This window comes from Lissotriton vulgaris, chromosome 5 (assembly GCF_964263255.1).
Source record: "Lissotriton vulgaris chromosome 5, aLisVul1.2, whole genome shotgun sequence".
In the NCBI taxonomy this organism is placed as follows: Eukaryota; Metazoa; Chordata; class Amphibia; order Caudata; family Salamandridae; genus Lissotriton; species Lissotriton vulgaris.
Window position 1 is genome coordinate 1,886,087,035 of NC_141693.1, and position 276,402 is coordinate 1,886,363,436.

Genomic DNA, 276,402 nt, shown 5'->3' on the forward strand with positions numbered 1-276,402 from the left:
GTGGACAGACGGAATAGTGAAAAACTGAATGATGGATGAAAAACCGAATAGATGACAGAATGTAAAGGGTAAATGGTGGACATCAGCAGGTAAATGGTAGGATGAAAGGATGACTGTATAGACCGATGGAAGAGACAAGAGATATCTTCTGGGGAGGGTCATGATGATTTGCTTCATTTGCTAGTTGCCATAAGAGCTTTGGTTTGATGTGGGGTTATTTTCAGTTTCTTCCTACTCACGTGCTCAAAAATATATAGTATTGTGCCAAACATCATCAATTAACAGTATGGCATTAAGAAGGTGCAACTATTGCAAAAAAAGGAAAAGTTAACATATTATCGCATTTCTCTTTCATTTCGTGTAATAAGTTAACCTGCTTTGTTTATATAAACACATTTATCATGTGCTTTGGTGTGTGCTGCAACTATTAAGGAAGTTGATAATTATCATTAGGTCTTGCTCTTAGCCCCGCCCCTAGCTCCGCCCAGCCACACCCACTCACTACAACTCTAGCTCATTTTAATGAGTACCTGCACTTATTTTTTTCTATTTAAAGCACTGTCCAGGCCTGTTGGCTTTACCAGCGCTCGTCCTCCATTGGTTTCCCAGTTCCCCCTTTAAAGGTGCAGACAGTGCCAAGTAAGTTGTTGACACTGCCAGCTCAGAGGCAAACGCCCCCAAGTTACACTAGTGCCAGGCAGTGTGAAATCAGAGGCAAACACACACACAGCTCTTGGTGCAGATAATCATAGCACAATCCCAGACACAAGAAACCGCAGTGCCAAGGCTGACAAGTGTTCCATGAAGCGTAGGACATTTAAGGACTGTCCTGTATGTTTAGCTCACTGCAGCTGTGCTGCCTGGAACTTGTAGTTTTGATTTTACCATTCACAGCCAGCATGTGAAACTCGTTTCAGTAAACAGCCCAGACGTAGAGGCACTGCTTTTTCTGCAGCAACGACTCCCACCTCTAGAGGCAGCACTCTCAGCAGAGATTCGGGCCTTCCCAGAGGTAGACGCCCCGGTACAGATTCAAACATAAATTGCTCACATGCAGACACAACATATAATCTGAGGACACTCCCAGCTCAGCCGCAGACACGCCCTACTCTGGTGCAGACGCTCCCAGGTTAGCTTTATGTGCATGAGCAATAACCAATCAAAACCCAATTCTCCACGAAGCTGTAGAAGGAAGTAAAGACAGACACTCCCACTTCACAAACTGGCAGAAACGAAACTTAACTTCGTCACCTTGTATATCAGCAGGAACATGGCTGCATCTATCCATCTCCTAAATTTGAAGGAGGAAGCCACGTGCTCCATATGCCTGGAATATTTTACAGAACCGGTGTCTGTGGAGTGCGGACACATCTTCTGTCTTTCCTGTATCAATCGGTGCTGGGAGGGGCTGCAGACAGACTTTCCCTGTCCTGAGTGTAGAGAAACCTGTCAAAGTAAGAAACTCCGACCGAACAAGAGATTGGCAAATGTGGTGGAAACGGTGAAACATCTTGACTTACTGAGTGCGACCCCCGAGGAGGCGAATCTGTGCCGAGAACACGAAGAGAAACTGAAACTGTTCTGTGAAGATGACCAGGAGCCCATCTGTGTGGTCTGCAGCATGTCACGTGATCACAAGCCTCACACAGTGCTCCCCATTCGAGAGGCTGCCCAGGAGTACAAGGTATGTGTGCTACAGAGCTGGGGTATAGGGGCAGGCAACACTGCTGCAATTCGAGTGGCTGCCCTGGAGCACAAGTTGCATCTGCTGGAGGTGAGGGTAAGGGGCGGATTCAAGCTCGCATTTGCTACTCACCATTCCAGAGGATTCTCTGGACTACTACAGTGTAAGAGGTACCTACTAGTTATAGTGTTACCTAAGACCTTTTGATTTTACCAAAATTATATGCATACTGTGCCTACTTATATGGGGCTTTTAGCATGCCCTTTTCATTTATTGGTCTGTTATTGTGTCATTCACATATCCCTTCCGCCCCTTACAGCATACGCAAACGGGTCCGCCTACTTCAGCCATTAGCTAACTTCACTGCAAGTGAAGGCATTCTGCTCTTACACAAAGAGCGCATCTGCTCACAATGTCAGGGATTTCTATGGCCCAAAAAGTATTTTTGCTTTTTAGCCAATGTTGTTTTTAGGTTGACGAGGGCCCAGCAGCTTTACCAACAGTAAGTGTGCAAAAAAAATTACAAAACAAGTTTGGACAAAGCCAAATGGCTGGAGGCCAATGCCAGACTTATTGGCTTTTACCCATTCATGTATATCCTGTGTCTGCTATTATCCTTACAAACTGCATACAGTTCATCTGCACTATCATGTGACTATGGGCATGAGATATCAATAAGTCACTATATCATACAGTTTTTATCTTGCCTTACAAGTCAGGGATAGGGTGGGACTGACCTTGGTTTGCTTTTGAAGGAAAGGGGGGTGCATGTATCAAAGGGTTTTACCCATTTTATGTCTGTGGGTAAATTCTATGGTACATAAGGGCCTGGATTCTTAGACCAAAACGTACTCTGTGATACTGAGGTGACTTAAGCATTTTTATGGGCCTGGTGATTCTGATAATGATAATAACCTGCTTTTAGGTTTATCTGTTCTGGTGCATCAGAGCCAATCCTGCAAATGTCATGACACTGACAAAATACAAAGACCTCCCTGGAATGGGAATCGCAACCAATTTTTCAGGTCTCTCCTAGCGATGCAGCGCTTGTGCCGCTCTCCTTGGCGAGATCTATTGTTGTGGGTTTTGCGTCCGAAGGGGGACAGGAGATGTGCACTTGCCTGGACAGTCGATGTGCACGTGTATGGCTCGTGATGGTGTTTCTGCAGAATGCGTGCATGGAGTGCTTTCACTTGTTTATTTTGCTGCATCTCCTCCCTGGCGCAACGTTTTGACTTGGGGCTAAGAACTTTTTTTTTAATTCAACCGTACGCTGCATAGCAGTGCCGCTGATTACTACATCGGTGGCCATACACGCACACTGGCTGGAGGTGCGCTCGTTGTCTGGGGTCTGGTAAAGTTCAACCTCCGTGTCTGTTTCTTTCTACAAATTTCTTTCTTTTATTTGCTTCGAGTCGTGCGTGCGTGTGCAACAGACGGGGTTTGGTACCTCAAGGAACTGCGCCAGCTCCACAAGCGTAGCTGTCACATAACATTTGGATGCCGCATATCTGATTCCTCTGAGTTTTAAACCAGTAGATAACCCGCTTGCCTCCCATTCACCCGTCCTCTGTGTTATAGTAGAAGGAGAAATGCCTTATTTTTCCCTGTTTCTGGAACAGGAGCAGCCCTCATTCACAACATCAAGAGTTGGGAAAAGACACCCCCGAACCATAACACCCCCTCCCCTACCTGGCATGTGCAGTGATTTGCGGTTCGCCGACTTGGTAGCATACGCGTGGTTATCTTGTCATAAAAATAACTTGGTTGACATGGCTCTTCATACGTAGTTTCACCATCTGTAACAGCCGTAAATAGCTTGTGTCACCATTATCTAATATAATCACCAGGTTACTTGTGCTCAATAGACCGAGCTCATTAGGATTGAAGGCTAAGTGGGCCTGCTGGCATCAAATCTCTTAATGTGCAGGCCACAGTGTACTCACTGAGCCACCTCTGCGTCCTCATACCTCCTCCTTATATTACCCTCAAACCACTGCACACTGTTGCTTCTGCCCAGTTAAAGGCAACAACAAATTTCCAAAGCACCAATAAACAAACTCCAGCCTCTCACCTCCTGCACACCTATGCCTCCAATGTGCCTCCTTCATCTCAAAAGGAGACAAAAGGAGGCGCTCAGTGAGCCCAGGCATGGCACCTCAATCAGGCACTCTTCTTCCACTTCTGTGACCCACTTTCGGCTGAATCTGCTGAACTCATGCGTGCAGTGTGGCAATTCCTCTCGGTGAAGATCATGGCCACAGTAAGAATTCGTCCACATTTGTTCTGTCTTCTGTGTCATTCTGTCAACCGCGTCACTTCTTTACTCGGATCAAGGGTGTAGTTACCATTGGTGCAGCAGGTGCAGTCGCATGGGGGCACCGGGCCCAGAGGAGCCCACTAAACCAACACCAACAGCAGTCACAGGGCCTTTTTTCCCACTTGCATCAGCCCTATGGCATCCTTGCAACACCAATGACTCGGATCTGTGAGCAATGCACCCCTAGCTTCACCGTCCTCATCACTCTCACAGCATTAATTGACTTATTCTTTTACCTCCTAAGCCAGTACTGAATAGCTTTAATACGTCCGGATGATCTCCATAGCCCCTTTCCATTTACACCCTGAGGGGTGCCCGGTTGAGCAAGAGCGGACAAGTTGTTCCCCAGCAGAGCCTGACCATTTCAACTTATCATTATCAGCGAATACTCGATCTCAGGTCAGCGATCTAGATAGAAGGACTGACAGTGGAGTTGTGCCTATCTTGCAAGTGTTACCATCTTTCCAGGTCCAGGAAGAATCAGTTAATGGGGAAACAATGAATATCCTCTCATGGAACCTGACCGGTATTAGTTGAAAGTGTAACTGTCCACATTGGTTGGACCTGGTTTCTCAACAGGAAATATGTCTATTTCAGGAAACCTGGTTCCAGACTCCCATACATATTCCTGGGTTTAAGTCCTTTTTTAAACCATCAGTTTCTGCTAAAGCGGGTCGGGCTTCAGGGGGCCTACTTATTTTGGTAAATCTTTCCCTGAACTGCGAAATAAATGAGCTGGCTACCAATAACCCAGACATTTTGGGGATTAGGCTAGCCCAGTGGAATGGATTAACTGTCGATATGTACAATGTATATGCCAGGAGCACTAGAGATGGTAGCTCACCGACTCTTTTTGCCTTGGATAACCTATTGGGTGACCGGAATATCAGCTATCTGCTGATAATTGGTGGTGATTTTGATGTTATATTCGAACCCCTGGATTGGATCGAGTCCCTTGATGTGTCTGAAGAGGACAAAGTTTGGAGGGTACCCTCGTTGGAATTACCCCCAATCAAAAAATGGTCCCACGCTGCCCTCCAACTGGACGCAATCTCCCTGGAATACAGGCTAAGGGCTACCAATGGACGAACCAATTCCGACAGAAGTGGTGGGATGACCTTTATAGGAACAAAGGGGTCAAGTCGGATCGACTATATATTAGTGGATCTGACCCTGTGGCCTCAAGTCCAGGACATGCTTATACACCAGGCCTGTGACACTGATCACAACTCCCTACACTTATCTATTAGCCATCTATGGGGGAGTATTCGGCAGGACTCTACTGCCCCACTATGCACAAGGGAGTTGAGTGCCACAAATGATAAGCACCGGCTTAAATGGCCCATGGTCCTGGCGGACAAACTTTTTTTTTTTTTTTTTTTGGTGTAAGACATTTATTTTGAACAAATAAGATAGAAGATTCACACTGCGTCACGCCAACAACCCGGAGGCAGGCCGCTATCAGATATAGAATGCACAAAGATCAGGAAAACAGAATAGGGGCCGTAATCCGGCCGGTTCCAACATTCCTAGGCAGACAGTTAACACAATAACATCTTAAACGTATGCAGTGCAACTTCAGCGAGTAAACGGTCTTACTTTTCTCTCAGTGCGTTTGACATTTAAAGGCATCAGGAATCAATTGAGCCGCCCCTGGGCAAACAGCGGTCAACAACCAGCTGCAGCGGCATGTGGAAAGGATGCGTCTAACAGCACCGTTTTTCTCCCAACATGTCCCACCAACAAACAAAAACCGAAAACATCAATCATAGGTGCAAGTACATAGAAAAACAGCCATAGAACACCTCAGCCATCAATAAGGTCTCATGGACCCGCGCCGGATCGTCCCGAAGGAGGGCGAGCCACAGTTAGGGCGGGTGTGTGGCGACATCTATTCTGTGCACGTATAGGCTAGGGGGCGGGGGGGGAGGGGTGGGAGGGGCAGGAATGAGGCCGCGAGAGGGCCAGTGGGAGAGGGGGGCCAGAGTCATACCCGGGGGCAGTGGGGGCCGCAAGCGCAGAGCGTGTGTCAGTGCAGGGCCGGTCCGCGCCAGCGCAGGTCCATGGGACGACAATCACTCAGCCATGCAGTGTACACATTCAGCCCATATCATCTGAAACACTCGTATCAGGTGATGTACCTGGGGTGTCCGAACTTGCGCGTTCTCTAGTCCACTGAATAAATGGGTCCCATATATCAGTAGGTCTGGAAGCGGTGGGCATAGTCTCCCAGTAGTGCGTCAGTTGAGTATGGCCGTATGTCACATCCCTAATCCAGCCCTTGAAAGAGGGGAGAGCCGACCTGCCCCAATGCAGTGCGATCTGTCGTTTGGCGTATAAAAGGAGTAATGCATGCAGTTTCCTGTCGCAGGGTTCAGTGTCTTTAACGTATCCTAGCAGACCTAGTAGTGGGGTCGGCGTGTCGTTCCTATGTGTGATTTGATTGATGGCTGTGAAGACCTCCGACCAGTATGCACCCAGCCTGGGGCAACTCCAAGCCACATGGATAAAGGACGCACCCTCCCCTCCACATTTCCAGCAAGAGGCGTCCGCACGGACGCCCATACGGTGTAATAGTGTCGGCGTGCGATAATACCGGTGCAGGAATTTGAAGTGGATGAGCCGCAGCCGATAGTTCGGAGATAGTGCCGTGAGTTGCTTACAGCAGTACTCCCATGTTTCGTCCGACAACTGGTCTTCCAGGTCCTCAGCCCAAGCTTGCTTGGCCGTGGCCACCATCAGTGGTGCCTGTTCCTGTATGCAATTATACAGTCTAGATACCAGCTTTTTGGGGGAAGGTCGTGAAAGCAAGTTTTGGAGGGCGGACAGTATGCACGGCTCCTCTGGGAATCGTGGACCTAACTTTTTGCAGGACTCCCTAAGGGAATGATACAGGAACATGTCTGCAAAAGAGTCGGGCTGGTCGTCCCCACTGGCGGCCATCTCGAAAAAAGTGCCGTCAGGCTATAGGTCAGCAAAGGTGAGAAGTCGGTTTCCACGGATCGTGAGGACGTCGCCTCTGGCTGTCAAACAAGGTAGCATCGGGTTACCCCTCAGGGGGATAGCCGGCGGGTAAAGCAAGGAGAGCCCGGCTCTTTTCTGAAGCTCGCGCCAGGCCCAGCGGACCATTTCCACTGTGTCCACCTCTCGCGACGGGCATGTAACTTTCCCGTACAGTGCCACTCGTAGTGGCAAGGGGGCGACCACCGCTAGTTCCACCGCCGCATGCGGCTGGTAGGGAGTGGGATAGGCCCAGAAATGTAGGAACTGAGCTTGCGCACAGAGGGAGTAGAGCTTCAAGTCAGGGGCACCCAGGCCCCCTTGTCGGAGCGGAAGTGTGAGCAGGTCCCAGGAGACTCTGGCCTGCCCACCGGCCCACACCAACTTCAGCAGCAGCGAGCGGATGCGAGCGTGGAAGTGAGTTGTCATTGGCAGTGGTATGTTTACGAACAAATACAAGAATTTGGGGAGAACCACCATTTTCGCCAGTGCAATCCTCGCAACCAGGGATAGAGGTAATTTGTTCCAGACCTCGATCTTTCCCTCAAGCCAGTCCACCGCCCTCCCGAAATTTAGCGACCACAACTCCTGCACATCCCGGCTGATCCAGACACCCAAATACTTGACCGCTTCTGTGTCCCACCTAAGGGGGTAGTCCGGAGCAGGGCGAACAGTGCTCTCCGTCAGGGGGAAGGCTACCGACTTTGACCAGTTGATGGATACCCCCGCCAGGCCCTCAAATCTCACAAATTCTCGGAGTAGCGGACTCATGTTGTCTTTGGGATTTATGACGTATAAAGTGACATCATCCGCGTATAGCGAAATTAGCAAGCTCCTAGCGCTGAATCCAATGCCCCTGGCAGTATGGTGTTGCCTTATGCGAGCCGCAAGCGGCTCCATCGCAATTGCAAAAAGGAGCGGGGACAGAGGACATCCCTGTCTGGTACCCCTTGAGACACTAAATGGCTTGGAAACAAGCCCGTTAACACTCACCCTGGCTCTAGGTTCCGTGTATAGGAGCTTGATCAGAGTCATGAAGTTTTGACTGAAGCCCATCCGCCCCAGAACACTAAAAAGGTAAGGCCATTCTAAGGAGTCGAAGGCTTTGGTGGCGTCCAGAAACACCACCGCCGCCTGTACTGATGGGTGCAAGTAGTGAAGGACAGAAAAAATAGTTCTGAGATTATGTGATGTCGCGCGGCCAGGGATGAATCCCGATTGATCTGGGAGCGCAATCATAGGCAACATTGGTTGTAATCTATCTGCAATTACCTTCGCGTAAATTTTAGCATCCACGTTTATAAGTGAAAGGGGCCTGTAGGAGTCCAGTTGTTGTTCATCCTTATCTGGCTTGAGTAGCGTGATAATTAGGGCCTCACGCATGGAGTCCGGAAGGGAATTTAATTCAAGAGCCTCGGCAAATACGGAGTGTAGTCTCGGCGCCAGTTCATCGACATAAGTTTTATAGAAGGATGTAGTTAGGCCATCAGGGCCCGGGGCTTTGTTGGCCGGCATGCTTTTAATCACCTGAGCGATATCTTGTATTGTGACAGTGAGGTCCATGTATTGTCTGTGGTTGTTGTTAAACCATATGAGGGCGATTGAGTCAAGAAAGTCCCGCAGTGATGCCGGTGTCGTGGGTTGTTTTGAGGTGTAAAGGGTGGCATAAAAATCCGCGAACGCACCTAACACAGCCTCTTGGCCCATCACTAGGTTGCCGGATCTATCATAAATGGTGTGGATATAGTTGGATTGTGTGCGAGGAGCTATCAGCCTAGCAAGGGTCCTTCTCGGCCTGTCCCCCTCCCCGTATCTGCGCGCCTCAGCCTGTTTCCCCAGGAATCGCACCTCCCGCTCCGCTTCCTCATTGAAGGCTAGCAGCTTGGTTTTCAGATTACCAGCAATTTCCAACGACGGGTCAGAGCTAAAAGCGATATCAAGGTCTCTCAGTTCCCCCTCCAGTTTAGCTAACGTGTCCCTGATGGTGCGTAGGACCCCTGCTTTCCGTGCTATACATTGGCCTCTGATCACAGCCTTAAAGGCATCCCATACAATGGCCTCAGAGGAGACAGACCCAGCATTTTCAGTGAAGTATTTAATGATGTCTTCCCTAATCCCCTCTACAAACACAAGGTCTGTGAGCGCGTGTGGGGGAAGGCGCCACTGGAACGCCCTGTTTATAGTGTCGGGGGGGCGCAGCTCCAACATACACGGAGCATGGTCCGACAGTGATCTAGCCATGATATCAACATTCGACACCCATGTTGCAACTTCAGGAGACACCAGCCAGAAGTCTAATCTGGACCAGGTGGCTTTATGACAAGTGTAGCAGGTCCCCACTTTGACCCCCGGATTCCTGGCTCTCCACACATCAGATAGCATACCCTCACTCATGACATCCAAGATCGCCTGGCGCGCTTTAGCATGCTGTGGTCTGCTCACACCTCTACGATCCATGTCATCATTCAGTACAATGTTGAAATCACCCCCCATTACGACCGTCTGGCAGTCCAGCAACGCAATCTCCGCCCAAACACTTCTGAAAAAGTCGGGATCGTCTACATTGGGACCATAGATTGCAGCCAGCACAATGGGTCGCCCTTGCAAAGAACCATGCAGCAAGACATACCTCCCTTCTGCATCACGCACTTGAGAGTGCTCTCGCCAATCCAACCCTCTGCGAATGAGTATGGCTACGCCTCTCGCGTAGTTGGAGTAAATGGAAGAGTAAACGTGGGCCCATCGGGAATTTTTCAAACGGGGTGAGGGGGTCGCGTGGAGATGTGTTTCTTGTAAGAAGCAAATGTCTACACTGTGTCTAGATAATATACCATGCATCAAACGGGCTTTCTTGAAGTCCCCAAGGCCCCTAATGTTCCAAGTCCAGAGCTTAATACCCCCCATCTAGAATGTTTGATAGTGTCGAAACCCTCCCCCGTACCCCCATCCCCAAAAGCCAGAAGGCCGCCTAGACGCCATGGCTACAAGCACAGTTCGCAAACAGATAAGCATGTGTAGCAGTACATTGCACCAGTCCAAAACTAAAACTCGCAACTTGTGAAACCCCCCCCACCAACCCCCTCCCTCAGCAACCCCCCAATCAGGTCGTGACATATCCCAGAAGCAGGCACGCATGGCGTGAAAAAACCCCAACATCAATAACAAAGGGAGGCACCCCATGAGGCGTGGTGTGCCCAGCAAACACCCCACGGGGTGGCTACAGTCAAACTTTAAAGTTCCTGGGCTCTAACAGTGCCCCCATCCCGAGGTCCACAAAGTTCATAAATAACCAAAGTCTCAAAGAAAGCGCGGACGCAGCAGCTACAGGTTGGCGCTCAAGAGCGCCTCAGTGACTTACCCTCAGTGAGTCAGTTCGGAAGTAACAGACCTGTGTCCAAGGCAGACTCGGGTTCCCAACTGTGAGTCAAAGAGGCAAAGTTGCAGCCGTACAGGGTGAAAGCCGTAGTTTCCTCAGTCATTGTCACTGAGGTGGTCTGAAGCTTCCTCAAGTCGTGGCGATTTCCTTCTGGCTCCAGCACAGATGTGTTTAGTGAACTTGAGTGCAGACTTGGCGTCAGTGAAGAAGTGTGAGGTGTTTTCGTGTTGAATCTTCAATTTCGCCGGGTAAAGGAGAGAATAGGGCACACCAGCTTGCAGCAAAATTCTCTTCGCTGGCAGGAATTCCTTATGGGCTGCCTGCACAAGTGGGGTGAAGTCCGGGTAAAAGGAGATGTGGTTTCCTTGGTGTGTGATCTTACCCTTCTCTCTCGCCAAACGCAGGATGATGTCTCTATCTTGGTAGTTGAGCAATTTAGCCAGGATGGGACGCGGAGGGGCGCCTGGCGGAGGTTTTTTCCCAAGGGACCTGTGCGCTCTTTCCACCGTGAAAACCGGGGACAGATCTGGGTCGAACAGTTCATGTAGGAGATCCGATACAAACGATTCCATCTTGCCTATGTTTGTAGTCTCCGGAATGCCTGTAATGCGGATGTTGGATCTTCTGGAACGTGCTTCCAAATCGTCCGACTTGGAATGCAGATTGTCGATTTCCCGCTCCAGCGACGTGATATGTTGCTTGGCCTGCTGCTGGAACTCGCAACATTCAGTCTGCCTATTTTCAAGGCAATCCAGTCTCGTCTCGTGGGCGTCCACCTTAGTTTTCACGGATTCGAGTTGTGTGGCCATATTATCAAGCTTAGCGTCAATGCTCTTTAAGCTGGATCTCACCTCCATAATGAGGGCCCCAAAGTCAATGTCCGGAGTTGTACCTTGCGACGACGATGCGCCACTATCCGACTCCGTCGCCGGGTTTTTCGGGGGTCTCCTGTTGTCAAAGCTTATCTTAGACTGCTTGGCTTCGTTCTTCCCCATCTCTGCAGTCGGATGAATTCCGCGGATTGCGCAAAGGGGCAGCGCCTATCTAGTGCCTTGTTCAACAAGTGCGCAGCCCACGTGCAACTGTCCAAGTGGCGCCGGGCGCGCCAGGCGTAGCTATGAGATTTCGGTGCCTAGTCCAGTCGTGTGGAAGATAGGCGCAGGTGCTCAGTGGCTCCCCAGAGCTGCAGCGCACAGAGCGGGCCTCGTCAGGGTTCAAAATGGCGGGCACCCGTATTGCAATGGCGAGCCCGCGCTACAGGCGGGAAATCCACAGCACCGGAGCTCCCGGGGACCGGAGCCGCAAGGCGCGCAATTATATGAGCGGAGGTCCGCTCCGCACAGTGAGTGGCAGACGGTAGGGCCAGGCGTGGTGGCGAAGCGGGTGGAACTCCAAGCCGCCCCCGCCTCACCGCAACTGCACTTCACCCCCTTTCCGGCCCCCGCAGCAATGTAGGCAGTGTTGGCGCGACCCCCTTGTCTGCCACCGGGGCTCCCCACAATCCAGCGCTACCTTGGGTGGACGTTGGATCTCCTCGTGGCGTCCCAGTCAGTGTCGCTAAGCTGCGCCAGCCTCCGCAGCTTCTCACCCGCTCATTCCCTCCTCGGCTGCAACCGGGGCTCACCGGTATGACTTATGCGGCAGCTCCCCGGCAGGCGACGTTCCTCCGCAAAGTCCGCCAGATCAGCAGAGGCCTCCGCAGCCGCGGCCCACAGTGCCTCGCGACGCCCAGTAAGAGGCAATTCCGGCGAGGGGCAGGGCGGGCGCGCAGGTCGGTGAATGTTCAGGTCGTCGCCGCTCCGAAGGGGTGTCGCCTCCGCGCCCCAAACTCAGGTTTAAGGATCACCTGGGTGTTCTGAGTCGAACCCGGGAATAACGGGGGTCTGCAGGCACCAGGAGCAGGATAAATGGAGGATTAATTAGTGTAGCCGGCGGAGCTCACGCAGAGAGCGGCCATCTCGCTGCTCGGCTAGCCACGCCCCCACCCCTGGCGGACAAACTTAAAATTCAAAAGATCAACGAAGTTCTAGCTGAGTATTTATCGATATTAGAAGCAGCAAGTATCGACTCTCACTCCTTGAACACCTGTAGTGCCATTCACGGAAAATTCTTCAAGCAATTGGCTACCTTCTTTTACATCCCCTTTTCAAAGACAAGATCCTTCCAGGGTAGCCGCCTTGGAGCAAATCCGTGGTACAATATAGACTGTAGGCTTGCTAGAGCAAGATTAACCACAGCTATTAAAAATAGGGACCCAGTAAGCATCCGTGAATGCAGAAGGGCCTATAAACAGGTACAGGGCATAGCCAGAGGGAGATGGGAAGAACTAGAGGAGGCTATTGGTCATCCTGACCCTCGATAATTCTGGCTGTTAGTGTCCAAGGCAAATTTTGAACGTAACCCTCCCCTGGCCAACAATATTACATCATTAGAATGGTACAATCATTTTAATGCGCTATATTCTTTAGGTAATACTACAGAGCCCCCCAGCTTGGACGTCCAACGAAGCATAATTGTATTTACTAGGAAGGTGATTATGAGGTCGTTAGATGCCATTATACCTGCTAAAGCCCCAGGCCCAGATTTTCTTCACCTGACCTTGCATCCCCTCCCTCATGCTCTGAATTATACTTGTCCTGTGAGACGAGGAATCACTCTGGTTCCGGAACATCTTTTCCTTCAACCCTTTTCGTAGACAATTAATAACTAGAACTGGATTTGTTTCTTGTCACAGTCGCCATGGTGCCTGTACTCTCTCTATGGTAAGTGTATCTCAACTGAGGCTGCCAGCGGCACACGCAGTGTGCCTGCTCAAAAGGATGGTCACCTAAGTGCCACATTAGGCACATTCCCACGTCGAGGTGTGGGGACCCCCGGGAGGAGTCCCTAAAGTTCGGTGCAGATTCCGCGCCACTTCCAGCGCATCTTGGGTTGGGGCGAGGTACTTCTACCTGCCCATCTGGCCGTTCTTTTGGTATCTCCTGGTCATGCCATCGGGTCAGGTCGTGGTTGTGGTCTCTTTGTTTCGCTGGATACGCTGTTGTCCCCCTGCTGTCCTGTTGCGTGATGCCTGGAGCCCTTTGGCGGCATAAAGCATCTGTGATTTATTGCGGTGAGAGGGGGCAGTTTTCTTTTGCCTCCTGGTGGCGCCCGTTGTCTACATTTCTGGAAACCTAAATAAAGCTTACTTTAAACTCTCTACAATCGCCGGGATCATCCTTATTACACTTACGACGACTTGGAACCACCCACGTGTGTACAAGACTGTTCTCAAGGAAACGGAAATGAGGGACATGTACCGGAAAGAGAGTCAAGCTGAAGAGTTTCCACTATTAAAGGACTCTGGACCTCAACACAAATACTCCGATTTAACTCACAGCAAGTACTTTGAATTTCTATTTGATATATTTAATATAACTGCGAGACCACTGTTACTCAAGCTCTCCTGAGCTTGCGCTCTGTGCCTCTCGAGCATGGACTCAGCTGCGACTAGAGATCACTGTGATGTATTGGACTTTCTTGTTCCTCTGATTGTTTCTTTGTTCCTCGTCACTGAAACACAACGTTTTATGTTGCATGACTACCCTTGCGGCCATCTATAAAGAGCATGTAGTAAATTATTGGAAATTTGCACTGAAACACAGCGCCTCATCCTGCATGACTACTCTCCTCTGAAATATTGGAAGAGCAGACTTACTGTTTGTGCTCTATCACTCACATCTGTTTTCTTCCATCTGCCCTATTACACAGTGATGCGCACACCTTTGGTCATTTACGTGTCACTAATGGCTCACATTATTGACGCGGTGACACGCACACCTTGGTTCTTTTGATATGCATACTTCTTTATCCTGCCTATCATTATTGGTTGAGGTTTTGATGCGCACACTGTTTGAATATTTGTTTACCAGCTTTACTACGCTGACACGCACACCTTTATTGATCGCTTGTCTTCATTAGTGTTTAACCTACACAGTGACACGCTTACCTTCAATCCTTGTTGGTCATTGTACACGGTGACATGCATGTCTAATTTCGGCCGCTTCAGTTTTTCAGCGGGCTATGGAAAAGATATTGAAGGGTGTGGTGGGAGTGAAGATCTAACAAGATGACATATTGGTGTCTGGTTCAACTGAAATGGAACACAACACAAGGCTTTGTGAGGTTTTAGATCCCTTTTTGAAGTCTGGTTTGATTCTTAAATGGGTAAAGTGCAAGTTTGGAGTTCAAGGGATTGAGTATTTGGAACATCTCCTCACAAACAGTGGAATTCAACCTAAAAAGTTGTTGGTTGATACAACAGAGAATTTGTCTTCTCCGAAGAATAGAGATGAATTGGTTAAGTTCTTGGGAATTGCCGAATTCTGCAACAAATTTATCCCTAATTTGCTGAGAGGTCATTATCTTTAAGATTTTTGTTAAAGAAAAACACAGAATTTGTCTGGTCCAATTTATGCAAAACTGAATTCATAGATATCAATCTAGCTTTAAAAATACGTCTGACCATGGGAGTTTCGATGTCAATGATGATGTGATTGTGATGACTGACGCTAGCTGTAGAGGTTTGGGAGGTGTCTCGTTGCAAAGATTAGGAGGTGAATGTAGGACAATTTCTTTTATTCTGAAAGGTCTGGTGGTGCTGAAATTAATTATTCAGTTAATGAGGCTTTGGCTGTATTTTGGACTGAAAGAAAACGGAGTAAGTTTCTTTGGGGCGCAAATCTGAAATAAAGACAGATCACAAACCTCTCAAGAAGGTCTTTTCAAAAAAAGGTGTGGACCTATAACCATCTACGCATACGTAGATGGGTTATTGCTCTTCAAGAGTTTGATTTTGAGATAAACTATGTCCCTGGTGCTTGCAACTTGCAGGCAGATTGTCTTTTAAGGTTAGTTACCGAATCTGCATGTGATGTAGACTCTTTAGAGGAGAGCTTTGCTGGTGAAGACTTTGACGAAGATTTCAATGTGTGTTTCGTTACTGAAGGGATTATACAAGAGACGGAGTAGAGGACTTCGCTAGAAAAGGATGTTTGTTTACAGAATGTGATGCAAATGATTAGTGTGGGGCGGAGTTATTGGGTTTTTGAAAAGTTCGCAATTAACTCTCTATAGTTGAGGATTTGCAAATGAGAGGGAGTAAGCTTGTTCCTCCTGAAGATTTGAGACTTGTTTTGGTAAAGAGGGCTCATTCCAGTCATATGGGCATTTCTAAAACTAAGGAAAGGGTTAGAGAGAAGTTCTGGTGGCCGTCAATGGATTTGATGATTGAGAGGGAGGTTAGAGAATGTTTGGATTGTGCAAGGGGTGACAAGGTGTTAAAGTATAGGACGCAGCCCATGGTTGTCAGGGAGAGAGCTACTGGTCCATGGGTCGACATTTCCATGGATATTCTTGGTCCTGTGAGGGTCAGTTCGCAGGACAGATATGTTTTTATTTGGTTAGACATGTTTTCACTGTGGCCAGAAATCAAAATTGTGAATTCAATTGAGTCTGGTGATGTGATAAAATTCTTAGAGGAGTTGTTAGAGAGAGAGGGTTTTCCCTCCAGTCTTCTTACAGACGATGGGTTGCAATTCACCTCTGGGCAAGTTGAAGAGTTTCTTAGAGAGAGAGAGAGAGAGAGAGAGAGGTGTGAAGCATAAGAAAGCTTCACTCTATCATCCAGAGTCCAATGGTGTTGTTGAACGTTTTGTTACAGTTTTAAAAGAGAGTCTGCAATTGTCCCTAGTTTGTGTGTCCAACTGGGTTGAAGGTTTTGAGGAAGAAATTGAGAGAGTACAGGTTGACTCCTCATTCCAGTACTGGGGTGTTGCCTTTTTGTTTGTTTAAGGGGAGGTTACCCTATTGTGAGGTCAGCCTTGGATGGCTCATTGAGAAAAGATTGAAGGTTGATAAGGAAAATTGTCTGCCTACAGGTTAGGAAGCCAAAGAGGAAGAAAAGAAGTTGAAGTCTAAGACAGTGTATGAAATGAGGAAAGCTGTTAAAGAGACAAGTGTCAAAGTAGGAGAGTGGGTGAGGATAAAATCCCCAAGGAAGAGGGTGAAGTGTTCAAAATTTGGCATGCCTTGTCATGTTAAGAATTTTTTTTAAAATGCTGGGAAAACTGTTGACAATAAGATTTGAAATTTGAGCAGAGTTTCAAAATGTTCATCTGAGCAGGAATCGCTTCCTTTGTCTTCCAATGTGATGGATTTAAGACCAGGATCTGATTCAGCTCCTTTGACGACTAATAGGGGAATAAACCTCCCTTTGAAATTGAACATACATAATAGGGAAAACCACCTCCCTATAGGGGAATACACCTCCCTTAGAAACTGAACAATGCGTAATAGGGGAAACCACCTCCCTATAGGGGAACACCCTCCCTTTGAAACTGACCAAAATGTAATAGGGGAAACTACCTCCCTATAGAAGAACACTCCTCCCTGAGAAACTGAACAAAATGTAATAGGGGAACTACCTCCCTATAGGTGAACACTCCTCCCTGAGAAACAGAATAAAAGGTAATAGGGGAAACGACCTCCCTATAGGGGAACACTCCTCTATGAAAAACAGAATAAGACCGTAATGTAGGAGCTCACAGTAAAAGGGGAACACATCTCCCTATAGGGGAACACACCTCCCTCTAGGTGAAAACACCTCCATTTGTGCTGACGCCCTCTCCTCCCTTGTCAAAGCTAAAATTCAATTCAATAAATATTCTTGGGATGCGGCATGTAATAACCTTCTTAAATTTAACTCAAAAATGTATGGTGGGCGCAATAAAGCTGGTAAATCACTTGCTAACTATCTCAAAATAAAGAAACAGAAGTCCAAAATAGCTGTTATTACCGACGTTCAGGGAATCCGTCATTGCACGGATGATAAGATCCTTGATTGCTTTGTTCAGTACTACTCCTCTCTATACACACCTGAATCGACGCCGTCCTCTGATCAAATAGATTCATTTTTCCAAACTATTCCTAAATCTCCAACTGCTGATGTTGATTTCTCCTCTCTTGATGCCCCCATATCCGAAAAAGAGATTCTTCAGGCCATTACTCTCTTACCTAAAGATAAATCACCCGGTCCCGACGGCTTTACTGTCCGTTTCTATTTTCATTTTAAGAATTTTTTATTACCACATTTATTCTCATTGATTGCTCATTTCCTCTCCATGGGTGAATCTAAAGGTTCCTTCACCCAAGCTATGTTATGCCTGCTTCCAAAAAAAGATAACGATCCCTCTCTCTGTAAAAATTATCGGCCTATTTCATTAATCAATACTGATTGCAAAATCTATGCCAAAATTGTAGCTTCCCGATTAAATTCCTTTATTCCCGACCTCATTAACATCTACCAATCTGGTTTTGTCAAAGGTAGGTCTATCACAGATAATTCTAGAACTCTCCTTAACATGATTCACCTTGCCTCTAAATTGAATTCCCCACTCGCTGCCATTACTCTGGATGCTAAAAAAGCTTTTGATAGGGTTTTTTTATTTTTTTTATTTCATCAAGCAGCAACATATAGACATTATACAATAGTACATATATATGTATCAATCTCTACGTACATTCCACTGTACTACTACATAGTTATTATATAGTAAAGATGATCTTACATTATCCTAATGATCCAAACCTGGGCATTGATACTCGACAATATTACAGGCACTGGAATGTACCCACGCAACCTTTACTGGCATCAGTATACTAACGCCTGTGGCAATTCCATAGTTAGTCAAATCTATAAGCATGACTCCGAGCTCCCCGGGCCAGAGAGTCCCCCACTCCCACCCGCCCCCCTCCCGGCTTCTGATTGCTGTTCCTCCTGTTGTTGGATTAAATAGTCTTGGATTGGCTGCCAAAAGTCTTTGGGCCTAGATGCGTGCGGTAGCTCGTCCTCGTAGGTTCCCAGTGTCTCTTTGCAATATGTCATTTCAGACAGCCAGTCCTTGAACCGAGGTGGTCGTTTACTGCCCCATTTAATTGCAACTCGCCTTTTTGCCAGTAAGAGTGCCATCACTAGCAGTTTGCGCCTTCTAGGCTGTTTAAGCCTATAGGTGCCCAGTAGGCACACAATGGGTGCATTGGGGATCGGCTCAGACAGCATTCGGGCCAGCACTGTCAACACCTCACACCAGTACTTTTCCAGTTTAGGGCACGACTAGGCTGTATGGACAAAATCTGCCCGGGGGGCAGAGCATCCGCGGCATTTATCGTCTGCCCTGAGGCCATAGCAATACAGTTTGTCTGGTGTTTAGTAGGTCTGATGGAGGAATCTAAAGTGTATAGTTAGTAAATTACAATTTGGTGTGAGTAAATGCAGCTGTGTGCAGCTATAGTTCCAGTCGTCTTCCGAGATAGGTACCCCAGTGGTCTCTACCCATCGTGCCAATGCCCTATCTGGATCTGAGTACTGTTCGTTCTGCGATGTGGTATATAGTTTTGTGACTAGTTTGTCACGCGTTGGTGCTGTGAGCAACGTCTGTAATGCCTGCACTGTTGTGGTTTCGGCTGGGAACGTATTCTATAAGTCTTTTATCGCTGCCCTTAATCTGAGGTAAGCGAACGTTTTTAGCGGTGCTTGGTGCGTGCTTAGGGAGGGGCATGTTAGTGGAATGAATGGAAAGGGGCGACCACTCGGTCCCCCCGAACGTATGGTGGAGTACCCCGATCCCCCCGGGAAGCCATTTTGGGCGGGGGGCGAGTCTCGGCTGGTATGCCCGAAGCGGCGTAGCCGGGGCGCGCCTTTTCCCGCCCAAGAGTGGGTTGTCCTAGACACTGACGCCGCTAGCCACGCCCCGGAGGCGGATTGGAGGTGGGTCCACGCCCGCCCGAAGAAGGATAAAAGGAGCGACAAGCCAACGAAGCATCCTCTTGTTCCTGTGCTCTGAAGCTGCACCTCCCCGTTGCACGTGAGCTCGAGACGGAACGAAGAGCCAATTTTGAGGATTTAATCTTTGTGTTTATTCTTTCAGTGAGTCGGAGTTTCTGGGCCTAGGACCTCGAGGAGCATACGTGGACGATGCCTAGCAAGAAGGTCGGAAAGAGGGTCGGGACTGATCAGATGCTTCGTATGCTGGTGAAGGATATGGCAGAGATGAAGAAGCAGATGGCGGCAATGAATGGTGCAGGGGGACCTAAGAGAGTCGTCGGACCAGCATTGCCGGGAGTGGTCCCTAACGGGAGAGGTAGAAGGGCCAAGAAGGGAGCGTCGGGTGGGGAGGCCCCGGTTCCCGAAGCACCCCCAGCGCACCCGGCCACGCCGATCGAGGCCCCGACCCCGGTCCCGAACGGGGGGCAACCAATCCCTGTGGTAGTCACTCCTGTGAACGGGGAGGATATGCCTCCTGAGCTGGCTGCCCAGTTGGCGGCATGGTTGGGCAAAGAGAACGAGGGGGCCACGGCTGATGATGCCAGGGCGATAATGAAGCAGTTGCGGCAATCGAAAGATGCTGCGAAGGCACCGTGTCCTCTTGTTTCCCCGCAGGCTCCCGTGGAACAACCAGTATCGGGCATTGGTTCGGCAGGGACAACGGTCACAGTTACCGGTTCAGGTAAGCAGCCATTGCCAATGGCGGGGGGGGGGATCGGTACCTTCAAGGAGGGAGAAAGTGGTTCAGCATATCCCGATTGAGGTAAAAGAAAGGATATGGGCTGATAAATATGTAAACATGTTTTCCTTACTGACCGATCACTATGAGATTGAGCATGTAAAAGGTCAAAAAGAGTTTCTGCACCCTAGTGTATGGCGCGCCAAGATGGCTGCTTTCAGAGTTGATGAATCGATAGGCAATTGGGGCAGAGCGTTTGGAATGTTCACTGCAATTATGGGGGAACGTAGGCCCGAATTGTTGGTGGAATTAGCCGTGTATCAGACACGTATCATGGAATTTTCCGAGACATATAGTGGCAATCAATGGTTTTGTTACGATAGCATATTTCGCAAGTCCAAGGAGTACGACACATCTCTGACGTGGGATTGTTTCGACTCCATTTCCTGGCAAAAAATGGAGAAATCAGGCATGGCGAAGTCGCCATCTTTGGGGGGAAACGGGGTCGAGTTTTCCCACCACTCGTCTGGGGCGCCCTTTCGGGCGGGATCAAGCAATGATCAGCACACAAGGAATAATGGCAACTCAGGAAAAAGGGGGGCATGCTGGAGCTTTAACAGAGGCAAATGTACTAGGCCGCAGGGGTCATGCAAGTTTAGGCATGAATGTACAGGGTGCGGGCAGTCCTCGCATCCCGAGACCATGTGCAGAGCCAAAACGGGTGACACGGGAAGTAGAGGGGGCGCCAAACAGGTCTGAAATAGTCCGAGGGGCGCCTCTCCCTACCCCGGTTGATACCATGGCAATGATTCCTTGGCTGAACGAATACCCGGATCATAGCTCCGCTGGGGTGTTGCGAGATGGCTTTTCGTATGGTTTCCGCATCCCGGCGGGGGATTTTCAGGGTAAAACACAATGTAGGAACCAACTGTCGGTTCTGCAGAATACGGCGGTGGTACAAGCAAAGATTGGGAAAGAGGTGACCCGAGGTCGGGTTGCCGGACCATATGACATGCCGCCTGTTGCTAATTTTGTTTGCTCGCCTCTGGGAGTAGTCCCCAAAAAGGACCCAGGGGAATTCAGGTTGATACATAATTTGTCAGCTCCGAGGGGTCTTTCGGTGAACGATGCGATTGACCCGGGAGTTTGTTCGGTGCGGTACGCATCTTTTGATGAGGCCGTCGCCATGTTGAATCGCCTGGGGCCCGGAGCGCTGATGGCCAAATCAGACATCGAGTCAGCGTTCCAGTTGCTCCCGGTACACCCAGATGATCAGCGTCTCCTTGGTTTTATGTTTCAGGGACGCTATTACATGGATAAGTGTATGCCAATGGGTTGCTCCATCTCTTGTGCGTATTTTGAGAAATTCAGTAGTTTTCTGCAATGGGCGTTCACAAGAACAACGGGGTTTACACATGTGATGCATTATCTTGACGATTTTCTGTTCCTGGGGACAGCCGGGGACACGGAATGTGCACAGGCTTTGAATGAATTTTGTGATCTCATGAGACGCTTTGGCGTGCCATTGGCACCAGGTAAGACAGTGGGGCCGTCTACTTCGCTTGAGTTTCTTGGAATAGAGCTCGATTCCGAAGAGGGGTGCTTCCGGTTGCCCGGGGAAAAGGTAATGAAATTTAAAGCCTCGCTTGAAACCTGTATTAGCGAGACGAAGGTGAATTTGCATCAGTTGCAGCAGACTGTGGGTCAGTTGAATTTTGCCCTTAGAGTGATACCAATGGCTCGCCCTTTTTCCCGCTCTATTGCTCAAGCCATGGTTGGCCTGAAGGAAGGGCACCACCGCACAAGGCTCTCGGCAGAGGTCCGCCAGGACATGCGCATATGGTTAGCATTCCTGGCGGATTTCAACGGTCGTGTCGTGTGGAACAAACCAACGGTTTCCTCCGAGGAGCTGGGGTTGTGGACAGACTCGGCAGGGAGTGTGGGCTTTGGCGCCATCTTTGGTAATCACTGGTCAGCACGAACATGGCCGTCATGGTGGCACGAGAGTGGGCTCACAAGTAACATTGGGTTTCTCGAACTGTTCCCTATTCTGGTGGCCTTAAAAACATGGCCTGAGGGGTTTCGTGATCACTCTGTGCTGTTCTGGTCGGATAATATGACCGTGGTTGAGTGTATCAATAGTCAGGCAGCACGCTGCAGATGGATTTTGAGATTGCTGAAGGAAATTGTTCTGCTGTGTATGAGACTAAACGTCCACTTTAGGGCAAGACATGTGCCAGGGGTGTTAAATCAGGCAGCTGATGCGCTTTCTCGTTCCCGTATGCAGGCCTTTTGGGGTTTTCTGCCCACAGCGGACCCGGTGGCGGCACCATTTCCCGAAGCTCTCTGGTCTCTCGGTGCCCCGGACTACAAGACCTCGTGGGAGAGAGTCTAGCACCCAGGACAAGGAAAGCATATGAAGGGGCGTTCCGTTCCTATTGGTCCTTTTTGGGTTCTGCCAGGGGGGTGCTTTGGGGCCAAGAGGAGTATGTCCTGAAATTTCTGTTATCATTACATGAGGCAGGCAAATCAGTGGCTACGGCCAATAGGCACTGGGCCGCCATTTCCTTCATGGCACGGGCTCATGGTATCCAGGATCCCACAGCGTCTTTTCTGGTACAAAAAGCGCTGCGTGGGTGGCAACGCCGTGAGGGTCGCAGAGTGGATGAGAGGCACCCGATAGGTCTGGAAAGGTTGTCTCAGTTAATGTCCGTACTCCCTGCGACTTGTTCATCTCAGTCAGAGACGGTGCTGTTCCGGGCCGCTTTTGCATTGGCATTCCATGGGGCTATGCGGGTAAGCGAACTGGTAGCAAAGAACAAGCAGGATACGGGGGGAGGTCTGTGCCGAGAGCACATTCAAGTTAAGGGGGAGACAATGGTAGTCTCATTTGCCAGGTCCAAGACCGATCAGGGAGCGATCGGGGACAGTGTAGTGGTCCAGCGGATTCCCGGGTCTCCCATGTGCCCGGTTGCATGCATTGAGGAGTATTTGGCGCAGAGGGCGGCATCATGGGGGGGAATCATTGCTGAGGCACGCCGACGTCACCCCACTGACTAGGTTTCAGTTCCAGCGGGTCCTTGCAAAGGCAATCGCAGCTGCGGGCTTGAACCCGTGCGATTTTGGGACCCATTCCTTTCGGATAGGGGCTGCTACAGAGGCTACAGCCAGGGGTCTGAGTGTTGAAAAAGTGAAACAGTTGGGGCGTTGGTCCTCGAATTGTTATAAAAGGTATGTGCGGTTGCACATGTTGTGAAGCTAATGTCATGCACTCACGCTTCTTGTTTTTGTTTGGTTTACAGTTACGCGAGCTTACGAGGCGGGGCGGACTGTGCAGTCGACCCGACACCTGGGAACCAGCGGTCAAAGATCACCGGCTGAGGAAAGAGTGGTGTGGGTCGTGGGCCACTCATACGTGGGGCGTGCCGCGGACGTATTCAAAGCAGGTGACATGATTCACATGGCTGGGGAATACGGGTGCAGGGTGACCTTCTACGGAAGGGGCGGGCTCTGTATTGACCAGTTCCAATCTTTTATGGAGGGTTTGTTAGGGCGGACAAGGTCACCGCCATCTATAATCATAGTGCATCTTGGGGGCAATGATTTGGTGACCACTGGTCGACGAGTACTTCTCGAGTTGATACTATCCACAGTAAGTTGGTTGGCGAGAAGGGTTCCGGGGTGCACGATTGCATGGTCCCATATGATTCCACGGAAGGTATGGCGGGGGGCTAATTCTGTGTCTGCTGTAAATCATTCGGTGAAGAAAGTGAATAACAAACTTGGGAGACTGTTCCGTACAAGTACTTGCATTCTATTCCTCATGGATGTATTAGGGGGGACAATATGTATCTAGAAGATGGGGTCCATTTGTCCCAGGTGGGGAATTCCTTACTCATAGGAGACCTCGTAGCTTGGTTGAAGACGTTGCAGCCATGACCTTTAAGTAGGAGTTTTGTGGGGGGTCCGGATAGCCGGTCAACTATCCGGCCTGTGGCGGTAAGGTCATGATCGGTGAGCAGTAATTGGAAGATCCCTAGAGGTGGGGCGTCACCCATTATGGATGGGAGCGCCCGGGGGGAGGCGGCCATTGGCCCCTCAAACGGGGAGGCGGTCCCCTCTAAGGATGGGGACGCCGAAAGGGAAGGCGGCCATAGACCCCTCCCTGGGGAGGAGGGGCTGCTGGGCCCCTCCTGGGAATTTCCCGGGGCCAGGATATCTGCGACGGCAGATGTGGTAAGTTGTGTGGGGTGGGAGGGGGGGTCTACGCTACCTTCTAGACACCTCACACGAGTCCTCGGACGACCACTAAGATGGCGTCGAGTTAACATGGGGCCCCCGTCAAGACAAGGGAAATTGGAAGTAGGCACAAAGGTACAGTCCTCTGTGCGACCGCCCCTCACAAGTGAGGGGGGAGTTCTGGTTTAGGGATCTGACACCGGTTACGACCTTGCCGTTGGCCCGTAATGTTAGGATGTACAATTTCAATTTTGAGAAATGCATTTGCAGGATGTTTAGTATCGGCTAGGAGAACCTTTGTATTAGAGATGTGTTAAGGTCAGCCAAGAACATCGCAATGTGGAAATGAAATTGTACATGATATGAAACTGTTATTTTAATGTTTTAATTTTGTTTCATATTTTAATAAATACGGCCGGGAGGGTAACTCCCTCCCGCCTTCCAAAAGTTCAGAACCGTTTCCGTATTCCCATTCTTGGGGATTGTGTTGAGAGGGGGTGGCGGGTATCTCAGCCATATGGAAAGGGGCGACCACTCGGTCCTCCCGAACGTATGGTGGAGTACCCCGATCCCCCCGGGAAGCCATTTTGGGCAGGGGGCGAGTCTCGGCTGGTATGCCCGAAGCGGCGTAGCCGGGGCGCGCCTTTTCCCGCCCAAGAGTGGGTTGTCCTAGACACTGATGCCGCTAGCCACGTCCCGGAGGCGGATTGGAGGTGGGTCCACGCCCGCCCGAAGAAGGATAAAAGGAGCGACAGGCCAACGAAGCATCCTCTTGTTCCTGTGCTCTGAAGCTGCACCTCCCCGTTGCACGTGAGCTCGAGACGGAACGAAGAGCCAATTTTGACCCACCCACCAGCCCCTGATGACAGCGAGTTGTTTTGAAAAAAGTTGTGTGACGTGGATTGTTTTCTTACAGGTTGTTCTGAATAAAGTTGGTCATTTTATATGAAATAAAGTTGATAATTTTCTTTTTCAGCATGTTTTATTCAGCAAAGTAGTTGCACTAGAGTTGAACAGTGATGTTCTGTAGAGTTTATACTTGGAATTGCTTAAGTATAATTGTCTTTTCTCCTCTTTAGTCTTAGTTGTCGTATTTATTTTTGGTCGGGCGGTAAGGTCATGATCGGTGAGCAGTAATTGGAAGATCCCTAGAGGTGGGGCTTCACCCATTATGGATGGGAGCACCCGGGGGGAGGCGGCCATTGGCGCCTCAAACGGGGAGGCGGTCCCCTCTAAGGATGGGGACGCCGAAAGGGAAGGCGGCCATAGGCCCCTCCCTGGGGAGGAGGGGCTGCTGGGCCCCTCCTGGGAATTTCCCGGGGCCAGGATATCTGCGACGGCAGATGTGGTAAGTTGTGTGGGGTGGGAGGGGGGTCTACGCTACCTTCTAGACACCTCACACGAGTCCTCGGACGACCACTAAGATGGCGTCGAGTTAACATGGGGCCCCCGTCAAGACAAGGGAAATTGGAAGTAGGCACAAAGGTACAGTCCTCTGTGCGACCGCCCCTCACAAGTGAGGGGGGAGTTCTGGTTTAGGGATCTGACACCGGTTACGACCTTGCCGTTGGCCCGTAATGTTAGGATGTACAATTTCAATTTTGAGAAATGCATTTGCAGGATGTTTAGTATCGGCTAGGAGAACCTTTGTATTAGAGATGTGTTAAGGTCAGCCAAGAACATCGTAATGTGGAAATGAAATTGTACATGATATGAAACTGTTATTTTAATGTTTTAATTTTGTTTCATATTTTAATAAATACGGCCGGGAGGGTAACTCCCTCCCGCCTTCCAAAAGTTCAGAACCGTTTCCGTATTCCCATTCTTGGGGATTGTGTTGAGAGGGGGTGGCGGGTATCTCAGCCATATGTGTTATGTGGGAATATTGCGCTCATCGTTGCTAGTCCCATTTCCTTCAGTGTCGTCATCATGTTCTGCTCTTGTGTGACTGACAGTTTGGGATGATGCACCAAAGGGAGCGCTGGTGCGTATAGGTGATATTTCCCTGCCCTTGTCGCCAGCACGTGCCATGCTCTGGATGTGCATTTGACTGGGTGTATTACACCGTTAGGATAGTTCCTCACTGGATCTGCTATGTATTCTGTTAGTCTGTGCGGGCGGACACTGTCGGTTTCCACTGCGATATGTGGAATATGGGAGTGCGGTTGCGACCAATAATGGGCATGATGTGCCTGTGCACAGTAGTAGTACAGTTGCAGATCGGGGGCGGCAAAGCCTCCCTGGTGGTACGGTTTCATGAGGACTTTCCAACTCACCCTGGGCTGTTTTCCGGCCCACGTGAGCCGTTGTAGCGCTGTACGTAGTCTGGCAAAGAACGCAGTCGTAAGCCATATAGGGATATTCCAGAACAGATAGAGGAATCTGGGTAAAACTATCATCTTTTGGACAGCTATGCGGTCAGCCATATATAGAGGCAATCTAATTCATTTTTCAATTTGGTCTTCCAGTTCGTTCATTGCCACTCCATAATTCGCCCTTATCACCGTTTCTGGGTCTCGGTGCACCCATACTCCAAGGTACTTCACCGGATCTGTGACCCATTTCAATGGGTAATCTAGCGTCGGTTCCGGGGTTGTTTCAGTTAAAGGGATCACTACTGATTTGTTCCAATTTATGCTAAGGCCTGAGTATTGTTCGAATTTAATATATTCCCTAATTAGTGGATTTAGATTCTTATCTGGGTGTCTAGTGTACAGGACCATATCATCGGCGTATAGGGAGATGCCCACAGGCCGGAGACTAAACTGGAGTGCCGTTTCCGGGTGTTTTTGCCTGATTTTGCATGCGAGGGGCTCTAGTGTAAGCGCGAACAGGATAGGGGACAGTGGGCATCCCTGCCTCGTTCCACGGGTTATCTCAAATTGCCGGGATGTGTGCCTGTTGATGCACACTCTTGCTCTGGGGCCATTATACAACAGGGCAATCCATTTCAGAAAGGCAGTTGGGAATGCCATTCTGGACAGGACGGTGATCCTGAAATCCCACTCCACCGAGTTGAAAGCTTTTGCCGCATCTAATAGTGCAGCTGCTGCCGGTATCTCGGGATGTAGGCTGTGGTACATCGTGAAGATTGTGCAAATGTTGTGGGTTGTGGATCGTGTGGGGATAAATCCCGCCTGATCCGGGAGCACCAGGAGTTTTAGCAGTGGTTGTATAGGATTTGCCATATCTTGGCCAATATTTTCGCGTCTATATTTATAAAGGAGAGAGGGCGGTATGATTCGCAAAAGCTGGGGTCTTTACCAGGTTTTGGAAAAGCTATTAGCAGTGCTTCCCGTAACGTCATCGGAAGGGCTCCCTCTTCATATGCTTCCTGGAACATCTGAGCTAATTGTGGAATCAACAAGTCTTTAAATTCTTTGTGGAATTCTCCTGGTATGCCGTCCATCCCCGGAGCTTTATTATTTGGCAATGAGTTAATCGCATCTCTAAATTCGTCCTCAGTAATATGATGCCCTAAATATTCCCTGTGGGTGTCAGAGAGCCAAGCCAGGCCTATATCATCAAGGTACTCATGAATATCTTTTTGTACGTGTGGCGACTTTGCGGTGTACAGTGTTGTGTACAATATCCTGAAACTGTCTAGGATGGATGGAGTGTCGTATATCTGTACATCTTGGTCTGTCGAGATGGTTGTAATGAGTGCTGCTCCCTGCGTTGGCCTGATTTTCTGTGATAATGCTCTGCCTGGTCTCCCACCCTCTCCATACGCCCTAGCCGTGTATTGTTTGGAAAGGTATTTTATTTCAGTGTTTGCGTATTCGTTATATGTGTCCATTTTGCTACGGATGTCTGCTAAAAGAGTATCTTGTAGTGTGGTGGCATACTCGGCTTCCAGTGTACAGAGATCTTGTTCTACCATGTTTAGTTGTTGCCTAATATCTCTAAGGATACCAGCATGCTTGCTTATTCAATGGCTCCTTATTGTTACTTTGAAGGCCTCCCATAGCGTCCTATAGCTCTCCACTGTCCCAGCATTGATCTGGAAAAAATCTTCTATAGCTTGTTTCAGTTCACCCCGGAAGACTTGATCTTTTAGTGCTGATGGTCTAAGTGGCCATGTGAATTCCCTCGGTGTATGTGTGGGGATCTCTATCACCAGTCGCACAGGGGAATGATCTGATAGAGTCTTAGGTAGGTGTTCTATTTCCTTTGTCCAGGTACTAACGTCCTGTGTGGTCAACCAAAAGTCTAATCTTGACCAGGTATTGTGAGTAAGTGAGGTGCATGTACCGTCTCGTCTCGTTGGGTGTCTTAAACGCCATACGTCCACCATGGACCACTCCTTCATTCCCTCTAGAATCGAGCGGGCTGCTCGCTTACCGTGTCTTTCGGTACCGGAGGCTCTATCTAGTAGTGGGTCTAAGCACATATTGAAATCGCCCCCCCCCCATACTATGGACGTCGGTTGTGCCTCTCTGAGTTTGCCCCAGAGGTCTTCGTAGAATTGCGGGTCATCCACATTTGGGCCGTATCCTGACTATTGTAAGGTCTGTCCCACCAAAATTACCTCTGAGTATAATATATCGCCCTTGATCGTCTGTGGTCGCATTAAGTAGTGTGAAGGGAATGTTGCGCTTAACCAGTATCAAGACCCCCCTGGCGTAGTTCGAGTAAGAAGATGCCACTCGGAATTGGGCCCATCTATAACCCACTCTGCACTCTCGTTGAGGCGCTGTGTGTGTTTCCTGAATACATGCTACGTCTATTTTGTGTCTATCTAAGTATGCAAGAACTTTCCTGGTTTTCCGCGGGTCTTGTAAGCCTCTCACATTCAAGGTCATCAGGGTCAGTGTCCTAACCTGTTGTCTCGTCTCAGCCATGGGTTACAGGTAAGTCATCGTCAATGGTTTCTAGAATCACTACACTCTTTTGTGTAATGTTTTGTGAACAGAATGTGTTGCTGCTGCCCGGTGAATTTTTAACTTTCCCCCCCCCCGTCCCACCCCCTCCCACTTCGCCTATGTCCCTTAAGCATGGGCGGAAAATCAGTTTCGCTCGCGGATTTTGCGGATTTTCGGTAAATTCGCAATCCGCGAGATTCGCAAATTTCCCGCCAAATCCGCGAGCAGCGGATTTTATGGCTTGCTCGCACTGTTCGTGTGAGTTCGCGGCTTCCCAGTTCAACCTCGCGCCCCGCGAATAAGCGCTAAATTGCAGAAATACGATCTTAGCAAAACTGAAACTACCAGGTTCAAAAGTTCAAGCTCATCATTAGTAGCCATTTCCTGTAGTGCTTCCTGAGGGGCCCCTCCAGAGTTCAGTTGCCTACTTGCAACTATTATGTGACCCTGCTCTGACCCTCAGAATAGTTACACAAAGGTCCTGAATTACAGCTAAGGCAGACAAGCAGGAGCCAGGCTAGAAGTTCAAATCCAGTGACACATTAATCAGCCCCTAATTCATTATTGTCAGTTGGGGCAGGGCAGGTGTTGTAACTAATTTTGCAACAATGAAAGCACTTAGCAAGTGCAAAAGATCACTAATCAGGAAGCACTAAGGAAGCAGGTGCCAGCTAAAAAAATATTCTGTGACACATTAATCAGCCCCAAATTAATTCAGGTCACTTGAGGCTGGGAAGGTGTGCTTTGCTTTGCCGAAAATAATGTACACTGGACAACCAGAGGGTGTGGTGATGAAACAGAGGGTGGCATGGGTGGGCCAGAGGGTGGCATGAGTAGTCAGAGAGTGGCAGTGGTGACAGAGAGTGGCAGTGATGAAGAAGAGTGTCCCAAACAGGCTGGACACGTAGAAACAACAAGTTCGCAAAACTTGCGACCCGACAGGTAAGTTCGCGTTTGCGAAATTGTACAAAACCCTCGCGAACTGGCAGAAACCCGCGCGAACACACAAAAAAAAAATCCGCAAATTCGCGAGAATTCGCGGATTTTGCGGATTGCGAGTTCGCAAATCCGCAAAATTCGTGAACGCGAGATTCGCAAAATTCGCCCATGCTTAATGTCCCTTCGACGAAGACCGGGCCTCCAAGTCCTCGGCTTTAGCGGTCAATATAGCCAGTTGTTTGTCCACTCCAGTCTGCTTTGATGTTGTTTGCGCGCTGATATCTTCCAAGTCTGATATCCGGCGTTCGGCCATGTCTGTCCTTTCGGTATGTCTGTCTAGTCATTCAGACATGCGGTCTACTCTGTGTGTGAGGTTATCGATTTTCCCGTCAATATTTGTTGGCGCCGTTTGGATTGTAGCAAACATTGATTGTATACTATCTGGTGCGGGATCTCCCGAATTGTGCGCTGCCGTTGGATTTGTTTGGTGGTCTTCTCCGGGTTAGTCCGGTGTTTTTTTAGATTGATCGAAATGTAACTTCCTGGTTCCGGTCTGGCTTACCCATTGTGGCCCAAGTGTGGTCCCCTGTGCTATTGGCGCTATTTCAGTCTGCTGGTGCTTTACTGTGCACAGGTGTCTGTCTGCGTTGTGGGCTAATGAACGTGGTTGGTGCGTAGCTGAGTGTACCCAAATGTCCGCCTCTTGCTCGGGTACGTCTCCTACTGCCGGCCTGGGCCTGCCGCTTATACCCTCTATGTCTTCTCACTAGATGTCCTGGGCCAGGGTGTAGCACATTTCCTCACTCTGGATTCAATGGGCAGTGATGCGCTCTTAACTAGTTCTGCGGCGCTGTGACCCAGCCACTGCGTACGGATATCTCAGAGTGCTCCGGGGGCTACGGTTGCTGCAAGTGGTTGTGCCACCCTGTGCGCTTATTTCGGACCTCCACACGGCATGTATCGGTACTCCTCCTCGCTATGCCGGTCAGTATGGTCACTCTTGGTCGTGTGGCCCAGCAGCCCGCAACGTGTGTCTTTCGCCCCGATGAATGAAAATAGAAGGCCCGGTCACCGCCGCAGCGCGCCTCCTTTAGTCGCACTGTTCAGCCGAACGGCCTTGCGTGGGCTGCTATGTATGACGCTTGGCAAGTTTTTGAATGGCGCAGGGGACTGGCGTACCTGTATCTGTTGAGGGCGTTAGATCATCTCTCGCAGGCAATGAGTCGGTGCATGTACCGGCCTCCGGCAGCGCGATCTCTGCGGTGGGCGCGGCTACCGGAGTCCGAGTTGCGTGCTCTGCGTCTCGGCCCTGCTTTCCACTCTACGCCGGTGTCGCACGCCAGTCTTCCACTGCGTAGGCCACCGCAACTTTTCATTCGATATTTCTCCGCGCCTGGGACTTCGTTTCTTGCAAAAACTTCCGTCGAGTGAATGTCCTGTGTCAGGGTATATATTGTTTGAGTATCCGAAGTTTGGACACCGTCTGCAGTGTAGGATCAGGATGATGAAAGCGGGCACCCGGAGGAGCTCACCTAAAGTGCGGCCATTGCGTTCCGCGGCTAGCTCCGCACCCCCAAGCTTTTGATAGGGTTAGCTGGGATTTCATGTTTGGTGCTCTCCGTTGGCACGGTTTCAGTCCACACATCATTAAACGTATTCACCTTTTATAGTCTGCTCCTTCTACCTCTATCTGGGTTAACGGTGTTCAATCTTCGTATTTCCCTTTACATAGGGGCACCAGGCAAGGCTGCCCCCTATCTCCCCTTCTCTTTATTTTGGCTCTAGAACCTTTTCTTGAAAAAATATGGCGTTCCGCATCTTATTCTGGTTTTGTTTATAAGAATTTAAATATTAAGTTCACTGCTTACGCTGACGATATTTTACTTTATATTTCTAACCCTAATACTTCTCTGCTTGCTCTTTTTTCCTTACTATGTGAATACTCCTTAGTCTCTGGTTATAAGTTGAATATCGGTAAATCTGAAGTATTACCCCTTAATAAATTTTGTCTTCCCCATATGTTTCAGGGTTCTGGCTTTGAATGGAACCCTACGAGCATCAAACGTTAAGGTATTCTCTATGCTAATAATGTTAAAGATACCATCAAAATTAATCATAAAGACATTCTTTCCAAGCTTTCCGCTCTTATTGATCGTTGGTCTCCATTATTCTTATCTTGGTGGGGAAGATTGTCTACTATTAAAATGATGCTTCTTCCTATTATTAATTTTTATCTCTCAATGCTCCCCATCTCCCTTCCTGCCTATTTATTTACACTCATCAATCGCTTTCTTGTTCGGTTCCTCTGGAATAATCGTAAGTCTAGGATTTCTCTATCTCGCCTTCAGCAACCAAAGAATCTGGGGGGGTTAATTTTCCCAACATCGTCCAATTTCATTCATCTTTTACTTTTAAACGAATTTGGCCTTTTTTATCCGACTCATCCCCTCTCCCTGTCACTGCCTGGAGTGCACTGGGGTTGGCTCAGCTTTCGCTTTTCTCTTTTCCTTCTGCTACCCACTTGTCTCAACCCCCTAAGCGATTTCTCTCCCCTACCTTCAAACTTTCAAGGGCGCTTGCCCTATCTTTTTTCGCTCTTCTTTCTCTCAAGCACATCTTCATTTCCTCACCCCGTTGTGGTATAATCAATCCTTGAAAATCAACAACAAAGCTCTTTTTTGGAAGGAATGGATCGATAAAGGCATTATGTATGTAGATAAACTCTTTGTCGATGATTCCCTGTTGGAGTTTTCAGATATATGCACAACCTTTCACCTATCTCGCACACACTCTTCACAGTATTCTGCTCTTAAACCTGCTCTAACCACTTTCATATCTCATCATAGCTCACTATCTGATATTTCTCTGTCAGAATCCCCTCCACCAGATTTCACTACTCCCCACAAAGCTGCTGTTATCTATAAGATTCTTTCCCGCTCTGTCTCTGACCGCCCCAAATCCAAACCCGAGCTTGCATTGGAAAGAGATTTTTCGCAGGACTTTTCATTTCCTGTCTGGGACTCTATTTGGTCTAAAATTCACACTGTTTCTCACTCAGCTAGTACCACTCAGACTCTATTTTTTTTACAATAGACTTTTCCTTACCCCCTCTGATTTATTCAAGTTCAAATCTTTAGACTCTAGCAAGTGTTGGTCATGCCCTCATTCTGACAGTGACCTCGTCCACATGTTTTTCCACTGTCCATTGTTCAAATCCCTTTGGCATCAAATATGGTACAAGCTGAATGATATTTTAGGCTCTAATTACACCATTGACATTGTTCACATTTTTCTAGGTGGTTCCTCCCCCATTTGGAACGTTTCACACAATGTTCGTAAATTTATAGACTTGTTTATAGCTATCTCTTTGCAGATAATCACTACGAACTGGAAAGATACCTAAACAATTTCATATAATGCTTGGTGGAATCTCATATATCATCATCATAGACTTGATCGTGCCTATGCTACCACCACTCCTCTTTTGATTAAAAAAGATTTGTTATGGTTACCTTTAACTGATTTCCTGTCCAGACGGTTGCCTTAATATGCCTTATTTAATGCTTTATTTTAGGTTTTTGTAATTCATGCTTTTATTTATTTTTTTCCTCCCCTTTCTTTCTTCCTCTCCCCCTTTCTTTCTTTCTTTCCCTTATTCCCCTTTTTTCATAAAATCCTTAAAAAGCATTTTCTCTTAGTATGTATATTTAATACTCCCATTTTCGGATTTTGTGTTTTTTGATTAACCTGTATATTGTATTTCTCCATTGGTTTAATCTCTCTTATTGATTGTGATTTTGTACTGATGTTCTACTTGGTATATTTGATTTCAATAAAGCTTTCTAAACTAAAAAAACAAAAAAAACCTCCATTTGAAATTGATCAAAACGTAATAAGGAAACTCACTTCCCTATACCTCCAATGTGTAAAGAAACTTAACCTGTGGAACTAAGACAATGCAAACTCCAACCCCCAAAACAGTAGTAAATTTTTTTTTTAAACCAGAAAAAAATCTCACCACGTCGTATATCCTCAATAAGCATGGGCGGAAAATCCGTTTCGCTCGCGGGTTTTGCGGATTTTCGGTAAATTCGCAATCCGCGAGATTTGCGAATCTCCCGCAAAATCCGCAAATCCGCGAGCAGCGGATTTTGCTCGCACTGTTCGCACTGTTCGCGTGAGTTCGCGCCCCGCGAATAAGTGCAAAATTGCAGAAATACGATCTTAGCAAAACTGAAACTACTTACCAGGTTCAAAAGTTCAGGCTCATCATTAGTAGCCATTTCCTGTAGTGCTTCCTGAGGGTCCCCTCCAGAGTTCAGTTGCCAGTTGAAACTATTATGTGACCCTGCTCTGAACCTCAGAATAGTTACACATATGCCACAAAGGTCCTGAATTACAGCTAAGGGAGACAAGCAGGAGCCAGGCTGGAAGTTCAAATCCATTAATCAGCCCCTAATTCATTATTGTCAGTTGGGGCAGGGCAGGTGTTGTAACTAATTTTGCAACAATGAAAGCACTTAGCAAGTGCAAAAGATCACTAATCAGGAAGCACTAAGGAAGCAGGGGCCACTTTTGTAAGAATCTCTGCCTACTATTGCAGTATATATTCTGATTGCTACCTCATTTATGAAAGAATCTCTGCCTATTATTGCAGTATATATTTCTACCTATATTCTGAACACTTGTAATGCACAGATTGCCACCTCATATATGAACATTACATATACTGAACATTTGTAATGCACAGATTGCCACCTCATATATGAACATTACATATACTGAACATTTGTAATGCACAGATTGCTACCTCATATATGTTGGGTGCTAACTAATGACATTTTCGATTCTATGATTCTAATTTTGATTCATGTCTTGTATCATTCTACTTTTAACTATATTCTGAACATGTGTGATGCACGGAATACTACCTCATATGAAACGATGTCTCCCTACTAGCTTTACTCTGAACATTCGTAATGAACAGGTATAATCCCCTTCCCCACAACGTGGCCGCTCCCAATCCCATTTCCCATCCTACTCTCAGCCCCCACTATCCTTCCGGCACCCCCATCTCGACTATCAGTTCCCAGCACACACCCTGACCCACCCACCTACCCTCTATGCCATCACTCACACCACCCACCCCCTCCCCACCTCATACACACACCTCCCCCCAAAAGACCCCTTCTCCCTATCACCCTCCCGTTCATCAATACAGCGCGCACCTCCTCGATCACCAGCTCACTCTCCCACCTGCATACGGACTCCCTGGTCAGCCACTCTCCTCGGTCGGTCGCCCCCACCTCCTCCATCTTCCTCACGATGACCTCTCGCCGCACACCCCATTCACCCCTCACCCACCTCCCCTCCAAACCTATCCCGTACCCTCTGGTTGACTCACTCACTTAACAAAGTAGTTGTAAAGGGACAGCTGAAATTCCAGGAGCCTAGTCCCGACAGGTCGACGATTTCGAAGGGCTGGAAGAGGTCCCCCACTACACGGTGGAGGAGGGCACTGGACATTCCAGGAGCCTAGTCCCGACAGCTCGACGACTTCGGAGGGCTTGAAGTGGTCCCCCGCTACACGGCGGAGGAGGGCACTGGACATCGAACTCTGTCTTATTTAAAGCGCTTTGATAACCTATTCGGTTCAAGTTATTGAAATGTGCAACGTAACTGATTCTATGTAAACTGCTGTGTTAACATGTAACAAAACTTGTGCTATGTAAAGCGCTCTGATAACCTAATCGGTTCAAGTTCGCGCTATAGAAAACTCTAAAAATAAATAAATAAATAAATAAATATTCTGTGACACATTAATCAGCCCCAAATTAATTCAGGTCACTTGAGGCAGGGAAGGTGTGCTTGCGTTGCCACAATAATGTACACTGACTGGACAACCAGAGGGTGCTGTGATGAAACAGAGGGTGGCATGGGTGGGCCAGAGGGTGGCATGAGTAGTCAGAGAGTGGCAGTGGTGACAGAGAGTGGCAGTGATGAAGAAGAGTGTCCCAAACAGGCTGGACACGTAGAAACAACAAGTTCGCGAAACTTGCGACCCGACAGGTAAGTTCGCAATTTGCGAAATTGTACAAAACCCTCGCGAACTGGCGGAAACCCGCGCAAACACACAAAAAAAAAAATCCGCAAATTCGCGAGAATTCGCGGATTTTGCGGATTGCGAGTTCGCAAATCCGCAAAATTCGCAAACGCGAGATTCGCAAAATTCGCCCATGCTTAATCCTCAATGGTTAAGTGGAACTTCATACATCAGAAGTCAAAGTTACCAGGATGCATAACATGTAAACAAGTTCACAGCAACGTTTTTGAGGTTTCCAATGCAATATGCAGCCAAGAAGCTCCTCAACTGTACACAGTATACTTACATGCACAAAGATTAAAAATGAGAAAGTACCTGAAATAATGTGCTGCTCCATAAGACGATTTACCTACCAATAGTAAGACAAAAAGAAGCAGATGTCCTACCAGCAACGTTTCAGTCAGCGTAAACTTCGAATTAACTCCAATTCCTCAACTTGTTCTACTTTCCTGAAGATTCTTTTCTCGAAGTGTAGAACTGAGGAAAAGAGATCCCACGACAAGTCCTTAACATGGTGTCCATGTTACCAATACTGGCCTCTGGCTCCAAATGCTTGTGTGTGAAGATCAGAGCATTAGATAGGAAAACAATACATACTTGAAGCTGTGTGGCAACCACAAGATGGCGGCACGCACTGGTGAAGCCTCGCCGGGTGGCTCCCGGCATCACCGTGCACCAAGTCGACCATAACAGCAAGGGACCTTGAGAAGAAATCAATGTCATGTGCTCCCCTGACAAGACAGCGCAACATCGTGTAACAGCTTGTGCTTCATAAGCAGTGGTCGAAGTGGGGGAAAAAAAGTAGGGGAACTGTGGGTGGAGAATCAGGGGGCGGGAATAACCAACGATTGGATCAGTGGGCGGGGTCAGGGGTGTGGCTAGAAATAGCAAAACATACCGGGGCATATTTACAATAAGTGGCGCATCCCTGCATATCAGCAGGTTGCGCTGCATTTATAATGCAAAAAACACAGTTGATGGACAGAATGTAGAACAATGTCATACATTCACCCCAGTACAAGGATCTGGGCCTAAATCCATCATTTTTTTTGCACTCCACACCACCCTGGGTTAGACACTGGCTATATGCAAATCAGCTCTGACCCTGTGCCTCATGAGAACAGTCCAGTCCGAACTACCAAGCCATGTCTTTCCCAGACCGGAATCAAGCATCCAAGGACCGGTTTCTGGCTATCAGCCTTCATCAGCCTGGATAGCTTGACTCCAGTGGTGTGGAGAGCCTGGGACTCACGTCTGAGCATCCCCAGCACACTCGGGGTGAAAATTGCAAAAAACACAGTTGATGGATAGAATGTAGAACAATGTCATACATTCACCCCAGTACAAGGATCTGGGCCTAAATCCATCGTTTTTTTGCACTCCACACCACCCTGGGTTAGACACTGGCTATATGCAAATCAGCTCTGACCCTGTGCCTCATGGGAACAGTCCAGTCCGAACTACCAAGCCATGTCTTTCCCAGACCGGAATCAAGCATCCAAGGACCGGTTTCTGGCTATCAGCCTTCATCAGCCTGGATAGCTTGACTCCAGTGGTGTGGAGAGCCTGGGACTCACGTCTGAGCATCCCCAGCACACTCGAGGTGAAAATTGCAAAAAACACAGTTGATGGATAGAATGTAGAACAATGTCATACATTCACCCCAGTACAAGGATCTGGGCCTAAATCCATCGTTTTTTTGCACTCCACACCACCCTGGGTTAGACACTGGCTATATGCAAATCAGCTCTGACCCTGTGCCTCATGGGAACAGTCCAGTCCGAACTACCAAGCAATGTCTTTCCCAGACCGGAATCAAGCATCCAAGGACCGGTTTCTGGCTATCAGCCTTCATCAGCCTGGATAGCTTGACTCCAGTGGTGTGGAGAGCCTGGGACTCACGTCTGAGCATCCCCAGCACACTCGGGGTGAAAATTGCAAAAAACACAGTTGATGGACAGAATGTAGAACAATGTCATACATTCACCCCAGTAGAAGGATCTGGGCCTAAATCCATCGTTTTCTTGCACTCCACACCACCCTGGGTTAGACACTGGCTATATGCAAATCAGCTCTGACCCTGTGCCTCATGGGAACAGTCCAGTCCGAACTACCAAGCCATGTCTTTCCCAGACCGGAATCAAGCATCCAAGGACCGGTTTCTGGCTATCAGCCTTCATCAGCGTGGATAGCTTGACTCCAGTGGTGTGTAGAGCCTGGGACTCACGTCTGAGCATCCCCAGCACACTCGGGGTGAAAATTGCAAAAAACACAGTTGATGGACTGGACAGAAAGATCCGTAAAGAAATTCTAGACATACACGCAAAGGAAAAAGCAGCTAGGGAAGCCGAGAAAGCGGAGGAAGAAATCTCAGAGGACGAAGATATAGATGATACAGAAGACCCAGATAGAATAGCGTACGTAGGTAGAGCAAGACCTTTTGACAGACCCATACGCCCAGAAAGCAAGAAACGTTTTCTTTCTCCCATACCAGAACAATGTTCTCTTGAGCATTTATTTCAAGCCACTGATAAAGTACTGAAACAACGAATAGGTTACAGTGAACTTAGTACCATGCGCGAACAGGAACTAGCACGGTCAGCAGTTCAATGGGCTGGAAATACCAGCGTATATAAAGATGATTCAGTAGCGCAAACATTTTTGAATCTTTCCCCAGACGAACAGCGATTAGCTGGTATGTACATGATCCAGCATCTCGTTACACTATATGAGAGTCAGCATTCTGATCCAGGTCCCCTATATAATATATTGGACGAATTACTCCTAGGTAGATGGAGAGGCCTAGGTACCGATTTAATTAATATCATTCTAGAACAACGACATAAATACAGAACTTTCCTGACTCCACATTTCGTTCCTGTTCCACCCCCAGTAAGGAAAACCTTTTACATAGACAGACAGAATCCTTAACGAGAAGTTCATCCCATCCGGAAAACAGACGGTGAGCTTGAACGAGTATTCGTATACACACCGTTGACCAAAATGGAATTATTGGAAATGAAAAAATTAGTGCCCTGTCATGATAAAGATCCAGCAGGGTTCCACCGTGAATTAAAAGACATGCTCCTCATGGGGGAGTATACATATCCCGATATCCTTAAAATGTTAAAGGTACTGTTGCCTGCCGGCATTTACGAAAAACTTAAAGAAAAAGAATGGGAAGTGGGAGAGAAAAAGATTGATTGGGCAGTATTAGAAAACGAAGAAAATACACGAGTTCCAGGTACTGGTCTCAGGGAAAAAGCCAAAGCATTACCCAAATTGTTAATACAGGTTTTGCCAAGATTACTAACTACGAAAAAGGAAGACTGGGATGCAATCTCAGCCTGCAAACAGAAACAAGACGAAGACACTAGTGATTTTTATTCTAGATTCGAGAAATGTTTCATTATTAATAGCGGCCTGAAAACAAGTAGTGAATTATACCCACATCTTTTTGTGACCAAATTAGTCGAGAATTCCTTACCACAAGTGAAAAATAGAGTACTGAAAGTCGAGAGTACATGGCAAGCAAATAGCCCTTCCCAAATGTTACAAATGTTACAGTACCACCAAAACCGAATTAGAGAGGAACACGATCATGAACAGAGACGCATTAAAGACACGAAAATGAAAGTACTAGTTGCTCAGTCTGTTCCAGCAGACGGTCAGAAGAAGGGTATGATACCGCCAGGTCATTCTGCAGCTCCCGTTAAAGGGAATTGCAATTACTGTAAGCAGCCAGGTCACTATATAAACGAATGTACCGTTCTGAAATACAATATTGCTACAGGCAGGACGAAAGAAAGACCGCGTCCTCCTAGACAAGAACATGTTCCACAGCATATTCCACAGAACACGCAACCTCCACAGAATGCACAACAGACAGTAGCTGTACCCCAACCCCAACCCATTGCTGCCACACAACATGTCACGCAACAAATGTACCAGTATGCACAGTCGGACTACCCAGACTATCAGCAGTACTCATGAAACAGCCTAGAGAGGGAGGTTGGCTTGCCTCTTATCGAGGTACTGTAGATCAAGAGGGTCCCTATGTACATAGTCAGGTATTAGGGAAAGACAGAAAATTTTTGATTGACACAGGGGCGAGCAGAACTACCATCAGTCATGACGAGGTTCCAGGGGCACCCCTCTCAGGCTCACAGAATGTTTCCCTGGGTGTTTCAGGAAAGCCTATTGTTAACGAAGTGTCAAAGCCAGTTTCCCTAGAAGTTGGTCCATTGTCCCCTACTACAGACTTGTTACTTACGAAAGCATGTCCAGAAAATCTGCTTGGTATTAAAACGTTGAAAGCACTAGGAGCAGTAATATGTTGTTCTCCGGAAGGAGTGAGGTTGTTTTTACGTGATTTTAAAGGACATTATGTGTTGAGAGATTTTGATCCAAGATTGCAGAATGTACCACAGCATTTATGGGCACAAGGTCCAACTGATGTATGTTGTATGCACATTACACCATATCGTGTTACACTCAAGCAAGGAGTTGTACTACCCCAAATCCGACAATACAAATTGCCACCTGAGGCTGTAGCAGCCTTACTGAAAATTATTGACGAACTGATTGCCCAAGGAGTGGTTGTAGAAACCGACTCCAATGTATGTAATTCTCCAATCATTCCGATTCTTAAACGAACTGACCCAAATGCACCACCGGTCTACAGATTGGTGATTGACCTTCGAGAATTAAATAAATGCATCCATTGCTTTCATGAAGTGCAAAGCACATACGAAAGTTACTGACACCATTTCCCAGGGTAACGACCTGGCAGACCGAACAGCTAAACTCACAGCTCAGACTCAAACAGACATCCCGACTGATCCGACAAAGACTGAAGTATCAACACAGACACATTGTATGACAGTGAAGGATCCCATACTAGATGTACTCGACATACAGACACATGCCACTCCAGACGAAATCAAGAAATGGACTGAACAAGGAGGGATCCAGACAGATCAGGGATGGATGACGAAGGGAAGAGCCACATGGTTTCTCCCCGACTCTATGGTTCAAGTTATCATAAATACAGCACATAGTCCAGCACACTTAGGAGAAAAAGCTATGTTAGACAGCATTCAGAATCTCTGGTCCAACAAGCATTTACGTGCAGCAGCAAAACAGAAAGTGCGTACCTGCATGATCTGTTGTCAGTTCAATCCAGGCAAAGGCATTTCCGTGGAACAAGGTGGATTCCATCCTCCTGATCACCCTTTCGAAGTCCTCCAGATGGATTATATCCAGATGGACCGATGTAGAGGATTTAAATATGTCCTCGTAGTTGTATGTGCCCTTTCCAGATGGACAGAAGCGTACCCAGTCCCAGATTACACTGCCGTGACCACTGCCAAACTGTTGGTCCGTGAATTCTTCCCGTGATACGGCTTGCCCCGTGTCGTGTACTCAGATAATGGACAGCCATTCTCGTCCGAACTCATGAAACAGGTATCACTCCTGTTAGGATACCAGTGGAAATTTCACTGTGTACGACACCCCGAAGCAGCTGGCTTGGTCGAGAGACATAATCAGACTCTGAAAACACGATTAGCGAAGGTCTGTGCAGAAAAAGGTGTAGATTGGATAGTAGCCCTGCCAGTTGCCCTCTTTTACATGCGTATGGTAGCTCATTCCAGAACCGGACTATCTCCCTATGAGGTAGTCTTCGGCAGACCTCCAAACATGTGGGGTACGCCTATGCCTCGAAAGATAACTGATGTCGATAGTAACATGCTGACAGATTACCTGGCTTCCTTGATGTCTGCACTACTATCTTGTCGTTCACAGGTCGCGGCTGCCTTCCCGGACAACACCCAAGTGAAACCGCATGAAATCGATCCAGGAGACCTAGTATACGTCCGCAATTTTGATCGCACAAGCCCTCTGGAGCCCAGGTGGAAGCAGCCGAAACTGGTGTTGATGACCACGAGGACCGCGGTGAAGGTGGAGGGAAGAAAAGGGTGGCTCCACTCCAGCCACATCAAGCGATTTCATGGACTGTGTCCAGAGACTGTTTCCAAGGACTGCCCTGACACTGACTCTAAACTCCCCCTGTTAGAAAAAACTCCGCAGCAGGAGTACCGAGCTAAGCTAAGGTCTAGTAAGTCAGACAGCGTTTAATTGTTTAAGTCCCCCCCTGGGTGAAGCGGTTAGACAGGTTTCTGACATGTATAAGATAGACCCAAGTAGTCAGAGAAATAGGCGAATCGAAAAGAGAGAAAAATATTGCAAAAACCTACATAGCAGATGCGTCATTACCTTAATTTTTATGTTTATTCTGAGTATCTCGATTATATGCATAAGCTTGATGCTACATGTTTTCTTTCCTCCTCTTGGTTCACATGTACATACTTTCTCTAATGACACCGTAGAGCACACTTTCAGCGATCTGCCCCCTCACGAGCTGTCCTATCGACTAGCAATGCGCAACAATACTTTCATTCGTATGTTACACCATACTCACCAGACCAGCAATGCCACGAATTGCTGGGTATGTGGCCGACTCCCACCTTATCAGAAATACAAGGGAGCTCTGCCCCTCTTTCCCTACCCGTTTACACATAATGGTTCGTGTGGAGCATGGTTTGCTTTAATGTCCTCCTTAGACAGTAAGTCCAAAGTTTCCCAAGGCAATTGGATATGGGGGAACCTGAATACAGTCATGAATAAAGCATGTTTCCCAGACGCAGACGGTCTTCCCCAAAGGATAGGGACCGATCTAGAAAATGAAGTGTACGAATTAGGTAATTTTTCCCTCAATCTCATGATCCTGAACGTTCAGTCCGAGACTAATTCGGACTGGCCGTTTATAACAGTTTTACCAGTGAAAGGCGAATTATGCGTTAGAAAGAATGGTTCAGTACATCTCGGACACAGTGATTGTAATACTGTGGTCGAATTCAGCGATAAAGGAAAGTCTACTTTCAAAGCCTCTCGCCATTCCTATTTTATTTGTGGTCAGACAGCTTATATACACCTGCCCCTTGATTGGGATGGGACGTGTTATATCCCGTTCCTATTACCACCTGTTTTCCTAGCCCCACCTGATTATCATCGAAATTCACGCCTTGTACATGTAAGACATAGAAGGGAGATCAAGTCCCCAATTGTCGATCAGACTGAGACAACGTGGGAACAATATACAGATTTCAATAAAGGATTCTTTTTCTTTGTAGGTCCTGTCCAAAACAGTAAACTGATACGCAAATTAACCAGAACTTTGGAAGCAGTAGTGAATGAGACTACTTCTGCTTTAGGTAACCTGACCGAAGAACAGTCTGCTATGAGAATTGTTGTTCTTCAAAATCGCCTTGTCCTTGACGTCATCCTGGCCGATAGGGGCGGGGCTTGTAGAGTGATCGGATCCAGTTGTTGCGTGTTTATTCCTAATAACGCGCCATCCGTGTATAAAGCCATAACCAGGCTCCATGAGATTGCTCACCTGATACACCAGAATCCTGGCACCTGGACGTGGTCCGGTTGGCTCTGGAGTGTGATATCCGCCTGGGGATGGAAAGTGTTATCATTCCTAGGAATAATACTGCTTATTCTATTCAGTTGTTGTCTCTGTCTGCAATGTGGGCCAGCGATTTGCGGCTTGTGCGCCACAGCTTGTATTCCCCGTCCAAGTTCACGTTCCCGTTCCCGAATGAAAAAAGATGAGCAAATGATGTTATATGAACAGATAGATGGTCTCATGAGAATAGACATATCCTAAAGGGTGAAGTAGGGGCCAAGGAGGGAATGAGGAAATAGAAATTTTTAGGTAGCCAATGTGTCCCCCACTCGCACCCCATCCATGCACACATGTGCCCCATGTATGTCCTGTAATTCCTTTTCCGTGCCTGCCAGGAAGACGCATATGCATTTGCGTCCAACGTTAACATGTCAGTTATACAGTTCTCCAAGAAAACCACGTTAATTAGGCTTCTAGGCCTATGGTGCCAAAGTCTTTACATGGTGCACTTTTGAATAAAGCACACGTTTTCTCCATGTTTTTCTGGCTCAGTCGAGCCAGGCCCTTAATTGAGGCTCAGAGTCTCTTCTGTCTCTGAAAGCTGCAATTTAGGTATGCATCCCTGACCTCTACCTTACATCCTGCCCAGACGAGCGGTGCCCTGCTCGGCCTGGCCTGCCTGCCAAGACAGTATTTTGCCTACAGTTATCTGCTCAGCCTCCGCGAAAACACATTCCAGTCTAGTGAAATAGGTAAACATATTCCCGGCTGTTCCAGAGCAAAGGGCCCTGCCTTCCTGTCTCCAAGCAAGTAATTTACTGCACCCGTTACCATGGTAGGCCCATGGCCCCCGTACTTTGCATGAAGATCCATATGCACGCACTAGCATTCAGTGATGAACGGCCTCTGCCCGAGAGACCTTTTACTTCAGACACTACATCCTCTAAACACAAGATACCAGATATGCTATAGGTGCAGGTCGTTCTGACATCCCAGACATTAGTCTCCTCTGCTAGGGCTAAAGTCAAGCCCCCAGCTCTCCCCAGTTACACGTCATGCTCAGTTGCGCGCGCATACGTGCCAAAGGTTTCTGCTGATTCTGCAAACTTTCTCTAAGCATCCACCCACTTGTGACGTTTCTCTGACTCGTCAAGTACACGCCTACGTGTACGCCTTCTTACACGCCTCCTGTTACGCACATGTGTTCTTATCTCTCTCTTTTCACCTGTTACGCCTACTGTATTCATTTCAATTATATGGTTTTACTATATATAATGTGTGATGTTAATAAAATGTTGAATATCCCTTCCTGAGCCTTAGTGGTGATGGAACCCGATGTCCAGTATCTCGGGATACTTAATTAAAGCCCGTATGACTCTGATACCACGGACTCTGCCTCTCATTTGATTGAGCTATCCTTATTGTCATTTAATGTATAGAAAAATAGTCCGGTAATTTTATTTACCACAGGACAGAATGTAGAACAATGTCATACATTCTCCCCAGTACAAGGATCTGGGCCTAAATCCATCGTTTTTTTGCACTCCACACCACCCTGGGTTAGACACTGGCTATATGCAAATCAGCTCTGACCCTGTGCCTCATGGGAATGGTCCAGTCCGAACTACCAAGCCATGTCTTTCCCAGACCGGAATCAAGCATCCAAGGACCGGTTTCTGGCTATCAGCCTTCATCAGCCTGGATAGCTTGACTCCAGTGGTGTGGAGAGCCTGGGACTCACGTCTGAGCATCCCCAGCACACTCGGGGTGAAAATTGCAAAAAACACAGTTGATGGACAGAATGTAGAACAATGTCATACATTCTCCCCAGTACAAGGATCTGGGCCTAAATCCATCGTTTTTTTGCACTCCACACCACCCTGGGTTAGACACTGGCTATATGCAAATCAGCTCTGACCCTGTGCCTCATGGGAACAGTCCAGTCCGAACTACCAAGCCATGTCTTTCCCAGACCGGAATCAAGCATCCAAGGACCGGTTTCTGGCTATCAGCCTTCATCAGCCTGGATAGCTTGACTCCAGTGGTGTGGAGAGCCTGGGACTCACGTCTGAGCATCCCCAGCACACTCGGGGTGAAAATTGCAAAAAACACAGTTGATGGACAGAATGTAGAACAATGTCATACATTCTCCCCAGTACAAGGATCTGGGCCTAAATCCATCGTTTTTTTGCACTCCACACCACCCTGGGTTAGACACTGGCTATATGCAAATCAGCTCTGACCCTGTGCCTCATGGGAACAGTCCAGTCCGAACTACCAAGTGATGTCTTTCCCAGACCGGAATCAAGCATCCAAGGACCGGTTTCTGGCTATCAGTCTTCATCAGCCTGGATAGCTTGACTCCAGTGGTGTGGAGAGCCTGGGACTCACGTCTGAGCATCCCCAGCACACTCTGGGTGAAAATTGCAAAAAACACAGTTGATGGACAGAATGTAGAACAATGTCATACATTCACCCCAGTACAAGGATCTGGGCCTAAATCCATTGTTTTTTTGCACTCCACACTACCCTGGGTTAGACACTGGCTATATGCAAATCAGCTCTGACCCTGTGCCTCATGGGAACAGTCCAGTTCGAACTACCAAGCCATGTCTTTCCCAGACCGGAATCAAGCATCCAAGGACCGGTTTCTGGCTATCAGCCTTCATCAGCCTGGATAGCTTGACTCCAGTGGTGTGGAGAGCCTGGGACTCACGTCTGAGCATCCCCAGCACACTCTGGGTGAAAATTGCAAAAAACACAGTTGATGGACAGAATGTAGAACAATGTCATACATTCACCCCAGTAGAAGGATCTGGGCCTAAATCCATCGTTTTTTTTGCACTCCACACCACCCTGGGTTAGACACTGGCTATATGCAAATCAGCTCTGACCCTGTGCCTCATGGGAACAGTCCAGTCCGAACTACCAAGCCATGTCTTTCCCAGACCGTAATCAAGCTTCCAAGGACCGGTTTCTGGCTATCAGCCTTCATCAGCCTGGATAGCTTGACTCCAGTGGTGTGGAGAGCCTGGGACTCACGTCTGAGCATCCCCAGCACACTCGGGGTGAAAATTGCAAAAAACACAGTTGATGGACAGAATGTAGAACAATGTCATACATTCTCCCCAGTACAAGGATCTGGGCCTAAATCCATCGTTTTTTTGCACTCCACACCACCCTGGGTTAGACACTGGCTATATGCAAATCAGCTCTGACCCTGTGCCTCATGGGAACAGTCCAGTCCGAACTACCAAGCCATGTCTTTCCCAGACCGGAATCAAGCATCCAAGGACCGGTTTCTGGCTATCAGCCTTCATCAGCCTGGATAGCTTGACTCCAGTGGTGTGGAGAGCCTGGGACTCACGTCTGAGCATCCCCAGCACACTCTGGGTGAAAATTGCAAAAAACACAGTTGATGGACAGAATGTAGAACAATGTCATACATTCACCCCAGTAGAAGGATCTGGGCCTAAATCCATCGTTTTTTTGCACTCCACACCACCCTGGGTTAGACACTGGCTATATGCAAATCAGCTCTGACCCTGTGCCTCATGGGAACAGTCCAGTCCGAACTACCAAGCCATGTCTTTCCCAGACCGTAATCAAGCTTCCAAGGACCGGTTTCTGGCTATCAGCCTTCATCAGCCTGGATAGCTTGACTCCAGTGGTGTGGAGAGCCTGGGACTCACGTCTGAGCATCCCCAGCACACTCGGGGTGAAAATTGCAAAAAACACAGTTGATGGACAGAATGTAGAACAATGTCATACATTCTCCCCAGTACAAGGATCTGGGCCTAAATCCATCGTTTTTTTGCACTCCACACCACCCTGGGTTAGACACTGGCTATATGCAAATCAGCTCTGACCCTGTGCCTCATGGGAACAGTCCAGTCCGAACTACCAAGCCATGTCTTTCCCAGACCGGAATCAAGCATCCAAGGACCGGTTTCTGGCTATCAGCCTTCAACAGCCTGGATAGCTTGACTCCAGTGGTGTGGAGAGCCTGGGACTCACGTCTGAGCATCCCCAGCACACTCGGGGTGAAAATTGCAAAAAACACAGTTGATGGACAGAATGTAGAACAATGTCATACATTCACCCCAGTACAAGGATCTGGGCCCAAATCCATCGTTTTTTTGCACTCCACACCACCCTGGGTTAGACACTGGCTATATGCAAATCAGCTCTGACCCTATACCTCATGGGAACAGTCCAGTCCGAACTACCAAGCCATGTCTTTCCCAGACCGGAATCAAGCATCCAAGGACCGGTTTCTGGCTATCAGCCTTCATCAGCCTGGATAGCTTGACTCCAGTGGTGTGGAGAGCCTGGGACTCACGTCTGAGCATCCCCAGCACACTCGGGGTGAAAATTGCAAAAAACACAGTTGATGGACAGAATGTAGAACAATGTCATACATTCTCCCCAGTACAAGGATCTGGGCCTAAATCCATCGTTTTTTTGCACTCCACACCACCCTGGGTTAGACACTGGCTATATGCAAATCAGCTCTGACCCTGTGCCTCATGGGAACAGTCCAGTCCGAACTACCAAGCCATGTCTTTCCCAGACCGGAATCAAGCATCCAAGGACCGGTTTCTGGCTATCAGCCTTCATCAGCCTGGATAGCTTGACTCCAGTGGTGTGGAGAACCTGGGACTCACGTCTGAGCATCCCCAGCACACTCGGGGTGAAAATTGCAAAAAACACAGTTGATGGACAGAATTTAGAACAATGTCATACATTCACCCCAGTACAAGGATCTGGGCCTAAATCCATCGTTTTTTTGCACTCCACACCACCCTGGGTTAGACACTGGCTATATGCAAATCAGCTCTGACCCTGTGCCTCATGGGAACAGTCCAGTCCGAACTACCAAGCCATGTCTTTCCCAGACCGGAATCAAGCATCCAAGGACCGGTTTCTGGCTATCAGCCTTCATCAGCCTGGATAGCTTGACTCCAGTGGTGTGGAGAGCCTGGGACTCACGTCTGAGCATCCCCAGCACACTCGGGGTGAAAATTGCAAAAAACACAGTTGATGGACAGAATGTAGAACAATGTCATACATTCTCCCCAGTACAAGGATCTGGGCATAAATCCATCGTTTTTTTGCACTCCACACCACCCTGGGTTAGACACTGGCTATATGCAAATCAGCTCTGACCCTGTGCCTCATGGGAACAGTCCAGTCCGAACTACCAAGTGATGTCTTTCCCAGACCGGAATCAGGCATCCAAGGACCGGTTTCTGGCTATCAGTCTTCATCAGCCTGGATAGCTTGACTCCAGTGGTGTGGAGAGCCTGGGACTCACGTCTGAGCATCCCCAGCACACTCGGGGTGAAAATTGCAAAAAACACAGTTGATGGACAGAATGTAGAACAATGTCATACATTCACCCCAGTACAAGGATCTGGGCCTAAATCCATTGTTTTTTTGCACTCCACACTACCCTGGGTTAGACACTGGCTATATGCAAATCAGCTCTGACCCTGTGCCTCATGGGAACAGTCCAGTCCGAACTACCAAGCCATGTCTTTCCCAGACCGGAATCAAGCATCCAAGGACCGGTTTCTGGCTATCAGCCTTCATCAGCCTGGATAGCTTGACTCCAGTGGTGTGGAGAGCCTGGGACTCACGTCTGAGCATCCCCAGCACACTCTGGGTGAAAATTGCAAAAAACACAGTTGATGGACAGAATGTAGAACAATGTCATACATTCACCCCAGTACAAGGATCTGGGCCTAAATCCATCGTTTTTTTGCACTCCACACCACCCTGGGTTAGACACTGGCTATATGCAAATCAGCTCTGACCCTGTGCCTCATGGGAACAGTCCAGTCCGAACTACCAAGCCATGTCTTTCCCAGACCGTAATCAAGCATCCAAGGACCGGTTTCTGGCTATCAGCCTTCATCAGCCTGGATAGCTTGACTCCAGTGGTGTGGAGAGCCTGGGACTCACGTCTGAGCATCCCCAGCACACTCGGGGTGAAAATTGCAAAAAACACAGTTGATGGACAGAATGTAGAACAATGTCATACATTCTCCCCAGTACAAGGATCTGGGCCTAAATCCATCGTTTTTTTGCACTCCACACCACCCTGGGTTAGACACTGGCTATATGCAAATCAGCTCTGACCCTGTGCCTCATGGGAACAGTCCAGTCCGAACTACCAAGCCATGTCTTTCCCAGACCGGAATCAAGCATCCAAGGACCGGTTTCTGGCTATCAGCCTTCATCACCCTGGATAGCTTGACTCCAGTGGTGTGGAGAACCTGGGACTCACGTCTGAGCATCCCCAGCACACTCGGGGTGAAAATTGCAAAAAACACAGTTGATGGACAGAATGTAGAACAATGTCATACATTCACCCCAGTACAAGGATCTGGGCCTAAATCCATCGTTTTTTTGCACTCCACACCACCCTGGGTTAGACACTGGCTATATGCAAATCAGCTCTGACCCTGTGCCTCATGGGAACAGTCCAGTCCGAACTACCAAGCCATGTCTTTCCCAGACCGGAATCAAGCATCCAAGGACCGGTTTCTGGCTATCAGCCTTCATCAGCCTGGATAGCTTGACTCCAGTGGTGTGGAGAGCCTGGGACTCACGTCTGAGCATCCCCAGCACACTCGGGGTGAAAATTGCAAAAAACACAGTTGATGGACAGAATGTAGAACAATGTCATACATTCTCCCCAGTACAAGGATCTGGGCATAAATCCATCGTTTTTTTGCACTCCACACCACCCTGGGTTAGACACTGGCTATATGCAAATCAGCTCTGACCCTGTGCCTCATGGGAACAGTCCAGTCCGAACTACCAAGTGATGTCTTTCCCAGACCGGAATCAGGCATCCAAGGACCGGTTTCTGGCTATCAGTCTTCATCAGCCTGGATAGCTTGACTCCAGTGGTGTGGAGAGCCTGGGACTCACGTCTGAGCATCCCCAGCACACTCGGGGTGAAAATTGCAAAAAACACAGTTGATGGACAGAATGTAGAACAATGTCATACATTCACCCCAGTACAAGGATCTGGGCCTAAATCCATTGTTTTTTTGCACTCCACACTACCCTGGGTTAGACACTGGCTATATGCAAATCAGCTCTGACCCTGTGCCTCATGGGAACAGTCCAGTCCGAACTACCAAGCCATGTCTTTCCCAGACCGGAATCAAGCATCCAAGGACCGGTTTCTGGCTATCAGCCTTCATCAGCCTGGATAGCTTGACTCCAGTGGTGTGGAGAGCCTGGGACTCACGTCTGAGCATCCCCAGCACACTCTGGGTGAAAATTGCAAAAAACACAGTTGATGGACAGAATGTAGAACAATGTCATACATTCACCCCAGTACAAGGATCTGGGCCTAAATCCATCGTTTTTTTGCACTCCACACCACCCTGGGTTAGACACTGGCTATATGCAAATCAGCTCTGACCCTGTGCCTCATGGGAACAGTCCAGTCCGAACTACCAAGCCATGTCTTTCCCAGACCGTAATCAAGCATCCAAGGACCGGTTTCTGGCTATCAGCCTTCATCAGCCTGGATAGCTTGACTCCAGTGGTGTGGAGAGCCTGGGACTCACGTCTGAGCATCCCCAGCACACTCGGGGTGAAAATTGCAAAAAACACAGTTGATGGACAGAATGTAGAACAATGTCATACATTCTCCCCAGTACAAGGATCTGGGCCTAAATCCATCGTTTTTTTGCACTCCACACCACCCTGGGTTAGACACTGGCTATATGCAAATCAGCTCTGACCCTGTGCCTCATGGGAACAGTCCAGTCCGAACTACCAAGCCATGTCTTTCCCAGACCGGAATCAAGCATCCAAGGACCGGTTTCTGGCTATCAGCCTTCATCAGCTGGATAGCTTGACTCCAGTGGTGTGAAGAGCCTGGGACTCACGTCTGAGCATCCCCAGCACACTCGGGGTGAAAATTGCAAAAAACACAGTTGATGGACAGAATGTAGAACAATGTCATACATTCTCCCCAGTACAAGGATCTGGGCCTAAATCCATAGTTTTTTTGCACTCCACACCACCCTGGGTTAGACACTGGCTATATGCAAATCAGCTCTGACCCTGTGCCTCATGGGAACAGTCCAGTCCGAACTACCAAGTGATGTCTTTCTCAGACCGGAATCAGGCATCCAAGGACCGGTTTCTGGCTATCAGTCTTCATCAGCCTGGATAGCTTGACTCCAGTGGTGTGGAGAGCCTGGGACTCACGTCTGAGCATCCCCAGCACACTCGGGGTGAAAATTGCAAAAAACACAGTTGATGGACAGAATGTAGAACAATGTCATACATTCACCCCAGTACAAGGATCTGGGCCTAAATCCATTGTTTTTTTGCACTCCACACTACCCTGGGTAAGACACTGGCTATATGCAAATCAGCTCTGACCCTGTGCCTCATGGGAACAGTCCAGTCCGAACTACCAAGCCATGTCTTTCCCAGACCGGAATCAAGCATCCAAGGACCGGTTTCTGGCTATCAGCCTTCATCAGCCTGGATAGCTTGACTCCAGTGGTGTGGAGAACCTGGGACTCACGTCTGAGCATCCCCAGCACACTCGGGGTGAAAATTGCAAAAAACACAGTTGATGGACAGAATGTAGAACAATGTCATACATTCACCCCAGTACAAGGATCTGGGCCTAAATCCATCGTTTTTTTGCACTCCACACCACCCTGGGTTAGACACTGGCTATATGCAAATCAGCTCTGACCCTGTGCCTCATGGGAACAGTCCAGTCCGAACTACCAAGCCATGTCTTTCCCAGACCGGAATCAAGCATCCAAGGACCGGTTTCTGGCTATCAGCCTTCATCAGCCTGGATAGCTTGACTCCAGTGGTGTGGAGAGCCTGGGACTCACGTCTGAGCATCCCCAGCACACTCGGGGTGAAAATTGCAAAAAACACAGTTGATGGACAGAATGTAGAACAATGTCATACATTCTCCCCAGTACAAGGATCTGGGCATAAATCCATCGTTTTTTTGCACTCCACACCACCCTGGGTTAGACACTGGCTATATGCAAATCAGCTCTGACCCTGTGCCTCATGGGAACAGTCCAGTCCGAACTACCAAGTGATGTCTTTCCCAGACCGGAATCAGGCATCCAAGGACCGGTTTCTGGCTATCAGTCTTCATCAGCCTGGATAGCTTGACTCCAGTGGTGTGGAGAGCCTGGGACTCACGTCTGAGCATCCCCAGCACACTCGGGGTGAAAATTGCAAAAAACACAGTTGATGGACAGAATGTAGAACAATGTCATACATTCACCCCAGTACAAGGATCTGGGCCTAAATCCATTGTTTTTTTGCACTCCACACTACCCTGGGTTAGACACTGGCTATATGCAAATCAGCTCTGACCCTGTGCCTCATGGGAACAGTCCAGTCCGAACTACCAAGCCATGTCTTTCCCAGACCGGAATCAAGCATCCAAGGACCGGTTTCTGGCTATCAGCCTTCATCAGCCTGGATAGCTTGACTCCAGTGGTGTGGAGAGCCTGGGACTCACGTCTGAGCATCCCCAGCACACTCTGGGTGAAAATTGCAAAAAACACAGTTGATGGACAGAATGTAGAACAATGTCATACATTCACCCCAGTACAAGGATCTGGGCCTAAATCCATCGTTTTTTTGCACTCCACACCACCCTGGGTTAGACACTGGCTATATGCAAATCAGCTCTGACCCTGTGCCTCATGGGAACAGTCCAGTCCGAACTACCAAGCCATGTCTTTCCCAGACCGTAATCAAGCATCCAAGGACCGGTTTCTGGCTATCAGCCTTCATCAGCCTGGATAGCTTGACTCCAGTGGTGTGGAGAGCCTGGGACTCACGTCTGAGCATCCCCAGCACACTCGGGGTGAAAATTGCAAAAAACACAGTTGATGGACAGAATGTAGAACAATGTCATACATTCTCCCCAGTACAAGGATCTGGGCCTAAATCCATCGTTTTTTTGCACTCCACACCACCCTGGGTTAGACACTGGCTATATGCAAATCAGCTCTGACCCTGTGCCTCATGGGAACAGTCCAGTCCGAACTACCAAGCCATGTCTTTCCCAGACCGGAATCAAGCATCCAAGGACCGGTTTCTGGCTATCAGCCTTCATCAGCTGGATAGCTTGACTCCAGTGGTGTGAAGAGCCTGGGACTCACGTCTGAGCATCCCCAGCACACTCGGGGTGAAAATTGCAAAAAACACAGTTGATGGACAGAATGTAGAACAATGTCATACATTCTCCCCAGTACAAGGATCTGGGCCTAAATCCATCGTTTTTTTGCACTCCACACCACCCTGGGTTAGACACTGGCTATATGCAAATCAGCTCTGACCCTGTGCCTCATGGGAACAGTCCAGTCCGAACTACCAAGTGATGTCTTTCTCAGACCGGAATCAGGCATCCAAGGACCGGTTTCTGGCTATCAGTCTTCATCAGCCTGGATAGCTTGACTCCAGTGGTGTGGAGAGCCTGGGACTCACGTCTGAGCATCCCCAGCACACTCGGGGTGAAAATTGCAAAAAACACAGTTGATGGACAGAATGTAGAACAATGTCATACATTCACCCCAGTACAAGGATCTGGGCCTAAATCCATTGTTTTTTTGCACTCCACACTACCCTGGGTAAGACACTGGCTATATGCAAATCAGCTCTGACCCTGTGCCTCATGGGAACAGTCCAGTCCGAACTACCAAGCCATGTCTTTCCCAGACCGGAATCAAGCATCCAAGGACCGGTTTCTGGCTATCAGCCTTCATCAGCCTGGATAGCTTGACTCCAGTGGTGTGGAGAGCCTGGGACTCACGTCTGAGCATCCCCAGCACACTCTGGGTGAAAATTGCAAAAAACACAGTTGATGGACAGAATGTAGAACAATGTCATACATTCACCCCAGTAGAAGGATCTGGGCCTAAATCCATCGTTTTTTTGCACTCCACACCACCCTGGGTTAGACACTGGCTATATGCAAATCAGCTCTGACCCTGTGCCTCATGGGAACAGTCCAGTCCGAACTACCAAGCCATGTCTTTCCCAGGCCGTAATCAAGCATCCAAGGACCGGTTTCTGGCTATCAGCCTTCATCAGCCTGGATAGCTTGACTCCAGTGGTGTGGAGAGCCTGGGACTCACGTCTGAGCATCCCCAGCACACTCGGGGTGCAAATTGCAAAAAACACAGTTGATGGACAGAATGTAGAACAATGTCATACATTCTCCCCAGTACAAGGATCTGGGCCTAAATCCATCGTTTTTTTGCACTCCACACCACCCTGGGTAAGACACTGGCTATATGCAAATCAGCTCTGACCCTGTGCCTCATGGGAACAGTCCAGTCCGAACTACCAAGCCATGTCTTTCCCAGACCGGAATCAAGCATCCAAGGACCGGTTTCTGGCTATCAGCCTTCATCAGCTGGATAGCTTGACTCCAGTGGTGTGGAGAGCCTGGGACTCACGTCTGAGCATCCCCAGCACACTCGGGGTGAAAATTGCAAAAAACACAGTTGATGGACAGAATGTAGAACAATGTCATACATTCACCCCAGTACAAGGATCTGGGCCTAAATCCATCGTTTTTTTGCACTCCACACCACCCTGGGTTAGACACTGGCTATATGCAAATCAGCTCTGACCCTGTGCCTCATGGGAACAGTCCAGTCCGAACTACCAAGCCATGTCTTTCCCAGACCGGAATCAAGCATCCAAGGACCGGTTTTTGGCTATCAGCCGTCTTCAGCCAGGATAGCTTGACTCCAGTGGTGTGGAGAGTATGGGACTCACGTCTTAGCATACCCATCCCACTCGGGGTGACAAATGCAAAAACAACAATTGATGGACAGAATGCAGAACAATGTCATACATTCACCCCAGTACAGAGATCTGGGCCTAAATCCATCGTTTTTTGCACTCCACACCCCCCCAGTTCAGACATGGCCATATGCAAATCAGCCTTGACCCTGTGCCTCATGGGAACAGTCCAGCCCGAACTGCCAAGCCATGTCTTTCCTGGACCGGAATCAAGCATCCTAGGACCGGTTTCTGGCTATCAGCCGTCTTCAGCCAGGATAGCTTGACTCCAGTGGTGTGGAGAGCATGGGACTCACGTCTGAGCATACCCATCCCACGCGGGGTGACAAATTCAAAAACAACAATTGATGGACCGAATGCAGAACAATGTCAACATTCACCCCAGTACAGAGATCTGTGCCTAAATCCATCGTTTTTTTGCACTCCACACCACCCCAGTTCAAGCAGGCGCAGGGTTGTGACGCAGCATGGGCACCAAAATGACTGAGTGAAATCTTGTAGATTTCACTCAGCCACTTTCCGTAGGCGTTCCTGCGCCGGAACGCCCCCCCCCCCTCCCTGCGCAGGAACGCCTCCTTCTAGCGCAGAGCTGGAGATGCGTCACGTTGCAAATATCCCGCACCATAGCGCATCTTTTGCGGCGCCGCTGCGGCACAAAAGTGACGCAATGGTGGCGCAAAAGCGGCGCAAGGGGCTTGTAAATATGCCCCACCATTTTTAGTACGTTTAGCATTTCACTGACCAGTTACAGCTTATAACGTTATTTAATTCAAACAATGGATAAACATATTTATTTGAGGTTTAATTCAGGAAAAAGCAAAAACTCATAGGGAATACAGGTTTATGTAAAGCGTGTGAAATATAAGCAGGAACAACATGTTACCTTAATGCTTTTATCTCATCGTTCAGAAATCCATGAGTATTTTATGTCTCAAACATTGAGGACATGAATACAGGGCTCCTCCTGTAAACATGTGTTAAGCAGGGCTCAGAAAAGAAAGGGACTCTTCAGGAGAATCTAGACTCAGGGAAACCCACAAAGGCTCCTTCATATTCATGTCAGCCAGCTAGCTGCTCAACCATAATATAGCAAAAAGAACAACTGGTGGACAGAATATAGAACAATGTCATACATTCACCCCAGTACAGAGATCTGGGCCCAAATCCATCGTTTTTTTGCTCACCATGTCATTCCAGTTTGGACCCAGCCATATGCAAATCAGTCTTGATCCTGTGCCCAAGGGGAACAGTCCAGCCCGAACTGCCAGACCATATGTATTCAAGTGTCCTTTCATTCGGGAAGTGAACACTAAGCAGTTCCCACTGAACTATGCACATTAAATATTGCTCTTTGATATGCATGTTACACATTCTTTCCAGCAGGCATATTACCCCTCTGCGCTACCTTAGGTGAGTAAAACAGCCACTAGACAAAACATGCTCCCATCTCTCTCCAGCAGGTACATTGATCACCAAAGTTATCTTGGCACTTGTATTGTTGACCGAAACCTGCTGAATATACAAAGAACTTTGCAGTGTTTTTAAAACTCCTGCACTTGTACAAAACCGCCCCTGCCCCCCCCCCCCCCAAACTAAACTGCCCTCCTACCCTTCCAGTCGCCCTGGGAAACGCCTGATGCCTGGAACGGCCAGTCCAGCATAGTTACCCTTTTCAATGCAATACTGCAGATATGTATGCTTTTTAGATATAAACGTCATGGATCACTGTGTTTCTAGTTTAAGGTTCACTGGTACCCCATTTCAGTAGTCAGTTTGTTAAAATAAACTAGTTTGTGTGCCTTCCTGCACCACAGCATCCTCTATACAGAGGATTTTACACTCCTTGTTCTGGAATCTACTGCTAATCAAGGGCCGATATTGCATTGTCAACAGTCTGCTCTGCTGTGTCACCAGTTAATTCACAGTTGTCTGATGGCCCTTTCAGTGTTGCTTTGCAGGTCCCTAGATAGAAGGGAAGAGGGAGGAGGTCGTGGGCACTGCAGAGTAGGGTGGCCAACTGGCATGGGCGCAAATTCAGAATGGTGAGTGTAAAAGTTCAGGACAAGGGGTCAAAATTCACAACAAAAATTCAGGACAGGAGGTCAAAATTCAGGACAAGAATTCAGGGCAACAGGTATGCTTTGCAGACACATCAGTGGATGGCATGTAATAGTATATAAATAAATAGGTAAAGAACATAAGTACAAGTCACTTCTACTGCCCTGTCACTTTCTCCTGCCCGGTCACTTCTACCCCATCACCGCTCCTTCCCTGTCATTTCCCCTGCCCGGTCACTGCTCCTTCCCGTTCACAGCTCCTGCCCCGAGCACTGCTCCTGCTCATTCACTACTCCTGCCCGTTACCTGCTCCTGCCCGTTATCTTCTCCTACCCATTCACCGCTCCTGCTCATGCCTAATCACTTCTCCTGCCCCATCACTTCTCCTGCCCCCTCACTTCTCCTGCCCCATCACTTCTCCTGCCCCCTCACTTCTCCAGCCCCATCACTTCTCCAGCCCCATCACTTCTGCCCCATCACTTTTCCTGCCCCGTCACTTTTCCTGCCCCGTCACTTTTCCTGCCCCGTCACTGCTCCTGCCCTTCTCACTGCTCCTGTCCTTTCACTGCTCCTGCCCGGTTACTGCTCCTGCCTAATCACCTCTCCTGCCCTGTCACCTCTCCTGCCCTGTCACCTCTCCTGCCCTGTCACCTCTCCTGCCTCATCACCTCTCCTGCCCTGTTGCCTCTCCTGCCTCATCACTTCTCCTGCCCTGTTGCCTCTCCTGCCCAATCACCGCTCCTGCCCCGTTCACCGCTCCTGCCCCGTTCACCGCTCCTGCCCCGTTCACCGCTCCTGCCCCGTTTACCGCTCCTGCCACGTTGACCGCTCCTGCCACGTTGACCGCTCCTGCCACGTTCACCGCTCCTGCCACGTTCACCACCGCCTCTGCCCCGTTCACCGCTCCTGCCCGTTCACCACCGCTCCTGCCTCATTCATCGCTCCTGCCCCATTCATCGCTCCTGCCCCATTCATCGCTCCTGCCCCATTCACTGCTCCTGTCCTTTCACTGCTCCTGCCCGGTTACTGCTCCTGCCTAATCACCTTTCCTGCCCCGTCACCTCTCCTGCCCCGTCACCTCTCCTGCCCCGTCACCTCTCCTGCCCCGTCACCTCTCCTGCCCCGTAACCTTTCCTGCCCCATCACTGCTCCTGCCCAGTTCAATGCTCCTGCCCCATTCACTGCTCCTGGCCCTTTCACTGCTCCTGCCCCGTTCACCGATCCTGCCCCGTTCACCGCTCCTGCCCTGTTCACCGCTCCTGCCCTGTTCACTGCTCCTACCCCGTTCACCGCTCCTACCCCGTTCACCGCTCCTACCCCGTTCACCGCTCCTACCCTGTTCACCGCTCCTACCCTGTTCACCGCTCCTGCCACGTTCACCGCTCCTGCCACGTTCACCACCGCTTCTGCCCCGTTCACCGCTCCTACCCCGTTCACCACCGCTCCTGCCCCATTCATCGCTCCTGCCCCATTCACTGCTCCTGTCCTTTCACTGCTCCTGTCCTTTCACTGCTCCTGCCCGGTTACCGCTCCTGCCTAGTCACCTCTCCTGCCCCGTCACCTCTCCTGCCCCGTCACCTCTCCTGCCCCGTCACCTCTCCTGCCCCGTCACCTCTCCTGCCCCGTCACCTCTCCTGCCCCGTCACCTCTCCTGCCCCGTCACCTCTTCTGCCCCGTCACGTCTTCTGCCCCGTCACCTCTTCTGCCCCGTCACCTCTCCTGCCCTGTCACCTCTCCTGCCCCGTAACCTCTCCTGCCTCATCACCTCTCCTGCCCTGTCGCCTCTCCTGCCCTGTCACCTCTCCTGCCCCGTCACTGCTCCTGCCACGTCACTGCTCCTGCCCCGTTCACTGCTCCTGCCCCGTTCACTGCTCCTGCCCCGTTCACCGCTTCTGCCCCGTTCACCGCTCCTGCCCCGTTCACCACCGCTCCTGCCCCATTCATCGCTCCTGCCCCATTCACTGCTCCTGTCCTTTCACTGCTCCTGCCCGGTTACCGCTCCTGCCTAATCACCTCTCCTGCCCCATCACTGCTCCTGCCACGTCACTGCTCCTGCCCCGTTCACTGCTCCTGCCCCGTTCACTGCTCCTGCCCCGTTCACTGCTCCTGCCCCGTTCACCGCTCCTGCCCCGTTCACCGCTCCTGCCCCGTTCACCGCTCCTACCCCGTTCACCGCTCCTGCCCCGTTCACCGCTCCTACCCCGTTCACCGCTCCTACCCCGTTCACCGCTCCTGCCACGTTTACCGCCCCTGCCCCGTTCACCGCTCCTGCCACGTTCACCACCGCTTCTGCCCCGTTCACCGCTCCTGCCCCGTTCACCACCGCTCCTGCCCCATTCATCGCTCCTGCCCCATTCACTGCTCCTGTCCTTTCACTGCTCCTGCCCGGTTACCGCTCCTGCCTAATCACCTCTCCTGCCCCGTCACCTCTCCTGCCCCATCACCTCTCCTGCCCCATCACCTGTCCTGCCCCGTCACCTCTCCTGCCCCGTCACCTCTCCTGCCCCGTCACCTCTCCTGCCCCGTCACCTCTCCTGCCCCGTCGCCTCTCCTGCCCCGTCGCCTCTCCTGCCCCGTCGCCTCTCCTGCCCCGTCGCCTCTCCTGCCCTGTCGCCTCTCCTGCCCCGTCACTGCTCCTGCCCCGTTCACTGCTCCTGCCCCGTTCACTGCTCCTGCCCCGTTCACCGCTCCTGCCCCGTTCACCGCTCCTGCCCCGTTCACCGCTCCTGCCCCGTTCACCGCTCCTGCCCCGTTTCCCTGCTCCTTCCCCGTTCCCTGCTCCTACCCCGTTCACCGCTCCTGCCCCGTTCACCGCTCCTACCCCGTTCACCGCTCCTAGCCTGTTCACCGCTCCTACCCCGTTCACCGCTCCTACCCCGTTCACCGCCCCTACCCCGTTCACCGCTCCTACCCCGTTCACCGCTCCTGCCACGTTCACCACCGCTCCTGCCCCATTCATCGCTCCTGCCCCATTCACTGCTCCTGTCCTTTCACTGCTCCTGCCCGGTTACCGCTCCTGCCTAATCACCTCTCCTGCCCCGTCACCTCTCCTGCCCCGTCACCTCTCCTGCCCCGTCACCTCTCCTGCCCCGTCACCTCTCCTGCCCCGTCACCTCTCCTGCCCCGTCACCTCTTCTGCCCCGTCACCTCTCCTGCCCCGTCACCTCTCCTGCCCCGTCACCTCTCCTGCCCCGTCACCTCTCCTGCCCCGTCACCTCTCCTGCCCCGTCACCTCTCCTGCCCCGTAACCTCTCCTGTCCTGTCGCCTCTCCTGCCCTGTCGCCTCTCCTGCCCTGTCGCCTCTCCTGCCCTGTCGCCTCTCCTGCCCTGTCGCCTCTCCTGCCCCGTTCACTGCTCCTGCCCCGTTCACTGCTCCTGCCCCGTTCACTGCTCCTGCCCCGTTCACTGCTCCTGCCCCGTTCACTGCTCCTGCCACGTTCACCACCGCTTCTGCCCCGTTCACCACCGCTCCTGCCCCATTCATCGCTCCTGCCCCATTCACTGCTCCTGTCCTTTCACTGCTCCTGCCCGGTTACCGCTCCTGCCTAATCACCTCTCCTGCCCCATCACCTCTCCTGCCTAATCACCTCTCCTGCCCCGTTCACTGCTCCTGCCCCGTTCACTGCTCCTGCCCCGTTCACTGCTCCTGCCCCGTTCACCGCTCCTGCCCCGTTCACCGCTCCTGCCCCGTTCACCGCTCCTGCCCCGTTCACCGCTCCTGCCCCGTTCACCGCTCCTGCCCCGTTCACCGCTCCTGCCCCGTTCACCGCTCCTGCCACGTTTACCGCTCCTGCCACGTTTACCGCTCCTGCCACGTTTACCGCTCCTGCCACGTTCACCACCGCTTCTGCCCCGTTCACCGCTCCTGCCCCGTTCACCACCGCTCCTGCCCCATTCATCGCTCCTGCCCCATTCACTGCTCCTGTCCTTTCACTGCTCCTGCCCGGTTACCGCTCCTGCCTAATCACCTCTCCTGCCCCGTTCACCGCTCCTGCCCCGTTCACCGCTCCTGCCCCGTTCACCGCTCCTGCCACGTTCACCGCTCCTGCCCCGTTCACCGCTCCTGCCCCGTTCACCGCTCCTGCCCCGTTCACCACCGCTCCTGCCCCGTTCACCACCGCTCCTGCCCCATTCATCGCTCCTGCCCCATTCACTGCTCCTGCCCGGTTACCGCTCCTGCCTAATCACCTCTCCTGCCCCGTCACCTCTCCTGCCCCGTCACCTCTCCTGCCCCGTTCACCTCTCCTGCCCCGTTCACCTCTCCTGCCCTGTTCACCGCTCCTGCCCCGTTCACCGCTCCTGCCCCGTTCACCGCTCCTGCCCCGTTCACCGCTCCTACCCTGTTCACCGCTCCTGCCACGTTCACCGCTCCTGCCCCGTTTACCGCTCCTGCCACGTTCACCACCGCTTCTGCCCCGTTCACCACCGCTCCTGCCCCATTCATCGCTCCTGCTCCATTCACTGCTCCTGTCCTTTCACTGCTCCTGCCCGGTTACCGCTCCTGCCTAATCACCACTCCCGCCCGGTCACCACTCCTTCCCAGTCACCACTCCTGCCCACTACCTCTTCTTTCCTGTTGCCACTCCTGCCCCGTCAATGCTCCTGCCCCATCACTTCTCCTGCCCCATTCATTTCTCCTGTCTGTTCACTGCCACTATCCGTTCACTGCTCCTGCCCGGTGACCGCTCCTGCTCATGCCTAATCACCGCTCCTGCCCCATCACTCCTCCTGCCCCGTCACATCTCCTTTCCTGTCACCTCTTCTGTCCCGTCACTGCTCCTGTCCCGTCACTGCTCCTGTCCCGTCACTGCTCCTGCCCTGTCACCTCTCCTACGCTGTCACCTCTCCTACGCTGTCACTTCTCCTGCCCTGTCACTTCTCCTGCCCGTTACTTCATCTGCCTGGTCACCTTTCCTGCCCCATTACCTCTCCTTTCCTTTTGCCTCTTCTGTCCCGTCACTGCACCTGCCCAGTTCACTCTGTGTACCACATTGACAAACTACACAAGGGGGCAAATTCCCCACAGTACTTTGTTTGGGGAAAGCTCCTCTGTAATCAGGAACTAAGATCTCACTGGCATGTGATATGCTAAAGGAAGGCGGTGGGCGCATTGTCATTCCAAAGGTGATAATTAGCCTCAATTGGAATGACAATGGGCCTGCCCACAATCTGTGAGAGCTCAGGGAGGGGCTGCTGCAGCCTCTGGAGTTCAACAGAGAAGTGCTAGCAGCCCCTGGAAGCTGAATGAAAAAGTTATCGTTTTTTAAGTAGGACTATTCTTGCTGTCCCAGGACGATTTTTTAAAATAAAGAAGTAGGGGAACAGACTGACCTAATTTTTAAAAGTAGGGGCACGCCGTGCCCTTCCGATCCCAACTTCTACCACTGTTCATAAGGGCTTTGTGTGAGCTTCAAGCTATTCTCTGGGCTCGCGGCTCAACAGCAGCAGATGTCATGGATGCCTCGAGATGAATTCAAACATCACACAAGCTCCACAACCAAATGGTAAGGAAGCACGCGCTGGAAAGTTATGCACTCCCAACCGTTATCTCTAATGGTTTGTGCTGCATGCGGCTGACAGTGAATTTAAATACACAGAGTCACAGTTCAAATAGTTTGCGCTGAATGCGGCTCCTAGTAGACTTAAATAAGCAGAGTCGCTGTTGTAATGTTTTGTGCTGCGTGCAGCTCTCAGAAAATCCAAACAAAGACAGTAACAGTTTGCTGGTCGCATACATGGACAGCACACTGTATATGTGCAGAACCATACATCGCCAAGAACTCCCCACAATGCCAACACGTCAAATAATCTGCCTGTTGCCTCAAAATTCCCAAAACAGTTGGCTGCAGCTCTGTGCTTTGTGCCAAGACTAAGTCGATCCTATGTGGCTCAAAGTATATCCATTCATACGTCGTGTACACTCCCTCACAACCGAGCATTGAACATCTAGATGCTGTGCACAGGCCAGGACACACTCAACTTCCAGAGAGTCCAACTGCCACAATCTGTAGTCATTCCTTGTACATGTTGTGACAATCACAGTAGTCCACTGCGCAAACAAGTCCTCAGGATTGGAAACCGCTCACAGCAGGAACAGGCAGGTAGCAAAGCAGGCAAGCAGCAGGAACTGGCACTTACATGGTAGGGCGACCGGTGGAGTGGTCACTGGTGGGGCTCATTGGTGCCAGCTTCCTTAAATACACAACTCGTAAGTTCTCTTGAAGTTCCATATACTTGAAAATCCTTTAAGTTTCATAAACCATTATCCATTGAAGAAGCACACACGTAGGTTCTACCAAATCACCGCCAGTGTTAAAATGAAAAATATCTCTTAGTCAGGTCGTCTAGAAATAGGTAACAGGTTTATTCATTAAGATACTTCATTAATTATAGCTTCAGGATGATGGTAAGATCCATAATATATGCCCCACCAGGAGCAGCCTCCTTGCTGCTCAGTCCTCTCACACCAACTGATCTCACTCAAGCACAAACATTCTCAGTGTAGTAAAGGAAGATGCAGAGTCCACTTGATAGGTTAAGATCCTTTATTGCAGGTTCCTTCCAGGTTAGATAGACAAGTTAAGATGTTAGGTAAACCCCACCAGGAGCCAGCTGTTAGCAGCTCAGCCTCAGATGACCAACTGCCACAGAGGGTAATAGACAGGCACAGTGAGCTAGAGGAACACCCTGGCATTCCATGATGTCATAGATAGTACAGTACAGTCTAGCCAGGGAAGAACAGTGGAGAGGACATTTACTACACTCAGCATTCCAAATGACATCACCAATGGCTGAGCAGCAAGGCGGAGCACAACAATGGAAAGGATGCATAAACCAGATAAGTAGGTTATAACACCAGTTCGTTTTTATGATTATGTTTAATGATTTTTTTGTTTTTTGTTTTTTTGTTTTTGTTTACTGTTTTTGTTTATTATAAGTGAGGAGGTGATGTGGTATCCTAGGTTATAGAACCATCTCTTTCAGCGGTTCTGCAACTTTGGAGCTGGTGGCTCTCGAGGCAAACTGCAACTGTAAACGGTGACTTCGGCAGCTGCTTCACGGAGCGCTCCTGTGGATGACGCCTACATTTCTGGAAATCTAAATAAAGCTTACTTTAAACTCTACAATCGCCTGAATCATCCTTATTACACACTGCTTGCCTCCAGGCATGCTTTCTGGTGGGGGGCCTGAGGTCTGCAGGTGCGGCAAGGGCAGGTCTTTGCTGCCCCTGCCTCCTGGTGAGTTTGCGCCCTCAGAGAGCGGATGGTGCTGCAGCCAGTGCGGCCACTTTAGCTGCTGCGAACAAACATGTCTTTTGTGTTTATTGTATTGCTGTGCTGCTATGTTCTTCTTGCGGGGGGAGGTTGCCTATATCTGCACTATGCATATGGACCTTCCCACCCGAGTGTTGGTCTTGAACCAGGATCAGATAACTTTCCTGGATGTCTGTAGGCCTCGCACCCCTCACTGGACTTATACAATCATTCAGTCATTCTGCCACCTGAGCGAGACAGCCACGTTTTCCACATCCAAGGTGTAGGCATCGAAGACAAATTAAGGGAGGATGGGACTTGCAATGCAACAGCACGTCAGTGTGGTGATGTCACTTGGAGAGCATGTAACATGATGACATCAGCAGCTCTTGTGATGTAAGAGTGTTCCTTGCCTCCCCAAGTGCCCGTTACAATCTGTGCCCCTTAGAATGATGACGTTACTTGTGTTTGTGTTAATAAACACTTTATTTCACATTAAGAGTGCAGGACTCAGTATTGCTCTCAGCCATTGCAATCACAGTGGATTCATGAGGGTGGATCAGACCTCCCTCTGGAACTAGAAGACTGCCAGCTTTAGACTAGTCCAGGGGCGTAACGCAGATCCCGGCGTCACAATGATTGCGGAGCCTGGTTCATATGGCCATAGGGAGTCGGAGGTTACTGGGCTCCAAGTGTCACAACTGGATGGATGGATGGATAGGTTTTTATATAGCGCAATATCACCGCCAGGTCTCAAAGCGCTTTGCATTGGGAACCCGTCCTGGTTTTTTCCTGTAAGATAGCCCCTACTGGGCATCCCCAAGGTGAAAGCCAGGCATCCCGCCGCGGGGGCCGTAGTGGAGATTAAGCAAGCTATTGCCCAGAGTTGCAGAGTGTGAACCTGTGATTCGAGTAGGCACCGAAGCGAGAATTACCGAGTCCGTGGACATTTTGGGCTCAAGACCCTGCCGCGTCGGGAATTGAACCCTGGTCCCGGGTCTGATCTCAGCGTCCGGGTCTGCCTCCTCTAACCAGTGAGCCACACTTCTCCACTACTGGAGCTGTTCACTACAGGTGTCCTGATCCCACACTACTACTGAAACCTAGACTGCATAACCAAGTAATCCTCCTTAGCACTTGATTCTCTCTTGATTCCTGAGCAGTTTGAGGCTGCCTCAAGGAAACCACGAGCGTTCGATGCTCAGAACACCATCATAGTACCCTTATATAACTGAATGTCCAGACAGTGCTTCACATTATACAAAATATACCTAATGCTTATGAAACTAAATACTGTCCTTGACTTAGTGATTTTGAGAAAAAACCTAAACTGTCTAGCTCATTTCTTCCTAGGTGGAGATAGAGCCCCAAATGTTATTAACGAGCTTAAGCACTAGTGCTACAGAAAGACTTTACAATGGGGCTAAACAATGGAGGCACTCGGGAAGATCTAGCGCCCTCGTTCTAACGGAGATCCTCAGGTCTTCCTTGTTGGACTTCAGACTGGCATGAGCTGCTGCACTTCAAAAGGTAAATGTGTCTCTTCGTTGGAACTCTCAGGAATGTGCTACTACTCTAAGTATCTGTTCAAGGTATTGTTTTTATCCGCTAGATGTCTTATGAGTGTTTGGTGTCTTTTTCGCGAAAACCAAAGTGATCTCCATAAACTTTTCAAAATCTCTGTAAGCCACCCAAACTCTGGCTATCTCAAGATACACTTAAAGGGGTGTGGGTGCATTCCACATATGTCCACTAACTCCCTCGCTAGTCGTTGTATATGGCTCCAGCACAAAGTTAAAGAAGCAGGACTTGGGCTTCAAGTGTAGATATCTCCAGAACCTCTTGATATATTTAGATGTGGTCAAGGGTTCTGGACTACAGATGACTTCTATCCGCTATCTTTCCAGCTCACCAGGGCAGGTGTGAAACTATTGTAATCCTCAGGGTATTTACAGATAATGAAAAGGCAGAAATCCCTTTCCCTGCATCCTGGAGGGGTCAGGAATGATGCTGGCACACCCAACAGATGGTTTAAACAATGACTTTTCCTTGGACCCCAGGTGGTGCACAGAGGGCCTAGTCGTTTTCCACTTTTCCGATGGCACTGACTACTTAGTTAGAAAGCGGGTTTCCAGTTGTTGATGCACCCATCAGCACGCGGAGGACGCCGAGAGGAGTTGCGGGACAGCGTAAGAGGGCGTTTGCTGGAATTGAGCGACCACTGTGGCAACATCTTTCCGCCTGGACTATCAATTTTGGAACATTTGCTTGGGACACAGTTACGGCACAATTTGTGAAAATATTGAACAGTTTCCGAACATTTCGTTAACGATTAACTATCAGTTCTCACCTGTACCGCCCTCATCTGTCCTGGCCCATTATCAACGCAAGACCATTTCTTTTCGATTTTCGCCACAGTGCGCCAAGACTGCTTGGCTTGTCTCACAGAAATATCTGCTGATACCCTGACTGGGTTGGAATTATCACCAGTCGTGGGGGATTACCCATCTTTCCCATCTAGGGATCTAGCCCTGAAGATTTGGAGTGCACCCCACTTCAATGAAACACGTGTCAGCTGGCGCAATAAATGCAATTGCTACATATACCAACTGCCCCTCGTCGTTGTTTCAAAAAAGACCAAAAAAATGATCAAATATCTGTATTTAGTTTGTGTGTGCATAGGTTTTTTTCCCACAAGGTGCACAGAGGGTAGCTGGATTACCTAGAGTGGTGCAAACATCACATCAACTCCCACAGCTTCTGACAGGCAGCTGGACCTCTAGACCAAACTGGCAGGCAGACTCTACTGTAGTGCACAGTCCAGCATCTTCGTTCAACAGGAAATATGGCTATCTTCTTTCAAGGAAATCTAGCGATACTTCAATAATGAGGCCCCCACGTCTGATGAAAAGATGGCAACCAGACAAAACTGTATGTCTATATCAGTCCTTCCCAAGTGCACTAATGTTTAGTTCTGTCCTTGGTTGATCAGTTAGTGGTTGAAGTCATCACCAGTTCTCAGGATGAGGGCTAGCCAATCAGCTCTCCTACAGCATTCACTTTCTATGGTGCTTCTCCAATCACAGAGTGCATGGAGTTTGTGTCTACTTCACAGTCTGTTCTGTGCCATAAAAGTGTGCAGGCTTCATGTGAAATCTTGCATATGTTTGTTGAAGTGACATGCGCCTGGCACCAGTGCTGTGGGTAGTAGATGTCTTCATTTGACCATCAGAAGACCTGTGTGCAACGCCTGGACTATCAGTACCACCTTATCTGTCTATGTTCATTCTACTCTCTCTATAAACCTTTCCATTGGATCACACAGGTGGGTGCTGCTGGCATTGCAAAAGTGTGAATAATTCATAAAGAGACCAATAGACAACTATTAAATGTAAAAAATCACTACGCTTTATAAATTCAATCTAGGGAACATATGTACTAGGCATGTTATCAGTTTGAAATGCTCCCATTCGACGTTTGCGACTGGTAAAATGCTTTTTTCAGATGGACTAAACCGGTTTAAGGAGTCCGAAAAGTTTTTCCGATCCCTGAAATGGGAATTCGAATGGATACAGATTTGGTATCTGGAAGGGGCATGTTTTTGGTGTGTATTTTAAACACTGAATCAGTGACTAATTTAGGAGGTGGTAATGCATCTGCAAATGGAAGAGGATGTAGCCTTGCAGCTATAGAGGTCGACTTCGAAGCTGGGGAACAGGGTTAGAGTCTCGGCAGCAACGCTCAACATCTTGTCATTTTGGGCAAATCACTTACCTCCCTGCGCCTATCAAAAATGAATATTTCCTTGTGTAACAAGACTGGTGCTCATGTAAAGCGCCCTGATATCTTCAGGTCTAGTTTGCACTATATAAAAAAAAAAAAAAAAAAAAAAAGTTGTCGAAGAGTAGGCAGAGGTCCAGGGGGAACGCTGCCAACTCGTGAAGAGCCAAAAAAAAGGAGAACTTTTCTTTCAAAATGCAACGGTTTCCTTTATTGAAAACAGTTGCAATTAAAAAAAAAAAAAAAAAAAGGTTTGCTTTACAAAAAAAGGCATGATGGTCAGCAGACCACCATCCCTGTGATGGCCTCCAATTGTAGTGAGCCGCAATTGGCGACCTCCCTTATTAATATTCATGAGGTAGCTCGGGGTGGACCAATATGATATGGAATTTTAAGAACTGACCTATTAGTACATAAGTTGGTTCTTAAAATTCGTTATCTTACTTACACATTGCAACCATTATTTTGTGACCAGCACACCTTCCAACTCACACGGTGCCACTGTGTGTCACACGATATTGGCTCCCATCCCACAGTCACCCGATAAGGAGCAGCTATCGGTGTGGGCAAAATTACCTGGAAACTCGCGCAGAGAGCATGTTTCCAGCTAATTGTTTGTCGGTTCCGCTCAGCTGATGCCCCTTACCAGGTGTGAAACCTTCCCAGATCATTGGGCCAGCTTCAAAAGCTTTGTATTTGGTTTTTGCGGAGCAGACAGGTAAGAAGTTTGGAGGAGGAGGGATTTGAGTGCCTCGGCTATGATCGGCACTAAGCCCACTTCGAGGCCCCTCTCTCTCCCCCACACAGTGAAAATGCACGAGATTCTTAGTTTACCTGCCGCTGAAATTTTTATTTTTTTACTTATTTTTATATCCATGTGTACCACACACTATTTATGTTAAAGAAAGTGTCTCAAGATGTGGGAGGCTTCATGTATGATTGCTGGGAATGCCAACAAAGGTGTTATATTTCAATAGTTTGCACAGCTAATCCAAGTGCGTGGACTTCCCAATGATGGAAAAAGTATATATAAACCAGCTAATTAAATAATAAATCTCAGCTAACGCGGTCACTGTCTACATCCTCCTTCAATCTCAGATTTATTAATTAAATGACATTAGGCAGTAGTTTGTTGTACTACAAGATGTAGTACAGAAGGCGATTAAGTACATGTAAACTCATTTTTAAGACATTAAAAATAATAAACAAGCATTTGCAATGCAATGGTCTCGGCATCATTAAAGGTAGAGCTATTGGCATTGCTCATGACATTTTTTTTCTTTAAATCAAAAATAAATGGGCATTGTCATTAACATTGCCAATACACAGCACTCTGCACTCAACAGCACACAATGCTCTGCACTCACTGCTCTGCACACTCACTCTGCACACTCACTCTGCACACTCACTACTCTGCACACTCACTACTCTGCACACTCACCACTCTGCACACTCACCACTCTGCACACTCACCACTCTGCACACTCACCACTCTGCACACTCACCACTCTGCACTCACCACTCTGCACTCACCACTCTGCACTCACCACTCTGCCCTCACCACTCTGCCCTCACCACTCTGCACTCACCACCACTCTGCACTCACCACCACTCTGCACTCACCACCACTCTGCACTCACCACTCTGCCCTCACCACTCTGCACTCACCACCACTCTGCACTCACCACCACTCTGCACTCACCACCACTCTGCACTCACCACCACTCTGCACTCACCACCACTCTGCACTCGCCACTCTGCCCTCACCACTCTGCACTCACCACTCTGCACTCACCACTCTGCACTCACCACTCTGCACTCACCACTCTGCACTCTCCACTCTGCACTCACCACCACTCTGCACTCACCACCACTCTGCACTCACCACTCTGCCCTCACCACTCTGCCCTCACCACTCTGCCCTCACCACTCTGCACTCACCACTCTGCACTCACCACTCTGCACTCACCACTCTGCCCTCACCACTCTGCACTCTGCCCTCACCACTCTGCCCTCACCACTCTGCCCTCACCACTCTGCCCTCACCACTCTGCCCTCACCACTCTGCACTCACCACTCTGCCCTCACCACTCTGCCCTCACCACTCTGCACTCACCACTCTGCCCTCACCATTCTGCCCTCACCACTCTGCCCTCACCACTCTGCCCTCACCACTCTGCCCTCACCACGCTGCCCTCACCACGCTGCCCTCACCACTCTGCCCTCACCACTCTGCCCTCACCACTCTGCCCTCACCACTCTGCACTCACCACTCTGCACTCACCACTCTGCACTCACCACTCTGCACTCTGCCCTCACCACTCTGCCCTCACCACTCTGCACTCACCACTCTGCCCTCACCACTCTGCACTCACCACTCTGCCCTCACCACTCTGCCCTCACCACTCTGCCCTCACCACTCTGCCCTCACCACTCTGCCCTCACCACTCTGCACTCTGCCCTCACCACTCTGCCCTCACCACTCTGCCCTCACCACTCTGCACTCACCACTCTGCACTCACCACTCTGCCCTCACCACTCTGCACTCACCACTCTGCCCTCACCACTCTGCACTCACCACTCTGCCCTCACCACTCTGCCCTCACCACTCTGCCCTCACCACTCTGCACTCACCACTCTGCCCTCACCACTCTGCCCTCACCACTCTGCCCTCACCACTCTGCACTCACCACTCTGCCCTCACCACTCTGCACTCACCACTCTGCACTCACCACTCTGCACTCACCACTCTGCCCTCACCACTCTGCACTCACCACTCTGCCCTCACCACTCTGCCCTCACCACTCTGCCCTCACCACTCTGCCCTCACCACTCTGCACCACTCACCACTCTGCACTCACCACTCTGCACTCACCACTCTGCACTCACCACTCTGCACTCACCACTCTGCACTCACCACTCTGCACCACTCACCACTCTGCACCACTCACCACTCTGCACTACTCACCCCTCTGCACTCACCACTCTGCACTCACCACTCTGCACCACTCACCACTCTGCACCACTCACCACTCTGCACCACTCACCACTCTGCACTCACCACTCACCACTCTGCACTCACCATTCTGCACCACTCACCACTCTGCACTCACCACTCTGCACTCACCACTCTGCACTCACCACTCTGCACTCACCACTCTGCACTCACCACTCTGCACTCACCACTCTGCACTCACCACTCTGCACTCACCACTCACCACTCTGCACTCACCACTCTGCACTCACCACTCTGCACCACTCACCACTCTGCACCACTCACCACTCTGCACTCACCACTCACCACTCTGCACTCACCACTCACCACTCTGCACTCACCACTCACCACTCTGCACTCACCACTCACCACTCTGCACTCACCACTCTGCACTCACCACTCTGCACTCACCACTCTGCACTCACCACTCTGCACTCACCACTCACCACTCTGCACTCACCACTCTGCACTCACCACTCTGCACTCACCACTCTGCACTCACTACTCTGCACTCACCACTCTGCACTCACCACTCTGCACTCACCACTCTGCCCTCACCACTCTGCACTCACCACTCTGCACTCACCACTCTGCCCTCACCACTCTGCCCTCACCACTCTGCACTCACCACTCTGCACTCACTACTCTGCACTCACCACTCTGCCCTCACCACTCTGCCCTCACCACTCTGCCCTCACCACTCTGCCCTCACCACTCTGCCCTCACCACTCTGCCCTCACCACTCTGCACCACTCACCACTCTGCACTCACCACTCTGCACTCACCACTCTGCACTCACCACTCTGCACTCACCACTCTGCACTCACCACTCTGCACCACTCACCACTCTGCACCACTCACCACTCTGCACTACTCACCCCTCTGCACTCACCCCTCTGCACTCACCACTCTGCACTCACCACTCTGCACCACTCACCACTCTGCACCACTCACCACTCTGCACTCACCACTCTGCACTCACCACTCTGCACTCACCACTCTGCACTCACCACTCACCACTCTGCACTCACCACTCTGCACTCACCACTCACCACTCTGCACTCACCACTCTGCCCTCACCACTCTGCCCTCACCACTCTGCACCACTCACCACTCTGCACCACTCACCACTCTGCACTCACCACTCACCACTCTGCACTCACCACTCACCACTCTGCACTCACCACTCACCACTCTGCACTCACCACTCTGCACTCACCACTCTGCACTCACCACTCTGCACTCACCACTCTGCACTCACCACTCACCACTCTGCACTCACCACTCTGCACTCACCACTCTGCACTCACCACTCTGCACTCACCACTCTGCACTCACCACTCTGCACTCACCACTCTGCACTCAACACTCTGCACTCACCACTCACCACTCTGCACTCACCACTCTGCACTCACCACTCTGCACTCACCACTCTGCACTCACCACTCTGCACTCACCACTCTGCACTCACCACTCTGCACCACTCACCACTCTGCACCACTCACCACTCTGCACCACTCACCACTCTGCACTACTCACCCCTCTGCACTCACCCCTCTGCACTCACCACTCTGCACTCACCACTCTGCACCACTCACCACTCTGCACCACTCACCACTCTGCACCACTCACCACTCTGCACTCACCACTCACCACTCTGCACCACTCACCACTCTGCACTCACCACTCTGCACTCACCACTCTGCACTCACCACTCACCACTCTGCACTCACCACTCTGCACTCACCACTCACCACTCTGCACTCACCACTCTGCACCACTCACCACTCTGCACTCACCACTCTGCACCACTCACCACTCTGCACTCACCACTCTGCACTCACCACTCTGCACTCACCACTCTGCACTCACCACTCTGCACTCACCACTCTGCACTCACCACTCACCACTCTGCACTCACCACTCTGCCCTCACCACTCTGCACCACTCACCACTCTGCACCACTCACCACTCTGCACCACTCACCACTCTGCACTCACCACTCACCACTCTGCACTCACCACTCACCACTCTGCACTCACCACTCACCACTCTGCACTCACCACTCTGCACTCACCACTCTGCACTCACCACTCTGCACTCACCACTCTGCACTCACCACTCTGCACTCACCACTCACCACTCTGCACTCACCACTCTGCACTCACCACTCTGCACTCACTACTCTGCACTCACCACTCTGCACTCACCACTCTGCCCTCACCACTCTGCACTCACCACTCTGCACTCACCACTCTGCCCTCACCACTCTGCCCTCACCACTCTGCACTCACCACTCTGCACTCACCACTCTGCACCACTCACCACTCTGCACCACTCACCACTCTGCACCACTCACCACTCTGCACTCACCACTCTGCATTCACCACTCTGCATTCACCACTCTGCATTCACCACTCTGCACTCACCACTCTGCACTCACCACTCTGCACTCACTACTCACCACCAGGTAGAGATAATACTAGCACCCTAGCCCGCTCACTGCCTTTTGTATCTGAAACCTGCAGGGACTTTTGTACAGGCTGCATGCAAAGCTTGACATACATACATCTTGGAGCACCTTGGAAGTGTTGCAGCAGAAAGAGCAGTCGTTTTAATTTAAGTAGACTTCGGTCATTTAATATTTTGAAAATGGTTGTATGTCCTGAAGTAGAAGCAAAGATGCTTTTCATTTGCATCAGTTAATGTAGTAGATTCTGCCTGTGCAATGTACCAGCGTGTTTGTGATTGGGTTATTTGCTGTTGTGGGTCTCCAATCACGCTCCTACATAGTTTCTGAAAAAGCTTTCTTAGTATCGCGGCCGCCCCGGAAGTCAGGCACGGTCGCCTGTGACGGGGGCGGGGCCACGTTCAGACCGGAAGAGGAGGCAGGCGGAGTCGTTGCGTCTCGCGGCCCGGGGCTCCTGTGAGCGGTGTAGAGCCCCGGGGCCGCGCCAGCAGGAGGTTGGGCGCCGCGTGCTGAGGTAAGGTAAGTTCCAAAAGGCTGGAGCGCGATTGGTGCACTTGTGTGTGTGTATGCTCGAGTGTGTGTGTGTGTGTGTATGTATGTGTGCGACGGTGACGGCGGGGGAGGGGGAGGGGGAGGGGAGGGGGAGCCTCGGTGCACTTGTGTGTGTGCGCACGTGTGTGTATGAGTCAGGGGTGGTGTCTCTGTATGTATGTATGTGCGTGCGTGCATGGGTGCTTGTGTGTGTGTGTGTATGCGCATGCGTGTGTGGTGCTTGCGCTTCCCAGGAGACAGCGCCTGGCCACAGCACGCGTTCCAGTTACAAATCGCCTGGAAGGATGCGCGTGGCCGGGACTGTCTCCTGGGAATGATAGTCGCTGACAAAAGATCTCGGCGGAGACGCGCTTCCGCGCGTTGACGCCGAGCCCTAAAAAGGATCTTATAGTAAGCAAGTTATCAGATGGCACCTGCTCAGGATAGCATTTTCATCATAACCCAGATGTATTTATAGTTTTATATCTTCATCTTCCACACTGTCTTGGGAGGGGAGCACTCAGCTCCCTGTACTGGTGGTGCTCTGAGGGTGTGGGTGGTGCAGAAGTTGGAACACGCAATGGCATAAACTTGCGGCAGTCTGATGCTGTCAGAGGGTGTGAACCACTCTCCGGGTGGATGGGTGGATGGTTGGGGGTGGGTGGGTCACTAGACGTGGGGTACCTGTGTTGCTGACATGGACACCTCAACATTTTTAGGGTTACTGGAGATTGGGAGTCAGTGAAGCATGTGCAGGCCAGGGTGGGGCAGCACAGAGGATTGTAAGATACCTCCCCTTTAGAGGAGGTGTGTAAAATAAGGATCCACAAATTGAAGGTGAAAAGTAGAGGTTTATTTGAAGAAAAGATCCCATCCACAGGTGAGCATCCAGCCAGCATTAAAGTAGGATAGCAACTGCTTGGTGATCAAAGGATAACATTCCATATGAGAATCCAGTGCCTCATGACATCAGCGCAGCTATGTCATGAGGCACAGACACACAGAACCACGATGCCACACATCTCCCTTCTAACAATAACAACAAAATTATAAGGGAAAACTAGATAATACTAAAACATAAATCACACAGTGACGTAGTCTTTTAAATACTTAGGAGAATGAGAAACCCTTGCAGACTTGCGAAGAAGTGAGGAAGACTCAACTCTAGGAGTTTGAGAATGACGACTGCAAGAAGCCTCCACAAGATCATTGCTAACCACCACCACCCTGTTCAAATTTCAAACACGATGATCAGCAGTTTTGATGGCGTTCTTAAAAACCTTGATGACACGAATAGGCTTCTTAAAGGTAGCAGAAAGAGCCTTATTGTTTTTGCAGGGATTCTTAATAAGCACCCAATCTCCCACTTTAACTGGTGTGACCTTAACAGAATGTCTCGCATCAAACATCCTTTTTCTAGACTCAATTCTAGAAAGTTCACGCAACAGTCATCATGAGGAGGTGGTTGCAAATCATTGACCCATGCAGGTACCACCAGGGTATTAGGAGTAGGTGATCTAAAAAGTTCAAAGGGGGTCTTCCCAGTAACGGCATGGGGAGATAACCTGTAAACCTTAACCTTCTTAAAGACATCTGTCCTCCAATCTGTGCCAGCAGACTTAGCCATTCTGATAGTTTCTTTAAGAACCCGGTTAAATCTCTCAACCATACCGTTGGTTTCTGGGTGGTAAAGGGAAGACTTTTTGTGTTTAACTCCTTGCTCTAACAGAAAATTTTCCATCTCCTTAGAGACTAATTGGGGACCATTATCTGTGAGGATGGCGTTAGGGATGCCCTCTCTAGCAAACAGTTTGGTCAAAAAATCCACCACATGCCTAGTCTCGATACCACGAGTTATGGCAATTTCTGGCCATCTGGAAAAGAAATCAACAAGAACAAGAACATACCACTCACAACCAGCTGATGTAATAGGCCCCAAAATATCCAAACCCACCTCTTTCCAGGGCGCATCTGGTCTGTCTCTAATCACCATGGGTTGGACTTTAGGTTTTGCCACCTTCTCACTAAGAGCACAGTCAATGCAATCCCTAACTTTGCGTTCCACTTCCAAATCCATATTTGGCCACCAATATGACCTCCTCAAAATCTCCTTAGTTTTAGAGACTCCTAAATGGCCAACATGTGCTAAGGACATAAGCTCATCCCGAAGAGCTAGGGGTGGAACTAATCTAGTTCCTCTAAAAAGTAAGCCATCCTGTTCAGAAAGCTGATCTTTGACATGCCAAAATTTCTCAAGGCCTTCATTAGATTTGGGTTTAATCTTCCATCCTGTCATTAGGAGTTTAAGTACTTCTACAAGAGTCAAATCCTCCTGAACCATCTTCAACCACCTCTCTTTAGCAATGACAGCCTCTTCTACAACACAAACCATCTCATCATCTTCATCACAATCTTCCTCATCCTCAACCTCAGAACTGGGAACAAGGCGAGACAAGGCATCCGCCACTTTGTTTTCTACTCCAGGTAGGTATTTTACATCAAAATCATAATCTTGCAAACCAACAACCCATTTTGTGATCCTACCAGACACCGCATCTATACCTTTTTTTTTCAAAATTTCACAAAGTGGCTTGTGATCCGTCCTGACCTCAAAATTGGTTCCCCACAATAAGTTTTTAAGCTTCTTGACTGACCAGTAAACAGCGAGAGCTTCACGCTCAATCACCGAGTATCGAGTTTCAGCTCCCTTTAAACTCCTTGACAAGAAAAGAATGACCCTCTCAATGCCCTCAAATTTCTGTACAAGTACTGCACCTAAACCTTTCAGGCTTGCATCAGTATTCAAAATAGATTTTTCAGAAGGATCAAAACTGCTCAATTTCGGAGCAGAAGCTAGCCTCTCCTTGACGACCTCAAATTCGTGCTGACATTTCTCTCCCCAAATGAAATCTACTCCCTTCTTCAACAAATATCTCATATTGGCACACAAAGAGGCAAAGTCTTTCACAAACTTGCTATAATATTCAGCAAGTCCCAAAAAACTCATCAACTCTTCCTTATTCTGTGGGGGAGACATCTTAGAAATGGTAGAGACATCAAGCAATGATTTTGTGGAGGCTTCTTGCAGTCGTCATTCTCAAACTCCTAGAGTTGAGTCTTCCTCACTTCTTCGCAAGTCTGCAAGGGTTTCTCATTCTCCTAAGTATTTAAAAGACTACGTCACTGTGTGATTTATGTTTTAGTATTATCTAGTTTTCCCTTATAATTTTGTTGTTATTGTTAGAAGGGAGATGTGTGGCATCGTGGTTCTGTGTGTCTGTGCCTCATGACATAGCTGCGCTGATGTCATGAGGCACTGGATTCTCATATGGAATGTTATCCTTTGATCACCAAGCAGTTGCTATCCTACTTTAATGCTGGCTGGATGCTCACCTGTGGATGGGATCTTTTCTTCTTCATCCCATCCTCGTCGCCAAATGTAAAATAAGGATCCACAAATTGAAGGTGAAAAGTAGAGGTTTATTTGAAGAAAAGATCCCATCCACAGGTGAGCATCCAGCCAGCATTAAAGTAGGATAGCAACTGCTTGGTGATCAAAGGATAACATTCCATATGAGAATCCAGTGCCTCATGACATCAGCGCAGCTATGTCATGAGGCACAGACACACAGAACCACGATGCCACAAGGTGCACCCCCAGGTGAGGCTTCTGGCGGAACAGATAATGCAGAAATTACTTACAAAAGATGCCAGGAAAAATTTAAACATTCGTGGAAAGACATGTCCCACTCACAAATCATACGGGATAACCCAGAAAGCCAAGAGACATCAAGAACTTCCAGCCCATCTCTCTGCTCCCCTTCCCGACCAAGGTCATCGAGAAAACCGTCAACAGACCGCTAACCCGATACCTCGAAGAAAACAGAATCCTGGACCCTTCCCAGTCAGGGTTCCGCAACAACCACAACACCGAGACTGCCCTCATCGCCGCCACCGATGACATCAGGACCCTGCTGGACAATGGCGAGAACGCAGCACTCATCCTCCTAGACCTCTCTGCCGCCTTCGACACTCTCTGCCACCGCACACTACGCGCACGCCTCACGGATCTGGCTCTGGATTGGACCACCTTCTTCCTCACCGGCAGAACCCAGAGCGTCCGCCTTCCCCCATTCCGTTACAAAGCCTCCTCATCTGCGGAGTACCCCAGGGATCCTCCCTGAGCCCGACGCTGTTCAACATTTACATGGCCCCGCTCGCACATGTAGCCCGACAGCACGACCTCAACATAATCTCCTACGCCAACGACACTCAGCTGATCCTCTTCTTCACCAAGGACCTCATCATCACCAAAGCCAACCTTTACGAAGGAATTAAGGCCGTCACTGACTAGATGAAGACCAGCCGTCTGAAGCTGAACTCGGAGAAGACCGAGGTCCTCATCCTCGGCTCTAACCCTTCAGCCTGGGACGACTCCTGGTGGCCGACGGCACTGGGGGCAGCCCCGACACCCACCGACCACGCATGCAACCTGGAAATCATCCTCGACTCAACGCCGTCTCCTCCTCCTGCTTCAACACCCTCCGCATGCTCCGCAAGATCCACAGATGGATCCCGACAGATAGAAGAAAGACAGTCACCCAGGCCCTAGTCAGCAGCAGACTCGACTATGGAAACGCCTTCTTCGCCGGAGCCCCGACCAAGCTCATCAAAAGACTACAATGCATCAAAACGCCTCGAGACAACTGATCCTCGACGTACCACGCCACGGTCACGTCACCCCACCACCTGAGAAACTTGCACTGGCTCCCCGTCAACAAGAGTATATCCTTCAGGCGCCTCACCCACGCACACAAGGCACTCCACAAGAACGGCCCAGCCTACCTCAACAGACAGCTCTCCTTCTACATCCCAACTGCCAGCTACGCTCCGCCAACCTCTCACCATCCTGCGCATCCGAAGAACAACCACCGGTGGGAGATCCTTCTCCCACCTCGCCGCCAAGACATGGAACACCCTCCCACTGAGCCTTCGACAGACCAAAGACCTGCTGACCTTCAGGAGGATACGCAAGACCTGGCTGTTTGAGCAGTAGCACCCCCTTCCCCCAGCACCTTGAGACCCTCGCGGGTTTGTAGTGCGCTTTACAAATTGATTGATTGATTGATTGATTGAATGCCCGAAGATCACTTGCCCAAACAAGCTAAGAGCTAAATGGAGCTGACCATAACCTCCTTGCTGTATAGTTTGTTGAATGCTGGGCTTATATGACATTTGGAAAAGTAGCTGAAGCACTCCACGCTCTTCAAAAACAGTCCTACAGTCCCTCCCCTTCCCGGTCTGACAAGGATCATGTACGGTTAATAATTCTAGTGGGCTAGGTTTCTGTTCTAGGTCCAGAGCCTTGTTTTAGGCATGCTTCCTTATCCACCTTTCTATTTCCCCACCCATTGCCAAGGGCTGTGGTACGCAGCCCGGCAGTCTGAGGTACCCATGTTTAGTTCCCCATTCTTGGCCAAGAGCTGGGAAGAGTTATCCTGCAACCTAATGCTCCTCCACCCTCTTGCTGACTAATCTGAATTGGTAAATTACTAAGAACATTATTTATCTGCCCCCTTCTTTCAAAAACTCTCACTTTCATCATTGTCATCATACATTGAGTGTCTGCTAACTGGCCAACAGCAGAATGTCACAACATGGCCATTGTGATAAATGCTGGCCAGCTAAGGTGGCCATTCTCAGAATCCCTCTGCTAGAAAACATGCACAGTATCATCTTCTCTGCACCATCTAACTTGTGCTTTATAACGCCTTGGTAACACACCCTTCACCATAACCTCTCTGCTGAGAACATGCCAGTCCTACCCTAATGCATATTCCTGACTCTGGTAGCATGCCCTCATAGTTACTGTCCAGGTAACATACAACTGTGTTTAGTGCCCCTGTAGTCTTCCCTGATATGTAGTGCTCTAAAAACTTGCCAGGGCGCCCTTCATCGACTATTGGCACTTTTGTGTTGTCTGTCACAGAGTACAACAATTTTATTAAAAGGCAATGTAGACTAGATATCTCAGCTTATGAAGAATAGTTATACATTGTGTTGTGTTATTGTAAAACAATGTCTTTGTGGATTTTCAAATATAGACTTTCTTCTTTTAGAAAAAAATTCAAAGTTATCTTGACTGCTTGAAGAAAAAGCTGGAGGATGTAGTGGAACTGAATCGCAGCGAAGAAATTAAAGGAAAACAGCTGGAGGTAAGGCCAGAGTAAATTATATACTAGTAGTCTCGAGAGAAGACCTCAAATATTGCCTCAATTTACCAGTTTCCAGCATGACCACAGCATTTGTGCCAGGGTGCAGCTGTGCTTCCAAACTATCACCTGCAACTTCTTTGAACATAAAGAGATAAAGTCACTTTAAGGAAGCAGGGGTTTCCAGAGTTCTTGTTTGGATGTAGTGAAAAAGTAATCAAATCACAGGCCCTGCTTAACCGTGTCCCTGATTCCTGTTTAACTACCTTCTTGGAGGCGATGACCACAGTGCACGGATGATGGTAGCAATGGTACCATTAAAGTCTATTACTACATCAAGTGCCTCAAACCAGTCGATCGCGAGGAGCCAGTTCTCCTTCCTTTGGATTTTGAGAAGGCTTTTGATTCTCTTAGTTGGGTCTTTCAGGAGGAAGTGTTGATCAGGTTAGGTCTGGGTCCTCGGTTCTGGGAATTTGTGCTGGTACTCTACTCTAACCCCAAGGCCCAGGTACTGGTCAATGGCACCTGATCTACCCATTCAACAAGTGGTCGGTGCACCCGCCAGGGATGTCCACTGTCACCAATCTTGTTTGCTCTGGCAAGCAAGCCGCTGGCTATGTGGATTCGCTGTGATGCTCAGGTCTGGGGATTCAATTGGGGTGTGGCAGTGAAGGACCTCATTGCTCTCTATGCGGATGATGTGCTTTTGTATATCTCACGCCCATCGCTTACGATTCCTTTGGTGCTGCAGATCCTTGGTCTATATGGGGATGCACTGGGGCTTAAAATTAACCTGCCTAAAAATCTCTCTATCCCCCTGCAGTGCCCCTGATGGACACGGAATGGTCAACACGGCTTACGGTGCACAGACGGAGTTTCCGATATCCAGGAATGTATGTTGTCTTAGAGCCAGGTCTAACCTGGAACTTGAATATTTGCCCTTGTGATTCCGCTTAATGACAGACCTAAGTTCAACAAGGGGAAAAACCTGGTATCCTACTTAATTATGATTTATTTGTGTCAACCACACTATGTTCTTTTAGTGATCGGGTTATTTATTTACCCTATTTCATCAACTCTTATTTCATGTGAAATTGGTTTATGTCCTTTTCTCGAACCATATAGACAGTAACATATACATATCACATATACGACAATTTACGTAACATTTATCTCAATATAACACATAAATTATACATAATTACATTTCAACATGGAAACATTACTTAACCTCATAGATGCTAGTAAACATCCCTCCCCAGTGCTGCGCTGTCCATTGGAACTAGTGCTGAATGGACGTCCAATGGTCGTGCGCAGCACTGGGGAGGTAGTGCTGCCGTCGGCCAACGCACCGACGCAGCACTTAAGGGGTTAACCAATGTGTCATATGTACTCCACAATGACACTATGAGATTTCATTCAACATTCTAGTAATCCAGTCTAAATTATTTTCCTGAATTAATTAATTTTTTTTTTTTTAATATATATCCACTTTTTGCCAACCGAATAGCGAATTGACGACGCGCTTCGAACCTCACGGGTTCTCAATGGGCTCTCATCAGGGCTTCTTACTCGCAACACATTGGTAAAGTCTGCCAATGTCCTGCACGTTTTTCAATGGCCATGCGTCTCTCGCACTTTTGTAATGGGACCAATGTTCCTGATCCTTTCTTATATCTTTGTAATCTGTATTCAATATCTCGAGCAATTGTGCATCATTTGGCTAAAAATCCAATATTTCTGTCGGGTGGCCGGCAGGGACGTTTTCAAAAGATTTATTCACTGTCCTCCGCTCCCCGCCTGATTATTCATATTCTTATTTCATTCTTTCACCCAATTTCTCTGTCTCCTCGCGCTTCAGCATTAATCCAAACACGGAAATGACAGACCTCAGCATATAGGCCAAGTTACCTTTTTTTTATAGCATCTATTTTTTAATGAATTACAGATGCAATTGTATACAATCAGTTACAACTTGGTCAGCTTACATTTCACATTCAAATCACTACCAATACCAGTATAAACATTACTTCCGCATATTCGTCTGATTCCAATTCTTCCTCGAAGGCTATTCCGGGATTGTCATCTCACATCTTGGTCCCTTTCGATATCCTGTAGGGCTAGTGCAAATTCCCTCTCTGTAGGCGGTCCATTTTCCCCAGATCAGGTCCCACTTCTTTGGGCAGCCTCTATCACTATATACTCACCTTTCTGTGATCATGTTTGAGTCCATGTCTTTGCCCCAGTCCTGGGGCAATGGTGCATCTTGAGCCCCCCTGTATCTAACTTTGTTTCGTTTTGCTATTATCATTCCCAGTGTCGCCCATGTCTGATCTTGCCGGCTCCGATCCGTCCCCTTCCAGGAGGCATAGTTTCGGCTCTGGTTCTATTTCCTCCCCGCAGACTCCAGCCATTATGTTCACCAACTCCTTTCCAGTCGCGGCCGGTGGAATGACTCCAGTCACGGCCGGCATGATTCCGGGTGGGGGGGGGGGGGGGGGGGGGGGTGGTACGCGCGCGGGAAGGGGTGGGGTGGTGGGGGTTAATGTAATGAATTAAACTTACCAGGCATGAGGCATCTCCTTAAGGTCCCGCGTCGCATCACGTCTGCAATGCTCAACAGGAAATACTAACTGCGCCAAATCAGGAGGCTGAATGCGACGGGGTGGCCGGGCGGCTGACCCTTGTTTCCTCATATCCTGGCATTTGATAGGGCATGGGGCGACTTTGAGCAAAACGCATCACCGCCCGAGCAGGAGTCTATCTACAGACGCATGCATTACACTGGGCATGCGCAGCATCCTAATGGTTTGTGAATATGAGTGAGGGGCACCGCTCCTCACTCTCATGCGCAGTCATGCGGACTCCTGCTCTCGCCTGCGTGCGCAGGCGAGAGCAGGAGACATGCGCACTTTAACCCCTGAAGCACAGGTCGTCCCAGAAATGTAAACAGACGAATTGTGAAAGCTGTCAATTCGTCTGCTTACATTCCTGTTGCCCAAACTGCAGTGAGCAGTTTCTTTTGTGGGGCGCTGCCCCGGCGCCCCTATGGACCAGCCGCCCCTGCTCCTTCCAATAGTTCCTAATCACCGGGCAGTCCCATATTAGGTGATGGAATGTTCCTTCCCGTTCATAAGCTAGCTGAAAGTATTTTGAGATTCCTTTATCCATTTTAGCTAGTGTAGTTCTCGGGACGTATGTTATGTGTAGGATTTGCAGTTGAATGAGTCTTAGTTTGGCTGATATGGCTACCTCCCGGGGAGTACCCAGAGCATCTTGCCAGTCATTGTCATCCAGTTCACCTAAGTCACAGTGCTAGAGGTCACAGAGTTTTTCCAGGGGGTCAGAGGTATTGTATATAGGCTTTTTATGTCAAGGAAATTGCCTTATTATCCAATAATTCTGCGAGAAGCCTGTCCCCTAGAGGTGAGGCTTCTAAGAAACTACTTCCCAGAGGAAAGCTGCCAATAAAGCGTGCCTCACTTGGAGTTGTCTGAAGGTTTCAGTCGGGCCAGGTCAAAATACAAATAAGTTCCGCAAAGGGGACAACCTCCCCTTTTCTATAGATCTCCCACTGTTGTGATACCAATAAGGTCCCACTTATTAAATCCCTTGCTTGTGTGAAGCCCTCCTAGTCTCTCGCTATCCCAGAGTGGCGTATTTTGAGTTATTTTGTCGTGTCACCCCAACCTTTTGTTCACCTTATGCCAGAGGGGGATTGTATGTGCAGTAGGTCTAGTCAACATCTTCCCTCTCTGTTTCATGTATAAGGCTCTCAAGCAACCTCACTCTCCCAACAAATGCCTGTCCATCTTATAGACCGGTCCGTCCTGGGGTCGGTGTACCCATTAGTTAGCCACCACCAACTGTGCCGCCCAGTAATATCTTTCTATCTGCGGCAGTGCTATGCCCCCATCATACCATCCGCGTATTAACTTATATGTGGCTATTCTCGGGGGCTTCCCATCCTATAATAGGTCTTGTACCTCGCTCTCTACCACCTAGAAAAATGTTAGTGGGATTACAAATGGGGTGTTTTGTTTGGCATACAAAAATCGAGGCAATACCATCATTTTGTATAGCGCTGCACATATGGGTGTCACTAAGGAGATGTGCCAATGGAGCATGTATATTTTGTATGAAGAACCGGTCTGAATCATCTGTCACAAGTATTCTGCAATATCAGAAGCCCTCTGTTTCTACAGTCTCCTGGCAACCATTCGTCAGGCTCAGGGGGCGTTCCAAAAAATACATAATTTGTGGATTTCGAACAATTAATAGAGTACCCTGATTGCTCTCCCAGGTTTTTAAAGGATAGTCATGATCCTGGCTATTGAGTGGCGAGGGGAGGCAAGATATAACAGGATGTCATCAGCATATAGTGATATTCGGTCTTCCCATTGTGCTGACCAACAAAGGCCTTTGATCTGATCGTCGCCTCTTATCCACACGCCAACGTTCCAGGACCAACACAAATAAGAGTGGTGACTGGGGGCACCCCTGACGAGTCCCTCTCCTCAACTGAAAGGTGACAGAGGACCTCCCATTCACTATCCCTTGAGCCCTGGGCCCAGTGTATAATAGCCTAACATATGCCCAGAATTTGGGTACAAACCCCGTTTTCTGCAGGACTGCAAACACGTATGGCCACTCCACTGTAACGAAGGCCATGAATGTGTCTAGGGACATTATTACTGCATCTTCCCTAATAGTATCTTTCCTGCCTGTTACCGAGTAGATGCGGCGTAGATTGAGTGCCATATTTCTTCCTGCCATGAATCCAGATTGATCAAGGTGTATCAGGTGTGAGAATTGATGTACAAGCTTGGCCGCGAGAAGTTTGGCCGATATCTTAATTTCGGCACTAAGGAGTGAGATAGTGTAGTATGAGGTGCATTGATCTGCTGGTTTACTGGGTTTATGCATCACTACTATAGAAGGGAAACCTTGATCCCTGGGAAACTCCCGACCCTTACACTCTCTGAGTACATTTGAAGTAAGTATGGCGTGACCTGGGAGGCTACAGCTTTATATTGGTCCCATCGCCTCTCCGAACTGGAGACTGTGTATTGCAGAGGCTACTTCCCACCATAATATTGCTCTCCATACCTGCTGCGTCCTCAGGAGTTAACACAAGTAGGGGTAGATCAGCGAAGATGTCCTTTGAGGCCTCTGCTGTGGCCGTGGGGCTTTCGGAGTATATATTTTGAGAACAGTCTATAGCCAAGTGAATAAACTAAGGATACAAAGCAATATATCTAAAAACCAAACAAAATTTGCCCAACATTGTACAGACTAACAACCCATGTGATAATTCAATTATTCATTTTATTATTCATGTATATATTTTATAGTCTTTTTTTAGATACTTTCTTATCTTTTTTTCTCCTTTTTTCTTATAAAGTTGATTACAATTCATGTACAAAAATTATAAAAAATACAATACAAACAAACAGGAAGCAGTAGATGTGGCAGACGATAGAGGCAATGCGGTATTAACTACATGCACCTCGGCTAGGCAGCCCTCCCCAGGTGACCGTCCACTGCAAGAAAATTAATTGTCCAGACCACACAGATGAAAAGAGAGAATACGTATAAAGACCGCCAGACACAGGACGCTGACTTTCTTGATTAAACTAATGATGAAAAAAGATGTGCATGATGGTCAGTACCGCAACATCCGATACTGGAAGTAGTAATTCCTCAAATAGGGCCTCGTGTTTCTAGCGATAGTTCAAACCACATTCTGTTATATCGTCATGAAATTCGATGAAAAGGATGACGTGGTTACACGGCTGTAAAAAAAGGATTCTTCTAATCTAATTCTGACGGCTTACGGGGGGGCCGAGAGCCGGAATTTCGATAATGCTTGGGTGATGGCTTCCTAGATGTGAAAGATAATTTCGAGATACGGCTCTCCGTAAAAGCAGGAACACCGCGAACGTGCCGGTGTTTGGTAAGATGGCTGGCAGCAAACGGGGCTTTCGGAGTATAACATGGCAAAATATTGTGGGAATGTCTCCGCTACCTCTCGGGGATCGTTTAGCATGGCTCCAGCTGTTGTAGTGATTGTACTCCCCCACCTATTTGCTTTTTTGCGCCGCTCCAGCCATGCAAACAGTTTCCTGGCTTTATCGCCATGCTCATAAACGCGGTCTCTAGTGGCCGACTGTTTGGCTCTGGCAGCCTCTGAGGCCAATTCCTTATAGTCCTGTCTTTTGAGCTGCAGAGTACTGAGCAGCTCTTCTGTGTGACACTCTGGTGCTTGAGTCTCTAGGTTTGAAATGTTGCGCTCCAACTCTCTTATCTCTTTTATATCCTACCATTAGTGAGAGACCTTCCCCCTTTATCACTTGTGGGACACCCCCGCGCCGCACGGCCACCAGCTGCTGCGTGTGTCTCCCTCTGCCTGCCTGCTGCCTCGCCGCCGGCCTCGCTGACGCCGTGGTCGCTCCCCTCTGGTTTTTACCAGTTGTTTTGCCCTAAATTTGTGCTTGTTTATTTTTGCCGTCTGCTCGTTTATTTAGCTGTTTTTCTTTGTTTTGCCCGTAATTTGTGCCTGCATTTCCTTCTGCCGTAACTTCGTTTTTCCTTCTGTTTTCCTTCGTTTTGCCCTCCATTTGTGCCTGTTAATTTAAATTGCATCCTCTGTGCCGTGTCCAGTTTCCTTCCTGATTGCCCGCCTACCTCGCCGCCCTCCGCTCTCGCTTCCCGCCACCGCCATTGGCCCCGCCCCTTTTCTCTTCTGTTCCCTCCCCGCTCCTGCCTCCCAGCTGCTCCGCCCACCCGCGCACTTGGCCTTAAATGGCGACCGTGCGACGCAGGTGAGTGTGACCCACTTGTGGGACACCCCCGCGCCGCACGGCCACCAGCTGCTGCGTGTGTCTCCCTCTGCCTGCCTGCTGCCTCGCCGCCGGCCTCGCTGATGCCGTGGTCGCTCCCCTCTGGTTTTTACCAGTTGTTTTGCCCTAAATTTGTGCTTGTTTATTTTTGCCGTCTGCTCGTTTATTTAGCTGTTTTTCTTTGTTTTGCCCGTAATTTGTGCCTGCATTTCCTTCTGCCGTACCTTCGTTTTTCCTTCTGTTTTCCTTCGTTTTGCCCTCCATTTGTGCCTGTTAATTTAAATTGCATCCTCTGTGCCGTGTCCAGTTTCCTTCCTGATTGCCCGCCTACCTCGCCGCCCTCCGCTCTCGCTTCCCGCCACCGCCATTGGCCCCGCCCCTTTTCTCTTCTGTTCCCTCCCCGCTCCCGCCTCCCAGCTGCTCCGCCCACCCGCGCACTTGGCCTTAAATGGCGACCGTGCGACGCAGGTGAGTGTGACCCACTTGTGGGACACCCCCGCGCCGCACGGCCACCAGCTGCTGCGTGTGTCTCCCTCTGCCTGCCTGCTGCCTCGCTGCCGGCCTCGCTGACGCCGTGGTCGCTCCCCTCTGGTTTTTACCAGTTGTTTTGCCCTAAATTTGTGCTTGTTTATTTTTGCCGCCTGCTCGTTTATTTATCTGTTTTTCTTTGTTTTGCCCGTAATTTGTGCCTGCATTTCCTTCTGCCGTAACTTCGTTTTTCCTTCTGTTTTCCTTCGTTTTGCCCTCCATTTCTGCCTGTTAATTTAAATTGCATCCTCTGTGCCGTGTCCAGTTTCCTTCCTGATTGCCCGCCTACCTCGCCGCCCTCCGCTCTCGCTTCCCGCCACCGCCATTGGCCCGCCCCTTTTCTCTTCTGTTCCCTCCCCGCTCCCACCTCCCAGCTGCTCCGCCCACCCGCGCACTTCGCCTTAAATGGCGACCGTGCGAACGCGCAGCGGTCACGCGCAGCGGGCGCGCCGATTGTGCGCCGAAGGCGCGCCAAAGGTAAGCCCGTCTGCGCCCGTCCGCGACCGGATCGCGACCAGCGCCAGGACCCCTGGCCCCCGAAGACCCCGGCCGACCCGCCTGACGTACTCCGCCGCCACCCTCATCGCACTCAACACCGGCCGACTCCCAGAATGCCATCAAGCCACTCCACGGCGCACCCACGGACCCTTCAGCTGCCACGCCTGCAAGTTCACCTGCATCCGGACCTGCCTCGCACCAGCACCCGCCAAGTCGAACGCCAGCAGCACCCACCTCAAGTGCATCCTGCTCAACACCCGCTCCGTCCACAGACACGCCATCGAACTCTGGAACCTCCTAGACGCCACAGCCCCTGACGTCGCCTTCCTCACGGAGACGTGGATGAACGCCTCCTCAGCTCCCGCCATCGCCATCCCAGAGGGCTACAAGATCGTCCGGAGGGACCGCAACGCCAACCAGACGGGAGGAGGCATCGCCATCATCCACAGGAACACCATCCGTCTCACGACCAGCACCGACAACACCCTGAACACCGCCGAACACCTGCATTTCCAGATCCACACCAGCCCGAACACCACCCTCAGAGGCACCCTGATCTACCGACCCCCGGGACCACGCGCACAATTCAGCGAGGACATCGCCGACTTCGTCAGCCCGCATGCCCTCCCCTCCGCTGACTACATCCTCCTAGGCGACCTCAACTTCCACCTGGAGAACAACAACGACCGCAACACCAGCACGCTGCTCGACAACCTCGCCAATCTTGGACTCAAGCAACTGGTGTCCACCCCCACCCACCTCGCCGGACACACACTGGACGCAGTCTTCTCCTCCAGCCCAGACATCGACTTCAGCCACGCCACAGAGCTTCAATGGACGGACCACAGCTGCGTCCATTTCACCTTCAAGAGAACGACGACCCACCGCCACCAGCAACAGGCCGCCCGCAGAAGCTGGAACAAGATCACAGCAGACCAGCTCGCCACCTCCCTGAGCCAGCACCCTCCTGCCAGCTCAGCGAACCCCAGCCAGGCCGCCGACAACCTCACGAAGTGGATCAGCAACTGCGCGGACGAGCTCGCCCCGCTGAGGACCCCGCCCAGCAGACCCGGCAGCAAGAAAGCCCCGTGGTTCACCGACGAACTCAAGAGCTCCAAGAAGAACTGCCGAGCCCTCGAGAAAGTCTGGAGAAGGGAACCTACACCGGACAACAGGACCTCCCTCAAGCTTGCCACCCGGAAGCACCACCAGCTGATCCGCGCCGCCAAGAAAACAGCATTCAAGGACCGGTTGGACAACAACGCACACAACTGCAAGGAGCTCTTCAACATCGTGAAAGAGCTCTCCAACCCCAGCGCAGGGAACAACGACATCACCCCATCGCAAGACCTCTGCAACTCCCTCGCTTCATACTTCCACAACAAGATCGCGGACATACACAACAGCTTCAACAACCAACCAACGCACACCATGACCGAACAACCACCCCCCACCACAACCCTCCACGCCTGGACCCCGATCAGCACCGAAGACACCATACGCACAATGAACTCCATCCACTCCGGATCACCGACTGACCCCTGCCCTCACCACGTCTTCAACAAGGCCGACGCTGTCATCGCACCCCACCTGCGGGACATCATCAACACCTCCTTCGACACCGCCACCTTCCCTGAGAGCTGGAAACACGCCGAACTCAGCGCTCTCCTCAAGAAACCAACAGCGGACCCCACCAAACTCAAGAACTACCGCCCCATCTCGCTCCTCCCGTTTCCAGCCAAAGTCATCGAGAAGACCGTCAACAAGCAGATGGCCGCCTTCCTCGAGACGAACGGATCCCTCGACCCCTCACAGTCAGGCTTCCGAGCCAATCACAGCACCGAGACCGCCCTCATCGCCGCCACCGATGACATCCGAGCCCTGATGGACAATGGAGAAACAGCGGCCCTCATCCTCCTAGACCTCTCCGCGGCATTCGACACTGTCTGCCACCGCACCCTAGTACAGCGCTTCAGCAACGTCGGAATCCAGGACAAGGCGCTGGAATGGATCATCTCCTTCCTCGACGGAAGAACACAGAGAGTCCGCCTACCACCGTACAAGTCAGAGGCCTCCGAAGTCATCTGCGGCGTCCCTCAAGGGTCATCTCTGAGCCCCACCCTCTTCAACGTCTACATGAGCCCCCTCGCGGCCATCGTACGCAAACACAACCTCAGCATAATCTCCTACGCCGACGACACCCAGCTGATCCTCTCCCTGACCAACGACCCCGCCTCCGCCAGAGCCAACCTGCACGATGGGATGAAAGAGGTAGCCGAGTGGATGACGACCAGCCGCCTGAAACTGAACTCTGACAAGACGGAGGTCCTCATCCTGGGCTCTTCACCCTCCGCCTGGGACGACTCCTGGTGGCCTCCCGCCCTGGGCACCGCACCCAAACCGACAGACCATGCACGCAACCTGGGCTTCATCCTGGACTCCTCCCTCTCCATGACCAGGCAAGTCAACAACGTCTCCTCGGCGTGCTTCAACATCCTACGCATGCTACGAAAGATCTTCTGGTGGATCCCCTCCGAGACCAGGAAGACCGTCACCCAGGCCCTCGTCACCAGCCGACTGGACTACGGCAACGCCCTCTACGCCGGTACCACCGCAAAGCTCCAGAAGAGACTCCAGCGGATCCAGAACGCCTCAGCCAGACTCATCCTCGACATCCCACGAACCAGCCACATCACCGGACATCTGAGAGACCTCCACTGGCTCCCCGTCAACAAAAGAATCACCTTCCGCCTCCTCACCCACGCACACAAAGCCCTACACGACCAGGGCCCGAGCTACCTCAACAGCTGAATCAACTTCTACGCTCCCAAACGCCACCTCCGATCAGCCAACCACACCCTCGGCGCCGTCCCCCGCATCCGAAGAGCGACTACGGGAGGAAGGTCCTTCTCCTACCTGGCCGCCAAGACCTGGAACTCCCTCCCGACCGACCTGCACCTGACCCAAGACCACCTCTCCTTCAGGAAGAAGCTGAAGACCTGGCTGTTCGAGCAGTAGCGGCACCCGGGCCCCCCCCCCCAGCGCCTTGAGACCCTACGGGTAGGTAGCGCGCTATATAAGTGTCACTGATTGATTGATTGATTGACTATCTAGTAAGCTTCCCACAAGATCTGTGCTGATTCTACCGAGTTTTTGTTTTCATCGAAATATGTTTTTGTAGTCCGGACTAGGCCTTTTCGTATCTGATGGACATTCAGGCCCCATGGCTGCAACACTATGTGTCTTTGGGTACCCCGAGCCCATATCGGGGAGTGGTCAGAAAGTCCCCATGGCAGGTGGTGTACTTCCCAAAAGCAAGCAACTCTATCTGTATGTGTGAACAAGAAATCTATGCGTGAGTGGCTATTATGTACCCTTGAGTAATTAGTGAAATGCTGTTTTAATGGATTCTGAGTGCGCCTGACATCAGCGAGACCCATTGCTGTCAAGAAATCTGAAAGTGCGGAGGAGTGGCAGAGTTGTGACCTTGCGGGGAATCTGTCTTGAATGTCCTTTGGTGTCATGTTGAAGTCACCTTCAATTAGGAGCGCTCCTTCAGGTAACCTCAGAAGGAATGTGTTCATGTCGGGATGGCGCTATTGTACAGTGCCAGCGGTATGTATACTGAGACTATGTTAATCGTTTTCCCTTTCCACTTGCCTGTCAGCACAGCAAATCTACCCCAGTCGTCCACTAAAGTCCGTTCCAGGATGAGCGGGAATTGCTTCCTCCCCAGCACTCCCACTCCCCTCGACTCGGAAGTGAACCCCAAATGCACAGCCAACTTCTATCCCCCCCGTCTATGTCTAGAGCCCTGCAGGTATTACCCTCTAGATGTGTTTCCTTGAATAGGGTCACGGCAGGCAAATGTCGCTTAATGAATTGTAGTACGGAGCCCCCTTTTTGTTATTGTTATTGTTATTGTTATTGTTAACTTAGTTTTCTATAGCGCCAACTCACCAACCGGTCTCTAGGCGCTCAAAACAGACAACAAACAACAGTGCATGAGGATGAGGGAGAGGCAGGGCATGTTATAAGACTATTTAGCTGAATCAAGTACCTCCCTAAATAAAAAGGTTTTTGGCAGCTTCCTGAAACGCAGGAGATTCGCTTCTTTCCGAAGTGATTCTGGTAGATTGTTCCAGATCTGCGGAACCAGAACTGAGAAAGACCTCCCTCCTTTGGTTTTTAACTTATAACGAGGGCAGACCAGAAGCTGGGATTCGGCGGACCTCAGGACTCGCTTGGGGATGTACACCTCCATGCGCTCTTTAATGTACGCAGGGGCTTGCCCATAGATGGCCTTGTGGGCTGTGCACAGGCTCTTAAACTCCACCCTCTGTTCAATGGGGAGCCAATGTAGCTTCAGTAGTAAAGGAGAGGCATGGGATCTTCTAGGTAACTTGAAGATCAGACGCGCCGCGTCATTCAGGACCACCTGCAATTTATTAATCAAGATTTTAGGCAGGCCTAAATAAAGGGCGTTCCCATAAACCAGCCTCGAGACGATGGTGGCAGAAACCACCATGCGGAGAAGGAGAGAAGAGGGGCCAACTTTCGTAACTGTCTGATCAAGCCAGTACACATCCCTACAACTGAGGAGATCTGACTGGCCATTGACAACTCATTGTCAATCTTGATTCCGAGACTTTTTACTTTGTCACTCGGTATCGGTGAGGGTCCTAATTCCTGGGGCCAGTAGAGATCACGCCAAGGCGAGGCTGAGGTGGAGACCACCAATACCTCCGTTTTTTCCGGATTTATTTTCAGCGAGTTTGCCGTCATCCAGCTGACTGTATGTCTGAGAATGTTCCGTGCGCTAGTTTGTGCCAGGAGCGTATTGTCAATACTCAGCAGCAACTGGGTGTCGTCAGCGTAGTTAAATACACAACAACCCATGTTAGCTAGAGAGTCAATCAACGGCTGGAGGTAAAGGTTGAAAAGCAGTGGGGATAGTGCGGAACCCTGAGGGACTCCGCACTCCAGAATACCCACCTCAGAAATGGCATCCCCCAGTTGGATCCTCTGGGTCCTGCCGGTCAAGAAAGAATGGAGCCATTGATGGACCTGACCCCTTATCCCAAAAGCGGCTAATCTGTCCAATAGCAGGGAATGGCTGACAGTATCGAACGCCGCCGATAGGTCTAAAAGTATCAGGGCACTCGGTTTCTTACTGTCAGCCATACCTCTCAGCTCATCCAGCACCGAGAGCATCACCAACTCGGTGCTGTGATGTGCACGAAACCCCGCCTGACGCTCCTGGAGAAGATGGTGTGATTCCAGGAACGAGGAAAGGCTTGTCCCCCAACCCATTGACGTTCCATGATAGCAGTCGCAATTGGGGAATATTAATCATGTCTGCCATTCCCTACCCTTGGGTGTATCTTATGTCTTCCTGCTTCAAGTTTGGAAATTTTTAAGCTCTTCATTTTGGGAGCCTTTACCTCCTTATGCAGCCCACCCATTAATCGTACTGTTTGAGATAAAGTCTTCTGTCACTCTGCCCTCGGGACCCGGGTTGTCTGTTCCGGTTTTGAGTACTACTAACCTTAACTACAATAAAAACTACCCTACTACCCTAGTGATACCCTATAAAAAAACTTGCCCCCGCCTACCTCCTTGCATCTCAGGCCTTGATCTACCTGCATCCCCAACTCTGCAGAGCGCCTGTCGTCCCTCCCCAATCTTAACTTTGGAGACTAGTGTCACAGCATCCCACCCCCTCCCAACGGCCTTGCATGCTAGGTAAAATATACTCCTATATCCAAGCTCCTCTCGAGTTCAGTGCAGCGCCCTGTGTGTAGTAGTCTGATTCTCCACCTCACAGTTCAGACATATCTTTGATGCCGGAGTCCGATTTCACTAGTATAGTGACACCACTGAGTTTGTTTCTTTCTTTGAGTTACTGTGGGTCACATCTTTCCTCCAGGGACCATCCTTAGGTACTCGTAGATGTTCCAGTTACTCTGTGGGACTGGTCTCCCTTATTGTTGTCTGATCCTGTCCTGCTGGAGTCCCCTACCTCCATAGTTTTCATGGGGCGTTTATATCTTTTTGCTTTGGAACTGGGATCTCCAACTCGTCGCCATACGTCTAGCCATTCCCATACTTCCACTGGGTTGGCCAAAAACCAGACCTTCTGTTCCGCCTCCACTCTGAGTTTGGCTGAGAAGAGCATTGCATACTTTAGTTCTTTCTCTCTCAGAACCATTTTCACCTCAAGAAAGCTGCACCTCTGTTTTTGGCTTTGATTGTGAGGTCTGGGAAGGACGAGATTTTGTTGTTTTCATAGCACACAGGAGGTGCACTGCGTGCAGTTTGGAATATTGTGTTGCGGTCTCGAAAATAAAGAATGCAGGCCAATCTCGATCTTGTTGGTGCTCCCACCTGGATCTCCCTTCATAATCATCAAGCTTTGCATCTAGAACTTTGCTTGTCTCGTGTACTTCACTGACCTGTCTTTTGAGAGTGGTGGTGTCATGTTGCAGGTCTGCTGTTTTCTCTTCCATCTCCGTCACTCTAGTGCCCATTTTTCTTAGGTCGGCCCTGACCAGCGAAAGCTGTGTGTTACTGAATCTATTCACGATTCCAGTGAGGCCTGTACTCTGTTTAATGCAGTCATTATGTCTTGCAGTGTTAGGCCCTCTTTTGTTGCAGGCTCCTGTGTATCTGCCCGTTTCTCTTCCCGGGGAGTCCCATCGGTGTCTGCTTTGCTTGTCCAAGCAAATTTGTTGAGCTTGGATTGATGAGAGCCAGCAAACCTTTCCCCCCAGTCATTGTAGGTGGCTGTTGATCAAGCCTGGTAGTTGAGGTTAAAGCCCACTCGTGTTTGTACGCCACCTGTCTGTAGCTATGTTAACTCTACGCAGCCTGTTGGGGTGTCCCCCGGTGGGATCTGTTCTCGGGCCGCTTCCTCTCCCAGTAGTTATCGGGGCTTCAATGTGGCATGGAATGCTCTTTAGATGTGTCCTACTTGTCACCTTTCCCTCCTTTCCGCATGGTTCTATCAGTGGCCCCTGGTGTGTCTGCTTTGTGCCTTCTGCCAAGATTTTTGGAGAGAGCGTATTCCCGTGCTCTTCTGTGCTGATTTACTTTGTCCTTGCCTCCGATTGCCTATTTCTTGTTCACTCTACTGGGGAGGGTGATGGTGGGGGTGGCCCCCTGAAGGTTTTGGCTCCCCACACTGGGCCGTTGGCTCCGGGTCTATTCAACCGCGCAGGCGGCCTACTGTCTGTCTTTAATTCCTGGCACTTCTATTTGGCTCCACAGCCTCTCCTGTTACCACTCCCCCTTCGTCTCAGCAACTCCACTCCCAATGCTCGTTGCGCCCAATGGTGTCTGCACTTCGCAACTCACTCACCTCAGAGGCACAATACCTTCTCCACATCTGAGGGTAAGGGCAGCTGATGTTGTTCCTTATTAGGGTTCTCTCGAACCGTTTTCACCACCCACTCCTGGCCCTTCTGCGCAGCTGTTACTGACTCAGGGGGATCGTTACTTCCGCTACTGCTTGCAACTCAGTCTCTGCCTCGTCCGTTCTGTTCTGCTCTACGGTCGCTTGTTTCTGCTGGCACTCAGGGTTATTCCGCAGAGCCTCTGGGACTACACTGTATTCACTCATTCAGCTCTCCCGGGGCACTGGCGGTTACTTCCTCGCTTTGTATCAGCGCTGTTATGGCTCGGAGAGGCGACTACTATAGCCCCCTGCTTCCGGTGTCTTTTAGGCCATGCCTCTGGACTCATTTTCCTGACATCTAGGGGCTGCACATTTCAATGGACTCCTCTAGAGCAGTGTCCCACTTGAAGGTTGTGTGTACCTAGAACGGATATTGTACCGGATATTTAGGGAAGGGGGTTACGGATCTCGGGAACTCCTTTAGTTGTCGGCCATCTTACATCGCTGCTGCCTTGGGACGCACCGCTCTGTTCAAGATGATCACTCTCTCGCTATTACTTTTCAGAATATTACCTCTAATTGGAAAGACACCTCACAAATGTCCTTTCAAGCATGGTGGAAATAACTATGTCACCATCATAGAATGGACAGAGCCTACGCCACTTCTACTCCTCTGATGAATAAAAGAGACTTATTATGGTTACCTTTAACTAACATTTTATCTAGAAAGTCAACTTAACTTTTATTGGTCCAATTTTTACAATGTTATTTCATGTACTTTAAATTTGATTCTCACTATGTTTATTTCTCTATATCACTTTCTCTTTTTGGACTCTTCTCTTTTTCTTCTCCTCCCTTTTTCTTCCTTCTTTCTTCTTTTCCTCTTCTCACCCTTCTCCTCTTTCTTTCCTTCTTCTCTTCTCGGAAAATTTTATAAAAATGCATTTTCACTTAGTACAGCTATATTTCATAAGGACATTTAATAATACTGTTTTTTGTCCATAATCCACGTTATTAAGCTTCCTGCTTTTTCTAGACTTTGTAATGATGTTTTACATTGTTTTCATAATTTCAATAAAGCATTTTAAACATAAAAAAAGATGATCACTCTCCCCCGCTTTTTATACACATGACAAAACTATCCCTTGCTATTGCCGCAATCTTGGTGGTGCCAACTGCAGGCTAAAATCCTGGCATTTTTGTGGCTTCACCAACCTCCCTATATCATATGAGAAAGGCACTCCATCCACATGAGATGGGGGGGGCTTGGGATGGCGAATGAGCTCCTTTACTGTTGGGCGGCTCAGGTTCTGGTGTTCAACAAGTGGCAGAGCAGGGAATTTCAGTTGGAAGTGGACAGGATTGGCATGGACAAGGTAAATGGCTGCTGTACGGCACTCCCATTCCAGCTCCTCTTCCCCAAGTTCTCAAGGGTGGTTCTTGGGACTTGGCGTAAGGCACACCAGTGAAATGGCTGGGTTCAGAGGATTACACTTGCAACCCCTCTCTTGGTAGGCGGCTGGTTGCATCAGGTCTCCTCCCTAGAAGGGTTCAGTGGGTAGGATAAGATCGGGATTTCCAAAGTGGGAGACATTTGGCAGGCAGCGTGCCTTAAGTTCTGTCAGGTGCTGCAGAAAGAGTTTGCTCTGCACAAGTCCCAGTTCTTCAGGTATATGGAGTTTCCATGCCCTGGAGCAACACCGCAGTACCTTGTGGAATGTTCCTGAGTGTAGCCTCTTGGAGTCCAAGAATCTTATGGGACCCATCACAGAGAAGGGGATTTTGCAAGTTTGCAAATACCCTATTGTCATTCCCCACATGTATTTGTGACCCTTAAGGCCCGATGGGAGCATTGGGTGGGGCCCATAGAGGATGGTGACTGGAGGGATGTTTGCATGACACCGAGAGTGCAGGTTATCTCCTCATGATCTGGCTCATCCTGCTCAGTTACCTGCACATGACCTATAAAACACCAGATTGGCTGCTGCACACAGGTGTGATGGAGTCGCCGGCGTTTTGGCACTACCCAGGGATGCCTGCTCACTTTTATCATATGGCATGGAAATGTCCCTTGATTGCAAGATAATGGGGTAGGATCATTGAAGTCCTACCTAGGGTACTGGGAAGGCGTATGAACAACTCTCCGCTGCCCATTCTACTGAGAGTCCTGGAGTGGGTGGAAACAAGAATTTGCTGGGGATTGGAATGGAATGGCACTGGCCAAGAGAGATATTGCTAAATGGTGAAGGCTGACCTCTTCTCCTCCATTAGCTCCCTGGAAGCAGGCAATGGATTTGTGCACAACACAAGAGAAGGCTGTATGCACAGCTAGGGAGTACTGCAAAAAGCACTAAAAGGTATGGGGAAAGTGGATGGAGTAGCGAGGACTCGTTTAAAATGTACACTTGATTGGGATGTGATGGTGTACAACCGGTGGTATCATTTTCTGGGCCTCTGGAAATGTTGTAGGTTGTTAAATGCTCCAAAATCAATAAAATTCAGTTTATTTAAAATATATATAATGAGCAACCTTGTCTAGTGCCCCTAAAGAAGGTTAAACAAATTGGAAAAGTATCCATTGATAAAAAGCCTTGCAGAGTGGTATAAGTATAGTGTTGATATAATTCTAATAAATGAGTCTCCAAAATTAAAGGTAGATAGGGTACGGAGTAAAAATTGCCAATAAACCTTGTCAAAATCTTTATCAGCATCAACCACTAGGAGCTCTGTCATAGTGCCCTTAGCTAAAGTATTTTTTGTTCAAACCATAGTATCTGGCTCTTTTGACATTAGCCTTGAAGTCAATGAAGCTGGGCGTGGGGATCTCTGGTAAAAATGCGCGAGTTGTTTAGCCTTCAGTGGTTCACGATGATTTTCACAGATCAGAAGTAGCTCTCCCTAAAGAAAATTTTGGAGACTCCTAAATGTTTAGGAGTATTAAAGTGATAATCTCCAGTATAGTCTCCAGCTTCCCTCCTGGTATTTGGTGTTTTTGCCTGCATGTGTAATTTGACAGTAGTACAATCTTAATTACAGTTCCTTACCACCAAGACTTTGAATGATTGTCTTTGATGTCCAGCAGAGCTGGTATTTCAGGAGATGGTTCCACCCTTGTGTGGTGTAAATCCGCCCATCGTTGCTTGTGAAGAGAGTTGATCAGTCCTAAAACCCAGATGCAATAGTTGCTTTTTCATCTTTTTTAAAAGCTTGCAATCTGGACATATTGTCACATCGCATGTTCTTTCAGTGAAAAAAAAAGTGAATTATCTTGCGTACCTTTTATTAGGTATTCCTGATTCATCGAACACCCGCTCACATTTGTCATGCATACAATAGTGAAATGTTGTTTTCACAGATTGGGAATTATTTGCAGTATTCTGCTTTAAACAGGTAATCATTCTACGTCCGCAGTGCCTAATACTCAGGATTCATGTGGTTGAAGCATTCACCTTTTATCAGTCACATAGGTGCACATAGCCATGTAGTTGGAACAAGCATTTAACTGTACTGAACAGAGATGAAATATGTACCACACTGTGATCATCTGCTTGTGGTGGCAAACTGATTCAGTCCTTATCCGGAGTAACAGACCCAATCCTGCGTCAACCGCTCTGTCTAAGGCCTCGCTGTAGGGGGTAGGTATTATATGGTTCTAACTATATTCTTAATCACTTAGGTCTTTGCGGGGTCGAGGCTTAGCTTTAACCTTAAATCACCTTGATATTGCCTTCCTGCAACCCCCACCAGCCTACATGCACCTCGGAGGTTATCACCCTCACTGTGCAGTGCGTGGTTTGTCTGGTGCAGTTAGGACTCCGAGGATTGACCTGTGCCCAGCCATCTGACCAGCACACCCCTGTTCCCTTTATGCAGCTGATCCAGATAAAATAGCACCTTTGCACAAGCCAACTAGAAGCAACTCACTCCATTCAAGGTGCCACAATTGAAATAAGAGTGTGCACAAAACGGTAAACTGTAGTCTAGTTTATGCTAAAATATTTTAATCAGTCCATTCTCATTGATATATAGATGGTTATAAATAAAAAACAACATAGTTTTTGCATACTAATCTTCTCCAGTTTGGTAGTAGACTTACCCTTCAGTGATTTCTATCAGAGCTTACCTTTGTAAAAAAAAATAAAAATATATATATATATATACTAGCAGCCCGCCCCGGCGTTGTCCGGGGCAGAAGAGGGCTGCGGGCAGCATTTCAGGCTTGCGTGCTCTCCCGCCCCGGCCCCCGCCCGTCACGACATTGTCTGTGTCCCGAACAATGTTGTGGCGGGCGGGGGCCGGGGCGGGAGTGCACGCAAGCCTGAAATGCTGGCTTCCCCTACCCCCGCCTGCCCTGTGTCAGTGCTCAGCAGCCCGTGCCTCCGCCCGCCCCCCGCCTGCCCCGACCCCGGCTCCTTACCTCAGCCTCTGCTCCTCACCGCCGGTCCAGCTCCGCCGCTCTGGTACTCACCACCTGTCCGCCGCCGCTCCTCCCCCGCGCCATGTCCGCCTCTCTGCTCCGCCGCTGGCCTGACGTTACTGCTCCTCCCCCGCGCGCCATGTCCGCCGCTCCTGGGACGCTGCTCCTCCCCTGCTCCTGACGTGACGACGCACGTCGCGGCCGGCGCTACTTTGGGGAACTATTTTTTTTTTAATTAACTTTTTATATATAGGTTTTTTTTTTAATTTTTAACGCCTATGACCATCTACACACCCTGCCAATTTCAACGGTGTATCGGGTGTGTAGATTGGCGCTGTGGTTCCCGAGTTTACCTGGCTCAAAGGTGAGAGTTCTCTCTTTATAATAGTAGTATAGATTACAATTTCTTTGTGTACTCCTCCATGTTTAGATGTCATTGTGTTAAACCCATATGAAGGGATAGAATGCCAACATGTCACTGCTGTGCCTCATTCTCATGTTATCCCACATTGCGAGGTGCTGAACTTAGAATTTGACGGTAATTCCACACCTGTTAAATACCGCGCCAAACAGTATCGTATTTACCGGGTGGAATATTGCATTCCAAATAACGGCCCACTTGAAAATGAGGTTCTAACAGGCATTCCCTTCTCGCTGTAATCCTTCAAATGCACCGGTAAATGGACTTCTTGCTATGAGTTATAGCGCTGGCAAGTTTCAGAAAAAATGGTCTTGCTTAATGTGTCTTTAAGCAGATGCATGGAATCACTGTCATTAATTGGTTTCAGTTCACGTGACTGATGTACCACGAAAAACATTCTTCTCTTGTAGCTTGTTTTGTACTGGCACATTTAACCAGTCGTTTACTGCCATCTAGTGGGCACATTGCACATAACTGGCAGATTTTCATGGAACTCGAGGTGAATGGTGTAGCATCCTGCTACAATAACCACAGACACCATGGATTGCTAATACTGGAGCTTTATTATCACACACCCATCCTTGTCCCTGTCCTTACTCTAACTGACCTTGGTTCCTGTTCCCCGGCTCCTCCTGTTCCTGCTCCTCCCTCTGACTCCACCCCCCAACCACTAAACTACATCCCACAATACTACATCTCCCCTTTCTTAACAAAATGAGCTTAATCGGGGCATTCTTGATCACGTTGCGGGTGAACTGTCTGCTCTCTCATTCCGCAGTCAGCATGTCTCCTTCCCGTGGTGTAGGTACTGTTAGTTCAGATGCTCGATCTCTTTCATGAGAGAATAATGTTCTGGTCCTCTTCCGAGCACCCGCATCTACTTTTACTTCTGTTTGTCTTGTCCGGTAGAGGGTAACACTGTCCTCCAATTCAGAGTCATGTATACCAGACAGTATGGTGCTCTCGGATGAGACTGTCTTGGCTTGGTTCAGTAACTTATTCACCGCATTTACCTTTACTTCCTTTTGGCAAGTCCGATTGAGGGCAACACTGCCCTCCAATTCAGGGTCATGTATACCAGACAGTACGGTGCTATCTGACGAGACTATCTTGGTTTGATTCGATAACTCATTCACAGCCTCGGGTCGTGTGGCGGACTCGTGAGCTGTCTGGGCATAGGCATGTTTCTCTCTTATTTGATGATCTCTCTCTACTGACACGTCCGGTTTTTCTTGCGGAGTGACTGGCTGGTCCCTTCCCGTCCGGTGACCAAGGTCCACTGTCTCTGTTTTCCCTTTGTAGGTCCTTTGAGTCAGCCTCGCGGACCCCTTCAGGGGTGACGGTGTCTGATCTGTGTCCAGATATACCTGTGACTGACATGACAGGTTGTCTTGTGGCATGACTGAGTGTTCAGAGTCCTTAGTGTGTGACGTGTTGCTCTTGACGTGAGGGGTGTCCTTTGGTTCCATGGTGCGTTTGGGTGGTTGACGCCATGACTGCTGTCGGGACCATGACTTGGTCGACTCACGGGATTGAACAGATGAGCACTCTAGGTCAGAGAAGTCTCTCGTCGACTTCCAGGATCGGACAGACGTGCTCTCTGAACCAGAGGAGTTCCTAGTCATAGACGTGCTTTCTAGGTCAGAGAAGTCTTTTGTCGACCTCCAGGATCGAACGAACGCGCTCTCTGAATCAGAGGAGTTCCTGGCCATACTCTTTTTGAAGCGTCTCTTGGAGGGTGTATCGGGTAGCGGATGTCTGAAATGAGTGAGCCGTGACACGTTGTTCGGTGACTCAGGGTTGTCTTTAAAGCGATTCTCCGGGCGCCTTCGTCGACTTGTCTTTGGCACTGTTTCATTTGAGAAGTTGCTCAACAACCACGTGCTTGTTCTTTGTGTCTGCTCTTGAGATTTTCCATCTTTGCCTTGCTCACATGTTAACGACGTCTTCTCAGTTTCTTCATTGTCCCCGGTGTCATTGATGCGTTGGTCTTTTCCTGTTCGTTGTTGGGGAGAGTCAGTTCGTCTTATGCGACTTATTTCTTCTGCCCACTTGTTTGGTGCTCGGATACCCATGATGTGGGTGTGATGTGTTCTCCTGCTGGATGATGTTCCCTCAGACTCGTCTTCACAACTTGACGAAGAGTGTTCTTGCGCTACCTTCCAGTTGTGACCATTTTGAGCTCTCCTTCTATAGTTTGTCTTCCTTACTCTCTTGTTGTGTAAGTTGCCATCTTGTTCAGGGGTGCGATCTGTCCCGCCTGACACTCCTCTTTTGTCAGCCTTTGAATGACACCTTGAGGGTGAAGAACTCCTTGAGGTTGTCCTTTGACTGCTTGACTCGGAGTATTCCTTGTCACTGTGTCTCTCCCGTTGTCTTTCCATTGGTCTGCCTTCCCTCTCTCTCTTTTTTGTTTTGTCTGTTTTCCGAGTTTCATCCGTCCAGGCACCTTGAGAAGTTGCCTTCAGATTCGGGTCCTTTGATCTGTCTCTTGCCGTGACGTGCATTCCCATTTCAGCCTTCCTGATGATTTCTTCTAGCGACCACTGTCCTCGCAAGATCTTGAGCTTTGTGTCGGGGTTTGCGCAGCCTTCAATTATCCGGAGTCGAACTGCGTCCTCATTCGTAAAGGTGTTGAAGTGGCAGCCTTGTACCAGGTTTTGCAGCCGAGTGATGAAAGTTGGCAGTGGTTCACCTGGTTCCTGTCGAGCTGTGTTGAAAGCGATGCGCTCTTGATCTACTTCCGCTTGTGCGGAGAGACGGGCACATAGCTGTTCTTGGAGTCTTTTATAGATTTCTGTGTCTTTTTTGGAAAATGTTTCGATTGGGCATCGGCCCTCTGGACCCACCAAATGGAGGAGCAGCATTAGACATTTCCTCTCTCTTTGTTCACCATTGGCGTCCAGGAAGTCACCCAATGTCGCCAGCCATTGGTTCTGTTCAAGACACAGACTCCAGGTATCATGCTGCATTCCTGGGGGTGGTGCTCTGATGCAAGGGTTGCGTCGTTGTGCTACTTCTTCCCTCGCCATGAGAAGAGGATTCTGATGGATCATATTTGCAGGGCACGGGCTGTTCACTCGTCTTCGCGTCTTCGTGGTTGATCTTCTTTAGTCGAAACTTGCGGTCTGATCATGTGTTGCGATCATCACGGTCTGTGCCAGTGAATCACGTGGAGTTCGTGCGTTTCGAAGTGTCCACTTGTTGTAGTTACCTGACTCTTGCATGCATCAGTGCTCGTTTCTTTTCTGCACTTGCGTTGGCCAGTGTTTGTTGCATCACCTTTGTAGGTGCTCGTGCTGGTTTGTTGTTTCTCGCCAACGTTTGTTTGCTCGCTTTTCAAATGCTTGCTTCTTTGCATGTACCAAAGCTTGTTTACTCTTAGCCAGTACTTGTCTTTGCATGCACCAATGTTTGTACGCTCTTGCATTTGCCAATGCTTGTTGTATAATTTCTTATCTTGTCTTTACCAGTGCTTGTTTTTCCTTTTTACATTTGACAATGTTTGTTTTCTTGCATTTGTCAATGTTTGTTTCCTCGCCTTTATCAATGCTTGTTCTGCTTACATTTGACAATGTTTGTTCTTGTATTTACTAGTGCTTGTTTGTTTTGTGTTTACCACTGCTTGATTTGCACTTACCAGTGCTCGTTCTCAGGCCCTGTGGCACTTGCCAATGTTTATTTGTACTTTCAGGTCTTCTGCCTGACCTCAAAATGGCCGCCGATGATTCCTCGCAGGGGATTGGACACCACTGCCTGACTTCAAAATGGCCGCACGGGAATCTCGTTTTCGACGGGATTTCGGCCGTTTTTCTTTGTTTCTTCACCGGAATCACCGTATTTCGCAGCGCTTCCACTCACCGCTTGCCGGTCGCAGCCAGGATCCACTGCCAGAGTCAATGCTTCAGGTGAGGCAGCTTTCCTTGACTTCTGCCGCCGGGGTGGGCTCCCGGTGAGCACTTCTGGGCACTTCAGACGGGATGCTCCCACCTCTGCACACAGGGCTCCCGATTGCATTTGTTTTGGCGCTCGGCAGCGCTCTTCTCCAGGCGATGTCCACGCCTTACTCCGCAGGACTCCACACACTCGGGCAGCACGGCAGGGTCGGGGTTGGGCTCCCGATCCCTCGCTTTTAACGTTCCCGCTCTCCTTCACCGGCACCGTGCCAAATCTCACGCATCGGGCGTGAGGTTTTCCGACCTCGAATTTCTCTCGAGCTCCGCTTTCAGTGCTCTCAGTAGCGCTTGCTGTCGGCACGTTGTGGACGCCTTCCACAACTCTGGGGCACTTCTTTTACCTCTCTGGGCACTCCACAGGGTTGGAGTGGGCTCCCGATTCCTGCACACGGCCCTGCTGCCTCCAGAAGCGGATCGCCCCCCCTGCTCTTCCTGTGGTATCGTACCTGCTTGCTGCATACTGCCTCGCTATTAATTATATCTGATCACCTAGCTACGCCGCGCTCTGCACAGCGGCTGTGCCTTGCTATCCATTTTAATTTGATCATAATTGTGGTGTGCTCCGTAATTTTGCCTGCACAGCGCTTAGTAGCCTGAATCTTGTATAGCGCTTTCCTCTGCTGTCCTGCACTATTCTTGCCCTCATAGCGCTCCAGTGTCAGTATTGACCTCATTGTTGGGAACCCTCGCAGCATTTGTTGACCAGAGCGCCATTTGGTGTTTATTTTCGGCCCGTCCCAGACCCTCCCTGCACCTCGCTCCCGCCTCCCACCCGCCCCTCCCACCCACAGAGTTACAGGCTGCGCTCGCCCTCGGGGAGAGCTGTGACCATCCTGCTGCCTCCAGAAGCGGATCGCTCCCCCTGCTCCTCCCGTGGTATCGTACCTGCTTGCTGCATACTGCCTCGCTATTAATTATATCTGATCACCTAGCTACGCCGCTCTCTGCACAGCGGCTGTGCCTTGCTATCCATTTTAATTTGATCATAATTGTGGTGTGCTCCGTAATTTTGCCTGCACAGCGCTTAGTAGCCTGAATCTTGTATAGCGCTTTCCTCTACTGTCCTGCACTATTCTTGCCCTCATAGCGCTCCAGTGTCAGTATTGACCTCATTGTTGGGAACCCTCGCAGCATTTGTTGACCAGAGCGCCATTTGGTGTTTATTTTCGGCCCGTCCCAGACCCTCCCTGCACCTCGCTCCCGCCTCCCACCCGCCCCTCCCACCCACAGAGTTACAGGCTGCGCTCGCCCTCGGGGAGAGCTGTGACCGCCCTGCTGCCTCCAGAAGCGGATCGCTCCCCCTGCTCCTCCCGTGGTATCGTACCTGCTTGCTGCATACTGCCTCGCTATTAATTATATCTGATCACCTAGCTACGCCGCGCTCTGCACAGCGGCTGTGCCTTGCTATCCATTTTAATTTGATCATAATTGTGGTGTGCTCCGTAATTTTGCCTGCACAGCGCTTAGTAGCCTGAATCTTGTATAGCGCTTTCCTCTGCTGTCCTGCACTATTCTTGCCCTCATAGCGCTCCAGTGTCAGTATTGACCTCATTGTTGGGAACCCTCGCAGCATTTGTTGACCAGAGCGCCATTTGGTGTTTATTTTCGGCCCGTCCCAGACCCTCCCTGCACCTCGCTCCCGCCTCCCACCCGCCCCTCCCACCCACAGAGTTACAGGCTGCGCTCGCCCTCGGGGAGAGCTGTGACCGCCCTGCTGCCTCCAGAAGCGGATCGCTCCCCCTGCTCCTCCCGTGGTATCGTACCTGCTTGCTGCATACTGCCTCGCTATTAATTATATCTGATCACCTAGCTACGCTGCGCTCTGCACAGCGGCTGTGCCTTGCTATCCATTTTAATTTGATCATAATTGTGGTGTGCTCCGTAATTTTGCCTGCACAGCGCTTAGTAGCCTGAATCTTGTATAGCGCTTTCCTCTGCTGTCCTGCACTATTCTTGCCCTCATAGCGCTCCAGTGTCAGTATTGACCTCATTGTTGGGAACCCTCGCAGCATTTGTTGACCAGAGCGCCATTTGGTGTTTATTTTCGGCCCGTCCCAGACCCTCCCTGCACCTCGCTCCCACCTCCCACCCGCCCCTCCCACGCTCCGCCCCCTCCACTATCCATTTATGGACAGATGGACCCACGCGCAGCGTCCACGCGCTACGGCCACGCCGAAGGTGCGCCAAAGGTAAGCCCGTCTACGCCCGTCCGCGCCTGGCCCGCGCCCAGCGCCAGACCCCCTGGCCCTTGTCCTGCCCACCCCTCCCGCATTACCTACGATGCCACCACCCTCCTAGCCCTTAACCCCGGCCGCTCCCCCAACTGCGTCCAAGCCGCTCCTGGACACACCCATGGACCTTTCTCCTGTTACTCCTGCAAATTCAGCGGCACCGACATCTACTCCGCTACAACCACTCCACAGACTCCCGACCCCAACCACCTACAATGCATCCTTCTCAACACCCGCTCGGTCCACAGACACGCCATTGACCTATGGAATCTACTAGACACCATCTCTCCAGACGTCGCCTTCCTAACAGAAACATGGATGAACGCTTCCTCCGCCCCAGACATCACCATTGCCATCCCTGAAGACTATAAGATAACACGCAAGGACCGTACCGGCCACACAGGAGGAGGAATCGCTATCGTCCATAAGAAATCAATCCGCATCTCAACCAGCTCTGACGCCAACCTCGCCAACTCCGAACACCTTCACTTCCAAATACACATCGACCCCAAGACCACACTCAGAGGCACCCTCCTCTACAGACCACCAGGACCCCGCGCAAAATTCAGTGAAGACATCACGGACTTCATCACTCCACACGCGCTCCCCTCCAAAGATTACATCCTTCTGGGAGACCTCAACTTTCACCTTGAAAAGATCAACGACCGCAACACCACCACCCTCTTGGACAACCTCGCCAACCTCGGACTTAAACAACTAGTCACTTCCCCCACCCACATCGCAGGTCACACACTCGACCCCATCTTCACCTCCAGCAATCATGTCTCCTTCAGCCACACTACGGATCTCCTCTGGACTGACCACAGCTGCGTTCACTTCACCTACAACAAGCCGAAACCCACCAACCACCTCCAACCAACTCTGCAAAGAAACTGGAACAAAATCACCACTGACCAGATCTCCGCATCGCTCCTTCTAAACACCCCAGCCCACTCTTCTAACCCAAACCAAGCCGCCGCCAACCTCACCCTATGGTTATCCAACACCGCCGACACCTTAGCACCACTGAAAAAACGTCAAAGCAAACCTGGCAACAAGAAGGCCTCATGGTTCAATGATGATCTTAAGAAGTCCAAGAAACTCTGCCGCTCCCTTGAAAAGGCCTGGAAAAAAGACCCAACCACTAGCACCAAGGACGCCTTCAAAAACGCCACCCGCACTCACCACCAACTAATCCGAAAGGCCAAGAAAACAGCATTCAAGGATCGACTCGACAACAACGCCCACAACAGCAAGGAACTTTTCAACATCGTCAAGGAATTTTCCAATCCCTCGGCCAACTCCAACGACATCACCCCCTCTCAAGCCCTCTGCGACTCCCTAGCCTCATTCTTCCACAACAAGATTGCAGACATCCACAACAGCTTCGACAACCAACCCGGAGACCATCCCACCCAACCATTTGCTGAGCGTTCTCCCCCCGTGAACACCCTTAACGACTGGAATCCAATCTCCACTGAGGACACCATCCGCCTGATGAATTCCATCCACTCAGGATCCCCCACAGACCCATGTCCTCACCACATCTTCAACAAAGCAGACTCCGTCATAGCACCGCACCTCCGACACGTCATCAACTGCTCCTTCAACGCCGCCACCTTCCCAGAACACTGGAAACACGCTGAACTCACCGCCCTTCTGAAGAAACCCACAGCGGACCCCACCGAACTCAAAAATTACCGCCCCATTTCGCTCCTTCCATTCCCGGCCAAAGTCATCGAGAAAGCTGTCAACAACCAGCTCGCCGCTTTCCTCGAAGCCAACAAATCCCTCGACTCCTCACAATCTGGCTTCCAAGCAAAACACAGCACTGAGACCGCCCTCATCGCAGCAACAGACGACATTCGAACTCTACTGGACAATGGAGACACAGTCGCCCTCATCCTCCTCGACCTCTCTGCAGCATTCGACACAGTCTGCCACAGCACCCTTTTACAACGCCTCAATAACATCGGAATACAAGGAAAAGCACTTGAATGGATCACCTCGTTCCTCACCGGAAGAACCCAAAGAGTCCGCCTTCCACCATTCAAGTCCGAGGCCACTGAAGTCATCTGTGGCGTACCACAAGGATCCTCACTCAGCCCCACCCTCTTCAACGTATACATGAGCCCCCTCGCGGCCATCGCCCGCCAACACAACCTCAACATCATCTCTTACGCGGATGACACTCAACTAATCCTTTCTCTCACCAATGACCCCAGCACCGCCAAAACTAACCTACACGAAGGAATGAAAGAAGTTGCCGAATGGATGAAACAAAGCCGTCTGAAACTGAACTCAGACAAAACAGAAGTCCTCATCTTAGGTACATCCCCCTCTGCATGGGACGACTCTTGGTGGCCGGAAGCCCTTGGAAAAGCACCCATCCCGACTGACCACGCACAGAACCTAGGCGTCATCCTGGATTCTTCACTCTCAATGAACAGACAAGTCGGCGCCGTATCCTCATCCTGCTTCAACATTCTTCGCATGCTCAAAAAAACATTTCGCTGGATCCCCACCGAAACCAGGAAAACAGTCACCCATGCTCTGGTCACGAGCCGACTGGACTACGGAAACACCCTCTACGCAGGTACTACCGCTAAACTCCAGAAGAAACTTCAACGAATCCAAAACGCCTCAGCCAGGATCATATTAGACATCCCGCGCAACGAACACATCTCTGGTCACCTGAAAGACCTCCACTGGCTACCCGTCAATAAGAGAATCACTTTCCGACTGCTAACCCACGCACACAAATCACTCTACGACATCGGACCGGAATGCCTCAACTCACGACTGTCCTTCTACACCCCCTCCCGCCAACTACGTTCTTCCAACCAAGCCCTCGCCACTGTACCCCGCATCAACAAGACCACCATGGGAGGCAGATCCTTCTCATACCTGGCTGCTAAAACATGGAACTCACTCCCCGCTCACCTTCGCCTTACCCAGAACCACCTAGCATTCAGAAAGCAACTTAAAACGTGGATATTTGACAAGTAATCCTCCTCCCCTTCCTAAGCGCCTTGAAACTCTCTGGGTATGTAGTGCGCTATATAAATTCTCTGACTTGACTTGACTTGACTTCACCCAGGGCACACGCTTCCAGCGTGGGGCGCTTTTTGGCGCGAAGGGGTCTCCTCTTCTTCGAGCGTTTTAACGCTCATTGCCTCGTCTCCCTCTTGGATCCCTCTCAACTGTTGGGGGAACAGGGTCACCTGCTGCTGGTTTCTTGTCTCAGGCAGCAACTTCGTTTCCCTTGGGCAGCGTTTTCTTCTCCTCGAGGCTGCCTGGGGACAGGGCTCTCTTGTGGGGTTCTGTGGGCTATGATCATGCCCATCCCACCCTCGTCGCCAGTTGTAGCATCCTGCTACAATAACCACAGACACCATGGATTGCTAATACTGGAGCTTTATTATCACACACCCATCCTTGTCCCTGTCCTTACTCTAACTGACCTTGGTTCCTGTTCCCCGGCTCCTCCTGTTCCTGCTCCTCCCTCTGACTCCACCCCCCAACCACTAGACTACATCCCACAATACTACAAATGGATTTCATTTTCACCCTACGGAGTAGGAGCACTGCCCATTCTGCACTATTAGCTGGATGGAAGGACGCATTAGCGAGGCAAGATCGTGGCAAAATGTGTCAGTCTAATTATCTCAAGCGCCTTTGACGTTACCGCTCCTCCCCCGCACGCCATGTCCACCGCTCCTCCCCTGCTCCTGACTTGACGACGGACGTCGCGGCCGGCGCTACTTTGGGGAACTACTTTTTTTTTTGAATTAACTTTTTATATAAGGTTTTTTTTTTAATTTTTAACGCCTATGACCATCTACACACCCTGCCGATTTCAACGGTGTATCGGGTGTGTAGATTGGCGCTGTGGTTCCCGAGTTTACCTGGCTCAAAGGTGAGAGTTCTCTCTTTATAATAGTAGTATATATATATATATATATATATATATATATAATTGCTCCCTCTTTTCGCCAGGTCGCGTATATATATATATATATATATATATATATATATATATATATATATATATATATTATTGCTCCCTCTTTTCGCCAGGTCGCGCACTCCAGCACGGGTGCCTTGTTGCGAGGGGCGAACCTCGCTCGTATTTCAGCTCCTTTTTCTCCGTATTTCCCAAAGAAAACAACTTGAGAAAGAAATAGAAGCATTGGGGGAGGACAGCAAAAGGCTGGAAGAACTAAAGGGCGCCATGACGAAACGTCTAAAAGCATATGAAGACAAAATCAGGAAACGAAAACAGGAAAAATTCGAAAGAGACGAAGGAGACTATGCAAGGGGCAGGGTACTAACGTTTGCCAAGCGATACGATGCTCAGGTGAAAGCATTAAGAGCGAATAAGAAGGTGACTACAGCAAGAGGAGAAGAATCGGGAGACACAACGGAATCCGAGGTCTCAGAGAATGAGGAGGCACGGAGAGACCGAGAAGCAGTACCAGCAGCAGATACACAACTCCCTTTTCACGACGAATATCAAATAATCAGAACAACACGACAACAAGGAGGCAGGGGGAAGCCCCCAGAACGACAACAAAGAAACGCCCCACGCGGAGGAGCGGGGAGTGGAGAAAAAAGCAACTACTCGCCACCGATGACTCGCAGCGCCAGATACAACAAAAGGCGATAACATGGAATGGAGAACAAACACAAGATAACAACTTAACTATTGTGAATTTGAGTCAACATAATCTAACGGAGGAGGAAGCACATGTTTTGAAATTGGGTCTCTCCTTTTGCCCGTCCAAACCGCTGGAATACACACAAACTAAAATAGACCTGTACAAATTTGCGAGGAAGCTAAAACTCCATAAATTCTATAAAATGAGACCACAGAAAACCACAGGTCCAACAAAAAGAACAGCAAGACAAGAAATCCGGGTAAAAGACATCCCAGCTCTGGAAGCCATGCAGGAATTGAGAGCAGAAGGAGCTAGTCAACCGGAGAATTTATCGCAAGTGTACATAGCACAAGAAGGAGGAAACACGAACTTCAAACCAGCATCAACATTTGTACCCCAAATGCCCAGCGATAACATAGATCTCTTCATGGAATCAGTCTCTAAAGAACTAAGAAAAATTGAGAAAAGTGGTCCGACGAATAAACAGTGGAATTTAACACGGAAACATCGTGAGGCGATAAAAAACTTACAAAATGATAAAAAACTGATAATAAAGCCCTCGGACAAAGGGGGGAACGTGGTTCTGCAGACATATGAAGCCTACAATGAAGAGGCGGTAAGACAACTAGAGGATGAAAAGTGCTACCAGAAAGTGGGGAGGAAGGAATACCAAGAGAGCATCACAGAATGTCACGAGTTATTGAAAAAGTGGCACAGCAAGGGAATAATAGAGACAGAAGAATATCTGTACCTTCGATGCCTAAACCCCACAACACCTTGTTTTTATCATCTCCCCAAGGTGCAAAAAGACAAAGCAAAGCCACCGGGAAGACCAATAGTAAGTGCCCAAGGGAGTCTCTTGGAACATTTATCCATTTATATTGACTTTTTCCTGATTGACTATGTAAAGACTTTAAGGAGTTATCTGAAAGATACTAAGACCTACTAAATAAATTAGAACAGCTCACCCTAAGAGAAGGAGATCAACTCATAGTAATGGACATAGCTAGTTTATACACTAGCATAGACCACAAACAAGGGATGAAGGCTGTGAAGGACATTTTGTCAACAAGAGAGGCTAACTTCTGGGAACATAATGAAATGCTTTTGGAATTTCTAAACTTTAGCCTACAACATAACATCTTTCTGTACCAGGATCAACACTACAAACAGTTGGTAGGGGTGGCCATGGGCACAAGCTATTCTCCCAGCTTCGCCAATATTTTTGTGGGGTGGTGGGAGGAAAATGAAGCGTGGAACCCAAAATATGCGGAGTGGACCCAACACATATTAGTGTGGTACAGATATATAGACGATCTGTTGATTGTCTGGCGTGGACCAGACAAGAAGGCTGAGGAATATATAGAGAAACTTAATGTGAATACATACAATTTGCGTTTCACAAGTGAAATAAGTGACAGCAAAGTAAACTTTCTCGACTTGGAAATAAAAATAGCACGAGGGAAAATAACGACGCAGTTTTTCAGGAAACCCACAGCGGGTAACTCGATTTTGCACTCTATGAGCAGCCACCCACCAAAATTAATCCACAGCATCCCGTATGGGGAACTGCTGCGGATTAAACGAAACTGTACATCAGAGGAGGACTACCAAAAGAATGCACAGGAAAGCATAGAAAGATTCAAACAGCGAGGGTATGGGGAGAGAAGTCTGAATGAGGCCCTTAAGAAAGTGAATAACATCTCACGAGTACAGACGTTGAAACCAAAATTGAAGGAAATTGACATAGATGGAAAATTCAGATTGGTTACAACGTACTCAGAAGGAGCGGGACAGTTAAGAACAGCTTTGAGAAGAAACTGGAACCTATTAACTACAGATCCAGTAATAGGCACAGACATACCAAAGCAACCAATGGTGACTTACAGGAGAGCAAGAGCATTAAGAAACACTTTGATGAGTAGCTACCTTGCACGTCCTGTGAAACAACCATTTGGGAAACCAATAGCAGGTTTCCAACCCTGTGGACGCTGCAAAGCGTGCAAACGAAGTAAGAAAGTCACAACTTACCAAGTGAGAGGAGAAGTTCGAAAAATCAAATCCTTTTTGACCTGCACAACACCCTACACAGTGTATTGCTTAGTGTGTCCCTGCGGATTACGCTATATAGGCAGCACAGTAAATCCCACTAAAATGCGCATTCTGGAACACCTCAGAGCCATAACGAACTGTGACCCATCATATCCAGTAGCCAGACATTACAAACAATATCACAAAAGTAATTGCGAACTACTGGAATATTTTGCATTAGATCAAGTTCCCAACAACCCTAGAGGGGGGGATAGGCTACAAAAACTTAGGAGGCTAGAATCCAGATACATAATAGACATTGGGACGAAGAACCCGGGAGGACTGAATAGTCATGAGGAAATGACAGTACATTTAGGCTAGAACTCCTAGGGAAAGTGTTGAGCAGTACAGTATAGTTGCAGTTGACCCAAAGAGATGTATTTTAAGAAACGGATTATGAAAGAAATGTACTAGAGTTCATATGTTACTGTGTATATGTTTAAATTTAAAAAAAAAAAAAAATTAAACATTTTTCAATTTTAATTTTCTTGTTCATCAAAGATGGAAAGAACAAACTGTTATGTAAAATACTGTTATTTGCAGAAAAGCCCATTCAGGGCCTAATAACACAATGGAGGTGAAACTCAGCATTTATATCAAAAACTGTGGATAAAGCAAAAGCCCATCCAGGGCGCAATGAAAGTGTTTGTAATAATGTGTAAATAACAGTTCCAATATGGGGGAGAAAGTTGGGCAAGTAGTCCCATTTCCATCTTTACTTGTCAGTATCACACGGGGGGATATTTAAAACAGAAAAAAATGGCGCGTCAGTGTACCACTGACAAAGGCAGTAGCCGAAACGCGTCTGGTGCTCAGAGGGTCAGTAATAAAAACCAATTGATCCTCCTCCCGCGAGTGCTTGTTTTCTTTGGGAAATACTGAGAAAAAGGAGCTGAAATATATATATATATGTGCCAGGGCATTCCCAGGAGCCCACTGCAGTGTGCACCGTCCATTGCCATCCACACACTGCTGTCTGGATTGCGAGTGGGTGGAGGCTGCCACCCTTGGTTTCTTCCGTCATTCGCGCCCTTCACAACTGGGTTGCACCAAGGCTATTACTAAGCGGCGTTTGTTAGGGGCTTCTGTTCTTTCCAGAGCCCTTCTGAGTTCCAGCGGTTAATTTAAGGCGGTAAAACCTTCACCAACCGGTTTCGGTAACCCACAATACCCTTGTCCTTCATTCAGGATAATTATCCTCGAAGGCATAAACAGAGGTTCTACAGGGTGAGTCTACAAACCTGTCATACCAATGAGAGCTGAGATGTATGTACTTTTAATTTTCTTTATTGTTTTTAACCTCTTCACATGGTATAATATTTTTCATAGCAAATGTTATATTTCACCAATTGTGCTCCCTGTCACAACACATCGAACAATGCTATTTTGAGTCACCAGTGCAAGCACAATGGGTCACGTTCTAGTTGTACAGAGAGTCATGGCATAATTAAGGATGCACAACAATCATGTAGTATTGATCGTGGTGCCTTTTTCCCTCCTTTTTCTTAATTACCCTCATCTTTGTTTAGGTATTTATCCTATAACATACGTGGTAGGTAGATAACTATCACTACCACGAAGTGTGGAGTGTTTACACATTGGACCTGATGAATTGCCATCTGACCTCTCAGACATTATGGCAAGAAACATGTTGACCATTATAGAGTAGAGCACTACAATCTTGAACTAATAAATTTAAGATCGAAGTTGCCACTCAAGTTCTATTTTAATCAGGTAGGAGCCATTCTATTAAAGTACATTTTTGGACTACCGAACCGGTTTTATATCGTACCTTCATTATACAACATCTACACTTACCAAGGTCCCTCACCCACACCTCACCAAACGGCAAGGAACAAAAGATCTCCGCCAAAGAGCCCTATCATTGGGTGCCTGTCGGGTATTGCACCGCCGACCCGACGAGGAGCAGTCCCGATGATGAAGCATGACACCTAGCTGGCTGGGTGTGTGAGGGCCTTAGTTCCAAAAGGAGGAATTCCCCCGTCTTCTGATTTCACTTTCCTTGGAGGACACTTTTCCCCTAAGGTGAATTGTTACCCCCTTATCTCTCTGTACACGCCCTTTGGGTGACCTACCTAGGAACTGCATACCCCTTTGTTTTATTATTGCTTTGGGCAAGTATGCTGGACCTGAATAAAAGCCCTTCCTGATCCCGCTTGTTGATGGACCCTGTTGGGGAAACAAAATGCCTGGTCTGCTTTCTGTTCTGTAGATGGACCCCCCTTTCTCTGGTATGACATATATGATAGCCTTTAATCACCTGGTGAATAATAAGAAAGCCATAATGGGTCTGCCCCAGAGTCCATTTATAATATTTCTGAAGTGCCAGCAATTTGAGTATGGGCTTTATTTTTATCTTGCAGTCGCAGTACAAGAGCCAGAGAGAGCGAATACATAATGAGTTTGAGAAGCTCCAGAAGCTTTTGGAGAAGGAAAAATCTTGTTACCTCAGCAGCCTGGAGAAGGAAGAGAAGAAGAGCCTGCAGAACATCAAGGAGAAAGTGACCAAATATGAAGAACAGCAATCTGTTCTCAGGAGCCTGATTGCAGAGATCGACTTAAAGTGTCAGCAGAAAGATGTGGAGTTATTAAAGGTAAGAAAATGTTATCCATACTAATATAATAAAGAGAGAGCCCAAACCTTTGAGGCAGGTAATCTCAGGAACCACAGCACCAATCACAACACCCAATACAGCTTTGGAAAGGGCAGTTGCAGCAGAAGGACATAGGCTATGCAGACGCCCACCATATACATTTAAAAGGTAAAAGAACCGTGCCAGCAAAGTAGTCCCTTGGGTGCGTGTCTGCGATGTGCTGTGGGCGTGTGCTGGGGGGCGTGACAAACGATGGGGGCCTGTGGTACCTTCCGCCCTTCATGCCATGTCTCATATCGTGTGCTAATCCCACCCTGCTCCCTTTAAATACCCCTGCACCCCATAATCATAACCCACCCTTACTCCTTAAAAACCCCAACACCCTTAAACACTAACCCATCTTAACCCTATAAATATACCCTGTACCTCAAAACCAAAACCTACCCCTGAACCCTAAAAATACCCCTGTACCCCAAAACCCAAACCTAGCCCTGAACCCTAAAAATACGACTGTACCCCAAAACCCAAACCTACCCCTGAACCCTAAAATACCCATGTACCCCAAAACCCAAACCTAGCCCTGAACCCTTAAAATACCCCAGTACCCCAAAACCCAAACCTAGCCCTGAACCCTAAAAATACCCCTGTACCCCAAAACCAAACCTAGCCCTGAACCCTAAAAATAACCCTGTACCCCCAAAACCCAAACCTACCCCTGAACCCTAAAATACCCCTGTACCCCAAAACCCAAACCTAGCCCTGAATCCTAAAAATACCCCTGAACCCTAAAACCCAAATCTAGCCCTGAACGCATAAATACCCCTGTACCCCAAACCCGATACCTATCCCTAAACCCTAAAACTACCCCTGTACCCTATAACCCAAAACTATATCTGAACCCTTAAAATACCCAAACACCCCAAAACATATACCTCAGTACCCCAAAACATATACCCCTATACCCATACTTACCTTATCCAAACATTTTAAAAAAACATGCTTTTACCATTCATGCATTTACAACGAATTTCGTTGTAAATGTATGCGTGGTAAAAGCAAATAAAATGTAATGCCATGCGTTATAATGGCATTGCGGAGTTGTGGTACTTTCGTAATGAAAGTATGCGGAGTGATGGTATGCGGAAACAAAGTTGCGGAATAATGGGTGTTTACCCTCCCCCGGTAAGTACATTGGTGGCACGGCAGCCCACATCTCCAGCAACATACTCATATTTTTTCACCACCCATTTGAAAAATGCACAGGTCTCTCTCATTGATGGCCAGCACCGACATACACTTTTAGATACACCTCCCGCCACAAGTTCTAGAATGGCGAACTTTAGAGCTGGGGAGCTACGTTCGAATCTCGGCATCAGCTCAACATCCTGTGATTTCAGGCAAATCGCTTTGTCTCCCTGTGCCTACCACAAATGAATGTGTTCTTCTGTAATGTAAATTGTGCTCATGCCATGTTGTCGAGTTCGCGCCATATAATATTGCAAGGAAAAATAAAGTAGGGAAACTCGAGTTCACACACTACTGAACGCACGCTCTTAAGTGCATCAGCAGTGCACTGTGAATCAGAGCATTTCACAGGCCTGTCACACATAAGAAATGCTATCAAAACGAAATCCTACAAAACAATATATTACTGGCTGGCAGCAATTCATACCCGGACAACGTCGGGCCGGGCTGCTAGTAATTCTATAAAACAATAAGAGCACCAAACCTTTCTTATTGTCAGAAAGTATCAACCTTGTAAACTGGGTCTAAATAGAGCCATGTATGATTCCACACCACTCTGAATCCACTACCAAATATATTTTAAATATGTTGGTTAGAAGTCGACTCAGGGGTGTGTGGCTATGAGGAGGACCCATGTAGAAGAGTCCTCGCTGAACTCAGAGTGCTGGAAGGCTATCTGAGGCCCGTACTGGACCAGATGGGAACTGGAAATCCTTGAATTTAGAGCTGAGGCAGTGGAAGCGATTTTGCATCAGCAGGTGCCACTGGAAACCACTTTTGAGTATCGAAAGGCAGCTACAAAGATCCACAAAGTGGCCTACCCTGATTCCAAGATACGCTGGACAAGATGACTGCCGGTAGAATGAAGACGGCTTCCAATGCAGGCAGGAACTTTTAGCCATGCACAACCCACTATGCAGGACCCGAGGTATGCCAGATTTGGGCCCCCGGAACTGCAGCCAGAAGAGCGGTTATTATCCACAAAGCTGTTGGAGCAGAGATTACAATCCCACAACCTTGGGTGGGTCTAGAGTAGACCTCAAAATAAAGAAGAGAAGCCCCGAGATTTGGCTGGAGGAGGCGGAAGGTTCAATTGTGTGCAATGGGATGCCCCCCTGTAGGGATTCTGATCTGGACTGGGTTTGTTAAATAATGCGACCATGGATGATCCCATGTGAGGAATTAGGTTGTTGTTTGATTGGGGTGTGAACCCTGGTCAAGCAACAGCCACAATCCCTTGCATGGTAAACAGTCACTAAATTAACCTGTTATCCCTTGGTCAGCGCAGCACAAAAAACAGTCTGGTTTAACTTAGAAGCAATGTGTAAAGTATTTATGCTGCACACAAACAGTAATACACAACACAAGAAAAATCCCAAATCAATTCAGAAAAATAGAGTACATTTTAATAAATTATTCGACACCGTAGAACCGTAGTTATGAATTTTAAAAGTTTTTTTTTTGTTTAAATATATTTTATTTCCCCCCCCAACTTTTTCTTAATATACACATTGTATTTACACATCATACATTTGTACATTCTACAATTTACATTTTACATTTTAACATTTTTCCTTCCAGTTTTTTCACATCCATGATTTTATATTTCTCTTGTTTGAAATTTAAACAATATAAGCATACCATAAAGCATAGTGAAAATCTATATTTCCTATTATATTACATTATCTTGTAATGCCATTCTTTCTTTCCATTTGGCTATTGGTTCCCAGATTTTCAACCCAAGCCTTCTTCCCCTTTTCCCCTTGCGTGCATATATTGCTTTCTCAAGATTGTAGCTAGCTAATAAATTTGCCAGCCATATTTGCATTCCCGGGGGTATCTTATCTAACCACACTCTTGCTATTGTCAGTCTCAGAACTGCGGTAGCCATAAACATAAATTCCTTATAGTCAGATCCATCCTGATTATCTCTCCCAAACAATATCATCATCGGTGTCAATTTTATTCGTATGCCAAGTGTATTACCAATGAAACCTTCTACATTTTTAATCAAAGTATAGAGCTGAGGGCAGGTAGCAAACATATGAATAATATCTGCATCCCCTGCATTACAACGTGGGCAGGTGGTGCCAGTGGAGCCTCCCCACTTAGCTATGCTAGCGGGGGTATGATACAATGAAAATAGAGTCTTGTAGTGCTGCGATTGCAGGGGACCCGAACACAGAATATTACATCCCATGTCCAAGGATTCTTCAAAACTTCCAGACTCCCCACCCAATTTTTCCACCCACTTGCCACTAACTTTCCCTAAGTCATCCATCTTTACTTTTGCTAAGCCTGCATAAAAAGATCTAATTGTGCAGTCCCCTCCTATTTTTATTTTCTCCAGTACTTCATTACTATTGAACCCCACACTGCCACCTTGCTTGCGACAAAGAAAGCTCCTAACCTGTAGGTATTTGAAGAAGTCCTTCCTCTCAATCCCATACTTGAGGGTAAGGTCTGCAAACTGAGCTATCCCCTCCGCATCCATTAGATCCCCAATCTGTACTATCCCTTTTTGAGTCCAGCCCAACATTATCGAATCAGCAAATACTTCTGCAGGGAAGGATTTATTCTTGTAAAGCCTTACATATCTATTGTATCTTCCCAATCCCATTTTTTTTTAAAATGCATTCCAAATCCTGCATGCTGCCACTACAGTCTTGAATCTAGTCCTTTTATGGTATCCAAATTCGACTCTATACAAAAAGTTATTTTCTGCCTCTGCCCCCAATACTATAGAATAGACTTCTGTGGACATGGTCGTAACCCCAATGTCGCGTCCCCCACCCCCCAATTAGCCCCTGCATGTACTGTAATGCTGCAGCCATTTGGTACAACCTGAAATCAGGGGCCCCCCAGCCCCCTCTTTCTCTTGGGAGAGTCATGTACCTGTAGACCCGTCTGGTTTTCCCATGTGCCCAAATAAATCTGTTGAGTACTCTCTCTAACAGATTAAACCACCTAACCTCAAAAACTAAAGGGATAGAGCGAAAGAAATATAAAAATTTGGGCAAAATTAGCATTTTAATCACATTCGTACATCCCATAAGAGAAAGGTGTAGGTTGTTCATCCTCTCCAAATCTTTTTTAACCTTGTCAATCAGAGGGGCCAAATTCAGCTCTACTATCTATCCAGGTTCGCAGTTAATAACACCCCTAAGTATACTGCTGAGTTAACCACCCTGTCATCATTACATGTTGTGTATCTATTTTTAATAATCTGCGTTTTCAGTCTATTCAGACTATACCCTGATATCTGTCCAAACACCTGGGACTCTATCTCCACTTCTTTTATAGCTAAGGTGGGATTGGGGGTTAGAATTGCTACATCGTCTGCGTAAGCTAAGGTCTTCACCGTACAACTATTTATCCTCATTGGTGATACCTCTTGATTAGCTTCAAGCCTTCGCAGTAGCGGTTCGAGATATAGCGCAAAGAGTAGGGGAGAGGAGGGACATCCCTGTCTGGTCCCCCTAGCAATTCTTACCGTATCAGAAAGCCCTCCATTAATTCTTATTCTTGCTGTTGGGGTATTGTATAGTACCTGTATAGCTTTTATAAAAGGTTCCCCCATCCCACACCACCTCATAACCTGCCAGAGATAGTCCCAGGAGACCCTGTCAAATGCCTTCTAAGCGTCTAGGAAGAGTGCTGCGACAGGGTCCCCTATGAATTTTAAAAGTTTTAATGAAAACTAGCGCCTAAAAGATCATAGCACCATCCGCGGACATATAGGGTCATATGTATAAAAAAAAAAGGTTTTGCGATTCTCAAATTATGATTTTTAGAGAATCGCAATTAGAGAATCGCAAAATGCAATGTGTGTAGGATTTGCTAAAAATGTTGCGAATCCTATATATTCCTTATTTGCGAATCGCAAATTGAGATTCGCAATTAAGGTATACCTTCCCATTCATTTGTATGGACTAGGAGACCCAGATGAATGAATGGGAAGAAATTCTCATTTTGTGATTACCAATTATAGAATTGCAAATTGAGAATGTAATTTCAAGGTTGCAAGGGTGCCAAAAGGATACCCTGTTGCACCCCTGAAATATGCATGTGTGCACATTTTGCGCACATACATGCCATAAAGGCATGTATGTGCGACATATTGCACTTTTTTAAAAAGTCCAAAAAGTGCTTTTTTAAAGAAAATCGCAAATTACCCCCAACTTGAAGTTGGTGGTAATTTGCAATTCCTCAAGGCTGAATAGCACATTTCTGGTGCTTCCAGAATTGCATTTAAGGAATCGCAGTCTGCAATTCCTTAATTGCATTCGCAAAATAGAGAATCGCAAATTTAGCAATTCTCTATTTTGCGATGGCCTGTCGAAATGATACAATTTGCAAATGGGCCGATTCTGAGAATCTGCCCGTTTACAAACGGGAAAAAGGCGTGATATATATGGCCCATAGTCTTGCAAGTCCAGCTCAAAGCCGAAATTTAAGGCCGACCACAATGGAATGCGGTTCGCATTAAAAAGTGGATTGGGCACGTTCAGCGCTTACCTTCGGACTTAGAAAAGTTTCTGAAGAAAAATATCTGAGAAGATAAAGTCAAGTGAGTCAAGGTGGCAGGGGGTGTCCAAAAACTGAGTTTTGTCGTCAGATGACCTTGGGTCAAAGCTGCGGTGAAGATACCTGTGTTCGGACTCAGTCACCGAAATGGAAGTAAAAAAACTCCAGTGGGACGAAGCAGAGGGATGTAGCCGAAGACAGTTCTACGAGGTCAGATACCCTTTTGGCGAAGGACTTCTGAAACTGATTTGCTCCTGCAGAGAACCTAGCAGGAGAAGTCACAAAGTCAATCGAATCGGAGATGCACCTCGGGTGGAAAGGCGAGCAGGTTAGTCCCAGTCTCCTCTTGCTCCTCAGAGCACTTTTTGGCTAAATGTTGTCTAAGGCCTCAGTTTTGGAAATTAGCCATCTGGGCACCTTCAGCACCACAACCAATGATCCAGCCTAGTGGGACACCTCTTGGGGGTTCAGAGCTCACTCAGGCTGAGTCCCGGTGAGGGTTCAAGATGGTTGTAGCCTGTTTATGTCCCTGTGGCTCTGAACAGGAGGCCAGCATGCTAGCCCTTGGAGTCACTTCTGGTAGTCGGTGGTTCAGGTGTAGATGCAGGGCTCAACAGCAGCACTAGCCTCTGATGTATCAATTCAGGGTCCAGGCAGCAAAGCAGTCCTTCCAAGTACAGCAGCAATCTGGCAGAGTGCACAGCAAGTCACAGCAGCAGGCAGTACTCTGATATCTCTTCTGCTGGTCCAGTAGTGAACTGCAGAGTGGGCCAGAAGGTCATATTTCTATTACTCTGGCGCCCTTCTTCTGGAAGGTGGGGGAAGTTTTTGGAAAGGTTCTTTGAAGTGCTTAGAATTTCCTGATTCCCATGCCCTGGCTGGCAGTCATTGAGCACTTTGTGTGAAGGCGGAGCACAGGCTATTCAGGTGTAAGTGGGGCTGTGCAGAGCTCCACCACCCCCATACTGCCAGCAGATTGCTCGCCAGGCACACCAAATCTCTCTATTGTATGCCTGTCTGGGAAGAATTCACAAAGTCTGTCAGCTACACTTAGTCATGTGACCCAAGACAGGCTGCAGGCACACATTGCAGAGGTTGGATAAATGCCAACTTTCTAAAAAAATATGTCAAATTCAAAATTGTAAGGAAAAGTCAAACTTTTTACCATTAAGAAGGATTTAGCATTACAATTCCATAGAAACAAAGCATGACATATCTACCTCTCAGTTAGGAATTACAGCTTTTTCAATGTAATAAGGAATCCCTAATGTTGTGCTACGGGAGGTTTAGTCCTCAAATTAGTGAAAAACACATTTGGGAGTTTTTCACTACCAGGACATGTAAAACTTAAACGTACATGTCCAACATTTTCAATACACAGAACCCTGCTCGCTGAGCTGCCTAGGACCTACATTAGGGGCAGCCTAAATGTGATAATAGGGGAGTTTAAGGCTTGGCAAGGGGATTTAAGTGCAAAAACGACATGGCAGTATGACACTGCATTAAGTCTGCCTTGGCAGGCCTGGGACATGTTTTAAGGTTCTACTAAAGTCGGTGGCACAATTAGTGCCACAGACCCTCTGGAGGCATTTCATTTAGAGGCCCTGGGTATATGGGTATACTGCTGTACAAGGGAATAATACATTAAAAATGGCCATTTACATAAATGGCACTCAAACCATGATTACAAAAATGAGCACAAGCACTTCAGCACTGGTTAGTGGTGGTAAAGTGCGCAGAGTCCTAAAGCGAACAAAAACAAATGTCAGCAAAAAGTGGAGGGTAAAAGGCAAAACGTTTGAGGCTGAACCTGCAGAGAGGGCCAGCTCTTACACCTTGGCTCTGGGTTAGATGACTTGGTGGGGAGAGCCTGTTGAGAGTGCTGGAGAGTGGGGGACGGCTTACATCAGCTATGATTGATCAGCCCGCTATTTGGTGGTGGCATCGTAGTGCACCTGAGATTACACGAGCCCAGACGCTTATTAGCCCGATAGTTATGTACACTGCCTAAAGGCAAAAGCCAGCACAAGAGTTCAGAGGGGCCAATCTAATTGGGGACTTCTAAACGCTCTGACGCTGCAGCAAAAGATGACTTCCGCCATTGATAAGATGGGTGTAATGAAACCGGTCAATCTTCTGGCCAGTGAATATGGGGACATTGGTCCTATGGCTACGAGAGCCAATATTCCATTGATGCTGCCAGAGTTCAACAAGCACTTGCAATGCAATAGGTTTTGCATTTCAGAGTTTGAGCTATTGACAATGCAATATCTTAAACTCTCTCAAATGCGAGACCTATTTCATTGCAAATATTTGTTTACTATCGGCCATGCGGCGCTTTCACATTCATGGAGGCTGCGCCCCTTTCTACAGACAAGCCTCGTCTAAAGAAAGGGGCGTGGCCGACATTAAAGTGAAACTGTGACATGGGACGCTTTGACAAAAAAAAGCATCTGTTTGTCAAGTTGACAAACAGATAGTTTGTTTGTAAAAGCGCCCATGCCGCGCTTTCACTTAAATAGCGGTTGCGCACTTTTCTTTAGACGCGGCTTGTCTAAAGAAAGGGGCGCGGCCTCCATGAATGGGAAAGCACTGCATGGGCGCATGTAAACAAACAAAAAAAAGTACGCGTGGCCGCTATTCTGAAAGCGGACTGCCATTAGTAATAAAAAAAAAACGGGTGGCGTGCTGCGACGTAATAGGTGGAATAGGGGCAAATCATTAAACAAAATAGTGCTCACCGACAAGATAAAGCATACCGTGTAACAAGACCAGTAAAAGGTCCAGTTGTTATGGGAAGTAAGAAATGCAGACAAGACGGTACCAAGGAGGGACTAACAAGCCTAATAACGACTAGGAAGCCAGCGTTTAAGAAAGACAATGACACAAGCTGATTAGAAATACGGTTGGTGAGTGGGCGGGGCTCAAAAAAGACCATACTCTTATACTGCATGCCTAGCGGCAGCGCATGCGCTGCCCAGGCTTAACATAAAAAGGAAATGGGCCAATTGTGACAGAACTTTTGGAAGTCACTTGCTGAGACTGGGGTGGACCATCTAGAAGTAGCGACAACTTAAGAAGCACACAAAAGGTATACATTGAGTATGAGCCTTGAGGAACTGGAAAAAAGATGGCAATGGCTAATCAACACAGCTGAAGATGGTTAAAACCGTTCTGGGCAAAACAAAGTGTGGATCCGAGGAATTCTGGACTGAGTCTCTAACCAGCACTTACCTCAATATGTTAAAGATTTGTTTAAACCACTCCTGCAGGGCTGAGAAGATATCTTAGTTGAACTTGACCTTAATCGCAAAGTATTCAGCTCACATCAGACCCAGAAAAGATAAACGTCTCATGTTCTGACTAGACTACAACACTTTATACAGAAGGAGGAAATACTAAAAGCAGCTAGACAGTCCAAACCCAATGTGTTCCGAGGATCTACCTTGACTTTTTTTCCAAGATATCTCAGCTATGACCCTTGCTAAGATGAAGGCCTTAAAAATAGCGGCAGAATATTTACACGCTCACAAAATCCCATATCAGTGGGGCTTCCCCATGCATCTTCCATTCCGAAATAAAGATAAACAAGCCTTGATTTCTACTAGACAATAAGCTATTTTCCCTGTTCCAGCTAAAAGATAAACCACACTTAAGGGAAGAGCAGCTGGATCAACAGCGACCAACATAAGGCAACAACAAAGAAAGAAAGCTACACAACGAGTAGAACACGGGGACCTCCAAGAAAGACAATTTTGCTTGGTTGATAATCCTCAATCATGGGGTTCTTGAAATGGGAGCTGTTGTGAAGATAACTACTCATGACCTATGTGGAGTTGTCCTTCAAAGGTGCCTCTGGACTCAAACCCAGTGGGTCTTTTTGCCATCTTCTGCCTACTGTAACACAGTACCTTAGAATGGTAGGTTACTTGGAGTAGTTGTTGAATGCTATTAGTCTCCTTCAAAACTAATGTATTGTAGAAAGGCTCTTCTAAATGTAGCTTATTGTGTGCTAATTTCACATTATTTTTGGTCGTTAAGGCAGGGCGGGGAGGGGAGTAACCACCCCCTGGCTTCTGAGAAGCTGGCCCTACTGTTGAGGTTTAGAAGATGTCTGCAGTGTGTAATGAGGGAAGAGCCTCCCTGACACACACCGAAGCTCTGTGTAGTCTGACAGAAGAAACATGTTCTGAAGGCTCTCCATTAGTTTGAGTTTTACAGCACAGTTCTGTTATTGTTTTTATGTTTGTCTCCTACTGTGGCCAGGAAAAGATCGTTGACCAGATCAGTGCAGAGAAGGTGGAGGGTCTATTGAGCAGCCTCAGGACTACGCTGTGGATGGATGTTGTTGGGTCTGTAGGCCTCATTTTACACCTGCGATGCAGGACAAGGGATCAACCCTGAATATTTTGACTATTAAGGTACAGGGTCTTCATTCATAATTAGAGGAAGCTGCTGCTCCATTGGCTCCAAATGAAAAAGGCAGCCTAGTGCTATTAGAAGAGAGGCACCTCTTACTCATTAGTATCATGAGATGTCAGTCACGATATACACCCGAAGAAGTTCCATTGTAATGCATTGACCAAGACTAAGGGTGTCACGGTTCTAATAGGGTCTGTGACAACTTTTCATGTAGACTCAATACATAGAGATACCGAGGTGAGAATAATACTGATTAATTGGATAAATATGGACAAATCTGAGACAATGGTGTTGGTTTGTGACCCAAAGCAAGGTCAAGAGCAGTTCTGTTCTTTGCTCTTCTCTTATTTACCCCAGTATTAATTGGACAACTTGATTTTTAGGAGTGACTTTAATACAATCAATCAATCAATCAATCACAACACTTGTATACTGCGCTACTCACCCGGAAGGGTCTCAAGGCGCTTGGGGGAAGGGGGCCGCTACTGCTCGAACAGCCAGGTCTTGAGTTGTCTCCTGAAGGCGAGGTGGTCCTGGGTCAGCCGATGGTGGATGGGGAGGGAGTTCCATGTCTTGGCCGCCAGGTAGGAGAAGGATCTGCCTCCGGCGGTGGCTCTGCGGATACGTGGTACTGCGGCGAGGGCGAGGCTGGCGGACCGTAGCTGGCGGGTGGGCGTGTGGAAGATCAGGCGGTCGTTGAGGTACTTGGGGCCCAAGTTGTGAAGAGATTTGTGTGCGTGGGTTAGGAGCCTGAACATGATCCTCTTGTTGACGGGGAGCCAGTGCAGGTTCCTCAGGTAGCCGGAGATGTGGCTGCATCGAGGGATGTCCAGGATGAGTCGGGCGGAGGCGTTCTGGATGCGCTTTAGTCTTTTCTGTAGCTTAGCTGTGGTTCCGGCGTAGAGGGTGTTTCCGTAGTCCAGCCGGCTGGTGACGAGGGCCTGCGTAACCGTCTTCCTGGTTTCGATCGGAATCCATCGGAAGATCTTGCAGAGCATGCGGAGGGTGTGAAAGCATGAGGAGGAGACGGCGTTGACTTGTCTGGTCATCGAGAGGGAGGAGTCCAGGATGAAGCCCAGGTTGCGTGCGTGGTCTGTCGGCTTGGGGGCGGTGCCCAGGGCTGGGGGCCACCAGGAGTCGTCCCAGTCGGAGGGTGATGGTCTAAGGATGAGGACTTCCGTCTTGTCTGAGTTCAGTTTCAAGCGGCTGTTCTTCATCCACTCGGCGACGTCTTTCATGCCTTCGTGGAGGCTGGTTCTGGCGGTGTCGGGGTCTCTGGTGAGGGAGAGGATCAGCTGGGTGTCGTCGGCGTAAGAGATGATGTTGAGGTTGTGTTGGCGTGCGATGGCTGCGAGAGATCTCATGTAGACGTTGAAGAGGGTGGGGCTGAGTGATGATCCTTGCGGGAAGCCGCAGATGACTTCGGTGGCCTCGGAGCGAAACGGGGGGAGGCGGACTCTGTGTTCTTCCCGCGAGGAACGAGATGATCCACTTCAATGCCTTCTCTTGGATGCCGGTGTTGCTGAGGCTTTGGACTAGGGTGCGGTGGCAGACAGTGTCGAACGCTGCGGAGAGGTCCAGGATGATGAGGGCCGCTGTTTCCCCGTTGTTGAGAAGGGCTCGGATGTCGTCTGTGGCTGCGATCAGGGCGGTCACGGTGCTGTGGTTGGCTCTGAAACCGGACTGCGAGGGGTCAAGGGATCCATTAGTCTCTAGGAAGGCGGCCAGCTGTCTGTTGGCGATCTTCTCGATGACTTTGTCAGGAAACGGGAGGAGCGAGATGGGGCGGAAGTTTTTGAGGTCGGTGGGGTCCGCTGTTGGTTTCTTCAGTAGGGTGCTGAGCTCGGCATGCTTCCAACTCTCCGGGAAGGTGGCGGTGTCGAAGGAGGTGTTGATGACGTCTCGGAGCTGGGGTGTGATGGTAGTGTCCGCCTTGTTGAAGACGTGGTGGGGGCAGGGGTCAGTCGGAGATCCGGAGTGGATGGTGTTCATTGTGCGGGCTGTGTCTTCGGTGGTCACTGTGGTCCAGGTGCGGAGGGTCGTGGTGGGGTGCGCTTGTTCGGCGGTTGGGTGCGGGGATGGTGTGCCGAAGCTGTTGTGGATGTCAGCAATCTTGCGGTGGAAGAACGAGGCGAGGGAGTCGCAGAGATCTTGTGAAGGGGTGATGTCGTTGGTGCTGGGGTTGGAGAACTCCTTGACGATGCTGAAGAGTTCCTTGCTGTCGTGGGCGTTGTTGTCCAGTCGATCCTTCAGTGACTTCTTCTTGGTGGTGCGGATGAGCTGGTGGTGCTTGCGGGTCGCGTGTTTGAGGGCGGCCATGTTGTCAGTGGTCCGGTCGAGGAGCCAGGCTTGCTCGAGGGTGCGGCTGGTCTTTTTGGAGTCCTTGAGTTCGTCGGTGAACCAGGGGGCCTTCTTGCTTCTGGGTTTGCTGGGAGGGTTCTTCAGTGGTGCGAGGTCGTCGGCGCAGGCTGTCAGCCACTGCGTGAAGTTGCGGGCTGCTTCGTTGGGGTCCGGTGTGCTGGCGGGTGGGTTCTGGCTGAGGGAGGTGGTGAGCTGGTCGGCGGTGATTTTGCTCCAGCTTCTGTGAGGAACCTGTTGCGGGTGGTGGTGGGTTGTGGTTTTTCTGAAGCTGAAGTGGACGCAGCTGTGGTCGGTCCAGTGAATTCCGGTGGAGTGGCTGAAGGCGATGTGCTTGCTGGATGAGAAGACGGGGTCAAGCGTGTGGCCGGGTTAGTGGGTGGGGGTGTTGACCAGTTGCTTGAGTCCGAGGTTTGTGAGGTTGTCCAGCAGGGCGGCGGTGTTGCGGTCCTTGTTGTTCTCCAGGTGGAAGTTGAGGTCCCCTTGGAGGATGTAGTCGGCGGAGGGAAGGGCGTGTGGGCTGATGAAGTCCGTTATGTCTTCGCTGAATTGTGTGCGTGGTCCCGGGGGTCTGTAGATGAGGGTGCCTCTGAGGGTCGTCTTTGGGTCGGTGTGGACCTGAAAGTGGAGGTGTTCGGCGGCGGCGATGGTGTCGTTGGAGTTGGTCGTGATACAGCTGTTGAACCTAGTATAGATAAATCACACTAATCCTGACAGACATTAAACTCCCCATTTACATAACCATGGACCTTGATGACTTGAAATTGGTAGATGTCCGGCACACAGCATATAGGAGAAAGGGGTTACACATTGTAATGTTTGGCCTCAAGCCCACATTGTGATGAAGGACGGACACAAACACTCTGCAGTGTGGTGTAATCACTGCCTGGGGCACGAGCGCCTGGCCTCTTTTTATTGGCATGGTCGCCTGACTGGTGTCGCCTGTGGTGGGTGGGTGTAAAGTGTGTATTACACCACTGGTGGAACACTAGAGCATGCCTAGCTAGACACTACATCCCCCCCCCTCACCTTTAATGAAAAGAAAGAATAAAAGTCCAACCTGAAAGAAAAATAAACCAACAATGGATAGTACTAAATCAGTTTCTTCAAGCCATCAGCCAGGCAGTGCTGGAGCCTTGGACGGCATGGTCATGATGTTTTTGATGGCCTTGGCAAAGTGTTTTAGGCCGACCTGGTCGAGCAGTGTCGAAATCCATGTATGAAAGTCCAGCATCAGTGCATTGAGAGCTGCGGTGAGGTCCAGTGTGGAAGATCTCTGTATGTGAATCCTTTGCCTGGAGGCGGCGTGGTTGATGGTCTTCCTTGCTTCTGACTGCCGAGCTACTTCCGGTTTGCCTCTCTCACTCAGACTCTTCTCCCATTGGAGTCTCCTGGAGAGTCTTCCCACTGGGCTGCCATGGAACCGTGTGGACCGTGAGTGTGCTCTACTTCTGTATGCTGCGTCTTGACAGTGGCACACAGACGGGTCCTGGGTGGCTCGCCTCGTGGAACTCCGGTGATTGCTCTTCAGTTGGGCAGCAGGTTGGGCAGCAGGCGGCGATCTGATCTTGTGGAGCAAGGACTGGAAGGGCTTCGCAGTTTGCCTTTATCTTGCTGAGGTTGTCCGTCACCCGTGGCATCTGCGGTGAGATGCAGGGATGTCATCTGACTCAGACTGCCAATGCTTGGGACTGACTAGTCGCGCGGGCAAGCATTGGAGAGATATTCGCTTCGCGCTGGTTGTGGCTTGGGTTTGGTTCTTCTCCGTGGGTTGTCTCCCGGGACGTCAGTCTGGCGGGTGGCTGTCTGGTGTCTTGGGGTGCGCTCATATTGTGGTGATATGAACCCTCTGCCCTGTCACTCTGTTCCTTTTCTCCTGCACGCCTTTGATGATTACCTGCCCTGTGGCGTTGAGTCGCTGTTCCTTCTCCCCCTTGTGGAGTGGCGTTATGCCACTCTTTTCTCCTCCATTCGATCAGGATCTCACTTGGAGGTGACATCCTGCCACACGTCTCATGTTGACGTCACATGGACACCTCACTGGCTGCGTCGTCGTCCAGACGGTCTCACCTTTCCTGTGGACCTGTTCCAGGTCTGTACTTTCAGTAGGACTTGTACTTCTTCTTGGGAACTTTTGTTGGCACCATCTCTCTGAGAAGGTCTTGCTCGTCTGCCTTTTTTGGGGTCTTCTTCAATTCTGCCCTCTCTGGGGTCTTCTTCGATTCTGCCCTCTTTGGGGTCTTCTTCGATTCTGCCCTCTTCGGGCGTCCGTGCTTCTGGTGGTCTAACTGGCCACTTCTTCGACCTCTTTCTGGTTGCCTCTGCTTGGCGCGCTTCCAATTTGCGCTCTTCGTTTCCTTCACTGGGTGCACTTGCTGCGCATTCTGTTCCTGTGCTGTTTCTCACCTGCTTGGTGCTGTGCTCTCCTTTCCGACGTCTACACGTGGCTCTGACTCTCCTTTCGTAGTCTCGGCCTGGCGGTATTGGCTGTGTGGGGGCAACAGGTTGTAATATTTTCCTCCAGTTTTTCTGCATTGCTTGCGTGATGCCTGCAACTCTCAGCACTCTTTTTGTCATCTGGTGAAGAGGTGTGAGTGCCTCACCACTGGCACTGGTTTCAGGCTGTGACAGACAGTCCTTTACTTCCAGGCATATGCTTTCAGTCTTTACCTTCACTGAGCGTGTTAGCCTGCAATAGCCAGTAGATGGCACTTTATAGAGCAATGGATAAGAACACTCCGATCTCAGCTCACATATACAAAGAAATGGATGGAACACTGACAGAGACTGACTGGAGTTTGATCCAAAGAGTATGATTTTATACTTTGAGGCTTTGTATGGGAAACTTTTCCAAGCCCCTTTGAGGATCACTTTATTATTTTGCTATTTGAAAGTGATGGAGTGCAATGGTGTTTTGAAATTTGTAGGGGTGCATCATATTTACGGATAGTCCACACTGGCATATGTACTCTTATGTTGTATTAACAATTGACTATTAGAAGGTGTTCAGTAATAACGTGTGAAAGTAAATGGTCGGAAAAAGTGTTGTGGCATGTAAATAGACAACGTAGCTTTCATGCTATAATGTTTTAATTCATTGTATTCAATGTCATCTGCGTAACAAATTTGCTTACATGTGATGTGCATGATCTAAACGTGCACCATATTGAAGTTGCGCATAAACGTGACTTAGTTGCATTTAACATGTAGAATTTTGTAAGTGGCTTGCAGTTAACTCAAATTCGATGTGCTTCTGCAATGTAACGAGGTATAGAGGCCCAAATGAAATGTTCACTTATGTGTGTATTCGAAAGGCCTATGTATTTCACTCTTATGTTGGTTGATTTCTGTAGGCCTGAATTATATTTTCCCTGAGGGCTCTGAGCTGGACTGTTAGAAATTTCATATGCATGTTGAATCTGTTCTGTTCTCACGTTTCTGTTGCAGGTGGAGAAAGTAGTCTTTGTTAGTTAAAATGACGTCTTTTGTTTAAGAGAGTTAGGTTTGGGAGGATACAATACATTTTGGTGAAGAGAGCTGATAATTGGGAGCCGGTGTTACTTCTCACTGAGGGAGGCTTGGGAATCAAGGTCATCGAGCCAGGAGCTGGGAGCACAGACACTGTGTGGAAAATCACCCATGGGAAATCTCCAGCGAGATGAGGTGATCTGTGGGTGTATTCTATGTTTTTGTGTTTTGTATTTGGGATAGTGTCCCGGGATGGAGTCAGGAGAAGGTATGAGGAGATCTAAGGCGAGGGAAGGAGTATCTTAGAACAAGCTCTGTAGTTTCGGCTACTTGGCCCATACAACATGAGGGTACTTCTTAGGAAGTCTTCACGTGCTGACACATTTATCCTGATCTTGTCTGGGAAATGCTAAGTAGGGATGTCACTATAGTGGTAGTGTAGGGACAGACTAATGCTTTTTATTCATACCCCGCAGATGAAGACTGAACTTGAAATGGGGCTAATAATTGCCTGCGTTCTGCTTCAGGAGATTGTCATTCTGTTTTTCTACAACCACCTTATGAGGTGCTTGTACGTCCAGTTGTTTTTGGCTTTACAATAAATGTAAATGTAAATGTGGGATTCTTGTAAAGCGCACTGTTACTCTACCCGAGTGTCCTGGCGCTGTAGACCGCTGGGGAACCCGTCCTGGTTTTCCCTGTGAGATGGTCCCTTTCTGGGTATCTCCAGGGTGAAACCAGGCATCCCCGGTGTCTGTGGGGGGCCGTTGTAGAGATGAGGCAAGCTTAATGCCCAGAGTTACCGAGTGTGTTCCCTGGTTAGAGTAGGCACTGAGGCGAGAATTATACAGTCCGCTGACCCCTGGTTCACGACCCTGCCGCGTTGGGTATTGAACCCTGGTCCCAGGCCGTTCTCTGCTTACAGGTCTGCCGCCTCTAACCAGTGAGCCACACCTCTCCACTGGTAAACCCCACTAATTTAAAGACCAGAGTCTGTGGTTCTTCAGTCCTAGTTTTACAAGTTAGGATCTTATTAATATGAAGTGGTTCTCTTCTTTATGCTTCTCAGTAGCAATAAAGGTCAGTCGGCCGTGAGTTCCACAGTAATTTTGTAGAGAGGAACTTTGCCTCTTTCAAAAGTGACAAAATACAGTGGAACATTGAATTGTCTTGATCTATTTGACAATGCTTGTAACTGTATATTATTGTGTGTGCATAAGAACATGTTTACATATGGTTGTTTTTTTTGGTTTTTTAAAAAGAGCTAGACTCAAGGAAAGGGGAATGGAGAGACTTGATATCTCCACTCTGCCTTGTCACACAACTGGGCACTGTCTTCATCTGGGGTACCATTGCTATCTAAAGAGAACAGTAAGTCTTGCATGATTTATTTTAATAATGCAAATTATCTCAACTACCACAGTTGGGACCCAGAATCAATTCTCTGTTTTTCCTGCGGCCAACCCTGAACAGGGTCTAAAAACATTTTAACAGAGGCCTTTATAAAATGGATCTAGCTAAAACATTTAATAATTGAAGGAGCTGTATGAGACTCTTGAGGGATCCCTGTTCCTTCCCAGACACCAGCAATGCCAGTTTGTGTAGAATGAAGTTAGGAGATGAAGACAGAGACACTAGTCTATGGTAGCATAACATCTAGCTAAAACAGGGCTCTAAACATACATGTTCACATGTCAATGTTACAATCCTGTTTACAAAGCAATGCAATCATCCTGACCATAGTCCTCAACCAAGGTTTAATTCAACAACAAAAGGATAGCTCGTAGCTATATTACCATAACCAGGGTCCAGGATTCATGATATGGTTGGTTCCTGCTCTAATCTGCATCCATTCATCTGCAAGCCCTGAGGTTTGAGGGTCAGAAGATGTTTGTTTTAGAATAGTTTTGACATTTCGTTATTGTTTCAGCATATAAAAACAAATTTGAAACTGTCTAGTTATATTTTTTCAAATCTCATTTCTTAGACAGAATTCACCCCAATGAAATTGCGTTAAGCAGGGAATGGATAAAAAGGCAAGCTGGAGTGTAGCATAATGAATTCAAGGATACACAATGCATAGGATCTGAAGAAAATAAAAAATTCAAGGTTAAGTTCTTAGAGTAGTGAAACAGTGCTTGGGTCAAAAGAGTTTAGGCCACTGTCAGCTATGTGAGGTTGTTGACTGAAGAGAGGAGGTTTCTGGGCTGCAGCAGAGGGGGCAGATCGTAAGCTGTTGTGATCTTGGCCTGGCAGTGACTGTGACAACATAGGATCTCTACAGCAGCACCATTCAGGCGCAGAGAGTGCATTGAAGCGGAGAGGATATAGGACAAGCACAACTTCACACGTCACTGAGAGCAGCCAGCGGCCTAGAACTGAGAGACTAGACATTCACTCCTGCTTTTTCCCACAATCCAGAACTTGTGTTTATAATCTTCCCCAACAGGTGTGTGTTCTCTAAGAGTGCCACCTATCAGGGTTTTACCATTGCACCTTGTTATGTTTATTATTATTATTATTATTATTATTATTATTATTATTATTATTATTATTATTATTATTATTATTATTATTATTATCTGTTTGTTCTGTGACCTGGTGGTTATTGCCCTGTGCGCCATCTTCCCTTGTGTTCTTTCATGGTAACCTACTGAGGTGTTATTGGCATTATGACATAGAGATTATCGCAGTTGACCTGTATGGGTTACTTTCATGTCTAAAGTGGCATTTAAGGGTAATGGTACTGACCACTGCAGCATCAACAATAGGTAGTGTAGTGTGGAGCCAGGCCCGTCTAAGATTCAACAGCTGATTACCATGAAAGCACTCACCATGTCTGTTGCAGGGTTCCATGTAGGGCCACATGAAGCGGCACTGAAAGATTTTAGAGATCTCATGCATTTATGGCCATTACCCATGCCTGCTCTTGTGTCCAGAGAAAGAGGTCCCTTTATCTAAAATAATCTTATCTTCTGGAAGGACCATTTATCTCTTATGTTATAATAGTGTATTTTAGTATGGTTCTAGAGTCAGTCAGTCTATGGTTCTAGAGTCAGTCAGTCACACAGCTTTATTCGATCTTTTGTAAATAGACCATAAAAGCACAACAGCTCATATAAAATAATTTCAAGTTATTTAATACATGTGGACATTGGTTAAAATAAGTATTAAACAAGTGTGCTGTGATCAGAAATAGGACCTTTAAAATCATTTGTATGAAATTACACACTACTATCAAAAAGTGGTTCCACCTTTTTCCTCTTCTTAAAACAGGCCCATAGGAATGAAGCAACTTAGAAACATACAAATGGGTCTGTTAAAGCCTTTAGAAAATACATGGTGACCCGTCTGTGCCTAAGGATTGGAAGTATAAATATTTTCCTTTCCTCAAAGTCGTTTTTACAAAATAGTATAATATGCAGGTCCGTCTGGACAGCATGGTTGTTACAGGGGCAGGGAGCGAGATCTGCTAATCTATATTTATTTTTTGGGTAGGCCAAGAGTATCGGGATCATATTCAGTCTGAAGCATAATAATATGAATCTGTGCTGCAAATTGTTTATGCGAGATAAATCATGAAAACCCTCTCCTGATAATGGTGGAACCAGGTCATATGCAATAGAAGACTGATTGATCCGTTTTTTTTCATTACAGGCTTGTTCTGCTCTTTGGAAATATAGATCCATTAACCATTTCTACTTGACTTCTTTGCAAGTGTCGGGGTCCTGAAAAAGTTTTGACATCCATATGGCTTTCAGTACTAATGGGGGTGGGGTCGCACACTACTCACACACCGGCGGTGTCGCCCCTAAGGACTCTGGTTAATGTAGTGACGTGTTCGCGATGCATCATCTTTCGATCTTCTGCTATCTTCGCTGTCTTCGCCATCCCTGGACAGGTGTTTCGGGGTATCAACCCTCATCAGCAGGGATTGGCCGTGTTCTGGGGTTGCTGATGGCTGCCAAATATCTGCCAGGTTTAGTACCACTCAGGCGCGTAGGTGCGGGATCCCAGGCTCATCAGCCAACTGCTCAAGGGAGCTTTAATGTTACAAATGGGGGTGGGGTCGCACACTACTCACACACCGGCGGTGTCGCCCCTAAGGACTCTGGTTAATGTAGGGACGTGTTCGCTATGCATCCTCTTTCTATCTTCGCTGTCTTCGCCATCCCTGGACACGTGTTTCGGGGTATCACCCCTCGTCAGCAGGGAAAGGCCATGTTCTGGGGTTGCCGAAGGCTGCCAAATATCTGCCAGGTTTAGTACCACTCAGGCGCGTAGGTGCGGGATCCCAGGCTCGTCAGCCAACTGCTCAAGCTTTATTCGATCTTTTGCAAATAGACCATAAAAGTACAACAGCTCATATAAAATAATTTCAAATTATTTAATACATATTTACATTGGTTAAAATAAGTATTAAACAAGTGTGCTGTGATCAGAAATAGAACCTTTAAAATCATTTGTATGAAATTACACACTACTATCAAAAAGTGGTCCCACCTTTTTCCTCTTCTTAAACAGGTCCATAGGAATGAAGCAACTTAGAAACATACAAATGGGTCTTTTAAAGCCTTTAGAAAATACATGGCGACCCAGCATTGCCTAAATTTATGGTGCCTAAGGATTGGAAGTATAAATATTTTCCTTTCCTCAAAGTAGTTTTTACAAAATAGTATAATATGCAGGTCCGACTGGACAGTATGGTTGTTACAGGGGCAGGGAGCGAGATCTGCTAATCTATATTTATTTTGTGGGTAGCCCAAGAGTATCGGGATCATATGCAGTCTGAAGCATAATAATATGAATCTGTGCTGCAAATTGTTTATGCGAGATAAATCATGAAAACCCTCTCCTGATAATGGTGGAACCAGGTCATATGCAATAGAAGACTGATTGATCTGTTTTTTTTCACTACGGCTTGTTCTGCTCTTTGGGAATATAGATCCATTAATCATTTCTTCTTGACTTGTTTGCAAGTGTCGGGGTCCTGAAAAAGTTTTGACATCCCTATGGCTTTCAGTACTGTTTCTACATAATTTAGCCACCTGGTCCTTTTGTAATGATCTAGATTACAGCATTCTCTTATAATGGTTTGTGTCAGGTCGACTGTTCTAGAGTCTTTTTAATGCATTCATAGGTTAATCAAGTAAATCTGTGCTTGATGCTTTATCTGCCGATGTCAGTAGAAAATGTGCGTGTTCATTATTAACACATTTATTTTGAATTGTTTATAGTTATTTGTTATTACTGAGTTTGTGAAGAATGTTTCTAAATATAAATATCAACTTTTTTTTTTTTATGTTAATCTCTTCATGTTTCTCTCCCCAGGATGTAAAGACCGTGTTGAGCAGGTACGATTCTCTTCTTTATTAGCTCGTCACACAAAACAGTATTGAGGAGACATCATAGTTACTTTTATCACACTACACTCTTACATGTATATAAAGCAGTATTTTGATGTATATTGGAACAGTGTGGCTGACTGTGTTGAATGGTTGCTTCTGAACAATGTATTCTTAAGGTCACCGGCTATGCAGACTCTAGCTTCCATCCTTCTGACACTGGTAAATGGAATACTGTTAATGTGTGTGTTGCAGTTGTATTTTTTACAGCATGTAGTAGCAGTAAAATTGTGGTATAATGTGCTATACTAAAAACCTTTTATTTGTTATTAGTCCCTTTTTAAATTTACTAAATATTTATAGTTTTACTTACAGAGCATGTTTACATTATTTACTTGTATGAGAGTAAATAATATTTTAACCATTAACATATTGGGTTATAGGGTACAACTGAACATTTGTATTCCTTTCTGTATATGGTCCTTGTCCCATTCTAATCTTAGAGCTACATCTCATTTCTTTATTTGATAGTTTAGATATCCAGTCAAGTACTTCCCTTTGGGAAATCCCATCATTTTTCAGTCTAGGTGCGCTCCGTGTCTGATCCTTTGCACTCAGAGGTCCTTTACTCCTTATTGTATCCCACAATAGTATTACTTGGTGAGAATGTCTAAGGATCAAGCCTTGGTGATCAACGGGGCTAAAAGTAAAAATGGTTCTGATAATTGTGGTTGGGCTTATTGGTTACAAACGGAGGTGTGGGAGAAAGTTTGTGATCAGAGTAGTTAAGTCTAAATGCTTCGGCTTCTGGTTTTCATGCTTCGGCTTCTGGTTTACCTCCTACTTCTGTCAGTCGGAGTGGTAGACTAAGGAAAGCTCCCGCTAAGTTCAATGAATATGTTAGATATTAGTTTTGACATTTCTTTTATTTTTACTGATTAAGGGGGAGGTGATGTGCTAGAATGTTTAGAGTGTTTCTTTAAGATTGTATTGTATTCTGTATTATGTCATGGTTTACTTGCGTATTGATTTGAACCCCTTGGAGTGTCGGGGATCGAGGTTCCTTCTGTGAGAGCAGTTGCTGAGGGAGCCCCAAATTGACAGGACGCTCTGAGATTGTGGATGAACACCATGTTGGAATAAACTACTGATATTTCAATATAAAGGATTACCAGCTCTTATTACATGGACCCAGTTCGACTGATTGCTCTGAGAAGTCTCTCATTCCTTAGGTGTCTCGCGGTGTTCGATCAATTTGTTATATCCCCACATATATCTGACATAATTCAAATTCCTTAACTATACCTTCCTTCTGAGCAGATGAGAATTTGATGCCATCCCCACTTATCTCTTTTCAAGGTATGAAACTATCAAAGCTCAGCAAATAGCTTATGATACCATCAAGGAGAAAGAAAATGAGACAGATAAGGTGAAGGAAGTGGACCTGCAGATGAAGATAATGGAATCATTGGGTGAGAAAACACAAAGTTGTCATTATTACGACCATATGAAATGTCTAGTAAATTGTAAATATCTATATTTATAAGATCACCAAAATATTCAGTTACTTAAATCCCAACCTATTAAAGAGCTTTAAGGCATCAAAGCAGATAATAAAATCAGTGTAGTAATACAAACTCCACTTCATGCTAGAGACATCCAACTTTGAAGTCCTTTAAAATACCTGTACACTTATTCATCCAGTGTTATGGTCCACAAAGAATCAACCTCATAAGGATAATAGTGGTCCCGCTGTGATTTGACCATTTAATAACAGATAATTCCATAACTGACTTCATTCTGTTTAGTTCATGTGAAGCTATAATAAAAAAAATGTGAGTCATACACGAGACCCAAAATTCTGGTTCTACTAAGTGGTAAATGACTTCAGCTTTAATAAATAATCTGAATATTGTACTGAATCGCTCAGATATTCTTAGGATGTGTTTTAGAGGAGGTTGGAATTGAGATATTTGTCAGAAATTGCCTGATGTCCCATCTCGTCCTTTCTCTCAGTTACCCACCTCAATTAAAGGTCAGGGGAATATGGCTTTCTTGATGGTAGGGAAAACCCCGTGGCAGGCCCAGTACCATCCTATTTTCAAGGGTTCCCCCGTCAACATTACCTAGAGTGTTTTTCTTGTCCAAGACTTCCATGTCATTCACAGGTTTCCACACAAACTCTGAAAAAAACCCCAGTATGTGGTTGACATAATTCACTTTTTATACCGTAAAGCGGGAGCCTGTTTGGGGGTTTGACAGCCAAAGGGGTGCAAAGTCTGATTCCGGAACGGAATAAATTGTAGATCCTCAGGGGAATGGAGCAATGTGCGGGTGAACCGCAAAGCACCGGCGCTTCCATTCCTTAGCACTATTCCAGTGCCTACGACCTCTCCCTCGTGAGGCCTAGTCTTTCTCCGGATTTCACTGCGCGTTTCGCGCCTTCAATCCTTGGTAATACTCTAGTGCCCACAACATCTCCCTTGTGAGACTCCGCTATAATCATTCTACCTGCCCGACCTCTCCATTGGCATAATTATTTGAGCCTAGTCCGATTCCTCCTTATCCTGAGTCCCCCACGATTACGTGCCCCGCCGTATTGAACTCTTGTCCCCGCCATGGGCCATGCACTCTTATAAATACTGTAACCTGGCCCTGATGATGACCTAAAATTAGAACAGGTCGAAACGCCGTCGACCCTTCAGCGCAATCCTTGGCGCCACCCTCATGGTTCCCTCAAAATTAATTGTACTCCTAAATGTATTTATGTAAGGGAGCCTCTAAGAGTTCAATATATAAATGTATATATTAATGTTCTTTTCTGCACTGTCTTTCGCTGTATATAACCCTTCTATTGTCACTTGCGCCGTTCACTTTATATTTCACGAGTACTGTTGTGCACAGTTTTATACAGGTTAAATGGCATTTAATGTAACTGAGTGCTGCTATTTTGCTTTTGGCTAAATGCACGACAGATGTTGCATTCATTGGCCTTAAAGAGTTTTTCTGCCTCCCTGTTTCCCTTCCCTTGCACATTTTATGAGCATGCTTCTTTGAAAGTGAAATTGTCCTCTAAATAATACCTGTTGAGACAGTGTTGTGTCCTACATTGACATTAGTATCAGCAGAAGATTCATATTTTATTTTGATCTGATTCAGATCCATTGGAAAAGGCACCCATTATCCCAGCGGAAACTGATGATAATGAGATAGGGGGGACAGATCACTTCTCCTTCATACTGATGATGCATTGTAGTTTGACGTACAAAATGCCAGTGGGCCGGACACATCTTCTGACATTGAAAGGGAGCTAGACTCACCATCTGAGCCACCAACAGCAGAAGGTGCTTTGTTTTCAGTGGTAGTTTGGAGGGCAGCTGAGACACTTGAATTGTAGTAGCTCACCATAGAGATGAAAACAAATGTATTGAATGAGATTCTTCAACCAACGACTCAGACTTTCTATCAGAGAGCCTGATTGTTCAGGCTCTGACAAGCAAGGTATATTTGAATTTCTTTTTGACTCATTCCAGATAGGAAAACGAAATAAACTGATGCTTTTGGAAAGCCGATGCTTTCTTCAGCTAGTCTAGCTTGCAGTTTGTCTTTTGGGTAGATACAACCACTCTTTTTGTGATATGGCCATAGACATCTTGTCTGCTATCCGAGAAGACCTCAGGCCCTCAGTATCCCAAACTATGCATGATGGTCACAATGCGAATGTATGAATGCAGACAAGTATGTGCTCCAAACTGTCCTTGTTACTACAGACTGCATTGGCTGAGCTATTGGCACCAGTGTCATGCTCAGAAGCCATGCCTGTATGAGATCAACCGGTTTTCTAGAGATGTGCAAGTGATCCTGATGGACATACCCTTCGATTGCTCCATTCTGTTTGGAGAAAAGGCTAATTATGAGGAGGCGGAGGACACCTTGGAGGACTTACCTGCAGTTTCTTTTGGCCCATCTCCCACATCATCCTATTTATGACCTAAAAGGAAAAAGAAAAGGTTAAACGGAAAGAATGGCAAACCAGAGAGTGAGAGGAAAGAAAGACACAAATAAAGAAAAGATTTCTGTTTCTTCTCCAGGATTAGACCCCAAAAGAGGAAGCTGGGGAGGAATTAGTCGAGGACAGAGAGGATGACTCAAGAGTACATGAGGAGGCCAGATGCTTGCAGGCAGAGACAAGCAAGAGGATATGCAGACAGCCACAAGCCCTCTCAATCGCACAGACCAGAGAGGTGCCTGGCTGACGCCACACTGTAGGAATGGTGTGGTTAACACAGGTGGGCCACCGCTCGCGCAGGTTGGAGACACAGGTAAAAACTAGGGGATTGAAAGATGGGGTGGCGACGTCACAGAACAGTCTCTAGAAACTATTGACACTAAAAAAGGAAGACTTTTGACCTGGTTATTTCTGTTTAATAAGAAATCTACGTGGTCAGAATTCCCTTGCTTAAGCTAGAGTCATTTATAACCACGTTTTTACTCTCTGTCTGGAGGATTGTAAGGGAAGATGAGAGCTAGCTCTTTTTTTTTTGCTTATGGTGTTTGTGTTTTTTTCTCATAAGTTTTACAATTAACTAATTTATCAAGGTTAGAAGAAAACATAAATAGGCAAAGCGACAATAGGAAAAGGAGAAAGGGTGAAGGAACCCATGTTGACCTAGTCACCTCTTTTTTTCTGATGGTCTCTGGCACAACCCGGTCTTGTCCTGATGAAGAGAAGAGTAGTAGTCAGTACTTTGGAAAAAGACAGTAAACAGAAAGTAGAAAAGTCAGACTGTGTGAACTCTGAACCAGACTAATTAGCAAAGAGCAAGCAAACTGAAAAACGATTTGTCTGGCTCTAAAGTCTGTCTACCATCTATCAGAAGTAGAAGTACACAGATAACATGAGGGCCATGCAGTTCTGCAAGAGGCAGGGTAGAATGAGGTCTTGAATCCTGTGATAGGAGTTGGAGTGTCTTCTTGGTCACCAACCACCTAGTGGGGTCCTTGAATGCCAGAGCAAATGAACTGGGCATGTGTTGGCTGACAGAACATGGTTAGCATCTTCATTCCAAGGTGGGGATGCGCATATCTGATCAACGGTGAATAGTTGGCTAGATCTGTTCACCACCATTGAGAAAACCGTGTCAGCAATTCTGTGCAGTCGAGTTTCCTCCAAGGTGCACGTTAGTAGCCACAATCTAGCTGGAACTGAAGTAAGGACTCCTGTGTCTATTTCCACTGCTACCTTCCCTGCCTTGCTTTATAAGGAAGATCTAGACAGACCAGGCCCAATGCATTTCATCGGCCTGTACTGGGCCAAGAGAGGGTGGTATCCAGGGTCCTGCATGCAAGTCTCTGAAACCTACACCTCCTTGCGTGGAGATTGATGGGTAGCAACTGAATGTGTTTGACATCCCGACGGATATGGTTTGTGTCATCCTTGTAGTCAGATCATTGTATGAATTCAATCTATGCTAGGCGCTGAGCCAAGATTTGTTGCCTGGTATGGTGCCAAAACATTGACCCCTTACAAGTCAGACTTTTTTTATGCAAGGCCATGCAGCGGGCACAGTGATGGGTTATTTATTAGCTGCTTCAACATTTCTGTGTTTTCCTGTCTAACAGTCTTGTTTAAGTTACTTTTTGTTGTCTGTTTCATAAAAGGTTTACTCACAATCCTCACCCACTTTGTTATGCCTATTGGTACTGAACTTGGTTTTGACGTTTCTCATGTGCATGCCTTTTAAGCCTATGCACAGCTGTTCCTAATGCACTTATAACTATCACATTTTCCTCACTGCAGTTAAGTCAGTTATACCACGTGAGTGAGCTGCAGATGCTTACAGATAACACTTTAATTCTGTACTAATGACGTTGGCCTTCCTTCCAAAAGTTGAGACTTCATTTCATATTGGTCAATCAATCATTCTAACAACATTTTTTCCGCGCCGCACCCATTGAATGAGGAAGACAGAATCCAGCCCCCTGACCTTAGGAGGGCATTAAGTTGCAATTAAAGCCCTGTGTTTTTTTGTGTAAAGAAAGGCAAGACAGTGCAGAAGAGGACCCAATCAATGTGAATAGCCTTCTGCATCAAAACCTGCTATGCACAAGTCAAGAAGTGCAAGCTTTGGCAGGAGAGGTACCTGTTTTAGACATCTGCCAGGCTGCGATGTGGGCATCAGTGCCCATGTTCTAGAATTCTACTGTCTGTATAGTCTGCTCCAGCAGGAAGGTTTCTTTGCTCAGTTGGTTTTGAGGGAATGTTTGTTCCACTCCCATTGGGTGGTACTGCTGTGGTGCGTATTCTAAAGGAGAGAACTATTAGAAGCATTCATCAGAAGGACAAGTTACTTACCTCGGTAAAGCTCTTTCTGGTGGTTACTCTAACTGCAGATTCCTCATTGACCTCCCTCCTCCCTATTCTATGGAGATGACTCTTTGATTAAAGAAATCTGAAGTTATGAGATCAATACACGGTCTCCACCAATGTGTTCCATTCTCCGCGTTGGATCCAGTCTGGCGCTTTAGTATATTCCAAAGGAAGAATGTGGGAATAGGTAGAGTATTCACCAGAAGGCAGTATCCTGATGATTTAGGTTAATCACTGTCGAAGCCCGGGCCAAGGGCGGTCCCGTCCTTGCCCACCATTGACAGGAAGAGACAGGGCAAGGCCACCCCCCTTGATTGTGCGGTGTACAAGTCAAGAAAGGTACTGTCCTTACCCGTTACGTGATATTGACAACGGGCATGCAAGCAAAATCCCACCTTGGCCAGCTGACTTCAATGGTGTTTCCTTTCTTGTAGTGACTTTTTTTTTATTGCTTCAATTTATCTACCCTGTATTACTTTTGCTTATTCTTTTGATCTATTGGCTCATACATTGTACATTTAGCCATTTTCTTGTGACAGGGAATACTGTATTAAGTATTGTTTGATAAGGCAGACTTGTGGGCATTAACCAACTTCATTTCTAGTGACACTTGGACATACCTGGACACTTAAACATTGGGAAGCGAAAATCTATGGAGGGCATAGGGGTGAGTGGGGTAGGTAAATCTACTAAAGGGAAAAGGGCCAGGAAGTCTCTTAAACACCCAGGTAGTAATTGCGTGCTCGACAGGATAGATACTTTAATAAACAAGTGCGTCGAAATTCTGGAGGGTAACCAACTAGCATCCCACATCCCTGGTGACTTGGATGATAGACCTTCCCCAAGCTCGACACCAGCCCACCTTCCCCAAGCTGGACACCAGCCCACCCCCCTGTCATTCCAACGATGTTCCAAAAGCTACCTCCTAGAAACCCACCCAACACCTCAAATAAGCCTGAACTCCCCACTCAGAATATGCCTCTAGCTCCCGATATTCGTCCGGCTAAAATAAGCATTAATGTATCTCATGATGCTCATGAATCCGAACCAACTATCTCATGTTCCAATAGATTTTCTCCCATCTTGCGATTGTAGACGAGTGTAACGAGAACTCCCCACAATCACTGCCTCATGGCTTGGCTGACCCTGTCGGGGCATGTTGCGTAGCAAAATAAAATATGCCGTCAGATGCTATCCTTGCTATAAATGCACTAAGATCAGAGATTGATAACCTAAAAAGAATGATAGAGGTCCTTACAACTCTAGTCACAACTATAGCGAAGAAGGCCATGCCCTGCAAGGCTAATACTACCTACGTGCAATGTCTCCCTCTGCACCCTAATAATTACAGTCATAAACATCTAGTTCTACCAACCTCCAGCTCAAAGAATTCCTCCTATGACCTCAACCCTCATCAATTAGGCACCTCTGCTCTAATGAGCATTCAAACCAAAGCAGAAATTGGCACCAAAATCCATACAGGACAGGCTTAAGAGGTTGGCAACCACTCTGTCTCCACCAGTCCCTGTAACAAAACAATTTGCTCAGCCATGTCAGGCTCAACCTCATAGCCATCCCCTAGCATCTCGCTTACAAGCACCCCGACTCCCGCAATTGCAACAGTCACCAGCAATGGAACACAACATCAAAAAATATTTATGACTAACGTCCCAAGATCTAACACTACCACTAAGATCACGTTTGAGAGCGCACAATCCTTAATTTACAAAGTAATTGATTGGATTTACCATACTAATGGATGTCATTCGGTGATTAAAAATGATATCCTCAGAGCTCTGTTCTGTCGCGCACCCCTTACCCAATTTGATGACATTGAAATTACCCTAAAGGACCCTGAGATTGCGGAGAACCTCCTAGCTTTGGAGTTTCGAACCGGTCCCCCAAATGGCTCTTCTATACAGTTTAGACGCCAGCCCTTACATAAGCGAGGTAAGATACATTCCCACAAGCAACAATTCACCTAGCAGGTACAACTTCTCTAGAGACCAACGATTGACTGTTAAAACATTCTCCTCTGACTGTCCCTACCAGCCCCAATTAACACACACAAGCCTTTTTCACAGACACACCATCTTTAGAACTCACGGTGGGAAACAATTTTATCAACGCAGAGAAGACAGAAGTCCTCATTCTTGAGACCACCCCTACAGCATGGGACAGCACTTGGTGGCCAACCACCCTCAGAAGCCCACCTACCCCCTTGGACCACGCCAAAAATCTGCCCATCGTACTCGATTCATCTCTCACCATGAACCGACAGGTCAATGCCGTCACCTCCAGCTGCTTCAACACCCTCGGCAAGACCTTCAAATGGATCCCCCCTGAATTAAGGAAGACAGTCACCCACGCACTCATTACCAGCAGACGGTACTATGGAAACATAATCTATGCCGGCATCAACAAGTCCCTACTCCGCAAACTCTAGACAATACAGAACACCGCCGCTAGACTCGCCCTCTGCATCCCCCGGCACAAACACATCAGACTCCACTGGCTCCCTTTGGAGAAAAGAGTCACCTTCAAAATCTTCACCCACGCCTACAAATGCCTCCACAACAACGGACCCAAATACCTCAAAAACATATTCAACTTCCACATACCCAAAAGTAACCTCCGATCTTCCAACCTCACATTGGCTGAAACCCGCACATTCACAGACCCAGAGCGGGCGGATGATCCTTCTCTCACATCGTAGCCAAGACCTGAAACGAGCTACAGGTGGACATTAGATGTGCCCTCTCCCTGAACACCTTCAGGAAGAACCTCAAGACCTTGCTCTTTGTCTAAACATATCTGCGGACCCCCCTCACACAGGTGGGTAGCGTGCTTACAATTCCCCTGATTGATTGATTGAGATGGTGTGCAGTGTTTTAAACCAAGCTGACGTTGATGAATGAAGAAAACAGGGGAGACCACAAACAAAGAATTACTGTAGTCCAGTCGACTCACAATCATTGCTTGCACTATTCAGGGTCTAGTCTGAGCAGCAAGCAGAATCTTTGCCATGCTCTCATTAGGTTAAAGCACTTTGAGGATAACTTATTAACCTGACACAATAGGGTAAGATAATGATAAGTGTAAAAGCCAAGGCCCTGAACTTTGAGAATGGGAAAGGAGGAAGCCCCAGTTTGTCTGGCCAGAACTTAGCTTGTAAGGTCCTTGGAGAATTTATTCATAGATCATGAAGATTCCCGTTTTGTCTGAATTTAATTTGAGTGAATGTAGTACATATACCAATCCTCACCGCCAATATTTGCTCTTTGAAGACTATCGTACACGAAGCCTCAAGGGGCAAAAGTTCAGAATACCCACAGACATTGGCCCCATACTATTCCCCAGCTTGAACCCTCCATTTTGCATCTGTACATCCTATCCATCAATGATCATTCAAGAGATGGAACATGGTGCCACAGCTTCAGTTTGTAGAATGCTCTCTCCTATTCATTTAGAGATGAACGTAACTACTTACAATTCAGGAAGCTCTTAAAGGCAGAACTAGGCAGACTTAATTTCTAACTGAACTCATCACAAACTGAGCATTTTAATGGAAAAACATCCCATTGGATGTGAGACTCCCTTGTCTTTTTACTTATCTGCACACTGTCAGCCGCAAAGAATTGGACAAGTAGCACTACTGTATAAAACTCACAATAAATAAAGAAGTAAACGTTCTATTTATTTCTCAGTGTCACAATAGATTGTAAAAGGCATTTGTGTTTTAGGCATTTGAGTTTGAATTAGCCTTACTTTGTGTAGGAGGAACTTTTTCCAAGGTCTAACAGACGTCACTTCTGCTGATTGAAGGATACAGCTCTTAAACATTTCGAATGAGAATGCTATGTGGTAGGGTTAAGCCCAAGAAATTAAAGAAAAAAAAATATTTATATATTTTGCTCTGCAGCTCATGAAATTTGGGGCAGAGGCATTATCCAATGGGAGGCTATTTGGCTGTGGCAGTGAAGGGTCCGTCTCCTTTGCTCTTGCACCAGATTCTAGAAACCACGTGGAGATTTGCTCGGACTAACTGGAGAATGATAGAGGGTTGAGAGTGATGTGTCTTTTACTGATGAGATGTGGGTGCCAGACCTCCAGACACCTATATACAGCTTTTGTTTGACTGTGTTATGTTTACAGATTAGTGAGGATTAGGGTTTGACTAAAGGATGGTGAATGGTTGGAGGTTGGGTTGGAGTAGGGGTTACCAGGAGGGGAAAGTTACAGAATAGGCAATTAGTTTTCATAACATTTAAATTTGAACTGTGCCTTTTTATTTGTAAACCCTGATTGTAGATACAAGTTTGTGTATTTCTGTGTTTATATTATTTTTATTTCCTTTCTGTTTCTTCTAGAGTGGAGATGGGCCCGCAGCTTCGCAGGTAACTAAAGACTGTCCTTCTTTTTGAGTTGTCACTTCTTAATTCTCGTCTATTTCCTCCAGTTACAGGAGTGCTTGCAATGAGCTGCCCTTAAGAGTCTCTCTCTGCATTCTTTTGATCTCATTCATATCTTCATGTCAATTGCTCTCTTCTCTAAGAGCGATGGACTCTTTTTTCTGTTCTGATATTTTTCCTGCTTTGGCAATAGAGTAACCCTGGGCGTAGTTCGCAAAAAAGCGCTACGGAAGTGCACTACGCGAACTGCGTGGTACCCTTTTCGTACTGTGCAAGATTCAGTTTTCAATGATTGCACAGTGCCGGATGCTTGTCCGCACTGTGCAATAATTGAAAACGGCATTGTGCACAGTGCGAGCTGTAGTTTTCTGCCACTCAAGTAGATTTTTACTCGAGCGGCAGCTTTCTCAACGCGGACTGGTAGTTTCTCCTCACGAGCGGTCGGGAGCATACGCGACCACTCGCAATGAGAAACCTGACCTCCCCACGTTGAGAATCTCGCCGGGAGGTTTATTCTCCACGCTCGCGATCGGCAACTTGATGTTGCCGATCGCGAACGAGGAAAAAGTCTCTACTGCGAGCAAGCAAAAAATGACCGCTGCACTACTCTACAGTACGCAATGCGTGTTCGTACTGTGCTACGTGCAGTTCAAAGTTGCGCAAATTATGCGACCGTAGCGTAGTGCTTTGCCCAGGGTTACAATAGAGCACATCAGACCATAGAGCAGCTCTTAGAGGGGGAGGGAGGGAGTGAGAGGGGGAGGGAGTGAGAGATAGAGTGAGTGAGTGAGAGGGAGTGAGAGGGAGTGAGAGATAGTGAGTGAGAGAGACAGACAGACAGAGGGAGGGTGGGGGCGAGGGGGAGAGAGAGGGAGCGAGCGAGAGAGGGAGCGAGAGAGGGAGCGAGCGAGAGAGGGAGGGGGCGAGAGAGAGAGAGAGAGAGGGAGCAAGGGAGGGAGAGGGAGACAGGGAGCGAGGGAGGTAGAGAGGTAGAGAGGGAGGGAGAGAGGGAGCGAGATAGGGAGAGAGCTAGCAAGAGAGAGAGGGAGAGAGAGAGAGAGCGAGAGAGGGAGGGAGTGAGTGAGGGAGGGAGAGAGAGGTGTGTATGCCGGGTCTGGTGGCTCAGTGGACGAAGGCATCCGCTGCAGGGACCTGTGATCAACCTCATGGTCATAGTTTTTTTGTTGTTGATCTAGCCCGCACCCTCCCCCACTGACCCAGCCCCCACCGGTGCGGCCCTCGGACACAAACCACACTGTAAATTTGGCCCCCGAGAGAAAGTTTGTGAGTACCCATGATATAGATATTCAGACTTACAAGGGCTGAAGGGAGTTGGGGGGTATGCCTGGTTGTACTTTGGACGGTGACAGCTGCAGGAAGTTTAGATTATGTCCTGATTGGCAAGACTAGATAACTCAGATAAGCCAGAATTGGTTGTGTGCTAGTTGTATAGTGATTGATACCCCCTAACAAAGCTCGAAGTACATGTATGTGTGAATCTGGGAATGTGTCCCTATATGTACGTGGTGTGTTTATGTGCGTAGATACGTCGTTGTGAAGAAAGGAGGGTCATTTTCCTTTTAATTTCCACCCATGAGAAAGCATAGGAGTGTGATAATAAATCTAGCAGGGCCCATTCATACGTCATGAACCAAATGCAGATAAACAATAGAAGATATAAAGTCAAGGCATCTGAGTTAAACAGTAGTCGTCCTAGGGTCAGCAGTTTATCAGGAACTCATTTTAGATCAGCAGGTGTAAATTGGGGTGGTGGCATTCTTGATTTCACTCTGTGCAATGGCCATGAAGATGCATTTTTTATTTAAATGCAACATTGTGTATGACAGTGAATGTACTGCTATTGTGGAAAATGGCACCGGAGTCGCCTACTATTAACCAGGTCCTCCTCATAGACCCACCATACCCCGAAGTAGAGAGGATGCACAAGGACACCACTCTCCTGTTTGCATACTTACCGCATAATCAAGCAGTGATTTAATAGTGGCCTAGGCCTCACCTCCCACTTACCTTGGTCTGGCCCTTCGACCAGTCTAAGGCCCTTTCAGACCCGACCGTCTACCTTGAGGCACCGCCTAACTGAATGAATGAATGAATGAAGCCAGATTTATACAGCGCAACTTAGCCCCAAAGGGCGTCAAGGCGCCTAGCCAAATAAAATGTAAGGTCAAAGAGCATGATAACTGGTAGGCCTTAGTGAAACACCACGTCTTTAAAGCTTTCTTAAAAAGAGCCATGGTAGGTTGGGTTTTGATCTCAGAGGGGAGGGCGTTCCACAGTTTAGGGGCCGCAGATGAAAAGGCTCTTCCGCCCCATCTGACTTTGTTTGTCCGAGGGACGGAGAGAAGGTTCTTATTAGCAGGACGGAGGTTTCTGCTAGGGGTATAGAGACTCAGAAGGGAGCTTATGGCTTCAGAGCTGCCGCCGGATAGGGCACTGAAAACTAGGCATAGGATTTTAAAGGAGACTCTGGACTGGATCGGAAGCCAGTGAAGACTCTTCCTAGCAAGAGTAGCAGAGGCGGTGCTAGGAACGCCCAGAACAAATCTGGCAGCCGCGTTCTGGATAGTCTGGAGGCGTTGGATGAGGCCTTTATTGATGTCTGCATATAGGGCGTTATAATAATCCAGCCGTGATGTAACTAAGGCAACCACGCCACGGTCTGTTTGCGGGCTTGAGGGGAGAGATAGTGGGCGATTTTTCTAAGAACCTTAATAACTCCCCAACAGGTAGAAACAGTTCTATTGACCTGTTGTGTCATGTCCAATGAAGTGTCGAAAATCATGCCAAGATTCCGAGCGGAATTTGACGGCACGGGACAGGCTCCGAGAGAAGGAGGCCACCATTCATTGGACCATATGTTTTGATCTTTACCGAAGATCAAGACCTCGGTTTTCTCTCCGTTCAACTTCAGAGCGTTTGAAATCATCCAATCGGAGACAGCCTGCATGCAGTTCCTGAAGCTGAGCGCGGAGGTACTCACCGAGTGGGAGAGGGACACCATGATCTGGGTGTCATCGGTGTATGACACCACCTCCATCCCCTGAGCTCTTACTAGCCTAGCAAGTGGGGCCACAAATGTTAAAGAGGGTCGGACTCAAGGCCGACCCCTGTGGAACCCCACATTGCACAGGCTTAGCAGAGAAGAGGAACTCTCCTAGCTTGACCCTCTGCTCTCTCTGGTCAAGTAAAGAGGAGAAAAGGCTCAATGCTGAGCAGTTAAAGTCGAGGGAGATAGGGTATCAAAGGCAGCGGTCAGGTCGAGGAGGACCAAAAGAGTGGTCTGGCCTCGGTCGACCCTTGATCGTATATTGTCTGTCACTACTGTGAGCGCCGACTCAGTGCTGTGGAATTTTCGGAAGCCATGTTGAACCCAGAGGCTTCAAGGAAAGCAGTCAGATGCTGATTGAGGTGTGATTCCAACATTTTAGCTGGAGCAGGCAGTAAAGAAATCGGCCGGAAATTTTTAAGGGTGTCCGGATCCAGAGTGGGCTTTTTAAGTAATGGCTTGACTATGGCCCGTTTCCAGGATGCAGGGAAAAGGCCCTGAGTCATAGCCTGGTTCATTACCTCAAGAAGAGGGGGCTGCAGGATTTCCCTGCAATCTTTCAGAACCTTCAGAGGGCAGGGGTCCATTGGTGAACCTGAGTTTGTCCTGTTTAACAGAGAGTCTAGTTGATCAAGAGTAAGGAGCGGGAAGTTGGTCAGAATCTTAGAGGGATCTTTAGGCCAAGACTCTAAGACAGGTTGAGGCGGGAGAGGACGGGAGCACATTAGATCTCTCTGTGCTTCCAGAGTGAGAGAGATATCGGCGATCTTAGCATAAAAGAACTGTGCGATCTTGTCGCACAGCTCTTGGGAACCTATGATGGGATCAGGAGTTTGTAGAGAACACAGGGAATCCACAATCTTAAATAACTCCCTAGAGGACGTGAGGGACGATGTGAGCCTGGAGAAGTAGTCCTGCTTTTCTTTGATGACCTTAGTCTTATATTCTCCAAGTAAAAGCTTGTGTGTTTCTCTATCTATGGGGTTCCAAGTTTTTCGCCATTGCCTCTCTTGCCTCCTACATCCCTGCCTCAGCAGTCTAAGATGCTCCGTGAACCAGGGGGCAGAAAGTTTCCACCTAGCTGAATAGCGCAGAAAGGCAGGAGCTAACAGATCTACCGCTCTGGAGATAGAATTAGCAAGATCCAGTGCAGCATCACTGGCATCCTTTCAAAAGGGAGATAGGAGTCTGCGCTATAAGGGGGGCAAGAGAATCATTGGTGATACCCTTATAGTTCCGCTTAAGTATTTTATTAGTAGAACCATGTTGAGGTAAAGAAGAGGGAAGGGTTTTAAGTTCTAAGGGAACCGCCAGATGGTCTGACCAGACCAGGGGAATAGGGGGCCTACAGATAATCTGGGGTCATTGGAGAACACCCCATCAAGGATGTGGCCAGCCAGGTGGGTAGGGCTATTAACCACTGCACTCCTCTTCTCTCCCTCTGCTCTCTCTGTCCTTCACACTCTAGCTTTCACCTGTGCTTTGTCTTTTTGTTGCACATTTATTTTTTGTGCTTTGGCTTGTGTGCCCATTTTGTTGCATTTTCCTGTCTTTTATGTCAGTTTTTGTGCTCTTTCTTGTCTTTGACCTGCGCATTGTGCTCTTTCTTGTCTTTGATCTGTGCTATGTCTTTTGTGCTATGGCTTTTGTTGCTCTGTCCTATATTTGTGCTCGCTTTTGTGCTCTTTCTCATCTGCTTGTGCCTACATTTATGCCTATTCTTTTGCCCTGACTCAGTTCTGCTGTCTGCTTTTTTCCTTCTTCCTCCCCTGCTTCCCCCCTCGCTTCAGGGACTCCTGCCACTTCCCACTCCCATACTTTTACCACTGGCTTCCCACCCCCTCTCTTTACCTGTTTCTCCCATGTCTTCCTCATGCCATCTCCCTCTGAAGATTCCTGGCCCTTCTTAGCCCCACTCCGCGCTCCTCCCCATCTAAGGACCTACCTAATGGCGACCCCTGTGTGACTACACAGCAGGAATGCCACTGGTGCCCCAAAGACAGGCCCATCTGCACCTGTCTGTGCCCAGAGCCACAGACCATGGCCTGTCCAACCACCACCGCTACACTTTATTTGACTTGCTAGTACACAACACCAGACGCTGACACAACTGCTGCCCTCATCATGCAGTTTGACCCTTCTCATGCGCTCACTGCTGCTTCTCGTGCAGCTTCACTTTTACTCCTACCACATAGCACAACTCACACATTATATCTTACATGCTCCTCAACAGCGGATTGCCCTGCAAGGTCTGGGGCTTCATCGACATGCACTCCCTTGACATCCTCTTTCTCAACAAAACCTGGCAGAACCTGTCATCCACTCCAGCCTTTGTCGCGGCCATACCTTACGGATAAAAGACCAGAAGGAGGTGTCATGATCATGCACAAAGACACCATCACCTGCACAACTGCCACAGACGATCCCAGCGCGATCATGGAACACATGCACTTCCGACTACATATCAGCCCCTCCACGACCATCTCTGGCACCATCGCGTGTTAACCGCCAGGATCTTGCACCACATTCAGTTACTTCCTCACTGACTAATCACCATCAGATTCAACAACGTCTCATTTCTCAGCAATCTCAAAATTCATCTTGATGACCCAGTGGACCACAATGCCTCCACCCTCCCAGAGAGCCTCGACAACATACGACTCACACAGCTCTTACATGGCCCTAGTCACATTGCTATTCAAAGCTCGACCCAGTCTTCACAGCAGCAGCAAGATCACCTTCAGCTACTTCACCCAGCTCACATGGACCGACCAATCCATCGTACACTTCTACATTAACACGCCCTACTTCAGAAAACCAAAACCAGCCATCAACATTAGTCGCAACTGGAAGAAAATAGCAGAGTCAGACTGGACTCACACAATCAGATCCAATCAGCCTATGCTCACAGGTGACCTCCAGAACGACTTAACCACTTTCAACACCTGGAACTCAGACTGTGCCAACGCCTGGAAGAAAATCAGGAATACAAGAACTCACGCTGAAGCATGGTGGTACACAGAAGACCTAAGAGTCTCTAAACGTTATTGCAAACAACTAGAAAGAAAATGGAGAACTTGCCAAGATAACACCTCTAGAGATGCCTACAAATCCACACTCAGAAGGGACCACACCCAGATTAATGAAGCCAGGTAAGCTGCCCTCATGCGAAGACTAGAATTCTGCTCCAACTCTGGCAAAGACCTTTTTAACATCATCAGCGATTTCGCCAATCCAATGGCTACCACCAACACCATCACCCCTTCACAGGACATCTGAGAAGACCTCTGTGACTTCTTCCAAAACAAAATACTCAAGATCTATACCAACTTCGCATCCCAATCCACTCTAGAAGACATCATCATGCAACCTCCCACAGCAACCTGGAATGCCCATCTTGTGATAAAGTGGAGCCCTCTCACCACAGAAGGCACTGCCGGAATTATGGAGACTGTCCATTCAGGGTCCCAAACAGACCTTGCCCTCACCATATGTACAACCTGGGAAGAACACTGTCCAGCTCCAACCTCCTTACAATCATCAACACCTCCGTCCTTAGCGGAACCTTCCCAGATAGCTGGAAACATGGAGAAGTCTAAATTCTCCTGAAAAAAAACCCTCGGCAAACCTGAAAAAACTCAGCAACTAGACTCAAAGTCCCAGCCAAAGTATTAGAGAAAGAGATCAGCACGCAACTTTCTGCCCATCTAGAACAACGCCACCTCCTGGTTTTCAACCAGTCAGGGTTCCACAGCAACCACAACACGGAAAGCACTCTCCTGGTAGCAACAGACAACATCCGGTCCTTCATGGACAAAAGGGAAACCACCACTCTCATACTGCCAAACCTTTCACCAGCCTTCCACATCATCTGCCATAGCAGATGATGTGGAAGCAGACTCCTGGACTCAGAAATTCTAAGGCTTGTCCTATCATGGAGTGCCTCCTTCCTCTCCAACAGAACTCAACAAGTCATATGCTCCTCAAACACCTCTGAACACAAGAAGCGTGTCTGTGGAATCCCCCAGGGCTCCTCCCTCAGCTCAACCCTGTTCAACATGTACATGGCATCTCTATCCTGCACCATAAGAGCCGAGGGCATCATCATGCTTCCTACTTTGATGATACTCAAATTCCCCTTTCCCTCACCGACACAAATAACGCCACCAGGACCAATTTCACGTTCTGCATGTCCAACATGACCAACTGGACGAGTGAGAACTGACTTAAACTCAAAATGGACAAATGTCGTGATCTTCGGAAACGAGAGTTCCCCTTGGGTGGCTATCCAAACTAGGTCCTACCCCCACAGACTACACCAGAAGCCTCTGCATCATCCTAGAAGACAAACTCATGGTGAATAAACAGGTCAGCCCTGTGATAGCATCCAGCTACCTAACCCTCAGAATGCTTCCCCAAATTTTCAAATGGCTCCCCATTTACACAAGACGCGCGGTCACCCGAGCACTCCTAACCAGTAGGATAGACTACGGGAACGCACTCTAAGTTGGCATCTCCAACCAGCTTATGCAAAGACTCCAGCCTATGGAAAACACCGCTGCCAGCCTCATCCCAGATGTCCCCAGAAGCGCTCACATCACTCTCTACGCCACTGAACTATATTGCCTACCCATCCAGGGGCAATCAATCAATCAATCAGTGACACTTATAGAGCGCGCTACATACCCGTAGGGTCTCAAGGCGCTTGGGGGGGGGGGGGGGTGCCGCTACTGCTCGAACAGCCAGGTCTTCAGCTTCTTCCTGAAGGAGAGGTGGTCTTGGGTCCGGCGCAGGTCGGTCGGGAGGGAGTTCCAGGTCTTGGCGGCCAGGTGGGAGAAGGACCTTCCTCCTGTAGTCGCTCTTCGGATGCGGGGGACGGCGGCAAGGGCGTGGTTGGCTGATCGGAGCTGGCGTTTGGGAGCGTAGAAGTTGATGCGGTTGTTGAGGTATCCTGGGCCTTGGTTGTGTAGGGCTTTGTGTGCGTGGGTGAGGAGGCGGAAGGTGATTCTTTTGTTGACGGGGAGCCAGTGAAGGTCTCTCAGATGTCCGGTGATGTGGCTGGTTCGTGGGATGTCGAGGATGAGTCTGGCTGAGGCGTTCTGGATCCGCTGGAGTCTCTTCTGGAGCTTGGCGGTGGTACCGGCGTAGAGGGCGTTGCCGTAGTCCAGTCGGCTGGTGACGAGGGCCTGGGTGACGGTCTTCCTGGTCTCGGTGGGGATCCACCGGAAGATCTTCCGTAGCATGCGTAGGATGTTGAAGCACGCCGAGGAGACCTTGTTGACTTGCCTGGTCATGGAGAGGGAGGAGTCCAGGATGAAGCCCAGGTTGCGTGCATGGTCTGTCGGTTTGGGTGCGGTGCCCAGGGCGGGAGGCCACCAGGAGTCGTCCCAGGCGGAGGGGGAAGAGCCCAGGATGAGGACCTCCGTCTTGTCAGAGTTCAGTTTCAGGCGGCTGGTCGTCATCCACTCGGCTACCTCTTTCATCCCTTCGTGCAGGTTGGCTCTGGCGGAGGCGGGGTCGTTGGTCAGGGAGAGGATCAGCTGGGTGTCGTCGGCGTAGGAGATTATGCTGAGGTTGTGTTTGCGTACGATGGCCGCGAGGGGGCTCATGTAGACGTTGAAGAGGGTGGGGCTCAGAGATGATCCTTGAGGGACGCCGCAGATGACTTCGGAGGCCTCTGACTTGTACGGTGGTAGGCGGACTCTCTGTGTTCTTCCGTCGAGGAAGGAGATGATCCATTCCAGCGCCTTGTCCTGGATTCCGATGTTGCTGAGGCGCTGTACTAGGGTGCGGTGGCAGACCGTGTCGAATGCCGCGGAGAGGTCTAGGAGGATGAGGGCCGCTGTTTCTCCATTGTCCATCAGGGCTCGGATGTCATCGGTGGCGGCGATGAGGGCGGTCTCGGTGCTGTGATTGGCTCGGAAGCCGGACTGTGAGGGGTCGAGGGATCCGTTCGTCTCGAGGGGCATAGCTAATTCAAGCTGCTCAATCACTCCTACAAAGCCCCTCAACAACACTGGATCAGCATACCTCAATGCAGACTACAACTCTACCAACCTTTCAGACAGCTACACTCTACCTCTCTCGCGGATCCCCGGTATCTGAGGAAGCAAGTCAGGAGGGCGTTCCTCCTACTTCATCGCCGCCAAGAACTGGAATGAACTTCCTCAACAAATCTGGACAGCTCTTTCACTTCTCAACTTTCACAAGACGACCTGGTTGTTTAACTAGAAGCACTGCACGACCTACGCTCTTGCTCCAGCACCGGGATACCCTCGCGAGTGATAAGCTTACTTTTTCAAACTATGCACTGTAAGCTTGTTTTCCAGCTATCATCCAGCTGTGGTCCAGCTCGTCACCCGCAAGAGACAGAATACACATAATGCATAGACTAATACAACACAGAGAGCTGCCTGTCTAATTAACCATCTACTCTTGGAAGATTCATGACCGTTCCTGACAACACATTGACCTCTTCAACCATACATGCAACACCCAAATGCTTAAACATGAAGTACAAAGCAAAGCATACTACATGTGTAGCAGAAAGGTGATCAGTGAATCAAAAGAGATAGTGTTCCTAAAAAGGAGAGAGAGGAAGTAGCTAGGTTGGAGATACAACATCCCAGAGAATCCTTACGATTTTTTTCTTGGTGCCCTCACACATCCAAATGATGTCATGCTTCATCATAGGTCATGCTCCTTGTCGGGCCGACACTGCAACACCTGACAGGCCCCGCAAGAGGGTGCTTTGTCAGAGATCTTTTATAAATGTTTGCCGTAATGATGCATGTGAGGACATGGAATGTGTAGGGTGGGATGAGTGCAGATAAAGTGTAAAGTGAATTAAAACGGACTAAGAAGTACCAGAATAACTAATATGATGGTCCCCTAAGCAGAGATAAAAACAATGATGAAAGGGCTTCCATGAGGGCTCAATGGACCAAGATAGCCGGAGGTGTACATGCGGTCAGGTCGACATGTTTCACGCCTAACTGTCCCACTGGATCCTGGCGTTTCTTCAGGACCCTATGACACAAAAGAGGGCCTGAGGAATTGGAAAGACCAGTAGGGGGCAACTCCGCTTTTCAGAAACCAAAACCAATAAAAGGCCCAGGATCTAGAAGATGCGGAGGAGTGCTTAGGAGGTGTCCCTTTTAAAAGACAGTTTCCATCACCCACCCAAAGATGGCATGCTTCATCATAGGGTAACCTTCTCGCTTTATGAACCTGGTCATAGTGTGGGCTACAACCCCCTCTCTGAGAAAGAGGAGCTCAGGGATGTTTTCAGTGTTAGAAAGAGGTATCCTAAAACCTGTGGATGAACATCGTGGGATGAAGAGTGAAAAGAAGGATCAATCAATCAATCAAAAATATTTGTAGAGCGCACTACCTACCCGTAGGGTCTCAAGGCGCTTAGGGGGGGGGGGGTGCCGCTACTGCTCGAACAGCCAGGTCTTGAGCTTCTTCCTGAAGGAGAGGTGGTCTTGGGTCAGGCGCAGATCGGCCGGGAGGGAGTTCCAGGTCTTGGCGGCCAGGTAGGAGAAGGACCTTCCTCCTGTGGTGGCTCTACGGATGCGTGGGACGGCGGCGAGGGCGAGGCTGGCAGATCGGAGGTGGCGTTTGGGAGCGTAGAAGTTGATGCGGTTGTTGAGGTAGCTCGGGCCTTGATCGTGGAGAGCTTTGTGTGCGTGGGTAAGGAGACGGAAGGTGATTCTCTTGTTGACCGGGAGCCAGTGCAGGTCTCTTAGGTGTCCGGAGATGTGGCTGTGTCGTGGAATGTCGAGGATGAGTCTGGCTGAGGCGTTCTGGATGCGCTGGAGTCTCTTCTGGGTCTTGGCGGTGGTTCCGGCGTAGAGTGCGTTGCGGTAGTCCAGTTGGCTGGTGACGAGGGCCTGGGTGACGGTCTTCCTGGTCTCGGTGGGGATCCACCAGAAGATCTTCCGAAGCATGCGCAGGATGTTGAAGCACGACGAGGAGACGGCGTTGACTTGCCTGGTCATGGAGAGGGAGGAGTCCAGGATGAAGCCCAGGTTGCGTGCGTGGTCTGTTGGTTTGGGTGCGGTGCCCAGGGCGGGGGGCCACCAGGAGTCGTCCCAGGCGGAGGGCGAGGAGCCCAGGATGAGGACCTCCGTCTTGTCTGAGTTCAGTTTCAGGCAGCTCGTCGTCATCCACTCGGCTACCTCTTTCATCCCTTCGTGCAGGTGGGCTCTGGCGGCGGCGGGGTCGTTGGTCAGGGAGAGGATCAGCTGGGTGTCGTCGGCGTAGGAGATTATGTTGAGGTTGTGTTGGCGTGCGATGGCCACGAGGGGGCTCATGTAGACGTTGAAGAGAGTAGGGCTCAGCGAGGATCCTTGAGGGACGCCGCAGATGACTTCGGTGGCCTCTGACTTGTACGGTGGTAGGCGGACTCTCTGTGTTCTTCCGTCGAGGAAGGAGACGATCCATTCCAGTGCCTTCCCCTGGATTCCGACATTGCTGAGGCGCTGCACTAGGGTGCGGTGGCAGACCGTGTCGAAGGACGCCGAGAGGTCTAGGAGGATGAGGGCCGCTGTTTCTCCGTTGTCCAACAGGGCGCGGATGTCGTCGGTGGCGGCGATGAGGGCGGTCTCGGTGCTGTGGTTGGCACGGAATCCGGACTGCGATGGGTCGAGGGATCCATTCGTCTCGAGGAAGGCGGCCAGCTGTTTGTTGACGGTCTTCTCGATGACTTTGGCTGGAAACGGGAGTAGAGAGATGGGGCGGTAATTCTTGAGTTCGGTGGGGTCCGCTGTTGGTTTCTTGAGTAGAGCGCTGAGTTCGGCGTGCTTCCAGCTCTCGGGGAAGGTGGCGGTGTCGAATGAGGTGTTGATAATGTCCCGCAGGTGGGGTGCTATGACAGCGTCGGCTTTGTTGAAGACGTGGTGAGGGCAGGGGTCGGTCGGAGATCCGGAGTGGACGGAGTTCATCATGCGGACGGTGTCTTCGGTGTTGACCGGGGTCCAGGCGCGGAGGGTGGTGGTGGGTTGCGTTGCTGCGGTCGTGGCGTGCGTCGGTTGAGTGCTGAAGCTGTTGTGTATGTCCGCGATCTTGTTGTGGAAGTAGGAGGCGAGGGAGTTGCAGAGGTCTTGCGATGGGGTGATGTCGTTGTTTCCGGCGTTGGGGTTGGATAGCTCTTTCACGATGTTGAAGAGTTCCTTGCAGTTGTGTGCGTTGTTGTCCAGTCGGTTCTTGAAAGCCGTTTTCTTGGCGGTGCGGATCAGTTGGTGGTGTTTCCGGGTGGCTAGCTTGAGGGTGGTCCTGTTGTCCGGCGTGGGTTCCTTTCTCCAGGCTTTCTCGAGGGCTCGGCAGTTCTTCTTGGAGCTCTTGAGTTTGTCGGTGAACCATGGGGCTCTCTTACTGCCGGGTCTGCTGGGCGGGATCCTCAGAGGGGCGAGTTCGTCTGCGCATTTGCTGATCCACTTCGAGAGGTTGTCGGCGGCCTGGCTGGGGTTTGCTGAGCTGGCCGGAGGGTGCTGGCTCAGGGAAGCTGCGATCTGGTCGGCTGTGATCTTGTTCCAGCTTCTTCGGGCAACCTGTTGCTGGAGGTGGTGGATCGTCGTTCTTCTGAAGGTGAAGTGGATGCATCTGTGGTCCGTCCAGTGGAGTTCTGTGGCGTGGCTGAAGGCGATGTCTTTGCTGGATGAGAAGATGGCGTCGAGTGTGTGTCCGGCGAGGTGGGTGGGGGTGGATACCAGCTGCTTGAGTCCAAGGTTGGCGAGGTTGTCGAGCAGGGTGCTGGTGTTGCAGTCGTTGTTGTTCTCCAGGTGGAAGTTGAAGTCTCCCAGGAGGATGTAGTCAGCGGAGGGGAGGGCGTGCGGGCTGACGAAGTCGGCGATGTCCTCGCTGAACTGAGTGCGTGGTCCCGGAGGTCGGTAGATCAGGGTGCCTCTGAGGGTGGTCTTCGGGTCGGTGTGGATCTGGAAATGCAGGTGTTCGGCGGAGGGTGGGGTGTTGTCGGTGCTGGTCGTGATGCGGATGGTGTTCCTGTGGATGATGGCGATGCCTCCTCCCACCTGGTTGGCGTTGCGGTCCCTCCGGGTGATCTTGTAGCCTTCTGGGATGGCGATGGCGGTGTCGGGCGCTGAGGAGGCGTTCATCCAGGTCTCCGTGATGAAGGCAACGTCAAGGGCTGTGGCGTCTAGGAGGTTCCAGAGTTCGATGGCGTGTCTGTGGACGGAGCGGGTGTTGAGCAGGAAAGCGTAAGTTAAGTAAAATTAACTCCAAGGTACACCGTTAACTTTATTAGGGTGTCCTTTGGCCATGATTAAAATCAAACTGCGACAGGAGGGTATTCAACCTGTCATATATACATGAAATTCGACATGTTTCAGCCTAATACCCTCCTGTGGCTGCTCTCTTCAGGACCAACGTGAAAAAATGTGTAGCATGGCTCAAGTAGAAAACATACTAAATCTCCCCTGGCCTCTCCTTCTTGACATCGACCTTGATGCTTTGTTGGTATTGGACTATAATCACTAGAACATTGGTCTGAATCTGACTTTGAGTATCCTGAACCATCACCTCGCCCCTGTTGACTGAATTCTGGGGGTTTGTAGTCATCAGAGGTGTAAGTGTAAACCTTTTCGTGGGAGAAACTTTTAGATTTTATCTGAAAGTAAATTCTCTTTGTAGTTCCTATTGGTCTTGTTTGTTTCTTCAGTATTCTTCTTGAAGAGAGTGGCTGACATGAAAACGACTATATCAGCCACTTTCTTCAAGAAGAATACTGAAGAAACAAACAAGACCAAAAAGGACTAGAAAGAGAATTTACATTAATCTAAAATCAAAAGGTTTCAAAAGGATCTGGCACGTTTCTCCCCCGAAAACGACCCCTCTTCAGTAAGGTTCAGCACTCTCCGTACATTACCACATTTTCCTTCCCCAGGTGTAAGCACAGCTCAGTGCGGTAAAAGTTAGGGAGAGGATGTGGAGTTGGGGCCAGAGCTGCCGACTTTGGAACTGGGGAACAGAGTTTGAGTCGGCTAAACATCCTGTGATTCTGGGCAAATCACTAAATCTCCCTGCGCCAACAAAAATATGAATGTGTCATTGTGTAATGTAACTGGTGCTCTTGTAAAGCGCTCCGATACCTTCGGGTCGAGGTCACACTATATACAAACTGCAAACCAAACACAATATCTCTGCTCAGGCTAATTCTCTTAGGGGCTGGTGTACCCCCTGCACCTCTGGTTTCCTTTATCAACTCTCCTGACCCTACAACTCAGATTGTTTCATCAGCTCCTATCTGACAATAAGCCTCAAGGCACTCCACTGGTCCTTGGCTACTAAAAATGTGGCCTGCTTGAATTTTGGCCCTACAACTATTTAATATTATGTCATTAATATCTGGCAGGGTGTTAAACAGGTCATACCTCTCTTAAAAAAATAGGGTTATATGAATCATAAGGTAAGAATCTGTTTGGCTGGACCTCGCACCTTTGTGCCGAAACTTCAAAAACTATTCCAAATGTTTTACAGTCCTTGAAGTGATGTTTGTAGTACTGTGATTGATTTTACATTAAAGTCCACCAAGAAAACGCAATTTAGAAGTTGAAATCATATAACGTTGCCCTTCTGTTGGTCATATAATACAATGAAATTATAAAAAAAATTGAAACTGGAGGCAGCAATTTGCTCTGTTTGTGACATTTCGCTCTGATTTTGGCCTCTATTTCTGAAACAATAGCCTGTTTTTCGTAAAAAGCTGCATCATTGCCAGCAGAGAGTTCAGCGAAAAGGCGCCCTTAAGGTGCTTGTAGCCAAGAAGCTGGATAGGGGAAGTATTATTTCACTGGGCAGTGGGGAAATTGGGTGGAATGTTGTTGTTGTGGTGTGAAGACGGGGTATAGGGGCGGGTGTGAGGTTGCAGGGGAGTTCCTATAAGTAAGTAAGTAAAATCTTTATTCGGTTTCAGTTTTACAAGAAAAACCATAAAAGCATTCATGCATTTCATACATTTTAACATTACTAATACATATTCAAAAATGTGCATCGCCGTTACTTTATCAAGAAGATTGGAGATTATTATTTTGAAGATTTAACCTATGTTTAAAAATGCATTTCAGGAAAGTGCTTACAACTTTACATACATAATCTGAACTTAAAAATTGCAGCCACAGCATAGCAGGACGACACTCTCTGATGTCTAAGGTTCGGAGCAAGGGGGTTAGCCAAAGTTTGCGGTGTGCAGAATAAAATTTGCAGAACAGTACGGTATGAATTGTTGACTGTTCAGATTGTTCATCACATGGGCAGGCCATTAAACTTTCTCCCCAGCTGTTTCTATTGGGAAATGCTACAACCCTGTGGAAAATGTTCAGCCTAAATCTCGCTAATAAGAATCGTTCAAACTGCGAATCAACATAGGTTAAGTATGGTTCCATTTCCAGGGTGGTCATGACCGCTAAGGAGTGCTGTACAGATGGTTTCTTAATCTCCACAGTAATACGTAACTCTTCAATGCCTTTAGTTCTTTTTTTGGGATTTCAGCAATGGTTTCAGGGTTGTAATAGTACTCAGCCATTCCTAAGTCAGTAAGAAGTTTTTTTACGTATGTTAACCAATCTATTTTTTCAATACAGTCTAGGGTCATACAGTCCATAATAATATCTTTGGTGAGAGTGTTTTTTGTTGACACCCATATTCGGTGCCAGAGGAGTACGGGTTCAATTTTGGCCAAGTCCTCAATGTGTGGCAATCCCAATTCTGCATGACAGACAAAGGTGGAAACTCCTTTTGGGACTGACAGTAAGAATCTCATGAAGGTGTTCTCTGCTACCTGGAGGGCTTTCGTGTTTTTATAACCCCACAGGCCCGCCCCATAAAGTGCAATGGAATGGCACTTGGCTCTGTAGATCTGAAGTAGTTCAACCGGAGGCTTTTTCCCTAATTTCTGTGCGAATTTCATGAGGGCGGCAATAGAGCGCAAAAGTTGATGGTTATGCGCTTCTATGGCCGATCTCCAGTTGAGCTTCTCATCTATCATAATCCCTAAATAGGGATATTGGGGGGTGGATTCTAATTTTTCATTATTGAGGAAGATGCTTTTTCCATGTTTCCTAACTTGGCCGGCAACCATAACGTAGTTTTTTTTAATGTTTATATGAAGGTCTAGGTCGCTCATGAATTTTGCGTAACTGTTCAGGGATTTTTGTAGCTCACGAGGGGTGCGTGCTATGATCACCGCGTCATCCGCGTACAAGAGCGCGGGCACCAGTCGATCTTTCACACGGGGCAAGTCCAAGCCCCCCCTCAACATCTCTACCTAAAGGCCGTTGGTATAAAGGGAGAAAAGGAAGGGGGCAAGGACGCACCCCTGCCTGACCCCGCGCTCTACGGAAAAAGATTCCGACAGTTCGCCCCGTACTCCAAAACGCACCCTGGAGGAGGCGTTAGAGTTGAGTTCTCTGAGAAAGGTCACAAGAACCGTATCTATTCCCATATTGGTCAGCACCGACCATAGTTTTGCATGGGAAACGCAGTCGAAAGCTGCGGAAAGGTCGACATATACCATGTAGAACTTCTCGCGCTTCGCCGACACATATTTTCCCATCAGCAGGTCCAAGTTCAGGGCTTGTTCCGTTGTCCCGAGGCCCTCTCGGAAGCCATACTGGATATCCGAGAGGGTCCCGGTATCGTCCGCCCACTCCTGTAAACGCTGGAGGACCACTCTACCCAGTACTTTCCCCAGTGAGTCCAGGAGGGAAATCGGTCGATAGCAAGTCACCTCCTCTCTATTTCCCTTCTTAAAGATGGGTACCAGTATTGATTGGGTACAGGATGAGAGTAAGCCACACTTCATTGTTGCATCAAACACCCTTGTTATGATGGGGGCACACAGATCTAATTTAAATTTGAAAAAGTCAACTGGTACCCCATCCGGGCCAGGGGCTTTTCCACTCTTACTGGCATTAACTGCAGTTATTACCTCATGTAATTCGACTGCCAATGGGATTGGGTATGGGTTATCCTGGTTTGGGCTAATGTTTCTTTCTGTGGGGGCTACTGCTGGGGATTGACCAAAGATCTTTGCAAGGTGATTTACCCAGGTTTGTCCCTCGATAGCCACTTCTATGCTTGGGCGATCTTCTATGTCCGTCAAGAAAGGTGCTTTTACCACCTTCCAAAATAGATCGCTGTCTTTATTTATTGAGCTTTCGTGCAGCTGATCCCATAGTGCTATTTTTAGCTCTTCTTTTTGCACTTTGCACGCAAGCCTATACATTTTTCTCAGATTCCTAACCTCCTCTTGATCTCTTATTGTTTTTGTTAATGCTCTCTTTAACTTTTTATGGGCGGCTGTGCAGTCATGGTTAAACCAACCTTTTTTCCTTTCCATGGTCCCTTTCTGGTTCGCAGTAAGGCATTCGTTTACTTTTCCTAAGACTACATTGAAATGGAATAAAACTTCCTCTTCGCTTGCCTCAGTATCTAAACACTTCATTATTGCAGGTTGTATTGCAGTTACAACCTTATTTGTCAGCTCATTTGGATCAATCTTCCCCCACCCCAATGTATAGCCATTTGTTTTTGTGAGCTGTATATTATTCTGGGCGAGGGTGGACATTATAGTCTGGGCTGATGGCTGGCTTTGGTCCAAGGTTAATTCAAAGACTAAGGCTGAGTGATCACTCAATGTGTTAATTTTTACTCTAAAATTCGTAGTGCTATTTACAAGGGTCGCTGTGATGAGAGTGTAATCGATAGTTGTTTCACTTCCCCTTCCGAGGTAGGTAGGGTCCAATTTCCCAGATAAAGGGTTTATTTGTTTTAATATAACCATGTCCAAACTGGACATAGTTTCGTTTAAGAAGTCTCCCACCACTGAATGGCTAAAGTGGTTTATTTGCTCTTCTGTTTCACACCCCATCCCACAAACATTACTATTAAGCTTTTCACAGAGATGATGGTTAAAGTCGCCTCCCCAGACGATACTTGGGGGTTCCAACCCTTGTGTTAGTTTCATGCCATTAATCTGTTTCTTACAGAGAGACCCCAGTATTTTTATTCTCTCGCTTTCCACTAGGTTATCATATGGGTTAACAAGAAGAATAGTCCACTTTGTCTTCAATGCCAAGCTTAGGATTTGGTAATGCGGTTCTAGACTAAGTGCGGTAACTACCAGGCCTGGTATGGTGTTTGATATATAAGTTATCAACGCACCTTTGGCTCTCCCATGGGTTCCTGCGATTCCTGGGGAGAAGTAAGTTTTATACCCTGTCAGGTACATTTCTTTCGTAAGCCAGGTCTCCTGAAGGGCCAAGACTTGATGTTCTTTAACAAACTCTTGGATACTTCCGTCTAAAATTATTTCTCGGAGACCCGCAACTTTCCAAAACATTATTTGGATTTTTTCTACTCTCCTGGCAGGGACATGTCTTTCGTTTGTCCTAATTTCCTTGTTTCTCACAAATATCTCCAAGTCTGAGTTATGTTCCTTGTGAGTTAAAGTGGGTGCAATACTTGTTTTACTCCGCCTGATGGAATTTTCCCCCTCCCTCGGACAGAGTCGATTAGGTTGAATCAACTGAGTTTGTACTTCAGTGCTACAAGTTTCAGCTAAAATGTCTGGGATAGTGTCACCCAAAGGGGTATCTTCTTTTATCGTGGGGGGTTCTTGCAATGAGGAGAGATTACTGTCAAGTCAATCTATTCCTTCAAGACCATACAGCGTTGAGAAGGGGTTAAATGTTGGTATATTAAAATCTGGGAATGATGGTTGATAGTTATTATTCGAGTTACTCCAGTATGTCTGAGGATAAAGTGGTTGCGGAGGTTGGTTAAAGAAGTGATTCTGGGTAGATTGATAGCCTACTTCTCTCCACTCTGGACACTGCCTTCTAGTATGATGATGTTTAGGGTTATTTATCAGTTCTCGTGGGTAGAAGTAGCTAACATAGTGTGTGGAAATGTTATCTCCTCCTATGGCCTCATACCAGTCTCCTATAGTTCTCACCGCCCTATGATCCTTAAAGTTAATAATTATCACGCCCCCCCTTTTATCTTTCGGTCTTGAGCCACCCAAACAGCACGCCTTACTGACAGGATTTCTCCATTGACGTGTGCAGGGAGGGGTCTATTCAGCGTCAACCAATAGATGGTTTTATTTTTTAGGGCATGATAATTCTCCCTGACCCCTTCTCCTAGTTCTGGAACTCCTGCCATAACGATTGTGTATGGGGCTGATTCAGGGGGTAAATCAACTGTCCTGCGTCTGGATCTTTTTGGGCGCTGTGTTGACTGCTCGCCCAACTCTCTACTTGGTATGTTATTCGTAGGGGGATTAGGATTAGTGTTTGGTAAGGGGGGGGGTTCTATAGGATTCTTCTCTACTGTATTTTTTCCCCTTTCAGTTACTTTAGCCCCATCTTTTACCTGAGTGTTATTGGATGGTTTGGGATTTTCATTATTGATAGTTTCTTTTGAGGATTTAGCCACTGCTTTTTTCCCTTGCGTGGTTCCGGGTTTCAGGGCTGCACCACTGGTAGATGGTTGTTCCAGTGGTGAGACGTTAGGGCCAATAAGATTTTGTGTGGGGTGTTTATAGAATTGTGGCGATAATTTAGTGATAGCCATGGTATTATCTTCTATTTGCTTACCCAACTTCTCTAAATGCGTGCTTATTAGTCTCGTTCTCTCCAGAAGAGGAAGCATAAGTGCCTTCACTATTACCTCTATTCTGGAGAGAAGTTCAGCCTCCATTTCAGGGAGTAGTCCTGTCGTATTGTTCATTGTATGCACCATGCTAGGCTTGGGGGAGAATGTGGGTGAGGGAGTTGTGTTCAGAATAGTAATTGTACTTAGAGATGAGGGGGAAGGTTGTCTCTTTCTTTTCTTCGGATGATTATTTGTTTGTTCTAAAAATGTTGGAGAGGGAACAGGTAATTTAGGGGAGGTAGATAGTCTAGATATATTGGGGCTAACTAGGAGGATTTCAGGGGTTGGCTCGGGTTCATTGCTGATTATCTGGTTTGTTCCCTCGCTCACCTCAATTCCTAAGGGGGTGAGAGAATCGATGTCAATAGGGGGGATGGTGGAAGTCGGGGAATCTGAGACTATCACATTAGGTGAACTAGCTTTCCCAATCAATCCAAGTGAGGAACGCTTGCCAGTTAGCAAGTCCATGGATAAGCGCTTTTCAGTGTCCGCAATTTCTTTTTTTTATAAGACGATCGTTACCCGTTTAAAAAATTGGTCAATGGTCCCTGTTACTGGCCCCTTTGATGTATTAACGGTTATATTCCTGGATTTTCCAGAGTCCGAGGACATGATTGGACGAGGGTCTATGTTCAGATATGTAAAACAGGGTGAACAAAAAACAATGCACAGTGTCTCGTACTACGTGGATCAATGGTGAGTTTCTGGCAGATGGCAAAGGGAAAAGTTGACTCTTACCGGAAAATAAACGTTAAGGGGGTGGCCCGTCCCGTCCTTGGTCGACCTTGGACGGCCTTAGACGGCCCGCCCTTTGCCCGGGCTTCGCCCCGGGCGCTCCCGCGCAGCGGTGCTTTAATACAGTAATAAATGCGAGGTAAGGTGAGGGGCGGGGCAGGCAGGGAGAGCGACCCAGGTGTTGCGGGTCTCGACCTCATGCAGGGACTCCTGGTAGATCGAGTCCCTGCGGGTCAGCTCGCAGCCCTGCGGTTCCCACACACAGGCAAACAGTGTAGCGGGACCCGCGTAGCGGGACCCGCGCAGCGGGTCCGGCAAGGAGCTGGTTGGAGTCCGACGTTATCCCCGCACTGAAGCAAGGGCAGGCTCAGTCTGTGGCTCCCAAAACGGCAAAACAGCAAACAGAAGATCCCAGCGTTGAAGGTTGCAGCAGGTCCTTATCTGCTGAGGCGAGGGCGGGGCAGGCAGGGAGAGCGACCCAGGTGTTGCGGGTCTCGACCTCACGCAGGGACTCCTGGTAGATCGAGTCCCTGCGGGTCAGCTTGCAGCCCTGCGGTTCCCACACACAGGCAAACAGAGTAGCGGGACCCGCGCAGCGGGTCCGGCAAGGAGCTGGTTGGAGTCCGACGTTATCCCCGCACTGAAGCATGGGCAGGCTCAGTCTGTGGCTCCCAAAATGGCAAAACAGCAAACAGAAGATCCCAGCGTTGAAGGTTGCAGCAGGTCCTTATCTGCTGAGGCGAGGGCAGGGCAGGCAGGGAGAGCGACCCAGGTGTTGCGGGTCTCGACCTCACGCAGGGACTCCTGGTAGATCGAGTCTCTGTGGGTCAGCTCGCAGCCCTGCGGTTCCCACACACAGGCAAACAGCGTAGCGGGACCCGCGCAGCGGGTCCGGCAAGGAGCTGGTTGGAGTCCGATGTTATCCCCGCACTGAAGCAAGGGCAGGCTCAGTCTGTGGCTCCCAAAACGGCAAAACAGCAAACAGAAGATCCCAGCGTTGAAGGTTGCAGCAGGTCCTTATCTGCTGAGGCGAGGGCGGGGCAGGCAGGGAGAGCGACCCAGGTGTTGCGAGTCTCGACCTCACGCAGGGACTCCTGGTAGATCGAGTCCCTACGGGTCAGCTCGCAGCCCTGCGGTTCCCACACACAGGCAAACAGCGTAGCAGGACCCGCGCAGCGGGTCCGTCAAGGAGCTGGTTGGAGTCTGACGTTATCCCCGCACTGAAGCAAGGGCAGGCTCAGTCTGTGGCTCCCAAAACGGCAAAACAGCAAACAGAAGATCCCCTATAGTTTTTGAACAGGTCATATAATGTACCTCCTTAAAAACATATAATTGGGGCGGAGCCGGACCGGCGGCCAAGATGGTCACCCGGGCTCCCGGCTCCGCCGGCTCTCCTCTCCCGCCGCCTGATTTCTTTGCCCGCCCCGCACAGCTCCTGAGCTACCGTGTGCCGGAAGGGGCGCTGAGCAGATGCGTTCGACCCCGAGCGCTTTCCGTGCCCTGAAAGCGGAGTTACGGACCTCCGTGCTTTTGGCCTGCGTGAGACTTGCAGCCGGGATCCAGCGTGACTACGCCGCCGCCAGCGAGAGCCATAACAACGGCCGCAGGGATCCAGGAGGTACCCGTCAACTACTAAGCAGGTCAGCCCGCCCCTGAGAACTTGGCTCCAGCGCTACCCCGTATATCGGGAGGGCAGAATACATGCTATTTCTCGGCGCTGGTTTGGTGTTTCCCCCCCCCCCCCCCCGCCCCCCTTCTCCCCTTGATGGGCTTGCTCGTCCACTACCTGCCGCTGGCTACTCGGATGGAGCGCTGTTTGGCCTGCAATGTACTGCCTCCTCTCCGCAATTCGGTTACCTGGGGCTGGCTGCGGCGCTGTACTACCGTGGCGCCTTTTGACTCGGGGCGGGCGGCCCTGGCATTTGTTTAAGCGGCGTTCGTGTTGGGGGTCCCCCCTGTGAGTAGTGCTTTAATCTGGTGAGTCCACAGACGGCGTTGGAAGTGCGCACGGTGGATCGAGGGGAGTGGAGCGGATGCCCCCCGTGCGCTGAAGGGACGGAATGGAAACGGATTGCTACAGGGGGGGGGGGCCCGGTGTCATCAGAATGGGGAGAACACTTTGCCGCAGATATTTTGGGTGCAAGACTTTGTTCATGTGGCCCCTGCTCAGCCTTCGTTGAACAGGTTTTGTGGTAGGACCCTGCTCAATTTTCTCGGCGGCGTGGAAGAATGTTCACGCAAGTAGAACTCCTTGTATGCTTTTAATTGATTGCTTCTTCGACACCTGATTCCACGGATACGTCATTTAATTGGAGCATCCACCGGCTATGTCTGATTATTTTCCCTTTCGCTCGCCTTTCCTGGTGTCGGGCTTTGAAACTGCGAAATGGCTGCCCTGGTTCTCCTACACATTGTTCTTTGGATTGCAGACGGTTAAAATGGCGGCGGATGCTCCTGACGGTGCAGTTACTCGGAACATTGCAAGGCTTCCTATTCCTTTTGAGTTGATCTGCCCGATCACTGTGTTGTGCTACTTGCTTTCTCCCGCTTATAATATTTGCGATATGTTTCTGACTCGGGACATCGAAGTGCATATTCATCAACGATACTCAGTTCCTTTGTTCTAGCACGGGGAGGTTTCCATTTTGCCTGGGTGGCTTGCGGGGTTGGGCTGCAATTGTGATTTTGAATCTGCTTATGTCTTTGATATTTCACCATCCACTACGGTATTATTGCAGGGGTGCGAGGCGGCGGGGGGGAGGGGGGGCCGGGGACCTGTACTGGGGACCCTCCATGTTTTCATTTCCCCTTTCGTGGGGTTTTTGTTCGTTTCTTTTTCTTTTCCTTCTCTTACTTCGTGTGGAATATTGTCTCTTTCTCTCTTCTTCGTCTCTTTCTTCCTATATTTTGGGTTTAGGTACGGGGCGACAGGCACGCTGCTAGGGGGGTAGGCCGTAGCCGTATGCAGGGGTGCAGGGTGGGGGGATGGGGGTAGGGTATTATTGTTTTTTGATTCACCTTTTTAGTTCTATGGCCATTATTTTACATGTTAATATCTTGGTTTTTCTTTCCTTTCTTCTTTTTTCTTCTCCTTTTTCTGTGGGTCTGATTAACGGTAATTCTCCGTGCGTTTTCCTAGTTCAGTAAAAGGGTTTATGTTTTTGATGCTCTAGGTCGTGGCGGACAGGTACTGTTTGGGTGGGGATATGTAATGTTTGTTGAATATCCTGATTTTACGTCCTGATACGAATATCCTGCCTATGATGGTCCTGCCGTGAATATCCTATTTCAGGTGTAACCCTAGCATTGGCAAGGTCTAACTGTGCGGCATCGGATCCTGCTTTCTCCTAATTTAAAAAAAAAAAAAGAAACCTTCCTTAATCCTGTGACCATGATCTACTACACTCTCCTGAGTTACGCATTGATACTGTGAGGTGTACTTTAGCATTGATCCTGCTCTGTATTGTTTGATTACACCACCTCTGTACCTTTGTTCAACCGTGACGGTTGGTAGACTTTGTATGTAACTGTGAAATGTTAATAAAGGTTTACCAAAAGAAAAAAAAACATATAATTAGCAGAATGTATTTAAATCCGTTTTTTATGCTTATTATATTAAGAACCTGTTTAGGTACATTTTGTATTCTGTCATTCTTCTGGTATGAAAGGTTTCCCAGCAGTGTTAGAACCGGCAGTCTAGACCCAGGCACCGAGAGCCGGGTACCCCAGACCCCGGCAGTGCAGAGCCTCCTCTCCAGGGCTGGATTGTGTCCTTACTGTTTCCAGTTCTAGGAAATGTTGTTTAATCTGTCTACATAAGGCTGTCGAGGAGCGGGAGTGAAAGGGATGTGTATAGGGTGAAGGGTCTTGAGCAGTAGAAATGGAGAGGGTTCCAAGGCTGAGGGGTGTGGTGCTGCTGTGAGTAGTCAGTTACTGGGTGGCTTGTAGTTGGTTCTGTTATTGTCTGGCTGCTGACCTCTGACCTCTGTTTGTCTCTTGCAGCTGCGGTGACCGTGGATCCGGACACTGCTCATTGGAACCTCGTCCTGTTCGAGAATGGAAGGAGCGTGAGGCTGGGAGACAGAGCACAGGATCTGCCCGACACGCCCCAGAGATTCACTAAATACATCTTTGTCCTGGGTAGAGAGAGGCTGAGCTCCGGGAGGCATTACTGGGAGGTGGAGGTGGGGGACAAGACCCGCTGGGCCCTGGGGGTGTGTGACGAGGCTGTGAGCAGGAAGGGGGAGATCACAGTATCACCTGAGGATGGATTCTGGACAGTGGGGCTCAGTGGTGGTAAATACTTCTCTATCACCTCCCCTCGCATCCTCCTGACCCCCCGTGTGCCCCCCAGGGCTGTGGGTCTCTTCCTGGACTATGAGGCGCGCAGGCTCTCGGTGTACAATGTGGATGACCGGTCTCTGCTCTTCACCTTCACTGGGGCCTCCTTTCCCTCCACCCTGCGGCCCTTCTTCTGTCCAGAGCCTAACGAGGGAGGGAGGAATCCGGGGGCGCTGCGGATCCGGCCGGTGACTGGACGGGAGTGAGAGCCACAGACTGCAGCGCAGGTGAGAGAGCCGCATATAATGTAAACTAACCTCAGTTAGGGAACCGTGCACATTATCATTCAAAGCGCAGTGATATCACAGTCACCTGCTCCTGCATGCAAGAAGCAGGCGGCCAACTAAGCATCGCTTATTTGTGCTGCAGGCAGCAGTTCAGGAAGCAGAAACCAACCCAGTCCTGTTGCTGGAGCACAAACACTAGCGTCCCCGTGTCCAAAGGTCACAATCACACTCCTTTGGGCACATACGGAGCGAGTCTTGAAATCTGCCTCCGCGGCCTGATGGAAAACTATCTGATGCTGTCACTGAATGTTACTTCTGGAGGAAGGAGGAGGTGACCTTGGCGTCACTTGGAGGTCGCCACTGCGACCCCTGCCACTTTGCTTGTGACCCCTGGCTCCCATTAACGTTGTCCGGACACAGCAGTTCTGCCGGTCTAGCCCTTAGATTAACAAGCATTGGCAAAAGCCAACATGTTTCGCCCATGCAAGACCTATTGCCGTTGTCAGTTTTATAAAGTGTTGCACAGCGGCACAGAGTGCTGCCAACATGGCTTAAAGTAAATAAAAACAAAGTGGTACTGTGCGGGCAACGCTGGCCGCTCCACCATAGCTTTTGTTTTTGTTTACTTTAAGCCATGTTGGACAGCAGCTGCTGCTATGCAGCATCTTTATATAAAAAAAACAGATGATTACGCCAGATAGCTGGTCGATGTGTGACTGTACAAAGCCGGTGAAAAGACCAGCAGCAACTATCTAAATAATATATACTTTGGAAGTGGCACCTGGTTATGAGATGGTTGTCAATTCTTCATAAATCTATGCCTGTTCATGGGACCTGACCTGATGTGCGGAAGCAAGTTGTCGAATACTGGGTGTGGAATGAATGCTTATATCTTTGTGTGTTGTGGGTGTGTTGGGTATACTTGTGTATGGGCTGTGTGGATTGAGTATTTTGTGAATATAATTATGATATTTCCCATTTATACGTTTGCAGTTAACCGATTGACAATTCTGGTTTGTGTCCTTCGAAAGAAACTGATGAGTTATAACTTAAATCTCCATCTCAGCCACTGAAAATATCTGCACACAAATCGGCCTTAGACCTTTTCAGTGAGGAGCACACAGCGTTGTTCACTTTCTGCAAGAGGCACTTTGAATTGGAGCCTTTCAACCAAAACATTTGAGTTTTAAACAAATGACGAAAGTGAGAGAGGGACCAGGGCATGCTGCAGGTGCCCACCAAAACACTTGACTTTAAAAGGCGACTCTATTAGCTTTCAGTCGCCTAACTATCCATGTTTCGATGTGAGTAAACAAAAATATCAAATAAAGTGTCTTAGTGCTGGCACAGTATTTAAGAATATAATCACAAGTAATCACAAATTGTTGGGAACCTCACTTTAGCAGAGTGTGGCCACATCAAACCGGTTCAATTCACATTGGAAATATTGCGTTGAATCTAGTGCAGTGGTAAAACCAACGGCGTAGCTACCATAGATGCAGCAGGTGCAATGCACTGGGGCACCTTGAACCCTGACAATGCTACAATGTATCGCCCTGATAGCGGTCAAAGGGGCCATTTCCTTCTTGCACCAAGGCCTACGGCAGGGACTTTCACAGCATAGCATTTGGCTGCATAGTCCTTCCATACTCGGGGCATAGCACATAGCGGCATAACCTGTCAGAGCATAACAAGAGGCAGCATACGCCCATCGAATTCTGCTAGAGCATAACACAAGGAAGAAAGGCCCATCAGAGGCTGTCAGAGAATACCGCATGGCAGCATAAGCCCTCCACAGACAGTGAAGGGCATAAAGCATGGCAGCATAGACCCTTCAGAGACTTTCAGGACATAGCACAAGGCAGCAAAGGACCACTAGAGACAGTCAGAGCATACCACATGGCAGCATAGGCCCTCCACATACGGCGAAGGGCATAAAGCATGGCAGCATAGGCCCTACAGAGACTTTTAGAGCAGAGCTCTTTATATATTAATATTGACCTGCAAAAATTCATCTTTGGATGAGGTTATGGACATCGCTCGCAGTATTTAGAGGTCCGTAGTCTTTTCAAAGATTTTAACTCAGGAGGTTTCTACTAAACTCATGTCTTCTGATTCATCCGCTGTTAGTGGTAATGATCCTACTGTCAGTGTTATTTCTACTAAACCTAGGAATACAAATGTACATTCTGATGGTAAAACTACACAATCTGATACTAAAGGAGTGTGTTATAGGTGTGGTTCAAAGCACCATTATGGTAATAATCCAACTTGTCCAGCTCTGCGTAAAAGGTGCATCACATGTAAAAAAATTGGACACTTTAATACAGTGTGTAGAGCTTCTAAATTCAAGAAAAAAGTAAATGCTCTTGAAATTGATGAGGAGGAATTGTGCAAAGCTATGAGTAATAATACCCTGTCCACAGTTGAGATTAACACTTTGAATAATGATACAACTAAGTGTAAGGGTTCTTTGTGTAGTATGCTAATTGGACCAATCAATATTAATGTAATGGCTGATTCTGGTTCTCCGATTACCATCTTGGATCTTCGAACTTTTGAGAAATTCTGGTCCAATGTGTTACTCAAACCTACTGACGTTAATCCTAAGGCCTTTGGTGAGTTTGATATCACCATGTGTGGGTATTTCTCAGACTCTGTCAATTTCAGGGGAAGACAGATATATACCAAGGTATATGTGGCTGTCAATGGCCGCGATATTTTAGGTTGGCAAGATCAAGCCAAGTTGGGTATTACGCTCAAACCTGGACATGCAGATCCTGTTGTATTAGGAGAATTGCCTCTTCTCTCCATTTCGGATGAGGTCCCATTAACATCTGATAACCCTATTTTGTCACAGTTGCTTGTTAAGTATTCTCCAGTATTCTCTGATAAAGTGGGTTTAGTTAATTGTTTTCAGCACAATATTATTTTAAAAGATGATGCTATTCCAGTAATTCAGAAGTGTAGACCTATCCCGTTGTCTGCTCCAGATGATTTAAAAAAAATGCTTGCAGACTTATGTGCTCAAGACATCATAACACCTGTGGAATCATCAGAGTGGGTTTTGGCTAGTGTCGTGGCACGTAAGAGTTCTGGTGAGATTCGTCTCTGTGCTGATTTGAGGGCACTCAACCGTAATATTCTTGTAGATTGCCACCCATTGCCAAGAATCCAAGAACTTCTAGCGAATTTGGGTGGTAGCAGATATTTCACCACTATTGACTTAAAATCTGCTTACCACCAGATTCCCCTTGCAAAAGAATCTCAACACCTAACAACGTTTATCACTCCGTTCGGAGTTTTTATGTACAAACGCTTGCCGTTTGGACTAGCTTCCGCGGCCAGCGTGTTTCAACGTCTTATGGATAAACTATTTGCTGATATTGAAGGCATACAGGCTTTTCAAGATGATATTCTAATTCATTCTTCTTCTCTTGAATCACATTACAGTCTTCTTGAATGTGTGTTACAAAAACTTCAGGATGTTGGGATGACTGTTAACAAGAAGAAATGTAAATTTGTTACTCATTGCGTTGATTATTTGGGTCACGATATATCTGCTGAGGGTATAAAACCAAAGATGTCTTTGATTAATGCAATCAAGGATGCACCAAGGCCTCAGGATAAAGATGCTTTGCGTGCGTTCTTAGGACTCAGTGAGTATTATGCTTGTTTTGTGCAGGGTTATGCCCTAATTGTACAACCTCTCCGGGATTTGCTCAAAAAACATGCTAAATATATTTGGTCAACAAGTACACAAGAAGCTTTTGTTAATGTTAAATAGTTGATCTTGGATGCACCTGCTATTCGAGCCTTTTCTCATGGAGAGCTCACTATCGTCACAGTAGATGCTAGTTCAAGAGGTTTAGGAGCTGTGTTGAGTCAAATGATTGGGGGTCAAGAATACACTATAGCCTTTGCTTCTAGAATTTTAAATAGTGCAGAGTCTAACTATAGCACTATAGAACGTGAGGCTTTAGCATGCTGCTGGGCTGTTGAGAAATTCCGCATGTGTGTTTGGGGTTCTGGAATAAATCCAGTTTCCTTCATCAACAACTTGTGGACAATTACTTTGTTGACATCTTTGGATTGCACTTCCTACACCTACAAATAACAAGCTAGACATCTAGAGGGTGGCACTGGCAGCGAACAATGCCCACTGACTGGGGAATCTCAGGCTGCCGTGGCTCGCGCAGTGGGGCCACCTCAAAATGTCGGCCACATTAGGCACAACGCCACCCCTGGAGCTGAGGGGACCCCGGGGAGGAGTTCTCGAACCTGGCGTGCTGGCTGCAGCGGATGGTGGAGACGATGTATTTACACCTACCCTGAAGCAGGAGTGTTGCATTTTATGTCTGGCTGCTTCCGGATCTCAGGGTTAATAGGACATTTTCTTGGTCTTATTTTAGGTTATTCGGATTAATCTTGCATTTACTCCAGTTTCTATCTAGCAGATTAAATGAATAGAAGTAAGGTGTGATCTTTAGTAGAAGGGGGGAGGATATGGGAATTCATGCATTGGTTGGCGGTATTAATAAATGAGCTACAGGAGATTGCGTATTGTTAGTTTGCAGGGTTGTGACTCTTAAAGGAGAGGTTGTGATCTTTGAAAGGAGGTGTGAGAATTTTGTAGAACAGGAATAAAGGCAAGCATGCTTGTGACTTGGAGTTGACTGGGCTTGGAGAGAGGCGTCATGCAGAGAGTTGAAAGAAGGAGTAATTTGAAAGAGCAAGGAGAGTCAGCAATTGAAGCCTTCATGTAGAGTTTTTAGGAATATTGTCAAGGTTTCTTGAGATTGCATGCAGAACTGTAGAAAGAACCCTTGGGCCTGATTCACAAAAGTAAACTTAGACCAAAGTTTAGACCTGAAATCTAATTTTAGACCTAAAGTCTAACTTTACAACTACTGAAGTTAGATTTTTGGTCTAAGTTTAAACCTGAGGTCTAACTTTAGTAGTAGTAAAGTTAGACTTTTGGTTTACTGAGTTTACATTGTGATAGGCATGCCTCTGGATGCTGTTTATTTTGTAGAAATGCCAGGAGTGTTCTTGTTTCCACACTAATACAGTAAGAGACATGTCTGTGGTGTTCTTTATTAATACAAACATGAAACTACTAGAAACATTATGCTTGGGGTTGTTCTTTATTGCGTCCAGTGATACAGTGAAATTTAACGGGTACAAATATGGTGTGATACAGTGGAATAGGTGTCCCATGTGCCCCACAGAGCTCAGTACAAAATTTGGTAAACATACTCTGCATTGTCCATTACAAAAAAGCGTAGAAGAGGCCTAGGATAAACAGTCTTTCCATCAAACACTCTCCAACATGACATACAATTGACTTTACTTCTCACTATTTTTTATATATGCATTTTGTTGGTCTTTAATGTATGTTAATAAAGCAGGAGCACAATGCAGGACCTCCAGGCCTTGGAATCAATGCCCTGGCTTACAATTTACACACTCCTTAATGTGTATAGTGCTTCTTTGCTAGCCAGCCAGATATGGTTGTGCTACAAAAACACTAAATCAAAAGTACACACAAACATTATTACTGTGCTGTAGATTATAACCTAAATTTGGGTTTTACCTCCTCCCCCTTGTCAGTCCAGGCCACTACTGCACTTCCCCTCCTCCCCCAGCAGGTTTATTACTGCACATCATGAGGACACAACTTTGGCAGTGCCAGGCCACACAATATTAGTTCAATTGTGATGGTTCAATTACATGAATTGAACTGTGTCAGGACTACGGGTCCCAGTATGCACTGATGTGTAAACATGTATGAATGGGAGCAGACTGAATGAAACAAGTCAGTATCAGTGCTAAGATTTTGAGATCACCAGACAGGATGAGCATGTTGTAGAGGAGTGATCTTGGAGAGAGGGTACTCTGCATTATATCCTGTACTAACTTCTCACCTGTGCCATATAGAAATGTACACTTTAAGGTCCGCTACTACTTGCATGCAGCAAGCAGCAACAAAACCAGGCCATCAGCTAGCGTGGACCACACAATTGATTTTCAGGCTCTTTTAGAAATGAACTGGCCGACGCATGCAGCCTTGGGCTCGGTTAGCTCAGCTCTTAGACTAGTCCAGCAGGGGGGAAGATAGAGGCCTGTGTGCTGACTGTCAATCTAAGGGTGTAAAATGCTAGTTAAGTTCCACTGCTGTGCAATCTGAGTTAGTCCCCCTCTAAGATTGGAGCCTTTTTTTCTTTTTTTAATATATCTTTTTTTTATTGAAAGGATTATGACAGCAGTTACACAATACATTCAGCAGTATCAGGTTAATGCACATATACACAATAAATACAGCATTCCTATTTCGGTTCCCAATAATATCCAACTGGCCATAATACAGATTAGCACCCCCCATACCTCCATCATCCGGTCTACCGCCCATGGCGTACAACCATCATGTGAACCACAGCAATCTGTTGCAGCGGATAGTGTTTCATCTGAGGACATGTGAACTGATGGCCTCTTCATATCGTGCTAGTCAATCAACTATTACTGCCCAGTCAACACCACCTTCTTTTGAAGGATACCAAACAACAGCATCATAATAATAGACATGCGGGTCAGCCTCTTGATTTCCAGGCGTCACGGTATTCTTCTCATCAGCCATTCAACATCAGCATGGGAGCCAGTATCTTCTTCCATTTAAGTAACTTCTTGCCACTTTTCCCTAACACACTAAACATGCTGAGGGGGACAAGCATACTATCAATGACATGTATGTAACTGTGAACCCCGGTTAAAGTTAACCCAAGTCTCAGCATCACAAAATGGATGCTGCCACCACAGACACAAGTCTGACCTCCTGCTGCTGGGAGTCCTTCCAGCGAGGGAGGCTTGGACAAAGGGTTTCCTGCCTTGGGAGGTGCTAGCGCCACCCCAGACAGGATTTTGTGTATTTTAGGTAGGACAGGCTGAAAGGAATGAGACATGCCTGGGGCACACAAGGTGTCCCTGTGCATACCCCGGTTCAAACCAGTTGCTGGGGCACTCCAGCCCAGCTCTGGCACGAAACCGGACAAAGGATAGGGGGTGTTAACACCCCCCTTCCTGGTCCCACCCATAGGAGGGACCTAGTCATAGTACAGCCCTCTTTAGGAGAATAAAGGTAGGAGCTGGTCCCATTCCAAATTAGATCAATCCTAATTTGAAACTACAAAGAAGAAACTCTGGACTTCGACGTTCTGCTCCACAGAAGACTGAAGAAATCTCCCTTGTGGCCAAGGAGTGACCACCCTGCACAAGCAGGCACCATCAAGCGTCCTAGCGGTTCACTTTGTCGTCCTTCCTGCCGGAACCAGACTTCAGAGCCCGACGAGATCCGGACTTCCAGACCTCTCCGACCTCTACCTACATCTGCAGCACAGCTGAGATCCGTGGGTGCGACGAGACACGTGAGACCGGCCATCTTGAAGAAACTGCACTTCGCTTCCAGCACGACTTCAGAGGCATCCTCGAGAAAGTGCTTTGGGGATTGAGAAGCCCCAGCCCCGAGCAGCTCCTGCACAGAAGATCAGCCCTCCTGCATCCACGAGATCTGCGTGGGGCCCTTTTGCTTGATTGCTGCTCGACGCGTTGTTTGGTCCCTTGCCGGCTGGCTAGTGGCCTCCTAGACGACGACGATCCACGAAATCTACACCGCTGGTCTGGTTGCTCCAGACTGGCCCTGCAAAGGAGAAGCACCGCTCCTGGTCCGCACCAGACGCCTTTTCCACTCACTGCGTGGGTTGCCTTTGCCAAGGCCTGTTGACGCCGAATCCGGAACCAACTCCGCCAACAGCGAGAGCCTGCGTGGGACAGCTCGTGCCTCCATCCTGGTTGTCGAAGACACCACCTGGTCCACGTGGCTGCAGAGTCAAGCGTCCACTTTTCACCTGATCGCGACGACAGCATCTGGTTCCTTCCTGGTTCCACACCAGTCACTGGCTAGTGACTGTGAACATTGACCCCTCTGCTTTCAGGTCTTTATCTTCCTCGATCCACCCTTGGATCGCTCCGGACATCTTCCTTCTGGTCGCCTGCAGCATCTTTTCTTCAAGGCTCCATAGACTTCAACGCGGAAACCCGACACACTTTCACACCTATGCACCCGCAGCCCGTGGGTGAGGTAACTAGAGCATTTCGGTGCTCAAGGGTAGATTGACTCTCCTAGTGTCCAGTTATCCTGTTGTTTTAGTCCTAGCTAGTCGGAACTGTCTATTATTTAACTTTTCGTAATTTGTACTGTCCATTGACTTTGTCCCGCATCTCGCGTGTGAGTTCACACTCTGCACACGCGTCGTGTGGGCCTCCTATTACTTACCTAAGGTTAGGGTAGTGTAGTCCCAGCGATCCTACAGCTTCTGGACAGCTCCATTCCTTTTATCGATTTCCTTATACCATTTACTTAGTATAGGGTTTGTCGTGCCCCTAGGGCACCATTGTAATTTGTGCAACTTAACGTATTTTTCTTAAGAGTCTTGTCATGTGCTTAGCCCTCTGATCTCATAAAGAGTTCAGAGGTGTTTGTTAGTAATAAATATAATGTTTATTTTCATAACAACCTGTGTGGTGTCCTTTCAATTGGTATTTAAGGGGTTATATGTGGTAAAACAGCTGGCTTCACATGCCAAAAGAGTTTAGCCTAAGACTGCTTTGTCCATGCTACCGTTAGGATAGCTGGTCTATAAGGTTGACTTACAACCAATCACCATAAGGGTTGTTTGGACTGATACAAGGTGATCACTAGAACTAGTGAGCATCATATATCAGGCCAACTTCTCACATTCGTGTGCATCGGTTGGGATTTCAGCTTGCTGTTGTTTTTACCAAATATAATCTTGAGATATCATTTGAAAGATCACATAAGGTACCATAGGTACATAAAACACGCTTAGAAATACTCTGAGTTCTACTGAACCAGCTGTTGTAGTAGAAAGGGAGTAACACACCCTGACTACAACTCTTAGCAAGGGATCAGTAGGAAAACCCATAGTGTAGGTAAGTGCACCACTTACACCTCACTAGAAAGCATGTCTATCACAGGAGAGAACGCAGTGGCTCCCCCTGGGATTACTGACCCTCCACTGGTCGTTTCCAGATATGCAGCACTCAGCTTCCAGGAGATGAAACAATTGTGTACCTCCAGGAAACTGAAAGAGGTTTCCAACCCTACCCTTCCTTTTCTGTTAGGTCTCTTAGAGACATATGATGCTAGAAGGGCTTCTAATCCAGGCCCCTCTGATCCTACAGATGGAAGCATACCTCCCTTAGAAGATGACTAAAACCTCCCTGAAGCAGAAGATGCAGAAGAGGGGGAAGAGGGTGACTCCTCAGAAGGAGAGGTAGACACTGGTCCAGTTATAGTCAGTAGACTTCCCAGGGTCAAATTAAGCCTACATGGGGATGGAGCTGGGGGAGCCCCGGACCTATCCACAAGCAGGCCTAACCTTGGGAATAGACGAGTTAGGTCTCACTCTAGAGGCTCTAACAGATCCATTCACTCCCATGTCTCTCAGGCATCTTCTCAGAGAGGGGTGACTTCCCCTCAGAGAAGAGAACATGAAGCAAAGATGAAGGAAGTGAATCTGAGGATCCAAAGGGAAGAACTTGCCCTTGCCAAAGAGAAACTTGCCTTTGCCAGAGAGCAGAAATTGAGTGGGTTAGAACCCACTGGTGGCAGCATTATCCCTAGAGATAAAGACAGGAGTTTTGATAATAGACACCTGAGTAAAATAGTGCCACACTATAAGGTAGGGGATGACATCCACAAATGGATGACTGCTTTGGAGAGGGCCTGTAAAGTACAGCAGGTACCCCAGAGTCAGTGGGCAGCTATCTTGTGGCTCTCCTTCGAAGGCAAAGGTAGAGATAAGCTCCTCACTGTTAGAGCTGAGGATGCTAATGATTACCAAGTCCTGAAAAATGCACTGATAGATGGGTTTGGCTTAATAACTGAACAGTACAGGTTGATGTTCAGAGACACCCAGAAAACTCAGTCTCAGGATTGGACTGACTTTGTTGATTGTACCACTAAGGCTTTGGAAGGCTGGTTACTGGGAAGTAAGGTTACTGATTACACAGGATTGTATAATCTAATTATGAGAGAGCAAGTCTTAAATAATTGTCAGAACCAGTTATTACACCAGCACCTGTTAGACTCTGATCTGACCTCTCCACAAGAATTGGGTAAGAGGGCAGACAAATGGGTCAGAACCAGGATTAGGCCTAAGAAACAGGGTGGTGACCAAAAGAAAGAATCAACCAAGCCTCAAGAGAAGGGTGGGAATAAATCTACAGATCAAACCACAAAAGGGCCCCAAAATCCTCTGAAGGGGGTGGGTCCCAGAATTCTTCCAATACACAAAAGAAACCTTATTGCCATGCCTGAAAACAGGTAGGCCATTGGAAAACTGACAGCAGTTGCCCAAAGGCCAACAATACGGAAAATATTCCTCCAGGTAATACTCCAACACCTCCTGTTACTACTAGTAGTAATCCCCCAGGTGGTGGGAGTGCCCCCAAGAATTTGGTTGGGTATACCTCGGGAACTCATGTGGACTCTGGCCTAACCAGGTCCCCTACCACAGATACTCCTGTTTGTGAAAATGGCATGGGGTTTGCCAACTTCACTGCTTGTCCCAACCGTTTGGACAAGTACAGACAGGAGCCCCTCATCAATGATCTGAAAGTTGAGGCCTATAGAGACACGGGGGCTAGCATCAATTTGGTGACTGAGAGCCTAGTCCCCTCAAGGCAACTTTTACCTGGAGCCACATACCAGGTGACCAACATTGATGGAGTGCAGAGAGATCATCCCATGGCAGTGGTAAATCTCAGCTGGGGAGGTGTCACGGTCCCAAGAGAGTGGCAGTGTCATCAAACTTGCCTGTAGATTGTCTACTGGGGAAAGATTTAGAGATCTCAGCCTGGGCTGAGGTTGAGCAAGAAACCCATTTTAAAATGGTAAATCTCCATGGAAAGGTTAGTGGGGCTGTGATGGACACAGCCCCAACCCAAGATGTCCTCCCTGAACAGGTCAGGAGGGCTGTGCCAGTCTCAGCCCAATCTCAAACAGATTCCTTCCCTGAACAGGTTGGCAGGGCTGTGATGGTAACAGCCCATACCCAAACTGAGTCCCTTCCTGAAAAGGTTGGTGGGGCTGTGATAGCCACAGCCCAAACTCAAACAGATAATAGTGTTGAGAAGCCTGAACCTATGGATCACTCCACTCAAACAGAGAGCATTGAGGAGGAAGAGAAATCTCCCTCCCACCAGACTTTAGGAAAGGATCAGCCTCCTCAGGGAACTGATCTTACCCCTTGGGAAGAAACTGCCCCAGAGGTAGTCGGGCCTAGCCTGACAGAGCCCCTGATGTCAGTGGACCCTTCCAAGGTGGGACCCAGTCTGGAGCAGGTAACCTGCCCGTCTCTACCCTGCCTCAGTCAGCCCAGGGCTGTAGAGGTCAGGGAGGCCAGTGGTGGACCCCAAAGGGACCCCTGTCCAAAAGAACTCCCCAATCAGCAGATTAAGGGCACCAAAGCTAGCAGTCCTAGCCAGGTGAAAATAAAACAAACTCCTGAGGGATCCCCCTTAAACTTAGTTAGGGACTTCCCACAGATGGACACTGTTGGGCACAGCCAAACCTGGGACCTGAGGGCCCCAAAACCTGATCTGTCCCACCAGTAAGCCAAACAGAGGGACCCAGCCTCCAGCTTTAGGTAGCCAGAGGTTGACCCTGAGAGCACACTGCAACTCAGTCCTGGAAAGAAAGGCATATATGGTGGATAGTGATTGGAGGAAGTTGAGCCCAACATTAGTAGGGCCTCACTTCGGTACTCCATCCCAGCCCCAGCCTTTTACTTTGCCAAAACACACCACAGGTAGAGATTCCCTATGGTGGAGACCCTCAGATACCCTTAGGGTGAGGGATTGCTTAGTGGACCATGAGATAGGGGGTAACCATGCCAGTGCATGCAGCTCCTCATATGGCCACTCAGGCAACATAGGCTTACCTGGTCAAGGATAGCCTTATCTCCTTTCGTTTGGGGGGGATTGTGTAGGAAGGTGGATATCTGACTATGGTTACCCCCAACTTTTTGCCTAGTGTTTTGCTGGTTTTCGACATAGTTGGCCTGGGATCCTGCTATCCAGGACCCCAGGCTTCCTGCTCGCTCTGTTAAAATGGACTCCATGTACCTTAAGTACATATCTAATTGGATACTGGGTCACCTTATCAGTCCCTGTACAGTGTACCTTAGGTATCCAGGGCATAGGTGCACCCAGGGCCTACCAGGGGCTGCAGCATGTATTATACCACCCCTGGCTGGCCATCCAAATCAGACGCAACTGGCGGGTAACCCAGCTGGGGCAAGGTGGTGTAATCACCCTTTGCTTTAGATATAGTATACCTATATCTGACCCCAAAATGGACACATATACTCCTATAAGTCACTCCTATGGCAGACCTTAACAATCCTGGAGGCAGAGTGCTTGGAATTATGTGAGATGGTGCTCTAGCATGAGCTGAGCCTGTCTGCAGCTTTCGGAACCAAGTCCTTTAGCTGTTTCCATGATAACGCTATACCATATACTCTTAAGTGCATTATAATCCTCGTGGTTATTGCTAACTTTGGCAGAGCATTATCAAAACATGTCGAGTAAGGTGTCATACAAATTGGAATACTACCCCCTCGCCAATTCTGGCGACGGGGATAGCATTCCACCCTTTTAGAGGGACACGACATGTATGTAACTGTGAACCCCGGTTAAAGTTAACTCAAGTCTCAGCATCACAAAATGGATGCTGCCACCACAGACACAAGTCTGACCTCCTGCTGCTGGGAGTCCTTCCAGCGAGGGAGGCTTGGACAAAGGGTTTCCTGCATTGGGAGGTGCTAGCGCCACCCCAGACAGGATTTTGTGTATTTTAGGTAGGACAGGCTGAAAGGAATGAGACATGCCTGGGGCACACAAGGTGTCCCTGTGCATACCCCGGTTCAAACCAGTTGCTGGGGCACTCCAGCCCAGCTCTGGCACGAAACCGGACAAAGGATAGGGGGTGTAACCACCCCCCTTCCTGGTCCCACCCATAGGATTGACCTAGTCATAGTACAGCCCCCTTTAGGAGAATAAAGGTAGGAGCTGGTCCCATTCCAAATTAGATCAATCCTGATTTGAAACTACAAAGAAGAATCTCTGGGCTTCGACGTTCTGCTCCACAGAAGACTGAAGAAATCTCCCTTGTTGCCAAGGAGTGACCACCCTGCACAAGCAGGCACCATCAAGCGTCCTAGCGGTTCACTTTGTCGTCCTTCCTGCCGGAACCAGACTTCGGAGCCCGACGAGATCCAGACTTCCAGACCTCTCCGACCTCTACCTACATCTGCAGCACAGCTGAGATCCGTGGGTGCGACGAGACACGTGGGACCGGCCATCTTGAAGAAACTGCACTTCGCTACCAGCACGACTTCAGAGGCATCCTCGAGAAAGTGCTTTGGGGATTGAGAAGCCCCAGCCCCGAGCAGCTCCTGCACAGAAGATCAGCCCTCCAGCATCCACGAGATCTGCGTGGGGCCCTTTTGCTTGATTGCTGCTCGACGCGTTGTCTGGTCTCTTGCCGGCTGGCTAGTGGCCTCCTAGACGATGATCCACGAAATCTACACCGCTGGTCTGGTTGCTCCAGACTGGCCCATGCTTCCCTGCAAAGGAGAAGCACCCCGGACCCTCCTGGTCCGCACCAGATGCCTTTTCCACTCACCGCGTGGGTTGCCTTTGCCAAGGCCTGTTGACGCCGAATCCGGAACCAACACCGCCGACAGCGATAGCCTGCGTGGGACAGCTCGTGCCTCCATCCTGGTCGTTGAAGACACCACCTGCTCCACGTGGCTGCAGAGTCAAGCGTCCACGCTTCACCTGATCGCGACGACAGCATCTGGTTCCTTCTTGGTTCCACTCCAGTCACTGGCTAGTGACTGTGAACATTGTCCCCTCTGCTTTCAGGTCTTTATCTTCCTCGATCCACCCATGGATTGCTCCGTACATCTTCCTTCTGGTCGCCTGCAGCATCTTTTCTTCAAGGCTCCATAGACTTCAACGTGGAAACCCGACACACTTTCACACCTATGCACCCGCAGCCCGTGGGTGAGGTAATGAGAGCATTTGGGTGCTCAAGGGTAGATTGACTCTCCTAGTGTCCAGTTATCCTGTCGTTTTAGTCCTAGCTTGTCGCAACTGTCTATTACCTACCTTTTCGTAATTTGTACTGTCCATTGACTTTGTCCCGCATCTCGCGTGTGAGTTCACACTCTGCACATGCGTCCCGTGGGCCTCCTATTACTTACCTAAGGTTAGGGTAGTGTAGTCCCAGCGATCCTACAGCCTCTGGACAGCTCCATTCCTTCTATAGATTTCCTTGTACCATTTACTTAGTATATGGCTTGTCGTGCCCCTAGGGCACCATTGTAATTTGTTCAACTTAACATATTTTTCTTAAGAGTCTTGTCATTTGCTTAGCCCTCTGATCTCATAAAGAGTTCAGAGGTGTTTGTTAGTAATAAATATATTGTTTATTTTCATAACAACCTGCGTGGTGTCCTTTCATTTGGTATTCAAGGGGTTATATGTGGTAAAACAGCTGGCTTCACATGTCAAAAGAGTTCCGCCTAAGACTGCTTTGTCCATGCTACCATTAGGATAGCTGGTCTATAAGGTTGACTTACAAGCAATCACCATAAGAGTTGTTTGGACTGATACAAGGTGATCACTAGAACTAGTGAGCATCATATATCGGGCTAACTTCTCATAGTTGAGGCATCAGATGATCTCTCAGCAATTCTGCTGTATGGGACATACTAGTGGTAACAGTAGGGGATCTTGGGCCTCAAGGACCCTCTGCATCAAAGGGGACTTCATCCCTCAATGAGTAGTGCGCCAGTTTCAAGAGTGATGGACAAAGGGGACGGGACCTAACAACGAGCTCTCAGCAAACCCTCTGTGTGGGACTTACTGGTGGTACCAGGAGGGGTTTTTGCTCCCAAGGACTCTCATCATCCAACAATTAGTGCACCAGGAGGCGCGTTTGCAGGGTGGTGGACAAAGGGAGAGGGGCATTTGAGCTTTTAGCAATCCTGCTATTACCCCCTCTAAGTTCATAATTTAAGCCCCTCCATATTAGATTTCAAGCCCCGGGGTTCAAATGCGGGGGGTCCGCGCTGCCCCCTCCAATATATTAAAGGAGCCTTAGGAGGGGGGCTCCATGCCCTCCTTTTGTTTTGTATCCCTACATGCCCCAGGGGCTAGCCCACTCGGAGCCTATACTGTAAACAAGATCAGAAGACCGCACTTGGTTTTGTAAAAAGATTTGCTGCAAGATCTCGAATCAGTCGTGATTTTTGCAGTAAAAAGTCCAGTGCTTTTTGGCCCTGACAGGGTCCCTGTGGGACCCCAGCACCAGGCCTAGGGGGTCAGGATATTCCTGCCCTGCGCCCTTCTCTTTGTTACGTTTTTCATTGCGACTCGGATGAGTCCAAGTCCCAAGATGACTGCCAACACTTTCTGGTTGAAGTGTTGGGAGCCAGTAAGATCTCTGCACGAGATCGGGAGGATTTGTGTTGGGGTTGCGTCCCCAAATATACACATTTAGTTTTCTTTTAAAACCTCAAAAATGACCAAACAGATTTACACCAAATAACAAAAAACACTCTTTTTGAACTAATATCTAGCTTAATGCCAAATTTGGTGTAATTCCTTCCAGCGGCTCGGGCTGTAGTTGTGTTTAAAAATTCCTATGGGAATTAACATGGGAAACACACTTTATTTACCCCCTCTTTTTCTCGTTCCCCCCTTGACGGATCATCCCAAAACTTTCCATGCACATTAAGACTTACCGGCACACTTATATTTGAAAATTTTATGAAGATTCATCAAATGGTGTTAAAGATATAGAGAAGTCCATAAACACTTTTCGTATGGAAACTAGGTCCCAGTCCATCTGCTTTCTCCATTAAATGGCTATTTATGTACTTTAGGTACACTGCAGATTGGATACTGGGGTACCCTGATCAGTCCCTAGTATATGAGTGGTGCGGCTCACTGGTTAGAGGCGGCAGACCCGGAAGCAGAGGACGGTCCATGACCAGGGTTCAATTCCCGACGCGGCAGGGTCGTTGACCAGGGTCAGCGGACTCGATAATTCTCGCCTCGGTGCCTACTCTAACCAGGGATTACACTCGGCAACTCTGGGCATTAGCTTGCCTAATCTCCACAACGGCCCCCCACATACGCCGGGGATGCCTGGCTTCACCTTGGAGATACCCAGTAGGGACCATCTCACAGGGAAAGCCAGGACGGGTTCCCCAGCGGTCTACAGCGCGGAGATACCCATTGTGGGGTAATTCATGCGCTTTACAAACCATCATTACATTACATGATACACATGTACCAAGGGCATAGGTACCCCAGAGGCCTTCCATCAGCTGAAGCATGTATTATGCCACCCCTGAGAGGCCATTCAAAATGACACAACAGGTCTGCTACAGCAACCTATGTAAGCTGGTGCTTGCACTACTTACTTAGATATAGTTACACTATTTTTATCTAAATCACTACACCTAAAACTTATCAGTCACCCCTATGGCAGACCTTATCAATCCTAAAGGCAGGGTGATGGGTTTTACGTGAGAGGGTGCCCCTGCATGAATACAGCCCCTCTGCAGCCTTCGGAAATCATTCTCCGTGGTTGTCTGTGATGCAGCCAGACATATAGGTTAAGTTGCGTTATAACCTTGCTGTAAATGCTAACTTTAAAACGGCTGTTTAGAAACATCATGTTTGGTAAACACCTTGGAATCATACCTCCACACCAGTAACTGGTGTGAGAGGTATGATTTCACCCTTCTGAAGCGAGCTTCGTGGGGTCACCTGTCTACCCGGTACCAGCTATCTCGACTGGGGCAGCACAAAATGGATGCTGCCAGCCACAGACACATTTCTGCCCTCCTGCTGCTGAGTCAAGCTCGAGCAGAGGAAGGCATGACAATAGGTATCCTGTCACAGGGAGGTGTGACCACCTCCAAGACAGGTTTTAGTGTAATGGGGCTGGGTTGGTGCACTCTGAGAGTGGCAGAGAGTCTGCACTGGGTGAACATTTGGTGTCCCTGTGCATAGTCCTGCTCAAACCAGTTCTGGGAGCCATTAGCTCCTACTCTGGCGCAAAACCGGACAAAGGACATGGGTGTAGCCCTCTGTCTTGCCCCTCCCATAGCAGGGTCTCCTGAATCTGTCCACCCCTTCCCATGGGTATAAAATGAGTTACCTGGCTAAAGGACATTGGATTTTACCTGGACAAGATTCTACTACAGAAGATACCAAGTACTTTGACTGCCTGCACGACGCTGGACGACTGAAGAATCTTCATTGGAGTAAAGGAGTTACTCCCCTGCACTAGCAGGCACCTAAGCAAGCGCATCTGACCGGCTTGCATCTCCGTAACTCCTGAGGACTCTGAAGATTTAAGCAACACAAGAGGAGGAATTCATTCTCTTACTTAAAACGCGCCGCAGGGCGTGTTTGCAGATATGTCACAGGCCACGCTCCCTTCCTTCACCACTGTGGAAACGCGCCCCGTGGCGCATTTTAAGTTGGAGAATTCATTCTCTTTCAATACTGAGGGTCCCTGAGGGCCAAATAGCCCAACAGGTATCTCCAGTAAGCGCCATAGAGCTGCTTTGCAGACAGGTGTTCAGAGGCCACGCACCTTCTTACACATCTCTGCAACGCAGCTCTGTGGCGCTTATTTGAGGTACCTAGTGGGCTAGTTTGACCTTAGGGACCCATAGGATTGAAGGGGACATAATCTCCCAACTTAGAACGGCCACAGGGCGCGTTTACACAGTGGGGAAGGGTCGGGCCTGAGGTGATGTGTGCAAACACGCCCTGTTGTGCCTTTTGAGTAGGGGAAAAAAGTCCCCTTCAATCCTGAGGCACTATTGGGGCCAAGTAGCCCACCAGGTGCTTCCTGGAAGCGCGACTGCGCTGCGTTGCAGAAAGGTGGTGCAGGCCGTGCCCCTTTTTACATCTAACTGCTATGCAGCTCTGTGGCGCTTACTGGATGTATCTAGTGGGCTAGTTGGATTCTAGGGACCCTCAGGATTGAAGGGGAATTATTTCCCCAATTCAAAACGTGCCAGAGGGTGTGTTTGCACAGTGGTGAAGGGAGGGGATGGTGAAGGAAAGGGGCTCTATATATACTGGACCGAAGTAAAATCAGCCGAACTACAAATTCCGATTTACTCACCTGTTATCAGGAGAGACCTCAGTGCTGCATCTTTGAGCCCAGAACAGATCCTGAAAAGTAATTTTAACCGTACTTAGCGGTAACTTGAATTTCCTTCCATAGGATATCATTGCCTGCTTTTTGCTGAAAATTTTTATGTGTCGATTTTTGAAACTTACAAATATCCCTCTAAAATTAGTCGAACTACGAATTCCGATTTACTCGCCTGTTATCAGGAGAGACCTCAGTGATGCATCTTTGAGCCCAGTACTGAACCTGAAAAGTAATTCTAACCATACTTACCAGTAACTTGTATTTCCTTCCATAGGAATCCATTGTATGGTTTTCACCAGAAAAGTTTCCAAGTGTCGATTTTCACAAACTACAAATATTCCTTAAAAATCGCCTGTATGACTTAAACGCATTCTTTCAACTGTTTACAGGAGATGCACCAGTGCTGGATCCAGGATACACCACTGAGTAAGAAAAAGTAATGATAACACTACTTAACTGCTAAGTGAATTTCCTCCCATAGGATAACATTGGTCATTCTGTGTGAAAAAGTTTCTAAGTGTCAACTTTTAAAATACAATAATATTCCTTAAAAATCACTACTGTAACCAAAACGCTTTTATTCAACTGTTTACAGGAGATGTCAGAGGACTGAATTTAGGATCCAGTCCTGTGGTTAGAAAAGTAAACCATAAAGTAATTAATTGCATTTAACTAGAAATTCACATTGAGCTCAATGTTACATTGTGTTTGAAATTGTGTTGCTCATTGCCACAACTGTAACTACTGTACTTAAAAGTCTATTGCCTATTTGCAAAGTATTTAAACTAAAGTAATTCATTCTGAGAAAGTATAATTTGTAATGTAATGTATAATGTAATTATAATGTAATTTAAAAAATAAAATATCTGAAAATAGTTTTAAAAAAATGTAGTAAATCAGTATAACAAAAATAAATATAACAATACATTTAAAAATTGTCATTTACAAAACCTTTGAAATTCACTGAAAAAAATATAGATTTCAGACATGTTATAATTAGGAATTAGCATTTAAAAAACCTTAGAAATTCACTGAAAAAACCATATGTTTTAGGGGTGTTATGGTTAGCTGGACATTTCACTCGTCAAAGATTTATGATACATGTAGATAACTTGACAACTAGTGAACAAGTTGCACTCAAGCACCTGACATCTAATAAGGATATCATTACATCTAATAAGGATATCATTATAAAGCGGGCTGACAAGGGTGGCAATATTGTCATCCTTGATAGAAATTACTATGAGAGCGAACTTTTGGGCCAATTAAACAATGAGATTTTTTATAAAAAAACTATCCAGCAATCCTATTTTTAGAGTTAGAAAACTAATCAATGATCAACTTAGATTATGGTTCTCCTCTGGGTTACTAAATGAAGATGAATTTAAATATTTAACAGTAGACAGACCACGTCATCCATGTCTATACTGCTTACCAAAGATTCATAAGAATGCCACTAGACCGCCAGGAAGACCAATAGTGTCTGGCATAGGTTGACCTACTGAAAAAATCTCGGAATTTGTGGACACCTTTTTGCAGCCTTATGTGGCTAATCTTCCGTCCACCATACGTGACACTAAGCATATTTTCAATATCATTATGGATATTCCTTGGGATGAATCAATGATTATGGTGACCTTAGATGTAGTCGCCCTATATACTAATATATCTCATGCACAGGGCCTTGAATCCCTGCGCCACTTTCTATATAGAAGACCTGTTGAGTTACTTGACCATTCCAATATGTTGGTTGACATGGCCCGCATGATATTAGAACACAATGTGTTTTTGTTTAAAACTGACTGGTATCAACAAACGTGTGGCATCGCGATGGGTTCCAGATTTGCGCCGTCTCTGGCCTGTCTCTTTATGGGATGGTTCGAGGCGGCGCATATCTGGGGCTCATCCGGTGCACATTGGCATGGCTACATAATGTATTTTGGGAGATACATAGACGACTGCCTATTGATATGGACAGGAGGAGAACCAGAGTTGCAGCAATTCTTTGATTTCCTTAACAATAATAGTTTCAATATGAAGTTTACCATGAATTATAGTGCTGTATCCATTGTATTTCTTGATGTTGAACTATTTGTGGAAGGAGGGAAGATTAAAAGTAGAATGCATAGGAAAGAGACATCATGTAACTCACTGCTTCATGCAGATAGTGCCCACCCAAGAACTCAGATAAACTCTATTCCCTATGGCGAATTCTATAGGGCTTGTAGGAATTGCTCAGAGGATGAGGATTTTAAAAATGTCACCAAGGACATGGAAAATAGATTTTTGTCCAGAGGATATGATAGCAAAGTTGTGACAAAAGCAAAGAAATGTGCACATGCTTTAGCTAGGATAGACACCCTTAAACTGGATAAATCAAAAGAAGTAAAAAAATCACCTGTAAGGTTAGTGACCAATTTCCATCCATGGTCCCATAAAATATTTGGTATTCTAAAACGCCATTTGCATTTATTAACTGCGGATGCACAACTTCAAAAACATGTATCAAAAGAACCCCAGTGTAACATATAGAAAAGGTCAAACCATCGGCAGTCTGATCAGCCCAAGCTACCCTAAAAATGATGGATTTAATCCAACATGGTTACATAGACACAATTTGGGTTCTTTTAAATGCACTAATTGTAGCATGTGTAGGTTTGCACTTAAAGAAAAGAAGGACTTTAGATCTAATGGCTCAAAAACCTATACAATTAGACAACATATAGATTGTACTACTAAGTAAGTAGTCTACATTATTGTATGTAATTGTTCCAAAATCTATGTAGGTAGTACGATCAGAAGCATGAAAGATCGCATCTCTGAACATTTCAGGGCATTTAAAAATATGGATTCCAGATATCCAATTGGTGTACATGCTGCTATCTGCCCTCAGGAAACGAAACAGCTTACCTTCTCTTTTCATGGGCTAGAAAGAATCCCCATTAATGCTAGGGGAGGAAATTGATAACTTATGCTCAGGCAGGCAGAGGTACGCTGGATAATTAGACTTCGTGCGGTAGAGATGGGAATAAATATTGATAGTGAAATTCAATATTTTTTGGGTCAATAGATGAATTAGATCTCTGTGAAAGAAGTTATCCAGATATTATTGCTATTTATAGGGTGTGTAAAGTTTTTCTATCTTCAGTTACACACTTATGATGTATTTAATTCCATTGCATATGAATAGCATAACAGGAACAAACTGAATAAGAATGCACAATAGATACAACGTACTAATGTATGTAATTCGTATGCTATGTTATAGTGAGAAATAATATAATTAGGTAGTGATACTGTTGAGAATATATTTGTTGAGAATCTATACTCATCTTCGTGTTAATGATGCCACTTTTTATTTCAAATATACTACTTATGGGATGGGTGCTAAATGGTGATGGGCTGCTGTCTGTGAACTTGTTATATCCATTCACCTATTTTTCCTCCTTTTCTATATGGGTTCTTTGACCCTTTTCTTGATATTCAGCCATCTCTTATATGAGGCGCTAAAACCCTTCAGGCTGGTTGTTTTCTCCAATCAAATTAGATTGTTCTTATTGATGATAAGTGAATCTGAAATTATGGATGCTCTAGTATGTTACCTTTCTTTTTGGAAGCCGTCAATTAATGGTTCCGATTTTAGGACGAGAAAGAGGATAAGAAATCATTATGTCTCCTATTCCTTTCTCTTGGGTTTCATATAGGGAATACTAACTTGTTTGAATAGAATTCGTAATTCCTTTACTTTTAGCTTACACATGATAAGATGGTGCTTCCTGACGAACAATAGTCCGTCTTCTATCTTCGAAGAGATATGTAAATGTGAGGCAACGAGGTTTTAAATTATTAGAATATGTCAATTTTTCCTAGATTGTGTTAGATATTGTTTGTGACTCGAACTAGTATCCAATTTATATTTTTCCGCCAAAAATAGAAATTTGATTATAGCGATCGGAATATATAGGTAATTTTCATTTAACTACTAGAATTCGTTTTTAGAAATAAATAAGAAATTGAGGATTGCTTTAATACGGTATTTATAAGTATCATCTCCACATATGGTACGGTAGAAATAGGTCAAGTCCGCTCTCTACTTCCAAACAAGGTAGGGTATATAAGCCCAACCCAAGATGGCGCCGATGCTAGACGCCGCTGTAAACATGTGATGTATACAAGACTACTGATTTGTGTTACCGGTAGGTCCTTACGGTGTGATACTAAGACGGGAGATAATGACTTTAGCCTAGATGTTAATAGTATGTCTACATGACCCTAGTAATGTTGGTAATAATATTGTACTATTGGTCTATGACTTTTTCCTAGGTTCGAACACAAGACAATAATCGAGTCACAAGAACCGTTTGTTTTTTCAACTAGATGTGACCCGGTTCTTCCTATTTGAGGTATATTTGGATAGAAATTTCTTTATAATTTCTAACTAATATAGATATGATGTAATCTAATTTCCGTGATTTTATTTTTACCCTTTAGAATTTAACTTAATACATCAGTCGAAATATTGGCAGTCAGTAATTTGTTTGAAGAGAGAAATAAACGATAAACTGTTTCTACTCGGGTGTTCTCTCCCATCTCTCAATAATTAATCTTTGACTTGTCGGGACCATGTGATGTGTTATTGGTAGATTGTATTTTAAGTCACAAATTAGGAGATAAGCCTCTATGTTACTCGCGTCTCTTTGGAGTTTCTTTTTGGCTAGTATTTGATTGTTAGTTGTAACTTCAATAGAATCAAAATGTGTACAATCCTTAAGGAATATGACACATACCCTGCCTCTACTATAAAAAGACTTCAACTATATATTTTAGATATCCTAGATAATTTTTATCGAAACTAATGGCATACTGGCTATTGGTCACAATTAGGTTTAGCCTTTTAATCATCCTTTTATAGATACATGATAACAATCATAACTAGTGTTTTTTGTTGATTAATTTATTTCCTCTTCTTAAGAATCTTATATGTATCTGGTCGGTTTGAATTTGGAATCTTACTTCATTTTGATATTGTTCCTGAAATGTAACCAACTTGGTAAGTTGAATTTGATATATGTTTAAATTTGACTGAGAGTAGTTAGAGGCTGTTAGAACCGGGGTCTCTAGTTGGCAGGGGTATGCCCCCTAGTCCAAGTAGGGACCACCGCTTCCGACCTGGTAGCTTGGCGCAGAGCAGAAAAGGCGTAACTTCAGAGGCAATGTGTAAAGTATTTGTGGAACACACAACGGCGATGACACAGTAAAAACACTCACAAAAGGAACACTACACCAGTTTTGTATAAGAATAAGAATTTCTTTATCTAAAAGATATGCGAGAACCAAAAGCAGGTAAATCCAGCTCTAGGCAAGATCAATAATGAAAAGAATTCCAGTTTCCAAGCAAGATCAATAATCAATAAGAATGAATCCAGTTCCCAGGCCTGATCAATAATAAAAAGGATTCCAGTTTCTAAGCAAGATCAATAACCAATAAGAATGAATCAAGTTCCCAGGCTTGATCAAATCACCAAAAGCTCAGGTGTGCCAAGGGCTCCTGCTGGTAATGTCTTTCTCACAGTGTCCTTGGATGGCGAAAGTTCACTTGAGGTAGGTTCTTATGGTCAAAATTCACTGGGGGAAGGTTCTTAGGCCAAAGTTCCCTTGTAGTGTAATAAGTGTGCCTCTCCTAGAAATGATGCTCCCAGTGTAGGAAGTGCGGTGCCCAGGCGCTGCTGGTAATGCAAACAAATGCCCCAGTGTCAATTACCAAGTAATTATGCCCCCGTAGGCCGGTCAGTGAAGGACGGTTCCCAGCCAAGCACAAAGCTCACACTCCAGGTACCCGGCCAACCCGCACCCCGCCCCCGCGCAGCAGCCTGGTTGCACTGAGGCCTTACCTGGGGTGGTGGTTGCGGGCGCGGGTGCGAGGCTCCTCTCCCCCTGGGGCCTTGGGCTCAGCAGGCACTGCACAGGTGGGGGTCACGGCCACACAGCGCTCCTTTAGAACAGCGCTTCCAGTGCCTCCAAGTCCGGGGCAACGACGGAACCTCCTGCCACACAGCACTTCGCTTCTCAGCGCTACACAGCGCGCTCCGGTCCCAGTGGCGGTGACCTCAGGGCCAGTTTCAGTCTGCTTGCGCCAGAAGCAGAGGCAATCACAGAGCCCTCGGGAGGATCACAAGGCAAGCAGTGCTGAGGGCAGGCACAGTGTTGCAGGGCAAATCTTGAGAGTGTTGTTGCTGTTCCAAAGGGCAGTCTTTAAAACGCTGTGGTCCAAGGACAGGTAGTTTCCTTTAGCTTAAAAAGGGTGCAGTCCCAAAAAGGCACTCTTTAAAATGTGGTTCAAAGTAAAGTAGTTCCTTTGGGATGTTGTGGAGACACTCTGGTGGTGATGTTGCAGTCTCCCATGCAGGGCAGGATCAGCAGACATTAGGGCAGCTCAGCAGGTTGTGGGGCAGCAGTTCCTTGGAGCAGTCAGCCTCCTTCCCAGTGGCAATCCTCTTGCGCAGCAGTCCTCACTCCAGCAGGGATTCTTCCAGGTCCAGCAGTGTAACAAGAATGTGAGGCCAGGACCCTCCCTTATATATCTTTTTAGTCTAGGGGCTAGAAAGTGGTGGAAGTCTCTGGAAGGGTCTGGGGGCAGGGGTTTCTGGAATAGTCCAGGGAGTTCTGGTATGTTCCCTGCCTTCCCTGACCTAGCTGTCACAGTGACGAGAGACAGGCCGTTAAGGCTACAGTGGGCAGCCCATCACAGCTCCTCCCAGGGATGAAGGTGTGAATCACCACTCCCACCTCCCAACCCAGGCAGGCTATCAGTATGCAGAGGGGAGGGGGGAGTCTGCAGCCTAATCTAAGTGTAGGCAGGAAAAGGTCCACTTTATAAAAGTGGGATCCCTAGCGTAGTAATGCCCAAACCCTATATATCATTGGAAAGGGTTCCCCGCCCCGAGTCCAACAAGACCAAACATGACAGACTTATTAGGTCCCTGTCAGAAGTTATCCCATAAGGAGAGGTTCCCAATATTAGCCTATGGAGGATTAGCCTTACTGCAGTAGCAGTGGCTTGTGGCAGATATGCCAGCCTCACAAGGTTTTTAGGGGAGAGCACCCGCACCTCAGCACTGTTTAGCAGTGGTGAGGCGCCCAGAGTCCTAAGTCCAACAAAATGTAAGGTCAAAATGGGAGGCAAAAAGTGCAAAAATGTAGGGGAGACCACCCTAAGGCTGACAGGTCTAACAGGGGCACAAGCTTTAATTCACTTGTCCTTATTATTTTTCCACTAATAGATATACTTTTAGTGGCACCCTATGCACAACAAGTGTTGGTTCTTTCTTTGGTTCTTTTCACTTCACTCACTATTATATCTAGATAATTTTTTATTGTCACAGAAATTCGGTGTATCACTTGGGATGTCATTTACTTTTGAGCACTTTGGTTACCATCTTTTCTCTGTAGGTTCTTCCTTTAGCCTATAATTAGATCACTCATGTGAAACTTTTTATGGCATATATCCATGTGCATTAAGGATATAAATTGCTTACTTTTAGCCATGGCGAAGTCATTGGCTGAGGAGCCAGATGAAACACGTGTTGGCAAAATCTGTTGGTTATTTGTAATGCTGAAGAACCCCTTATGACTTGTACCCCTGTTCGTGGGTATTTCCTTGCATCGCGGCCGGGCTTAGCTCCGCCCCCCGCCCTCACCGACCGGCCGGGCTTTGCTCCGCCGGTCCAGCGCCACAGACCACTTGCGAGACTGCAAGCCCCAGGAGCCACAGGTCAAAATGGGAGGCAAAAAGGGCAAAAATGTAGGGTACACCACCCTAAGGCTGACAGGTCTAACACATGTCCCCCCCAGCTGAAAGTGGGGAGAACTACCCAACCTCCAGGGAGTTCTCATCACTAAGGCGGAAATACAGAGAGAGACCGTCAGCATTGGCGTGGTCTACTCCGGGTCTGTGTTCCACCCTGAAGTCCATCCCCTGTAGGGAAATGGACCACCTCAACAGTTTGGTATTCTCGCCCCTCATTTGCATGAGCCACCTGAGGGGCCGGTGGTCAGTCTGAATCAGGAAGTGGGAGCCAAACAAATATGGCCTCAGCTTCTTTACAGCCCAGACCACTGCAAAGGCTTCCCTCTCTATCGCGCTCCACCGCTGTTCTCGGGGGAGCAGCCTCCTGGAGATGAAGGCTACTGGTTGGTCCCGTCCCTCCTCATTGAGTTGCGAAAGTATTGCCCCTATGCCATGCTCTGAGGCGTTTGGACAATGAACTCTTTGGAGAAGTCAGGGGCCCTGAGCACAGGAGCGGTGCACATGGCCTGCTTTAGAGAGTCAAAGGCTTTTTGGCAAGCCTCTGTCCAGATCACTTTTCTATGTTGTTTCTTAGAGGTTAGCTCCGTCAAGGGGGCCACAATGGTGCCATAGCCCTTGACAAATCTGCGGTAGTAACCTGTGAGGCCCAGGAATGCCCTGTCCTCAGTCTGTGTTTTGGGAGGCTCCCAGGCCAGGATGGTTTCTATCTTGGCCTGTAGGGGCTGCACCTTGCCCCCACCTACCAAGTGTCCTAGGTAGACTACCGACCCCTGCCCTATCTGGCATTTGCTAGCTTTGATAGTCAGGCCTGCCTGCTGCAGAGCCTGAAGCACTTCCTGGAGGTGACCCAAATGGTCCTCCCAGCTGCTACTGAAGACAGCTATGTCGTCCAGGTAGGCAGCAGAGAAGCCCTCTAAACCGGAGAGGACCCGGTTCACCAGCCGCTGGAAGGTGGCAGGAGCGTTTTTCAGTCCAAAGGGCATCACTCTAAACTGGTAGTGGCCCTCTGGGGTGGAAAAGGCGGACCTTTCTTTAGCTTCATCTGTTAGGGCGATCTGCCAGTACCCTGACGTGAGGTCAAAGGTACTCAGGTATCGGGCAGCCCCCAGCCGGTCAATGAGCTCATCCGCCCTCGGGATAGGATGAGCGTCAGTCTTGGTCACAGAGTTCAGTCCCCTGTAATCCACACAGAACCTAAGTTCTGGTGTGGTGCCCGGTGGGGCAGCTTTTGGTACCAGAACCACCGGACTGGACCAAGGGCTGCTGGAGGGCTCTATCACCCCCAACTCCAGCATCTTAGTGACCTCACTCTGGATGCTGGCCTTCACTTTATTGGACAGCCTGTAAGACTTGGACTTGACAGGGGGGCTGTCTCCTGTGTCCACGTCATGGGTACACAGGTGGGTGATCCCAGGGATAAGGGAAAACACTGAGGCGAACTGCCCCAGGACCTGGTGACAGTCCCTCTGTTGCTCAGAAGTCAAGGATGGGGAGAGGACCACTCCCTCCACCGATCCATCCTTCTCTTTGGAAGCGAAGAGGTCCGGGAGAGGTTCACTTTCCTCTTCCTCAGCCCCATCACTCACCATCAGTAAGGTGAGCTTGGACCTCTAATGGGGTTTGAGGCGGTTGGCGTGTAGCACCCTGTGGGGCTGCCTGGGGGTCTTAAGATCCACTAGGTAAGTGGCCTTACCCTTCTTTTCCAATATCTCATAAGGGCCAGTCCAGCAATCCTGGAGGGCACTAAGCTCTCCAGGCTCCATGACCCACACCTTCTGTCCAGGTTCTAGCTCCACGGGGTGAGTATTCTGGTCGTACCATTCCTTCATCACCGCCTGGCTGGCCTCTAAGTTGTCAGAAGCTTGCTTCCACAACTTAGCCATTTGGCTGCGGAAGGCCAGCATGTAGCTTACTACATCTTGGGGAAGCCTCTTGGGAGTCTTCTCCCACCCATCCTTCACTAAACTGAGAGGTCCCCTAACAGGGTGACCGTAAAAAAGCTCAAAGGGGCTGAAGCCCACTCCCTTTTGCGGTACCTCCCTGTAGGAAAACAACAAACAGGGCAAGAGGATGTCCCACTTTTTCCTCAGGCCCTCAGGCAGACTTCTGATCATGCCCTTTAGGGTCTTGTTAAATCTCTCCACGAGACCATTGGTCTGTGGGTGGTAGGGGGTGGAGAACTTATAAGTAACCCCACATGGCTTGCATGTAGGCAGACATAAAATTGGTACCCCTGTCAGACACCACCTCTTTGGGGAAACCCACTCTGGTAAAAATCCCCATCAGGGCCCGGGCCACTGCAGGTGCAGTGATGGTTCTCAGAGGAATAGCCTCTGGGTGCCGGGTGGCATGGTCCACCAGAACCAGGATAAACCTGTGACCAGAAGACGTCGGTGGATCCATAGGCCCAACAATGTCGATGCCCACCCTCTCAAAGGGGGTGCTAACGACAGGTAGTGGTTCCAGGGGAGCCTTCAGCTTAGCCCCTGTTTTCCCACTAGCTTGGCAGGTCAGACAGGTCCTGCAGAATGTATCTGAGGAGATCCTCATCTGTGGCCAATAAACATGTGGGACAAGCCTAGCAAAGGTCTTGTCTTGGCCCAAGTGTCCTGCCAATGGGATCTCATGAGCCAATTCCAAAAGAAAGGCCCTGTAGCACTGGGGGACCACTAAGGCCCTTGATGACCCATGCACAGGAGCCTTGGGCTCACTGTAAAGGAGCCCATCCTCCCAGTAAATATGATACTTCGCGGAGGCATTGCCTGCTGCTTGGGCCTCGGCCTGTCGCCTCATGCCCTCAAGGGTAGGACACTCCTTCTGTGCCCGGCAAAACTCCTCCCTGGTGGGCCCTCCTTCCACCTGCCACCCTGCAGGGGTAGGTAGGTCCCCCAAGGGAGCAACGTCCCCCTCCGTGGACTCCGGTGCGACCTCCTCCGGTGCCCCATTCATCTCACGGGGTGACTGTCCCGGGGCGGGCTTCCCACGCCCTCGGGCTCCTCCCTTCTTAGCAGCTGGCTGGGCCATTTTTCCAGGCTCCAGCACTGGCTGACTCCCTTTCCTGGCAGCCATAGACCGCGTGGTAGCACAAATCCACTCCGGTAACCCCAGCATCTCCACATGCGCTTTGAGCTCTACCTTCTTCCAGGCAGTATGCTCTAGGTCATTCCCTAACAGACAGTCCACTGGCATGGCAGGGCTCACAGCAACTCTTAAAAGGCCTGAAACCCCTCCCCACTCAAATGGAACCTGCGCTATGGGATAATGACCCCCCCTGTTTTCAGCCATCACAACTGGGTGGAACGCATCGGGAATTACTTGCTCGGGGGACACCAGCTGACTCCTTACCATAGTCATGCTGGCACCTGTGTCCCTCAGGGCCTCTACCCCCCGACCATTGAGGGTGACCCACTGCCTATACTTGGTAGTATTTGAGGGCACATGGATCTTAGGAACTATTTCACTGTCTCCCAGGGACACTAGGACAAGCCCTGCCCCCTCACTCCCATCATCTAGGGACAGCTCCTCCCCAAGCGCTACACTAGCCACCCCGGGGTTTTTACCTCCAGTGGCCTGTGGTGCTCTCTTGCGACACTTGGGATCCCCCTTGTAGTGTCCAAGTGCACCACACTCATAGCACCGGACAGTTCTGGGCTGCTGACCTTTGTCAGGATAAGTGGGCTTCTGGTGGCCAGATTGGGGCTGGGACCCAGACCCTTTCCCTTGTGAATTATTTTGGGGGCCTTTGGAGAACTCTTTCTTTTTGTCTCCCCCCTCTTTCTTCTGGTGGGAACCCTGACCACCCCTTTGGGAGTCCCCCCCAGAACCCTTGTTGGACACTCTGGTACTGACCCAGGTGTCCGCCTCCTCCGCAAGCTTCCCAGGATTGGTCAACTTGCGGTCAACCAGGTGTTGGCGCAGCTCTGGAAAACATTTCTCTAGAAGGTGCTCTCTTAAAAACAAGTTATACAATCCTTCATAGTCATGCACATTGCTGCCCCGCACCCAGCCCTCTAAAGCCTTACTAGCGTAGTCCAGGAAATCTACCCAGTTCTGTGTGGGAAGTTTGTGGCTATTCCTAAACCTCTGCCTATACCTCTCAGGGGTAAGACCGAACCTCTTAAGCAATGCTTCTTTCATAACAGAATAGTTGGTCTGGTCTTCCTTTTCTAGGCTAAGGAGTGTGTCCCTAACTTCCGGAGGTATGTACTTGTACAGACCACCCCCCCAGTGACTCTCTGGGACCCCATGGGCTCTTAGTGACACCTCATAGGCAGCTAACCACTTATCAATATTATCCCCCACCTTAAAACTGGCCATCACATCTTTAGGCATAAAGACCCTGGACTCACGTGAAGCTTCCGTAGGTATGCTGCCACCACTCTTGATGCTGTTCGTCCCTGCTTGTAGGGCTCGAATTTCCAGTTCCTTCAGGTTGAGCTCATGGGTAAGTTTCCTCTCCTCCATGGCCCACCTTTCTTTCTCACGCTCCCTTTCCAATTTGGCGAGTTCCAATCTAAACTGTCTCTCCTCTCTCCTGTCCTCCAATTCCTCTGAGGACAGGGTCCTTACTGACACACTACTGCCTGCCCTGGAAGGTACCCTTGTACCTGGTAACAAGTTGCCATTTTCCACCAAGGGCAGTAAGTCAAGTTCTCCTGTGGCCCCTTGCTCCGCTCCCTGCCCGTCCCCTTCTCCATCTCCTTCTAGGTGGGCCGTTACCCATGCCCTCAAGGCTTTCTGAAGCTCTGCCTTCTTAGCGCCTCGCTTAAAGGGCACCCTTTTCTCCTCCCAGAATTCCTTGAGCTGCGTTGCCGTGTAAGTTTCCAGGTTGGCCAGCTCAAATTCCATCTTGCCAGGTAGGACCTCAGACGTTCGTAGAGAAAATCAAATGGGACTTAGGCCAAAGGACTTTTAAAAAGAGCAGCCAGTCAGGGAGAGTTTAAATAAAATATAAAAATGCCAATTGGAGAGGGTAGACAAAAATTCAGTGGAGTCAGGTGTAGGGTTGTGGTGTATACTGCGTCGCTGCGTGGTGTTACACAAGCACAAGTCCTATCCCACCGCTCGATCACCAATGTTAGAACCGGGGTCTCTAGTTGGCAGGGGTATGCACCCTAGTCCAAGTAGGGACCACCGCTTCCGACCTGGTAGCTTGGCGCAGAGCAGAAAAGGCGTAAATTCAGAGGCAATGTGTAAAGTATTTGTGCAACACACAACGGCGATGACACAGTAAAAACACTCACAAAAGGAACACTACACCAGTTTTGTATAAGAATTTCTTTATCTAAAAGATATGCGAGAACCAAAAGCAGGTAAATCCAGCTCTAGGCAAGATCAATAATAAAAAGAATTCTAGTTTCCAAGCAAGATCAATAATCAATAAGAATGAATCCAGTTCCCAGGCCTGATCAATAATAAAAAGGATTCCAGTTTCTAACCAAGATCAATAACCAATAAGAATGAATCAAGTTCCCAGGCCTGATCAAATCACCAAAAGCTCAGGTGTGCCAAGGGCTCCTGCTGGTAATGTCTTTCTCACAGTGTCCTTGGATGGCGAAAGTTCACTTGAGGTAGGTTCTTATGGTCAAAATTCACTGGGGGAAGGTTCTTAGGCCAAAGTTCCCTTGTAGTGTAATAAGTGTGCCTCTCATAGAAATGATGCTCCCAGTGTAGGAAGTGCGGCTGCCCAGGCGCTGCTGGTATTGCAAAAAAATGCCCCAGTGTCAATTACCAAGTAATTATGCCCCCGTAGGCCGGTCAGTGAAGGACGGTTCCCAGCCAAGCACAAAGCTCACACTCCAGGTACCCGGCCAACCCGCACCCCGCCCCCTCGCAGCAGCCTGGTTGCACTGAGGCCTTACCTGGGGTGGTGGTTGCGGGCGCGGGTGCGAGGCTCCTCTCCCCCTGGGGCCTTGGGCTCAGCAGGCGCTGCACAGGTGGGGGTCACGGCCACACAGCGCTCCTTTAGTCCAGCGATTACAGTGCCTCCAAGTCTGGGGCAACGACGGAACCTCCTGCCACACAGCACTTCGCTTCTCAGCGCTACACAGCGCGCTCCCGTCCCAGTGGCGGTGACCTCAGGGCCAGTTTCAGTCTGCTTGCGCCAGAAGCAGAGGCAATCACAGAGCCCTCGGGAGGATCACAAGGCAAGCAGTGCTGAGGGCAGGCACAGTGTTGCAGGGCAAATCTTGAGAGTGTTGTTGCTGTTCCAAAGGGCAGTCTTTAAAACGCTGTGGTCCAAGGACAGGTAGTTTCCTTTAGCTTAAAAAGGGTGCACTCCCAAAAAGGCACTCTTTAAAATGTGGTTCAAAGTAAAGTAGTTCCTTTGGGATGTTGTGGAGACACTCTGGTGGTGATGTTGCAGTCTCCCATGCAGGGCAGGATCAGCAGACATTAGGGCAGCTCAGCAGGTTGTGGGGCAGCAGTTCCTTGGAGCAGTCAGCCTCCTTCCCAGTGGCAATCCTCTTGCGCAGCAGTCCTCACTCCAGCAGGGATTCTTCCAGGTCCAGCAGTGTAACAAGAATGTGAGGCCAGGACCCTCCCTTATATATCTTTTTAGTCTAGGGGCTAGAAAGTGGTGGAAGTCTCTGGAAGGGTCTGGGGGCAGGGGTTTCTGGAATAGTCCAGGGAGTTCTGGTATGTTCCCTGCCTTCCCTGACCTAGCTGTCACAGTGACGAGAGACAGGCCGTTAAGGCTACAGTGGGCAGCCCATCACAGCTCATCCCAGGGAAGAAGGTGTGAATCACCACTCCCACCTCCCAACCCAGGCAGGCTATCAGTATGCAGAGGGGAGGGGGGAGTCTGCAGCCTAATCTAAGTGTAGGCAGGAAAAGGTCCACTTTATAAAAGTGGGATCCCTAGCGTAGTAATGCCCAAACCCTATATATCATTGGAAAGGGTTCCCCGCCCCGAGTCCAACAAGACCAAACATGACAGACTTATTAGGTCCCTGTCAGAAGTTATCCCATAAGGAGAGGTTCCCAATATTAGCCTATGGAGGATTAGCCTTACTGCAGTAGCAGTGGCTTGTGGCAGATATGCCAGCCTCACAAGGTTTTTAGGGGAGAGCACCCGCACCTCAGCACTGTTAACAGTGGTGAGGCGCCCAGAGTCCTAAGTCCAACAAAATGTAAGGTCAAAATGGGAGGCAAAAAGTGCAAAAATGTAGGGGAGACCACCCTAAGGCTGACAGGTCTAACAGGGGCACAAGCTTTAATTCACTTGTCCTTATTATTTTTCCACTAATAGATATACTTTTAGTGGCACCCTATGCACAACAAGTGTTGGTTCTTTCTTTGGTTCTTTTCACTTCACTCACTATTATATCTAGATAATTTTTTATTGTCACAGAAATTCGGTGTATCACTTGGGATGTGATTTACTTTTGAGCACTTTGGTTACCATCTTTTCTCTGTAGGCTCTTCCTTTAGCCTATAATTAGATCACTCATGTGAAACTTTTTATGGCATATATCCATGTGCGTTAAGGATATAAATTGCTTAATTTTAGCCCTGACGAAGTCATTGGCTGAGGAGCCAGATGAAACATGTGTTGGCAAAATCTGTTGGTTATTTGTAATGCTGAAGAACCCCTTATGACTTGTACCCGTGTTCGTGGGTATTTCCTTGCATCGCGGCCGGGCTTAGCTCCGCCCCCCGCCCTCACCGACCGGCCGGGCTTTGCTCCGCCGGTCCAGCGCCACAGACCACTTGCCAGACTGCAAGCCCCAGGAGCCACAGGGGCTCATTGCGCATTTCCCACGCGCCAGGAGGCGCATAAAGACTTGCCTGCAGCAGAGTCCATCGGTGTTCGTGGGTGTTTCCTTGCATCGCGGCCGGGCTTAGCTCCGCCCCCCGCCCTCACCGACCGGCCGGGCTTTGCTCCGCCGGTCCAGCGCCACAGACCACTTGCCAGACTGCAAGCCCCAGGAGCCACAGGGGCTCTTTGTGCATTTCCCACGCGCCAGGAGGCGCATAAATACTCGCCTGCACCCTCGTCCCGCGAGGACGCGCACGGGACTCGCCGGGCTAAGCCCGGGCAAAGGGCGGGCCCTCTGTGGCCCTCAGAGGACCGAGAAGGACGGGACGGGCCACCCCCCTTGGCTCCTACTGGACAAGGTATAGTGAGACTTCGACCTACATCTCTGCTCATCCTGTCGCCTTAAGACACTGGGACTTTCATTGACTTTTTGCGGGACTCTGTTTGCTGCACCTTCGCCATGCCTCTTAATGGGGCTCCCAAACCCAGTATTCCCCCAAGTGACTCTAGTCGGGGGAGGTTAGACTGCTATGTAGACAGGGTATTATTACCCGTTATTCATGATTTGGAAGATCTAGAAACTCGTTTGCCCTCACATAGCGTAGCCTGCAAACACCCCGTGGCGCAGCTAGCCGACACAGCATCAAGTTTGTCCTGGTTGGAGGAATTGAACGCCCTATGTCACATTCGATATGCACCAGTCGAATCCATAGCAGACCCACCCCAAGCCCTTTCCAGCCCAATACTTCCCGTACATTTGCAGTCTAGCTCATTATTGAATGCAAACGATAACATTCTGGCTGCCCCTCCCTTATCCACGTCAGTAAAAGCAAACACCAAACAACTTGGGAACCCTAAAACTCCTACGGTCAAAAGAAAGCGTTCCGGGGATAACTGCATGGGGAGGGAAGCAAAACTGCTACAGCCTTGCACAAGTTCCTCACCGTCCGTCAGCACCCTACCTACAGCTTCCCAGGCCTGCGATAACATTGAATCCTTTGCACCCCCCTACCAGGCAGCTCTTCTGGACCTGATTAAATGCCTGGTCACCTCTCTAATATCCCCTTTGACTGCAAGAATCAACTCCCTAGGGGATAGGTTAAGGGATATAGAGACCTCAATTAGGGCACCGACTCAACCTAATAAGAACCTGGCAGGACTTAGCCAACCACAGCCCTTACCCGCTACCGTGGTTTCTAAGTTAGCTCCTCAAAGAAGTAGCATCCCTCTCAACAGACCTACCGTCCCACAGAACCGCCCATGTATCTCCTCGTCATCCGACATCGAGCCCACTACCACCAAGAGTATCATCGCTGATGTAGGGGTGCCAAACGTTCCCACACCTCATGAGGAGAAAACTACTAACCTAGATTATACTAAACATATACATTTGCCTCCAATGGCCGCCCCCTTTGTCTGTGTTCTCACTGGTGTTTTACCAATTACAAATGGAAAAACCGAGAGACTAGAGAATCTAAAACACACGGTCATCTATTGGCTGTCTAGGAACCGACCCTTGCCAGTGAACATTGATGGTGCTATTCGAAGTGTTAGAAGGGTGGGTTGGCTCGGCCCCCTTCCAAAAGATCTCCCAGGCGACCTGGTGTTAGTTAGATTCTGGAGTGATCGGGTCGTGCCTTATTTACAAACCTGGTTTCCACAATTAGGGGATGGCCAGATCTCTGTCTGGGGACTCTATGATTTCTACCCTAGGTCCCGCTACCCTCGGCCCTTAAATACAAGACTAGAGAGAAAGCACCATTTTTTAGAAAGAACAAGTTTAGAAATTAATTATCGGCCGGATCAGAGTGTGTATGTACAGAATGGTTTCAACAACCCCATCCCAAATTATTTTCCATGAAGTGTTTTTAGCAGTGGTATTCAGTGACTAGCAATTCGTTTGAACTGATTTAATAATGTCTTAATTTATTATTAATTATTGTAATGAAATGGTTCTCAATGATGTGTATATAATGAATGTTGCTTTTATGATTTTATGTATCAAAATCGAATAAAGCTAATCTGACTGACTTGTACCCGATGATTGGACTGAACTATGAAATTGGATTGGAATAAATAAAGAAGATACAGAACCCATAATATCTGGATAAGACTGTTATTGATCTGGACATTTCTACTTATTAGTGTTGCTCAGGTTGAGAGATTGTATTTGTAATTTAGCTTAGATTATTATCTGTCTGTTGTTACAACTTCTGGTAGGGGTTGTCTCTACCTTAGAGCATATACTAGTTAAGATATATAAAGAGTAAATATATTCACACCATTTTGCACATTGTTCCCTACTGCCAATCTGTTGTGGAGTGCTCTGTTCATAATAAATAAATGAGACCTATTTATTGCGCTTGTTGTAACTTTTATGAAAACAAGTCAGAACTGTGGCATCTGGTATAACTTTTCCCAATGAGCCAATCAGGCCTATATCATTGGCTTCTGATCATAAGCAACGCAGACCTACTGTTTGGAGCAAAAGCTTCCCCACAAGTCAACCAGCAGGTACACAGTAATAACATTACACAATTTGTACAAAATTAGTTGTCAAAACTATGTAAAATCCCTCCTAAAAGGACCTTATAAGGAGTATCACACTGCAAATATTCTACCCCTATGGTTCGTTTGAGGAAGTTACCGACAGCAATGCCTTGTATGATAATCTGTGAGATTCCATGCAACAAAATACCTTCCCAATGGCTTTGCCCACAGTTTAATAAGCCACAGCTAAAGGCATAATGCCTTTAACATGTGAATTTCACAAAACTTAAGTCAGGCATTACTGCCTTTCTCATAACTCTTCATAATAAATCAAACCTACAAAATCTGACATAGACTTTCCTAATGAACCAATAAGGCCTATAGCCCTTCCAATTGGCTTGACAACCAACACAGGCGTATTGAAGTGCACAGATGCTGTCATACATTATAGATACAGTTCTAAAATTACAAATATGTACAAAACTACAATTGGGAACACAATATACACCCAACTCAAAAGAGCCTAAAAAGGATTAGCACACTGAAAATCTTCACTTTCCAGGGTCTGCCACAGGGATGATGAACACCAAAACCCTTGCCTGCAAGATTTCATGCAATAAAATACATGTCTACAGTCTGTAAGACAGCATGATAACAATCCACCATAAAAAGCCTATTGGCTTTGACAAATGTTTTAACAAATAAGCCAAGCCTATTGCTTCTGTCATAATGTTTAATAATAAAGTAATCATACCTATGGCTTCGGACATATCTTTTAACCATGAACCAATCAGGCCTCTATGCTTCATCATTATCACCATAACCAACTGAGGTCTACTGTACTGAGCATAAGATTTCAAACAAAGCAAGAGTCAAGCAAAATTTAAAAATTAAAAATGTAAACAATATAACAGTAACCAAATCAAAATACTTGATCTCGTAAGAGGGCCTAATAAGGTTTATCACAGGAGAAAACTTCTAACCCCATAGTTTGTCAGAGGTGGTAACGAACACTAAAAGCTTTGCTTCCAATGGAAATCTGCACTTCTATGTAATAAAATACCTCTCTGCAGATTATAATAGAGTAATGACAGCCCACCCTTAAATGCCTATTGCCTTTAGCATATCTATTTCACAATCAATAGGTTAGGCCCACTGAGTTTATCATAATAAGCAGATCTAGCTTATAGCCTTGGTCATTGTCTTGCCACCATAACCAACAATGCCTCGCTTTATTGAGCATAATCTTTCACACATGGCACCAGAGAAGAACAAACAACCTAATAATGTAGGAGAAGAGTCTTAATAGCATCATAGTGGCATCTGTGTGACCCTAAAGGGCAAGCTCCATTCATCACAGTGACATTTGGGTGGCTGAAAGGACAAACACAACAGCTTTCCTTGATAAACAGCCTAGAACAAGCGGCTGAAAAATCAAGTGATCAAAGCTTGTTGGAGGGTAAGTAATCCTTCTGTGGAAGCTCACAGCTGATAAATCAAAATGTGGGTGGTCCCACTCAATAGTACTCCTGAAAGCTCTTTTTCAAACCAAAAAAGGTCTGGGCATTGCTCCCAATGATAGTACCCACACAGGTGCTAACCATCACATTCCTACAAGTGTGACAATTCCTACTATTTCAGGCCTCCCAAGCTATAAGAATCATTTGGATGGCAGGTAATGTTTTAATATATATTGAATTAATAATTACCTGTTGATGTCATCTCTAAATTAGCTAGACTGCCATATTGTGGGAGACTGTCACAAGCACCATTGTTGACAATTGCGTACGTTTCGTTGCGATATATGCTAAAATCGGGAGATCTGTGATAAAATATTGAGGTGACAAAGCCTACGAGGACTTCCAGGCGCTAGGTCTTGCATGAGAAAACCGTGACACACATTGGATCCTGGACCTGAGGCGTCGTAAATATTACCAGCCGGTGCCACAAAGGGTGTTACGTGGGGATTAAGTGGGGGAAACCAGGAAGATGGTTTTTCGGAAGGTGGTTGGGCTAGGATGTGAGAGCAAGGCAAAACAACAAAAAGAGGAAGCGAGAACGGACGCTAGCGCTGCAGGATTTATTTGTGAAAGCAGAGGGGCCACTGGTAGCTGGGAGTAGAAAAGAAGTACACGGGGCGGAGGAAAACGGGGCTCAGGGACGTGGGCGGTTTGTTGTGGTAATAATGGAACATGGTTTAAGGGGGGGCTGCTGACTTAAGAGGGACAGAGGTAGAAGGGGCAGGGTAGCTATAGTATAGGGGGCAGAAACCGGGCGCCCATACAGTGGTGTAGCCTTAAGGTGCCAGGGCAGCAGACTGCCTAGGAGGTGGAGGTGACGACACGTGAATGTAGTGAACGCCCTGCGTTTTGTAACCAACTAAATTTCGCCTTACAGTGCATTATTGTAGGTAAGTAGGTACCGCAGAAAAGTGCACTGTGCTACACGGCAGAACCATGTTGGAGTAGAGCGCCGCTGGGTGGTGCTTTGCAGTGGAGGGAGTGCAGGGCAGTGCTTAGTTGTCCGGTAAAGTGCATTGGTGGGATGGGAACATTGGTCCAGATTAAGGGGAGGTAAGAATTCATACATTTAGGTAGACGTTGGAGTAGATTTAGACCATCCAGTTGAGGTTTACAATTTCAATTTGGGATCGCAGTCCTGTTCATCTAAATTCAGGTCTACAGCTACTAGAATTGAAAGAAAAGCTGGTGTTGATAGAAGACTGCTGCAAGGGGATCTAGGATACGTGAGCATTTTAGTCGACTGCATTGAAAGGAAATATGTTTTTATTCCTTACCCTTCCAACCAGCCCATGGAAGAACCCTTTTAAATTGAGGTAGGGGTCGCCTCAACTACCGCTGCAAAATGCCCACGTCATATGCGTGACACGTCTCGTAAGGGTTGGATCTTTAGCCAAAACCCAGTGGAATTCTGAGATCGTTTATTTTAGCCTTTACTCAGAGACTACGAGCTTCAAAATGCTACTTGACCCCCTCATTAAAAAAGAAATCTAGACATGGGTGGCTTACTGTGTTAACAATTGCACCTTTTTAAAATACGGAGCTGCACATGGATCTGCACTTTGGGGCTTATTTAATGGCTGTTGGCAGTCTAACTGAAGACCCAGGCTACGGGCATGCACTTCCATGGCTGTAGTCAGAGGGGAAGGGGTGATCGGGAGAAGGGTGTTTGCTCAAATAACCAGTGGTGCGCGCGCACCACAGAGTAGTGGGGGGATGGAGCTCGGAAGCGAACGCGCGCTGCTGCACGTGCCGGCAGCCGGTGGGAATGGGCGGAGCAAATTCGCACGCCTTTGCCCAAGAGCGTGCATTATTTTTATTTAAAAAAACACGCTAAACCCAATGGCAGCCGGGGAAAGCCTGATCACACGCACAAGCAGCTTTCAGGACCCCATACAAAAAGACTCTCGCTGTGCGAGCATTGCTGTGCACTGCAACGCAGGCGCAAGCTCTAAAAAGGGACTAAGCCCTATGTGAAATGGTGCCCACAGGGGGAGGAGGCAGGCAACTCCAAAATGGAACCTGCGTGCCTACAAGGAAAGAAAAGTGGGCTGCACAAACCTTGTCTATCTATATAAATTTTCATATGTGCATGTATAATTATTTTGCTAAAAGAGAACTTGAGAATAAAATATATTTTTGCAACTTATCTTCAGGCTACATTGGATGAATTTTATGTGTGTTATCAATAAAGGAGGTAACCAACCGAGAAATGGTTTTATTGAAAACCAAGTGGTGACTTTTTTTGGGTCACAATCTTATAAATTAAAGAAAATGAGGATAATTGAAGTAGATAGGCAGCATCCTGACTAGGTTGAAAAATGACACTGCTTCTTTAAGGGAGCCAGCTGCAGACATATCCCATCATGCCCTGCAGTTTCAGTAGTTTTATTGACGGGAGCCTCCGCATTCTTACACTAACAGTACCATTCTGTTGTTTCCACTTAGGAGTTGGTAAGTAGTTTATGAATATTCCTGCAGTGAAGACCTAGTAATTTCCTAGTTAGTTTTATCAGTGGTTAAATTGTTATTAATTTGGTGTTAAATATCTCAGTATCATTGAAGAGCAAGGACTCCGTGTTGACAGCGTGTTGACAGCTGCTCAATATTATGGTATCTCCGGGACCGTGTGGTTACTTCCCATTCCGGTAAGACAAATTGTAAATGATAGAATTGTGGCGCAGAAATACCGGTCAGCATCGGTAATACCATCGCTTTAGTATCCCCCACTCACCAAATTCTGCTTAACCTGCTGAGTAGGATATTAACTCGAGTACTGCTAAATAAAACTATAACAATAAATGTAAATCCTTCTCTAACAGTGTCCACTCTGCTTTAGTGGAACTCTCAACATTCTAATGGTCTAATAAATGTCTGTACATTATGATAGAACAAGAAACTCTCTTAATGCTGTGCATAGAGTTTGGAATGGAGCGAACAAATACACCACATAATCTAAATATTAGAAAGGTAAAGAAAAAAAATAGAAGCTGTGTTCCATTAAGTGCATTACTGTATCTAACCTCAGTGTATTGTGTATTTAATGTTTTTCAGAAAGTGACATCTATCAGAACTGGTGTGTACTGGCAGGAATCTATACACATGAGCAGAGGTCTGGAAGAGGAGCAACCCGAAGAGAGTAACATCTGCTAAAGACTGTAGATTTTCCTTTCATTAAGGATATTGTTGTCACTGATCAAAATAAATACTAAGCAATCATTTGACTGAAGCTGCCCCATGTTCTGTTGCTTTAACACATTCATAATCCTAAGTGTGCCACTCTGCAGTTATGGTTATTTTGCACTTTCCATTTGAAAGAATGTTTTGTTTTGCTACTAACTGATGAATCTGAAGAAATGTGTGTGTCCAGCTTAGTTATGCCATATCGGATTTCGACAAGACACACCTAGGGAGCTGTGATGAAGGGGAAGTCAGTAAAAAAGAAATTTCCGTTTCAAGTCCAATAGGAATTTCTGCTACAGAAGACACCTGTGCAATATAGGAATTGAGGGGACTGCTCTGGCTCTCCTGTCCTCCTTCCTGGAAGCAAGAGAGCAGAGGTTGTTCTGGAACGGCCTGAAGCCGGACAACTTCTATCACCCATGTGGCGTTCCGCAGGGGTCTGCGCTTTCCCCAACTCTGTTAAATCTCTACGTCACCCCTCAGGCTAATCTCGTCAGGAGGCACGGCTTTGCTATGGTCTCGTATGCCGACGACTCTCAACTCCTCATCTCCATTCTTAATTGGCCGGAGACCACAGCAGCCAGGTTCCACACTTGCCTCACCGAAATTATGACCTGGATGAGTTAGAACCATCTGAAAATAAACACAGACAAGACAGAGGTGATGGAGTTTGGGTCGGGCCAGCCCCTATGGAATCGGTCCTGGTGGCCTCCGGAAGTTGGAGACTGCCCCTTTCCAGTAGAGAAGGTCAGAAACCTGGGGATCATTTTCGATGGTATACTGAATTTTGGCCCCCAGATAAATAGCCTTATTTTATCGTGTTTTTTTTCTCTTAAAAACTCTGAGAAAAATCTTCCCCTATATCCCGCAAGAGCCTCAAAAGACAGTGATGGTTGCTCTTTTCCTATCCAAACTGGATTATTGCAATGCCCTATTTTTGGGAATCGATAAATACCAGCAGCAAAAACTGCAGTCTCTGCAAAATGCTGCAGCAAGACTCCCGCTGGGAATCCCCAGAGGTCAGTCAACCTCGGCCGGCATCAAACTGCTGCACTGGCAGCACATCAAATTCAAAACCTTAACCCTGGTGCATAAGGCAATCCATCACAGTGGCGCCGAGGACCTCCAAAATCTTTTCACACCTTATGTTCCTATTTGCAACCTCAGATCGGCTAGTTCTGGCCTTATTAAAACTACAAAAGTAAGGTGGGCGAGATGGGGGGGGGGCAGAGCAATCACGCACTGTGCAGCAAAACTTTGGAACAAACTGCCGCTCCCCCTGAAGCTTCAACCTAACCTTCAGCTCTTTAGGAAGAGTCTTAAACCCTCGTTGTTTACAGCCATATAGGCCTGAACACAATAGTCCTCTCCACCCACACTTCTCAGCGCCAAGACACCACGGCAATCGAACGCTTTATAAGCATCTAAACATAAACATAGAAATAATAATCCAGTTTTGGCATGAAGATATAATTTGACTCAAAACAATGTCTTTTTTTTTTTAGGGTTAGGGTCATGTGTTTTGAAGACAGTTAAGTGAAATTTGAAGTGTTGCAAGACAGGTCAAGAGTTGCTGGTTTGAGAAACCGAGAGTGAATTCATAATACAAATATGATTCGATGAAACACAAGTTCTCAACATCTAGAACTGTTCTCGAATCTGTTATGTGTATTTGTAAAAGGGGACCATCACACGCAAGGTTACCCTGGTGCTCAGCAGGGAATGTGCCTAGCCCTGCCTATAGTAGGTTGACTAATTGCACGTTTGAATCCCATTTAGGAATAAAACAGATCTAATCCCTGTACTGACAACCTAGCATAATACATGACTGTGAGGGGGATGACCGGATATGGGCCGGTAACTCACCGTGCCTGTTCCATGGTCTACCACTCTCCAACGTCCGCGGCTGGGACCCAATGGATCGGAAGGAGTTCACATTAACCAACATCTCCTCCTCACAGGAAGAAGGACGTTCTCCATGGTAGGACAGCGAATGGACGGCATCCACGAAGGCGGAAGAGGAGGGATCGTCAGTGATGGAGCAAGGATTCGCACGTAAAGCGCCTTGCTCACATACAAGAACCTCGCCTAAATGTATAATCATATTAATCCAGTTGTTCGTCATTTATTAAGCGTTTTTCCAAACACGCGGGTGTCCCCAGGATGCTTGCTTGTATGTCTTTCCCATACTAACGAAGCTTGCACTAAAGAAATGGCTGCTTCGCTGAAATTCGGTCTGCGCATGCGTCGGTCATACCCATGTGATGTGACGCACTCGCATTCTGGAGGGAATCTATTGCACATGCGCACTGCTGCAAACATGGCCGCTTGTCTTTCACCACGCTCTGTGCTTGCTACAGCTGCTTCAGCCTATCTGTCTTTTCGCACTAAACAGTAATGCTATAGTTATTATAAAGTAAGGGATGTTTAGAATTTCATCATGGTATACAGTGTGATCATTTTATATGTGATTTTAATTTGTTCTCGCTTACTTTTCATGTACCGCGTCTCTGGGGCGGGGAAATTCGGGAGTGGAGCCATACTTGAGGCTCTGCTGGGCTCCGACATGTGACCAGGGAAAAACTCTACTGCGCAGAAGCTTAAACAAGCCAGCTGGCTCCTGAAGCACAATGCGCCTGAGAAACTCTCTGGGAAGAACAAATCTCACCTTGGAAGAAGCAATACTGTTGCTACCTATTATGAACTTTACTGTACTGCTGTATGCTTATGCATGGGAACGTGAACCCAAGGGGCGGGTAGGAAAATTTTAATATTTAGGATGGGAAAGTCGAATTCTAGGAGGTGGTAATGACCGCACCACCTCTCCTGACCAATCATAATGTGGGAAACTGTCACTTGCAACATTAGTGGGTGGTCTGAGGGACCCCAAAACAGTATTACTACCCTAGTTTAGCTTAGGAAAATTGTCCGACTTGTCCGAGTAGCAGACCTGTCACTGACCCTACGAACTCTATAGGTGCTCAATCTAGAGTGCTGCGGAGCACTCTGTCCATACTTTCCACAAACTCCTAAGGGGTGGAAATAATCCTAAGTGCTGGCGAAGCACTTTGCTGGGAAATTCGAAAACCCAATCGGGGTTGCTGGCGGATTACTTGCAGGAGAGGGGTAACGCAGGCGTTGCTGTCCGAAGCTGTAGGTGTTGGTCATACCCTGGGAGGCCCAGTCTTGACCCAAAACCTGAGGGGTATCCTGTCCTGACTGTCCTTGGGCTGTGTCTACTCGCATTCTGGGATTCCAAATCCTTGAGGGTCCTTGTCCCCGTCTTTTCCATACTGACCCGTGGCCAGGGTTAGTTCTCACTCCTAATTAGGTAAATATGAACTGTGGGTTTGCGTCTTTTCCATAGTCTTCTCTCACTTAGACTCATATCTTTTTCTCTTTCTTAAGGGAATAATCTTGACTTTGATATTGATTTCTGAAATGCCAAACCATATATGTTTTGCTTATTAGAATTGTTCCACATCTCTCCCTTCCTTTAGAACTTTGCTGAACTGTCGAATTTATTAGTATGTTCCAATTTTTTCCCCTTCCTTTAGTATGATTGCGGTGAACTTAGCAAGAATAGTCTAAAGAACGTAGGTTAAGTACATGTTTTAGGTCCCATCCATATCCTATGTCATAGTATAAAGTTGCAGTGACTAGCTCTGTTCTAAATTCCTTCCTTTTAGTCTTCCCATATACTCAAATGGTCCTAGTTTTAATTCATAGTTACCTAGTGGTTTTGATCTTAATGATTGACGTATTACTCTGCATATCACTTATTGCCTTGGCATATTTTCTTTGAACTTCTATATAAAACTTTTAACATCATCAGGTGTCTGTGGTCATTTTACAGAAATTGTGGATAAGTATGTACTGATTTATAAAGAGTATTTTTCCTAGGCCCCCTGTCTACTATTTCCCTGATAGCTCCAGATCTGTCATAAGTAATGTGCCTGTGGTAAGTCAGGTACATGGTAAGCAGAGGTGTGAAACCAAACCTTAATTGCTCATAGAAGCGTGCAGGAGGAGAAGAAAAGTAATCATCACCCGGTTCACCCAAATGTCATTGTTGTATTGGATTTGCACGCCAGGGCCCAGTGCGTGTAAGAAATTGGTAACCTCGGTGACCCGGGTGGACTGCGCGCTCTATCAGTAATTTTCTGGTAACCAGAGGATGGTTTGGACTAGTTAGATTAGGTAGACAGGATAACTGATAAATAAACCGTGAAAATAAAATGTGCTGCTGAAATTTCTATGCTGCTGATATTTTTTTTATTACATTGATTTAAAAATTTTGAAAAGTTTTTAGGATATATATTTCTATGTATATGAATGTTGCATTGCTGCTATTAGTGTGTATGTTATATTAACAGAAAAATTGTTTGTAAATGTTCAGTGTAGTCCGAATCCCCGGGGAAGTATTTAGCTAACGGTGAGCAGAATCCGGTTAGCTGTTGAAGTCACTGGTTTGAGTCATTAGTGCAGGGTTAGGAATAACTGGAAGCACTAATTAGGACGTTTGTTTGCATCTGAAGTAAATGATAGCTACGAGTCCTTTATAAAACTTTCATTGCGATATCACCTAGTAAGGGTCGCATACGGAACAAGTAGTAGGGCTCCGAGGCTTGAATGGTAAGTAAATTAGTCCGCTGGTGAAAGCCTGACTTAGTATATATCCCAGGAAGAAGTGGATAAGTCAGGGGAATAACAGGTTCTATTTTACGTATGTGAAAGGTTAGGCAAAGAAGTCTACCTTGAGTGAATGAAAAGTAGACAGAAGTGGTTTACTAGCAGTGAAAGAAAATTCTTTTATCTCTTTAGAACACTCAGACATAGTGGCAAACGTTGCGTGTTGTTGACTAAGATTTGCATTCGCACTTTAGGGAGAGTAAAAAGTTTCCGTTACCTTGTGAAGGAAGGAGTTGGTCGGAAGACTGCCCTGACGTCACTCCGTGCCGCGCTGGTATTGGTCAAAACAGCGGGTGTGTAGTGAAGCTGAATTTGTGAAGGAGGGGTGAGTGCCGAAGCGTGAGACTCTGTCTTGCGGAAAGGCCGCGCACCCATTGGTTAAGAATCTTTTGTGGGGGGGAGGAGCCTAGCCTGCATCGGTAATGGCCGCCTGATCCCTCGGCTCCGCCGAGTCTTCCGTCTTCCTCCCGGCCCGCACCTTCATTTGCTCTCTATCCTGTTCGTCACCAACATCATCGGGACCGGGAGGCGATTCTGCTCCCAGCGGTGTGTTTCTTCACGCAGCCCAAGCAGTGGAAGTGCCGGAGCGCCCGCGTCCCCATTCAGACGCTGACTGTAGCAGATCGGGTCTTTGTCCTGACGATGGCCGGCCATGTTTTCACTCCCGTCGGACACTGAAGCGGCAGAGGAGACCGGCGGGACCAGCTGCTCCGATGTGATCGCAGTCGCGTAGATTTGCTTGGCTCGTCTCAAATCCGCGCTTTGAGGTATTTTGAGTTCGGAGTGCAACATTGTATCTCCGACTTCTCGCAAGCACTGATGGATCCCCTTCCTCTCCAGGGTCCCGGGTGCTGCCATCTTGAAGACTGTCCCTTCGGCTGCTGTGCCTACCCCGGGCTGCTGCCGGAGACGAGGTTCGCTCGCATAAATTGCTCTAGCGCTGTGCATGGGATAAACATGGGTTGTGCTGCCCCAGTGCACCCAGTCATGTCGCAGCATCCGGAGCCCGGACTGGGAGCCCAGCTTTATGGCGGTAATGGTGGAGACCAGCCTCAGGGACTGCGACACCTCCGTGATCCTCGCATGCAGAGACCCGGTGCTCCTCTTCCCTCTATTACACCACTGACGGTGGCGAATGTCCTATGTGCCTTGGGTACTTTGCGATCTGCCCTGCAGGATATTGTCCGGGACGTGAGTGACCGATTGGACGCTATTTCCACCTATGTGCCCCCGGTGAGACGGGCTGTCCCTCGATTGCAGGACACTATGCCATATCCTGTTCTTGATTGCGATGGAGTGTCTACCCGGGTGTATCCGGAGATATCGGAGGTGCGTGAGCCTGAGGACACTTCAGTGTGGATTGGAAAAGTGGCTGAACGGTCTGAGGACGGCGAGCCGGCTGTTATATCCTCGGAGAGGCTTGCAGTTTCTAGAGCGGCGATGTGGCTTGAGGGAAGGGCCCGGGCGCCACGTTTAGCGACTCCTCGCGGGGTTACTGACATGGCTTGTCTTTTTGTCCTGGAGTGGTTCCTACTGACTGTGCTTGCCGCTCCTGCTGATTCACCGGAGGGCGCCACGTTCTCCTGTTCCATTGTTGTCATCATGGCTGTGTGTTGGATGGACGTTGACGGACACCCCCCCGCTCTGATGTGGACACTTTGCTCACTCGCCTCTTCCAAGTTGTCTACCGTGAGGCTGGACTATGCTGTTGCTTCGCATCGTAGGGGGCAGGGCTGAGGTTGTCTCCTGTTATGTACGGTCTGTTTCTGCTCGCACTGCTGAGATACTGATGGACTGCCGGGGACAATGGATATGGGTATTGTATTGGTCGCGGGGCCTGGGATCGGGCGGCTGGAGATATGTGATGGTGGTCTTGGGAATTTCTGCTGGTCCTCGGTGATTTCTTAAGGGTAATGGATACATTGACGGGTGGGGACTATGATGTGACTGTTCTTTTTCTGATATACTCGTGTACTTGTGATGACTCTCCCCACCTGCATTTCTGATTGCTACTACTCTTACGATGATGTAATTAGCATGAGGGATGTTTATAGGACCGATAGTGACCGAGATTACGTTGAATCTAGCTCCTCCCTGCCTTCTCTGAGAGTTGGAGGGTGGGATGGCTTTTCTCACTCTCAATACTCTCTTTCCCACTTGGGGGTTTTCTTGGGGCGACAGGCATGCCTATGGGGGGGGGGGGTGGGCCGTGGCCTTCCGCTGGTATGCAGGGTGGGGGGATGGGATGTGTTTTATGTTTTCTCTTTGTTTCTATGGCCCTCTTTCTTCTTCTTTTCTTCTTCTGTTTTCTTTTTCTATATCTCTTCGCTTCCTTTGGGGTCGGGGTTCAGTCTTATTAGGGAGTGTATTATATCGTCTCATCATGTGACATAGCGGCCGATCCTGGTTCCTGGATGGTGGCCATTTGTTTTCTGTCGTATGCCTTCTTCTATCACGCCTCCATCCGGATGCTCCCTGAATGATAACAGCTATCCTGGTCAGTGATTGGCTTTGACACTTTTTGTAGTTTTAGATTCGCACTCGACAAAATTATAAAATTAAACCTTTTTATATCCTTATGTTACTGTTCTATGTTACATACAATACTCTTCGCTCACAGACAGCTCTAATGGCGTTCTGTTTCATTGATCCTGCTTTATCTTTTTCCTCCATGTCATAGCGGCCGGCCCCGAGGGGTTGTAGGCAGACGCTGTGTATTGTGCATTTTACAAATAAAGGTTTTAAAAAAAAAAACAAAAAAAAAAAAATCTTTTGTGTTCTCTGAGTTGATTGGGTATTACGAAATAAAAGTCGCGCTAGCATTGGAAGCACAAAGGTAAACAAAATTAATCAAGCCGAGTTAGAAGCGAGTCTGGAAAGTTGCATGTGGTATCCAGATTTCATACCGAATCCAAAGTACCTAGGATTTCATAAGGATCTGCTTATACGAGGTAGACCGCACATGATGTATGGAATAAAAAGGAAAATGTCATTTACTGATAAAATAAAGAATTTTTTCAAAACTGACAAGCCCATTAGAACGAGGGAAGGCGTGCTCATTCCCCCGCCAAATACTCCTGCCTCTTTCATGATGTTTGATAAAGGGTACCATACCTGTGTATGGTTAGAAAACTGGGCAAAGTATACTGCAGATGACGGAGTCCTAGCCTTCCCTGTTGAAGGTACATTTAATGGTCGGATTCTGTTTAACTTAAGGACCCGCATGAATGAATTACATCCTAGACCTAGGTTGACCCAGTACGAAGCCCTGGAAGAATGGGAGATTGAGGCTCTAGAGAGAGATAGACCCCGGATGGACAAGGGAGTAAGTAAATGGTATCCGAGGGTTCAAGCGCAAACCAAAGAGCAGAAAATGAAACAGTGGAGGCAAACCATGATGACTGAAGGACTGTTTCCAATGATGGGGGTGTTAGAAGAGGGGAAAGGAAAAAGTAAAGAAAAGACCCATCATTTAATGCACGTGGGGGACTCAGAGGATGAGCACCTAGAAGATTTGTTAATGAAAAATCCACCTCCCTATGTTGCAGAATCAGAACCTGTGCATTCTCCAAACCCTTTTTCGAAATATCCCAGATGTCGGAGGGATAGTGATACAGATGGAACGGGTACAGACAGTAAAACCAGTAATGGGGATGGGTTTTGCAGACCAAAATGTACGGTCCCAAATTATCAGCCGTTCGGAGAAGATCCACCTCGGTTGGTCACTCCGACTGCTCCAAGTATTTATCCTCCCTTGGTACCTCAGGTATTGCATGACAACTCTGCAGAAAAGGCTTTACGAGAGAAGGAGAAAGAAGCCCTGGCTAGACAGCGAGATGATTTAGTTCGAACCATTACCCAGATACATCCCCATCCTGATTCCCTGACTATTCCAGTAACTATTGGTCCAGCTATTCCACTGTATAGGGATGACCTGGCTAGTCCTCGTCCTCCTGTTATCACCCCAATTATGCCCACTCCTAGCATTCCACTCCCGAGAAAAGAAATGCTCATAGATGATGATCAAGAGAGTGAATGTGAATCAGTGGTTCTGATGGACATGCCCATCAGGGAAACCAGAACTAGCATGTCAGGATCCAGAAGTCAGAATAAGGCAAAAGAGGTTCTGATTGGGAGTACGTCGGTGGTTAGGAGTGCCACAGTAGTATCCCCAGAAGAATTAGACAGATGGACCAAGGAGCTGGAGAAGGAGGCCACTCCCCAACCCAAAGCATTAGAGATATATAAGTTGAGAATAGAAATAGAAGAGAAGATGGCTGGAAATGTGGGAGTGGAACGCCTGAACTCTTTCAGTGAAGAAGAGTTACTGTTCATCAGTAAAAACCTTACCCGAAACGCTAGGTTGCTCCATGAAAGGTTATTGGACACTGCCACAGAAATGGGGATAGATATCAGTCGCTCCAAGATTCTTCAGAAACCTTATAGAGTAGATTTCTCTGACAAAGACTTGGAAAGCTTAAATGTAATGGGAAAACAGATCCAAATAAAAGAATTACTGAAACTCTTACAGAAATGGGGGGATGTAGGAAAGTGGAGAACCCGGTGGGCAAAGAAAAAGGAAGACAGTAGAGCGAAATCACAAGCGTCAGAATATATGCTGAAAGAAGTAACTCTCGCAGAAAAATTGTGTCCCATGAGAGAGGTCCCGGGGGGAAGATATGTCCATGTCCCTTGGTCCCGACAGGATATTGTGTCATTTACTAATGACTTCCCGAAATTACGGGAGAAACCAGTCGACTGGTACAGACAGGTCGAGCGATTCGTAAAAGTTCAGAAATGTCTTTTGAAAGACCTGGATGGGTTTTTCGACATTGTGGTTCCTGTAGATTTGTGGACCGACTGCAAAATTGAAATTGATTGGCCTAGTGAGGATTATGCAAGAGACGACAAAACAGGAGCTCCCTCACCTGAAGTAATGAGGAAGTATGAACAAGTCATACACTACCTCAAGAAAAAGGTGCCCGCAAAGGAAACAGATTGGACCAAAATAGATAGAACAACCCAAGAACGCGATGAAACTGTCCATTCCTTTTATGAAAGGTTACTGCAAGTATTCAAAACTTACAGTGGTATCGATAATGTAGACATGAAAGACATGACCCATTTCAGTTACAGATTTGTGCTAGGATTAAGACCTGAAATATCACAATGGATTCGAGATAATAAAATCAGTTGGCAGGGAAAACCTATAGATGATGTCTTGAAATACGCAAAATATTGCGAAGACGAAATTGAAAATAAAAAGAAGGCTCTCAAGGAAAAGGTAATGTGGGCACAGGTGAAATTAGCTGAACAGCAGGAAAAACAGTTAAGTAAATTAAATTCTAATAATAATGCTCAGAATGCCACTGCTGGGGGAGGAGGAAAGCCCCGAGCTAAAATGAGTCGGGAAGAGGCCATGAAGAAGTTTCCGTGCCAAGGGTGCGGCCAGATAGGGCATTGGAGAGACGAGTGTCCACACCTGCAGGCCGGTAATGCCCCTGTAAATGGTTTAAATCCACAGGTGCCGAAAGAAGGGACAAGAAAGAACCAGCAACAGGTAAAATTACCTCCAGTACCTCGCGCTCCTAGACAAAATTTTAAGAATCAGGGTCAGCAGAATGAGAGGGCGGAAGTATGGGAAATCGAGAATGAAAGAGATGCCATCATTCCACAGTATTTGTTAAATGATACCTTCCTCCGTGAAGATCAAGATTGACGGGGCATGAGAGGGGAGGACGAGGAGTGCGTGCTTGGCGCCTCCTTACCGGTAGACCAAACTGGACCATACATTGAAGGAAAGGTTGAAGGAAAAGACGTCACCTTTCTGTTGGACACTGGTGCTACCAGATCTACTGTAAGAACAGTGGATGTTCCTAATCTACCCCTCTCGGGAGAAGCGATCCAAGTAGTGGGTGTCTCCAATCAAATAATAAGTACTCCAGTAACTGAACCAATGGAAGTTTCTATAGGAAATTTCAAAGAAATGCACAGATTTGTGGTCTGTGATTCCAGTCCTGTGAACCTGCTAGGACGTGATTTGTTGTGCAAGATGCATTGTACCATCTATTGCACACCAAAAGGCGTCGAAATTCAGACCCCCGATGAAGATGGTCTGTACAAACTGATGTTGGTCAGACAAGATTCTGATATCAAACCTTTAACAGTTGAGGATTTACCTGAAGAGCTCCAGTTAAGAGTAGTACCAGAAGTGTGGGATTTCACAGGAAAAGATGTAGGCTTAATGGCAAATGTGGACCCAGTTAAAATAGCAATAAAAACAAATGCTGTATACCCCAAAACCAGACAGTACAAAATGAGTGCAGAAGTAAAAGCAGGAGTAGCGACTGAGATTACCAGGCTGCTCGAAGCAGAAATAATAGAGGAAGTGATGAGCAGTCCCTGTAATTCACCTATCATTGGGATCAAAAAGCCTAGTGGAAAATACCGGGTGGTGCAAGATTTGCGCAAGGTAAACCAAATTGTTGTGCCTTGCTGTCCTGTGGTGCCTAACCCTGCAGTGATACTATATCAGATTCCCTGGAATGCAGAATGGTTCACTGTCATCGACCTGTGCCATGCATTCTTTTCCATCCCATTGCATCCAGAAAGCAAGTTCCTTTTTAGTTTTGAATTTGACAGTCATATCTATGTCTGGAATCGTGTCCCCCAGGGGTACACCGAAAGTCCATCGATTTTCAACCAGATACTAAAAAAGTGCCTTGAAACCCTAGTGCTGCCAAGAGAGTCTGTTTTGGTACAGTACATAGATGACCTGTTAGTGGCATCTAAAACCCAGACGGACTGTGTCACCGACACAATTGCCTTGCTGAATCACCTAGGAAAAGGAGGACATAAAGTGTCACCTGACAAGTTACAATTTTGTAAGAACTCAGTGAAGTATCTGGGGCACCAGATAGAAAAAGGAATCAGGAAAGTTACTAAAGAAAGAATCAAAATAATTAAAGCAATGGAACTTCCCAGAACACAGAAAGAGGTAAGAATGTTCTTAGGAGTTGTGGGTTACTGCAGACAATGGATTGTAGGATTTGCAGCTCTAGCAAAACCCCTGATAAAATTGACCAAGAAAGGAGTAGAAGACCCCGTCAGTTGGGACAGTGAAAGCATGAACGCTTGGGTAACTTTGAGAAACTGTCTATGTACCGCTCCTGCATTGGGTATGCCTGATTACACTAAGCCCTTTGAGCTATTCTGTGACACGAGAGAGAATTGTGCTCTTTCAGTCCTGACCCAGGAGCACGGATTAGTTAGACGACCGGTGGCCTATTTTTCGGCCACCCTAGATCTGGTGGCTGCTGGATTACCTGGATGTCTGAAAGCAGTGGCTGCTACTTGCGTCAGTCTGGAACAGAGTGAGAACATTGTCATGGGACATCACGTCACTGTATATGTTCCTCATTCTGTTGTAATCCTACTGACTAGAACTAAGACCCAGTACCTCACACCTAGTCGGCTGTCTAAGTATGAGAGAATTTTGATTGGTGCTGAAAATGTAACCATTTCCCGGTGCAATGTCCTAAACCCTGCGACACTGTTACCTGTTCCTCTGGATGTAGAAATTGAAGAGGGAGGGGAACATAATTGCATCGATTTAACTGAGTTCAGTACTAAGCCCCGTCCGGACATCCGTGAGATAGCATTACTTGATGGAGATCTTACCGTCTTTGTAGATGGCTCGTGTTTAAGACATGAAAGTGGAAGACTGTGTGCTGCATATGCTGTGGTCACATTGACGGAAACCATAGAAGCATCTTACTTATGCGAAGTGAAATCTGCACAGGTGGCAGAGCTCATTGCGCTAACAAGAGCATGTAAGAGGGGTAAGAACAAAAGAATAACTGTTTACACCGACAGCCAGTACTGTTACGGGGTTGTTCATGACTTCGGCCAATTGTGGTTACAAAGAGAATTCATGACTTCCTCAGGTACCCCTATCAGGAATGGAAAGGTGGTACATAACTTACTGGAAGATATTCAATTGCCCAAAGAATTGGCTGTGGTCAAGTGTGCGGCTCACCGATCAGGAAATGACGATGTGACAGCCGGTAACAGGTACGCTGACCAAATTGCCCAATTTTGCGCCCGATACCAAATGTCCCTCCAAATTGCGTTGTGGGGTGGAACCAGCTGCCAACTTATGTTGTTTGAGAATGTGTCAACGTGGGAAGAATTAAAGGATTTGCAACAGGCAACAGACAGGCAAGAAAAAGGCAGGTGGGCAGCAGATGGATGCAAATTGAGAGATGATGGTGTGGTGGTAAACTCAACTGGGGTGCCTGTACTGCCTGATAGCTTGATAGACCCCATGATCAGAATGATACATGAACCAACACATATGGGAAGGGACGCAATGTGTCGGGTGTTTGACAAAGTGTTCTGTAATTCAAAGTTCAGGAACCAGGCGGAAAGGCTTTGCCAGAGGTGCCTAGTGTGTCAGCAATTCAATGCAGGAAAAAGGACTGCGGTAGAACAGAGTACTATTGGAAAGGCAGTAGGTCCCTTTGTCAGAATGCAGGCAGACTTTATAACAATGCCTAGGTGTCAAGGGTATAGATACATCTTAGTCATAGTTTGCCTATTCTCCCGGTGGGTGGAGGCATATCCCGCAAAGAAAAATGATGCCCTAACTACAGCCAAATTATTGCTCAGGGAGTTGATACCTAGGTACGGAATTCCTGAGACAATCGAAACGGACCAAGGTGGGCATTTTGCCAACGATGTCCTAGAAGAACTCTGTAAAGCATTCAAAATGAAGCAAAGACTGCATTGTGCCTACCGTCCAGAGGCTTCTGGGGTAGTGGAGCAAATAAATGGCACCCTGAAATCCAGATTGGCCAAAATGTGTGATTCCACAAAGATGAACTGGATAGAGGCTTTACCCCTTGTGCTGATGAGTTTGAGAAGTATCCCAAACAGAAAAACTGGCCTAAGCCCCCATGAAGTGTTAATTTGAAGAGTGATGCGACAGGCATGGGTACCCGGACACAAACTGCTAAGCATTTCTGATGATATGGTATTAGAATACTGCAAGCAGCTGGGTGACCAAGTGCGTTCTCTCTCTCAGCAGATTGGAGAGACAGCTGACGAGTGGCCAAAGACTCCAGCACATAAACTGCAACCAGGAGATTGGGTGGCGTTAAAGAAACACACCCGGAGCAGTTGCCTGAAACCAAGGTGGGGAAAGCCACGACAAGTGATCCTCGTCACTACAACTGCTGTAAAGTGTGCTGGTGTACCGAAGTGGATCCACGCCAGCCACACGAAGCGGGTAACTGGAGAAAACGCGACTGGAGCTGAAGGCAGCGCAGCTGAAGAGGCTTCCGAGGAGGAGAGTCCGGAGCTAGCTGACATCGAACTGCCGAGCACAAGTCGAGACGTTGAATGGTTCCCCGCCAACGACCAGGTTCATGACCCAATACGAACCAGGAAATATTCCTACTTAGAAAGTGAGTGGGATAGTCCAGGTGAGCTAGAGATAGAAGAAGAAGGTCAGGTCAACGAGAATCACATCACGCCTGATCAGGAAGTAGGCCAAGTAGGGTCAGATCAAGACATCGAAACTCCTCCTGAAACTCCGGAGACTGGAGAGGGACAGATAATAATTAGAGCTGACGTTCATGCAGAAGAAAACGAAGAAATCGAAGAGCATGAACAGGAACAGATAGAAATAGACCAACGTGTTCAGACAACCGAAATAAAAGCAACCAAAAATAAAAAGCAAGTACGATTTGAACCTGAGCAGGGTCAGATTAGGGACCAGGCAGAAGAAATAGATGAAAGACCTGGAACTAGTCAGACAGGTAGGGAAACAGAGGTGCCACAACAAAAAGTAAAGAGAGTGCACGAGGAGGGCCAAGTTTCCTCAACTACTGGGAGGCACGGAGGCAGAAGTGCACCCCGATACGTCAAGAGACTGAGGCTCAGACTAAAGACAGTCGAAGAAAAACTGAAAGACCGAAAAAGGGCTGAAAGTGAAAGAAAGGCAGCCCAAGGCAAATCGCTAAGAAAGAGCGACAGAGTAAAGAAACAGAACCGACTGTATCGGAGCCCTGAATGGACTTACTTTGTGTTGGAGGAAATTGACGAGCCCCACCACAGTGGCAAAAGTGACGAAGAGTCCATCACTGATCGGAGTTCTGACGAAGACCCTCCTTGAGAAAGCCCCGAAGTGAGCCTCTGGTACAAAGAAAAGAAGAGGGGTAGCAAAAGCCACCTGTAAGCTAAAAATGTCTGATCCGAATGTCTCTGGAAGGTCCAGATTTGGGTGTTGCAAAACCTGTTGTAAAATATGCTTATGTAGTATAGCTATGCTGATAGTGATGTGGATAGGACTAACAGTTTTCCTACCTTTTATGATAAGTAAAAATCCTAACTTGTCCCCTACTGAACCAGAAGCAGTAGACGTAGGGGCTGTACCGACTGCAGAGACACCACGAAGCTTAGAAAGACGTGACAAACAAATAAGTCTGACACACACACAAACAGATTTAGAAGCATCAGATGAGGATGGACTACACTTTCACAAAATGAGAAACAGGACACATTTAAATGTTTTTGCTAACTTGTTAGTGCATTACGTAGAAGCTATGGAAATAGAAGACTGTTATGTCTGCATGAAGCTACCAACTTCAGTGGCTGAAGGCGTGACATATCACCATCTACCTTTAACCTATGGAATTTCCTGTAGTATATTAGCTAGCTTGTTTTATAGGAGCACTTTGCAGTACTATTATTCAAATGCTGACGTAGTATTTTCTGAACTTCCCATTAGAGGACACCTGAACCTTGTGCATGTTAGGAGTGAAGTGACCCGTTATATGGGAGAATATTTTCTGACTATAGGCAACATAGATTTAGACGAAGCAAGACAAGCTAATCTGACCTGTTCTCTGCAAGAGCAGGAAAAGATGTTCATAAAGATGGCAGACAGAAGGAGAGAAAAGTTTCAGAAGAAAGCAAATGACGAAAAGGATAGAGTCCCTAGGTGGGCTGAACACATGGATAACACCTCGCAAGGCGAAGCTAATCCTGCCTTGTTGTTGGACTTTGAACGAAAGGGGAAACTTTGTATCCATAGGGAAAAGACAGAGTACTATAACAATGTATTCATCGGTTCCAGCGAGTGTGAACATAATTACAAGGTAATTGGAGGTTGGGGTTTCAAAAATGGGTCAGAACCTGTGTTTCCCGGAATATATTATATATGTGGGAACAAGGCTTATTTCAAATTGCCAGACCACTGGTATGGAAGCTGCTACTTTGGCATTGTTTTCCCGAAAATATACCATGTGAATAAGGCAGCTGGAAGCGATGAAGAGACTAATGGCTTAGTGCGTAGTAAACGTGAAAGTGTAGGTGAAATTATAGGTGATATTTTTAGTGCACTGATACCTGGAATGGGGGTAGTTCTGAACACTCATAGAATCTGTAAATTGTCTACGGTAGTGGACCGGCTATCAACGGACACTGCTGCTGGATTCCTGATGGTCAATACTGAAATGGTTGCGATCAGATCAATGGTTTTGCAAAACCGTCTTGCTCTTGACACCCTATTAGCAAAAGAGGGCGGAGTCTGTAGAATGCTGAAAGCGCAACATTGTTGCACTTACATTCCTGATAAAAGTATCGAATTAAAACAATATGTGAAGAACATAACTAATTTGGAAAAAGAACTCAAACCATTGGAGGTTGACAGTGCCTGGACGAGACTGACTGGAGGTCTCCTCTATAGGTAGTTGGTTTACTAACCTAGGTAGAAATATTTTGTGGAAAATACTGATGCCAATAGTTGTAATAGGCGTAGTTGTATTGATCATTTTCATCTGCTGCAAATGCCAGAAATGCAAAAAGAAGTATACAGTAAATAAGAGGGGGGTGAAGAGAAATATTGATGAACTAGAATTAGAAGAATTAAGGAATGAAGTCTACAAAAAGGTGAAAAATCACCACTCTCATAGAGAAGCTGAAAGAAAAATCAACAATAAGTTTGTTGAAATCCAAATGAGTGATGTGGATGACTGAAAAAAAAGGTTGGCATCTGTTTCCTTTATGTGGTGATGATAGTAAATATCATCAAAGAGGGGATTGATGGAGCAAGGATTCGCACGTAAAGCGCCTTGCTCACATACAAGAACCTCGCCTAAATGTATAATCATATTAATCCAGTTGTTCGTCATTTATTAAGCGTTTTTCCAAACACGCGGGTGTCCCCAGGATGCTTGCTTGTATGTCTTTCCCATACTAACGAATCTTGCACTAAAGAAACGGCTGCTTCGCTGAAATCCGGTCTGCGCATGCGTCGATCATACCCATGTGATGTGACGCACTCGCATTCTGGAGGGAATCTATTGCACATGCGCACTGCTGCAAACATGGCCGCTTGTCTTTCACCACGCTCTGTGCTTGCTACAGCTGCTTCAGCCTATCTGTCTTTTCGCACTAAACAGTAATGCTATAGTTATTATAAAGTAAGGGATGTTTAGAATTTCATCATGGTATACAGTGTGATCATTTTATATGTGATTTTAATTTGTTCTCGCTTACTTTTCATGTACCGCGTCTCTGGGGCTGGGAAATTCGGGAGTGGAGCCATACTTGAGGCGCTGCTGGGCTCCGACATGTGACCAGGGAAAAACTCTACTGCGCAGAAGCTGAAACAAGCCAGCTGGCTCCTGAAGCACAATGCGCCTGAGAAACTCTCTGGGAAGAACAAATCTCACCTTGGAAGAAGCAATACTGTTGCTACCTATTATGAACTTTACTGTACTGCTGTATGCTTATGCATGGGAACGTGAACCCAAGGGGCGGGTAGGAAAATTTTAATATTTAGGATGGGAAAGTCGAATTCTAGGAGGTGGTAATGACCGCACCACCTCTCCTGACCAATCATAATGTGGGAAACTGTCACTTGCAACATTAGTGGGTGGTCTGAGGGACCCCAAAACAGTATAACTACCCTACTTTAGCTTAGGAAAATTGTCCGACTTGTCCGAGTAGCAGACCTGTCACTGACCCTACGAACTCTATAGGTGCTCAATTTAGAGTGCTGCGGAGCACTCTGTCCATACTTTCCACAAACTCCTAAGGGGTGGAAATAATCCTAAGTGCTGGCGAAGCACTTTGCTGGGAAATTCGAAAACCCAATCGGGGTTGCTGGCGGATTACTTGCAGGAGAGGGGTAACGCAGGCGTTGCTGTCCGAAGCTGTAGGTGTTGGTCATACCCTGGGAGGCCCAGTCTTGACCCAAAACCTGAGGGGTATCCTGTCCTGACTGTCCTTGGGCTGTGTCTACTCGCATTCTGGGATTCCAAATCCTTGAGGGTCCTTGTCCCCGTCTTTTCCAAACTGACCCGTGGCCAGGGTTAGTTCTCACTCCTAATTAGGTAAATATGAACTGTGGGTTTGCGTCTTTTCCATAGTCTTCTCTCACTTAGACTCATATCTTTTTCTCTTTCTTAAGGGAATAATCTTGACTTTGATATTGATTTCTGAAATGCCAAACCATATATGTTTTGCTTATTAGAATTGTTCCACATCTCTCCCTTCCTTTAGAACTTTGCTGAACTGTCGAATTTATTAGTATGTTCCAATTTTTTCCCCTTCCTTTAGTATGATTGCGGTGAACTTAGCAAGAATAGTCTAAAGAACGTAGGTTAAGTACATGTTTTAGGTCCCATCCATATCCTATGTCCTAGTATAAAGTTGCAGTGACTAGCTCTGTTCTAAATTCCTTCCTTTTAGTCTTCCCATATACTCAAATGGTCCTAGTTTTAATTCATAGTTACCTAGTGGTTTTGATCTTAATGATTGACGTATTACTCTGCATATCACTTATTGCCTTGGCATATTTTCTTTGAACTTCTATATAAAACTTTTAACATCATCAGGTGTCTGTGGTCATTTTACAGAAATTGTGGATAAGTATGTACTGATTTATAAAGAGTATTTTTCCTAGGCCCCCTGTGTACTATTTCCCTGATAGCTCCAGATCTGTCATAAGTAATGTGCCTGTGGTAAGTCAGGACGTGGAAAGTGATTCCAGTAGGACACTGGGACCATCCCCTTGGGAACACCTTGATTTCCTCTTATGGACAGAGGATTCCACAATGTTAAATGTATCAAGTTTTTCTTTTTATTGATCAAAAGTTCATTAGATGTTGATTCAAAACATATTGGTTTGGTTCATATTTTCACTCATTGGAAAGCATGAGTGACACCTTAATTCCTGAGACATCATTAAAGTTCAAAATATCCAATGCATTTCGGGCTGTACTATACGCCCTTCATCAGGGAATAATGCTGTAACAAAAGAAATATTCCAAATCACCATCTTCCATATAACATTACACAGTTCATTCAATTAGGCATCTCATGATTTCAAAACGTATATCTTTTCAGTTATACAGAACGGAACATGGTTTGAACCAAAAACAAAGGCTAGTCAACTATAAATGAATAACTCACATGTCTGTTGAGTGATTTAGTAACTGCTCAACCGGTGTGTTAACGCTGTTGTAAAGAGAAAGAAACGCGGGTTGTAATGAGTTATGTGAACGCGAAATGTGAAATGTGTCGTAGCTGCCATGTATTGGTAGATACACTAACCTGATGATCGGTAAATTCAAACGTGAGTTTGGCCGCTCGTCCGAGGGTCCGTGCTCACGGCGATTTGAGATTTCTCAATGCAACAATGTTGCTGTTCGGTTCATAGTTTGAAACGCGATGCCGATCACGTGGGTAATGAAGTTAGAAAAAAGACTGTCGAGCTGGAGTGACTACAGATGGTTACCCGTGTCATGGTATATGTGAAAGATAAGCGCCACGGATAAGTGTTAGCTTAGTTTGTGCAATAAAAATAGGTATATGAAAACGACTAAAAATATAAATGGGAAATATAAATGGGAAATGTAAACAAAAAATTAACGACGTGGTATCAAACCGGTGCGCATGAGGAGAAGTCTCCCGAAGCATGTTCCAGTGAATGGTGCTATTGAAGAACTAGGTTAGAATGACTGTTAATGTGGGTATGGTGAATGCTAAACAGGAGAACCAAACTAACAGAACACAAGGGCAAATTTACAGATTTACAGTATGAATCACAGGTAACATGAGAATTCATTTCTATCATTCAAACCAAATGGCTTTTGCGTGCACAATTTGAAAATCCAATGATTCTCTCTTTGGAGAATATATTTTGTATTGTCTCTTCCTTCTGTTTTATTGACAGTCTCTAGGATTATGAATTTAAGCTGGGCAATGCTGTGTTTAGCTTCCATGAAATGCATTGCAACGGCTGATTTTGCGTTCTTTAAACGTACATTAGATTTATGCTCTGTGAGTCTGATTTTCATCTTGCGTTCAGTCTTCCCGATGTATAACTTGCCACACGGGCATTTGAGGGCATATATGATGTTAGATGAATCACAAGTAGCATTGACTCTCAGTTTAATTTCTTGTCCTTTCATTGGATGGTTGATTTTATTACCTTTTATCACGTTATTGCAATGTCCGCAATTATAACATGGTATGGTTCCATGATAGATTTCAGAGATAGAGGTTCTTGGTTGAATCATTTCTCCTAAATTTCTTGATCTTGTGAATGCGAATAGAGGAGGTTCTATGAAACTCTGATTGAAATCGGGTTCTAACATAAGCATTTGCCAATGTTTGAGGATAGTCTTTTGTATTTGTAGCTTGAGGTTGAGAATTTAGAAATGGCAACTATTCTTGTTTGCTCTTTCTTTTGGCTGGGTTGTAGTAGTGTGCTTCTATCTTTCTGGTCAATTTTAGATTTTGATTGATCCAAAATATGTTGTGGATATCCTCTTTGTTTGAACTTGTCTTCCATCTCTTTTAATCTTTTTTGTGATGTGCTGTGTTCTGATGTTATCCTTTTGACTCTAGCCATCTGAGAGAAAGGTAAGAATTTCTTTAGATTGTGCTCATGAAAACTGCTGTAGTGGAGCATATTGTTGCGATCTGTGCTTTTGATGTGTAGATCGGTTGTGAGGCCCTTGTCTGTGCGAATAATTTTCACATCCAGGAATGCAATGGTAGTCTCTGATATTTCCCAAGTTAATTGTATTCTCTCATCAACTTGATTAAATTGTGTAAGAGCCTCTTGTAATTCATCTTTTGTACTGGACCATAGAATAAAGATGTCATCTATGTACCGGATAAAAGTTTTTAGGTTTTTGACCCATCGTTCGTTGCATAGTATGTGTTTTTCTTCATAAAACTTCATGAAAAGATTGGCATAGACCGGCGCGGCCGAATTGCCCATTGCTGTCCCAACCAGTTGTAGGTACCATTGGTCATTATGTTTGAAATAACTTTGGTAAAGAGAGAAAAGCATCAGTTCCATCAAAAATGTTTGGAAGTTCGCTTCGAGATCTGTGCTCATTAGTGCGTTCTCTATGGCTTCTATGCCCATTGAATGTGGTATACTGGTGTATAATGATTTTACATCTGCTGTGCATAGGATTATGTTGTCACTAGGATCCAACTTGATGGTCTCAAGTTTAGTTAAGAACTCTGTGGTATCCTTTACATATGTTGCCATAGTTTTTACTACAGGTTGCAGATATTTATCCAGTAGTTGACCCACTGGTTCATGTATGCTGTTGCGAGTAGACACTATTGGTCGCAGTGGAGGGTCTAGTAGATTTTTGTGAATTTTTGGGACCATGTTTAAAGAAGGACTTTTAGGATTTGCTTTCAATAAGAATTTTTTTGTTCTGTCGTTAATTGTTCCCATTTCATATGCTCTTTCCACGATTTCTTTGAGATTTTGTGAGAATTCAATGGTCGGATTCTGTTCAAGTCTCATGTAAATGTTTGTGTCTCTTATGTGTTCCATGACTTTTAGCTCATGTTGTGCTCGATCCATTATCACGATTGCACCACCTTTATCTGCTTTGGTACAGATTATTTTCTCATTGTGTGATAATTTTCTGAGAGTGTCGAGGTCCTTCTGAGTTATATTCTTGTTTGTATGTCGTTGATATTTAAATTTACTGAGATCCTGTTTCACCATTTTCTCAAACATATCAATCGTTTTGTGGCTAACAGGAGCTTGAAATGAGCTGCTTGGTCTGAGTCCTAGTAGTTGATCCTTCTCTTGAGTGGTCGGTTTAGGCAAAACATTATCAAAAAAATGGCGTAGCCGTAGTTTGCGCATCAGTTTGTAAAAACTCACCTCTACTTCCAATTGATCCGTTGTATATGTGGGTACAAAGGATGTGCCTTTCTGTAACAGTTGTATTTCATGTTGATTTAATTGATGCTGGCTAATATTGATCACTAATTGGTCTTTGGAGTTTTTTTCTGATCTTTCTTGGTGCCCGTGGTACTCCTTGTTGCTGGTGCTTCCTTCTCTTTCTCTTTTTCTAACTCTTTTGTTTTGGCCTCTCCTGGGTCTCCTTTTTGTGCTTGACCCTGGTCTAAAAAATGACTCTGTTGTGCTGAAATTTGGGTGGTCGGTTGTGTATTAGATCCAGAATCGACGACTTGTTGTACGTCACCACTGGTTGGTGGTTCAGATGTTTTGGTTGTTGTTCGTTGTTGTCTAGCTCTCTGTGTTGAATCACTGTCAGAAGAAGATGTTTCGGTTTGTGATGTATAGGGTTTGTTAGCTCTCTTTCTTGAATAGATTTCAGCCCAGGTATACACTTCCCCTAGGCGATAATCCAATGTGTCCCTTTTATATTTTCTGATTTTCCTCTCATTCAAATCCTTAGTATGTTTCTCCATTTGAGTATGTATGTCATCCAAAATCGTAGTCAGTTCCTCTTTTGTTACAGCATTATTCCCTGATGAAGGGCGTATAGTACAGCCCGAAATGCATTGGATATTTTGAACTTTAATGATGTCTCAGGAATTAAGGTGTCACTCATGCTTTCCAATGAGTGAAAATATGAACCAAACCAATATGTTTTGAATCAATATCTAATGAACTTTTGATCAATAAAAAGAAAAACTTGATACATTTAACATTGTGGAATCCTCTGTCCATAAGAGGAAATCAAGGTGTTCCCAAGGGGATGGTCCCAGTGTCCTACTGGAATCACTTTCCACGTTCTCACTACTGGCGTTTTTAGGGGTATCTACGCTACCCTAGGTGAACCCAATTGTACGAATTTACACTTACGAGCTGTGCATCCTATCCTAACATCAACTTCTGTTTATAAATTTCAAACCTCATTTGGAAGGATAGCACACACAAGAGCAATCAATCAAACTTCAAATTTAGAGCACAATGAGTAACTTTGAGGAAATTTCCAGAAGCACGGAGGCCAGGGCCTCTACTTTTGCTTTTAAAGCCGATGAGGCAGACAGAATATATGGTCTCATTAGGGAGGAACTATCACAGGAGTCCAACACACGCACTAAGGAGCAAAATATAAGACAACTAATATATCTATTCAAACGCAAGATAAATCAACAAATGCATGCAAGCACATTGGTTAGATATCACAAAAATCAACGTATACCCCGCGGTCTCAGAATTGCCCTTAAACCGTCTCTCTGTAAAAACTCCAAAAACTTCCAAAACAGATGGTATGAAATATTAAATAAATGTTCACTTGATCTTATTTTGTTGATCATCGAGGAATTATCAGAAATTTTGGAGGAATTAACCAAGGAAATAGCTGAAACACAAAATGAACTATCTACATTACTAACTGAAGAGGAACTGACTACGATTTTGGATGACATACATACTCAAATGGAGAAACATACTAAGGATTTGAATGAGAGGAAAATCAGAAAATATAAAAGGGACACATTGGATTATCGCCTAGGGGAAGTGTATACCTGGGCTGAAATCTATTCAAGAAAGAGAGCTAACAAACCCTATACATCACAAACCGAAACATCTTCTTCTGACAGTGATTCAACACAGAGAGCTAGACAACAACGAACAACAACCAAAACATCTGAACCACCAACCAGTGGTGACGTACAACAAGTCGTCGATTCTGGATCTAATACACAACCGACCACCCAAATTTCAGCACAACAGAGTCATTTTTTAGACCAGGGTCAAGCACAAAAAGGAGACCCAGGAGAGGCCAAAACAAAAGAGTTAGAAAAAGAGAAAGAGAAGGAAGCACCAGCAACAAGGAGTACCACGGGCACCAAGAAAGATCAGAAAAAAACTCCAAAGACCAATTAGTGATCAATATTAGCCAGCATCAATTAAATCAACATGAAATACAACTGTTACAGAAAGGCACATCCTTTGTACCCACATATACAACGGATCAATTGGAAGTAGAGGTGAGCTTTTACAAACTCATGCGCAAACTACGGCTACGCCATTTTTTTGATAATGTTTTGCCTAAACCGACCACTCAAGAGAAGGATCAACTACTAGGACTCAGACCAAGCAGCTCATTTCAAGCTCCTGTTAGCCACAAAACGATTGATATGTTTGAGAAAATGGTGAAACAGGATCTCAGTAAATTTAAATATCAACGACATACAAACAAGAATATAACTCAGAAGGACCTCGACACTCTCAGAAAATTATCACACAATGAGAAAATAATCTGTACCAAAGCAGATAAAGGTGGTGCAATCGTGATAATGGATCGAGCACAACATGAGCTAAAAGTCATGGAACACATAAGAGACACAAACATTTACATGAGACTTGAACAGAATCCGACCATTGAATTCTCACAAAATCTCAAAGAAATCGTGGAAAGAGCATATGAAATGGGAACAATTAACGACAGAACAAAAAAATTCTTATTGAAAGCAAATCCTAAAAGTCCTTCTTTAAACATGGTCCCAAAAATTCACAAAAATCTACTAGACCCTCCACTGCGACCAATAGTGTCTACTCGCAACAGCATACATGAACCAGTGGGTCAACTACTGGATAAATATCTGCAACCTGTAGTAAAAACTATGGCAACATATGTAAAGGATACCACAGAGTTCTTAACTAAACTCGAGACCATCAAGTTGGATCCTAGTGACAACATAATCCTATGCACAGCAGATGTAAAATCATTATACACCAGTATACCACATTCAATGGGCATAGAAGCCATAGAGAACGCACTAATGAGCACAGATCTCGAAGCGAACTTCCAAACATTTTTGATGGAACTGATGCTTTTCTCTCTTTACCAAAGTTATTTCAAACATAATGACCAATGGTACCTACAACTGGTTGGGACAGCAATGGGCAATTCGGCCGCGCCGGTCTATGCCAATCTTTTCATGAAGTTTTATGAAGAAAAACACATACTATGCAACGAACGATGGGTCAAAAACCTAAAAACTTTTATCCGGTACATAGATGACATCTTTATTCTATGGTCCAGTACAAAAGATGAATTACAAGAGGCTCTTACACAATTTAATCAAGTTGATGAGAGAATACAATTAACTTGGGAAATATCAGAGACTACCATTGCATTCCTGGATGTGAAAATTATTCGCACAGACAAGGGCCTCACAACCGATCTACACATCAAAAGCACAGATCGCAACAATATGCTCCACTACAGCAGTTTTCATGAGCACAATCTAAAGAAATTCTTACCTTTCTCTCAGATGGCTAGAGTCAAAAGGATAACATCAGAACACAGCACATCACAAAAAAGATTAAAAGAGATGGAAGACAAGTTCAAACAAAGAGGATATCCACAACATATTTTGGATCAATCAAAATCTAAAATTGACCAGAAAGATAGAAGCACACTACTACAACCCAGCCAAAAGAAAGAGCAAACAAGAATAGTTGCCACTTCTAAATTCTCAACCTCAAGCTACAAATACAAAAAGACTATCCTCAAACATTGGCAAATGCTTATGTTAGAACCCAATTTCAATCAGAGTTTCATAGAACCTCCTCTATTCGCATTCACAAGATCAAGAAATTTAGGAGAAATGATTCAACCAAGAACCTCTATCTCTGAAATCTATCATGGAACCATACCATGTTATAATTGCGGACATTGCAATAACGTGATAAAAGGTAATAAAATCAACCATCCAATGAAAGGACAAGAAATTAAACTGAGAGTCAATGCTACTTGTGATTCATCTAACATCATATATGCCCTCAAATGCCCGTGTGGCAAGTTATACATCGGGAAGACTGAACGCAAGATGAAAATCAGACTCACAGAACATAAATCTAATGTACGTTTAAAGAACGCAAAATCAGCCGTTGCAATGCATTTCATGGAAGCTAAACACAGCATTGCCCAGCTTAAATTCATAATCCTAGAGACTGTCAATAAAACAGAAGGAAGAGACAATACAAAATATATTCTCCAAAGAGAGAATCATTGGATTTTCAAATTGTGCATGCAAAAGCCATTTGGTTTGAATGATAGAAATGAATTCTCATGTTACCTGTGATTCATACTGTAAATCTGTAAATTTGCCCTTGTGTTCTGTTAGCTTGGTTCTCCTGTTTAGCATTCACCATACCCACATTAACAGTCATTCTAACCTAGTTCTTCAATAGCACCATTCACTGGAACATGCTTCGGGAGACTTCTCCTCATGCGCACCGGTTTGATACCACGTCGTTCATTTTTTGTTTACATTTCCCATTTATATTTCCCATTTATATTTTTAGTCGTTTTCATATACCTATTTTTATTGCACAAACTAAGCTAACACTTATCCGTGGCGCTTATCTTTCACATATACCATGACACGGGTAACCATCTGTAGTCACTCCAGCTCGACAGTCTTTTTTCTAACTTCATTACCCACGTGATCGGCATCGCGTTTCAAACTATGAACCGAACAGCAACATTGTTGCATTGAGAAATCTCAAATCGCCGTGAGCACGGACCCTCGGACGAGCGGCCAAACTCACGTTTGAATTTACCGATCATCAGGTTAGTGTATCTACCAATACATGGCAGCTACGACACACTTCACATTTCGCGTTCACATAACTCATTACAACCCGCGTTTCTTTCTCTTTACAACAGCGTTAACACACCGGTTGAGCAGTTACTAAATCACTCAACAGACATGTGAGTTATTCATTTATAGTTGACTAGCCTTTGTTTTTGGTTCAAACCATGTTCCGTTCTGTATAACTGAAAAGATATACGTTTTGAAATCATGAGATGCCTAATTGAATGAACTGTGTAATGTTATATGGAAGATGGTGATTTGGAATATTTCTTTTGTTACAGCATTATTCCCTGATGAAGGGCGTATAGTACAGCCCGAAATGCATTGGATATTTTGAACTTTAATGATGTCTCAGGAATTAAGGTGTCACTTATGCTTTCCAATGAGTGAAAATATGAACCAAACCAATATGTTTTGAATCAACATCTAATGAACTTTTGATCAATAAAAAGAAAAACTTGATACATTTAACATTGTGGAATCCTCTGTCCATAAGAGGAAATCAAGGTGTTCCCAAGGGGATGGTCCCAGTGTCCTACTGGAATCACTTTCCACGTTCTCACTACTGGCGTTTTTAGGGGTATCTACGCTACCCTAGGTGAACCCAATTGTACGAATTTACACTTACGAGCTGTGCATCCTATCCTAACATCAACTTCTGTGGTAAGTCAGGTACATGGTAAGCAGAGGTGTGAAACCAAACCTTAATTGCTCATAGAAGCGTGCAGGAGGAGAAGAAAAGTAATCATCACCCGGTTCACCCAAATGTCATTGTTGTATTGGATTTGCACGCCAGGGCCCAGTGCGTGTAAGAAACTGGTAACCTCGGTGACCCGGGTGGACTGCGCGCTCTATCTACGTAAGAGGAGGGAATCCCAGGAAGCCGAGGGAGGAAACCCGGAAGACGCTGAATATTGGAGGAGCCCAGCTGTGACGGAGAAGGAAGACGCCAAGCGGACAGATGAAGAGAGCCCAACTGATGCTAGGAGAGAGGAGAAGTACACTGGTGAAGACTACAGCCCGACGACCTAATGTAAATACTGGTGTACGCCCCGTGGATTTCTTTCAAGCCGCCACAACTCAGGAGAGTTGCGGTAGGTGATTCGAGCAGGGGGGAGGAAATCCGAGGGTCATGCCCATTGGAGGAGGAGGAGGGGTCATGAAGTGACACTGCCCTGAAAGTGTGCACTAAAGCAATCCGTTACCTCACGCCAGATTACCCATAACCTCCTGAGTGGGAGGCTGAGAAGAGGATTTAGGGACAATATTCACCCTCTGAAACCTTGCATGCTGATTTATACCTTGTTTCTTTTTCTTTTTTTTTGTGGGGTACACTACCTATTCCCTGAAACTAAGGGATAGGCAGAACCAGCCAAAGAGGGAGGAAGAAGTTAAAACAGTCCCATAAAATTATTTTTGTGGCCAGCACGTTCCTAAGCCCTTTTCTCAGTTCTAATTCCCTGCACTTTGATGTGGTGACTGTATCTCATTAAAGCCCAAGCACCGGGCCAATATACTTACTGCTGCTTTCCTCTCTTTTGGAGACTCAGGGGGATGTCGTGGTGACAGCCTGATGGAAGAGGAAATAGGAAAGAGAAGAATGACTGTTTGGAACCTCAGGAAATATACCTAACCTTTCTGTTTTGATATATTGCTTTCCATCATTACAATAAAACTACACCAAGATTGAGCCGCACATCAAGCCTCTTAGATTATGTTTCGGCCTCTCTCTCCCACAATGACATTATCCCACCGATGCTCAAAATAAACAGGAGAGGGCCTTCCTCCGGAATCTTTGCAATGACCAAGGCTACCAGGACATCTGGCGACTCCTTTGCCAGACTGAGAGGGAACATACCTTCTTATGTGCAGTACATAGTATCGAATCTCTCCTTGACTACTTCCTAACCTCCCAGCCGACCATCTCCGCAGTGCTTTATCTGGCCCGGCTCCCATTCGGATCATGCCCCCATCTGCCTAACGATTGACTAGAGCGTTCAGCAGCCCATTCAGAAACCATAGTGTCTTCTTACTGTGCACTTTAAGATGCTGTACCGACTAGATTTTCGGACCAGATGGGATCAGCTCCTGAGAGCCCCTCGAACCCAGCCGGCACGTAACCACCTCCCTCCTCAGGACCATCTATCCAGGCACCTGGGTACCTACCTGAGGATGGGGAACTCGCAATATACAAGCTCATATCATCAGAAACACCACTAAATCTATAGGGATACTAAGAATACTCACTGATTACTAAGGACATCCATGCCCTACACCACACTCATACCTCATAGTCTCGCGACCTCATGGGTCCAGACTAATCTACCCTGGGGCAGTTCTGATTATCTACCCTTACACACTGATTACCCTCAGTGCTCACTCGACACGCAATCCAGCGTGTCTACACACATGGGCCTGCAGTCCCAGTGCTCTCATTTACACACGGTCCGCAATCCGGCAGACCTACACACCCCTCTGTCTTAGGTGCTCTCATTCACACACGGTCCGCAATCCGGCAGACCTACACACCCCTCTGTCTTGGGTGCTCTCATTCACACACGGTCCGCAATCCGGCAGACCTACACACTGACCACAATCAGTGCTCTCACTAACGCCACTTACCAATGACGACCACTTTCCTATGAATACCTTCAGCTCTCTGTCTCTCTATGTTGGGAAGTCTCTCTCTCTATTCACTAAGGGCTCGCTACTACAATAATATTATGGGATGGCCGAATTACTTAAAAACAACAAATACACACTAGTTCACTAAGAACTGGGGTCTCTTTATTTTAACAATGATGACACAAATCTGCGGGGTCTCTATGACTAACAGGAACTTTAACACACCGCTGAAAGAAAAGGATTAGACATACAGTACAAGGTTATATGCGGGGTAACAGGAACTTTTAACACACAGCTGAAAGAAAAGGATTAGACATACAATAGCCTAGGGAATAAGGACAAGATTAAGGTGTAATTGTAAAGGGGACTAGTTTAGACTACCTCACCTATTAGAAGGAAGATTTCTCTCTGACTCTGGTGGGATCAGGGCTCTCTCTGTCTCTCCCTCCGTCACCACAGCACCACGCCTCTGGTTCAATTGCTCCAACTGACAGCCTTAGCTCCTCCATCTGCTTTGATGCTCTCTGCACTGCTCTCTCTTCAGCTTCAGCAATCATCTGCCTTCTTTCTCCATTCCAGAACTGCACTGCATTCTGCAGCTCCAGCAGACATCCTGCTCTCTCCTCTGCAAGAACCAAACTGCACTGACTCCAGACTGAACTGACCACTCCTCCTCTCTTGCAGCTCGCTAATATGGATTCCTCTCCCCTCATGGAAATTTCCAACAGAGGGCTGCCTCCCACCGAATTCCTGTGCTAGCTCCAGAGCTCTTTGCGCAACCGCAGTGGCCAGCTGCTTGTTACGTCTGGGCCCAAGAGACAAACACATTCCTCGGATAAGAAGCTGTTCTGACTGGTTTTCCTCTAGCAGTCAACAGCCTTAACTATAAACTTTACCTTTACCCCTGAAGCCTCTCAGCTCCATCAAAATGGAGTCCCTCTAGTTCTGGGCCTGTTCGCCTGAGAAGGATGAAATAACCCTTAGCTCTGTCAGAGTACCTACATAAACCATACCAATGTGTAATATAAAGTCAGGACCACAGGATCCAACCTCTACTATAAGCAAAAATGACAGGCCAAAGCCAATAGGTAATAGATGGCCTCTTCTAGGTCTGGAAGAAAGGGCTTAAAAGGGCCAACACAAGCTAGGAATACGTATCCTAGATGTGAGCAAGATTAAAGTCTATATCACTGCCAACTAGGGCCAAAAGCCTGTCTATACAGATGCCCAAGTAGAAAACCAGGCGGAAGTCCCAAATGTCCATATACCGTATTGGAAAACAAGGGCTTTTTGGTTCAGATTCTTAAGGCAGCAGTTAAGGACACCCTCAGGGGCCAACTGATGTGGGATGTTACATTGACAAACAAAGTTAGAGTGCAAAAGTGGATGTTTTCTCCAACATGGCCCCCGAGTCTACCACATTGAAACTAAGGCAAGCAGCGCCAGTTGTTTTTCGGAAACCACGCACTGGTTTCTCACGCCCAGGTGCACAGAATTTTCCAATTAAGCCATGCATAAATACGCTCACCTCGCCTCCCAAAACCAAACCACGGAACTTCGGGTTGGCGAGAGAGCAAGCAGTGACTTCACGACAATATGCAAGTACGGCATAGCCGCTTGTGAGAAGAGGATGGACCAGGCCTTTATTCCTCTGACTTAGGAGCATTTCTAGAGGCTTTCTTCTTCCTCAAGGAACGATAAAAACAACTCTGTATTTTGTTTTGTTTTTCTTCCGCTTAAATGCAGATGAAACTTTCATTTCCATCTCTCAACCCAGAGGTTCATGGGACAATGACTCACCAGTTTCCTAGTATGTACTTTTGTTTTACAAAAACGAACTTTCCTTACCTCCTAGCTCACTCAAAACCCATCTAACAACCAGCCTACAAAGTGTGTGATTTATGTTCTTTGTTGTCTGTTGTGTGTATTGTTTTCCCCCCTTCCTTCATTGATACAGGTCACGGCATCAACGTAAAACTATAGAAATATTCACTATGCCTCACCTTTCTTCCTTAGCTGATACTGTAACTGCGCATTGGGAGCGCATCGGAAATAACTGTGCTCTCTCTCCTTACAGGCTTATACTTCGAAATACTGATAGAGCTCTAGTAAAGTCGTACTTGTACCAATTGGGTATTGTATTTTATTTTTTAAACTTCACTTGTGAATATAGTTTCTTCACATATTGATAGCAACATAGTGAGTGACTGAGGGATCGTACTTTGTCCTGACGAAGAAGCATATCCTTTGCTTCGAAACATGTTGAAGCCCAAAGGAGAAAACGCACATTAATAGCGTGATCTCTCTGAACACACTTTTTAACAATACCAGCCTATGACCAAATAAAGTTTTTTTGAACCCATAAGGCCAGGTATTTTTTAACATCACTTTTTTCCATCCACCACTGACCCTTTCTCACTCACAAAAATACACCTCACATAGCACTTACAAATATCAGTGCTCCAGCGTAGTCGCAGCACGCCCCGTCCCGCAGCGGGCAGGAAGACCCCGATAATGAAGCATGACACCAAGGGCCCTTTTGATGTGTGAGGGGTATTTTAACAAACATTGTGTATGCTTTACATACCTAGGCAGACAATAATCCTCTTCAAGGTTGTTGCTTTTGTTTCTTTGAATAGTATCAAACGCTACCATATGGCACTGCAATTTGCCCAGTTATCCTCTTTGAGAGCTGGACTGGTGAACCAACAGTTGCCTGCGTCTTGAATGGGATGTGACTGGCGGCGGCCCTGATCTGGACCTCCGCTACAGCTACTGAACCACATCACCATCCCCTCACAAACCTGTTATACAAACAATGGTGGAGCTATGGAACGGAGCTCACAAATTGCTGAAATATCATTCCCGAATACATAATTTACAAGGACGTCTTTACCTGCAGAACATCTGACGGCAACATCAAGGTATATGAAAGCTGTCACTTTGCCATACAAATCTCCCCAGTCACCTCGCTGTCTGGAACGCTGGTATATCGCCCCCCCCGGGCCACCTGGCAGAATTTCCAAGCAAAATCATCGATCAAATCTCCATTAAATGTACGTCCTCCGCCAACTACCTACTACTGGGGGACCTCAATGTACACTTCTTGGACCCGGTCGACAAGCAGGCCAGAGAACTGCTACAGGACATCACCTCCACCGGCCTTAAACTAAAAAACCCACAGGCCACTCATGAAAGAGGGCAACTGCTCGACCCCATATTCACAAACATCCTAGACCTGAAAACCCTTGATCACGTCCCACTCCCTTGGACCGATCACTTTCTGGTCCCCTTTGTATGGGACATCAACATTCTGCCCCCTCAACCCCCCAAAATCAGAACCCATACTAGACGATGGCAGAAACTGGACCCAGACGAATGGGCAACCAAACTAAGGGAAAACGTTCCCCTCCCCTCTCAAGACACCATAGCTGCGGACAAGGAACTCAATACCTGGATCACCCAATCACTTGATGCCATCCTGCCGAAAACCAGCTCTCTAAAACGCACCAAGAGAGTTAACCCATCCCCCTGGTACACCCCCGAACTCAACCTTCTGCGGAAGGCTTGCAAAAGGAACGAACGCCTTTGGAGGAAGGACAAAACAGGAGAGCAAAAAGAAACATTTCGTACTTCCGTAAGTGCCTACAAAAAGGAACTTCGCAACACCAAAATCGCTTTCTACGAGAGCAGAATCAAAAACGCTGCCTGCTCGGCCCACGAAACCTTTGCCGTTCTCAAAGAACTCCTTCACGCCCCTGACCCCCCTCTCAAACCTCTCGACCCCAAAGAAGCGGAAAGCAAATGTACCAATCTTGCTACCTTCTTTGACGAGAAAATACAAAAAATTCTCCTGGCCATTCCCCCCCCTGAACCGGGTCACACGGATTGGGATCCTACCGTCCACCCCTCCCATCCGCCTGACAGCCCCTCACCTTCCCTGGAAGCCTTTGGTCCAGTCACCACGGAAGAGGTTGTGGCAACACTGGCCTCAATCAAAAGTGGGTCCCCCCTCGACCCCGCACCCCTCCGCTTCCTGAAAAAAGTGACAAGCACCATCACCCCCCCCTCACGGCACTGATCAACTCCTCCCTCTCGGAGGGCACAGTTCCCCCCAGCTGGAAAGCGGCAGCGGTCAAAGGCCTACTAAAAAAACCCTCTTTAAACCCACAGGACCTCTCCAATTATAGACCCATCTCCCTTCTCCCAGGAAATAGTAAGATCACGGAGAAGTTAGTGAACAAACAACTGTCACTCTTCCTAGAGAGCAACAACCTACTAGGGGTCTCCCAGACAGGGTTCCGTCCAGGCCAGGGCACTGACATCGCCCTCCTGGCAGCAGTGGAGAAGGCCAGAAGCATTCTGGATACGGGAGGATCAGTGGCAGTGATCCTCCTGGACCTCAGTGCGGCCTTCGACACTGTGGACCATCCCACCCTAATCCAACGACTGGGAGAAATTGGAGTAAGGGGTACGGCCCTGAAGTGGTTAAAATCCTTTCTAACAGGCCGTTCCTTCCAAGTCTGGGAGAACGACAGCCACTCACCCGTTATCCCCCTCCGCTGTGGAGTACCGCAGGGCTCATCCTTGAGCCCTACGTTGTTTAACGTATACATGGCCCCACTAGAGAAAAGGGTCAGTCTGTTCGGCGTATCAATTATCAACTACGCCGATGACACCCAGCTGGTGGTAACCCTCTCACACCCCCATCACTCCCCCTCTGACCTCCACAGTTGTCTCACCGAAGTTCACCGATGGATGAACCTCTCCTCACTAAAGCTAAACGGTTCAAAGACCGAGATACTCATGCTTGGTCACAAAGGGCCCTCCCTGCCGCCTCACCTCTGGCCCAGCTGCTTGGGTGATCCCCCCGCTCCCAAGGACGAGGTCAAAAGCCTAGGCGTGTGGATTGAAGATGGCCTGAGCTTCAGAACACAGGCAAAAAAGACGGCAGGAACATGCTTCGGTCTCCTCAGAGCCTGCAGAAAGATCTTCCCCTTGCTCCCTGCGAACGCCAAGAAACTCCTGATTCAGGGCCTCATCCTGGCGAGATTGGACTACTGCAACGCAATCTACCTGGGAGCTCCCGAAGCCACCCTCAACACATTGCAGAAAGTTCAAAACGCCGCCGCCCGCCTACTGACTGGGACACCTGCAAGATCCTCTGCCAAGCCAGCTCTCAAGTCTCTCCACTGGCTCCCAGTCAGAGAAAGGGTTGCCTTCAAGGCTCTTTGTCTGGCCCACAAAACCCTTAACAACAACGGCCCCCCGCTTCTCAAGGAATTCATCATCCCCTACAAAGCGGAAAGGGCCCTCCGGTCCAGCGGAGGAAATCTCATCACAGTCCCCAGAGTTAAAAAAGCCAGGGCCGGTGGCCGCCGCTTCTCGGTCCACAAGGCCAAACACTGGAACAATCTCCCACGAAGACTGAGGACAGAACCTAATCTCCTCCAGTTTAGGAAATCTCTAAAGACCCTCCTTTTCCCTCACCCATAATTCCTACACTGCTGAAACCCCTGGAGATTCAGGTTTAGCGCTGGGATGCTCTAGGATTACTACGCGCTCTACAAAACCTTTAAATAAATAAATAAATCTGCATGCCCTGTATGGAATAATGCCGCCATACGGATTGAGGGGCGGCCCTGTGCTCTGAGAGGCATGGCAACGTCTGGGATTCCCCACTTGAAAGACTGTAGCAGATGGAGCTGTGAAATAGTTTTCAGCCTTTTAGGAGGAATTTCACTGCCTTCACTCACAAAGTTGACGATATGATCATTTTCGACACTGCCTCCAAAGTGTTCTTGGACCAGACCGTGGCGACTTACTGACTCTCTTTGGCGCTCCTTTAAGGGAATGATGTTTGGCTGCTGTAATTTTGTAGTCCAACACCTGCACTCGTGGCCCCTCCTGGCCCTCCACTGTGACATATGGCAGAGGTGGCTCCAGGCACATTACAAGGAGCATGACTGGAAGGAACTAATAGAGGAACTGGACAGGGGGATCCACTAGTCCAGGATGAAGCTTTTCCTCTTTAAAACGATCCAAAATTGATACTGGACACCACAAAAGCTGGCAGCTTAAGGCCTCCGCCATAATTTCTGATGCTGGCGCTGTGCCACCCCCATTTGCCACTTTGCCCTTTCCGGCCACATCCACAGATGGTTCAGTACTGCACGGACCACATCCAAACTTTGCATCCTCCAGCATTAGAGATCGCCATGGTTGCCCTCTTGGGATGACTGGCTGTCTCCAGTGCATAAAGTAGAATCATATGAACAGCTTACATACCGCCTTCTTGTCCGTACGGATCTCTTCTCTGCTGTATGGGCCCTCTTTCTTGACCCAGATCCGCCATGACTCGCCTTGTATAACCCATATGTCTTTGACAGCACCCAACCCCAGCGGAAATACGGACCCACTGCTGACTACAGAGGTTGGGACAGACCAGGAGGGTCTGTGATTGTCCACCGGCATCATCCTTGGCCCGTCACTTTGGAGGGAGGGACTCCCCTCCAGTCACGCCTTCAGATTTCCTTTCCCTCCTGTCTACACACCAATACCCCCACCCCCGCTCTTACATTGTCACTGACATTCAGTATCTTTCTCCATGATCCAAGTCCTTTTATCTTCCCCTTCCGCTTGATCATTCTGCCTACCTTTTTCCCCTATGCGGGTCCTCTCCCCTTCCCTATCCCAAGCTCCCATTCCTACTTTGTTGCTTCTGGATCCACTTTGTTTCAGATCTCCAAGAAGGGGGACTGGTGGCCTGTTTAGAGAGGTCCAGCAACCTTGCCCTATCAGGTCACCAATATCAAAAGTTGGTGCTGTTCCTCTATTCGCCTGAGCAGTAGGCTTATACCATCCATCAAAGTACGATGGTGGTAAAGGAGGGGAGATTTGAAGGAAAAGCATTAGGAGGAAAGCTGGAAACACAGGGGATCCTGCTTAAGAGGAACTAGGGTGCTCACACACCCAGCAAGCTAGGTGTCATGCTTCATCATCTGGACCTGCTCCTCGTTGGGTCGGCGCTGCAATAACCAATGGGCACCCGCGAAGGGGCTCTTTGTCGGAGATTTTTTGTTCCTTTGCCGTTTGATGAAGTGGGGGTGCGTTTCGCCCGTTAATGTGTCGATACGGTGAAGTGTAGTTCGTGTGTATTTAAAAAAGGTAGGATATTCCAAAGGATAATTTTATTCAGGTTGGTCATCCGCCTTATTAAAAATTTGTGAGGAGTGGCAGCTCCCCTGATGTGAGGGTTCAGTTGAAGCTGTGCTCATCTCCCTGTGGTCAACATGTTTCTTGCCTCGTGGTTATGGAATACCGTGGCAATTCATCAGGACCTAAGAAGTGAACATCTATCTACACTCTGTGGTGCTGCTAAATGCGAACTACCACTAGGGAAGGGCACTACCTCCAGACTCTTCAGTAGTGCTGGATGAGGATCTATGGGGAAACAAAATGGATGGAAAAAACGGGGGTCAGTTAATCACAACCAATATGTGGATGTCCCTAAAAGGTCACTCAATTTGTTCATCCGGCCTCCTAATAGATGCTTAACAAACAAGAAGTGAAAAGTAAACACGGTCACTAACAGTCTGCAAGTGCATCGTGATTAGCGTGGGGCAAGGATTGAACCCCTCGTGCACAATCAACAATATATACCCACATGTGGTCCACCAAGTAAAATGTAATCCTGGTGGAGATCCACCGTTTAACAGAAGATACAACTCTTGACCAAGGACACACGTCAATGCTGCATGATATGTGAGTGTCCACAATCAATTCCTCCTTAAAAGCTAGCACTGCCTTGTGGGGCATGCTAAGAGCAAGCACCAACTGCCTGCAGAGTGGTAGGGGGCGTTGGTAAGCCACAGAGAAACTCACCTCCCAGTTGTCTGAGTAGTTCCTCAGCCGGTGCGGTGGGTCAAAAAGACACTATGGGGGATGGTGTCTTACAAATGAAAATAACAGGCGCACATGGCATAGGTAGCGTGTTGAGCCATAAACCTCAGTATATTTCAAAAATGAACTGCCCCTCTAATCGTGCATACAGCTGTCTTGTAGGAAGCGCCGCTCTGCTGTCAGAGCCTGCCCACAAGTACTGACGGTCCCCCGTAACCATGCGCGTGCGAGGCCCATCGTGGGGATGGGATGGCAGCCCTCGTATTGGCACTGCATGGAGCCCGAGAACACCACCGGGTGTCGGGGGCTGGCAAGAGGCAGCGTGGCGCTTAGCCTCATTCACTAGAAAACGTACAGAAAAGGGGCGCATTGTGCCGAAGGTCAGGGGGGTCCTGGGAGCAACAATGGCCGCCCATCACAAGTACTAACATGTCCGTCGCGGGGTCACGGCGGTTCACCTACCCTCAGCCACTGCACCGGGATGATGTGAAGTGACCCACGAGCAGGGTTTAGACCTGCTTCTGGGTCGCGTGCAGGCTGGTGGGGGTGGCGGAATACGGACCACAAGACCATCGGGTCATACACAGTAAACTAGAACACCCTTTGCGGCACGTCGCAGCGGTCATGTTGGATAGAGGCTGGGGTGTCTCATGAGAATTCATAGCAGGTGTTACGAGCCTCTAGAAATAAGTAGCGGGCGTTGATAAAGAAGGTGAGGATCTGTCAGGTGTGAGTAATAAGGCTTGCAAAAAGTATAGAGGAGCATGAAACATAGTAAGGGGAATTATAGATTCAATCAATCAATCAATTTAAGCTTATAAACTGCCTGGTTGCACAGCCTGTGCGTTCCCGCGCTGCGACAAGGTCGCATCCGAAAAAAATTAAGAAATAAAAATCAGACATTGGAATTATCCGCTGGAAAGTGCCATGTCTTATGTTTTTGTCGGAAGACACTCTCAGATAGTTCGACTCGGAGCTCCACTGGGAGCTTATTCCAGTAGGTTGCTGCAAGGAACCTAAAAGAGCGACCGCCCATCCTGGCTCTTCTAATGGCAGGGATACGCAATTGACCCGTGCCACTAGATCTCAACCCTCGGGTGGGGACATATGGGATTAGAAGATTGTGTAGATAGGAGGGGCCTCTCTTATGCAGGATCCGATGACTAAAGCACATGGCCTTAAATAGAACATGTTTCCTCATAGGAAGCCAATGTAGCGATTCAAGAGCCTTGCTAGAGGCTGCTCTCTTTGGAAGCCTTAAAACCAGACGGGCGGCGCGTTCTGAATGTGCTGGAGTCTCTGAACACACTTGATGTTAGGCCCCAGGTACAGAACATTCCCATAGTCCAGCCGAGATGTCACAAGGGCATGGACCATTGACTCTCTTGCTGACACTGGGAGAATATCTAAGGTCTTGCGAAGAGTGCGTATGACCTCCACACAATTACCCATCACCCGTCTGGTGTGGTTCTCAAAGGACAGTTTAGGGTCCAACCATATCCCCACGGCCTCACCTGATCTTTCGGGGAGGGGGTCTGTCCTAAATTGGATGGCCACCAGGCAGAAGACCAGATTGAGTGGGACTTGCCTATAATTAGAACCTTGGTTTTATTGCCTTCAGCTTCAAACAGTTTGCAGCCATCTAGGATTGGTAAATGTTTCCCTGTACATTGAATAAAATACCATGATAAAGGATTAGTGGGTTAGCTAGGTTGGTATGTGGAACTTGGTATCCATTTGCCAGTAGGTAGGGGCAGGTGTCACAGATGTATAGAGGTAAATCTAATCCCCATTAAAGGTGGTGGTCCATAAGGGTATTGATGGATATGGTCATCTGTATCCACAAGTTAAGGCACAATGCGGCCAGAAGGGCCCTCTGTCACATCAGGTGCATAACGATACCGTGACATAGGTGGGACCTGTACCCCCATGGTGACACTCTCCGCCTGTATTTGATAGTCTTCTAGATCAGGGTATGCCACACAGGTGTGTTGCTACTCAGTTATACATACGTGGCAGTTCATCTGTTGTTCAGTGCTGCCCATGGAATGTCATCATTCAGGCCAAGGGTGGCTGTGGACAAACGATGTATCCATCGCTGTTCTATCCTGAATAGTGCTCGTTGGGTGATCTTAGGATGGCATTCTAATACCAGCCACTGTATTGACTCTGGGGTGTGTCCCTGTTCTCGGTAGTGTGTGTACATCTTAGTTGTGACCGTTAGGCATCTGATGTTACTTTTGTGTTCTGTATTGCGGATCTTCACAGCTCTCATTGTCATGCCCACATACATTTTGCCGTATGGGCAGGTGATCATGTAAATGCATCTAGGTGTATTGCAGTTAGTGTGTCTCTTCATAGTCCATGTGAACGTGTCGGTTAGATTTATTGTTTTCACCACCTTAGTTTGCTCACATGACACACAGTTTCCACAGGGGTAATGGCCCGTGATGGCGGGGAGGTCCCAGAGGGTTCTTTGGGTGTCATTCTGTCTTGCTCTGGGCCTAGTGTGCACCATTGCATCCTTCAGATTGCTCGTTCTCTTGAATGCAAATCTTGGTTGGGTGAACTCTAATTTGCCCGTATTCAGGATGTCTCAATGTTTTTGTATGATCCCCTTTATGTGCTTGGAATTGGATGTGAATGATGTGACTCACGTCAAGGACTCTGTAGGTTCCTTCTGTACGTTCTGCAGGAGTGCTTCTCTGGGGTTATTCAGTGCTCTCTTTGCAGAATCCCTGACCAGTTTGGCGGGGTACCCTCGCTGTTTAAGATTGTCTTCAAGTGCCCTGGCCTCCATCTTGTAATCACTAGTGGAGCTATACTTGCATCTAAGGCGCACAAACTGCCCAAAGGGGAGGTTGTCTCTAAGGGACCTTTGTATGGTGGCTTTGGCACAGTAGTAAGCTATCCCTGCCAGTAGGTTTTTTGTACAGGTTACTGCTCAGGCCTGTAGGGGTCAGTTGTAAATTGAGATCCAGAAAAGGGATGTTCATTCCAGAAATGGTGTGGGTGAACCTAAGGTATTGATTCTGTGTATTAATCCATTCACAGAATTTCTCACAGGTGTTACGGTCTCCCTTCCAGAACACCACAATATCATCAATAAACCTCCTCCATAAGGTGAGGTTATTGATGTATGGGTTGTTGGCGATCCTGATGGTGTCCTCCTCAAATGTGGCCATGTAGAGGCAGGCCACACTTGGAGCGAAGGTACTCCCCATTGAAGTACCTTGCCACTGGTGGAACATCTGTTTTTGATACTCAAAGTAGTTCTCAGTTAAGGCCATCGTGGCACATCCCATGATGAATGCGATCGGTGTGGGGGAGCTCCAGTCCTCCTAACAAAGCCACATCTCTACTGCACTGAGTGTCTATTGTTGGGGGCTGTTGGTGTAGAGTGCTTCTACGTCAAGGGTTTCCATCGGCCAGTTCCATCTGATTAGGTTCTCTCTAAAAGCGCCAGGATACCCGTAGGGTGGCAGTTGCGCTATATAAGAGCTATATACAATACAATACAATACAATTGGTGTCTTGTATCCCCTCTATGATGCATAATATGTCAGTGGTGACCCACACATAAGAGGGAGTTTTCTTGATGATAGGTTTTAGAAAATGGTCACAGAATCTGGACAGGGGCTCCAAGAGTGACCCTATCCCAGATTGTAGTGTAGTTCCTATATTTCCAATAGGCTCTGTGCATAGGAATAATATATCATATAGATTTGACGTAGGACTGAGGTCTACTAGGTCTCTATCGAATATGCTAGACTTAATTGTGAGCGCCAGCTCCCTCAGAGATCACTAGAAACTTTCTCGAATACACAAGAAGGGATTAGTTTCTGATAACAGCATAAACATGACAACTTTGTTTCCCAAGAATAAGAAATGTATCTCTAGAGTTGCAGAAACAATAGATAGTTATTTTACTCAGTCAATTGTGCATGCTTCGTTTCACCAGAGGTGCAGAGAAATAGAGAGACGGGCGTTTTCAATAAAAGGATTTATTGACCAGTCTTCTTTCTCATGCAGAGGAAATGAACTGCTACAATTATAATACTGGTTGCAAAGTACAATGAGTACAGTTCGAAGAGTATTATAAAATAATACTGTAAAAGCATGATATGGTTTCTAAGCCATAAAATACATAGAATACATACATTAATAAATAAAGATTAAAAGTACTCAAGTACTCAAATATGCCTACCCCGGTGTACCTAACCTAGGTCTAGTACAAGGGAAGAAGTAAGTGAGGTGTAGCTTAGTTTCAGTATTCTTTTGCCAAGAATCTAATCCAAGAATTCCATAAGGGTCTAATCAGCTCCGTACCTTGGTTTAGAATGAAAGAGGTCTGGTATCTCTCTCTCAGGACTCGATTTCCCAACAACCCACAAGTGTAGGTTGGAAATACTGGAGCTGGATTTCTCGGCAAGAGAAAAGACAGCGTCTCTCTCAGTGCGTCTGCTGGAGGGTCGGTTTCCTTCGGCACTTGCTGTAGCAGGGCGTCGGGCAAGTAGATAGTAGAACTGCTCCAAACCACCATGTGTTTGGCTGGGCAAGGGTGGGTATATTTATACCTTGAAGGCGCCTAGTTTGACGTAAGGTTGGACATAATAACGTCATCAAAGACTCAGTTCTTTGAAAACTCCGTGAGTTCTTGGATAAATCAATATTCAAGCAAGGGGAAGTCCCTGACTGCTGAAGGCGGGTTTTTCCAAGAAATCGTTGTGGATTTTCGGAACTAGTGGAAGTAGCCATGCCGTATTTGGACTGCATAGGCTAAGTCTAAATATGGTTATGATTTCTATGCCTGTATAAGGATAGGGTGATTTATACCTATATAGGGGCATGAATCGGGAAAATTACACTAGGGTCCTAAATTCATATACAACAAGATACTATTGGTCTCCCAGGAACCGGAATAGTGCCTTTGTGGATTTTGGGGAGTGTGTAGAAGTGGGGCACTCTTGGATCCCTGGTGACCAGAAAGTCAGCCTCCTTCTTTGATATCCACCCAGTGGCTTCCGCCTCACCCACCATGCTACTGATCTCAGTACTGAGTCTAGTGGTGGGATCCACCAAGATAGGCGTGTAGTATCTCGTGTTGCTCAGTTGACGTATGCACTCAAAGTCATAGTGGTCACTGGATTGAAACACTGTGGCACCCCCTTTGTCCGCTTGCTTGATAGTAATGCTAGTGTCCTCTGCAAGGGATTTAGCTTCTGTTTGTTCGGCCTTAGACAAATTCTTGAAGGGTCTGGTCACTGGAATCTCACCCAGGTCCTTAAGTACTGCTTTCTCAAAAGTAATGACCTCTGGTGGTACCATTCCATTATTGGGTGTAAAGGTTGAGAGTAGAGGGTAAGGCTACTGATCTCGCTTGGTGGTTATAACCTCCTTCACAAGCCAGACACTGTATGCAGCAGGCTGTAGGGAGGTACAGGGACTACGAATTATATCAACAAATCCTAAAAAGCACAAAAAACACAGACATTCGGGGTCTAGGATCGCGTAGTAGTTTTACCGGTGGTTTGCTTACTAAAAACCCATATTTTAAAACCCCAAAGTTTTTTTTTGTGGTCGGTCAGAAGACTAAATATTTTTTTTTGGCACTTTTAAACTGTTACTAAGTTATTGATTGTAGGACATACATGAACCCAGAGAACAGAATGTTTTATGTTCCAACTTGTAGATAATATACTGCTGCCATCCGGAAAGCTAGAATTGCCTACTAAGCTGAGCGCATTACTTCTGCTTCAAACACTACTAAAGAAACGTTCAGAATATTCAGCAAGCTATTACAGTCTAAGTGTGTACAAGTGGTCATCCTGACGCCTAATGCCTTGTGTGAACACTTAGCCAACTAGTTCTCTTTTAAAATTGAAACCATTTATAACTCCTTTCCACCACTATAGGATGGAAACTTAGTTCAAGCCACCAAAACTCTTCTCATTCAGTTCCGGGCCCCTCGTGACCCGGGTCAGACCAAACCTTTTAAGACTTTGGAAAACATTTTGTCTCCCCTTATCCTAAAAATTTGCAATTTCTGTTGCAAATGTTCCTTCTGTGTGGAAACAGGCCACTGTGACGACATTACCAAAAGAAACGCTATCAGTCAAGATCTCATCAATTCCCATCCTAAGCCACTGCTCCCATTTCTTCAGAAACATGCTGAAGACAGTAAGTGAACACAGGTCCTCTTTCTTGCAAAATAACAACCTGCTAGACGCGGCACAAGCAGTTTCCAGACCCAAACAATGGTACTGAATCCATTCTGCTTGCAACTCCTGAGGGCCTCCATGGCCTCCTCGATAGAGACGAGTCAGGGGTATTCACCTTGAAATCTCTGCAGCATTCAACACCATCCCCCATGTTGGCATGTGAGACTATGCTGAATTTGACACTGTCTCCGAAGTCGGGGTTTCGACATCATTTAATGTGCCCTTGTTATGCATTGTTGATTTTGCAAACAAAAGTCAATTGCTGTCATGGCAGACGACTGATGTGCAGAGCAATGCACAATATATGCAAATTGACGAATTAAAATATGTTTAAAAAAAAAAATTGCAATCATTTAATAACTATGTACCTTGTATTTATATATCACATCATTTAGAAGCTGAGAGACTTGGCTTTTATAAGAGCTTTATTCTAAAGAACCTTAAACCCTCCTATTAGGTTTATTTAGTTCTCTCTCTATTCAAATCTCCTTTGAAACTATGCTCTTAGACTATTTTTGTGTCTCAGTAAATTGGAGTTTCTCTCTTAAAACAGGTTTTTGTTTTGAGCGGAAACAGGATTTGTTTCGTGGAAAAAAAATCAAGATGTTTTAAATTCAGTTTTTTCTTATATAAGCATGTACCATAACATCATTGATGCCCTCTGACTTGAAATCAACAAGAGAGGAGAGCAGGATGCAATCAAAGACTTTCTTTCGCTAACTGGAAAGAAAGACAAATGAGATCTTAGGTGTAGTTTATATAGAACGCAACCCCAGATAGCTGCCATCACCCATATGGGTTGAGGATCTCCTTTTAATCTTGGAATATCTCCAGATTACCAGACGCGGTGATGAGGGTTTGCACTGTCAGCCTTCCACAGTGCCAGCATAGAGAACAAAAACTCAGTATATAGGGGCAGATTTATGAGTTCTGGCGCATCTCTGCAAATCAGCAGGGATGCTCACTGGTTAGAGGCGGCTCACTGGTTAGAGGCGGCAGACCCAAGAGCAGAGGACGGCCCGGGACCAGGGTTCGATTCCCGGCGCGGCAGGTTTCTGGACCAGGGTCAGCGGACTCGATAATTCTCTCGCCTCGGTGCCCACTCTGATCAGCGATCACACTCGGCAACTCTGGGCATTAGCTTGCCTCATCTTCACTAACGGCCCCACCAGACCGCCGGGGATGCCTGGTCTCACCCTGGAGATACCCATTAAGGGACCATCTCTCAGGGAAGCCAGGAAGGGTTTCGCAGCGGTCGAAGCGCCTTGGGACCCTCCGGGTAAGTAGTGCGCTATATAAATGCCTATACATTTACATTTACATTCACATGCGCCAGAACTGATGCGTCACGCAATACCCTCCTTGCGGCACCACAGATGCGCCGCATTTACAATGCGGCGCACCATGGTGCAAGGAAGGGCAGATGCGTGACGCATCTTGTGGTGTACGGGCGGCGCATTGCTGGAGTAGCGTCGCAAGTGCGACGCAACTCCTGCAATGTACAGAGGCCACCCATACATAACGTGGTGCGTCACTCCTTACGCCTGCTTCAAGCAGGCATAAGGATTTGACGCAGCAGCCTCGTAAAACTGACTCAGTGAAATCTTGTAGATTTCACTGCGTCAGTTTTACGGGGCTTTCCTACGAGGGAACGCCCACCCTGCGACAGAACGCCCGCATGAAACCTGACGCAGGTTTCATGTGGTGCAGGGCTTTACAACGTGACGCATCTGCCTAGATGCGTCACGTTGTAAATAGATCGCAGGGATGCACCACGTTCCGCGCCGTTGCATCACGCAACAGCGGCGTAAACGTGGCGCAAGTCCGTCATAAATCTGCCCCTAAGAATCTAGACTGGGTATAATACATATACTGGAAATTATAAACCCTAGATTCACCAAGGGTGTGAAGAGTCACAAAATGCCACAATATCGCTCTATGTTTGTAGGGGGGCTGCTGGCAAAAGGCAAAAGGGACCCATGCAAGATGAACAGAACTTATAGGATGTGTCAACCAAGCCCCTCCATGAAAGGAGCTTTTCACTTTTCACTACTTCCCCTCCTCCCCCGCTTCCCCGAGACCACCGCCCCAACTCACGTCGATCCACTCTTGTCCACCCACCATTTGCAACCCCACACCACTTACATGTATGCTTGTCAACTGTCGCTCCGCAGTCCAGCATGCCACGGAAATTTCGGAAACTATCCTGAGTGAATCCATTGATATTGCATTCCTCACAGAAACCATTCCTCACAGAAACCTGGCTCAATGACCACTCAACGACCATACTTGACCTACTCTCCCCCCCCCGGGATACTCTATTCTTAGTAAAGATAGACCTGACAGAGTTGGGGGTGGTCTAGCCATTATCTTTAAAAAGGGACTTCAGCTACCCCTTGTCAATAATTCTGGCTACTCCTCCTGCAAGTACCTGGAAGCTGAACTGACAACTTAAAATTCCCACCCAATTCGTCTACACAACATCTATCGCCCCTCTGGAGCCCCCAGCCTTTCATCGAGGACGTATCTGAGCTCCTGACTCAATCCTCATTATCCAACTCAAAAGATCATTCTTGGGGATCTTAACCTCCATTGGAATGATACCGATGATCCCACTATCTCCCTCCTCACTAATCTACTTGAGATCAATGAACTCAAAAAACTATGCCTGTCACAACACATACCAAAAGAGCCATCCTTGACGCCATTCTTTCCAACGAAGATCTGGCCTCCGTGACCAATATCGTCCCCATTGACTGGTCTGACCATCACCTTATACTGTTCACCATTGCTACCACTGCAAATCTCCCCACCTCCAAAATTAACAGACCTAAGAAATTGACCAGAAATCTAAAACGTATTCCCGGGTGTTCTTGAATCTAAATTCCAAGCTCAACTTCTTCTCATTCCCCCTCACAAAATGCTAATGAGTTCACTGAACACTTGAACAATACTGTCACCAGTATCCTTGACCAACTGGCCCCGCCTAAACTCAAAAACCAAAGAAACACCCCTCCAACTCTTGGTTTAATACCGAGCTTAATAACGAAAGACGGTCACTCAGACTGTCGGAAAGAACCTGGAGACACCATCCCTCTCGCTACCATCTTGCACGCCTCAGATATGTTAGATCCACGTACAAAAAACACATCTTCAAGAAAAAGGCACCCTTCTTCCGCACTCAACTGGATCGTGCCAAAGCACAAGTTACTTACCTTCGGTAACGACATATCTGTAAGAAACAGTAGTTAGTGTTAGATTCCTTACCTTAGAATATCCCCAGACGTCAGACTGGATCCGGAAAGTTTTGCGTAGCAGTACCCATGCGCGTCGGTAGGTGTCGTCTGCGGCTCCGCATCCGTCGTCGGCGTCGTGATCGCCGGGAGGACGTCGTCAGAGTACTTAGACGCCACCCTCGCGCGCTGACGTAAGTTCTTGTACATAGCTTTCCGCGCCAGGAACGCAGAGCCATGCCAGAGACCAACACTGGTGCCATACAAAGACTAGAGCCCTCAAAGGGAGGTATTGATTCGCAGAACGGGGAGGATGGGTGAGGCGGTAAGGAATCTAACACTATGTACTATTTCTTACAGATATTTCATTACCGAAGATAAGTAACTTGTGTATCTGAAAGAAACAGGTTAGTGTTAGATTCCTTACCTTAGAATAGATACCCCAGCAATACCAACCCCGGTGGTGGGTCTGCAAACCAAGATCACACCAGAAAATCCAGGAGAACAGAATGGCCGAAAAAGCCATCTCTCTGGACATGACTGTCCAGGCAGTAGTGCTTAGCAAACATGTGCAGCGAGGTCCACGTAGCCGCCTGACAGATGTCCTGGCAAGGGGAATCCCCGACCCAGGACAGTAGTAGCCGCCGTGGCTCGAGTAGAATGGGCCCTCAGCCCAACAGAAGGCTCCTTTTTCGCCAAGGAGTAGCAAACCTTGATGCACTAAACGACCCACCGAGAGATGGTCCGTTTGTGCACCGCCCGTCCCTTCTTAGCGCCCACGTAACCAACAAAGAACAGATCGTCCACCCAGAACTGGCATGTGCAATCTAGATAGGAGAGCGCACGTTTTGGGTACAGACGGTGGAGCCTCTTTCGAGGAATGCGGAGGCGGAAAGAAGGTGGGCAAGGTTATGGACTGCCCGATATGAAAGGCTGTAACCACCTTGGGCAGTAAAGAAGGACGAGTCCTCAGAACAACCTTGTCCGGATGATCAGAGAGGAAAGAAGGCTTAGAAAACAGAGCCTGGAGCTCACTCACTCTCCTGGCAGAGGTGATGGAAACCTGGAATGCAGTTTTAAGAGTCAGAAGACGAAGAGGACACTTGTGAAGTGGCTCGAAAGGAGCACACATCAAAAAGGTTAGAACAAGATTCAAGTCCCACTGAGGCATCACAAAAGGAACAGGAGGGAACATGTGTGTGATGCCTTTCAAGAATCTATTTACAACAGGGGACTTGAAAAGAGAAGGCTGATCAGTGAGCCTCAAGAAGGCTGAAATGGCAGAGAGGTAGCCCTTGATAATTCCCAAGGCAGAGCCCTCCTGGGCAAGAGAAAGAAGAAAGAGGAGAACCTCTGAAAGGGGGACAGAAAGTGGATCCACACCCTTTGCTATGCACCATGCCACAAATTTGTTCCACCTGCAGGCGTATACCAATTTTGTGGAGGGACGCCTAGCTGCCAGAATCACATCACAGACTTCAGGAGGCAAGTCAAATGGCCTCAACTGTCGCTGCTCAAACTCCACGCATGGAGGTGGAGACTGGACAGGCTCGGGTGGACGACCTTCCCCTGCTGCTGCAACAGAAGATCCTCCTGAAGAGGCAGACAAATCGGGGGATGGACTGACATGCTGAGTAGCTCGGGATACCAGTATCTTCGTGCCCAGACTGGAGCCACAAGGATGACTTGGGCCCGGTCTCGCCTGATCTTCTTCAGCACTCTGGGCAGAAGTGGTATAGGCGGAAAGGCGTACAACAGACCACAGCTCCACTCGCGACGAAAAGCGTCTCCGAACGAGTGCCGCATTGGAAATTCCAACGCGCAGAACTGATGACATTGCGCGTTCTTTTCTGTGGTGAATAGATCTAACCAAGACTCTCCCTACTGCTGAAAGAGGCCTTGCGCCACCTCCGAGTTCAGACGCCATTCGTGATCCATCAAGCACAGACGGCTGAGTTTGTCCGCCCTGCCGTTCAGGAAACCTGCCAGGTGTTGGACCACCAGAGAGATGCCCTGGTGTTCCAGCCACGTCCAGAGGCCCAGAGCCTCCTGACAAAGGGTCCACGACCCCACCCGCCCTGTTTGTTGCAATACCACATGGCGGTGGTGTTGTCCGTGAACACCTGCACTACACTTCCCAGACAGACACAGGCACCATGGTGCTAGCATTGATCTACCGACCACCTACATCTATGCCCTCTTTCCCTGCTTCCCTGTCTGAGCAAATAGCAGGTCTAGTCGTCGACTATGACAAGGTCTTGGTCATAGGGGATTTCAATTACTGGTATAACAACCCGGAAGCTGGACCTCATGCCTTAGAACTATTCGAGCTCCTTTCTAATTTAAATTTCCATCAACACGTCCCGATCCCCACTCATGAAAAGGGACATATCTTAGACCATATTTGGTCTCATAACATCTCCACCTCCTGTCCCACGGTCTCACCATGTATATGGTCTGACCACTACCTATTGCAATTTTCCATTACCACTCATGGTCACCCTAAAAATCAAGCGCCCTCAGGGGGGTCAGCCAGGAAATGGGGATCCCTAAACTTCCAAGATTTCCTATCTACCCTGACCAACTCCATCCCCACCCAGGGACTAGACATCAATCTGATGGACAAAGCGCACACCGAGTGGCTCCTCTCTGCATGCAACGAACATGTTCCCCTTACCAAGTTCTCCCGCGCCCGTCGCATGGACGCCCACAGATGGTTCTCTGCTGACTTAAAAAAGCAGAAACTGGAACTCCGCCAACTAGAGAGGAAGTGGAGACATGGCTACCACGCCACAGACAGAGCATTATACATTACAGCCCGTAAAAATTATAAGAGCTCTATCCTATCTGCTAAAGCAACTTTCTTCTCAGATAAAATTTCCAACGCCCAAAACAAATCAAGGGAAATCTTCAAAGTCGTAAACGACTTATGCAACGATTCCAGAACCTCTCCCTCTCAACCAGCGTCACAAATGATGTGCAACCGGCTCAACGACTTCTTCAAGGAGAAGATCGACATCATAAAAAACAGCATTCAAACGAACCACGCTATGGCAGACTACCCGGACATCAGTAGAAATCCTAATATCCTTCAGGATATCCCCCCCATCGATCCACCCAAATTACTGGAACTGATGAACCGAGTAAAATCGGGCTCACCTAACGATCCCTGCCCCCCGCATATTCTGAAAGAAGTTTATGCTGCACTCCCTCAGGGCATACTCCCCATCTTGAACACCTCCCTATCACGAGGAATAGTACCCGATTCCTTTAAAAATGCCACCCTGGTCCCTCTAATTAAGAAACCTGGTGCCGATCCCTCCAACCTCTCGAATTACCGTCCCATTTCCCTTCTCCCTTACGGCGCCAAGCTGCTTGAAGCCCATGTAACCAGCTGCTTATCCAACTTCATTGAAACATCTGACTACCTGGAACCCAACCAAGCGGGATTCCGCCAGGCGCACTCTACCGAGGCAGTGATCCTCGCCGTACAGAATACTCTAAGGACCAATGCCGACAATGGAATTCACCAAGCCCTCGTACTTCTTGACCTGTCGGCCGCGTTCGACACGGTGGATCATGCTATTCTATTACACCGTGTCGAACAAGCCGGCCTCAGCGGCGCGGCTCTCGCTTGGATTAAGTCCTTCCTGACGGATAGATTCCAGGCAGTAAAGCTGGAGAACTTTACAGCACCTATACTCCCCACCACTTGCGGTGTCCCACAGGGCTCCTCATTGTCTCCCCTTCTTTTTAATTTATATCTTAAACCCTTACTGCACTCCCTGAAAAATAGAAAAGTTATTATCTACAATTATGCAGACGATCTGCAGCTGGTATTCCCCCTCAACTCTCTGGATTCCATCGAGGAATTTCAAAAGACCATGCTGCACATTCAGAGCTGGATGGATCAGAACCATCTTAAGCTGAATCCAGGAAAGACTGAGTTGGTACTCCCTGGCAACAGCGCACTCAGTTGGGGCCCCCATTTCTGGCCTTCCTCAATGGGCACTCCCCCATCCCCCTCCCAGTCAGTAAAAAGTCTTGGGGTCACCCTCTGCGCCGACCTCTCACTGAAAACCCAGGCCGGAACAGTGATCTCCTCCTGTTTCTTCCAGCTCAGAAAGATCAAGAAAATCGCCCATCTGCTGACCCATTCCGCTCTCATCCAGGTGGTACTTGCATTGGTCCTCTCGCGATTAGATTTTTCCAACTCTATCTACCTGGGCCTTCCCCTTGTCCTCGCCAAACGCCTGCAGATTGTTCAAAATCAAGTGGCCAGATTAATATTCAAGAGCAATCGCAGGAAGTCAGCCAAACCTCTGCTGGCCTCCCTCCACTGGCTCCCCATAGCCCATCGGATTACCTTCAAGACAGGCTGCATAATTTTCAAGGCCCTCCACGGAAAAAGCCCCAGGTTCGTCAATCAACTCATAAACAAATATGAACCAACCCGAGACCTTCGTTCTGCCCATCTGTCCCTCCTCACGGTGCCGACATTTAAAAAGAAACGACTTGGCGGATCCTGTTTCGCATACCTTGCCCCGAAAATCTGGAACTCATTGCCCTTATCTATTCGGAACTGTACCAAGCTGACAGAATTCAGGAGAGCGTTGAAGACCTGGCTATTCAAACAAGCGCACGGCTAGAGCACTGTTCCATCTGTCTCCTCATTTACCATCTACCATCTGTTTCTTCAGCGCCATGAAACCCCTGGGTGACCGTGCGCTTAACAAATTCCGCATAAGATAAGACAGAGGGAAGGAATGCCTTCAGTGCAAGCCGGATCGCCCGCAGCTCCAGAAGGTTGATATGGAGCCGGGACTCCACCGGAGACAGGAGGCCTCTGATCTTCGCCTCTCCCATGTGGCCCCCCCATCCCAGGAGAGACGCATCCGTCACTACTACGTGCTCCGGTTGGGGTAGGAGAGGGATCTCCGCTGACCCAATCGCGGTCTGTGAGCCACACCTGCAACTGTCTCGCAGTGCCCTCCGAGATCAGGACCTGGTCGGACAGGTTGCCCTGATGCTATGCCCACTAAAACTTCAGGTCCCACTGCAGAGACGGCATCCGCCACCTGGCATGATGCACCAGTAGGATGCAGGAAGCAATCAGCCCCAGGAGCCGCAGCGTCAACCTGACCGAGACCCGGAATAAAGGCTGAAAGATTGGAATCAGAGCCTGAATATCCCGAATCTGCAGCTCGGGGGGGATAAACCCAAAACTGCGCCAAGTCCAGAACCGCTCCGATGAAGAGGAGCTTCTGAGAGGGGTACATGTGCGAATTTGGCACGTTGATGGAGAACCCCAGCAGGTGCAGGAGGTCGTCCGTAGTCTGGAGGTGGAAGACGACTGCCTGGGACTAGCCCGCCTTCAACAACCAGTCGTCGAGATAGGGTAAGACTGTAACCCCTAATCTGCGCAGATGAGCTGCGACCACCGCCATCACTTTCGTGAACACCTGTGGGGCGCGTGTAAGGCTGAAGGGGAGCACTGTAAACTGAAAGTGCGTGTGGCCTACCGTGAACCGCAGGTAGCGCCGGTGGGCCGACAGGACTGGGATGTGGAAATAAGCGTCCTGCAAGTTTAACGCCACCATCCAGTCTCCAGGGTCTAGGGCAGCTAAGACTTGAGCCAATGTCAGCATCTTGAACTTCTCCTTTCGGAGGAAGCCGTTGACGTTCCAGAGGTCCAAGATAGGGCGTAGGCCTCCTTTGCCCTTCTTTGGAACCAGAAAGTAGTGGGAATAACAACCACACCCTACGTCTGGCCCAGGAACGAGCTTGATGGCCCCCTTGGCCAAGAGGGCCTTAACTTCCTCTTGCAGAAGTTGCAAGTGATCCCCAGACACGCGGTGATACTGCGGTGGCATGGCTGAGGGGTTGCCTCGAAGGGGAGGGAGTAGCCCCTTCGGACGATTTGCAGCCCCCACCTGTCCGATGTAATGGTGCGCCAGTGGAGTAGGTGATGGCGAACCCTGCCCCCCACTGGCATCGAATGGGCCTGAAAGCATGGACTAGGAGGGCTTTGAGGCGAATGCTGCGGGGGTGGATGTGGACTAGCCTTGCCGCTGTCCCCTGGCACCGCCAATGCGGTTACCACATCCGACGCCGCGCTGAGGTTGGTTTTGCGGCCTGTGGCTGGCAGGACGTGTGGGGGCACCTCTTCCTTGGCCACGAAAGAGGTGAAAGGCAGAAGTTTGCTGTCGCTGGCCAGATACGCCCAAGGACTTGGCCGTAGCCCTGGAGTCCTTGAAACGCTCAAGCGCACTATCTGCCTTGTCGCCAAAATGGCGAGGGCCATCAAACGGCATGTCCACGAACGTGGCCTGGACATCAGCCGAGAAATTGGCGGACCTGAGCCAGGTGTAGCTATGAACCGCCACCATCGTTGAAATCGCTCTGCCCAGCGAGTCCGTGGTATCCAGCCCACATCGAATGGAGTAACGTGCTGCATCCCGCCCTTCTGCAAGGGCTTGGGTGAGCTTCACCCGGGCCAACTCCGGGCACTGCGGCAGCACGTCCTCAACAGTATCCCACAGGGAGTGGATGTAACGGCCGAAGTGGCAAGCAGTGTTGACAGACAGTAGACCTATACTCATTGAGGAGAACAGTTTTTTACCAAACTGATCATACCTTTTGGATTCCCGATCTGGTGGGGCAGTCGGGAATGTGGTCTGGGAAGTTGAGGCCTGGATAACCAGACTCTCAGGGATGGGGTGGGTGGTCCGAAAGCAGGGGTCGCCCAGAGCCGGGTGGTGGCATTGGGCCACGTTCAGATCCACAGGAAGGCCTGTAGAGGGCTTGGACCAGGTGCCCATCAGAACGTCGGTGAGAGCTTCGTTAAACGGCAGTAAAGGCTCAGAGGAGCTTGCCCGCTGTTTGAGCACCTCAGTGAGGAGGTTAGTCCTCACGGCCGCGACAGGGAGCTCAAGAGCTATGGCCTTGGCCGCCCTAGTCAACACCATGCTGTAAGCAGCCCCCTCCTCCGTAGCCACGGTAGGAGGGGAGACAAATCCAGTGTCGGGCAAAGTGTCCAGACCACTGGCCTCACCTAGCTCGTCTGCCCAGTCCTGGCTCAACTGGCACTGTGCCAGAGGGTCCTCAGACCTCTCCCAGTCCTCCTCGTCATCCATCTCCTGATAGTCAGAGAAAAATGATGGAGCCGGGATGTAGGTGAATTGCTCACCCCTCGGCTTCGAAGACGGCGCCGGGCTGTGCCGATCCGACGCCAGACCCGGATCGGGTCTGGAACTGGGGAAGACGTCATCCGGGGACGGCATCGTGGGTGACACACTTGGGGTTGGGGCCAGCGGAGGGGTCGTAAGGTCGACTGGCGACGACCCGGATCCAGGCCTGGGTCCTGTGGGGCCGGAGCCGCTGGCCCGCTAGGACTCCCAGACGGACCTGCGGGGCCCGAAGGCACCTCAACACGGTCCGACAAAGGGAAGTGAGTCCTCATGGCCACGAGGAAGTCACGTATCTCCTCCGGCATTACGTGCAGCCCAGGGACCAGTGGGTGTGGAGCTGGATGCGGCGCTTCCGGCTCCGGCGGAGTCACGTGGGTGGTGTCGCCCGAACCCCCGGCCGCGGCGCGCAAGCGTTGAGGGGAGTCGGAAGAGCAATGATGCCTCTTCGACTTCTTTTTCGAGTGCCTCGACTTACCTGAAGACTTGGAGCCCGACGAGTGGTGGTGAGTCATCGCGCGGCGATGACTGCGGCCCAGCAACTGGTGCCGCGACCTCCTCCTAGACCGGGCCCTCGAGCGGCGCGGGGCCAACTGCCGGAGCTCGAGCCGCTTACGGGACCGCTCCCGCCAAGCATTCGAGGTCAAGGCCCGGCAGTCGGGGCACGACTTGTCATCGTGGCCGGCCCGATACAGTAAAGGCACCGACGGTGGGGGTCGGTCACCGACATCAATCAGTGACAGTCCTCGCAAGGCTTAAGCCCAGGCATCCCTACCGGCACCGAGTGTTGAAGGTCGACTCGAGAAGTGATCCAAAACAGATCAAAAAGTTAGTCAAAAATTGACTAAGGTCTGTGCTTGCTGGCGTGGAAAAAAGAAGAACTGACGACAGCGCTCGAGAGCGGCGTCTAAGTACTCCGACAACGTCATCCGGCAATTACGACGCTGACGACTGACGCGGAGCCGCAGATGACGCCTACCGACGTGCAGGGGTACTGATACACAAAACTTTTCGGATCCAGTCTGACGCCTGGGGATATTCTAAGGTAAGGAATCTAACACTAACCTGTTTCTTTCAGATAACAGACCTAGGGAACTCTTCAAAATCATTTGATCATAGCCCTGTGAGTACATCCCATTCGCAGCTAGCCGGCCTGCTGGGTTGTAGGCATTCTGCTCATGTTCCTCTGATTGTGTTCTGTTGATAAAAACAGATTTAATACTAAAATCATTTGAAACCAAACTTCTCCCGCACCTCCAAATCTGATCGCCTCCTCCGCCAGAAGTGAAGAAATTTCCTACTTCTTCTCGGAAAAAATAGCCAAAATTGATCAATCCTTCCTTTCCACATAGCTCCCCTCCAACTCCCAATGCAAACCTGTCTTCACCTCTAATTCCTACCCCACATCCCCTCAATCCATTGATCCCTTCTCTCATCGCCCACTACTCTACCGCTCCCCAGGGACTCCCCTCACGGATGTATGATAGTACATCGTACACGTTTTTAACGCGTGCTTTTACAACGCGGTTCCCATATCGCAAAGTCTGTAACATCGCAAGTTTTCCCAACACATGGCGTTTCAACGCCAATGCCTTTTACCTTATTGCGATACCCATTAGATTGCACACTGATAAATTGTACGCCATTACAACGCCTATGGTGCTCGTAAACTCCCTGGAATACGGCTACCGCGAAACCAGGTCTTGTGTGGCGGGTTTGTATTTTAGTAGCGGTATTGGAGTATGGTTAAATGTAAAAACGGGATTGCCCAAGAAATGAAGAAACTGTGAAATGTTAATAGCAGTGTATGTTTACGCTCCCCTTCCAAGATTGCACATAAATCCATAATTGCATCAAAGAATTAGCAATAACTAGTTGAAAATCAGAAGTAGCATATTACTTCCCCCTATTGATCTATCGTTATATGCCTATATTTGCTATGCTCCCGTTCCTTTTTTTGTTAATTTAACGCAGGCAACCAGGTCCCTTTTCATTAACATCTAAAGCATGTAAATAAAACATTTATTAATGTGCACATTAGTCTTGCATTTCCTGTCCACATGTAAAACCAACATTTTTTAATCTACACATTGTTATAGCATTTCCTTGCATGAAGCAATTGGCAATAACTAGTTGAAAATGAGATGTGGCATATTACCTCCCCCTATTGATAGCAATTAGCAATAACTAGTGAAAATCAGACGTGGCATATTATCTCCCCCTATTGATCAATCGTTATATATCAATATTTGATATGCTCCCGTTCCTTTTTTTGTTAATTATAATGCAGGCAACCATGTCCCTTTTCTTGCTAATTTAAGTCCGCAACCAAAGAACGACACAATGTACCTCTCCCGCCCCTTAAAAATGTATATGTACCTCTCCCGTCGCTTTTTGGGTAATTAACGTAGGCTACCAATGAACGACACAATGTACCTCTCCCGTCCCTTATTTCGGTAATTAAAAAATATGTTCCTTACCTTAAGGGATCTCCCGCTTCCATGTTCTGAAGGAATGACGCAACGTACACGTGCCATTCTCATCTAAAATATTTGCCGGTTTCGGGCTACAGCCAACCAGTGGATGAGTGACACAGTGGCATAAGGAGGCCATAGAGAGACCAATGGAGACCCAAAAGCCACACAGTGAGAGAGTGGTGAGAGTGCATCTGGCTTGCAGTGCATTAGGCACAGTGGCACCAGGCCTGGGAGGTGGAAGCAGTTAGCCTAGTGGTTGGTGTAATTTGAATCCGGGCCAGAGGGCTGCAAGTGTGAGCAGCAGCGGAGCCCCATTCTTTAGCGCTCCCTGCTTGCCCAACATCTGAGTCTCTCACTCCCCCTGCAGACACTACTGTCACACCATGGCATCAGCATAACAGTGCAACCAGCGCAGACCTCCGGAATGGTCTTTTTGCTGTACAGTACATACGGCACTGAGCTGCTCTTTGCTGCGCTCCTGCTCCCTCTATCTGGCCAATGGGAAAGGAGGTAGTCATCTGGCTACGCGGTTGCCACCGACTTAAAAAAGTGACTCCACGTGACTCAATCTGCAACATTCATCAGACCCATGCAGTGAATACTTGGCCAGGATAATAAAAAAACACAAGCATCCACAAACTCTGTCACGCCAAATATGCATGGCAGTGACCATACAGACTTTTTTTCACCCTCTTATTATAGACTGGAAACTTATATACAGATTTTCTTTAATTTTACCAACCTGAGGCGCAAAAATGTAGCACTTAAAGCTGGCACAAACCACATCATCCACTGCATGATGTAGTTCCAATAAAGTTGCGAGGTAACAGCATGCGTTGTAAACATTTCGGCAATGTGAAATGTGCGATGTAATGCACCCGCGATGCGCTTGCAGCATTGTAATGGGTGTTTGCCCTCCTCACCTGCCTACTTCCTCACCCCCTAACCACTCCTCACACCTATCCCCTACCACATCTCCAGAAACCAACTCCCCTAACTCACAATTAAAGAATAATGCCTCCTTGCTCAACTTCCTCCCAGTGACTGAGCTAGAATTGCTTAAAATAATTGGTAATCTTAAACCGTCCTCCCACACAAAAGACCCTTTACCCTGTAACTTTGTCCCTGCCCTTAAGAATATCATTACCCCATACTGGGCCACAATCATCAACACCTCTCTCTCCACTGGCTGTGTCCCCCCCTCCCTTCAACTTGGACAAATCTCTCCCATAATCAAGAACCCCAATGCTGACCCCAATGACCTAAACAGTCTCCGCCCCATCACTAACCTCCCCCTTCTCTCAAAGGTCCTTGAAAAATGTGTCCTACTACAACTAGACATACACATCGAAAACTTCAACCTACTCGACCCCTTTCAACCAAGCTTCAGGAAAGGCTGCAGCACCGAAATGGCAATGCTCGATGTCGTCGATGACATCCACCACTCACTTGATAATGGCAAGACTTGCCTTCTTATCCTCCTTGATGTCTCCGCAGCGATACAATACCGTCAACCATACAATACAGTCAACCATTCAGCCCTACTTCATAGCTGCCCAGGTTTCAGATTGCCATGTGTGACATTTTCATAATTTCAGTGTAATTATGAGTGACATTTCAACGACTACGAGTGACACTTTCTCGTGAGCAAAAACGAACCATGAAGACGAGGGAAACATATAAATACCAGAAATTACACCCATTTGAGCAATGCAAAACTCTAAGGAGATCTTAAAAATTGAGCAATGAATTTGTAGAAACGGATAGACACTAATGTAGTGCTCTTGTACTGCAGACAGTGACTCACTGCAATGCAGTGCTATCAGCTGTACTAACTTTTACGCGGCTGAACTCCACTTTGTGCAGACTGCATTTGGGGCTCAAGGCACTTGGAGTTATTGTAATGTTATTTTATGGATCAATGAACATCACCCCGTCGCCAGTAAGTTACAGAATCTATACTGTGGAACGGTAGACCCCATCGAGGGCACAATAAAATAAGGGTCATAGTGTTGCGGGGGAGAAAGCTCGCGAAGAAGGCAGACTTCCAGGCTACTTAGCCTGCACAAACCTTCACTATGGCAGCCCATGTCCACTGCTTCACATCCCCAAATTCTGTTCACCCTCACTCAACAGGTTTCATGGCTATTCTGGATTCAGGCTTTACTTTAATACTTCCGGAAGTTACTGCCAGACAGAATGGGCTATCTTCAGAACCAGACAAGGCATGTTTGCAGCCTACTGTAGTCTAAAAAGACTTTGTCTTTTTGGGACACCCTTACAGCAGAAATACCCGTTTTTACCTTTCACACTATCTCCCAACAAACCCAATGCAGTGCTGACAGCTACAAAATCATAGAGATTGGGGAGAAAATACATTCGTGTAACGAAGGGAAGGAACTCTGTTCCAGCCATGCAAAAAATGAGATTAACAACTAGGCAAGAAGTCTACTGAGAGGACCAAGAGCAGAACTACAGTGTCAGGAATCAAGCGGGGTTTCCCTTGTTTCAGAAATAGCTTTCAAAATGAGTGGGAATTATATACATAGCTGGCAAGATAACTTAATTGGTTATAATGCCTGATGTTGAGACTTGCGTGCTGTAGTCTGGCAACCCCCTCATCCCTCCCCTACCACCCTCAGCCTTCGGCTCTTCTGGGATCAGAGACTTGGTGCTATACAAGCAAAATATTTGTATTATTAAATATCTTTAACTGAAAGGGAATTTCGCAACAGACTTACGAGTGCAGGCTAAAGCAGGAGGAGGGATTGGTGCTACTTCCTTGAGCTGATGGAAGCCCTGCGGTGGCGAGGAGGGTCTGCCTAGCCGCCTTATCTAAAAGGAGTGACGGCCTTTTACTGTGGCAAACGTGATCTGAAAGCAGCTGACACCGCCTCCTGTGGTGCACAGGAAAATATTGGGGCCCAGTTCGGATCATGATTTCAGCTGCTCGATAGCTAAGGTCTGAGGCCTCTGCAGCCGTAACTTGAAGGATCAAGATCATGAGGCGTCACTATTCAGGCGCCCTCACTACTAAAGTAAATTACATTACATTGCCCCCTGTAGCAGCCAGTTATTGACCTGTTAATCACATTACTCGCTGTGTATCATTTGCTGGTGATTATTGTGACTATAACTGTCTGGTATTCTTATCCGATACCGTACTGGAATTTTATTCTCCCTCTCTTCTCGCTGTGTATCACTCGTCTATGATTGTTGTGACTACAGCCGTTCTCCTGTAAAGCGCTCTGACATCCCTCTGGGTCTAGTTCGCGCTATATAAAACTTTATTTAAAAAAAAGAAAATAAATAAAATAAAAGTAGTGACAGAAAAGTAAATTAAATGATGTGGATATTGCAGGATGTGACGCTTACTATTAACAAGCACTGCGGCGCTTTCACGGTATTGCCGGCTTACACAGTCCTAGACTGTGCTGTAATGCAGACTATCAGTGCATCACTTCATCTTCCTGCAGGACGTGATGAGGCACTATGGGTCGTATCCGGATTATAATCCCGGGCCCCCATAGTCTACCACTGCCAGTAGCAAGCAACCACTACTGAGGGCAGGCCCCCGTGGTATCTGCAGGCAGGCATGACAGGCTGGCTGGGTAGACTCGTTACAGTTACATTGTAGCACTCTCAGCCACTCCAGAACTGAGAGCAGACAATCAACGTTAACTATTAACTTACTGAGCCCAGCACTGAGCAGCTCCTGGCAGCACGTCTCGGAGCAGCAGAGCCGGTGAACAGGCGCCACCGGCAGCACGCGCTGGCACCCTGCGTAGCCAGAGTTTCAGAGTGGCATAAATGCATGACAATGCATTTCAATGTGGTGATGCAGAACACCACACTGAAATGCGTGAGCATCACACCTGATGCGTTATACTTGGCTGGCATACTACTTAATGTGCTTGGGACCTGTTTCGGCCCTAATGGTACTGCCTACAAATGGTTTGTCTCCTACCTACAACACCGAACCCAGTAAATCAAAATTCAAAACTGTCTTTCTAACCCGACACCTGTCTTCCTTGGAGTCTCCCAAAGATCTATTCTATTTCCATCCCTCTTTAACCTCATTATGGAACCCCTCACCCTCATTCCTAAACAGACAGGGATAAACTATTACCTCTACGCCGATGACACCCAAATCTATTACAAGATTAAAACTCATGATGACATCCTACACCTGAACAACACCCTCACCAAGATCCAAACCTGGTTCCATTCCAATCATCTCAAACTTAACCCTAATAAAACCGAAATCATTCTCTTCTCCCCTAAAAATAACCATCTCCCTGTTCAATCCTGGATCTCTGACCCTAACGCACTCAACTGCTCACTCACCCTGTCCAACTCCGTCAAATCTGTTGGTATTTCTATCGACAACACCCTAACCCTTAACGCCCACATCAAAAAATGCTAAAGGAGCCCTCTTCACTCTCCGTCACCTCAAGAAAATGAAACCCTTTATACCTACCGATGACTTTAAACTTGTAGTTCAGTCACTTGTTCTTTCACAAATTGACTATGGTAACGCCATCCTCAACGGAATCCCCAAGGTCCACCTTGTTCCAATCAAAGCTGTGCTCAACCTTGCAGCCAGGCTCATCACAGACTGCAAATGCTTCGATCATATATCCCCGGCTCTCAAATCTCTTAAATGGCTCCCTATTGAAGGCAGATCTGCCTACAAAACTGCCTGCATTACTCATAAAGTCCTCCGCCAACACACTCCGCAGTACCTCTCCAAGAAACTCCTTATTGCGGGCACCACACGACCTCTGAGAAGCACCAACACCCTCCTCCTAATCCCACCACTTCATAAAAAGAAATCCACACAATCACGCTCCTTCTCTGGTAATGCCCCTATCATCTGGAATGCCCTCCCTAAAAACCTGCGCTGTAACCCCTCCTATCTCATCTACAAAAAAGACCTAAAAATCCACCTCATCAATTATTATTGGGGATCCTAACCTGTGACCTACACTTGATCTCCAATCACCATGTTATATTTGTCTAGTAATATTTGTCCATTTCCTGAACATCATCTACCTAATTACTTGAAGTGTATAGCTCTTGCCCCTGTTTTTCCATTTGATTTGTATATTTTTCATGGTATTTTCATTATCTTTTATCTACTTGTATGCCATGCTTGGCCCAATTATTATTGGGGGTCCTCACCTGTTACCTGCACTTGATCTCCAATCACCATGTTATATTGGTTCAGTAATATTTGTCCATTTCCCGAACTTCATCTACCTAATTACTTGAAGTGTATAGCTCTTGCACCTGTTTATCTATTTTGATTTGTATATTTCACATGTTGTTTCATTATCTTTTATCCACTTGTATGCCATGTTTGCTTTATATTATCTTACGCATGTACAGCGCTCTGATACCTCTGGGTCTAGCCAGCGCGACGGTCGTACAGTCATCGTCTCGGTCGGCGGGTCCTGAATAGAACCATGTGGTTTGAAGGTTTGTCGAGTCCCCTTCACCACACGCCCGGGTTATTTT

The 276,402-nt window shown here is 47.7% G+C and overlaps 1 protein-coding gene across 1 annotated transcript; it reads left to right on the plus strand.

Annotated features, from left to right (window-relative positions):
• Positions 1-761: 761 nt before the first annotated feature.
• LOC147717627 (E3 ubiquitin-protein ligase TRIM39-like) lies at positions 762-214,660 on the plus strand. Its single transcript, XM_086924421.1, has 8 exons — positions 762-1,684; positions 80,589-80,684; positions 116,107-116,337; positions 137,689-137,711; positions 139,062-139,174; positions 148,443-148,469; positions 172,966-173,531; positions 214,496-214,660. The coding sequence occupies exons 1-7, from the start codon at positions 1,271-1,273 to the stop codon at positions 173,508-173,510; spliced, it is 1,449 nt and encodes a 482-aa protein (XP_086780547.1). The 5' UTR covers positions 762-1,270; the 3' UTR covers positions 173,511-173,531; positions 214,496-214,660.
• The last annotated feature ends 61,742 nt before the right edge of the window (positions 214,661-276,402 follow it).

What these genes read in the sequence shown, in the direction of transcription:
- LOC147717627 (XM_086924421.1), top strand. Translation starts at nt 1,271, where the DNA reads ATGGCTGCATCTATCCATCTCCTAAATTTGAAGGAGGAAGCCACGTGC. An exon ending in AAGATGTGGAGTTATTAAAG is followed by an intron (nt 116,338 to 137,688) that starts GTAAGAAAATGT and finishes TTCTCTCCCCAG; the next exon opens with GATGTAAAGACCGTGTTGAG. An exon ending in GAAGATAATGGAATCATTGG is followed by an intron (nt 139,175 to 148,442) that starts GTGAGAAAACAC and finishes TGTTTCTTCTAG; the next exon opens with AGTGGAGATGGGCCCGCAGC.